Source organism: Trichomonascus vanleenenianus (assembly GCF_965637985.1).
Source record: "Trichomonascus vanleenenianus strain CLIB 3782 genome assembly, contig: TRVA0_006S, whole genome shotgun sequence".
NCBI lineage: Eukaryota > Fungi > Ascomycota > Dipodascomycetes > Dipodascales > Trichomonascaceae > Blastobotrys > Blastobotrys vanleenenianus.
Genome location: NW_027481881.1, coordinates 1 through 228177, shown reverse-complemented (window position 1 = coordinate 228177; position 228177 = coordinate 1). Strand labels below are relative to the sequence as shown.

Sequence of the window (228177 nt, the reverse complement as noted above, 5' to 3'; positions counted from 1 at the left end):
TAGATGGCACTGCTGTTGTGCTGCAACATTGAGATGAGTTGAAGACACCTACTGCAGTATGGCACCCTTCTTTCCAAGCTTCAGGCTGCCTCCTTCCTTCATCTCTCTATTAATTGCACAAACAATTTAGAACCTAGCGTTGCCCGGTGTGCTCATTTACAGTGTATTCGATTCTTGTACCAAAGACGTTCTATTGTATCGCATTTTAACTTCGTGAATAAGCAATTAGCAGCTGCTTTCAATCGAGGCTGACTGTTTTTGTGGTTCAACAGATGCCATCTATATCTTAGCTCATGCTAATGGCAGTTGACTCTCTTTTAACACAGTCATTAGCTCTAGCCAATCTATTGCGGAAATCACAGGCTAATGTACAGAACGGATCTCTGGCAGGATTCGCATAGACCTCTTCTACGTGGGAGGATATGCAAAGATTATGCATTAATGAATATATAATATATATATATAGGTTGATTGAGCCGCACAAGATGTACAAGATGTATTTTTACTCGATCTGAACAAATTTATTTGAAGAGCTGCTTTGGGGAGGGGGTGCCCAGTAAATATAAATTTCAATTCGCTAGGTAATCCTGCTTAGCAATTTTTAAACTATTCTCCGTTTATTCCCTAGGACATGCGCCCTGCTGCTGAAATGCCGATTCAAGATAGTTATAGAAAGTCGCAATATGTAAGCAGAAAGAATGAACCTGAAGGAGGGCAGTTATCCTAGCAGCCAAAGTGCCATCTAGCCCCATTAGTTACATGGATTAATGTCTTTTCTACATATCGTAAGTGAGAATGCTGGAAAATTGGACCCCTGCCCTGCCGCGTGTTTCGCGGGATCAGGGGCATTCATCCCACATAGTATACCAACGTATATATATGATAGGATGTCTGTGCAAATATCTGAGAGCTATTTGTTATCTGATAACAAATTTAAATGCTGAAGCTGGTAGTCTGAGATTATTTTTGTGACCTAAACCGCCTATATCTACTTCTTTCAGAACTCCAGGGCAATAATCTTTAAGACAAACTGGCAATATATGTGAACATACACGAGCGTGTAGTGGATTCCCATACTAAGTGAAGATTGATTGCAATATACGCTAATATTCCCGCGCTAAAAATATGTCATAGAATGTATTGACTTTACGAAAAGCGCAAAAGTGTTTTCCACCGAAATTCAATCTACAAGCTCTATGAATAAGCAATGCCTACCCAGCGATACACTCCTTTTACAATAATTTGCACAATGCATCGGAGCTGCGATAAGTTTACAGCCCACCGTTACATTTCTTTGCCGGAACAATTGATACGACGCCATGTGGTCGCAAAGGGTCGCGGCATATACAGTACACTGAGGGCTTAGAATAGCTACAAGCTAATTGCGCGGTAGTATACACCACCTCAATTTAGAGCCAAGCCACCGAGTTTAAGGGGTTGCCCGGGGATATACGACGCTGCAGGTGCGATTTGGCCGAAAAAAGGGCCGCATATGCGGAGGGACCGTTAATTACATGCTGCAGCTCTTTGACCGCCATTTATTAAGGTTCTTCCCCTTGATAGGAGACAAACGATTATCCGAGGACATAAAAATTGGCAGAGATAAGCTGTCCTACTGAAAATAGAGGGTTTTTTGGTCAACTGAGTGGGAGTGCTACAGGTCCGTTTATTCGAGCAATTGTGGTATGATCAGTTCGACCTCTTTACCGCATGAGGGCAAGGGACATCAGGGCCAAAAAAAAAGGGGTGGAGGCAGCAGGGCGGCAACTAGCGATACATTGCCGGCGTATCGTCACACACGATAAACGTTTCGAAGAGACTTTTTCAAGTTCGGCGGATTGCCGACGTATGCTGGGATGATGCATGAATGTCGATCTCAGGGTCATGTAGGCCCGTGTGGGTCGACTCGCGATATGATGAAGTTGCCTTCGGATGTTCCGTTGGTGGAATTGTCCAGCCATCAACCATTCACAAGAGGGTCAACAATTGACAAAATTGCGAGCGCAGAGGAGGCAATGCGAATTCAATTCGCTACATAATCACAACAAGTCCTCCGGAGGTCAATTGTTAAATCGCAGCATGGTGATTATACGAGCACCCGGCGAAACTAACCGGTTTTTTCGACTGGCACAGGTGCATTTTTTCTGTTGCCGTACATCAGCTTCAAATCTCTTTCAAAACTGCATTTACCGAAACGCAGACAGAACTGAAGCCACCCCCCTATCCATTCAAAAAAAAAAAAGCTTACATGCGTACACATCATGTATCGATAGGGGAGTCTCTACAGCACGGTAGGCCGGGTAGGCAGGGTACCGGATGCCCCCCCTATTTGGCCTCCGCATCAACGCAGTGCGACCCATGCGATCGTCTGCAGGTAGGCACCTGGGTTTGAGAAGAATTTTTTTCCGCGCGCTGCTAATTTGGGTTAGGCCTGCAAAGGACCCTGGCTGTGCCTGAGCAGGAGTTGATTCAGCGGACTCGATAGCAAAGCGCTGCCGCCCATGGTCGCACCCATGTCAGAAAATCCAACTGAAAGCTGGTAAAATCTCAACCCATGGAAATAAGACACCAGGTGACTAAGGAAGGGGTAGGCATGGATTGTCGGCGCTAATCCCCAGGGATCTCGGTCCATTAACGCACGTCAAAAATCACCGAATATCACCTTAAATACCCTGTGTGCGTACTTGATTTCTCGCTACTGGCTCTAGGTACCCGTCAAAGTATACCGTGATGAGACAGAAACAGGTTCCAGACGGACCATTTTGACTTAGACATGGGGAACGGCTGGCCGTCGCACAGTTCGCCGAGCTCTCTGCCTGTCTCTCTTTCTTTAAGCCCAGACCATAGCTGTAGTTACCAGGCACCGGGGTGTGTGTTCTACCCAGGCCCGTGGTAAGCCAGTTCAATAGACCTGTATCATACATTGAAATAATCAGAGCGTTTTTTGGTGTAACGGTCGGACGTGGACTCCATATGCACTCTGTAGTTACGGTAATTGTCCATCTCTCGACCGCGCTGGGTGTAACATTATTTTTCGCGGCACCAAAAGAGATGATAGAGCGCCTCTGGGAATTGAAGTCACCGCCGGAAAAAGATGTGCGTACGTAGCGACGCATAGATCTGCGGCTTGCAGATGAGATCGCAAACGCAGTTCGAAACGGAAACCACCTCCCATTTCCCGCATAGTCCCAAAGCCCCATTCATCCTTGACGATTTATCATCCACCATTCATTGCGTGGAGGATAGCCACAAAGTTTTCTGGAGTTGTAGTTCGCTTATATGGTCAAATTTCACATAGCTAGGTCTCCGTAGCAGGGGCACACACATAGCAATGCTCTACTGCGGACCTAAAGGTACAGCGCATACATTGGCGGTAACAAAAAGCAAGCTACAAAAATAAAATACCGTACTGCATAATTTGACCTACATATAATTTTTATGCTGTAATAGGACGCTTGCAGATCGCTAAAGAGGGTGCAAATTAGCTGTATAGGGGGTAGCCAATAGCGCGAATCTGTCGACATGGTTAGGGGAGAGGAGGGATAATACTTTCGTCTTTACATATATAATATCGAGTCTCCTTCTCTACTGGGTTAGCACGCCTAGCTTCTTGGTTTCTACTCAACCATTTCAGCGGTAGAATATACCTGGCCTGAATCGAAAATCGAAGATTCCAATCGTAGTCGCTCGTTTAACCCTCCCTGGAAGTGGAAATAATACTCGACTGACTGTGTGTGGGATATATATATTATTCGACCCGCCAGGTTATTATTAAAAAATTTCATCTGCTGCTGCTGCTGCTGCTGCAAAGCGCCCCCTTGCGACCTCTCTCTCCATCTGGCTTATAACCCCCGGTTCCTCCAGGCTCGAGCATGATAAAGTCCTCACTGCCAGGCAGTGTGCGATCGTCGTCACCGGCGACCATAAATACCATGAGCGGCCTGCGAAGTCCTAACCACGAGGTGCGCCGAAACTCTACCCCGGCTGCTCCTAAGCAGAAGTGGACTTGGGGCAGAATCAAGCGTGCCCTCGAGGTGAAAGGGTACAATGATACCCTCAACAACGTCGACCTGCTGCCGACCCTGCCAGACCGTCACGTCTGGAACTGGGTGGCCTTCTTCTGCTACTGGTTCTCCGAGTCGTGGGCCATTGCGACCTGGTCCCTCGGCGCATCGATGATTTCCATCGGTATGACCGTCGCCGAGTCGATTATCCTCGTCTTCTTCGGTAACTTGATTCTTTCCATTGCGTGCGTCGTCAACTCCAGAGCCGCAGCCGTGTACCATGTTGGATTCCCAGTATTGGCCCGTGCCGCCTTTGGCATGTACGCCCACTACTTCTTCGTGGTGCTCCGAGCTATTCTCGGTATCATCTGGGGCGGTGTGCAGCTCTACTTTGAGGGCCAGTTCATTTCGATTATGCTTCGATGCATCTTTTCGGGCTGGTGGAAGATGAGGAATACCATCCCGGAAAGCCAGGACATTACTCTCCAGACTTTGCTTGGTTTCTTATTCGCCTTCCTTGTGACCGTCCCAATTCTGTTTGTTCACACCTACAAGCTGCGACACCTTTTCACTATCAAGTCCTTCTGCTTGCCGCTGGCCGGCTTGGGTATTGTTATCTGGGCTGCTGTGGAGAACGGTGGCATTGACACTGGTGTGATTGTAGATACTTCCGTCCGGAACTCTCGAACTGCGTTCGCGTTCGCCGTCCTCAGCCAGCTTAACGGCGTGTTCGGCGCCTCCTCAGCGCTGGTCGTGACTATTCCTGATTTGGCCCGATATGCAACGACCCCCAATTCTCAGCTGTGGGGTCAAGTGTTCGGCCTGCCCGTCGCCCAGACCATCTGTGCGTCGTTTGGTATCCTTACTACCGCTGCTATCAAGCAAAGTTGGGGTCAGCTGTATTGGAACCCTTACGATCTTCTCAATGCCATCCTCGATCACTACTACACTCCAGGCGGTCGAGCTGGTGTCTTCTTCGCCGCCCTCTCGTTTGCTTTCGCCACCCTGGGCACCTCCATTGCCTGCAACATCATTCCGTTCGCGGCTGACGTTACCTCCTTGGCTCCAAAGTACATTAACATCGTCCGAGGGCAGCTCATCTGTCTCGTCGTCGCGTTCGCGATTGTGCCTTGGCGAATTCTCACCTCTGCCGAGACCTTCCTCACTTTCCTCGGCGGTTACTCCATTTTCCAGGGCTCCGTCGTCGGCATCATGTCTGTCGACTACTGGCTCCTGCGAAAAGGTAACCTCGAGATCCGAGAGCTCTACACTATGGACAGGGACGGCTCCTACTTCTACTGGAACGGTATCAACTGGCGGGCCATTGCCGCCTTCATTGTTGGCTTCAGTTTGCCGTTCCCAGGTTTCTGCGCTCTTCTTGCCAATGCCCCCATTGCTGAAGGCGCTATTCAGATGTACTACCTCGGCTGGCTCCTCTCTATCTCGACCGGTGCTCTGAGTTACTACATCTTTGGTCTCGTCTTCCCTATGCCAAAGATCGATCGATCTGACTCATTTGAAGAGAGGGCCAAGGACCTTGAAATGGAAGTCGCCGAACTCGACTACGGCTTCGACACTAACCTCCAGCCTGTCTACAGCCACGACGAAGAGAAGATCTATTAATCCCCTTTCTCCCTACATTTGCATTGTAATTAATTTATCAATTGTTTTTATTCTTTTGAACACACCCTTTTTTCGATTCTTCTACCCCCTTTTAGTCTTCAACTTCTCTCTTCAATACATATATCTAAACCCACACTTCCTTTCTAAAGGGCCATCCTCTTTAGTCTCTTCAAAAGAAGTGACAACGCTCTTGGCTAGTGGGAGAAGCCGCGCTATACCCCTCAGCATAACCTTATATTCATCCCCCCCCCTCCCCCCTTTCTTCAGTTCAAGGGGACAAGACAGGGCATATCCCACTCTGAAAATCTTCGGCTCGCCTGTGAATACTATTGTTGTTAATCCTATCTGCAAGCCACATAAATCGAACCATGTTTCAACAACAATGTAGGATTTGTTACGACGCTATATGCTATATCAACCAATTGAACTATCTAACTATCTATGTAACTGTTCAGGGAGTCTTGTCGTGTAGTATTCTATAGTCAAGGAAGGATTTACCATAATCAAACCCTGAAGCACCCCCAATGATACTAACGGCTACCACAACAGGGATCCCACCACGAAGCGGAGTATGGGGCGGGCTAACAACTTTCCATGTAGTACCAGCCTTATCTACAATCCATGCCAGGCCAGCGTTGTCATGATTCCGCCAAGCATTTGCGTAGGAGAGTGTAACGTCCGCGGATTCCGGAAAGCCGCTTCCTGCCCCGCGCCACAGCTCATTGCTCGTATTACGAAATTGACGCGCTTCCCCACGTACCATAATTGACTCCCCTCAATTGGGATGTACTTCCTCAATGCTGTTAGAGTAGTACTGTCAGAATGTGTCCGCTGTTCTGAGTCGCATTAGCGCAGTAATTTGCGGAGAGGAGGCCGCGCCCTGTGGAGGAGACACGTTGGTCAGACAGCGGTCCGACTGGGCTGTGGGGATCAGCAGATCGGGAGATCGTTACAATGGGGCATTTAGAAGACCCTATATAAACTGTGGAGAGAGTATTCAGGACTTTAACGAGATTGCAAAACGATTATGGAATCTTATATAGAAAGCCCAGAACTCGTGGAGGTTAACCGACTTCCGCCACGAGCCTACTATATCCCAGACTCGGCCTGCTCGCTCAATGGCCAGTGGGAGTTCGCTCTGAAGCAGAGCGTTACAGAGGCTCTGGTTTTTGTCGAAGAGAACAGCTACCTTGCCCAAGGCCTTGAGAACAAGGCCAAGATCACTGTACCGGGTCACTGGCAGTTGCAGGGGTTCGGGAATCCTAATTACTGCAATTTCAAGTACCCATTCCCTATCAACCCGCCGTTTGTCATGTCCAAGAACCCGACCGGTGTCTACCGGCGAGAGTTTGGCGTTGAAGACGTTGAATTGGCCTACCGACTGCGTTTTGACGGCGTGGATAGCGCGTGTTATGTGTTCTTGAACGGCAAGTTTGTCGGGTTCTCTAAGGGAAGCCGAAACCCGGCGGAATATGACGTAACTGGTCAAGTCAAGTCTTCCGGTAATGTTCTCGTGGTAATTGTCGCTCAGTGGAGCGATGGAAGCTACCTTGAAGACCAGGACCAGTGGTGGATGTCGGGCATTTTCAGAGATGTCAATCTCATCGGCCACAGCAAGCAGGGGAACGTTGAGGATTTTGACATTCGAACGCAGGCATTGCACAACGACAATGCTCGTGTGTCGGTCGAATGTAAGGTTAATCACAGCGGCCCCGTTAAGCTTAGGATTGAGACCAAAGCTCCTTGTGGATCGCATTGGACGGAGCAGAAAGTCTGTAACATTTCGGACGACGAAAAGTCTTCTACCGTTTCCACGGAACTCGAATTCACTGACCCCGCCCTGTGGAGTGCAGAAGAACCAAATTTGTACGCCATTCGCTTTACACTGGCGAGCGACGGCGAGGAGCTAGATGCCGTCGAGACACCATTTGGCATCAAGACAGTTGAAATCTCAAAGAGCCGACTCCTCGTTAACGGCAGGCCAATCAAGATTAAGGGTGTAAATCGCCATGACAATCACGCAACCAAGGGCCGGGCAGTCTCTTCGGAAGATGTCAAGGCAGACCTTTTGCTTATGAAGCAGTACAACATTAATTCAATAAGATGTTCTCACTACCCGTCTCATCCTAGCCTGTTCCGTTGGGCAGATGTGCTTGGCCTCTATGTCATTGATGAGACAGATCTCGAGACTCACGGGTTCGACATAGCGCCAATTAGACAAGGATCTCAGGATACACTAGGCGATCCGCATCCAGATCGCCTCGATCCTCGATTCTACAAGGAGGGGAAAGATTTCGCTTCAGACAATATCCTGTGGCAGGCGGCTTATCTTGATCGTGTGAAGCAGATGGTGTACCGAGATCGCAACCATCCATCGATCATTATGTGGTCTTTAGGCAACGAGGCTCAATTTGGCCAGAATCACGTCGCAATGGCAAAATGGGTCAAGGAATTTTATCCTCAGCTGCCCGTGCATTACGAACGTGACCAGTCCACCGAAGTCGCCGATGTCTATAGCGTTATGTACCCGACGCACGATTTCGTCGAGTACCAGGGCCAGTTGGAGGATGATAAACCGTTCATGATGTGCGAGTATGCCCATGCTATGGGTAATGGTCCCGGTGCTTTGGACGAGTACCAGGAGCTCATTTATAAGTACGACAGGTGCATTGGTGGCCTCATTTGGGAATGGGCCAACCATGGTATCTTGACGAAGGCCGGCGAGGAGGAGTATTATGCCTACGGCGGCGACTTTGACGAGGAGATCCACGACGGTACTTTTGTGATGGACGGCCTCTGCGACTCGGAGCATAAGCCCACTCCTGGTCTGGTGCAGTTAAAGAAGACTTTCCAGCCCGCTAAGTTCTCATTCCGAGTTGTTGAAGACACTCTCGTTGCCGAGTGTGATTCACTCAATACATTTGTGGGTTTGGAGCCATACAAATTGCGGCTGAATATTGACAGATTGAGTGCGGGCACTACAGCTGTGGCCTTTGAGGCATCTCCCGAATATGAGGTTTCCCATGGCTCCATTTCCGCCAAGGTCAAAATTCCACGAGTGGCTATAGAAGAAGAGGACATTGTTATTGCGACCGCTTCTCTGCACTTGGCTGAAGACACTGCCTGGGAGAAGTCTGGATACGAGGTGGCATTCGACCAGTTTGATCTTACCAAAGAGTTTGTCAAGGCCAAGAACGATAAGACACTTCAACCAGTGGCCTGTTCGAAGGACAACAAGCTTGTTGTCGAACTCCAGGCTGGCGATTTCACCATAGTTCTGTCGAAGGTCACTGGTGAAATTACCAGCGTCAAGAAGGAAGAGAGAGAGCTTCTTATCCAGGGCCCGAAGCTCGCATTCTGGAGAGCACCGACTGACAATGATCGCGGTCTTGAGGGCTACGGTATAACGCGCAGCTGGATCGATCACTATGTCAACTATCTACATGAGTCGCTTGACTCGGTTGAGGTTGCTTCTGAGGGCGACGCTACAAGGGTCACGGTGTCGCTTTGGATCGCTCCAGTAGTCGTGCAGTGGGGTTTCAAAGCTGTGCTCGAATACGTTTTCTCTTTATCCAATGGCCAGCTTAATATCGCGACCACGGTGAATTTGACGCCGAAGGGCGGATATCCAAGCTCGATTCCACGAATTGGATTAGATATGATTCTCAAGAAGTATAGCGATGTTGAGTGGATTGGTCGTGGTCCTGGCGAGTCTTATCCAGACTCCAAGTCAGCCTGCCGATTTGGCCAGTTCAAGTTGCCGGCTGAAGCTCTTTTCACTAGCTACGATGTTCCTCAGGACAATGGAAACCGTTCAGACGTTTACTCAGTGACACTTTTGAACGGCTCGGTTCCATTCCTCTCTGCCAAATATGACGATAGCTTGCTGAACTTCCAGGCCCAGCCATACACGCCACTAGAGCTCGAAAAGGCTGGTCATCCATATGAACTCAAGCAGTTTAAAGTACAGAGCCACTTCTCCGTGAACTTTGCCGTCCAGGGCCTGGGCACTGGCTCCTGTGGACCAGGCCCACTGGAAAAGTATATTTTGGAACCTAAACAGGGCACCTATAAGGTTACCTACGTATTCCATTAAGGATGTGTATGGGATTTATATACAGAGTACAAATAAACATTGAATTGAAGAGATATCAGTTGATTATCATGGCGATAAGGCTAACTTCGGATTTGTTCCAGCCTCAGAGGACACTGCTCAGCCAGTTCGGCGATATCAACTATGACGAATCTTTTGAAGTCAGCTCCTATGCCACCGCTGCAGAGTTCCAGGAAAGCAATAACCTGCCAGAACATATGAATTGCCTACAGATGACAAATATTCCGGCATCGTCCGACTCTGGTGATACTGTTGTTCATACACCGAAGGTTGTACTTAGGTTCCGAGAGCTGCTTAGCTCCTTAGTCAAAGCCATTGACGACGTTGAGATTCACATTGACGCGCCGAAATGGCGCTTTGCTGGTGACATTATGGAGCTTGGCAGCATCATTGAGGAACTTTGGGGATTGATGATCCAGGTCGACAAAAGTGCCAAGGAGGGCAATTGGTTACCGCTTTTCATTCGCAGGGTATTCCCTCTAATCAGCTCTGACTTTAAAAATAGTGATATGCTACTGTTGCTAGTAGCCTATTGGCTTAGCTCTATTGGGCCCGAGCTTTCCATTCCGTCCGAGGAATACTACTTATTTGTAACGGAAGTTTATCCGATTTTTATTGCGATGGTGAAAAAGGAAAGTAGCATTGCCAAGATTGTCCTGCTTCATTTATACGCCAAGATGAAGATAACTTCAGAACTTGTGGCTACTGTTATCAACTGCCGGACCAGGGACCATGAATTCTACGCCGAGGACTCTGTTCCTATGCGATGCACTCGTATTATCTGGATCAACATTCTTCTCTATCGGCTTTCAAATTTCGAAGTTTTTTCTGGGTCCTGGACGTTGATTGAGAAGCTTCAGCAAGAGCTTGACAGAATCATCAAGGAAGAGCCCAATGCCACCGTCAGCAGCGAATTCTTTAGATATCCGGGGCGACACGGTGATACGTATGTGCCGTGAATTTTACGTTCGCATGCTAATAAGAATATAGCTATGAAGAGACAAAGTGCATTTATAAGCTGATTGCAGTTGCCGAGGGTATTCTGTCTGCTTTGAGGGACGATGTGGCTCGATCAATTGAAGCCGCAAAAGAAGGTATAAACTACATGACTTATTTTGCATTTGAAAGGACAGCTAACAAATGTTTCCAGATTGCAAATTGGTTGGAGGTGTAAAATTTCAACGAGTCAAGCGATTTGATTATAGATTGTCGCGACACAGGTCGCTTCAGCGCAAGATATCCTCAATTAAGGTTAAGTATTATAGTATGAAGTGGAGGTTGAAAGCTTTTAAAATATAATCGTTCATTACCAATTCTATAACTTTTCCTTTTTTAATTTTCATTGATATTCTGGTAATTCCTTATCCGTTCTATTGCTGTTGCTGGTAATATTAGTGACTTCGAGATAAATTAATTAGTACATAACTAGGGCAAAATAAATATAACTTGTTAATCAATTCCGCATTAAGAAAAAGTCTCTGGTAAACTTCTTCGCGGCTTCACGGAGCTCGTCCGTGTACTTCATGCTAAGGTCTTTTGTCGCAGTCGATCCCATTGCCAAACCAATAGAAGAGAGCACAGATATATCTAGCTCTGCAAGGCCCTGGTAGTCAAAATAAAGGCTGAAGATATTTGACATGAGGATGGATTTGCCAGGGTATTTAGTCCTGCAGAGGAGCCCGAGCAGCACAATGACTCTCGTATCTCGCATTGCCGCGTACTGAACTGCTCGTGCGCTTGGGCCACCCTCTTCTTCGTATTGTACAGAAGCGGCGGCAGGCGCCTGTTGCTGGTGGAGCCACATAGGGTCCGGGCTAGCTGTCGAGTTTGTCACCGGGGGTGTATAGGCAAAGGCCGGCTCTTCGTAGTCCACGACCGAATTCAGGTTACGGCTCGGGAAGGGGATGATGTCTGATCTTGGCCGGTCTGTGATATTGGTGACGTTCATGGCAAAGTGGTAGAAGTATGGCGCCTTGCTTTTGATACTTGCCATGATTTCGTTTCTATCCAAGGCGGCGTGCACCATTTCAGGGTCCATCTCGGTGCGTTTGCTGTACCCATGGAAAAGCGGGATATGGCGGTGTATCTGTTCGATTTCGCGGCTGATAACGCTGGCAAAGTCTTCGTACTGATACGATTCGACGCTGGCCTCGAACGCTTGGCGGAACTGCTTTTTGCTGCAGATGTAGCGCAAGACTTTGTCGTCCTTGAAAGCAGAGAGCAAGTTTGTTCGCAGGGACTTGAACTCGGGCTCGGTGACAATGGTATGGCACAGACGCGATAGACTTAGCCTCTGGTCTCTCATAAACCGGAGTGTCTCTGTCGTGCGATCGATCCATGGCCTGTTATTACCGTTGCTTTCGGAGGAAATGGATGATCGCTTGTGGGTATAATCGCGGTATTCTTCTTCTGAAATAGCCATTGGCTCAGGCTTGATCTGTTGGAAGATCTGTGGCTCTTCTTTTATATCGGGCTGGGGCTGTAATACATGCGGTTTCATCTGCTGGTTCAGCATGAGTTGTTGGTCTGACAGGGAAATGGCAACTGGCTGCTGGATGATGTTCTGGCTGGAGGGGGACTCGGAGAGTGTATACGATCTGTCTGAGGCAGAGCGGCTGGTAACCATGCTGTCACCTCCAAACTGGGCGTAATCCATCGCTGGGACACTACTTTCCGCAGACGTTACTGGTGTGGGAATTGGAGGGTGAGGAGGAGGCTGATGAGACTGGGTAATAGCGGCGGCATTGGAGTTAGGGCCAAGATGCTGCTGTCTCAGCAGCGATGCCAACTCAGCGTTGGACAGCACGTAATTGATGATGGCCATGCGCAGGCTCTGGGAGGTCTGAGCCTTGATGTCGTTTTTCGGCTCATTCGAGGCCATGAGGTCAATTGCTGAAAATAAAGTATGGAAGCTGATCTGGTTCGTGGTCATACAGGAAATCACTTCGTTGACACGCTCCTCCAGAGGCATTATGCGCAGTCTCTTGGGCGCGTCGAATCTTTCCTGGGCCATCATGTTGCCCGGGATGATCTCTGGGAATGCTTGGCTCAGTAAATCATCAGATAATGGCGTCTGGAGTTGCGTGGACAGGGGTGGAGGCTTGATGTTAAACGGATCCATAAAACACTGTATCAAAAGAGACGATATGGTGGCGTATTCAATATGGGGATAAGCTGAAATAGCAGTGTTAACAATGATAATAATATGAGATTTGGAAATAGCAGAAGTGGTAAGAAAGGTGGGGTACTTCGATATCGTACGGGATAATATGGTAAACTGCTGTAGATATATTTAAGTATTCTAACTGTATAATCCTGTGCAGGTGCAGCCTACAGGAATATATATCACCAAATATCCATCGGATATAAAACACATCTTCTCCCGAGTCCTCCATGCCTGGTGATAGCAATCTTCCAAGGCTTGGTGATGTCGCTCTATTCGGAAGCGAATACCGTCCGACCAAGCGACAACCCAAGCTTTTTTTTCTTGGACGGCGGTTAGACCTGCGAAACAAGCCGACGAGCCGACATCCACCAAATGGATCAGTTTAGGCTCGGCAGCGGACTTCCTTCTGCCCCTCTCCTCGCCCCTGAACCCCCCAAGAAATCGCCTGTTCTCGCATCTTCCATGGCCCTAATGTCGGCGGTGTACGCTTTAATTTTAGCCCCGGCTAAAGGGGGGTGGAGGTGTCTTATGACGCAGCGCCTCTTGACTTAGCCGTGCCATGCGGCGGATGATGGGCTGTGGCATGTCCCCAAACGGGCAACATAATCCCCGAACATCTCGCACGCCTCGCGCTTGGCATACTATTAAAACATCCTATCCGGGGTAGCTGGTGGATGATCCCTTTTTTTGCCATTCCATTATTAATCTTAGGGTCCCATTTCATCCGTTCTAGAAGCATTCGATGTGCCACCTCAGGTTAGTTTCCTGAAGATGCATGCCGTCGCCCCGAGGTTTGGGGGCTAAGGGACCGTATTCGTAGCTGCGCAACATGCACGTACCTGTGTACCTTACGCATGAGTCTGACCACACTGCCAGCCGAGGAAAGGAATATATACTGTAGCTGCTTTTTGTTCTTGGTGGGAGCTTTGCGAGCCAGGTTCGGCTGTCAAAGCTTTTTCTTGGACGGGGAATGATAGCCGTTCTTTCAACGGCTTCTAGTCATTTGCGTATTAGCAAGTATACTGTGCTAGTTGGTGCATTCCTAAGCCTCAAACGAACGAGGCTGGTTGACCACGCTTGCCGATTTCGGGATTGCAGTCCCATATGTGCAGATTTTTCAGCTCGTAATGCTTGAAAATGGATAAATATATCGGGTTGTTGCAGAACATTGCGCCTATTGTAATGTACAATTCAACCCTGAAGTCTAGGCTAGTCAATGCATCATAGGGCTTATATCACGAAGCGCATATTAAGTGCCGAGTGTCCACTTTACTGCAGTTCAACGGTAACAATGCCGAGACAATTAAATGAAACTGCAGGCTAAGTAATTCTACTGTTCCGGATATATTGGGCAATTTCCGGATGAAAAAAGAATAAAGATTAGCTAGACACTCGTCCATTGAGTACTCCGTGGATACACTTCACACACATTGACCAAATAGAGTAGACACTCTATCTTACGTATGGTATTTGAACTCTTTTTGCAAGTGCGGTTACATATTCTAATTCCCCATTGCTCATGTAGTACAGCATATCCAATTAACAGAAATAGATTTTTGTCAATTTTATGATACCTAAACAGTCAGTAATAATTGTACTCGCATTAATATTGTTTACATGTTCCTAAGTCCATGTCGCTGATTTCAAGATTGCACTTTATACGGCGACGCTTCATGAATGGATCGAGGAGGGGAGGGGGAGGTGGCATATCATGATTCCAATTTATATGACGACCGTTAATAAATGAGTCGAGTGGGGATAGCCTCATGCGAGAGTAGCATAACATCCCCACATTAATCTCAAGTGCTTTGATGTTCCTATGTTCTCAAATCAATGGTATGTCCCCCATCTAGTTCACCAAATAACCGGCACATAAGCAGTACATCCATTTAGCCGGTGCTTCTGTGGAATTTCAACAATTTATCTACCCAGAAGCACTATAGCATGTTTCTTTAACAAGACGCATATAATTACAGGCATAGTTCCTTCCCCCCACATCATTACTCGCCTCGTAGAGCTACTCTACCTGTTCCCATTTACAAATATATCACGCTTTATAACCCAATTATATTCTATCACGTATTACAAACCTACCATGTAGTAGAAGCATCCCAGAACCCTTACAAGCCTTCTCCTACTACACCTAATCTATCATACCTATCAGATATAGCTATCAAGAGTAATCACGTGCCAATCACAGGGCTTTGAAGCTTTGCTGTATTGTACTACGGTAGTTCTGTCACGGATTAAACCCGTCTCACAAATGTGGCTTAATGCCAATACACTCTAAATTTATGCAGGCATATAGCCCTGATTTACATCCTTTCCAGTTTCGTATTACATGTACTTCCAGCCATCCTGACTATGATGACTGCGGGGATAGAACCCGGGAGCCAAGCCTTCGAAAATGCCAAGGCGAGTCGTGTATCACCGACTACCCATAAGGGCAACAGAATCTGAACCCTCTCCGACCTGACCGCGACATACCAAGATGGCGCCATATATTTGCCAAGATGCCAACATAGCCGGGGCCCGCCACGGAATCAATTGAGCCGCAAACCCCAAATGCCAAGAAAACCATGCCAGGGAGTTGCTTACTTGCTCCCGACAATATCTTTTGTCGGATTCCGACTTCATGCACGCTGCTTATCACAGATACGGTGGTGGTTGGGGGGGACCCCGGAATACGCGCACAGCGTAGGCACGGCACCACCATTAAATATCTATCACCACATTAGATAGCCCAAAGCACTATCGATAGCCCTCTATTTACTAGGACACTGTATTTCGGGCCAGAATGAAATTGCTAGAGTCTATAGTAGCCCTCTCTGCGCTTGCAGCATCCGGATTGGCCTCTCCTTTGGACACCCAGCACCTGCTGAAGCTCCAGAAAGGCGGCGGCAACCTACTGGACCAGCTCTCCGAGCAGCTTGGAGGCATCAGCGCGAACATCCCCCATGAGGCATACCAAATCTGGTCTGAACTCGCCTCCGAGTATCCACAGGTGCTCAGCAAGGCGGTCAAGACCCTTAAGGCGGAGCTCGCCCCGAAGAAGCCGCAGTCGCCAAAGAAAGCCGCAGAGCTGGCGGCAATGGCCGACAAATGGCTCCACACCATCACCGACAAGGCGTTCCCGGGCCACACGCTGCGGGCGGGATCGCCAGGCTCAATTGGCCTCGGCGACACGAAGCAGTACTCGGGCTACCTCGACGTAGAGGATGGAGACAAGCACCTGTTCTATTGGTTCTTTGAATCTCGCGGCGACCCTCTGAACGACCCGTTGCTTGTCTGGGTCAATGGCGGGCCCGGATGCTCGAGCATGACGGGACTGCTGTTTGAGAACATTGGTCCGGGCTCGATCTCGCCGGAGCTGACCGTTATCAACCACCCGGAGTGGGCGTGGAACCAGCACGCCAACGTAGTCTTCCTGGATGAGCCCGTCAACGTCGGATTCTCCTACTCCTCTAACACCGTAGACAACACTAGAGACGCGGCCAAGGACGTCTATGCCTTCCTATCGCTCTTCTTCAAGCAGTTCCCGCAGTATAGCGGTAAGGGCCTCCACATTGCAGGCGAGTCCTACGGCGGGCATTACGTTCCAGCCTTTGCCACGGAGATCCAGAGCCACGAGGACCGGCCGTTTAACCTGACGTCCATTCTCGTTGGTAACGGTATTACCGACCCATACAACCAGATGCCTGCGTACAAGAAGATGGCGTGCGGCGAGGGCGGCTACCCGTCCGTGCTGAGTCCGCAGGAGTGTGATTCCATGGAACGGGCCCTACCGCGGTGCCAGCGAATGATCGAGGCTTGCTACAACAGCTTATCCGCTTGGGTGTGCGTTCCTGCCAACTATTACTGCGACCAGAGCTCTCTTGGGCCCTACATGAAGCACAACCTCAACCCGTACGACATTCGAATGGAATGTGAGGACAGCAATCTGTGCTATGTAGCAATGAACTACATCGACGAGTGGCTGAACAAGCCAGAGGTCCAGTCTGCTTTGGGGGCCCGGGAAACCAGCTTTGAGTCCTGCTCTAACTCTGTAGGAACGGCATTCAGTCTCACGGGCGACGGCTCCAAGCCATTCCACAGGGACATTGCTGATCTGCTTGAACAGGAGATTCCGGTGCTAATCTATGCCGGCGACAAGGACTTTATCTGCAACTGGGTCGGCAACGAGATGTGGACCAATGCCCTTGAATGGAGCGGCGGTGAAGAGTTCCGAAGCGCAGAAGTCCGAGACTGGTACGTCAATGACACTCATGCTGGTACCGTCCAGTCCTACGAGCATTTCACCTTCCTCCGAGTCTTTGATGCTGGCCACATGGTTCCGTTCAACCAGCCAGACAACACTCTTTCCATGGTCAACACCTGGATCAATAAGTTCCGATTTTAATTCGCTTTTTATTCCTTACTATTCAAATGTTAGTTTTTATTTACGAGATGTACAGTAATTGGAGGGACCAGTCCCCCTTCCCTTTCCTAGCCGCCATGGGGCTTCACTACATGGAGGGCTAACTCATTTATGGCCAACACCTTTTCCATTGTCAACCAACACCTGGACCAGCAGTTCCGATTTTGATACGCTTTTTATGCCTTACTATTCAAATGCCTTTTTTTATTTACGAGATGTACAGTACCGTACCCGTCGACTTACGGATTCGCTACATGGAGCGCAAACTCATTTATGGCCAATTGAGGACTGGATACGATCTCGCTACTGCTTTGTCGCTCGTTATCTACTCATATTCTAAGCGTATCTTCACGAGATCTATTTAGTGATTTTTTAGTAACGATTGTATGCTCCATTGTTTTACCTTATCAATGGTATTTTTACTGTCCCACTGAATTTACCAAATTTTACCCTTTACATATTGGGAATAGGGTATTCATTGAGCTACAACTCTTACACATTGTTCGACAAATTTATGCACGCTCTGTGCTCGCCGTGGCGAACTTTATATCACGTCTTCCCTGGTCTGCTTACCAGGGTATGTGAATTGAGACTTGTAAACGCAATCCAACGCCCTTAGTCGTAAATCGTAAATGTTAGCTGATTGCTCTTGGTTTACGAGCTACTGATAGATCGTGCGTGGCTGTATACATAAAGCTTAATTCTTTTACAGTAGCTCTCAAAATTGTTTCATTTCTATATATGAACGGATATGACGCGCTACAATTCATACCCTGTTTGGCTTCAACGTCTAGAATTCATAGCGGCATTGCCTAGTTTAACGTAGGGAATTGAGAAATCCATTGAATCTGCCAGTCTAACGGTATCTTTCGGAATAGTCGATTCCGATTTTACGTCGGTAGCGCAAAAGCAGGTATCGGTTTAACGGTTCAGGTGCCATGGATAGCCGCACGCTGAAGTGCCGCTAAATAGAGTAAAGATCTCCAGGTACCCCATAGCTTATTGTAGATCTTAGATCTACCGAAATTCATCATATGATACCCATTGTTAAAAATATTGGATATATTTATTGGAATATTTGGCGGTAAGTGCTTTTATTGGCTAGAATTCGAACAAGTTTCCGGAGGGGGCACAGTAATGGGGCGGAAGGTGGGCCGGTGGGTGGGTGAGCGATGCCAGCCACCACTATAATGAATACGGGTCAAAAGAAGTGATTGTCGCATATCCTCCTGCTAGTGTGTAGTATTTTCGGTATATCAGTGAAAAATGAGGCGTCTTGCCGAGGTATATCAGATGGTGGAATACCGTAATGCGTACTGCATCAGAACATCCAATTTTCTATAGGAGGAAAGGGAAATCTATTAATGATTGGAGGCAACTGGCAAAGCTATCCTTAGCATCTCCATGGTCAATATGGGTAAATAACGAGTAGTAACATCCAAGCTCATATACATAGCTGAATTCAATCAGATGTATAGATGCAAGATGAAGGCGGCCGAAACGGCGCAAGGGTCCAACAATTGACCGTGCATTGCATGCTATTACAGTGTAACAGAATTTTTCTAGACTGTACTGCACTGGGACTATTATAGCTACGTAATCTCCGTCATGCCTGTAGCCTTTTGAAGAAATCAAAAACACGTAGCGTCGATTTATCCTCGTACTCGTTCGGTTGGACGTGCGTTCCGCTGACCAAGTGACACTGAGTGAGTACGAGTATTTGTGTCACATTCTACAGCTGGTCCGCGATTTCTATTTATGACCACTGCGGCTGTTGGGCTGATCTACCCCTGTGAGATGAACGGTACAATTACCCCCTTTACAACGTCCAACCCCCTTTCTCCCCATCACTGGTAGGTTGGGGTCAAACTACCTACAGTATTAAGCACGAGTGTACCAATAGCATAGCGAAGAAATGACAACCTTCCACGGCCTGTTGATGCCGGTTGAGAGCAGCCAGCCGCTCATGACGGATGTTTGATTCTCAAGTGAGAGTACCGATCCGTAAAGACCCAGCAGGTGTTCCAAAAATTGATCTCCAAAAATACTCTAAAATTACCACGGCTGGTACTTTATCTAAATTGAATATATCTACATAGTACTACTGGCATGAACATTTTGTATTGAAGTGTATCATGCGCCGCGTGTGAGATGAAGTACATCTGCATAAACCGTTGCAAAAGAGATCAAAAGACCACTAAACAAGGGGGAGGGACGAAGAGGGGGCTAGTCGTCTAGCTCCGCGTACTAGCTTTCCCGCTGAGAGCTTAAGTAGCGTGAATTGAGTTTTATGCCCCCGAAATGTCCTCTCGTGTCTGTCTCATCTGGCCTGTTTGACAGCAGGACGGGGCCCAACGCCAATCAATCCACGGACGCTGCTCTCCCCCTGGCAATGTCCAGCCATTTCCTTCGCCCAACGTCCCACTCTACCGGGATTTTTTAACCCGCATATTTCACAGACAGGCTTTCGCAATCACCTACCTACCTCCCTCTACCCATTTTTTTTGCAACCCTGGCTATATATTTTTGTACTCGCTCTTCCTACGGGAACTATTATAGTTTTCTCTGTCGTATTACTACTACTCCTGACAGAGTTTTTTCCCGTGAAGATCTGACAACGTAGCACTTCCTGAACCGCTTAAGGAAAAAAAAAATTGTATAGTCCTGGCGTAGAGTAACGAACCGTAGACGCCATGGCCATCCTGTCCAAGTATAGGAAGAACAAAAAGGAGGCCCGCAACTCGGTCATGCCCCAGGGGTCCTCTTCTGGGCTGCCGAAGCAGTCTGGCGAGTTCTCGACCGGAACTCGCCAGTTGTCGAATACGTCGGGCGGGTCCCGGGAGGAATTGCAGCAACAGCAACCACAACAGGGCCAGCAGATGAGGTCGCCCTCAGGGATGGGCAGCATGCCTCCTCAGCAGGGTTCGGCGACTTCTCCCCAGGAGTTCCGGGGTCCTCTGTCGCCTACGCCGCAAAACGGCCAGCGAATGGTCAATGATCCGCGGATGGCGCCGCAGCCATACCCGCAGTCTCCACGAGGCCAGCAGCCGCCTCAACAGCAGGTGAATCATCCGCACTTCCCATGGTCCCAGAATGCTGTCAAAAACGCGTCGCCTTTCCCGAGATACGGCCATGCGGCCAATCCCGTTGCGGCGCGAGACGGCGAGGTGTTCATCATGGGCGGGCTCAAGGGCTCCAATGTGTTTGGAGATCTCTGGGTTGTCGAAACAGGTAAGCTTATCACTCTTGGATAGATTGATTGTTATGCCGGTTTTTTTCTTCGTGGATCCCAATGACACGAGAAAAGAGCTGTGAATCATTTGAAAGGGAAAAAGTACTAACATTGTAGACACTCTGACTGGGTACTTGTTGGATACAGATGGGTGCCCATCGCCACGAGTCGGCCATGCGGCATTGACCCTGGGTAATGCTTTCATCGTGTTTGGCGGTGATACTAAGATCGAAGAGAACGATGTCCTCGACGATAACCTTTACCTGCTCAACACTACGACTCTGAAATGGACTGTGGCCAAGCCATCTGGACCTCGACCTAGCGGGCGATACGGCCACACCATCTCGACAATTGGCTCCAAGGTGTACATTTTCGGCGGTCAGCTCGACGACTACTTCTTTGACGACCTCATTTGCTACGACCTGACGACACTAAGATCGCCAGACTCGCACTGGGAGCTCATCCAGCCCGCGACACAGTCCCCGCCTCCGCGAACTAACCACACCGTAGTTACCTACCAGGACAGGTTGTATCTATTTGGAGGTACTGACGGCAAGCTGTGGTACTCGGATACCTGGTGCTATGACCCGCAGGAGAACTCGTGGACTCTGCTCGAGTGCTCCGGGTATATTCCATCTCCGTGCGAGGGCCACTCGGCGACTATTGTCGGCGATATCATGTACATATTCGGCGGGCGATCGTCGCAGGGCAAGGACCTGGGCACGCTCTCTGCTCTCAAGCTGACGACCAAGAAATGGTACACCTTCCAGAATCTGGGTCCGGGTCCGACTCCGCGGTCGGGCCACTCCATGACGGCGTTTGGAGGCCACAAGATTCTCGTTATGGGAGGCGAGTCCCCAGGAACTCCCTCTGCTGAGGACGAAAGCGAGTCCAAAAATCACACTGTATTTGTTCTTGACACTTCGAAGATCAATTACCCGCCGGACAATGCCACTAGTCCCGTCTCTGCTGTACCACCGGTAATGCAGAAAGGCATGCACCTTCCTCCTCACCAGCAGCAACAACAATACCCACCTGCAATGGTCCCGGGAGAGATGCAAGAGAAGCCGTCCATGTCCTCGCTCAAGAGCCAGCAGCAGCAGCAGAACCCAATTTCACAGTCTGTCAGGTCCCCGTCCGGCATGTCCGAGATGACCCCAGGCATTGGCTATGAGCGCGTTGACGTGAGCGGCCCAGAGGGCTCTTACGATGAGAACCACAGCAATACGACGTTTGAGTCTGTGGAGGATAACAAGGCCCTACCGGCTGAGGAGAAGTCTTTGGGCGACCGGGAGAGCGCTGCAACTATGACTGGTAAGCCATTCCACGATACCCATGAGGAAGACATTTCTGGTAAGCGAACTCCGGACGAGAACGAGTACAAGCATGAAGACAGTCACATCCCCGGCGCATGGAACATGTCTAATGAGGCGTCTTCTCCACCTACTCTCAACAACGACACGACCCAAGCTTCTTCTACCCACTCGCCGAATACCATTCAGGATGGCCCGGGATCGCCGTATGTCGTTACTACACCAGACCGGGCGTCTTTCGACAAGGCTCTCGGTAGCAAGCCAAGCTTTGACGACGGTAGCATCTATACCGACGACATCCGGGAGCAGTCGACGCCGCGAGCCAGCCTCAAGGAGGCCATCATCAACAGTGGTGATGAGAACACTTATCACACCCAAGAAGGCAGCATGGCTCGCTCTGCGGCACTTAACGAGCTGCATCCAAACGCTGTTATGAGCAATGGGGGTCTTACCCCCGCTGATGATCCTGAGCAGCCCAAGGATATTCACCAGGCGCTGGAACGCCTCAAGGCCTCCAACACTTGGTACGAATCTGAACTGGCTGCCGCGCGGGATGCCGGATACGTTCCAGCCTCGCGGCCGCCAGTCGACGTGCTAAAGCTGCGACGAGTATCGCAGCGACTTACGGGCGACTCGCCAACTTCTCTCCAGGAGCGGGATATTCTGGTGGCCGCTCTTGCCGAAGTGAAGGAGGAGCTGCAGACTGTACAGGCGGATATCAAGGAACAGGCCGAGAAAGCCAGCGAGCGAATCAGCAATGCCGAGAGAGAGCGAGATGACGCCGTTGCCAAGCTTCAAGCCTACCAGAATGGCTCTTTTGCCGGGGATGGCACGCGATCGCTTGAGAGTGTGGGCTCCAGTGAAGCTGAGAACGTCGCCGTTTTAGAGACCAAAATCAAGGAGCTCCAGAAACAGCTTGACGAGTCGAACAAGTCCCGAACTTTGCTTCTCGGCGGGTCTGAGGACAGCGACAGTGTTGTGTTGCTTGTCGACCGGCTCAAGAGCGATAACATCAACCTCGAAATGCAACTGCGGTCGCAAACCGACAAGCTTGTTCATGCTGAGCATGAACTATCAGAGCTCAAGTCGAGCTACGACCGAATGGACGCGCGTCACCGAGAGCTGGATGCTACATACGAAGACAAGGTTGGTGCTCTGGCAGCGCTAAGTGCTTCGCTGGCATCCGCTCAGAGCCAGGTCGATGAGTGCAACCGGCAGCTTGAGGAGCACCGACTTGCACGATCCGACCTGGAGAACAAGGTTGGCGATCTTGAGCGACTTCTCGACGACAACAAGACGCGGCTAGCCACTACCCAGCGAGAGCTGGAGGAGCACCAGAGCGTGCTTGGCGCCACTCGTGAGCAGAATGCCCAGCTCACCTCTTCGCTCAATGAGCACGTTAACAAGATTGTCACCATGTGGGGCGCGTCCAAGGTGTTCGCTCGAGGAGGTTCGTCTCACAGCAACAGAAGCGCCATGAGCAACCGAGAGGGCGAAGAATTGTCCGGTGAAGAGGAAGAGGAGGATCCACGGTATGAGGAAATGCAGCGAAAGATGGACGAGGTTACCAAGTTGCACGAGAGCCACCGGGCTGCCGCTACCAGGGTTACTGGCGAGTTGACTGCGGCCCTAAACGAGGTTGCCGAACTCAAGCAACAGCTAGCCTTTTCCGAAGACTCGAAGGTTGAGCTCCAGACCAAGCTTGCTAAGGCCATTGAAGAGTCTGAGACCCACCGCAGTGCGTTGAGCAAGAGCAAGGCCGAGCTCGGCGAGATTTCTGACAAGCATCGAGAGCTGGAGGCCCACCTGACCGAGTCTGACAGCTCTAACAACGCCCGGGTGCAGCAGCTGGAAGAAGATCTGCGGGAGGCTGTTGAAAAGTCGGAGAAGAAGCAGAAGGAGATGGAGGAAATGTACAACAGCCGGTATAACGAGCTGGAGGAGGAGTATGAGAAGTCTCTACAGTACTTCAAGAACATTGAGACGGCTTTGACTAAGACGCGGGATGATCTAGCCAAGTACAAGGATGCTAATGGCAAGCTGCAGAGTGAGCTTGATGAGCTGAGGCTGCGAACGTCCGAGGATAGCGAGGACCAGAAATCGGATCAGGACCGCGTCGCGTCGCCGCTCATTGGCTCTGGCAACAAGTACTCTTCGCGCCAGGTTGACATGCAGATTCGAGATCTTAAGGCCCAGATCATTATTCTCCAGGAAGAGCGGGAGGATTTGCGCAACTCGCTTGTTGAGCTTAAGAAGAAGCATATCAATGCTTCGCAGGATTTGGAGGAGGCCAACGCTGAGCGTGAGCGTCTTATGAAGCAGCTCAAGAGCAGCGGCGGGAACCATTTCGCACCGACCGACCCGGAATCGGGTGAAACGTTGGACACCTATGATAATGAATTGGAGCAGCTGCGAAATGAGCGGGAGCAATACATCCAGCATATTTCCTCGCCATAAACCACGAGGAGAAGTATAGAAATTGCATGTTTATTTTTATGACTATTGGAAACGGGTTTTTGTGTATTTTAGGTTTGTTGATTTCAGTGTTTTCCAACGGAAATTATATATGTATTGTTTTTATTTGATTTGATTTGGTACTGGCTAGCAAAGGTCGCTAGTAGTAGTTTGCTAATGAATCTGTACCCTGTGTACCTCAAATACAGCTCCTCCAGTAGCATCAACAGCGATTCTGCAGATATTAGTCTTGATGGCGAATTGAAATTGACTGCCCAAGTCTGCGCCGAAGAGTGTGAAACCAATGAAGACGAGGTTGAAATTCCAGCGCCGAAGCTAGGGTTGACGGATACGTTGAAGCGAAAGAAGGACCAAGGTTTGACTGTCGATACTAAAGCGGCACCGTCTGAAGGAATTGAATGGGTCAAGTCAGTGAGCTCAAGAATCTATCACCGGTTGCGATCTGCCAAAAAGAAGACGCTGTGGGTGGGATCTCCGAATATGGACGAGGAGTATGGCATCATCAGGGACACAGATAGTGTTTCCGATATTTCCAGCTCCTGTGAAGAAATGTTCGAAAGCCATATTGCCAATGGGGCATTGAAGGAAATTGAGGACTCCATACTGAACCAGCTCAGCAGTGTCAGTCTGCAAGGCAATCCAGCAGGCCAATGTGAAGGCGAAGCGGTTGTAGGACCGTCTCCAAAGTGCGTACGATTTGGCTCCCCTAGTTCACAGGAAACGACTCTCAGCAGCGAGTCGAGCATACCGAAGAGCGCATTGAAGTCCAAGTTCAACAGCAATCAGCTTGAAGAAACGTTTCGAATAGAACAGTACGACCGGATTAACTTTAATGATTTCGTACGCAACCTCCAAGGGCGACAGGACATTCGTAAACGAATGGGCAAGTATTTGGAGAACATGAGAGCAAGACAGATACAGGAGTACCAATGCTAGTAATTCTATTCTTCAATTGCTATAGATTTATCACTTCTATTCTCGTGCTGCTAATCGAACGGATTGAAATGTTTTACAATCCATTATTCAATCGCCAACAATTCCGAACGACCCCACATTAAAACCTTGCCAATATAATCGATGAAAACAGAAACAAAAAACGCATTAATTAGTACACAGAAGAATATTAGGATAGTCGTTACACGTAACAGTGCAATCTAGAACAGAGCATCTAGAGTGCAGCAGATACACAGCGAGGCTAGGCAGGCCAAACAGCACCCTTCTCCGGCTCCCATGCCAGAAGGCTGCTGCTGCTGGACATACACCGGCTGCGGCTGCTGCTGATAGTGCTGCTGATAACCCTGCTGTGGGTAGCCATAACCCGGCTGCGGGTATCCTGGCTGTGGATAGCCCGGCTGGGGGTATCCGTAGCCCTGCTGAGGTGGTCCGCCGAATCCTCTGTTGTCCTGCTGGTGGCTCGGAGGAGGACCGGGCGGAGGCGCGTATTGCTGCGACTGGTGGGACTGGTTGTAGTAGTCGTCGGCAGAACCCATGTTTAAAGTACTGTAGTGTTTATCCGCGAAAGAATGCGAAGGTTTCGAAATTGCAACGATAAGAATACAAGGGAGGGGGATCTCAGCTATTTCAAGGGACCCTGGAATTTCATCCTCTGGCCACGTGACCCCGCGGGTTGAGCCACACCGGACATCCGACTCCGCGGGCAGTGCCAAGAAAACGAGGCAGTTCCATGGCGAAGCGGATTCTAGATGCCATGGGAAGTGGTTGCAAATGGTTCTTTCATGTCACACCGTAGAGTCAAATTGTTCCTGCTACCCCACAATCGGATTATTAGTATACATGTAGGTAGTGTCACGTTTTGCATACACAGGCGTCCCCTGTCACTTTTAACAAGCAGGGGGGGAGACAGCGAGAGGTAGGCCATGATGCATATGCCAAAGGGAAGCAACCGTAATTAACTTGGACATAATCGCTACAGCAACTATCGTCAGCTATCGGTTACTGATATATAAAAAGTTGTTCTATCTGAATGCAAACAATTACATTAATTTTGGATCCCGTGTGCCTTTATTTGGAAATGTTATATACCTCGGTATTAGAAACCTGATATACTTCGATTAGTCCCCCCCCTTCGCCCTACACAACGGCCTTTAATCCAGATTATTATTAGTTATTATTATGTATTTCTTCTACCAGTTTATTGTTCTTCTATGTGGTTCGAGCTCTTCTATATAATTCTTCTATGGAGCTGTGGATTCCATTCTATTTTTAAATGAGCCGCTCTAATCTAAGACCTCAGTGCGGCTGTTGCAAATTAACGCAGCTCATGCGGCTCGCGCGGCAGATACCTCCCCTGGGCCCATAGCTATAGCCAGGGGGGTAGAAAATGAGGGCGTGTAATGTAGTTAAGCACCGATTTTGTCAAACTCGTCCCAGTCCTCTTCCGCCTTGTGCTCCTTCTCCTTTTCAACCGAAGTTAGCCACCCTGCGAGCTTGTCGACCATGTCCCGGCCGTTCGGCACAAAGTGCCCGCCCGGGTGGGTAAGCAGCGTCCTCTTAGACTCCTCGCACGAGTTGTACAGCCACATGGTCCGCTCCTCGGAAACTACTGTATCCAACGTACCCATTATGTGTAGCGTAGGAGTAGAAATAGGGGGTGTGTAGTAGTGCTGGTGTTCCTCGGGCTTGACCCGGAACCCCGAGTAGAAGACGCCAAACTTGAGTGGAGGCTGGTCCGGGTGCAATTTATGCATCATCTGGCAGAGGATACCCGCAAGGCCGGCGCCCTGAGAGAACCCAAGTACGCCGTCGTATGGGCCGTCCTGGGCAATAGACTCTTTAATAGCTTCAAACGCCTGGTCCAGCGAATAGTGTTCTGGCGCAGACTCGCTGTTGGGCCACCACGACCGCATGTCGCTCGAGCCGTTTGCGCTGTCGCCTCCCAGGGACCCAACATTGAGATCAAACGGCAGGTCTGAAATGGCAAGCTCGACGGGGGCTGTCAGGTAAACCGTCTCATAACCAATCTTACTGAGGGCCTTTCGCACGCCAGACGACTTCCTCGCAAAAAGAGGGCCATTCTGTACAAACCCGTGAAGACACAGTATCCGTCCGCCCATTTTTTTTTTCCTTCTTATTCCCTCCTGTCTTTTGGATCTATTTGTCAGGTCGTTAACCCGTTGGGGGGTTGGTTGAAGAGATCTAATGTACAGAATGTTTCTCGCGCCCGCAAATCACCGATAACATTTTTCACCTTATCACGACCGGCATATCTGCATCACACTATTCGACAATGGCGACAAGAGCGGTGAGAGTGGGGAATAGCGTCCTACGGAGATGCTACACCACAGAGGCGGGCTCTTCTTCGGTGCTGAAGTACTCGGACCGAACGAAACCTGAAGTCCACGGCCAAACGGTGGAGCATTCGGACCATGGTGACGTTGTTCCCCTCGAGGAGTTCGACTCTGAAAGACTCTCGGCCAGGCATAAGCGACTACACCCCCATACACTCCAGGGGAAGACCACTGGAGGAACACAGATTGTTATGCCTGCTCAGCTGAGCAATGTCGTGAGCGAAATGACCCTAAACTACAAGCCCCAGGACCTGCGGCGACGTGCGGCTCGTTACTTCCAGATGCTCCAGCAGAAAGGGGTCCACCAGCCGGCGAGCGACAAGCACGAGACGGATACGCATCTCCTGACCGTTTTTCTTCAGGCATATGCCAGCATATACTCGGTACTCAATGAAACACGGCAGCGCATGGGCAAGGAATGGCGTCCCCAGGCTATTCTAGACGTTGGATTCGGCCCTTCTACAGGAATGGTGGCCCTCAATGAGATACTTGCCGATGTTGACGACTGGAACCCTGTTCGGAAGCAGAGCGTTATTATTGGGCACAGCACTATGAAGCGACGGGCCAAGGCGCTACTGCGGACTCAGCAGCACGAGAAAGTTGAGAATGCTCTTCCCGGCGCCACTGAACCTGGAATTGAAGGTGAACCCGATGACGCAGGCCAGAAGACTCAAATTCAGCATACGCTTCCCGGGATCGGCACGGGCCAGTACGATCTCATCATTGCGACGCACCAGCTGTTCAGGTCGGAATACCACTTTCCAGCATCTGTCGACGACCGCACTGGCCATCTGCTTTCGCTACTGGCCCCAGGCGGTGTACTAGTCCTTATTGAGCGAGGCGATCCCAATGGGTTTGAGAGCATTGCCCGAGCAAGACAGATCATGCTGCGGCCGGAAGACTATTCTGACGTATTCAAGACTCCGCGATTGTGGAAATCTGGACGCCATGAGGATACGCCGACTATGCTCAAGGTTCTTGCGCCATGCGCCCACCACGGAAAGTGCCCTCTCCAGGTAGACTCTGCTCTCCGGGCCAAGGCGCGATCAGGGTTCTTCAACTGGTGCCGCTTCGGACAGATGGTACAGCGGCCCAAATTCACAATCGAGCTCAAGAAGGGCAAATATCTCGCTTCTGAGTGGGACGAGGACGGCAACGGACTGGGCGGAGGATACCTGAAGGGCTCTGGACGGCCGGGCGGTTCTGGGCATGAGACTGCCTCTCATTCGTATCTCATTGTCAAGCGCATGGAAACGGGGAATGACGGCAGCGTAGGTACCCCAGACGATCTCTGGCCGCGAATTCTGAGGACGCCAATGAAACGGGACAAGCACGTCGTTATGGAGGTTTGTTCACCCAGTTCGCAGGTGGAGCAGTGGACAGTTACCAAGGGATACAGTAAGCAAGCGTATCACGACGCGCGGAAGGCAGATGGTGGTGATTTGTGGCCATTGGGGGCCAAGACGGTACAGCAGCGTGGAGGGAATCGTTCTGCGCTCGCCAAATCAGCCAAGGTAGAGGAGAAAAACAAGCGAAAGGCTCAGAAGGAGAAGGCTCCGGCTTCTGAAGTTGATGAAGAGACCCGCCAGATGTTGGAGCAAATTGAGACCACTGGTGAAGTGGATACTTCAATGCTTCGTCAGATCATTGTGGATGACGCTTGGAGCGGTAGAACTGGCCGAAAGCCCAACAACGCTAATGCCTCTCGTGGCGTAGAGCCCCGAGAGGGAGAAGAAGTGGAGGAGGCTGAGCTCGAGGCATATTTCGAGGAGATTGGCCGAGAGTTTGAGCGATCTGCGAGGGTCCAGCGACAGATCATCAGGGAACGAAAGGCCAAGGCCGGCTCTAAGTGGTAACACTACAAAAATTTACGACGTGTACATAGCTAACTAATCCCCATTATTCCTGTTTACATCCCCTTTAGTAGTGTTCTTTCCATCACTTCATTATTACTCTGATAGTCTCCTTTCATCACTTTATTATTAGTCTGTGTTAATCTTAATTCATTATTTATTATAACGTGGGAAGATTCCTTTCATTGCTTCATATTGATATTTATTGGTCTCCCATTTTGGATCAACACTCGTAACAATCGTTCACTAGCTTTTGGATGAGCAATTATGGGTATTTAAACAAAATCTATTTGGCTATTTGGCTATTTGGCTAATTGGCTATTCGGCTATCTGGATAGTAATACTTCAATGGACTGAAATCAAGAGGAACGAGACTGTTGCTCCTCATACGGTCGATAAGCTTTACCGTCTCGTGGGTTACTTCAATGGACTGAAATCAAGGGGAACGAGAATGTTGCTCTTCATGTGGTCGATAAGCTTGACCGTCTCGTGGGTGGTCTCCGCCCAGCCTGGCAGCTCCCAGCACTTCTCTCGAGACAATTTTCGATGCTCGAGGTCAGCAAACTGCCACAGGTGGTGCACACGGTTGAGCGTGCCGAGATGAGTGAACCACGCGCCAACGGGCTCCATGACCTGTCTTCGGCACTCAATGCCCTGCTTCCAGTGCTGCTCCCACTCGAGCAGCTTGCCCGGAATGAGGTCGTACGTTCGCAGCTCAAAGATACCTCCGAGCTGCCGTGGAGCAGCGGTCCCTCCCCAGAAGCTGAACTCCTGCATGAGGTTGGACTCCCGCGACCGAATGCATTGTCGCAGCTCCTGGAGGTACTCGAGGTACCGCATGTCCTTGTGGATCATGTTCTGGGTGTGGTGGAACCCGGGGTACCCGTTATACTCCCAGATGTGGATGTAGGTGTCCATATCGCCCACCACCGTTCGCCAGCTGCCCACAAGATGAACCTTGTTCGCTGCCTCAGCTGCGATCTTGGGGTACACCTCAGACACAATATCGAGGTAGTCCGGAGCACGCTCGGCCTTGACCTTATGGGTCACAATCTCGTGGACGTACTTGCCTCGCATCAGTACTTTGGAGAAGGACGTCTCCATCTCCTGCTGTTCCTCCTTCATCTTCTGGGACCCATACAGGAACGACTTGATGAGTCGCGGGGCAATGGAGCCCTCGCCGTTGTCTTTGCCCACAACGCCTTCTCGGAGTCCCTGAATAGTACGGTCAGTGGTATCTTCTACATTCACACGACCAGCGGTTAGCTAACTGACCCAATTACCCGTACAAGACATGAAAATACTTACGCTCCTCGGTGAGGTACTGGTCTAATTTGACCGACTTAATCTTGGCGAACGACGGCAATCGTCGAATTGGCTTGTTGTTCGCCAGGATTGGCGCGCTGCTGAACGCTCGGATTCCACTGGGTCGGATTCTAAGCATCATTGGAGTGTGTGGCGATTCCTGTGAAAAAGAGAAAGAATGGGAGAAGAAGGTCACCCCTCCCTGCCTTGCGTGTGGAGGAAATATCGTGTTTCACAGGGTGCAGCGATTAGCCGGACGTGCTGCGGGGCGCTCTCCACTATGCCGTCACGCTGCTAACTTAGCCGCGCTCGGACCATATCGGAGGTTTTAAAGATCGCGTTTGCACCATTTTCGAGGTAGCAAAAGGATGACGAGGGTATTGGTATTTACCTTAGAAGGTTAATTGGTACGCTATGGCAGATAAACAAGATGGCTGCTACGTCATGCTGAGGTTATCACAAGCCGCATGCATGTCTGATACTGTGCGGCGGTCTCTGGGAGAGTGAACACGAGTAGGGAAAGAGCGTGGATCCACTGTTGCTGTCGCTACATTTGTATTTGATGTAACTGATTTGCGTTGGGTTGATGGTGAAACACTGGTTATTTATTATATGGATGAAGACTTTGTTGGTTTTTATATGAAGATGGTAAAGCTGTACCGGTATTGCTGTACTACAGTTGGTTCTTGGGTGGGTTACTGCGCCGCATGCATGTTTCAACGCGACCTTCTACTGGTACTACAGTTGCCCTTGCGCTTAATATCGGAGATTATGTGCTTCATTTTCGTAGATCGGGATTTTTTTCGAATTTAGTTACCTATGGCATTTCCATTCCCTATCTTTTGAAACGTTTGTACTGGTTTTGTATTGGTATATTTCGTAACCAATTGTAAGTGGTACTGCATTATGTATTTTCAGACATGAAAAGGTAAATTTTTAAATTGTCCATCCATAAAAGTATGAATTCAGCCTAACCTACTATTATTATCTGCCGATATTTATCTCTAACTTCTGAGGGTCTCTGATACCAATTGCTATAAATAAAAACGGATAACCGCCAGTGTACATATGGCTCAACTCATCTAGAATTATAGCAAAAAACGCAGAAAACTACCATTCAATAGCGAACATAGGTGAAGATAATTTCGTAATATTTCTATTATCGGTAATTGTAGCATGTATTATAGAAATCGGGCATTGATTTTTGATTTGTCGGAGATGGCCTGTGCATATTTCGAAAATAACTCGGATACGTACGATACCAACGCCTTTCTTACTTCTCTCAATTGATAGTACGGTAATGAAAATAACAGTCATGATTAAATCAGTTGCATAAGACAAAGAAAGACTAATCTAAGCACACGAGATTCCCAATCAAAAGTACCGGTATAACAAGTTTCCAAATGAAGGGAGATGGAGTCGATTCCCTCAGTTGAAAACCTTGATGACTGCCCGACGCTGAGTACCCGAGCAATGGAAATTGAGCACTTCAGAGAACTCTTAAAGTTGAGGGAATCGTAATACAGCTAACTCAGGGCGCGTATGAGATAGTCAAAAGAAGTTGTAATAACCGGTAATTAGTACCGGTATCATACCGCGACAAATAAATGCGTCTTATAATTGCTGAACAAATTCAGAACTATTCGTAAGGGTAAACTGAAAAAGATTCAAAAGCATTAGTACGATGAAAAAAAAATACAAAATCTATCATGCTGGTTAGTCGTTGTCATTAGAATTTCTGCGGCGGATGATGACACTTCCAGACCGGTCAGATACCGACTCATCATCTTGATGCATGCTGTAACGCGAACTCTGTACAAGACTCAGTGATCTTGACCGAGCTGTCTCGAAAGGAGAAATGGCAGTAGAGCTGGTAATTTGCCGCGACATCGGCGGCCGAGTCTCGCTAGTGAGAGCCAAGGGTTCACTAAATGGATTGAGGAATGCATTGTTGTTGGTGTTCTCGCGCGACAGCATAAAGTCTGAGAACGATTCCATGCCAGAACTTGTGCCGTCATTAGTGGGTATCGTGGTTAACAAGTTGTTATTATTATTAGGCTCACGCGGGGACTTAATGGAGAAAAGTACCCGGAAACAGTTTTCAACAAAGTCGTTAAACTGCACCTCTGTGATAAGACCCCCCGAAAAACGCACTTGCTCATAAATCTTGACGAAAGCGCCAATAGTCTTGGTACCGTTTGCGCTATAAATGATTCCATACGACTCGAGCCACAGCAGGTAGTCCCGCAACGGCATGCCATTGCGCCGTGCAAACGATGGATCAACGGAAGTCGCCTTGAATTCAATAAACGCAACCATTGTCTCTACAACGTGTTCGTAGGGGGCATCAAACGACCCCGCTATGCGAGGGTTCATCTTGCCCGGGTGCGAAATGAGTTCTGTAGGGTACGTCTTTTCGACAATGTCCTTACAGCGTTCAATCTCAGAAGATATCAGCTCCGCAGAATTCTTGGAGATGTCGTCGGCATGGGGGATGGACCTTCGTGGAATGTCACTGAGCGCTTTGCGAGTCTTCACGACCCGTACAATATAGAGCAAAGCCGCAATAACTACGGTCAGGGCATATGCAACGACAATGATGATAACGTTCCAGAACTGTCCCGAGGTCTGGGACTGCAGGATAGTATCAATAGGGGATACCACTAGGAGACCCACAAATATCGCCGTGAAAACAACCAGCGAGACCTTGTAAAAAGCTGTGTTTCTATTCCAGTTAGGCAGCCGCGGCGGGCTCCTTCTCCGAAAAAGTCCCATAGTGGGAGTGGCTTCAGCCTTTTTGAGCTCTCCTTCAGTTTGCTAAGGTCGTTCTGTCTAACCCTTTGCCTGCTCGCTTTGGATGATCCTTCGGTATTATTTGGTGATGCTCAAATGTCGATTTAATACTGCGCCCCGCACAGCCGCACCACATACGAAGCACCCCGTAACGCTTTCCAGCGAAGTAATTTGAGACTAGCGATACACTAATTTACTAATGCACAAGCATTGGTATTGTAACCATTATTTATGCTATGAATGCCACTATAATTGTAACTGCCAAATTTCCTCCCAGAGCTAACGGAGCCTGGTAATAATTACATTCGGGAACAAGCCCCACCATAAGGGTGAATAGTTAGTTTAATGGATGTCTGATCCGTATCTGTCCTTAGGGCTTTGACCTTGATGTCCCTAAAGGATTATATAGACCAATGACTTTGATATTGGGCCTGTTAAAATCTTCCGCCGGCTTTTCTATGAGAAATGCTATAAAAGCAAGACAAACCAGTTGGAGTTTAGCCCGGGATAATAATACACTAGAGCTGTTGACAATTGAGCGACATGCGATAGATAAACAACATGATAAATAACTAGGGAGTGAATTAGCTCAGACGGCGCTCCTCAAGCTCGTATGTGTTAGAAGGGAGACGCTCGTATTTGCCTTTTCTCAATCGTCTTGATCTTGGCTTGAGACCAGAGATCTTTCGAATATCCTTCGTGTACCACACCACGAGTAGATATGCGCAGCAGAATACCAACAACACCGTAGGGATGGTCAAAAACGCCATCATAAACCCATCCTCTGACCTGTGGAGCTCTAGTTTGGCATAGTCCTCTTTACTAGGCTTTTTAACGGTTGGACCTAGTCTGAGACGCAAGATAGTGCCGTTGAGAAGGTCAAACTCTTCGTCGTCCATTGACTTCGATTGAATGCTCAGAACGACCATCTGCTCATACTCATCCATGAGCCAGTCTCGTTCAATTTCCAGCGGGAAGTAGCCCTTGTTCTCCATCCATTCAGTCGTGAAGAATGCCACTTCGGTGCCCCGCTTGCCCAAGCTTCGCTTAGTTACGGGCTCTCCCCTGTCTTCGACATACACCAAGTGAAGTCGCACCTTGTCACCTTTGTCAAAGAACCTCGTGTACCAAGTAATCCAGTGCACCTTGTCCAGCAGGATAAGGCTGTTTTGATTCGGCGTACAGAACGGGTCACTGTTCTTCTTGCCGCCGCCAGTGTTAAAATACCGATCAGGAGTGCAGCGAATGAGTGGATTCAGCTGCCAGTCTGGGTTGTCCTCAGGAACGTTCTTGATCTCTACGTGATATTTCTCCCCCTTGTGGTCCTTGATTTTCTCGGACAGGTCATGGGTGACTGTGACGGGTGTATCAAACCACGTATCGTAGTCCGGCCATGGATTCCTCGTCTCTCCGCCCTTGACCCTTGGAGATATGGTCTTGGGCGTGCCATCTTTCTTCAGGCTTACCCATGGAGGAGGAGTTTTCAGCGGCTTAGGTGATGCGCTGAATGTGATGCCGTCAATGACAGTCGGTGTAACCAGTTCAACTTCGCCGCTGACGGTCCGGATCCACGGACTGAGGGACTCCTGTGATGTCGTGGAGGCAGGCCGTTTATCAACGAACCCCTTTTTCGGCACAGCAGCTCGCTTGTCCAGCACACCAGTCTCTTGGGGTGGTGATGGCGGTGGTGTGGTTATGGGCTGTGCACAACCTGCGGAAGCTGCAAACGCTACAGCATACAAAAGCACGTTCTTTAGCAAAACCATATCCTCGCCAACTTCAAAATTCAAATCACTTAGCTAGCCAATTGGCCAAAGAACATGAAATATAACGCGCTTTATGGGGTATCAATGTAGCCGATATAGAAGATCTATGGTATCAGCTGCCACAGTATAGACAGTATCTATTGTATTACTGGGTTGTTTGTTATCTGCTTCGAGTTAGAGTGCCAGGACGGGAAAATGATTAAAAAGTTGAAGCAAAAAAGAGGATCCTCGTCTCCAACGTGGCAATTCTTGAGTCCAATAGGAATGGATTGAACAAGAATGTACGACAAGCGTGTCGATAAATCTGGGCATTCGCCGCCTAGAGATCCCTTGCATCACCACACGCACGGACGGTCCCTTATCCTGAGCCTCCCGACTGTGCAGTGTTTTAACTAAATATCACGTGGTGTTTATTTCTGTCCACAATAATTCCGCGCGCCGCACGGCACTAAAGTGGCCATTTGGTCAAGGAAGCACAGGACTGACTACCAGGTAGTACATGAACATAGCCGAGGGTAAGAGCCAGTAAGATACGAATATCACTAAATTGGTAGACATGAACCTTGATACAAGCCTATGGTTGTCGACGACGTCTACAAGAGCAGTTGTAGTGTAATAAGTGTGTCGGTTAATATACACCGGAATTTGTGTGGGCATTAGAAGATTGGTTCTATTTTACTAGACATGACAGATATACACAACCCCAAGAAAATAGATAGAAAAGAGTAAGCGACTCCAAAGCGTATCGTAAAGATATTTTTTTTTGTTGATTTCGCAACGATACGCTTAGAGTCGTCGACCTCGTCGACCACCCTTTCGTCGGGTAGAGTCAGATGGAACTGGGGTAACGTCCTCAATTCGGCCAATCTTGATGCCAGATCGAGCAAGGGCTCGGAGGGCAGACTGAGCACCTGGACCTGGGGTCTTGGTGCCAGTACCACCGGTGGCTCGGATCTTGAAGTGGAGAGCGTTGATACCAACCTCCTTGCACTTGACGGCGACATCCTGAGCAGCCAACATAGCAGCGTATGGGGAGGACTCGTCGTGGTCAGCCTTGACCTTCATACCACCAGTGACTCGGGAGATGGTCTCTCGGCCAGAAAGATCGGTAACGTGGACGAAAGTATCGTTGTAAGAGGCGAAGATTCGGGCGACACCGAACACGAGCTCACCCTCTCGGGTCTGGAGACCAAGAGTAACGTTTTCTACAAATTTTCATTAGCATGCCCATATACTATATCAAATCCCTCAGATGCCCTCAAGAGCTGGTTCAAAATGCTTTCGTCTGAAATTTATACAATCAACTATCAGCTGAATACATTCTTTTTGCCAAACCCTTTTAGGATCTATTAGTCTTCACACATACCCTGCTTTGGTGGCATTTTTTATTCCTGTGTAACTGCTGATGTTGTGGGTGTAAGGAAATTGTCGTCAAAATCGACAAGAGTCGGTATGAAATTTTTTGGCGCGTGTGCGCGGTGGAAAAATTAACTCCCAGTAATATTAAGTTAACTAGTTAAGACTGTTGTTCTGGGGATGCACCCTCCTGCTTGCGCGCCTCAAACACAGTCACAATTTGTTCTCTGTTATACCACATACGTTGCGTATATCTAATACCAGGTATGCTCTACTGTACTTCCACCCAGCTTAGCTACGGTACAGTGCCACAGGCTCTACAGGAATACCGTCTTTTTTCAAGAAAATTACCGAATATATACTCTTCAAAAGAGCTTATAAGTGCAAATGATAGCCTCGTACTTTCTGTGAGCAACCTGGAATTTTTGACTACCCATTGAGCAGCTCTTGGATCTAGGCTATGTTGGGGGAGGGAGGGGGTCTACCGCCCATTCCCGCCGTGAGCAGCCAAGACTTAAGCAGTTCGAGCATGCACCCCACATATAGAAATGAGAACACCTGCAGTACGGTAATGCATCATATGGATGGAAGAAAAGGAGCGGAATCGAATGGAAAACTATTGCATTCAAGCCGACTAGCCGAGACAGAGGGAGCCAGAAAACGTGATGTTGAAGTAAAGAATAATACGTGCATCAATAGTACTTTAATATTACTTTGGGTGCCTCTTTGCGTGCTTATCTGGTGCTATATTATTAGTGGTACAATGTAGTACGGGTAGTGGACTTCATTTTAAGGTTGGGTTTATCGGTAAAACAAGTCCCCCCCTACTCCAGCACTATCGCTCTCTCCGCGACCACACAGATAAGTCCGATATTCGTACAGCAAGGTGTGTCTTTTAAACTCACGCATAAACTCACCTGGGGCCCAGAAGAGAGAGAGTACACACACCCACACACTCTTACATCTGAATGAGGCTTCTACAGTAAACGCTGGATCGTTTGATTTAATAATGTCCAGATGGAGGAGGAAGAAAAACGTGGATGAAGCAGAGGAGGAGCTATGCGACGCATTTGAAGAGGTGAGGCTGGACACTCGTAGCCAGAAGGATGGCGGTAGTAGTAATACTAGCAGTAGTGTCGTCACTGTCCAAGATAAAGATGACGTGAGTGCTTTGGTTACTATCCAGCGCAGCAGTACCCAGGGCCAGGAGCGTTGCCCTCTGCCTTCAATTGCAGAAGAGCTAGGGGGCGCCATTTCAAGATGCTCCCTTGACGACACTGGCCAGTACTACAACGCGATGCGAAAACTACGAAGAGAGAGCAGCTCTGGCGCAGCAGCAGCAGCTAATAGTGGTCAGAAGCGGATGATGAATCGTCCACCTTCCGCTCCTCTACCAGTAGCACTGCGTACATCGCCAAGACGACCCAGAAGTGCCGGATGTACCTTTGCCAGCGCCAGTCCGCTTCATCGGATACGCATCCGGCGGGCTCCTGGCCATTGCGGATTCGAAGCTTCAAGTAACCTGGTCCATCATCCAGCCAACTACGGCCATCTTCGCCGGAGGAGGCTCTTTTACACGTCGCCCGGGTGTCGGAGGAAGCGGGGTATGAGTCGGTATGATACCTCTCTGCTAGGTCCCATCTTTGAGGAGATTACGCTATTGAACAAGATAAGCGCAGAGCTTGATTTGTCATGCGAGTACACTACTACTAGCCGAAATGGTTCATACTCTTGGAGCCGAGATCTCGCTCCGGACTCAATTCCGAGATTGATTGGCCGTCGACTAGAGCTTCCCCAGCCTCTATTGTTGGAGGATCCTTCCACCTCGAGGGCGGCCACGGCGCGGGTGACTTCTAACGACTACAGCGAAACAAGCTTTTATTTGCAGCAGTTGGAGCTCACTAATCACAGCAGCCAACAGCAGCAATTACAGCCTCCCATTAACGAAACCGCCCCCACGACGACACCTAACGAGAATGACGAACTTGAAAGGACTTTTAAACAGCTAGATTTGTCCGATAAGAAGAGCAGGAACAGAAACCCTTGAGATCTTGATTGTTGAATACCCTTAATCATTTATTAGCCAGTAGTGTACAACTACTTTTATTTATTGCAGCTATCAATTATATTTATTAATATCATGCTATTCATTAGTAACAGTAGAAATATATATTCGTAGTCATCATTCGTAGGCGTTTATTCAATTGGAACTATTGGTGTGTGTTGTTAAATGATATTGGACTTGGTATAGTCAAGGTGGCTAAGTAAATCATTCGTAGGTGTGTAGTTAAATGGTATAGGATGTGGTATAGTCAAGGTGACTCAGTAGTGCCATACCTGGAGCATATTCGCAGACCCAACTAAGGAGCTCCCAGTCTAGTGGTGCGGGCCAGTGTGAGCTGTAAACATCATCGCACCAATTGTCTTCACTAGTCCATCCACAGTCGTAGACACTGAATACATTGGGCAGGATAATTGCCCCCAGTTCCCAGTCGTACTTGTATTTAACGCCTGTATAATCTCTATATCCTCGTTTCTTGTTTCGTGACATCTTTCTTCCCTGCTTTAGTAGAGTAGATGTTGGCAATTCAATTGCCAATTGATTGTTTACGAGCCTTGTGCGACATGGTAAACGCCGCAAGCTGTGCGGCATAAAAGGTTTGCTACCATGCCTATGCCGGCCTGTATCCCCGTTCTTTCGGTTTTTTTTTTTTTGCTTTCCCAGGATATAACTTATGCCTAACACAGGAGGCTGACTTTCAGATGCTCTTTCTCACGGCTGGCTTCACTACGTGCTTCGTTGAGCTACTGAGCCCCTAATGTATATGTCGTGAAGTCGTGATGTCGCCGCACGTGATTCTCCCAACAGTCACAGAATGTACCCTGATATACTTATGTAGCCTGAATATTTGGGAACATGGGAAAATTCGATGTTGTGACGTTTTCCCGCGAAGGGCCCCATTGGCGTTGGGACTAAAATCAACAAATACCGGGACGGGAGGACCGGAAATGGCGTAGGGAGGAAAAATGAAAAGTTTTTGAACTTCCCTTCACTGTCGTTTAACCACAACCTATACCAATCGACAAAAATGCCTGTATGTATAAGCGAACGACTGATATGATACTCGACCAGTGAAACGAACGTAGTTGTCCGAGGAGATATTTATTTTGGCGAAATTGAGATCACTTTTATGCGTCAGTATTCGACAAGAAGAGTGGATTGAAGGACGTTTTACTTGGCGAAGATGAAGACTAAGTGCCACAACACGACATGAAGAGGAGATACCCAATGTGAACGGTCAAGCCGAAATAATACCGAAATGAATAGTAGAAATTTCTTGTGAATTCAAGAAGCTCCGACGATTCTCATTGCGACATAAGGTTAAATTTGGTACTGCAGATCTCTCTCATCGACAACTACAGTTCTGGTCACCGGGTGTTTATTCATACAGCAGAGATGTGCTCTTCTGAATGCGTACTAACTGATTTTTTTTACAGTCCCAGAAGTCCTTCAAGACCAAGACTAAGCTTGCTAAGGCTGCTAAGCAGAACCGATCCATCCCACAGTGGTTCCGATTCAAGACTGGTAACACCATTCGGTAAGTTCATGTCCTTATTTTCTAGCCGCCTAATACTGAACGTGCTAACAATTATAGATACAACGCCAAGCGACGACACTGGCGACGAACCAAGTTGAACATCTAAGCGCGTTCAGCTTGCTTCTTTATTATATATCATTTTGTCTTGTATGACCAAAATATAATTATGAACCACTCTCAAATAATAGGAATCGATGAGACCAGGACAGTTAATGCCGGTATTACATGAATTCATAGTGAGGGTTGTTGTGAAGACTTCATCACATAAGAACCAACTTGATATCGGTCCGTTAAAGGACTGCCCGAACGAGGATAGGATTCCTATGTATAATTCCACAATTGTACAAAACAATCGGTGCAGTTCGTCTGTAAAACTGTGGGGGATGAAGAGTGATGCATTGGTGGGGCTGCGAGGTCTCCCAAGGGAAGGAGATACATGATGATCCATCACCTCATCCACCCTCATTATCGTTATAGCCCGTGGATATAAATATGGCCTCTTCCGCCACCTATGGAGCCAAGTCTCCTGAATCGATTGCATTTCACATCGCAGTATACGAGACCATTCAGTCCGTGCCCTACGGCCATGTAACTTCCTATGGTAAGGCGAACACTTATCAGTCTGTCTAAGGGAAATACCTTGAAACTAACTAAGTAAAGGTCATATTGCGCATCTTGTAGGTGCTCCGGAAAAGTCTCGGCACGTAGGATTCGCGCTTAAGCACCTACCAACGGTTTCCCTGGCAGAGGACCGTGGAACTCTGCCCAACGAGCCGCAATTGCCGGAATTCAATGTCAACAACGTACCCTGGTGGCGAATCATCAATTCTCAGGGAAAGATCTCACTAGTCGCCGAACGGAAGCAGCGCCAAATTGAGCGGTTACAACAAGAGAACATTGAAGTCGACCCAGAGACCGGAGCTGTGGCCTTCTCAGAATATGGCTGGTTCCCCGAAGAAATCTAGCAAGGGGATTTTTAGATTAAATATGCACCACTCGTTGACACCACGCATCGCATTGCCGTTATTGCGGTATGCCTCTTTTGGGTCCGAACACTAGACATTTTGCCATCTTCCACACCCAACCTGCCTTTAGGAAAACCATCCTCTTATCACGCTCTAAACTAGCCCTCACTCATCATTCTTTCTGAGGACAGAACATGCCTGGTGCATCTGCTCGAAATGATGACAAAGTAAAGCCCTTTCTAACTTCCGAGTGTTCGGCCAGCGCCCTCGCCGACCGGCTCGCTCAGCTCAACATCAAACCGCGGAAGGGGATCTCCCATCAGACGCAAAGTATAAATCAACGTGATATCTTTGGTAGAACTCTGCTTCATATCGCAGCATCCATAGGAAGACCCGATTTGGTGGCTGCACTGCTGGAGAACGTCCATTTGGATCTTGCTCAGGCAGACTACGAAAGCGGGTACAATGCCCTTCACAGGGCATTGGCAAGCGGGAACATTGCCGCGGCACAGCTGTTATATCAACGTAGCCGAGATCTGAACGCAGCAAAGGACAGATCAAAGCAGATCCCTACAGAGCTGCTGAAATCGTCTATTCCACAGTACCTGGACTCAATCCATCTTGATCCGGGAGATCCTGTTTACGCATCACAGCTTTTCACGTTTGGATCAAATGCAAATAATACCCTGGGGTTTGCTGACCCGGATGACCGATCGAATCCAGAAATGGTCAAGTTAAGAAGAGATCCTGCTCTTACGCCGCTCTCGCATAAGTTCAAACCGATTACGATCCGACAGGTAGAGATGTCGAAGCTCCACACAGTTATCCTCACAGACGACCAGGTTGGCAATCTGCTGGTATGTGGTGTCCCTCGAGGCGGGAGACTAGGCTTGGGCCGCTCCCAGAGCGGATCCGCATCCACGATTTCGCAATCTTCGACTTCTTCAACTCAGTTTACGTTTACAAAAATCGATGCGTTCCTGAACGAACGCATTGTAGACGTTTCACTTGGAAAGGATCACTCAATTGCAGTAAGCGCCAATGGTGACTGCTATACTTGGGGCTCCAATAAGCATGGTCAGCTGGGATATGCTGTGGATTCTGGGGATGCCACATCTCTAGATGATGATGCTGCCTCGCTGAACCAGTATTATCCGCGAAAGGTGGGATCTGAGCTCAAGAAATTTTATCACACTAGTTGTTCCGCCTCGGCTATTCACAGCGTGGTATACAGCGAGAATGACATTCTCTGCTGGGGGACCAATGTTGGTCAAATGGGCTTCTCGTCTGAGGTCCCTGGATCAACTTGCCAGATCTATCCGCGCCAAGTGCTTCATTTGCCTGCAAAGATTACCAAAGTTCAGGCTACAGACATTGCTACGGTGGTGTTATTCCAGAATCATGATATTTGGGTGTATATGAATTATGACCATTTCAGGGTACCGTTCCCACAAGAAAATGAGAGAAGTCGAGATTCGTTTGATGTCTTCAGACCGCCTAGTGCAAATTCTCCTGGTCATATAGTAGACATTTCGGCGAGCAGAAACGGAAATGTGTGTGCGTTGACTAACAGAGGCGTTGTATTCCAGTTTTCGCTGGAGAAGTTCTACACTGCTCCTGATCAGCATGAGCATTCCCCACCAATGCGACCTGCACAGATTTCCAAGTCACTAAAGATATCTACTGTCTGGCGGGGAGCATCGAACTTGAATTTGAATGACAGCACAAAGGAGATGAGAGCCATTTCAGTTGATGTTGGGGATGACAAGTCAATAATACTTTGTACAGCTGCAGGATCCGTGTACCGGCGAAGCAAGTCTTCTTCATTCGAACGTGTCCCGTACATTAATCGCATTGTTAGCGTGCGCTGTGATCCCGGATTCAAGAGTTTTGCTGCTTTGCGTCAAGAGGTGCAAATTGGAAGCGTTTTTGTTGACGCACCAAACGTTGCTGACGATTTCCATTACTTGGTTCCCTATATGGATTATAGCGACACAAGGAAGTCTGCTGTTCTGCTGCGTGCTGATGATCCCGAAAGAGCTGAATGGAGTCCTTACGGGGCGATAAACAATTACAATCGAGGGGCCGAGTCGGATGATGAAGATGAGGAAGAGGATCCAGTCTTCGAAATAGATGGCACGTTGATGCGCTTTTTATCATCTTTGTCACAGAATTCTGTGGCAATTCGGCTGTCGCATGAGAACTTGAGAAGGTATGACATTAAGTTCAAGATTCAAGGGCATGACATTGGTCTCCCTTTGCATTCGGCGATAGCAAAGGCGAGATCGGCACAGCTTGCTGAACTTATTACGCTCAAGAAGAGCTCACTAGACATCACCGGTTCTCCTGGCCAGCCAGATCGAAGGCTTTATTTTGATAGAGCCACTGCCTGTGTGATATTCGAGAATTTTGAGCTAGAGGCACTAGCAATCTTCCTCTACTTCTTATACACAGACCGAATTGTTCACGTATGGACGTCATTCCGACATAGACCGCCTGAGAACATTCTCAAAACAAGAGAAGAGCTGCTTTTATTAGGCAAGCACCTTGATCTGCCAGAGCTAAGGCTGGGTATTATGCGACAGCGTGATCCATCTCCCACTCTCTCAAGGGACATGGTAAAAATGCTGATTGAAGATGACGCTTATGACATTGCTTTAGTATCACAGCAGGGGGATTTTGTTTACGCCCACAGTTTTGTGCTTATCAGCAGATCGAGTTATTTTGCTACTCTTCTCTCTGATAGATGGAGTATCGGGACAATTGAGCATACTGAAGGGAAACGAGTCATCAGATTAGAGAGTACAACCAAAGAAACAATTAGTGTTGTACTGCGACACATCTATGGCGATAAACGTTCAATCCATGAGTTGTTTGATCTCACGACAATATCGACAACTAAACAGCTGATACAGCAGGTTCTTGATGTGCTGGCACTGGCCGATGAATGGTTATTGCTCAAACTAAAGCAAAAATGCGAGGCTATTCTAACTTCTTTTGGTACGTTTATTGGAACTTGGAAGATGGAAGCGGGTACTAACCGGAATTTTAGTCACCATAAGAAATGCAGGGATGCTCCTGTCTGAGGCAGTTATCTATCACGCGGCACAACTGGAAGAGCGTTTACTTCGTTACATCTGTCTCAATATGGATTCGATCCTCGAAAACGGCTTCCTCGCTGACGCAGATTGCGATCTCCTTGAGCGAGTTGACAGCACTATGAAAAGTTTCCTTGGGACTAGTACTGGTACGACCAGTATTCAAACATTTTTCGATTATATTAACGACATTAACGAACACAACGACATTTGCAGTAACTTTGTACCTATCTTCGGGTCAAGTTCGATTAATTCCCTCTTGAGGTCAGGTCGCCGCCGCCCGAGCCGTTATAAGGAGGAAAGGCCGCAGCTAGTACCGACCAAAAGTACCCCATCGAAGCAGGTAGGTTCTTCACCGTCTCCGCCTGTTGTACCTTCAACACCAACTGTTCAGCCTCCTAGCCCGGTATCTCCGATATTGCAGCCTATATCTAATGCTGCTACGCCAACGCCAACTAAGCCGTTAACACAGGAAGCGACTATTCCGAATACTCCAAAGAGTAATCGCGCATCTATGGCGACAATTGGAGAGAGTAGCCCCGTTTCAGCGTCCGAGAGACAATTTCCAAGCACTCCAACTAAGCCTGTATCAATTGGGGACGTGTATAACAACCTAAGTCCAAGCTCGGCAGACCGGCGGAGGTCTTCTGCTAGTTCTCCTGCTATCAAGTTTTCTGCTCCGCCAAAGGTCTCACAGAAGGAGAGGAAGCGCATACAAAAGGAGCAGCATCAGCATCAGAAACCCGAGACGCCTGTTGAGGCTACGTCTTCGTCGGTGCCACCAGCGTCACCTTGGGAAATTAAGCCCGCTGCAGCCGTTGGGAAGGCCTCTTCGGAGTCTCCATTCGCTGTGTACCAATCTGGAGAAAAGCGAAAGGCTAAGCAACCGAGCGAAGTTTACAAACCTACGCTTGCTGATATTATAAGACAGGAACAGCGGGATAACGAGAACCGGCAACGCCGATCGACTCGCTCACTCAAAGAGATCCAGCAGGAAGAGGAGTTTGAACGTTGGTGGAGGGAGGAATCTTTGAAGTATCAACGCCAGCAGGACCCTGAGACTGTTTCTCGCTCCGTCAATGGTGATAAGCCGTCATCAAGCTCTCGTGGTCGAGGAAGAGGACGAGGAGGAGGTCGTGGTCGTGGTAGAGGCGGAAAAGGAGATGCTAGAGGCGGTCATCGCCAGAGCTGCCGTGGTTCAAGTACTGTATAATGCTATTGATACAATTGTGCATAATTTTTTTTTCTCCTTCATTGAAAATATCAAAATTTCTATATATAGATCCTATCGTGATTGCCGTTAAAAGAGTCAGTATTTTACATCTAGTTATACAAAAAAATCTCAATTACTTCTGATTGGCCTTGGTACCACAGTTAGCACATACTAGCCTAATTGCGCTGTTTTCACGTTTCGCATTAAAGTCAGCAGAGCCGCAATTGCCACACACGAGTTCCTGTTCGTCTCGCATAGGCTCACCTTTTCTGCCAGTGTGACGAGGGTTCTTACCAGAACGAGACCGATCTACACTGCTGGTAGAATTGCCCCGGGATCTCTGCGACGATTGGCTCCGACTTGGTGAGGGTTCAGAATCTCGCCGGGCGTTATAGTTAGTAGCCGACAGCTTCGACTTGACATGAGGGGTTCTCGAATACGTTGCCAAAGGAGAGATAACTGGACGAACAGCCTCCGACCGTTCCATAGATCCCCGCCGGGACGAAGAGCGAGATCCTATTGGGGAAGGCAGCTGCGTAAAAGAGCGGCTTTCTGAAAGCGTTGGTGGATAGACTCCGTTGAACCGTCCAGTCCTCGAGCTAGGGGAGGAGCCTCGGAGAGATCTCGATCTGCTCATAGATAGAGACTCGCGCCAACTATGAGTCGGTGATAGCGCAAGAGAGCTGAGCCGCTTTCGCGACGTGTCAATGAACTGTTTGCGAGCCTCAAACCCGCAGTCCTGTCGGAACACCTTGATGTACCCTTCACTGTCGGCGGTAATAATGATGTTTCCATTGTCATGTCTAGACTTTTTCGTTTCAGGTCGTAATTCCGGGAAGCCATTTTGGTCAAGCTTGACAGACTCACTCGAACGAAAACTCGTATCGTCGCTATTAGCATCTTTGGGTCTCAATTTGACGGGAGGTGGATCGCAGAGATCGTACACGGCGTCACCACTGTTGCCGAGAATGCGTTTACTCTCATTTGGAGCAAACCGTGCTACTGTTACCATTGCCTTGTTCGAGTGGAAGTACTCGTATTCCGAAATGTCCTTCTTCTTATGGTCGCTAGACTTGTCGGCGCGCCAAATGTAAGTTCGCTCGTCTTCCGAGCCGCTGATAATGTAAAGCCCATTGCTGGAAAAGCTGGCGCTGATCTGGCCTTGCTCGTTCTCGTGGCCCTTGAACTTGGCTTCCATGGACTTGTCGTAAAGGTTATATAAACGTATTCTGCTGTCGTTAGTAGAGACGAGAAGCTTTGTTTCGCTGTCAAACGGCTGATTATGGTTGTAGCGAATGTTGCTTGGTAGAAGAAACGCCTCAATGCCGGTGATCTTGGATCCTTTGGAATTCCTTCCGCGCGAGCTTCGGACGTGCATCTGCGTCTGGAATTGCAGACCCTCAGTGTCGTAGAAGAGGCACTGCCCGCCAAAACACCCCACAATTGAGGTCAGGCCGTCTGGCGTGAACGCAACTGCTGTGATGAGGTCGGGAACGTCTTTGGAGTACGCAACTTCCTTGTCCGGGATGCTCCAGAGGCGCAGCTTGCAGTCGAGGGATCCGGAGAGAAAGAACCGGTCGTCTTTGGGATGGAAGCTTATTGAAGTGACAAAGTCCGAGTGAGAGAAGGAACAGAGGCAGTCTGCACGGTCAACATGCCAGAGCCGCACTGTCTTGTCCATCGACGATGAGAGCAGGAAGTTGTTTTTGCTCCAGCTGATGTCGAGCACGTCTGATGTGTGCCCATAGTACTCGCGAATTGGGGCGTTCTTGAACACAGGCGCGTAGGCGCGTTTCCGTTCTCTTCGGCTGCCGAGCATGTGGAGCTTTGTGCGGGTGAAGTTCTCGCGGTCGCCCAAGACGCTCTCCTCGTCGCTCGTGTTTTCAAACCCTTCCGGATCGCGGTCCTTGGGGCTCGAGATGACCTGCCACACGCGCACGACGCGATCCTCACCGGCGGTGGCGAGGTACCGCCCGTCGTGGCTGAACCTGGCGCACCAAATGGCTCCTCTCGACTCATGCGTGTCGCCGGCAGGCGCATCTTCGCTCTCTGTGCTGGATCGGTCGGCCTTGCCGTACGGATCGAGCTCCTGGGCCAGAAACACGCGGTTCAGCTCTCGTTTCTGCTTTCGATGGGCCCTCACGTGGATGTACTTTGGCGGAGTCGGGAAGCTGGGCATGTAGCCAAATACGTCTGCCTTCCAGCCCTCTTCGCGCTTATCGTGGGTCGATGGGTCCGATTCGTCCGCGGCAGTAGGGCGTGCCGAGGAGGACTTGTTCTTGAGCAGCTTGGAGAAGAACCCGCCTCCCTTGGTGTTAGCGGATGATGCAGCATGCTGGCGTGTGTACTCAATGGGACTTGCATGCGGGTAGGTCGTTGCTAAAGGTGCTGGTGCGGTTGCTGTTTGCGAGAGACTGGGCGTTCTGTCGTGCATTCGCACCGAGCTTGATCTCGCTAGGCCGTCCCCCTGTGACGTCTGCCGCATGGCGGTGGTGTTGGTGGTGGTATTCCCTTCATTACTCAATGACACGGGCGCCGATGACGCCAGCGGGCTATTATGGAGCGAGTTCGTGCCGGTACGTTTTAGAATCATTTGTGAGAGTGGATCGATGTTCGATGCCTTGCCGTCGCCAGTATCTATGGATGTCCGCACAGTGATCGGATGGCTCGGACCCCCTCCTCCTCCTACTACGGTGGATATCGATTCCTTGGTCGAGGGTTGCTTCTGGTGCAACTGACCGCGGTTAGCTCGAGATGAACAAGTACTGGGTATACTCACCGAAGACGCCGCCGCACTCGAATTGGACAATTTAAGAGACTCGAGTGATTCTGTACTTCGTTAGCCCGCCCCCGTCAATCAAAAAAAAAAAACCTTAAATATCACCAATCCAAACGTTGTTAAGACATACTTTGAGCCTGGGCAGAGTCTATCTGGTCGACCGCTTCGGTGGAACCCGACTTGCCCAGCGATTGTAACGAGCTCGAGGCACTGCCATTGCCCGGATCGCTGCTAAAGAGCCTGATGGTCGGGATTATGCCCAGGAAGCCCATGAATGCTCAAACGATGCGTGGGTGGGGTGTCTTTCACTATAATGTCGCACAAAAAATGTAATGGAAGGAGGTCCTTGTAGGCGGCGGGTTTGACGAAAATATAAAACAACCCGTGGATACGATCAAATAATTGCCATTGGACAAGACTCAATGGGTCAAGAAGGATAAATTCTCAATAGTTACCCTTGTATCTTGGCCCTTCCAAGCCCATCTGCGCGTCCTGCTCGGTTCTGCTTGAGCCACACACCGTACAGCCCCTTTGGGTGCCTGTTCCTGAGAGCGGATACGAGAAGGGGGTGGGATTAAGAGACGTGTTGGGGTCTGCAGCGGGAACTGTGGGCCATCAGCCAGCCGCTCGCCTGCCAATGTACACCTACCCGTGCCGCCGCAACTCCGATCCTGCCGAGCCCTACGACTGGCTCCATGTTAGCGTAGTGCATGCAGTATCAAGTACATATTGTAGAAAGTACATGCGGAGGTGTACTGACTGAGTATTGTAATGGTAGCAGAACTCAATTATTCCGGGATGAGAGTTGGCAATTGCCGGAGTTTAGTCGGGGTTTATACAGCTGTTGTGCCCAATGGCTAGCCCTTCAAACTCCTCGGAGGCATCGCTTTCGCGGTTAGCCGTCCACTGGCTTCACTGATATTCTGTACAAGGACTACGTGTGTACCGGTCTTTAGTCCTGGGGGCCAGCCCCCAGACCCCCATAGCTCCGCTGCGCGGAGGATTCTGGTATAGACAGCTGTCATTTCCTTCTGTGAGGGTTGAGGAGGAGAATATGCCATTGATCCACAATTACGGAGTATAATACACTACTAAACTGGGAACTGGCTGTATGGCTATATTGAGGCGGTCATCAGGGCTATGCACTCCATACATGCACATTACCACTCCTGTATTGCTTAGTAGCGGTATGCTATATTGAATCAACATAATCGCTAGTTAGATAGTCTGTATTACTGTTAGCTATACAGAGGATAGTAATAGTACGTAGATATTAATTACAAAAGAACCCCACGTACACGAGTACCATTTATTAAATACGACTTCCCCCACCGCTCATACGACAATTTTACGGCTATCGATATCGTGTAAGAAATAAGCCATAAAGCTTCCCCGGGCCCCGCAATGTGATGAGTAGAACACTGTGCTGCATACCATACCAACCCCCGGGGAGACCCGCTAAATTCTACAAGAATCTCGTAGGAATAGACTACAAATACATAGAGTATATACATGTATAATAATTTACTTGAGAGTCCAGCAAGTATACCGTATACGAAGAGTGTACCGGGTACCCCCACCACCGGTTAAAGGCCAACGGAACAGTGTGTAGTCGGGCGTTGACGGGAACGGGATGGCACCACCCGATGGGAATCACCGCACTGGCTGGACCAACATTACAAAGAGGCCCTTCTATAGTACGAGTAAAAACAGTAAATACGACGAGTAGCATGGAAATAGCTAGAAATGTACATACTGGCGAACTAGCAAGAGCGAATTGAGCATACAGGACCCTAATCCGAGGGGAATTGGCCCGTCTTAGCTGGAGGGGTGCGTGGTTTTAGAGGACGACTGCAGGCCGAAACAGGTGTGTGTGTGTTGCAAAGCACAAATATTTAAAGTGCACCCACGAGCCCGACTCTTGCCAGTTTCTCTTTCCTACCCATTACTCTATTTCTTCGAGGTGTGCGAACAGTAATTGAGTAAATAATAAAATAATGTCCGCTTCTTTCAGCCAGAGCACGGAATTGCAGTCGTGGAAGACTCTGCAGGACCTGTACGACAGCGGGGCCAAGAACCTCTCGGTCAAGGAGGAGTTCGCCAAGGACCCGAAGCGATTCGAAAAGTTCTCGCGAACCCTGACCAACCACGACGGCTCCAAGATCCTGTTTGACTTCTCCAAGAACATTGTCAACGAGGATATCTTCAACGCGCTCATCAAGCTCGCCAAGGAGGCCAAGGTCGAGCAGCTGCGAGACGCCATGTTCGCCGGCGAGAAGATCAACTTCACCGAGGACCGGGCCGTGTACCACGTTGCGCTGCGAAACCAATCCAACAAGCCAATGTCTGTCGACGGCCACGACGTGACCGCCGAGGTCAACTCGGTGCTCGCCCACGTCAAGGAATTCTCCGAGCAGGTGCGATCCGGCGAGTGGAAGGGCTACACGGGCAAGGCCATCACCGATATTGTCAACATTGGCATTGGCGGCTCCGATCTCGGCCCAGTTATGGTCACTGAGGCACTTAAAGCCTACTCCAAGCGGGACCTCCACGTCCACTTTGTGTCCAACATTGACGGTACGCACATTGCCGAGGAGCTGCGAGCGTGCGACCCGGAGACCACGCTTTTCCTGGTTGCGTCCAAGACCTTCACCACTGCCGAGACGACGACCAACGCCAACAGCGCCAAGCAGTGGTTCCTCGAGAAGGCCAAGGACGAGTCCCACATTACCAAGCACTTTGTTGCTTTGTCGACCAACGCCGAGGAGGTGTCCAAGTTTGGCATTGACACCAAGAACATGTTTGGCTTTGAGAACTGGGTCGGCGGCCGATACTCGGTGTGGTCCTCCATTGGCCTCAGCGTTGCCCTCTACATTGGCTACGACAACTTTGTTGACTTCCTCAAGGGTGCCGAGGCCGTCGACCACCACTTCACCACCACGCCACTCGAGGAGAACATCCCGGCAATTGGCGGTCTGCTGTCGGTGTGGTACAACAACTTCTTTGGCGCCCAGACCCACCTTGTTGCTCCATTCGACCAGTACATGCACCGATTCCCCGCCTATCTGCAGCAGCTCTCCATGGAGTCCAACGGTAAGAGCGTCAACCGGGCCAATGACTTTGTGACCTACTCTACTGGCTCGATTCTGTTTGGTGAGCCAGCCACCAACTCGCAGCACTCGTTCTTCCAGCTCGTGCACCAGGGCACCAAGCTCATCCCAGCCGATTTCATCTTGGCCGCTCAGTCCCACAACCCAATTGAGGGCAATCTCCACCAGCGAATGCTTGCCTCCAACTTCTTTGCTCAGGCCGAGGCTCTTATGGTTGGTAAGTCCAAGGAGACGGTTGAGAAGGAGGGCACCCCCGCCAACCTTGTCAACCACAAGATCTTCCTTGGCAACCGACCAACCACCTCTATCCTGGCCCAGAAGATCACTCCTGCTGCTCTGGGTGCTCTCATTGCCTACTACGAGCACGTTACCTTCACGGAGGGTGCTGTTTGGAACATCAACTCGTTTGACCAGTGGGGTGTTGAGCTGGGCAAGGTTCTTGCTAAGGCCATTGGCAAGGAGCTTGACTCCAAGGCTGAGGTTTCGACCCACGATGCCTCCACTAACGGTCTCATCAACCAGTTCAAGGACTGGTCCGCTTAAAAAAATTCCATCTCTTTTACGAACGTGCTATAATTTATTTAGGGGTTTTTGATCTATTCTATTACACCGTCTTTCTGTATTCTATTCGCTTGATCTATGTAGAATTCTGGGATTTTCGACAATATTTAGAAGGAAAATATGGCTAAAGGTGCGGTACATAACGTTCTTTTGCTATTTATTTTGGATATCATACTTGCTTTGTAGAAGAATTACTCAGTTAAACGGTCCTTTTTGCTGGTACCATCCTTTTTATTCTTTGTGGATATAGTTACGTGTACTTTGTAGAAGAATAACACGGTTAAACGGTCCTTTTTGCTGTAATATCCTTTTTATTCATTTTGGAGTCTCTTACGGTAACATTCTTTTTCTCATTCTTTTGAAATTCGGGTAACATTACGTCATATCTTTCATCTTTTACATATTCATTTTACAAGGTATAAAAGAAGTGATATTTTGTTTTTCCTTGCCCAATGTTCTCTCTGTGAGGATTAAAGGTTCCTTCACTTCCAAAAGGTAGGCGACATTTGGCCCGGCGGCACGGCACGAAAGAAGGATTCAAAAGGATGGCCCAATTTTTCAAGACTGCCGTCGTACAACGGCGGGTCTCATACCCATTGTCATTTACAATTCTGTGAGTTTTTTTTTAATCTTCTACCAATTGGTAGGAAGATTTTTTCTTTTAGTTGTCTTCAGCCTCAGCCTCGCCATCGATTTTAATTGATAAGCGTACAGTACTGTATTTTCTTGGCATTGGGCAATTTCGGTAGGCTTCCGATGCCTAAACATTTCTAACGGTCGAAGCGCCGTGACTGGGTAGAAATGGATCACGGCAAGCTAAGCGTAACATAAATTCGCTGAAACTGTTTTATAACGCCTTATGTCTTTATACATTACCAAATAACATTTATAGGTAACATGTACCGGTAGTATCAAAAAAAAAATTGTAAATAACAGTCGAATGCAGGTCTACTGCGGGCTGAGGCGGCTTATTCCGCTACGCCGGTAGATCCTTTCAAACAATCACAGATTCACGCATGCATCAATTTCAAGTACAGTAGGTGCCCCACAGTTAAATTTAGACTTACGTGAACTTCAACAAGTATTTTTTCACGCGCTACTACCGCTGAAAACGGATGATCATTTGTTTACAGAATACCGTATTGATGGCATACCGTTACACCGGTAGATCCTTTTAAACAATCAGACTCCCTCGATCGCGCGCATCGATTGGGTGCCCCAGTTAAATCTAGATTTAAGCTAACTTCAAGAAGTATTTTTTAAGCTACTGGCAACAACGGATGGTTTGGAGTATTATCTACAGGGAGTAACCGTATTCCTGGGCATTGGTAGAATCTCTTGCAATGGTAACGCAATATTACGAATTGCCCTCAATTGCAGAATACGAGAGTTCAATGAAAAAGGGCCCGGTATTGTATTAAATAATCGTAACGGTTACCTGATAATCTATTCAAGACAATTTCGTCAAAAACACGAGACGAATCGTCAATTACGGAGCAAGGGTCAACGAGGACTAGGGTATACCGATGAATTGCATATTCAATTACGAGTGACATGACACTCCAGCCACTTTAGCCACTTGAATGCAATATTTAAAAATGGAACGCCGTATGTATTTTAAAAATAGGGCACAGACCCAGCATTTGCCGTAGGCACCTACTGCATTCCGTTAGGAATGAAATTATTTATAGGAGATCACAATGCAAACAGGCAGGGAGAAGGTGGGCATTCCCAGGGGTTGCGCGCGCGGCCAAAAATATCACCATAAAGTGAGCGGCGATAACAAAGCTCCGATAAGCCGTTTCGAGATATATGTGACAATGATATGTTGTAATCGCTCCACTCACAAGGCAATCTGCAGCACGCTGCTCCAAGGAAGGAGGTACTTGAGTAGTAGCAATGACATGCTGGTGCACTCCGGCAGGTCGGGGACCCAGAGAATGCAAAACCAAACGCGGTTAGCCAACCTCGGGGACGTCATTGACAAAATCAAGCTGACCATGCCGGACATTCTGCACAGCCAGTTCCCAAGAGAAATCATATCTGACGACATTACGCTGAGGATCCTACCGGAAACGCACCCGAACATCCCTTCGTTCCACGGACGCGTCACGGCAACAAGCGCAATTAAAGTGCTCCAGTTGTTTGCCTCGACAGTGCTTCTCCCGCCCGGCGGTAGCCAGGTTGCCATTTTGTCCTCGCGGCTCTCCTACCGGTTTACGGCTGAAAATAGCGTCAAGGACGCTCCACCGAACTTTTTCATCCGGTGGAGAACCTGCAATTCGGCCGATTCGAGCTCGGTCAATTCGTATCCGTCCAGCTTCTCGTCCAGAGGCACCTCGCAGCTATCACGCATGCTTCAATTGTTGCCCCATGAATACCCTGTTCTAACCGGCATTTTGGAATTCCAATTTAATCACCAATGCACCGAAGTCACCGTTCTTACCCTAAACGATCTAGAATATATTTCTAGGCCCGTCGATTGTGCCGAACCTGTATAGAGCGGGGAATTTTAGACAAAAAAAAGGCTTTCCCTTGGCTTGGGGGGTAGGGGAAAAACAACGCAAAGCCGCTTGGCTCTACATGCTAGTAACTTCGTTGAAGGGATTGAAAACTGGGCTGTGCAGCCGTTTTTATTACTACCCTGTAGTACTACAGTACAGTATGTACGTAGTCGTCAGTGTGGATCGTGGACCGTTGCGAATCCCATGCTGTTGTTTGCTCAATACATATATGTTCATCATGCATTTAAATGGCTGTGCAATGCTGCCCTGACGCATGGGTCTGATTCATTCAAGGGTACCACTGTGATTCGCGGCTTTTCCACCCGTTTCATTTGAGACCGGGAGGCCTTGCCGGCTTACCCCTCCTCTGGATCTCAAAGAGAAGCAACCGCCCTATCCTGGTCCTACTAATTTTGGGGCTCTGTGGCCTGCTTCTGCAAGCACATTTCCCGACGGTCTTAGTAGCCCTGCTAGGCACGGCCGTGCGGCTCTTACGGTTGCAAGGGAAATGTAGCAGCTTCTGTTGACAGCAGTGCACGTGGGAGACGTACTACACATGTTGCGGGAAGGAACACACTACTGGCCAGTCCCGCCCGGTTGGACCAATTCGAAAAGGGGCAGGAGTTTCAGACCGTTGTGCATGTAGTCTTGCTAGAGTATATATAGTCGAGAAATGGAACCGAATGATTTTTTTTGACATGCTAGCTATCCAAAATTTTCACAATGGCAGGCGGACTGGGGTATCCTAGGTCAACGTTCTTTGCGCTCTTGTACGTAACAATCGCATTCGTCTTCGCCTATAGCCTGTACGTCTTCCATCATGATCGTGGAGGATTTGCAGTGTCAAGGTCCGGAGAGCGGATGTACCATCACCACGCCATGAGGCATCCTCCGCTGCACGGAGCTCTTGGCGAAGCCGCATTTGCTTCGCGAGTCCCCGTTGCGGACGCCAACCTAATCTACGAGTCATTAGAGACCTGGCGCGACTCTGAGAGGAAATATGTGCAAGAGGACTCGCCTGAGGGGAAACCACCGGGCTACCACAATGACCATAATAGAGAAGAAGGCTCAGTAGGGGCACCCCGAATTAAAGTGCCAGAGTACAACCACTACAGCTCCAAAAATGATTACCTTCACCAGCCAATAATGGCGGATTATGGCCCAACCGGTGGAGTGCCAAAGGTCTTCTTCCTTATCAAGACCGGCGGCTCAGAGCTGTGGAGCAAGCTGCCAATCCACATCTTCACTACGCTGACAAAAGTCAAGCACTTTGAGCTGTACAGCGACTCTCCGGGGTCCATCGCGGGGCACCCCGTCATCGATGTGTTTGCAAACATGACTGAAGAGTTCAAGAAGACGGCAAAGGACCTGGAAATGTACCGGCTGCAAAAAGAGGTGCTTCATGACCAGCGCTCCGGGTATGACTACTCGGAGACCACGCTCAACGAAGGTTGGACCATGGATAAGTACAAGAACATCCCAGTCATGGTCCACGCCTATCTCACCGCCCCCGAAGAGGTCGAGTGGTTCTTCATGATGGACGCTGATACATACGTCATGGCAGACACCATGGAGCGCTGGCTTGACAAGGACGTGCCTTTCTCCGGCAAGGACAAGGCGGCATACTTCGGGTCGCCAGTCCTGCTCGGCCCAAACTCGTTTGCCCACGGTGGCTCGGGCATCCTCGTGTCTCGAAAGGCGCTAGACGAGACCATTGGCAAATACGTTCACGACGAAGCTAAGCGCAAGGAGTTCCTTGCAAAGTATGAGAAAAAGACATCCGAGACTTGCTGCGGCGACGCCATTTTCGGAAACATGCTTCGGGACGAAACTAACGAAACTCTCTTCGTCTCGGCTGGTGCTGAGTACATCCCTGCTGGCAATAAATTCGGCCAGGGGCTAGCTAATAAGCCGTTCCAGGGCAACACCATATGGGATGTCGATGTGACCCCGGACAATTGGTGTACTCCACTCATCACGTTCCACCATGCCAGTGTCCATGATATAGAAGTGCTGTGGGAGTATGAGAGGGTTGGTCTGGGAACCTATGAACGACGGGCCCAGATGACCTACGGTAGGTTGTTTATGGATTTCTACGAGCCATATATAAGCCATGGCCGAGTGAAGGACTGGGACAATAATGCTCTTAACGAGAGAGAGGGCATTAAGACTGTCGACGAGTGCCAGGCGCTCTGTGAAAAAGACGAGCATTGTCTGTCGTATCGGTTTGTTGGCGAGCACTCCAAGTGCTACGTGAGTGATACGATGAAGCTAGGAAAGAAGTCTCACGAAAAGCTCGAATTCAAGTATGACCACGGGGAGGCAAAGCGACAGAATAAGGACGTGGTTTCCGGGTGGAACCTCAAACGATTCTACGATAACATCACATGCGAGAAGCGAAAATTCACTATACCCGAGTAATATGAGAAGAGAATACGGGTATAGTTTTTTTAATCTATTTAATGTAACATCAGCTGATATTAGACTACAAAATGTCGGTAAATCCGCCAACCTTCAGTTACTTTCTAACCTGACGTTGGCACCTAATATCGAAACGCAAACCCACCCATCACAGTCAAGGAGATCTCCGCGGAGCGGAGCTAAGGGGGGGTTTGGGGGGCTAGTCCCCCAAACCCCCCTTTCAAAAGAGGATGTCAAAAGTTCATATATTGTATGTCTACCAATAGCATGTAGCTACACGAGGTACTGTGGCTTGGCTTGTTCCTTATAGCATGGCTCGACAATTAACGATTCATGGCCTGATTTTATCAGATTATTCTAAACACTTAATGCCTAGCACACCATTATTGTTATATCATACTTAATGTTTGTCTAAGGAGATAGACACAGGCTGGCAAAACCCGGTACAGTATTAACAGCTGCCAATAATTAGCCGGGAGGATAAAGGCTAAATAATTCACCCAGCAGCTTAACTACTGACGGTAAAGTTTCTTTTCAACTTATAAGGACGCGGCTATATGCCGCTCAAAAAGCTTGTTTTCGCGTGAAATTAAGCTCGGTAGGCAGGTTGAACTCGTCATGCGGCTCTATGCGGCTGAGCTGCATGTCTCACAATGCGTGATGTGAAGTACCACACTATGAGGTTACTGCAGGATTACCTGTACCTGTCGAACTATCCATCATACCTCGAAGATTAAAAAAGATATTTAAAAAAAATATAAAAATGTTGCCTCCGGAGCTGTTATTAGCCGTGTTCAAGCAGTTGAATAAGAGTGATTTGAGGGAGATAAGGCTAGCTTGTCGACAGTTTCATGATCTATGCCAGGATCTTCTCTTTAACCACACTCAGATCATCGTGACGAGTGATCCCATTATCCCTCGCAACACAGGCAGATATCCACAATACTGCGAATATATCACTTTAAGCAACTACAAGTACACTGTCGTTCCGTTTGATAGAGTCCGACGGTTAACCGTATCTTTCCAGGGCCATACTGTTGACAGCGAATACCTTGCGGCTCTTATCAGCGAGGTGCTTCCCGGGTTCCGAGGCCTTGCCGACGTCAGCCTTTATATCGACGAGCTTCCGCCCGAAGATATTCCAGACGTTAGCCAGTTTTGGCATTTGGTGGATGCACTGTTCCCAAGTTACCGACTAAAGCTCAAGCTGTACGACGCCCTGCATATCGTCAAACTCCGCTCGTTGCGCAAACTGCTGCCAGCCCTGGTGAACCTTGCCGAAATCGAATTTGCTTGTAACTACAACCAGCTGGGACTCCTTAGACACCTCCCCTTTAATAGCAAAATCACCAAGCTCGTGGTAAGCCATGCCTCCTTTGTGAACGAAACCCTACAGACAGCATGCAACCTCCTGCCGGGGCTAAAGACCCTGACTGTCCCCAACATCGAGTACTCCAAAGTCCGGCTTATCGAGCTGCCGGACTCGCTTGAAACGTTGAAAGTTTCATCGTTTTCGGACATTTGCATTGCCGGCCCCAATCTCAAACATCTCTATATCCGGGCCCTGTCCCTGAAGTTCCTAAAGTTCGAGTTCCCTCAACTAACGGATCTGACCATTGATATGCAGTGTGATCACAACTGCGACATTTCTGCTATTGTCTACACCGAGCTGCCGCGCTATCTCAGCTCTAAGTGGCCCCAGTTGAAGTCAGTTGAGGCGTTTAACTGCCCCGTCGATAATCACCTACATTACACCGAAAGCATTGTGCAAACCCTTGCCCGAACCCCTATTGATAGCATAGCTCTCCACTTTAAGTCGCCTCCACCACCGCAGATATACGCTGCATTAGACGATTCCCCTATCCCTGTAATTAGCATAGATTATACCCAGCACACGCATTAATATACTACATACAGCATTGGCATAGTCCGGCATTAGCGACTAAGTGGGGCCTTCCGGGATCTTGAGCTCCACTTCGCACTTGAATGCTACTAAAAAAGGCTCGCTACATCAAAAAAGGACAAACAGCACACAAGAACTACGCGTAATAAACAGCTTTTGGGTCGTAATTTCATCAGTTCGTTAAATACATACAATAAAAAAGAGTGATCAGCTCCATCCACCAGCCTTTACTCCTTTCGAGAGTGCGCCAGGCAGAGTCATTGGGAATTCCGACTTGATGAACTCGTAAAAGTCATCACTGTGAAGACTGAGGTCGTCGTCATCGTCGTCCTCAAACGCTAGATCGGACCAAGAAGTGGTGAACTTCAAAAAGTCACGATTCGAGTTAGGGGCAGACGATCCTGGGATGGGCATATTCTTGGTGGGGCCGCCCGCAGCAGCGGAACCAGGGTTCGTAGTCGTCGGCTGCCGTCGCGGTGGGACTGGTCCTTTCCACGTTGGCAGTGACGCAGACAACTTGGACTGCTGCTGAGCGGTGGTGTTGGTGGTAGCAGTGGTGGAAGTCGATGCAATGCTTTGGACAAGGGAAGGAACAGAGTTCAACGAAGATGAGTCCGACGAGTTTCTAATGGACATCTTAGATAATGGACTATTGAGGTCCATGACAAACACATCGTCGTCATAGTCGCCAGATTGGGAACCAGATCCAGCGCCGTCGTCTTGGTGCTCTTCTTCATCTTCGCTACTAATGGAGTCTAGTCGCGAAGAGAGATGGGATGGTCGTTTTGGCCGCGAGCCACCCATCATCATCAAAGGCTTGCTAGGAGGTGTAAACTGCATAGTTCGAATCCACGGCTTGGAGTAACTAAACGCAGCAGCCTCAACAGCAATGGAAGGGGTTCGAAGAGGTTGTCGGTTAGTGGTAGTGGTGATGAACTCGTCCACTGCGGTAGCCATACCAGTGGTGATTGTATCATCATCACCCTGGGCAACATCGCCGCCAGCAAACGGTTCCTGGCCAACAACCTCATCAGATACAGCAATCTGGGGGATTGGCACAGGCTCAAGCTGCTCGTCGTCGTAGTAGTCGTCGTCATCAATAGTCCAAATCTGAACATTAAGCAGCTCGTCACGCATCTTAGCCAAAGATCGATTGTCGGGATCAATGGTAAGGGCATGTCGCAACACAGCAAATGTGTCAGAAGACAGGGTTGGGAAAATGTCGAACAGAGCCTCTCGGTTAGAGGCAAAGTCCATAAACAGCTTATCCTTCTCGCAGGCAACGGTGAAAGGATTTCTGCAGAACAAAATGTTCAATAGACAGATACCGATAGACCAAATGTCAGACTTCTCAGCATTGTACTCCATGGCATACGTCTCATCAAACAGCTCCGGGGCCATATATCGCTCGCTTCCAACACCAAACTCATTGCAGATACGGCTAGTAGTGGCGAGACCAAAGTCAGCCAGCTTCACCATATGGTTGGTGCCAATTAGAATGTTCTCCGGCTTGATGTCGCGGTGGTAAATACCCTTGGAGTGGCAGAACTCCACAGCATCGATAAGCTGGAGCATAAACTGTCGAATCGACTCAATGTGGCTTGGGCCTCTCTCTCCACGGATGGCTTCATACAAATCGCCATTCGGGTAATACTCCATAACAAGGTAGGTGCACTCTGGCGTCTCGTAGTGGTCGAGGAGCTTGACAATATGGGGGTGAGAGTTGCCCAACAGCTTGTGGACTCTAATCTCCTGCCGAGCTTCCTCATGGAGATGGAGGTGCTGCGGGTTCGACTTGAAAATCGACTTAATCGCAACAAGGTTGTCATCGACGGGAGCTTCAGAGTCTCGGAACAGAGACACCACGCCATAGGAGCCCTTATTCAAGTCCGTGACGAACTGGTAACGGGCTGGCAATCCAGGATGTTGTTGACCTCGAGTCATTTCGTCGTTGTTGCCGTCGTTAATGCAAATAAATATAGATCAAACAAAAAAAAAATAGGCGTAAAGGGAGTGTCGTGAAATAAATAAAACGTGTATCGGTTGAAAGAAATGTCGCTGCTCGACGGGTGGGTGATGGTCGAGTACCTCTATTGCAAAGTGTCGTTGAAACGTGGAAGGTCGAATGCGACAGCGACTAAGCGACTGAAGGATATATTGTCAATGATGACTGAGTCCTGGTCGTTTCCTCCAACAGTTGAAATCCTCTCAAATTTTGTGACCGATGACTGTTTTTTTCGGATGTGGCGGATTATGGTGCGGCAAAAATATCTGGGGTAAAATGGGATGAGTCTTTCGATATTTACAGGAGTACTGACTCACTCACCACACAACTCAACGCGCGATATCCAGATATTGATGGTTCTCAGACACACACACTCCACACACAGTACAGTGCAGTCCCTTTTTTTTTTTATCCAACCCTCTATTCCTCACACTCCACCGTTCAAAAAGTCTTCAGACGAGAGCACTTTATTTGGTTTTCAACAAACCAGCCAAGTTTAGAGTTTGCTCTCACAAAGAAGCTTTGATGCAAAAAAAGAGTATGAACTCTTTACGCACGCAAAATCCTTATTCCGTTAAAGGGAACTAAGCGGACGGGAGATGCCACACACAAACTATGTGCCGAAGGGATTTTATGGCAGAGAACGGGAGGTTCGCTTGCTAAATGAAATAGCGCGGGATGAAAAGGCAAAAAAATCCTTTTGGAGATTAATGGGAAGACAAAATCTGGGGCAGACTCGAGGAAACCAAAGTAAAGAAAAATAGGGGGGAGATGGGAAAGGATACCTTGGGGAATATATACAACACACTTATCTTAGACGCCGGTTTGTGCGGGTGCCGACCCGTAGAAGAGGGGCGAAGACCTCAGAAAAAACATCGGGAAAGACAGGAGCCCCAACCCTCCGCCTGAAAAAAGAAAAAAGGGGGATGACCACTTTGCCTAATTAGGCAAAGAATCTGTATCGGTCCAAGGCGCGCGCGTCTCAAAAAAGCACGTCAAAGCACGCCCCTGCCCGCGCAAGCAGTATGTACCCCAACCTCCGGCGGCGGGCCCATGTAATCTTGAGTTAATTACGTAGGCTAGGCTTTTAATGAAGACGTTATACAGCAGCTGATAAGGTTTAACGGAGACGACCACTAGCGCATGTATCTGTGTGACAAAACGTGATATAGCCGCTGGTTGTATAATTCAATCGTCATATTGTCCCTTCGTGATGATGCCGTGTGCTATATGATATAGTACTGGTAAACGATGAGATCCAAATTCCTCGATGGCGTGATAGGCAATATTTTTAACCGTGTCACGAGGCTGAAATTTCAATAACAAAATACACTACCGTAGCAACAAGAAAAATAATATTGACCACTTTTAGAATTCGGGGTGCAGTAAAGGGGTAGAGCCCTCGGTTTGACTGGTAGTGGCTTCAACCTTGTATATCTGGCCTGAAGAACTATCTAGTATACGGTAATATGAATGCTGTGCAAGATAAGATACGTTTTGTATTCGTAATGATGATAGCAAATTTGTACAGTGCATTCTATAGCCTCTTCAATGTCGATATCCGCTTATCATGATGATATGGACCGGATCCCGAAAGGCCACGGTGCATCACGCTATAGTACCAGGTACTATCGATCGTTGCTGTCCCAACAACCACTTCAGTGTCAATTACGTAGCACGTAACCCAAAGCCATAACTATGTAGACAGTTACGGAATTGGGAAGTGGTCAGCTATTTGGCACGTAAGTATGTGATCGGTTGAGACCATAACAAGAAAGGGAGGGGAGGGGGCGCGCGCTCACGAAGATCAAACCGCCGCTCGTATCACCTCACTCACTCAATCAATCGCCCAGCATTGGCATTGGGGAGGGGTGTGTTCAAAGGAGGATCAGAGAGCAAATCATCACCATATCAGGGCCAAGATTTATTGTTGAGAATCAGTTAATCCCGCCGTAAATTTTTTTTTGTTTTGACATTCCGGCTAAAATCCTAACATGTACTATAGGCTACACACAATACCGTTCGTAGTACAGTACACCAGCAAAGGTTTGTGTACAATACAGAATGCGCAGGTAGATGGATAACACTGTGCCTAACATAGCACATAGTTTGTGCAGTAGAATTGAGTATATAGCTTGCCCTGTATTGGTCTTTTGCATATATTATGCATATACGTCCCCACAATTCCGGGAAGTGGTTCTATTCATCGACCTCCACCAGTCGCCCCCTTTTACCAACATCCAAAATTTGCTGGAGAAGAAACCCAACTCCACTGATTAAATGCTACACTACCGGAATTAGTATACAAAACGGCGGCAAGGCTGGACTGCCGTAGAGCAGCAATCAGACTTGAGTCACTTCAAACACAGACAGTTCAGCCCCTCTCCTCTCCCGGATTCAACCGCCCGGGGTAGCAGGGCAGTGACGGAGAAGTAGTACAGTAGTGAAAATGAGTACAGCTTAGCCGCTGGCGCACGCGAACTTAAACTCCCAACCTCGACAACACCAAAAAATAATAATATGTAGAGGATTGGGGCATTGGGGCGTCCACAAAGAAACACACTCTTATCAAAGGCGAGGAATCACAACTGAGGGTTGTCTTTTTGTTGAATTCTTGGTATATCCATATAGTTGATATCTGTTGCAATATGGGGACCTTTATCACTTCTTCTAAGATCATTGGCACGGTATCTCTGGGACTGCTGTCCGGGTACACACTTTCGGTGGATGATTTGCCACAGCGCACCCAGGCCAGGCTCCCCAAGATTCTTGGAATCGTGTCGGTGACATCCCTGTCTGCGGCTTTCCTGTTTGGCGGCCCACGAAACAGGCATCCGTATTTAGTGTACGCATTGCTAGGCGTGCCAATTTCGGCGGTTTGGTCTAGCTTCCAGTTGGGCAGCTCTGCTAAGCTTCAGGACGAGCCGGTGACCCCGCCAACGCCAGGATCCCCCGAGCGCAGTCAGCTAGACAGCTCTGTTTACGAGGACATTGGATCGGGGGAGAAGCAGGACACGCCTACGCCAGGCGACGACACGTCTCCCACCTCAGAGGCCGAAGTACATACTAGCAGATCTTGCGCATTCATACGGTACGGTCCAAAGGTTGTCACTACTCTGGCATTCGTCATTGCAACAATTGGTATCTACGGTGATATGTACTGATTTCGAACATGTATGTACTGCTATCTTTATACGAGAGTGATGTAATTACAGCAAATACTGTATATCGGTACATATGAGAGCAATTATTAAACGCCTCACGATACGCATAATAATATTTCGGAAACTCCGTACACCACATTCATCTTTATCTCTGCCACTGCTTTGGAAAAGTTGTCCGCTGGTGCCAATCGAGATGCGGACCTAAACTATGAAAGGCATTGAGTATCCCAAAGAATTCCATGATAGACGTGAAATGACGGCAGAAGTTGTTTAAGTCGGGGTGATTAAGGGTTGCCCGCGGCTGCAAGGCGAGACATACTGATCTCATCATACATTTCGAGGTGGACAGGAGAGGGAGACGCATCCAAAGTGCATATTGCGGCCAAATTGATTATCGTCTAATTTTTTTTCTTCCTTCTGACCCTTCGCTCCCGATTCCATACTAGTGGAAGCGACACAGACAAGCAGCCTACAAGCTTTTAGGCTCGGTTGCGAGTGAATATATAAAGGATCAGTGTACCGACGCACTTTTGTCGCGGTTAAATGCGCCGCCGCATATAGACATCCATTCTTGGCGGGTCTCTTCCACTGTCATTTTCATTCAACAGATATCACTTACGACAACTTATATGGTAATAATCTATTCGCTGAGCTATGAGATCTTCTCTTGAAGTAGCTCGCAAGAGATCCAGCCTTTCTCTCAGGGCCGAGGAAGAGGAAGCCAATATCTATTCACCCTCGGCGGCTAAGAGGTTGAGGAACCTTCGAGGTACGCCAAAATCAGCCGTTGTCGATTCAAACATTCATATGACAAATGCAGAAAACCAGATGGAAGCGTATCTACCTCACTCGAGCCACTCTTCGTATATTGCCGTCCCACAGCAGTACCGGCACCAGCACCAGCCCCAGCCGCATCCCCAACCCCACCACTACTGGTATCAGAACACGACTCCAGTGCGGGTCGACGGCGGAGTCGAGGCGGAGGCGATCCACCGGTTTTACCATTATTATACAACTCAGCTGGACTCGTTGTCCGCTATGGCGACAATTGCTCGGTCCTATCTGGCTAATAGAACTTCCCCACACTGCACGACACACCTGCCCACGGTTCTCAATCTGCTTGAAGTTTGGTCTCATGCAATACTCAAGAAACTCTACCCCACGCTGCCTGAGCAGCTGTCGACACATATCCCCATCAATGACGCACTGCTCTTGGAGATTACCAACCGCGTCTACACGCTCCCGCAGACGCGGGCCCGAGAGGCTGTTTTAGACGGGTATCTTGTCGCTTCATGCATCTCCCATGTAAGTTGCAATCTACGCACATATACCCATTCTCTTGCGACGACAGACTAACACACGCTTTTAGATCACTGGCGATGTCCCCCGGGCGTACCTGCTTAACAAGCAATTGCTGAGCCTGTACCCGGGCCACATCCAGGCAATGTCAAATATGGCAATTATTTGTCGAACCCTCGGCCGTAAGGCGGAAGTTGAATATTATTGGTCCGAGGTTATTATGCGGAAGCCGCTCTATACAGACGCAATTGAGCAGCTGATTACGCTCCTTTGCGCGCAGAATAGACATAAAGACGCAATTGTTCATGTGATAAGAGTAATGACCTCCATCGCAGACTATTCCCAGCCGGGGACCGACCATTGGTTTCGATTCCTGTCTCTCGGACATACCCTGGGTAATCTCCAGTCGAGTGTGGGCAATCTTGGCCAAGCAGCCCGGATATTCACCAGTATTGTGCTCTGGGCGACCGGATTTCATAGCCACACGACTGTCGACGATATTATTCAAGGAGGCAACGAGGCGTATCTCGGGGTTGGTGACTCGCCTAATATCGCCGTCAGCAGTGAGGGCGGGCAATTGAGTCAATTTATCAGGTTTGTTGAAAATGGGATCCGCAGAACAAGCCCCACGGGGAAAGATATGCTTGTTGGTCCCAAAGAGGCTCTTAATTGCAAGTCCTACGTCTTCTCGGCCTCAATGCTCTTTCCGGGCTCTGTTTCGCTCGACTACCAAACTACCAATTACCCGCCGTCCAATCACCACCAGCGACAAGAGCAGAAGGCGTCGGTGCAGAAATTGTCCACCAAGTCTGTTCTGAGCTCTGTGATGGCCCTTATCAGTAACGTCCTCCTCAACCTAGCAAAGATCATTCAGGACGGTATGCGCTCGGGTGCTCCAGGAAAGGTGATTTACATCGACGGAGCACTGCCGCCTCACCTGAATGTTCTCTCGCTATACCTCCTTTCTCATTCGTTCAACCCCTCTCCGAGCACGGCGAATAATATTGGCATTCTGCTTGCTGCATACAGCCATATCGCTGACACAACTACGTCCAAACAAACAGACCCCAATTTGCCTCCAGAGTCTGAGAGTAGCAGAAGCCGGCGCCTCGCTATAGAATACTATACTTACGGCATCTCGCTTGACTCGCGACACCCTCATCTATACACAAATCTGGGATCGCTATACCGCGAACAAGGGTCTCTCCAGTTGGCCATCAGAGTCTACGAAAAAGCTGTCAATTGCAACCCCAATTTCAGTATGGCCCTTACCAACATGGCCTCTACTTTAAAAGACATGCGCCACATTGAGCTTGCTGTTCAGTACTATCGCCGAGCTGTTGAAGCGAGCCCAGACTTTGCAGAGGCTCTCTGCGGCCTAGCGGTGAGCCAATCGCACCTCTGTGATTGGAATGGCCGTGGCGGATATGGGAGCGAAGAGTTTAGCGTAGATGACAGTGGGCGGCTAGTACATGGCCATGTCGACGGCTGGCTTGCGCGATCTTTGCGACTGTTGGAAGAGCAACTCGAAACCTCGAGACAGTGGGGAGTTGGCCTTATAGACCGAGAAGGGGACAAAATTGCAAAGCAATGCGCAAAAGCAATGGGGGTAGCTGTATCTGAGTGTATAACACAGCTTTCAAAGTGGCACAACCAGCCAAATGAAGGCAAGCGCGTTGTGGGGCTTATCGAGAAAGCCATGAGAGCTTGCCAGAGGAGGTGGTATCTTGACCGGCTCCATAACAAAAGCTTTGAAATTCAAGACTCTGAAGAGTATGAGCGTCCAAAAATACCATCGGCTCTCCCTGTGCCTCCAGCAACGACGCTGTTCCCTTTTCAGGCATTTACTCTGCCTGTAGATTCAACGCAGATGAGAGAAATGAGCGAATGCGCGGCTTACCGCGTGTCAATGGCAACCTTGACGTCGTCTTGGATGCCCAAGACCGTATACCCGCCTCCGCCACCACCAACTCCGGCATTGGTTGTGGGGTACGTCTCCAGCGATTTTGTCAACCACCCGCTGGCCCATCTTATGCAGAGCATTTTTGGATTCCACGATAGGAGGAAGGTCCTGCCCATTTGTTATTCTATGTCTCAGGACGACGGAAGCGAGTACCGCTCCAAGATCCAGCGGGAGAGCTACAAGTTCCGAGATGTCAGCTCCCTATCCACGCAGCAAATTGCAGAGCAAATTAGTCGCGACGGATGCCATATTCTGGTCAATTTCAATGGATATACGCGAGGTGCTAGGAACGAGCTCTTTGCGGCACGGTTGGCTCCCGTTCAGATATCCGTCATGGGCTACCCGAGCCCACTGGCAAGCAAGTGGAACGACTATATCCTTGCCGATCGGGTGGCAGTGGGGGGAAATACCGAAACGTATGTGGAGCAAATTATTTACATGCCCCGGTCCTTTTTCTGCTGTGACCATCGGCAGAGTTCTATGGATTCTAAATTGATGCGGTCTTCTAAGGACTCGCATACCCGCCGTAGCGGTCTGGGGACTTTCGTTGATGAAGTGCTGCGATGCAAAGACCATACGTGGGAAACAGAGCTGGAGCTGCGGCACCATTTACGTACCAGATTGTTCCCAGATCTCCCTCCTGGCGCATTTTTGATGGGAAACTTCAACCAAATGTACAAGATTCTACCTGCTACTCTCAAGATTTGGATTGACATCATGAAGCGCCAACCCAATGCATATCTATGGATCCTCCAATTCCCTGAAACAGGGGCCGTCAATATTAAAAAATACGCGCAACTATGGGGCGGAGACGAGATTGCTTCGCGAGTCATACTCACTCCCGTAGCCGGGAAAGAACTGCACATTTTCCGGTCGCGTGTCTGTGATTTGTTTCTTGACACGCCGGAGTGCAATGGGCATACCACTGCATCCGATGTCATTTGGTCTTGCACGCCAATTATAACATATCCTCGACATGGCTTCAAGCTTTGCTCCAGAATAGCAGCTTCAATCATTCATGCTGCATTCCCGGACACTGACGAGGGACGCGAGATGGCGAACCTGCTTGTGGTTAACTCGGACCAGGAATACAAAGACCGGGCTGTTGAGTTGGCGAAGAACGCTAATGGCATTCTACTCAACATGCGCAAGATGCTGTTTGAACAGCGTGAGACTGGTGAATTTTTCGACACCAAAGCATGGGTTTACCATGTTGAAAAAGGCTATAAAATTGCCTGGGATAACTGGATAGACGACATTGACGAACCTATTTATTTGTAAATAATGCTTTCAGCTTGTAAGCGACTACTGCACACAATACTAACTTCGATACACCAATTTTACAATTGCTAATAATGTAGTCACGGCTTACGAACTTGGGATGCAGAAAGTCACTGATGGTACTCTAAAGGCAGTAACCGGAGTAAGGGGAGCAGGGGAAGAAGAAGCTAGTGTTCGAGCTTGAAAGTTTCCTTTCGAGCTCTGAGAACTGCTGGGTAGCCTTCCAAGAGCGCCATAATCATCCACTTGATGCTAACAAACGGCTGAGCTCTATATTTCTGCAGAATTGGCCTCATGAGGAGCCAGAGCTCCACCGAGTGAATCATGAGCGTGGCCATAAGAATAGCCTGCTTCTGAGCTAGGAGACGCTGCACAATCACATTACCAGCCAAAGGAGGAGGGAGATACTCAAAAATGAGAGGGTTTGGCACAAGATACGCGACAAACAACAAAGCAAGCAGCGGGAGGACCACGATCTCACTAAGGTTATTGCACTTCGGGTAGGTAACTGCTGTCAGCTGGTAAGCGGAATAGCCCCTAGCCTTGGCGGCGTCTTTGGCCATGTCGACAAGCCTGTTTCTGCTCTCGCTAAGAGTAGTCATCGGAGGATCAAGCTTGATATCGGTTTCTTTTTTCTCGTTTTTGACAGCGTAGCTCAGAGTAAGGTGGTCTAGAGCCAAACCAGTCATTTGAACGGGGACACCTGCGTCAATTGTCCTCAAATCAACTTTGCCATAATGGCCAAGGTAGTCATACAGACTGAGGACGTGGTCCTTGTTCATATGGCTCATAATCCGCTGTTCGGCCATCTTTAATTTTCAATGGATCTGATTAACGAACGGGTTGAGGAGATTGATTACAGCTGGAGGGAAGGAAGTGGGTCTGAGATCTCCGTGTCCGACCGATCTGATAACTTATTTTTCCCACTCCCGATTCGGAACGTGCTTGATGGGTTAATGACTATCTCAAGATATTTCGTCTGGACAAGTTGTGTGCCATGGCGGATGTTTAAATCAGATAGAATTAGTTTGGAAATTTACCACAATAACTTTATAAGGCGAATTTTCAGACCGCGCCACATCCATATTGCCAAATCACGCATCAATCTACCGGTATACAGTGTATCTTATGCATATTGCGGAACCGTGCGTCAACCTATTATTTCTAACCAGAGAGAAAAAAAGAGAAGGCAGGAATGATGATTAGTGCTTGATATGGTATACCGAAGCAGCGTGAAGAGCCTGATGACCGAAGGCATCTTTGGAGAATGGCTGCCATGGTTCGACATGCGATTACATGGCCGCGAAGTTGTCCTTCATATGGATACCCTGAAGGTCCATGAACACGTTGTTACGAGAATAAAGAAGGACCGGAAGACGCTTCGGAACAACCGTTTAGCCTGGCTACGGCTAATGAGTAATCTAGTCGCTTTGAACCATTGGACCATTAATTTCCCTTCATGCGGTTAGGTGGGCTCTGGCTGCATGGAAGAACGGTATCACGGAAGCTATTGTCGCGAGATGATTCCGAGATACGTTATTTGGTGAGCAATTGACGCTACCTATCCCATCTGTTTTAGCTGAGATTAAAGATACTCAAGCTGCTGCAAGATAAGAGATTCATTGAAAATGTCATAGCCTTTCTTTTCCCAGCGGAGGAGGCGACGATGGCTTATAGGTCCGAAGAGCTTTACGATCTGATTGTAGAAGAGCAATTCCCGAGGAGGAATTAGACGAGGGTACCAACTTCCCTCTGTTATAGCTGAGATCCCGAGGCGGGATGAGCGGAGGGCGAGATTGCATCTGTTAGGGCGGAGATTGAAGTTAAGATCAAACTGCTGCAAGATATGGGGCCTCATCGAAGAGGTCATGGATATCGACGACTTTCTTTACCCCAGAGGGAGAGCAGTTCGCTGATGGAACTCGAAGATTGCTACTATAAGAACACTATTTGAGAAGGAATGAAAGAAGGGACCGGCAGAGAAGTTCAGCAATGTTCATGACATTATATCACATCCCTTTTATGAGATAATATTGATTACGCGCTACACAATTTCTCCCTACCGGTACTTGTACCATACGGGAACTTACCCAAGGTAAATTGCTTATCCGAGTGGCTCATCCTTGCATATCTAGGATATGCAATAATCACATAACCTAGATGTTACATAGCAGATAAATCCTTCAACTTATTTCGGCACGCTGACTCCCTTTATGAAAAAGCTCTTATGTTACAGGGGATACATAATGAATCATCGCTAGGTTAATCCGGTTATGAGTGTTCCGGAATGACCCAACCCGACAGCACAGGACATATACCGTATAATACCGGTACTACCAGGTACACACGAATTATCGAATACCATTTATCATAGACTAACACCCGAATATGAAAGATACCTTGAAGATAATCATCGTCCGACATGGCCAGACCGAGTTCAACAAACTTAAGGTCCTACAGGGTCACACGGACACGAGTCTAAATGACCAAGGCATCCACGAGGCACGGCTAGCCGGAGGCAGACTGATGGAGGAGAATACCAAGCTGAATGCCGTGTGGTCGAGCGACCTCAAGCGGTGTAGACAGACAACCAAGCACATTCTCGAAGCGAGCAACCAGTCCAACCTGGCTGTCGTATACTCCGAGGACCTGCGAGAACGATGCATGGGAGAGCTTGAAGGCATGTCAGTCCGGGAAGCACGTGCAAAGTGCGAGGCAGAAGGGACCGGGTTTCATGACTATGGCGAGCCGAGAAAAGCCGCTGTGAAGCGGCTAAACCGCGCATTTGATGCTGTTGTCGAGAATAGCCTGGCTGCGGGGTACGATACAGTTATGATTGTGTCCCACGGCGGAGTGGTGTCCAAGTTCATCAGTCATTTGGTCCGGGATCAGGGGTTCGTGTTTGGACCCGATGTGCGGGACGAGGACATCAAAGTACCGCACAACACCTCCTTCACAATCGTGCAAGTCGATAGAGACACCAAGAAAGGCGTGGTTGAGGCGTTTGGCGACGCCAGGCACACCAAGTCCTCTGTCGTCCACGGTGCCGACGAGCGATGACGACCTTGCATGGTGCGGCTGTGCAGATCCGCCAGCCGCGCGGAAAAAAAATTTTGAAATTTGATAAACCTCCGATAATCTTCGATATACAATATAATATAGACAATACAAGATGGCGAAGAAGAGGGTTGGCAACGCTCAGAGGACTGTTGAGTCGGAAGTCAGGAGCGATAAGCAGGCTGGGAACCTCCTGGCAAGTGCTTCGCACAATTACAAGAACCAGAAGGACCGGCCGGTCGTTAACTCGCGAAAGAACCGAGTGTACAAGAAGAAGACGGTAGAGGCTCAGAAGGCCAAGGCAAGCAAGAGAAAACCTAAGATCTACGACGAGTCGCAGTTGAAACTGCCGAAACTGAACAAATCGATAGACCCGGAGGGGATCAAGCAGGCGCAGCGGGGCAAGAAGCGTGATAAGAAGTACATTGAATCGGCATCGTCAGACAAGCTCAAGCAGATTGTTGCGCAGGTTACGCAGCAGGTCGACTCTCAGTTTGCATCGAAGCTCGAAAAGTCGCGGCAATTGGAGGAGATCAGGGAGTTGAAGCGAAAGGAGATCGAGGAGAAGGAGCAGCAGAAGCAGGTGTCGCTGGAGAAGAAGAAGCAGGAGATCAAGAATAAGAAGAAGAAGAAGAGCGCCCCTCAGGAGCCGGCTAAGAAGAAGAAGTCGGTCTCTTTTGCATAAACCTCTCATTGCATTGTTAATAATTGTATGACTAATATGACATATTCAACCGTTGAATTTTTTATAGTGTTACTGTAGTCTTGCACGTAAGTTGAAGGAAAAATCGATGGTGGTGACGTTGCATCTCGAGCTCTCGTAGCTCTGCTTCACCGAGGGGCCCATAAAAGCATTTGGTGATGCATAACGGTTAAGTTATCAAAACCGTTCCTGCGTTAGAACTTCGTTACCAAAACCGTTCCTTCGTTAGAACTTTGTTACCGGACAGGGTTAAAATCTTACTTTCGTCGTAACAAAATTCTGGTTACACAACTCCCAAAATCGTGACAACTTCTTAGCTACAGAACAACGCGGCCTAAATTCTATTCGTCGGATACAATGACGCTAATGAATTGATTTTTTCCTTTCGCTAGTTTTCGCAAATGCATCCTGTAATGGCGACCAGGAAGAAGAAATTGGCATATCAAAACATAATCATTAACTTTATAGAGTTATATTACACAATGGCGTTAAAACAAAAACGTAGGCATCAAAAATAGACTGGAGGTTTTCTTAAGAATAATTAGGCGTGGCTCCTGTGGCTCTTAATGGCCTGGATATCGTCCTTGAGCTGCTCATTCATCTCAGCAGTGTACTCAGCATCAATGACGTTAAGCTCGTCCTCCTTCTCGTTGTACTTTCGGAAGAAGATCCAAATCAAGATACCAGCAATGAAGGTGGCAACAGCGAGACCGCAGTAGAGCCACTGTACCTTTGGATCGACCGAGACCGAGGAGAGGGCAATACCAAGAGCGGAACCACCGGCGTTGGTGAGCAGGAACAAGGCCATGATGAAGGACTTCATGTTGGCCGGGGCCTTGGTGTAAGCGTACTCCAAACCAGTGACAGAGGCAAAGATCTCAGAGTAGGCAATGAACACGTAGGCCGGGGTCTGAATGGCAACGTGCACGTTGTTGGTGTACTTGCAAGCCCACTCTCGGGAGCCGTCGACAGTCTGCCATCCGCACTCGCCCTTCTGGTAAATGAAGTACTGGAGAAGACAGGCGTAGACCATGGACAAGGAGGCGCAGAAGAAGCCCACGGTGATTCGGGTGATTGGCTTCATCTGGATACCGATTCGTCGCAGGGCCGGGTAAAGAACCTTGTTGGTGAAAGGAATGAAAATAATAATGGCAATCGAGTCGACAGACTGCATGATATCGTTTGGAATGCCGTGCAGGGCCATGGTGCCAGCCTGGGAGACAAAGTTGTTGACCATCTGGCCGTAGACGAGCCAGTAGATTGGGTAAATCAAGAAGACCTTGCAACCAATGAGCGCTCGGCCAACCTCGTCGACGAACAGGTCAGACCATGGGACCTCGGAATGGCCATTGGCTCGTCGCACCGAAGGCTTGCAGCACTCGAGGTCAAACTTGTTTCGGCAAGACATAGCAATGATTCGGAAGCAGTTTGGCAGGACGGAGCCCTGGGGAGGTCGCTTGATGTAGAGGTTTCGGCCGAGCACGAGCGCAATGATGCCGACAAAGAAGAAGCAGAACGGCAGCAGGTAGGCGGCCCAGAAGTCGACTCGCTGCTCGAGCTCGGTCGTGGCAATGTTGGAAAGCGAGCCAAAGTTGATGCAGAAGTAGAAAATGAGGAAAATGGACTGAATCGTCACGTTCGGGTCGACAATGACCTTCTCGCCCGACTTGAGCGTCTTGACAAAGGCCTTGGTGTTGGTGTACTGGTCAGCAATCATAGGACCGACGTTACACTTGATACCACCGGTGCCGATACCAATAACAACCATGGCGGTAGCGAGACCGCCAATGCCAGACTTGGTACCCGAGTTGAGCGAGAATGGCAGCGAGGTGATAAACAGAATGAAGTTACCGAAAATATAGACGCAGGAGAAGATGAAGATGGCCAAGTACTTGCCGGTCCACGTATCAGCGACAATGGCGCCGCCAATTGGAGTCACGTAGCACCAGAACTGGAAGAAGTACGAGAGCGCAGTGGCCGCCTGGTGGCCAAGACCAATACCACCCGGCTGGGTTGGGTCGTCTCGCGACAACTGCATATAGTTCTGGAATGGACCAGAGATACCGTAATACGTGAATCGCTCGCAGAGCTCGACAATGGCAACGAGCCACATGGACAATGGCAGGTCGTCAGTCACCTTACGCAGGGTCAGGAGCTCTTCTTCGGTAGGAGCTGGGCCCTTGGCTTGGACCTCGACTTGCGTCTCATCGCCATTGGAGACAACCTCGTCCACCTCCTTCTCATCGAGCTGTCGCTCGTTTCGGTAGACTTCCTCTTCGGTAGTCATTATTATCTATTCTCCGGAGAGGTGAATGAAAAAAATATAAGTTGGGGCTTGTCTTTTGCACAAAGGAAAGACGTTACAAGAACCTGTAAAAGAGATTAAGGGATCCTTTCGAAGTTGGGGTAAAAAGGAAAGGGACCGAAGAATTTCTCCAGATAACCGTGCAATTCAATTCAAAAAGAGTCGCAGCAGAGAAGGCAGGAGAAAAGGAGGATATTCGGGGTTTTATAATATCCTTTATCTTTTTTCTTTTCCTCGATATTTCCATAACGTCACTCTCTCTCTGGCTGAGGTTTTGCTTTTTCGTGTCCCATTCGATCGAAGAGCAGTAGAAAAGCAACGTTTATGGGACGCGTCCAGAAAAAGAAACCCGCATTTTTAGGGTCGTGTCCAACAGTGATGAGCACTCTGATACTTTTTTCTGAGCTGCAAAAGCAAACAGAAAAAAAAAAAAAAATAGCCTAGATAGAATGCCTCGATACATCTTTCGGGCATTACACGATTGGTCCATGGCAGGTCCCGGTCCGGCGGCTCACGATCCAATGAGAGAGGCGAGACGGGAGAGAATTCTCCACGCTGATGGGGGAACTGCGCTCTATGAGTTAGCCACACCGTATTTTTTTAACAACTGCAACAATAACAGTAGTGAGGACCTGATGCTACGCGAGTTTTTTTCTCAGTGGTGTGACCCTCTCGTCTTATCTCTTCATCCCTGTAGATCTATTGGCCACGTACAACTCTCTTCTATCTCTCTCTCTCTCTCTCTCCACTAGAAGTGGTGGTACCGTATGGCAGGTCCTTTTCGGTGCCTTACTTTAAAATACGCAGCAGAGATGAGATGAGGTCTTACAGCTGGCCAAGTTTCGCGACATGCAGCAATGCACTCTGCGCATCCAGACCGTGTTATACGCCGAGCCGGCAAACTCCATGCCGTAATATACGCCTGGCTTGGTTTATTCTCCAGCTCGCTAGTAACGTCTCTGTCCAGTGCATCCAATTGCTTTTGTTTTGTAAGGGTAATGTGTTTTAAACCCGATGGAGATCTTAGTAACAATGGGGTAGAATAGTACTACTGCTGTACGTATTCGCTCTCCCCTTTTTTTTTATCAGTTGTTCTAGCGGGAGTGTGCACGGGCTTGTAAGAAGGGAAGCGCAGGCAATAGAGACCAACAATGCCAGCCCAGAGCAAACCAGTCGACAGTCATTAGGGACTTTGCGGAGAGCTACAATTATTACTTTTTGGTAGCGGAATTAAGAATTTGCTCTATTACGCCCTTCAAAGTCCTTATGGAACTTTGAATCTCTGTTCGATTGTTCTTTCGGTAGGGAAATTGATTGGGCCGATCCCTGACGCTCTAAGACATCCATCTTCACTAGCCAGGAAACATTGCTTTTTGCTTTTTTGCTCATTGCAAGAATACGTATACTGTACGACGAACCGTTGCAATTGATCGCCAACAGTTTACACTGCATAACCTTGAGCGCCTGGCTCGGCCTCTCGGGCTTTCAATGGGGGCGTATGCACTACAACCTGTTAGAATTGAACAATATTGGGTTGGCATAACGTGATATCTCGGTAACATATATATGGTATATTCACCGTGCGTCCAACTAGCGCTACAGTACTATAGTAGTTAACCATTATACCGGACATTAGCGAGGACCTATACATCGCATCTACGTATATTAACGGCTGATTATTCGCATTGCGTGTATCGTGAACCGGTATGCCACCACCTAATTTTTCGAATGCATAGCCTGTCTTTCCGGGCTCTTGGCATTTGACACGGCACAATCTGGGCGAAAACAACGTGGTTAGCGATACATCCCATGTAACCCGATAGCGCTATCGCGGATATCAGAAAATTATTTGTCTTCTACTAATCTTTGAAACTATTTTTTTGTTCCCCTCGATTTTCTCCACAGAAGTCGGTTTACGCATTCCCGAATGATGTCGCGGCGCATAACTTGTCGCAGGATGGCGAGTGCGGCTCAGGAGTGCCACGTGACCTAATGTGATCACGTGAAACGTGACCAGACTGTGATTATCGCACCCACTGCGTAAATCCAATACCACAATTTGGGAATCCTCCCAAAAGTCACCTGAACAGAGCCCTCGTGACCTTTCCATGACCAACCCTCCACACGGTCGCGATAAGTTGGTTATATTCGACTAGCTAAGCGCAGCGAAAGCGTCAAAGGCGGCTCTTTTATTTTAGAGTTTCAAGTACCAGCATCAAGAATCTAATTGCCGTATCGCTTGGATTGCAGCAATTTCCCCCCTATGAGCTTGGAGCGGGTTTGCTGAGTAAAAGTCTAACCACCCCCGTAATTGATCACTATCATCACGTGCCGACACTTTTTGTGATAGTTTACCCAACAATAAATTAAACGATGCAAGTTAACGAGAGCTCTGCGCTGAGCGATATCAAGCAGGAGAAGGCCCACGGCAAGCGGAAGCTCGACGACCAAGGCGTCGAAGGCAAGCGCCAAAAGCTCGACCGGGACCTGAAGGAGGGCCGCCTGCCAGACGAGGAAGAGGACGAGGGCTCCGAATCAGACCACTCTAATACTGATCCCATGGTCAAGTCCCAGTCGCAAGCGGCAGCCGCAGCCGCCGCCGCAGCCGCCGCAGAGGAAAGCCAACACGACAAGGCGGCCGAGGCCGCTGCGGCAGCCGTGGCGGCACCAGGCACATGGACGATACCCGCGACTAACCACAGCAACCTCCAGGAGGCGCTCCACAAGATGCGCGGCGGGCACCACCCGTACGACGACCTGTCAGTCAACAGTCCGACGGTTGCCGCCGCACTAGCTGCGGCGCGTGCGGCGCCTCAGACCACACCGTCGGTGGGACACCTGGCATCGGAGCAGCAGGCGCAAGGACAGGGAGGAGCAGAGGTGCACCCGGGCATGGTCCAGCAGGGTAAGCGACCGGCTGTGGGCACTGAAGAGTGGCACCGCATCCGGCGGGACAGCCACAAGGAAGTCGAGCGTCGCCGGCGAGTGAGCATCAACGAGGGCATCAACAAGATCGCCGAGATAGTGCCCGACTGCGATAAGCAGAAGAGCCACATTCTACGCCGGGCGTACGACTATATCGTCAAGCTCAAAGAGAACGAGCAGGCGAACATGCAGAAGTGGACGCTGGAGAAGTTACTAACCGAACAGGCCATTGCCGAGCTGTCGGCACAGAACAAGACGCTGAGGAATGAGCTCAACCAGGCTTGGCGCGAGGCCGAGCAATGGAAGAACGCTTGCACCTCTCGCGGCATCACTCTCGACGACACGAGCGCCTCGCGAGAGAAGCACTCTGATGAAAACAACTATTACGAGAACAGTAATTCTTCTAACAGCAAACGTGACGACGAGTAATCTTCTTTTAATTTATTTATCTTTTTGGTGTTCGCAGAGCTACGGAGGGGGTTTGGGGGGGGGGGGGGGGGGGTGGCCCCAAGGCTACTATTACTTTTCCTCGTAGCAATTGGGGGGAACAGTCTCCCCAAACCTCCCTGGGGCTCCGTTTCGCGGAGATATTGCAGTCATCAATGACCATCCGCGAAGGTGCCACGGGGGCTTTGGGGGGCTTTGGGGGCTGACCCCCAAGGGAATTGGACTAGTGTAACAAAGTTGTAGTTACGGAACCTCCCAACAGCGTTACAAGTTTCTAGTTACTTAAGCTTGCGAAGGCGTTACAACGATAAGGCTCAATTGACTTTGGGGCCAGCCCCCAAACCCCCCGTTGCTCCGCATTGCGGAGATCTGGTAACAATTGCTATTTAGAGTTCGACTTCTCTATAAAGAATGGCCTCTTCCATCTGGGCGAGGGACCCGTGGTACTCGAGCCCCTTGCTCATGGCCTCCTCGGAACCCTCGCCAGTAAAGACAAACACCGAAGAAGACCCCGCATACAAGATATCATCCTCCCACCCGCATCGGTTGGCGCAGATCATAGCAACACGCTTAGGGCGGTTTTCTACCAGGAGTGGTTTGGAGCGCAGGGCCCAGTAATTGACAGTCGAGAGATCAATCTCGTCCGGATCAAGCTCGTACTTGAGCTCGTCCATCTTCAACCGCTTGGCCCCATCGTCATTCTCAATGAGAGAGGGCGACTCGTGGTGGAGCCACGCCATGGGACAGACAAGCACGTCAGCATTGTTGCTGATCGCGGAGCGGGCAAACTCGAATGCGTCAAACGGCGCCTTGAACTGATACGGGTTCAAATCCATGCATATCCCCAGTTGCACTCGCAAGTCATGCAGTGTCGCAAGCTCGACAATGGGGAAAGGATCCCCTCGCGACGTAATAGCACCGGTGCATGGCGATTCGCTGCACCCAAACCGCACGTCCGTATCGTACAGGAATGCCTTACGGTAATTATACGCAACGGCACCGTCCGGAAGCGTCACAACGGCCGAGTTGTAAATGGTCTTTTCGTCGTGCTTCTCCGGATACCCCACAACGGTGTGACAATTGAGCTGTTTTGAGACCTGTGACGCCCATTGCACGCTGGGGTTCGCAGGCGTCGCGTGTGGGGTCTCCAGGAACGGCGATATCTCGGCCCTCGACTGGAAGTTGTACCCGGTGAGCGCAAACTCGGGCAGAACAACCAGGTCCACCGGCTGCGTAATGCGCTGGACGAGCCTTGTCGCCCGCTCAATGTTGGCCCTGAGCTGCCCGATGCGTGGGTCCAGCTGGACAACAGCTATCCTTAGTCTGGGCATCCCTTTCTCGGTTTTTTTTTGGCGGTGGATCTCATTGGACTGGGCTTTATGGACGCTTCCCCCCCTCTCGCGTACTGCGGCTATAATCGGCGTAGATAGTCGGGGCGAGGGCGAAAAGTCCAAAGTCCCAAGGCTTAAGACGCGTGTCCCGAACAGTCTTGGCGTCTCTGAATTATGCACAGGTGTCTCACGTCCTAAGGGCGACCTGAGACCCTCTTGGCGTGCGCCAAGTGACTCCTTCAGTCTCCGTACCCGATGCGGAAATCTTTTTTTCGACCTCATCTCATCTCATCGCGAAATTTCACCGGTCTCCCGGGGAAAATTTTTGCGGAGTGCCGCGGCCCTCGCATGGTGTTTTGCGGTATTTTATCGGAATTTTATGGGTATTTCGTGGTATTTTTTGGGGTCCTTCCAGCGGAAAGAGCAATTGGTGCATGGACTAGGAGTCTTATCGCCACTGTTACTCTAATCCGATTGGAAAAAAGGGGCAGGTATTGAATTCAGGTGCCGCTTTCTCCATGCGACTAATTCATTCTCTTCGGTCCGCTGTATGCCAAGAAAAAATGATGCAATGAGGGGGATTCGTTCCCCGAACCGATCCCGCGTAGGACGACTCTTTGTGATGTGATCGCACAGGTGGAGATAGTGCAGAGAATACGACGGAACTGGAGGCGCGATAAGCTTGGCCCGTTGCCAAGAAAATTTCGCATGGATTAAGCCAACCCGTGCAATGTGATAGGTTGAAGAAATAGACGTTATCAATGTGGTTGACGGTGTGTCTCGGGCAAACCTGGAAGCTTCAAAGGGGGGTTGGAGGCGACTTTTTTCTTGGCGCTGTATGGAGCTCAACCAACCTCCTTCATCAAGCAATTAAGTTTGGACTTATTAGGTGGTTAGTTGGGCAGATACGGCGCTAGTGATTAGGCAAGAGAATGCCTTATCGTGGGTATCTGTGGCCGACTAAAGGGCCCGTGGTATCGATAGACATGATGGTGCCGTGATAATGCGCTACTTCTCTTGGCAGGGGCATCTGCCTGACCAGTGCCCGAATCTAACCTAGTTATATCCATAGTTCATTAATGCAATGCCTTAACTGATAGTTGATCGTAAGAATAGTTCGGCCATTCCTGTTAACCATTCTTGTTTAAACACTTGGCTCAAAATCACATAGGGTGAATGAGTTCCGCGTAGTTATATGTATCTATAAATGGGCTAAATGTAATAAACTGTGGGCGAGGGACTCCTTATATACACATCCCTATAGATGAGCCTCCTCCACCCATCTACCCGATATCGGGACTGCATCATACACTATCGCGCATCTGCAGCCAATCGATTACTCATAAATATTCATTGGATCACGCGCTGATTGAAGGCAGGCTCACTCAGGACGCTGAAAGTCCGGCCGATTTTGTACAAGTGGTGAGGAGGGGAACTGTAGAGATTGTCGCCGGACAGCGAGCAGTGAGCCGTGCTACGGCATCAAGCGATACGTACACCAGCCTTGCCAACGGAAGGCACGGCACTAAACATAGCAAAAAAGCTCGACATGATTGGTGTAATGGATATAACGCAAAAGTAATAAAATGATCACTTCAAGTTCTTGAGCCGGCTCTTCGTTTCACGCACAATCGCCCGCGCTTCGTCAATGTCGTTGGCACTCCCGCGGGTGACACTCTCTGCATATTCGTGGGCCTTGGCCCAATTCCCGCGGACGATCTCGTACTTGGCAAGCCACAGCCGAGCTTTGCATGTATCGTCCGTCACTCCGTCATTGGCCTCCTCGACAAGACACTGCTTCATGTACATAGCCGCGGACTCCTTGTCGTTGATGCGCTCATAGAGCACAGCAATCTTGAGCAGCACAGCGGGATCCATGTCCGAAACGCGCAGCGCCCGCTTGTACGCCTTGATTGCCTCGTCTATGCGGTCGAGTTTGTCAAAGCAGTGCGCCAGTGCTTGCCACATGCGCACGTCGTGCGGTTTCAGCGAGGTCGCCCTCTGGTAATAGTACAATGAGTAATAGTGCATTTCGAGAACCTCGTAGGCTTGGCCCAGCCCATACCACGCGCGATAATCGCGCTTATTCGCGTCCACGGCGCGACGATACGACTCGATCGCAGCGTGGGTGTTCTTGAGCTCGACGAATTCGTGGCCCATGAGCGTCCACGCGCTCAGGTACTTGCGATCGAGAATCAGCGCCCGCTGGTAGTACGTGATAGCCTTCTCGTGCTCCGACCGCAGACTATAGTAGTTGGCCACTATGCAGCACGTCTCCGGCCGGAATTTGTCGGTTCCGGTCGCCAGCTGCGCTAGGTGGGCCAGCTTCGGCCGACGCTCCATAACATAGAGTATATTCGAGTAGATGTCCATGTCCTCGAGGCGGTGCGGGTCAGATTCAATCACCTCGTCAAACAGCTGCTCCGATTCCGGGTAATTGAGCCCGTGGTAGCATATGAGCGCCCTCTGCACCTTGAGAAACGTAAACCGGGGCAGTATCTCTGAAACTGAGTCGAGGCTCTGCAAAATCGACCGGTCATACTGGTAGAACTCCTGGTTCGCATGGACGAGGAAAATACGCGTCATTATGTGCTCCGGCAGTCGGTGTATAATGCTCTTCAGCGAGTCCACCGTGGGGAGACACTGTAGCAGCTCCTGCCAGGCACTCCAGTTGTATGGAAAGAGTGTCACCGACTGGATGAGCTTCTTTAGTGCCTCCTTCTCATTTTTCTGCTGTAACAGAGCAACTCCGTACAGATATAGCAAAAATGGATCCTCCCTCTCTTCCTCAGGACGTCCATCCAGCTCCCGTACAATGTAGGCAATCTCCTTATTGGGGCTTATTGTGTCCTTCGGACTTAGTATGCCCTCATGCTCTTCTTCCTTCTTCTTCTCCCCCGAGATATATCGCGCGTAGAGCCTCAAGAACGTAGCCAATGGCCCTCGGCTCTTCTCCAGCAGGTTGTTGCACCGGTCGTATTCGCGGCAGTCAAAGTACGTCTTGGCCAGCAACACCTTGCGCTTTAATCTGTCCGGCTGTAGGTACCGCGGGACATCTTCGATCTTGAAGCTGAGCCCTGGTGCCACGATATCGTACTCCTCCTTGTCAGAGTCTCCTTCGTGGTCATCGCCATGATCTGGATCATGGACGCCGTTGGCGGCTTCGGCGCACCACTTCGCGGCGTGATACAGACATCGATTTGTCAATTTGTGTGATGCTGCGAGTAGCTCCGCCTGGAAACGCTTTAAATCAGAGCTCTCTGATCTGCGCATGCTATATTTGTTGATATATTTTCGGTGGTGTTGTGTCGGGCATCATCAATGTTAATGGCTGTTTGGGATTACTGGTCTCCAAACGACTAGTCGATTATCGCGAGTTAAGGTTCACTTATCCCGGACTGATTTACCCAGTATTTTTTATAAGTGATCGAATTGATATTGTTAAATAAATGTTCTTGAAATTTACTTTTTTTATCTTCATGGTGGTACCTGGGTATGTGAAAAAACGCAAAGGCTTAACATTGTATCACGGGACGTTAAATAGGTTCAAGGATACCGGTAATGAACAATAAAGGTATCGAGTAAAATGACAGAAATGAGAGATAAAAAAGCGACTCCCATTGTGATTAGTGGTTGATGGTAAAAGAGAATATGAGTGTTGAAAGGCTATTAAAGCCATTACAGAGGTACCTGGTATTGATACAGTGCACTCCTGAGGTAGTGGGTAATTAGTCTTCTCAATATGAAGCAAATTTATGTAAATATCCATCCATTTGAGTAAGAAATCGAAGAACACACGTGCTGGTAGTATTTTTACTGTCATATTTTCGCAAATCCAGGTGTTGCCTGTTCCCATAAATGCCGGTACGGGTAATGAATACAAATAACTGGCTTTATCGGTCATACCTAATTTAACGTATGAAATTCCTTATACCGTCACAGTATTTTGGGTAATTATCATTTTTTCATACCTACGCTAACCAAGTTCGAGTACCTGGTATTGATAGTAAATACGGATCTACCAGGCAATTCTGTGTGTGTGTTTTTATGTATTTGCATAAAGCTAGGTTGGATTGCCCAGGTATGCTTCAATAACATTGGTTGTACAAGTAACACTCGATCACATCTTTGCCCGATGTCCGTTATATGAGGTTCAAGGGCACCCCCATCATGAGACCACCAGGTGCTCATACCCCTAAAAAGATGCGTTGGAGTATCGATAAATGGCTTGTTAAGTATTTTGAGTTGTGTTTTTTGGGCTAGGCTACCCGACATTAGACTTTAATTATTACCATGCATTGCCAGATATGATTAGTATCATGGGTCTTTTGTACTACTATTGCCAGTATGACTGTGCTATAGAAAAATTGGAATATACCGGTAATCTTAGCTAGGCTATACATAGAATGACAGTACCCCACAAGGTTTCCAAGTTGAACTAATACGTCATTGAACGAATGCGTCACTTTCCATCACATTCACTTGATCAAACGGCACATAGGTAAATCCTTCCACCATACTCCACAGGTTTCCTGTAATACCCCTGGTGATGGAATATGTCTTAGACTGACAAATCTTGATATCAGCCGCACCACGGTGCGAGCGCACGCATGCACATGCTAGAACCTTCTACTGAGCTGCCCCAGATTTTCTAGAAGGATCGCGAAGTTCGCGACAGTTCGACATCGTTCGACACCCGACAAAGTGGTAATGCAGGACATTACAAATCGAGTGAGTACAGATAGAGGCAAAAATGTATATAAATTCGGCCGCCTGGCCCTCCGTGATTTATTTCCATCATTATTCACTTGAATACACTTCTACACCCGACAAACCAGAAGCATCATGCAGTTCTTCCCAGTAGACTACTACTACCAGCAGCCACAGTACCAGCCCAGGTACTCCCGGCGTCCACACCACCGGCAGCAGTATGTCGACTTCGACGACTATCTTGCCGAACAGGCCTATGCCCGGGAGATGTACGCACGTCGACAGCGAATGGCTGCCGCTCGAGCCCAGCAAGAGCGAGAGGAAAGAATGCGAGCCGCCTATGAGCAGCAGCTCAAGGAGCAGGCTCTGCGACGATACTACGAGGAGCTTGCTGAGGAGGAAAAGCTCCGTAGAGCTGAAATTCAGCGACAGCGAGAGCTTGAAGCTCAGCGAAAAGCTGAGTGGGAACGACAGGAGCGGCGTCGACAGGCCGCTAATGCACACCAGCAGCAGTTGGCGGTTGACGACATCTTGTCCATGTTCGGCCTAAGACAAGCCAACGATGAGGAATCCGCCGCTTCTTCTTCTAGCGACTCCGAATCTGAGTTCGAGGACCCAGCTGAGTCTTATGACGACAACACCAACGTCGCTGTTGCCGACGAGGACTATGACGACTATGACGTTTATGCTAATGAAGAGGAGCCAAAGAAGGCAGAAGCCACAGTTGGATCTGAGCCAACCACTCCAGAGGCGGCTATTGCCGACTTTGTTGATGATCTCACGTCCACCCTTGACAGGCTTACGGAAGATGCCAACAACGATGTTGAGATGAAGGAGAGCTCTGAGGAAGAGAGAGCCGCTCCTGAGACGACTCAAGAACCTGAATCCGAAGAGTCTGAATTGGAGAAGCTCACAGAGACATTGAAGGAGATAGAAGACCAGGTTGATGCCGCAGTGGCAACTTATGAGCGGCTGTTCAACTACGAGTCTTCATCCGACTCCGAATCTGATTATACCGTCTCTGCATTGAAGTCGCGTATCAAAATTCTCCAGAAGACTCAGTTTGAGCTCGAGAAGTGCTACACAACCCTAGATCTGTTACCAAAAGGATCCAACGAGAACCGAAAGATCAAGCGAGGCTTGACCAGTCGGTCGCTCAAGTTCGCCGATAAGGTGGATGACCTTCTGCGAACCTTGGAGTCCCGTAAAACTATGCTCCTAGAGAGAGAATCGTCCGAGACTGAGTCGGAGCCTGAATCTGATTCCGACAATGAGATGGAGAACTCCTCCGACGAGGATTCTGCTCCAGAAGAGAAGGAGCCTGAAATCAAGCAGGAAGAGAGCCCAAAGCGTCATAATACTATTCGCCGGGTAATCATTGAGACCGTTCCTGATGAAGATGACTTTTAATGATAGTTATAGATCCATTATTTATTTGATTCATTATAATTTTATTCGATAAAAATTTGCGAATATCGTAGTTAATCTTGTAATTTGAGTATCAAGCCTTCATGCCAAAGACCATGACCAACTTCGCCTTGTGCATGTAGAGAGTCTTGCCATTCTTGTCCACCTGACTAAGAGTCTCCGAGAGTGACTTGTCAGAGAAGATCTTGTACTTGTCTTCCGTAAGCCACATCTTGACTTGAAAGGCCTTTTCAATGCCGATATTGGTAAATCCTGCATTCTTGAATGCTTTGACAAACACGTGGTCCCGAATGCCTTCAGTATGAGCCACGCCCAACCTCTCAGGTTTATCTCCCTTAATCAGAACGGGGTCAGGCTCAGGGCTTCCAGCGGTAGCCTGGCCATGATGCTCCTTCGTCTGATCATGGTGATGGTGATGGTGATGTTCCGCACCCTGATGGCCATGGTGATGATGATGCGCATGTGCCTCAAAATCCATAACGAAATACCACCCACCTTTCTTCAAGAGCGAGCCAATTCGCTTTGTGGCGTGGTCGATATCGGGAATATGATGGTAAGACATAGAGCAAGTAGCCAGATCAAATTTACCGTTCGCCAAGAGGATCTCATCATTTTTGATCTGGTCATCAGATAGAATGTCCATAGCATACGCTCTCATCTCCTCCTTTGGAACGCCATTGTCGGCCGCTCTCTTGTTGAACACATCTACCGGGGACTGTGAGATATCAACACCAACAACCTCCTTCACGTATCCTGCCAGAGCTCGAGCGACATTACCTGTTCCACATGCAAAGTCAAGAACTCTGGTGGAGTCCTCAGACCACGCCTTGGAGACGTTTGGCACGTTATAGTATTCCTCTAGCTTTGCAGTGTCAAACTCCTGGCCACCAGCTTCGACAATAATGACATCGTCGTCAATACGCTCGTGGCTAGCCTTTACCATGGATGGATGGTCGAATTGGAGAACCTTGATCGCAAACATCTGGGCAGACGTAAGCGCATTGGGATCATCGAAGAACGAGAGCTTCTCTTCGTCCTCGTACGCCTTCTGGTTCAATTCATTGTACTTCTCCCTGACTTCACTAGATGACATTGCTGCTGGCTATTTTTCTGACTTGTAAACCTCAATTTCAACCAGACCACCAGCACCTTTATATAGCCATCAGGTATGGTTTGCCGTACAGCTCAACCCACGCATATCTTGGGATCTGACATCCCGAAGGAGGCGTTAGGCATCAGCCGTACAGTGAGCAATTTTCTCGGGAGGGCCGTTTTGTACTTCAGCCGTGCGTGAAATTCAGGCTGGCAGAGGGCTGCCCAGCCTATGAGCAAATTAAACCAGCCGCACACGCCGCACGAACCAGAAACCTACATTGAGCTTCGATGCAGGGTCTGTGTCACTGCAGTGGTACCTTCATGGTTCCTAGTCGTAAAGGAGTGGAGATATAAGGTCACCTTGTTGGTTTGTCACGATGTAGCCTATAGAAATAGTGAAATATTCAAGCATCCTCAGCTTACTATTCGCCTACGAAAAACAAAGTAGGTACGAGTAGCCAATAGCTGGATGTTCTGTTAGAAGAGTGTCTACTTACTTTCTCTACCTTGGGTAAGCGTGTGGAGTGCTTGACACATAGCGATGTAGACTAGGACGTTTTGTGGCTTGTAGTCCGCAAGCTCATCACATAATTCCTTAAACTCTTCAAGTTGTGTAGGTTAACAATTTGTTTGCCTAATTTTTTTAACCGGCGCTAAACACTTTGCTAGATGAAGGACGTGGATTCAAGAAATAACCCTGTCTAACAGCTATTAATATTCTAAAGGCCCCATTCTTGTATCGAGTATGCTGTAAATTACTGTATCTCTCGTTCTCAAATACTTATTGTACTGTTCGTACATGTATTTTACCAGGAACCTTTTGAGTGGAAAGATGTCTCACTAGCTTGATTGATGGAGTTAAGCGATCGGTACCACGGAGGTGGGAAGCCGGAGGCGAAAATAAATAAACATTGGACTTTTTTGGAGCCCTTTTTTGGGGTGTTACGATAGCCACTATTCAGCCTACATCGGAGTGGAACTGAAGCTGCTAGATTCAGATCTCTGCTACAGCAACTCAGATGAAGGATCTAACCGAATTCCTAAGCCTTCGAGATGGCGAGCCCAGAAGTTCATACTCCGAGAAATGGATGAGAGAGACAGATGACTCAGATCATCTGTTAGAGCTTGACAAAATACAGGTGAATAGACGCATTTGGATCCGGATGACAGATTCTCGACTTGCGACCTTCACTTAACATATGTGTTTACATATCATGTAAAAGGTCACAAATGATGGTGATTGGAGTCGTGTATCGCTGTCATGGAGTGACGTATGCAGTGTGGCTCGTGCATGTTGCCCCCATCAAAAATGCCGGCAGCACTCATATGGATAGGGTATCGACTATCCAACTATGTAGGATAGCCAAAAAAAGTAGTGAAAATGCTCAATTTGTTAATACAATAATGTAAACATTAACGCAAATACTCGTTTTGATAAATCAATAATGTACGAATATAGCCTGTATAGGATCCACAGCTGCGGGTATCGGGATATGATACCGGCTACACAGCTGTACTGTACTACTGGTACACATACCCCGGAGTCTGGTTGCGCATTCACGGTGCCATTTGACCGTAAGTTCCTGGGGCCTGCTTATATGCGATGATCGTCCAATTTTGACAGTTCAAATTCCATGCACGCTACATACGTACTTGGTGGCTTCCGTTCTCCATTGATCTACGCTGTCATTGACCCAACGAGCTCATTTGGTGCTAAACGTCTAGGCTTAGCTTCATCGCTTGTGCATAAACTTCAAAATAAAAACATGCCTGACAGGATTGAACGGGGAAGTCATAACTATAGGCCGAAGTAGCAAACCTCGTTCAATAGTTCTGTAGCATTGCTGTTCAAGATGGCTTGGTTGCATATTTCTCTCTAGGCATAAACGAATTTTCTTTCAAGCTTCTGTCCTCGTCATGTTTATGTTTTGAAATTTAGCTTCCGCCCCTGAGGATCCACGTTCCTGATTGGCGACAACCCTTCCTTTTAGAGTGAGCAATCTCCGCTATATGCAGACTCATTGCGAATTGGACAGCATTCCGATCTTGAGGAACATTCATATGGCATTAGGAGCTAGTACGTAGCTTTCGAAGTTGCTTCAATGCCTTGGAAGCTATAAATTGGGGTCAATTCCCTGGTCTGTATCGCCATCAAGTACTTCGACAATCAATCAAATATACCAAAACATGAAGTTCGACAACGTGGCTATCTTTTCCCTTGCAGTTGCAATTGCTTCTGCCTCCGGCAATGGCAATCATGCCACCAAGTCCGTTAAAATCGGGAACGATTATCAGATCGGATGCGACGCCAACTCTCTTACTTGTAAGGTAGAGTGTGCTAGCTCGACCAATTGCAGGTTGGCAGCTCCAGCATCCTTTAACCTTGCTCCAATCCATGGTGCTGATTGCACTGAGCCAGATGCGCTCGTCGAGCAGCTCATTGATTTGGTCACCCAGCTCCTTGAGGGCCTTATCGGTGGCAGCCTAGGAGCCTGTATCCCGACCATCCCAGGTCTTCCTTCAGGTCTTCCTGGTATTCCTTCGGGCATTCCAACCTCCTTCTCATCTATTTCTCCGTCTGGTATTCCTTCGGGTGTTATCCCTACGGGTGTTATTCCTTCGGGTATTATTCCTTCGGGTATTATTCCTTCGGGTATTATTCCTTCGGGTATTATTCCTTCGGGTATTATTCCAACGGGTGTTATTCCAACGGGTATCATCCCTTCGGGTATCATTCCTTCGGGTATCATTCCTTCAGGCCTTCCAAGCGGTGTCCCTTCGGGCGTACCAAGTGTTATTCCTTCAAGTGTTCCCAGTGTTCCTTCGAGTGTTCCCAGTGTTCCTTCGAGTGTTCCAAGTGTTCCTTCCAGTGCTCCAAGTGTTCCTTCCAGTGCTCCAAGTGTTCCTTCCAGCGCTCCAAGTGTTCCTTCCAGTGCTCCAAGTGCTCCTTCCAGTGCTCCAAGTGTTCCCTCCGCTGCTCCAAGTGTTCCTTCCAGTTCGCCAAGTGTTCCTACTACTTCCAGTACTCCAAGTGCTCCTTCCACTTCCAGTGCTCCCTCGAGTGTTACCAGCTCTTCGTCTACTCATACCGCAGCTGGTCGATTCATTACTGTAACCTCTACTTTTACAGACAAAGTTGTATACTCGACCTATGTCATCCCTGCTCCGGCCTCCTCGACTCCTGTTTAAAACAGCTTATACCACTTCTGTCGAGCCTCTAATACTTCCGTTCTAATTAATTATAAGCAGCTTATACCAATTTCAATCAAGTCTGTAATACATTTGTTCTGACTAGCTCTAAATCATTTTGGATCTGACAGATCTACCATGGTAGCACAAGCAACCAGTTTGAATGCCTCGTTGTCCGAATGAGATTGCACAAGGAATTTAGTTGTGGGAAGTATTTTCTGCTATTCATGGACAAGATCAACACAATTGTTGGAATAACAAAGCCAAGTGTCCTTGCCAACAGTTGTGTAATAGAGACGCGATTGAACCAAAACACGCATGTTCTGTGTAGCATACGGAAGAGGTAGCGGACTCCAGGCATAAGCACACGTACAGTGCTACACATCGTATATCACAGTGCTGAACAATAACTCAGCAATTCGATATGCACATTCAGCCTGATGGGGAAGGGTAAGGCAGTTCATTTGCACTCGATCACAGCCAAGAAACTTGAGCTGAGAACAATTGCAATCGTGAACTCTCCCTCTTTCGACACCTTTGTTTACAATATCTATTTGCTATATGCTTTGTTTACCATTTCAGCTATATATCTTCAACTTTTCAGACCATCTCATTTTACCAGTGTTTTGTAAGCTGCTGTGTCTTTAACGGAGATGCAGGTCGCAGATCCCTGCTGTCAAAAATGTCAAACTCTGACACAATGCCAGGTACGCGATCCCTACTGTCAGAAAACGACAAAGCTGACACATTTCCAGGTACGCGTTCGGGATCATGACCCAGCTCTATCTCCTTTGATCCGTGACACTCGTAGCTTACATAAAACGGGGGATTGGATTGGCGTGCCCTCTCGATGGGCTTACCTTGAATATAGATGGTGAATTGCAATGTGAGCTATGTGATACCGCACGGTCGTGGTACCGTTAGGGATATACATTTCGGGCCCTTTTGGGTCAGCTTTTTCCCTTATAACGAGCTAGAGAAGTAGGATTATATGGTCCGATCCTGCGGTTATGGTAGTCGCTTGTATAAGGAAAGAAATGATATGCATATCATATTACCAGCTGTGGAGTGTACCTATCCCATTTCCCACACGTTCCACTACTGTGGAATTTCAACTGGATAGAAAGAAGGAAGGGATGAAAATCACTCGCACTATTTCTGCTAGCATCTATCAGCCTGCTTCAGCAAAGGAGCTCAATTGACAAAGGGGGGAATAAAGACAAATGCGAGCCAACGCAATGTGCTTCTTTCAATCCACAAGAGCATATACCGGACTAACAACGAGATATCGAAGTGAAGAAGAGGCATTATTTTGACATGCAAAAAATATAAATAGTGCCCAATTGTCGCTCAATCGACTTTCTCTTTTTTCACTCATCGCTCAACCGTCAAAGCATTGCCTACAATGAAGTTCGCTACCGTTTCCACCACTCTCGCCCTGGCCACTGCTGTTGTCTCCGCTGCCCCGACTGGCGACAAGGACATCCACCTCGTCCACAACGGCTATGCCATTGACTGCAACGCCAACAGCGCTATCTGCAAGATCGCTTGCGTTGAGGGTTCATCCAGCTGCAAGCTCACCGCTCCCCAGGAGGTTAACGTCGGCACCCTTACCGGTGGCCTCGGTGGCCTTCTCAGCGAAATCCTCAACGGTGTCGGCGGCCTCCTCAATGGGATCCTCACCGGTCTCTAAACTGCTTATCTTGATTGTCTTGTAGCTTGGAATCTATCGATTATCTTGTAATTTGGTATTTTGTGTAACTGGATCATCTTGTACCGGTGCCTTGATGTATTCAATTATTGTTTCTCTGCGTTTTAAGCCGCATCAGTAGAAGGATGACTTCTCCTGTCATACGTAGAGCAGTAATCCTTTTGCTAAGTTAACAGTGTGTTGGCGAATACAGGAGTCTAAAATTCACAAAGTAGGATCATCGATGCCATGCGTTAGAACCGTTTGATGCCTGCTAATCTGAATTAGTTCTAATGCGTGGCCCAGTTATCCTCGTGGTAACTTTTCTGACACCTCAAGCCTCAAATCCAGAGGGATTAAAGGATCGATAGGCCACACTTTCACAGTTTATTTGTCTGGGAAACAGCTCCTACTAGGAGATTAGACACTTTTAAACTTTGGAGTTAACCAGTTTCATTGCGCTAAAACTAGCCAAGGTCCCCAATTACACCAGGTAGAAATTCGAGGGCCAGTCCTCGAGCTCCCGTAATTGGGGGCTCTGCCCCCAAACCCCCAATTGCCTCGTCGAACGGCAGCTGCTACTCTACAAGACATCATAAAAGTCGGAGAGATAGCCCTTCTATATTATTATATGCCATTTTTGTATCGTTTATAACCATCAATCTACTTAGTATGCATGAGCATCCTCTCTGGCTGCTGAACATAAGACTTCCACAGGTCAACCATTCTCGCCATGGACATGCCGTCGACTACACGGTGATCACCGCTCCAGCTGGTATTGAGGATGGTCTGTGGGACAACGTTCATCTTTGCGTCATACCGCGGCAGCGTCTGGGCCTTGCCGAGACCAACAATGGCAACCTCAGTGTCGACAATGACGGGGGCGACATAGGTGCCGCCTACAGTGCCAATGTTGGAGAGAGTGATGGTGCCGCCCTTGAGGTCGGCGGTCGTGAGCTTGCCATTGGCACCAGCTTCCTGGAGACGGTTCAGCTCTCGCGCGATTTCCACAATGGACTTGCTGCCAACATCCTTGATGTTTGGAACAATAAGGCCCAGCGGGGTGTCCATTGCAATACCAATGTTATGCACTGGCCGCTGAACAAGCATTGGCTTCCCGCACTCGTCGAACGTGACGCGGGAGTTGAGCAGTGGGTATTTATTAAGCGACAGCGACAATGCCTTGATGAAGAACGGCAGGTACGAGACCTTCCTGGGCAGTGATACGTCTGATTTGGAAGAGACGGCGAGTTCGTCGTTAATGCTCTTTCGCACGGCAGCCAGCTTGTCCAGAAGAACTTCATCGGTGTAGAGGAAATGAGGAATCGCAAGCGAGTTCGTCATAGTCTTGAACATCATCTTCTGAATTGGGGTTAGAGGCACGGTGGTCTCCTCAGCAGAAGGAGGTGGTGGAGGAGTAACTGGAACGGCCGAAGGCACAGCGGCGGCACTGCCATTCTTGGAGAAATTCATCACGTCCTCTTTGAGCACTCGGCCGTCCTTGCCCGTCCCTGGCACTTTGCTAATATCGACACTGAGTTCTCGGCAGATTCGGCGGACCGCCGGGGTAGCCAAAGTAGCGTGGAACTCACTCTTGGCCGTCTTTAATGGCTGTTCTAACTCGGCGCTGGGCTCAGCTGCAGCTGCAGCAGGAGCCTCAGGCTCCTTGGTCGCTTCAGCGGTGCTTGGTGCTGGTTCGGACCCTTCCTCGCCAGCGACATCAATATCGACAAGAGGCTACACAACCCAGTTAGCAATGCCTATTTACTTTCTAGAAGAGTATCTTACCTTGCCGACGAGGGCCATTTCGCCTGCTTCGTAATGCAATTTCTTAATAACACCATTGTATCTCGAAGTGATCTCGACAGAGGCTTTATCGGATTGGACTTCGCAGATAGGGTCAAACTCCTCGATCTTGGCGCCTGGCTCTACAAACCACTGGATGACCTCGCACTCCTTGATGCCTTTATAACAGTTGGTTAGTCGCGGTCGTTTACTATTCTCACTCTACGACTTACCTTCTCCAATGTCAGCGAGCAAAAACGGTTTCAAATCGTTCAACAATCGCGACCCGTGGAACAATCGCCTACTGGAGGCTATTCGCACATTGCTATATCGAGGAATGCCTCGGGCCAGACGAGCTACAGAATACATTTATAAGATCTATCGAGTTCCCTGACTATTTTTCAGACGCGAGAGGGAAAATTTTTCGTTGCAGCCGGTCTTAAATAAATCTACCACTATCAAAGCAAGCGGGGAGTGGAGATATTGGTCGCGACGATGCGGTTTTGGTCGGCTATGGGAGGAAATCGGCGCAAAACTTCATGCGATGACCCTGGGGAACCATCGGAGGACCTCTCCCCCTCCTGCGCACGCACGGGCCCTCTCCGGACTAACCGACAACGTCAAACGCCTAAGCGACATTCCACCTCACCGAAACTACAACAATAGTTCAATTACGCTGGCGTTCTATTCTTCAATCATATAAACAAGAAATGGTCGTTGAAGTATTCACAATTAGTTCCATTGTAATTCTGGAATTGCTATAAGGCATAAGGCATATTGAAGGCCATGGCTCGGGGGGGGTTTGGGGGTGCAACCCCCACTACGGGGTCTGGGGCAGAGCCCCAGGTTAACAGCGACAGATAGAAGGAGTAGCTCACTGTCAATTGAGTGGTTGCAAGCTAGAACGAAAGCACCAAGCTATACAGGTCGAATGACACAGTAAGCGATTACTAAGCTATACTCAGATATTCGATAGTTGTGTACTGTAATATACGCTGGCTGGTAAAGGAGGGGAGGGGCGTTCAACTGGCAGTGCCAACAGCCACACACCCACACCACCCTCACACACCCTGATAACAGCCCCCAAACGACAGGGAACTTACTAACCACATACACGCCCCTACCAATGGCATTGTTTTTCAAGGCTCCGCTGGATATTGAAATCCGGCTGGACGGAGAGGATTCGCGCACCCATGTTGACATCAAGAACGATAAAGGGCGCCGGGAGAGCGTCCCGCTCTACTTGGATGGCGAGTCCGTCAAAGGATCGGTCACGATCCGCCCCAGGGACGGCAAGAAGCTGGAGCACACTGGAATTAAGGTCCAATTCATTGGATCGATAGAGATGAATAACGATAGAGGCACCCACGACGACTTTCTGTCGTTGGGCCAGGAACTAGCCGCCCCCGCCGAGCTGCGGCACCCGGAGACGTTTGAGTTTGAGTTCAAGAACGTTGAGAAGCAGTTCGAGTCCTATCTCGGGGTCAATGTCAAGCTGAGGTACTATATCCGGGTGACTGTGTTCAGGAGAATGGCCGACGTGGTGCGGGATAAAGACGTCTGGGTGTACTCGTACCGCGTGCCGCCGGAGGGCATCTCGTCAATTAAGATGGATGTTGGCATTGAAGACTGTCTGCATATTGAGTTTGAGTACTCCAAGTCACGGTACCATTTAAAAGACGTCATTGTCGGTCGTATTTACTTCCTGTTGGTGCGGCTCAAAATCAAGCACATGGAGCTGTCTATTATCAGGCGGGAGACAGTAGGGTCGCCGCCCAACCAGATAAACGAGTCGGACACGCTGGTCCGGTTTGAGATTATGGATGGCGCTCCGGTGCGGGGCGAGACCATTCCTATTCGTCTCTTCCTCGGTGGGTTCGACCTGACTCCTACCTTCCGGGACGTCAACAAAAAGTTCTCCACGCGAACGTTCTTGTCGCTAGTGCTGATTGATGAGGATGCCAGAAGATATTTCAAACAGAGCGAGATTATTTTATACCGTCAGTAAGAAGCCTTAACGTTTTATATATCATGTCCCACGTATTAACCACTTTATTACTGGTCTTTTTAATGACCACTTTTTGCAATTGATAACTATCGCGCATCATCGAACCAATGAAGTATATATGTACAACCCAGTCACCATGTCGCATTAAAATTGTCCACACGACAAGAATAAGGAGACTAGCGGAATAAATAAATATCGTGTCTATGTCATTATTAGCCATGAACTTCACGGAGATGCTTATCCAGCTGATCCTTGCGACGAAACTTCTTATGGCAGCCGTCGTGAGGACAACTCATTGTCTTAAAGTCAGAATGGGTCTTCATGTGTTTTGCTAGATTGGAAGATTCCGCAAAGCGCTTGTTGCATCCCGGATATTTGCAAACCAGTGGCTTCTCACCGGTGTGGACGCGAACGTGCACAGAGAGCGCAGTCGATACGGAAAAAGCCTTTCCACATATCTGGCATTGAAACGGCTTTTCGCCCGAATGGGTTCGCTGGTGCTGTTTGAGAACAGCCTTTTCGCCAAACGATTTGCCGCATATGTGACACTGGAATGGCTTATCTCTCGTGTGAACTTGCAAGTGTCTCACGATCTTCTGTCGCTGCTGGAAAGGCCGATGCTCTCTGTCACAATCCTTCCAGCGACACACATAGGACTTTTTGCGCGACCCAATATGGCCCCGGATAACGTGGTCGGAGAGGTCACTGGTAGATGAAAACGTGCACCCGCAAGGCGTTCCGTCTTCCTCGATCCATTGGCATGTTAGCGATGACGACGTCTCTTTTTTTACAGCAGGGGCAGATTTTTCTTCCTTGGGGGTAATTAGCAGAGACGACCCATGTTCAGAAGTGGTGGTCTGCTGTAGTGGTGGCGGTTTTGAGTTCAGGCGGTGGTCGTTTGAGAGATGGCTTTCTAAAAGGCAATTGTCTGTAGTAGAGAAGTGGCAGCCGTCCCACTGACATTGGAGCAGCTGGTCGATGTCGTTGTTAATCTTGGTGTAATTGGGCTGTGAATTTTCAATAAAAGGCGTCGCAGGGGTGGTACTAGTGGCGTCCGAGTCTGGTGAAGGCAGATTTTCAAACGCGCGACTCTGAATCGCCAGATTTTTCAGGACACTCGCATTGTCTATCCCCTGATTCTGATAGTTTTGACTGCAACACTGGTTTCTGTGATTGTGTTGAAGATAGGCATGCCCGTGATTATGGTTATTATGCCCGTTGTCATGGTGATTATGACTATGAGTGTGCTCATGATTATGCTGATGAGTATGCCCATGCTTGTGATGATCATAATGATTGTGGCCGTGGGAAGGCTGGTCATGATGATATCCGTCCCCATGGTAATCTGTACAATGCTCAGAGTGCGGGATATGCCCGCTGTTCAGTATATGGTCCACCCGAATATGCTCAAGCATGGAGTCCGGGCTCAATACCTGGTCGCACGAGTCCCACTTGCACGGAATACTCAGCTGGCTCGGGTTCACCGTGACAGCGTCTAGCTCGGGGAAATGAGTGTTCCGCAGGTGGTTGTCAAGCTCCATCTGTGTCATGAACCGAACATCCTCGGTATGACTGTCCCAATGGCAGTAGAGCGGAACTTCGCTCTGCGACGACCAAAAGCCGTCTCCGCCACTACTATCGCCATTAACTTGATTGTTGTCGCCTTTATTACTGTCGGACTTGACATTAGAAAGTCCCATGCTAGCCCGGAACTCATCTTTTGCCTTGTCGTCTCGCGAAGAGCTGAACCGGTGCCGAAGTATCGACTCCCACATTGGGGCCTCAGTCTGGGCCGAAACGAAGAGAGCTGGTCTGCCTCTAGCCGTCTCTTCAGCACACGGGAACTTGGCGACTGAATGCTCTTTCTCAGCCTCGTAGCACTCTTGACATCCAGCGGGGCTCGTTTGTACATGCACGCCCAGCTCACAGGATTCTTCTACGCAGGTGTCGTCGTCGCAGCACTCGATGTCCGTTGTCGTAGAGCAAATCGGAGATGAGCCTGACGACGGTGGCCTCGGCTGCTGCTGCTGTTGATGATGGTGATATTCGTATTCCAGGCCACCGCTAGGGTAGCTCCCGGCCAAGAACTCCATCCCCATCCAGTCTTTGCCCATCATCCTCACAAATCCCTTTCTGCCGGCACTGCCAACAATGCACTTTTGCTTTTGTGATAAATCACATACGCTTCCCTGGTCTATATCCCTATATCCCATCTTTTTGATCCGGCCAGACTCTACCCGAAGGGGCCCTCATCTATAACCACAAAGGTGCTCGGGGGTTTATTTTTTGTGGGTGCGCCGCTCCCATCACCACCAAGGTACGTGCGTGCGGCGTGCGGCTCGTCACCACCACCGCCCTTAATTAGGCCGGCGGTATGGGGTTTATTACTACTGGTGTTAGCTATATGAAAAACAGGTTACTAGCTAGATATAGCTGGGGTTTATTTAATATGATTTCGCTTGGTTTAAATCGCGCTATTTAGGATATATGACACCAGGGCGAGGAGTTGCATACGAGTGCCAGATAGTCCATAAATGCTCCACAACCCTAATTACTGCGTTAATACCGCCCAGAGTCGGCATAATCCGGCAATCTTTGGTGGTGTTTTGCAGCACAACGTTTATTGGATCCACTATAGAATGTTTTTTTTCTGGTTGTACGGCATATTCCTCTGCCGGATTTCAGAAATCTTATATAATAGTTGTACAATGTATTAATTGGGGGTACCATGAGGTCAATTATGTGACCTACGTCATTTGTGCTTTGCAGTGAATCATTTATCTCCCATTGTGCATGGGTAAAGTAAATCTCCACTCTAGTGGATTCTCAAGCCTAGGAATCAGCGACTTTGGTGGCTCAATTATTACGCTATCAGCAACTTAGCTACTAGGCCTCCTAAATTACTAACTACTCCTTAGCTAGTTAAAAATTTAGAAACTATTTAACTAGCACTCCTCTAGGTAATCATTAGTCGGCACCAATCCTTAGTTTATCCATCCTTAGTTTAAACCCTAGGCTAGTTCTCCTTAGTTATGACTCCTTAGCTCTACGTGAGAAGCTATATGAACGAGGACTGCCCAAAGGGCACTGGAGTGCTTATAGTCCGTATTGAAATTGAAGTGGGAGCCGGAGTTCGAAGAAACTGAGGATCTATTCCTTGAAGTGCTGAACGGACAGGTTATGAAGGCACTCGTCAAACATGGCGACAGACACCATTGGGCATATTTAAGGCGCTGAAGCAAATCCATCTGATATTAGAGATAACGTTTGACGGAAGAAACTGACTAGTTGATCTCGAACACCTTCAAGAGTACTTTTACAAACGATTCAACCCCCCTGAAGATCAAAATCATCCTGAGAACAGATTGGCTCCAGCTAGTTCTCTTTTTTTGGTTAGTACTCCTAAGTTAGTACCAATAGCTATCACTTTCTAAGATACAACTAACGCCATGCAGTACAAAGTATGGAACGGACGCATCGATTCAATTCGAGGGCTAAAGTGGCACCGCTGCGCGGTGGGCTTGTTCATAAACACTGCATTAAACACTACCGTAACATATATAATTCCCATGTATTGTTTATCGCGGATCATATCGCCATGGTGGGTGATAGTCTTTAATGAGTTTGGCCAAGTTATTATTGACCTGCTTCATAACCTTTGGATCCTCCGCCTCGTCAGGAGCGGTCGCATGAAAATAGCTGTCGTAAATATCCATCTCATCATGGTGCTCCTTGGTAACCAGCTTGGAATTTTGGTACTCATTCAGATACATCTCCTTTTCACAGGCACCGTACATCGTCAGTTGCTTGTCCGGGCCAAATTTCTTGGACTTGTCCGTGTATCCCTCGCAGTCCTTCTTTTTAACCCACAGCCGCAGGTCCGTGTCGTACCGCCAATTGCCATATGACGACTTGGCAAAGTCCTTGTACTCAGACTTGAGCACAGCCTCGTAGGCATTTGGAATATATACCTGGACTCCCTCGTACAGCGTTCGTCGCGTAGGACTCATCATGTTGAGCGTATACTGGTGGTTGTTCTTGCAATGCGCTATCTGCTTGACAATAAACTCGCCAGTTGCGGCAAGCCCCGTAATATCAAGGTAAATGCCTGATCGAGTGTCAATGAACCGCGCATCAATGACATTGTTGCCATTGCCCCGCTCTCGCTCTACATACCAGTGACCCACGTCAATAAGATATCGACCATTGCCCTCTCTGGGGTCCTGGACCACCAGAGTCTGGTTGAACTTTCGTGCAAATCGATCCAATTCCTTAATGGGCATCTGTACATCATTGTCCGCATCCCATGGCATGGCCATGCCGTTCCAGTACCACCCAATCATGGAACCGTGCGCAATCCATGACATAACGTCGTATCGGTTAGTGAAATCGGCCCATGTTCGAATGAGGTGGTGCATGTATGCCTCGTGGTCCTTATCGTGCCGCAGCATGTTGAAGAACCGCCAATCGTAATGCGTGCCGGCCCAGCCGTTACCCTTGATTGGCACCTCGTAGAAGTATTTGGGCGACTTCTCGTAGTTCGCGACAGCATACTTGAGCATCTTGTAGTAATCCTGTGTCTCCAGGTCCCACGAAGGGTCAATCTCCTTCTGAGCTTCCTCAGTCGCGTTGAACATAAACATATCCCACGGAATGTCCACCGCAACCTTGTCGGCCATGTTCTTCGAGGCCAGCTCTGGGAACAGAACATCCTTGGGGTCGTCCAGCCTATCCAGCTTTGGGCCTTCCTTCTTCTTTTCTTCCTTATCCTTTTTCTCTTCTGTATCTTTCTTCTCTTCCGTATCTTTCTTTTCTTCATCCATCTTTTCTTCCTTCTCGTTCTTCTCAGCCTCTCCTAGAGTTACCTTTTCGCTATCGTCACTTTCACGCTTAGACTTCGAGCCTGGCCGCTTAACATCGACAACACGGTGGTCCTCGCCCAAAAAAATGACTCTCTTTGGCAAGGGCGCCGTCTCAGCCAGGTACAGCCGACCATTGATGGCAAGCTCTTCCTCATTTCTAGCGTACCGTGGTGGGAATTGCAGGCTTGTAAACGGGTTCCTGCCTTCCCACGCCCTTGGCCAGCCACTCTTGGGACCCTCGGCGACCTTCTGCATCCTACGCATCTCAATGGTGTCAACCCAGTCTTCCCATTTGAATTCCTGGACCTTGTCCGGGTTGCTCATCATCTTGCTACGTGCTACAGACGGGTCGAAGCCAGTGTCAGGCATGTCCCCGGGCCGTGCAACAGGATTGCCCGTCGGCGACCTGGCAAACGGATAGTAGTCGCTGTTGAATAGGTACAAACTGGAAATAACCACAAGGTATATGAACGCAAATCCCAGCAGCACTTTGGCAATGATCGACTGGCGCAGAGCGCCCATTCCCTTCAACAGCATACTGCCTCAGCCAATAAATATCTGATAAAGAGCGTGGAAACCGGCAGTATCCTTTTTTATCACACCAGAGTGTCTCTTTTGACACATAAGTCCAAATGATATAGAAAAGTTGGAAAAGGGGGCTGAAGGAGGCTGAGGCCCATTGAAAATAGCGCTCACAGCCTTTTACAGTACACCTGTTGCTGTGACCCAGCCAGGCACCAGGGGGGTTTGACCCAAATTAAAATTACGGCATTGTTGGGACCTTACTCCCGCCTGCAGGCGTATTCGACCTGCGTCCACAGCCACTGACCGGGGATTAATTCACCGGACTCCGTATTGGCAACGGGCTATGGTAGATCGTCGCGCTCTCTGCGGTTCTGCGTCGATGGTATTCTGCTGCAGCAAGTTCTTCACTTTTGTCGATTTGTTCATTTTTGAGGAGGGCTCTCGTGGTCCTTGTGGTATTGAGTTTGAGTATAACGTTATTTACCTGGCGTGAATATACTCAGTGCTACTACTGTAGCAGCAGCGGTATCACAAAAGATAGTAAGAGTGCCACCGGGTTTATGGTATGAGTTCGAAACGTAGCAGGATCCAAATATGCGGGTCCGCATGCATTGGTAAAACAGACCGTTTTGACACTCTGCTACCGTTGGTGACTGTGGTTCGATCCCCCCAGAGCCGTTTCATGGTAATCTTATTGGTATCATTTAGGGTATGATCATTTAGACAAACCGTAATCAGTGTCACGGCTCATAGCCAAAAGCACTTTGAGATTGTTTTCATACACCATCGGTAGGTGCAGTATAAGCAATCGCTATGCAAGTCCAAACCGTAACCTACCTTTAGACAGCAGCCTGGCTACCCATGTCCTACCCTTAGACAGCAGCATGGCTACAGCTCCCGCCACTGCCGGTCTAACAACACGGCTGCCATTTAAGAAGGGACTTCTTCATAATCCAATGCAAGCTTTAGTCAACTGGGGAACCTTGGAGTCGTTCAACGTTTAGCATAGCTCTGGTCAGTCATCAAGGCGATTGGATCCAATGGTCTTCGAGATTTGAAGGTGACAGGGAAAGATGTAAGTCCAAATAGTATGCCAGGGGGTTCGTGTCAATAGCTTGCCAGGGGTTCTGACAAGCTGATGGCATCGATTATCATCAGGCTTTAACCACATCCATAGCCGGTCAAGTAGTAATCGTTCAATAATCGTTTAAGCAATAGCCGTACGCGAGATATGCTCATTTGAAAGGAATTCTAAGCCGGCCTAGAGTAGCAAGCAGCCGCTTGATATGAGACCTGCATGGCCTAGGTCAATTACAACAAAAAGCCTTTCACAAGCCCTTCCTCTAGCATAGCACAGTCACCAGCCAGTCCAAACTAGAAGCGCTGTAGCCCATTCAAGGTTACCATTCAAAAAGGCTGTTCTTAACTGTGTAGCCCCTATTTCTGCTCTATCTCTTTTTCGCTGAAAAAAAAAAAACTCTTTTTCGATCTTAGCCGTGGGTATAAAATATAGTAGCTAGACGATAAAGAAACAAAACAACTTCAATGCTTTGCCATCGGGATATATAGGTATGTGCCAGTTAAATTTCCAACTTCCCCTCGACAAAGTGGAAGGTATTTGTATAAAAAAGAAGAGGGAGGGAGGGAGGCCGTCGGGGAGAATTCGAGACTTGCGGCCTGTGAGGCTACGAGTACGTACCCCGTATGCGGTTAGGGGCTAGAATTATACTCACGCAGCGGCCGCCCAAAAAGCAATTTGCAGCGGCTTGCCCTGTCTATAGCGGCACTGGAATTTGCCATTTTCATTAAAAAAGTTTTAGATTGTAACAGGCACAACGCGCCAAGGAAACCAGAGGCAACGTACCTCCTGTCCGCAATTAACTACTTTATCACATCATGATTCGGTTTCAGACTGTAATTGTGTACTCCAGTCGAACAGTACCCTACAACCTTTACAATGGCTTAACCCAAGGCTAGGCAGTTCTGTTTATAACTGTACTACAGTATACCCTACTAGATCAGGAATAAAGCCGGTACAAGGGCTAATAGCGTGTGGCAGGAGGTATAGATAGTGCTTGTTGCCTATCTCCCTTTCTATGGGTCTGGGACAGCCTACCGTCCAACCATCCATGCCATACCTTCCCCCCCTCCCACCGAAAATGAAAATCTCCTTATTCACTCCCAACTCGCCCGCCCCCTCTAGAACACGGTATCCACCGACAAAAGTGTCTTTGAAAACCCGAATACCAGTACGAACAGTCAAAAATGTTGAGCCCAGGTAAAAGTGATGTATAAAATGGCAAACGGTAGGGGCAAGCTAAATTTAACCAAACAGAATAACCCTATTTAGCCCGATCTGCAAGTCAAATCCAGCAGAATGTGGAAGGTCAATGCATACATTTTGTCTCACCAGCTGCACGCCGCCCAATAGGGCGAATACCCTCGATGGCTGAGCCGCTCGGACTTCTTTGGACCCTTTCTATCCTCATTATCCACGACTACACACATATACACTCGTTTCTACGACACATTGAGAATGGAGGAGGAGCCCAAGCTGCCCCAGGCGAACGCGTCGCCGCCCCCTAAACTCCATCGACTCTACAACATCATTTCGCTCAGCATCCCGCAGATTCTCGTTGTTCTCGGGTTCATCTTCGGCGGGTGCTGCTCCAATGTCATCAGTCTCGAGTCCATCATCACCGAGGTGCCAACGGCCGGCGACCTCATCACCTTTACCCAATTCCTGCTGGTCGCGTTAGAGGGCCTCATCTACCATATCGATTGGGAGCGTCCGCCGCGGCTCAAGCCACGACACGTGCCCATTCACCGGTGGATCATTATTGTGCTGCTCTTCTTTGTCATTTCTATCCTCAATAACAAGGTGTGGGCATACGACATCTCCGTGCCCGTTCACACCATCTTCCGGTCGGGAGGCACTGTCACGACCATGACAGTCGGCGTGCTCGTCGGCAGGCGCTATAACATCAAGCAGGTGTCGGCTGTCTTTATCTTGACGATTGGCGTCGTCATTGCGACCCTATCGAGCGCTGAGCAGAAGAAGACGGACGACAAGAAGACGCGGGGCGGTTCCAAGTTTGCCCTGGGCATCTTCATGCTCTTCACCGCGTCTGTAATGACTTCTGTCCAGGCGCTCGTGGCGGAGAGCACCTACAAAAAGTATGGCAAGCACTGGCGTGAGAGTCTGTTTTACACGCACGCGCTCTCATTGGTGCTGTTCCTGCCTCTGGCCAAGGACATTATTGCTGAGTTCAAATTAGTGTGGGCGTCGGAGCCCTATGACGTTGCTGGCGTCATGGTGCCGCGCCAGGTTGTGTTCCTGCTTATTAACGCATCTATGCAGTACCTGTGTATTCGTGGCGTGCAGATGCTTGCAGGCCACTCGACGGCGCTCACGGTGACGCTGGTGCTGACGATTAGGAAGTTTTTCAGTCTGGTGCTGAGTTCCTATCTGTTTGGCAACAGTCTTCCTAATGAGGGCAAGTTTGGTGCGTTGTTGGTCTTCGCGGGTGCAGTATTGTATTCTTACTCTTAGAGAGCCATTGCTGCTTCTTTATTATTCATGGCAAGCTTAGACATACATTAAGCCGTGGGCTCAACCGCTTAGACTTATAGCCTTTTGGGCTACTCTTCATTTGGCCCGTTATATCGTAGGTCCTGGACTTCACTCCGGTGATTCTATAATAGTGGTACCGATAATTTTTGAGACTTGTTGCCGTTTGAAGTTCGTAACGACAAAAGATATCTAATATTTTATTCCTGTGAGCACCCCACAACTCACTAAAGGTAGCAGTTGTATAGAAAAAGTAAAGAGTTATGAATAACTATTACAATTTGCATCTGAGTATATCAAAGTACACGAAAAAGGATACATATAAGGCGCACAACTATTTAATGATGCCACCCGCCGAACTCTAAAGTTAAGGAGTGGAGAGACAACCCAGCCATCGTAGATGCGATTTTCACTGTACTGGCCCTTTAAAGTTTGATCCGAGACATGTTACACGCGTTCCATCATATCATGTCATAGAGATTCAATGAGATACAATTCTGGTGTCTTCATTTTACCTTCCTTCTTCTTTTCTTCCTTCTTCTTTTCTTCCTTCTTCTTTTTCTTCCTCTTTCATCTTTTTATCTTTCTTCTTCTGATCTGTTCCTCGTTGTAGTCTAACTCCAGTAAAAAAGTAGGTCAACGCACTATATTCGACCTTTCAAAACTTCTTTGAACGACTGGAACACCTGAAATGAAGCAGAAGCCAAATTCGTAGAGCTTTTTAGTCCAGTTCGATCGTCCCACAGTTCGAGGAACGTTTCCGTCGAGGGGCTGAACGTCGAACCACATTCCGGATGACTACAGTAGTATTATACGAATCCACCGGATTGGGATTCTGTCGAAAGGTATTATATAATATCAACGTATGACGGATAGGAAATCCAGATGCAAAAAAAAAAAAGCATAAAGGAAGCAACACTTAGAAAATTACAAATGGCTAAAGACCTAAAGCGGGTCGTACCTCATTGGCGCATGATACTCTCTTAGAAGCCGAGCAAGTTCGATCTTGATATTCTGCTTCGCAGTCTCGTCCTCAGTAGCATTCGACGAGAGAACATGGAAGTACTTATCGTACAGATCTATCTCATCATAGTGCTCCTTCGTAACAAGCTTCGTACGCTCGTATTCACTCACATACTTCTCCTTGTCGCATGCACCATACATGGTGAGCCGCCTATTCTCGTCAAACTTCTTGGAACTATCAGTGAACGCATCACAGTCCTCGTTCTTGACAAACAGCCGGAGATCCCGGTCGAAGTGCCACGCCTTGTCAGGCTTGAACCTGCCAAACTTCGAGGTAAGAATGGCCTCGTGCTCATTCGGAACGTAGATGGGAGCACCCTCGTAGAACGTTCGCCGAGCCGGCGACATTCGTTCGAGCGAATACTTGTTGTTGTTCTTGTCGTGGGCAATCTTCTTTTCCTTGAACTCCTCAGTCGCCGACGCCAGACCGGTAATATCAAGGTAGATACCTGACCGCGTGTCAACGAACCGCGCATCAATGAGGTTGTTGCCGTTGCCTCGCAGCCGCTCGACGTACCATGGCCCAACATCAATGAAATACCGACCGTTGCCCTCCTTCGGGTCCTGCACAATGAGAGTCTGGTTGAACTTTCGCGCGAACCGGTCGAGCTCCCTGATGGGCATCTGCACATCGTGGTCATTATCCCACGGCAGCGACAGGCCATTCTGGGCCCACCCAAGCATCGACCCGTGAGCGATCCACGTCAAAATACCGTACTGCTCGGTGAACTCGGACCATGTCCGGATAAGGTGGTGTCGGTATGCTTCGTGGTCCTCGCCCCTCTTGATCTTGTTGAAAAACCGCCAGTCGTAATGCACACCAGCCCAGCCAAGTGGAATCTCGTGGAAGTGTTTCGGCGAATCCTTGTAGTGCTTGACAGCGGTCTGGATCGTCTGGTAGTGGTTCTGCCTCTCGAGATCCCAAGAAGGATCAATCTCCCTCTGCGCCTCCTCGCTTGCGTTGAATAAAAGCATTTCCCACGGGATATCCACGGCGACCTTCTTGGTCAGGTCCCTCTCCGCCAATTCAGGGATGAGGACATCTTCTGGGTCGTCCGACGAGTCCACTTTCACGCCGGTAGACGAGTTGGTATAACTCCCGGGCTCATCATCGCTTTGCTTAATGTTGACGATGCGGCTGTTTTCACCAAGGAAAACGACCTTTCGAGGCTTAGGCATCTGCTCTACAAGGTAGATGCGGCCGTTAATGGCCAGCTCCTGCTCGCCTGGGCCGCCCTTGGGCGGGAAGCGAGCCTCCCTGTACGGGTTGCGGTCTCTCCACTCTTTAGGCCAATTATGCTTTGGGCCGTAGGCCACCTTTCGCATCTTCTGCATCTCTACTGTGTCGACCCAGTCGGTCCAGTCGAACTCCTGGAACTGCTCCGGGTTTTCAATCATCTTAGTCCGCGCCGCTGTCAGATCAAACCCGGACTCCTCCATGTCTTCCGGTCGAGCTACGGTAGGCACGGTTGACGGCTTTTCAAATGGGTAATATGCGTCGTTGAACAGGTAGAGACTGGAAATGACAATAGAGTACATAAGCGCCAGGACCACCATGACCCTGACAATGGTTGATGGGCGCAACAGGCGCCCTGGATTAAATGCCATTGTTAAGTCTTTCAATTTATGTAATGATTCCTTCAATGGACACAAATTTCAGACGGTTTTATGCTTCATATAGCGCTTGGTTTTTCGTTCGGCTTTCGTAAATCCCCTAAGCCCTCAATTACTGATTCACCCAGAAAAAAACCAAGAATAATCTAAACGAAAGACTGACAGGAAAAGAACGAAAGACGGCTGTCACCAGGAATGATCCTATTTTCGGCCCTGGATATAATTATTCGAAGATAGCCGACAAAGGGGAAAAGAGGAAAGATATGAGAATGTCTGTGATCAGTACGGTACTTTCTCATTCAGAGTCTCACTCTCTCACCGGGAGTCTCGCACGGTACGCTTAATCGGGTCACGGAGCGAACCAGATCTACACGCAGGACTACGATTTGGTAGGAAACCTGTATGGCAATCCCGCGCTTTCGGATTCATGCCAACTGTCAATCGACGACACTGCAGAACTCCCTCCCCCACATCACAGGGCAGTACTGCATATTTGGCAACTTGGGGGATATATTTGGAGCTTTGTTCAAACCCCCTTTGGTGCATTGATAAAGACGAGAGAGAGCTTGAGCCAGTCCCCGCTGGCCGGTGGTGCCGAACCAAGATGGGCGACAGTGTCAGGTTCTTGCCCTGAAACATAGACCACTTAAATTAAACCCGAGAGCCCTATCGCCAGAAAAACCGACAAACGTGTATTCGACTCAACGAGAGAGGCTTTGGCTCGCTCCGACCATTTTTCACAGAGACAGGACAAATGCTATGGCCGATCTTACAAAAATGTGTAGCACGTCAGTTCGGCCTTTACAGCCGTTTAGGACAGTTGGGGCTCGTATATCTGGGCATTCGTAATGCGTCTTAAAATGTGTCACCTTTGCATATAACCAAACCAAAAAAAAGAAATTGGGTCGATGACTTTCCAGGGCGGTACCTTAAGGACCCCTCCCTTCCCCCCTCCATTCATATCATAGGCATACGCACATGTACTTAGAGCAGCTTCGCAAGGGAGTCTTGAGCTATACAGTAGAAGACGAAATTCCCCGAACATCGTTCGAGTTCTGGAGGAACTGAGTAAAAAAAAAGAATGCGCTGCCTTACTGCAGCCACTTAGGGGATGCTAATAATGGCTCAGAACCAAAAATAATTGATCAGAGGGGTACTTTGTTTGCTATTCATGTACGTATAGTTGTATCCTCCGTGGGCTGTGTCAGAACGAATGCTTGGCGCACAGATGCCCCTGAAGAAGCACGTAAAGAGGGGGTATACCTAGCACGCATTTACTTGTGCATAGATTCAATGTTCCTGTACGGATAGGCGGCGACCGGCTTTTCGGCTAATGATGTCATCGGTCGCCATAGCTACATAGCATTGCTTGATAAATGGACGTCAATCTATCATTATGAACTGCCGCAAGTAGTTAGAGAGCCGGAAAATACAGTTACAAGATGGAATCTTTTGAGGTGTAGGAAGTGGTTATCTGACAAAGGTTCAGTGCCGTGCTCAAGCATGACGGTCTACCAATATGTTGGGGCAGCTTGAGACAATGGCCCATTGATGGCCTACTGAGTAGCCCTCTCTCTCTCTGTCAAGCCGTTTAGACTGAATATCTATAGTGGTTACCACGACAGTACTGGATCTATAATGTGTTACGGTCAATTGACAGGCTCAAACGGAATCCGTACCTGGGTTTACAACAAGGTGCACTAATGAGTGCAGCTAATAGCCGATCTATCCCGTTCTCTGTGTGGCTCCTTGAGGCCTTGTACTGATTGATGGGATTGATGGGATTGATGGGATCTATGACAGACGTAGATTATTTCGTTGTTCCTTTTTGATCTATTCAATCTTTCTTGTAGTTCGTCAATGCCTTGATACCCATAATAATAATTCCATATCGGCAATCTCTCTATATTCACAAAGTCTCTCTATTTTCGCAATGTCTCATTATTTCCAAGCCGAAATAAGCATATTCCAATAGAGCCAATGCAGTAGGTCCATGATGGTAGTACGGTCGGGTTATGAGCCATCAGAACATGGCTGTCCTCCTGGTTCATAAGGAGACTTACTTTGGACGGCGTTAACAGGGCAGAGACTTGTTTGTCGTAGCAACAGACGTCCGTCAAGATATAATACTGTAACTGTGAAATGGTATTATAAATCCCAAATAACTAGATCGCAATACTTGTCCCACTGGATGAAGGTCGAGACTTGATATTATTATACATTGAGGCCTATTTCGTCTTCTTATCCTCCTCCTCCGAGGAGGAAGAGGAAGGAGACGGAGAAGAGGAAGACGAAGAGGACGAAGAAGACGAAGACGAAGAAGAAGAGGAAGAAGAGGAAGAAGAGGAAGACTTTTCAGGCTCCTCCTCTCCACCCAGACCCAGCTCGTTGACTCGCGAATAGTCCGTCCTGTAAGCCCACGACTGATAGAGGTAAACAACAAAAATAACGTCGTCTCTAAGAGTCATCAATCTATGCAGCCATGGCATCTTAATCACAAACGAAAATAGATCGTCAATAAAAGTGTTGAGTGTCTTGTAAATCATGGCTCGCGTCGACATATGGGCGACGCTCTTGAGCCGGTAGTTGATGTAAACCGGTGGAATCAGTAGCAAAAATCCATACGCATAGACACATTGGACCGCCACGGTGATAAGGAACGACGGCCACGACTTGTGCTCCTCGTACATCAATGAATACACGGCGTAGGCGAGGATCAATGGGATTGCGACCCAGAACAGGTACCGGAAAACAATCTCATCGTACTCCTTGGTCTTCTTCTCCACGTCCGAAAGCTCGTGCTTGTCGTGGAAGGAGATCCACTTGCCCCCCTCGTTGAACTTGATGTCCACGGCCTTGGTGATCTTCCACGCCTCGACAAGGATGCCCATCCCCTGGGTCAGCAGCACCATGGTATTAGTGTTCTCACTGTTATCAAACAAATAGAGGAACGTGATGAACTGCATAACGACATTGGCGATGATGGTTCGTACGCTGACGCCAATGGTGTCTTTCTTGTTCTTCCAATGGCTGATATCGTTCTTGAAAGCCAGGAACTCAAACAGAGTGTGCAGCATGGAAACCACTATAGTGACAGCAAGCAGGTACGGGTTCGTCTCCGTCAGAATGCGCTTCAGTTCCTCGACGCCGGCAGCTGCACTGCTGTCCTGGCCCGACTGCGCCTGCTGCTTAAGCCCAAAATCCATAGTCTCGAGGATCTGGAACTTCCAAAACGGTGAAACCTGCACTTGGAAATTCAAAGTCACTTCGTCTGTTGTAGCATTAATCTCCTTCATCTGCGAAGGCAACTCCCAGAACTTGTTATGCCATACCGGTGGGTAGTAGTACCCGACCTGGCCCTGGCCCTCGGTGTTTGGAACCCGCAAGTTCTTCTCCTCGGTGAAGTGATTAAGCACAATTGGATGCGTCTTCTGGACAACAAGCGGATCAAAGAATTTGACCAGCTCAATTGTCACGTTCGGGTGGTAGTGCGGAACAATTATACCTCTAGTATCCGCTACAGTGTCCTCACGCTCGGCGCTACCGTCTTCGGCGGCCTTATTTTCCAGCAGATTCTTCTTCTTGACAGCCTTCTTCTTCTCAGCGTACTCGCTGAGTGGCCGGATCGTGTAAAGAATATCCCCGATTCTGTACCGCTCACCATGAGACTCTGCCAATTCCTCGGCAGTATACTCTCGCTGCAAGAAGAAGTGCGCGTACAAAGTACCATTGTTCCGAACCTTCTCAGAAAGCGGGACCGTGACCTTCTGGGTCGCGATGCCGCTCTGCTCGAGCAGATCAATCCCGGTAGCACTCAGTACCGGCACCTCGCTCGTCACATCCAACGGCGAACCCTCGTCACTGAGGTAAATGTCCAAATCAAACTTGGTTCCCTGCTTCCACAGCGGGTAGAGGACTAGCGAATCATGTCCAGCCTTAGCAGCCAGGCTAATCTCCTCCTCCGGGGTCTTTGGAGTGGGTATTCGCGGCTGCTTAGGCATGACAAAATTGCTAATAACGAAGTTGGCCACGAAGAATATCGCCAGATACCACCGCAACTGCGACCAAGTGGACTTTCGCTCCTCGCGACGGCCCTCTTCTTGTTCTCCAGGCATCGTCGTCTCTTCTGCGGACCTAATATGCTGCAGGTTGTATCGGCGCAGTGGTGATCGGGTTTTTCGTTTTCAGCCATGACAGTTTCACTCCCCGACATAACCACTCAACCTTAATCATGACGGCCAAAACAGTGTGTGTATTTTGCGGCTCGTCCTCGGGAACTGATCCAGCGTTTGTCAAGGCAGCTGAGCGGCTTGGAGAGTTGTTCCACGAGAACTCCTGGGGGCTCGTTTACGGCGGTGGCACTACCGGATTAATGGGCGCCATTGCCCGCACGATCGCGTCCCGAGGCGGCAATGTCGAAGGTATCATCCCCGAGGCCCTAATCGGCAAGGAGCGAGAAGGCAAAACCCCGGAAGAGCATATCTACGGCAAGACTACTCTGGTTAAGGATATGCATACTAGAAAGCGTCTTATGGGTCAGCAGGCGGACGCGTTTGTGGCTCTCCCAGGAGGGTTTGGTACCGCGGAGGAGCTCTTTGAGATCACCACTTGGAACCAGCTGGGTATCCACGATAGACCGATTGTTATTTTGAACACTAACGGCTTCTACAATGGGTTGATTGCTTGGATCGAGAGCGCTGTCGAGAACGGCTTCATCTCTCCGGCGTGCCGGCATATCATTGTATCGGTTACCACTCCAGAGGAGGTGATTCATGCTATTGCAAATTATAAGGTCGCCAGCGGACGATTGAATCTTAACTGGGGCGACCAGAGTCCGACCAAGTTTTAATTGGTTCACGTACTACACCGTAACTTTCCCAGGGCGTTGGATTTGCTTCACATGGAACAGGGGAATTGATGTCTCGCCTGGATAACTCCAATTTACGAGGCACAATGTTAGGGGTTGGCCTCACAGGGCATATTTACCTGAAGGTTTAGACACAAAAGTTTGAATTGATTCAAGCTTCAACAAAGCTCACACATAGTAATAGAAATGTGAATGCTTGAATTCTATTTTTAGGGCGAGTTGTATTTAGACGTTCAACTTGATATCTGGAAAGATTTTTGTGTATTGAGCTTTGGAATGAATCGCGGTAACACAGGTTCTCCTATGATAATGCAAGCTCATAGGCCTGAATTTTTGCTGGTCATTCTTACTAACTCTAACTAGTTAGCTTGGTGTACACTTATACCATTCATTATTGTTATTACGAAGTACCGTGATTACTGCAAAGTTTATCGATCTTATTAAGCGTACGTATTGGCACATTGTTACGTTGATATGTGAGTAAGTCAAAGCTTTTGATATCACAGAGTTGTTGTGTCCGCACTGAGGCAATAGGATGACTATGTACCATTACAATAGGTTTTGAGTGGGCTATTCCGATTGAGGAATCTACAACAGGCAAAACTAATGCACATTTTGATTGTCACAATATAATGGTACTACCTATGATACGTACTAGGTAATACCGGTAAATCCTGTTAAGATAGAGTAGAAAGAAATTCACTGACGGGTATTTACTGCATGGCATTTCTTTCTGCTGATAAAACCAGAGAGATAACGTCAGCGTTGCGCAACATTATTCACCTATCACAAAGTTTAATTGACATGATTACAGTACATCTCAGTGTACCTGTATCATAGAGTACCCCCCCCCCCCCCCTAGTACCGACAGTACATGATTATTTTGGCAATTCGTATAAGACTGCTGATGGAACATAAAAAACACCATGATACTGTTTATTATATCACTGAAAATCGTGAAAACCTACGGCGGTACTCAGGACAACTAAGTTAATTTGTGTCGGCGATCGTCTTCGGAAGATAGAGTTTACCGGTGTCGGCAACCAAAGTTCGAATGTCGCGGTGTCGGCCGATCGTTGGGGCGATTGTTGGGACTGTGACAGTTGCGATACGGGCAATTAATACCGTCCCGCCGGTGTCAGCCGCACATTCGATATCGTTCTCTTTCTACATGATAAGTGGAGTGAGAAAGTTGTAGTTTTTTATTTGGACGATGGATGTAGACGAGCTATGGAATAAGGATTATGTCAATAAGAAACGTAAGCAAGCCATGTCCTTCTCGAGGAACGGTACTGACCACCACTTCTAGATATGGAGCAGTTCTCCAAGGCGCTGGAGGCGGACGACTTTGACGCATTTCATATCACCTCCAAGAACGATTGGGCACCCGTAAAGGAAAAAGTGCAGAAATCAGGCAAGCGTAAAAGAGATATCGGCGTGGGACTCGGGTATCGAATTTTGCGATGGCCCTTTTTCGTGTTCATATGCCTCTGGGTGTCTATTCTTGCCGTGATTTATGCTTTTGTACGGTTCTATGTCGCTCTGTACGAGAATACCTTCACCTGGAGGGGAAAACGGCAGGAATTGAGGAAGAAATTGAGGAGTGCCGAGACGTACGAGGAATGGGTCAAGGCCGCTGAAGCATTGGATCGCCATCTCGGGTTTGAATCCTGGAAGAGTGACCCCGAGTTTGGATTTTATGACTACAGGACCATCGCCAAACTGGTGGGCAGCATGCACATGTTAAGGCGAGAGGGCAGGGTTGATGAACTGGCGACCGTTCTGCAGACTTGCGTCAAGCACAACTTTGCTGGAACCCAGGGTCGAGCGATGTACTCGCAGTGTTACTACGGGACCAAGGACATTGTCGATAAGTGGAACGATGAGCTGGTTGAGTCGCTAGGGTATCTTTCCCAGTCGAACGAGCTGCCAATGCCGACGAAACGGCTTTTGTTTAAGCAATTCGCCAAGAACTTCGGCAAGACTGCACTGTGTCTCTCGGGCGGCGCCACGTTCACCTACCGCCACTTTGGAGTTGTCAAAGCGCTCCTAGAAGCTGACCTCCTGCCGAATATCGTTTCGGGTACTTCGGGCGGCGGGCTAGTGGCTGCTCTAGTCGCGACTAGAACAAATGCCGAGCTTAAGGAACTTCTAGTACCCGAACTGGCTGACAAGATCACTGCGTGCCACGAGAAGTTCCCGACGTGGGCGAAGCGAATGTACAAGACGGGGGCACGGTTTGATGCCAGGGACTGGGCTGAGAGATGTTGCTGGTTTACTCGGGGCAGCATGACCTTCCGAGAGGCTTACGAAAAGACGGGCAAGATTCTCAACATCTCGACTGTTCCTGCAGATCCCCACTCGCCTGTGATTCTTTGTAACTACATCACCTCGCCGGATGCGGTGATTTGGAGTACATTGCTAGCTTCAGCTGCCGTGCCTGGTATCCTCAACCCAGTGATGCTTATGATGAAGAAAAAGACTGGTGACATTGCACCCTATAGCTTCGGAAACAAGTGGAAAGACGGGTCTCTTCGGACAGATATCCCGGTCCAATCGTTGAGAATGTACTTCAACGTCAACTTTACCATTGTGTCGCAGGTGAACCCGCACATCTCACTCTTCGTGTATGCTCCGAGGGGCACGGTGGGCCGTCCAGTCTCTCATCGCAAGGGTAAAGGGTGGAGAGGAGGGTTTTTAGGGAGCACAGTAGAAGATCTGGTAAAGCTGGAGATCCGCAAGTGGCTCAAGCTCATGCGCCATATGGACTTGACGCCGCGGATTTTGGACCAGGATTGGTCCTCGGTGTGGCTCCAGCGGTTTGACGGGAGTGTTACGCTGTGGCCGAAGATCCAGCTGAAAGACTTTTATTACATCTTGTCTGATCCTACGCGCGAGAAGCTTGCCAGTATGATGAGGGGCGGTGAGATGTGTGCATATCCCAAGCTCGTCATGATCCGCCACCAGATGAACATTGAGCGGGCCATTCAGCATGGCCGGAGGCTAACCTCGCGCGATCGTCGTGCTGTGGCGTGTCTTGCTGACGATGAGGCTATCTATCATTCGAGTTCTTCGATGGACTTTACGAACAAGAACTGGGTTAATCCGGAAACTGAACCGTCGGACGACTACGACAGCGACTGAGCTAGGCTAATTATTTATTGTATTTTTATTAACTGCTATAAACTTTTTTTCACGGTAGATAGTCGATAGTTGAGAAACGAGTACCATTATTGCTTAGACTCATCAGTAGTTAACTATGTCAAGTCGTTCGAAGACAGCGAAGGTTGCAATTATTCATTACTTATTGTATCACTCTTTCGCATGAGCCGCTTGAGCCATCAGTCGATGCTACTCCACGTAGCAGAACCCCAGAGGGAACTACTAGTGGATATTCGAGGGCCAGCCCTCGAGCTCCCGTAGTAGGGGGGCCCTGCCCCCCCCATTGCGTTCTTAGGACAGTATTGCTTAGAAAGACTATCGCCGTATAGTATTAATGACTACTTATGCATTCCATGAATTTCCATTGAATCTACTCGAATCCCCCCTAAGCAATGGACAGAAGTGTTACAATATAATCCAAAGCTTTTTTTCTTAATTCAAAGTTGCTACTCCATTGCACATGGTAGTGCTTGGCTGTATATCTCGCAGTGGATGGTGATGATGTATGGGGAAGGTGCGCCGCGCGGGACGTAATCGACTTTTTCTTGGACAGCATACAACCAACCCTCACACATCCAACCCCCGGGCGCACGATGCAGTTGACATTGAAGGATTTCAAGCAGAATAAATGGCAGATCGAGGTCGAGCCAACAGATACCGTACGTATTCTGCCAATTTGTGTAATTGGAGCCCCAGAAAAACTAACTGACGGAACAGATTCTGGCGTTGAAAGAGAAGAATGGCAAGGAAAAAGGCTGGGAGGCCGCTGATCAGAAACTCATCTTCTCTGGTAAGTTCGCACCAATTCGAATTGGCTTGAATTGACACTAACAAATTGGGGTGCAAAACCATAGAGGGTGGTTTCCCTTTGTGTCGCCCCTTTGATACAGGCAAAGTACTACAGGATGACCGAACAATTGAGAGCTACAACATGAAGGAGAAGGACTTTGTTATCTGCATGGTCAAGAAGTCCACGGCCAGTGGGGCTTCGAGCGCTGCTGCGCCTGCTACGCCGGCTAATAAACCAACTACTCCAGTCTCTACTAATGCCCCAGCCCAGGCCGCTTCACAGGCCGCCACTGCTGCGACAGCTGGGGCTGATGTTTCCACCGAGACACCGGTCCAGCCGCGAGAGTCGCCGCAGGTGTTCAATGACCCATCTGCGCTGGCCACTGGGTCCGCCCGAGACGTGGCAATTAACAACATGGTGGAGATGGGATACCCGCGGGATCAGGTAGAGGCTGCCATGAGAGCGGCGTTCAACAACCCCGATCGAGCAGTGGAGTATCTTCTCACAGGTATTCCAGAGCACCTCCAGCGACATCCGCAGCAGCAACAGCAGCGACCTCCCGCGCAGGCACAGCAGGGCGCAGAGAGCCATGCTGAGGGCGAAAGCGAGGAAGAGACGACTGATGTCAACCTCTTTGAGGCTGCTGCGCAGCATGGTTCGAGCCGGGGTCCTACTCGGTCCGCCAGTGCTGGCTCCGAGGGCGGGGGCGATCTGAGTGCGCTCCGAAACCACCCTCAGTTTGAGCAGCTGAGAACGCTAATCCGGGAACAGCCGCAGATGATAGAGCCGCTCGTCCAGCAGCTTGCTGCTACTAACCCACAGCTGGCCCAGGCCATTGCACTGAATCCAGAGGCGTTTATCCGGCTGCTTGCTGAGGACGAGGAAGGGCTGGAAGGCCTGGGCGAGACGACTCACGAGATTCGAATTACCCCGGAGGAGAACGAGGCAATTGAGCGGCTTACTGCTCTGGGATTCTCGCGCGAGATTGCTGCCCAGGCGTATCTTATCTGTGACAAAAACGAGGAGATTGCGGCTAACTATCTCTTTGAACATGGCCATGATGATGATGATGATGACGAACCAGAAGCTGCAGAGCAGTAGTAGTAGAGCGCGTAAGTGTGTTTTATAATTTTACTGTTTAATCCATGAATATGGGACAAAATTGTAGTACTTGCATGTAGCTACATCCTGGTAGTACCGCAGTGGTAAATTTACAGTTTGAATTTTTCACTAGACACGGTTCAAGCGAGCTGAACTATTTCAGACATTTGACCCATTCCCCATTCCACCTAATACCATTGCTACCCTTGGATACGTATATCAATCAGATGGGCTCACCTAGATACGATTATATTCCTCTGATTGGCTTCTACACTAAATGTTACTCATTACGTGGAGTGTATCCTCGGAAGCTTGTTCGGAAGCCTAATTGAGAGGTGCTGCTAATTTTGGAGGATAGTAGAATTGGCTACATACCAAATTATAATATGTTCGCAATTCGTGGCTCCTCAAAGATGGAGATAAGAGGGAGATGATGTGTGAACGTTACATTGCCTGGGCTTGGTAGCCCCTGCTATTTTTATCAGGGCCTCCGGAGGCATAGATTGAACCCGACTGTAAGTTATTCATTCAGATGCTCATACCGATTCTATAGTATGATGCAGGGCCACAGTAGTGGGGTTTCCGGACGAGATGATCAATTACATCAACGTACACTTGACTCTTGAAGAAGGATGAACGACCAACTTCACAACCTCACTAAGCAGGCCTCTGCCTTGGCTATAAAGATCCTCGATATGAGCCAGCATATACGAGCAGATTTGATACGTTTCTCCAGGAACTGGCCGACTCGTCGGCAAATGCATTGGTCCACCAAGGGTTTTGGATAACCTCTCGAGCTGATGGTCCAATACCGGCGCTTTTGCCTGCTGATATTAAAGGACTCCCATTGAAACAGCTACTTATGCGCCAAGGGATAAGCCGCGTTCGGCATTGGCTGTGCGTCACTCCGCATACTACTCTACGGTACTGGTTATACGGAGAATAGCGTCAAGATAAGCTCGACTGCAGCTCAGCGGAACACTCTCATTGATGTCACTGCCGGCCATAGAGTAGGTCTTGCAATTGGCCCCCTGTGCTTCAATTGTCTTCGAGGGCCAGCCCTCGAGCTCCCGTAGTTGGGGGCTCTGCCCCCAAATCCCCCATCTTCTGCTTTTTCTGAGTTCAACGGTTATAGGAAAACCTAAATGATTTTAAGCCTTAATTCTTCTAGTTCAGTAGGCGAAAAGCGGATACGTGTTCTTGTATCCACATCAGACTTAATTTTGATGCACCACAGCTTTAACTATAAACATAATCGGGGTACATATGACCAACGGTACCTAAAATATTATAGAACATCCAGGATATTTACCTGATCAGCTCTAACCTTAGCATATCTCGGCATTAGCAAAGAACCGTTGGTCTGGAAGTGATTAGCAAGGGTGGTTAGACATTCTCGAACGACGTAATCGGACTGAGATCGCCAGGCAACGGGGCGTTACCGGGACGCATCACGGCACGAGCATTCCATCCAGCCTCACCGGCGGCCCTGATCTCTGCCGGATTGTCCGTGAAGAACGTAATTGTGTCTGGAGCTAGCCCGATCTGCTCAGCGATGGAACGATATGACGCTGGATCGGTCTTGGGGCCGGCATTCTTGGTGTCAAAGTACCCGGCCAAGCGAGGCGTGAGATCGAGCGAAGATCCTGCATGGTCGATGTGCCTGAACAACAGCTGCTGGGCGAGAACACTCCCCGACGAGTAAATGTACACTGGGGCCGCCGCACCAGAAATGAAGTCAATTGCGTCCTGGTACACCGGCGCCCGCACCTTGCCAGATTCATAGCCCTCCTTCCAGATATACCCCTGTAGGGCCTTGAGGTAAGGGGCTTTGACGTCACGGGCGACCAGGTCGTCTATGTGGGCCACCAGCGCCTTTGGCGTGCTTTTGTGCTCCTCTGGGAACTCCTCGAGGTACTTTCCGAGATCCGATTCCGGCGAAGGCAGAGTTTTCAGCGGACCAATCGTCGAATGAACATAATCCAGGGCGTAAGGGAAGAGGGTATCCTTGACGAACGAAATAGGACACACAGTGCCTTCGACGTCGAGAATAATCGCCTTAGCCGTCCGAGCTGTTGCTGCCATTATGACTGAATATGTAGTAGTATATCAAAGAGACAGGAGGCCCAACCGAGATCAAATTTTAGGTGTTTTCTTTTGGGTGGTGAACCGGTAAAAAAACACTTTGGTCTGCATAATGTACATCCCCTGCAGCAGTTGGTACCAGGAAAAACGCTCTGACGGGTACGTAACGATTAACCCTGCCAGGGGTGGGCCCGTTACTCAGATTGATTGTACCCGTACAGGGCCAATCCCCTGTGTCCTGGCAGCAGCAGAAAGATATAGATCGTACTTGTAATGTAATGTACGTGTAATAATGCCAGGGGAGGGAATCTGCCTCGAGATTTACCCCTTTCCCCTTTTTTTGCTTTCTTTTACGTATATCCACGTAGCATGCGTAAGGAGTTAGGTGGACTCTACTGGTAACCGATGCAATAGATCGAACCGTTCGAAAGCCGGTGAAACACCGTAGGCGTATAGGTGGGATTGCGCTATAGGGGCAGAAATAGAGACAGAGAGGGGGAGGGGTGGATGCCCAGCCGTTTGGCTCCGATTGTATGCGGGAATGGATCGATCAATTGAATTCTTCGGTACAAAGACTGAAACGGGGCTGGAGTGAGGGGATTCCATGTCTGTACTCTGGGCCAATGTGTCGATTGATCGAAAGGCAGGTGTTCAGCCTGCTGAGACAAACGTTTACCGGTTCATTCTCTCCCCCAATCCATTCTACCGCCCTGGATATCCGCGGGCTGTCAAAACCGAGAAGGGGGGGAGGAACGACTTCGTTTAAAACCGGTACTACTGCGGCTTGCTTTTGAAGCCGCTCTGATGGGCCGGGTTACGTACACTGGTTCCAGGGCTCATATGTGTATAACGAATTAATAGATCCATTAAAAATGGTATATACCTAGTCGATTTTTTATTTATTTTTCCATTGTATTCAGCATCCTCCTGTCAGCCCCCCCTTTACAGCTGCTTAATATATTGCACAAAAGGAATAATCGCCGTTTAATCTCCATATCCCTACTGCCCCCGGTGAACTTGGAGGTAATTCCTGGGCAATAAATCAGAAAAAATAAAATAAAATAACAAAAAACCCTCAGACGTCAATCTGCTGGAACTTCTTACAGGCATAACGCACCTGCGTAACAGAGAAAGCGAACAGCATAATCGGCGTTCTCTTGCGGTTTTAAGTGTGTGAGTTTTGAGCTGCGTCGAGTGGTTTTCCGACCTACCGTAGTCACTTTTTTTCTCCCTCACATCCGGCAGTTTCTCTCTTCCCTTTTCCTATTCGGAGCAGCTTCTTTCTATTTGAAGCAAGTACGTCGTCTTGAGAGTGGATCGGTCGCCAGGTTTATAATACCAGCTGGGTTCATAACGTCACCTGAACTAAAATACCCACCGCCGGAAATCGCCCAATAAATTAAGTACTACGCCAAACGACCGACGACAAGTTCGCGTAAAAATACCGGACAGCTAGGATTAACCGACCAGTTCGAACAAGAGCTAAAAAAAAATCAGAGATACAAGAGGCTCCTGCCGTCCAGTGCTCTCTCATATATCCTGTATATTATTGACCGGCCTGCATTCTCTGAAGGGACGGGATTAAGTCACCCACCGTGGAGGTACAGACGTTTCGTAAAGGCTTCGCTACCTGTCCATTAGGTTTTTTTTTCTTCTTCTTCTTCAGCCCTCTCCTCTCCCTGGGTTGAACAGAAGCCTTATTTATCAGGTTCTTTTTTATCTGTCCGCTTCTTGCGCTATTCCTGATTAGCGCCCCCCCCCCCCCGGGCTTGATTGATTAAGCTTCCCTTCTCGCCTGAAGCCTGTAGCGTATAAGCTCGCAGCAAGAATCGGCTCTGTTTTCCAGGAGAGCCCAACTTTACCGATTCTCCTTCCCTCTTTGGTTCAGTGGGAAAGACCGAGAAGAGATTTCGCATTTGCTGCTATACCCGCTTATCACTTGCTTATTCTCTCATAAGTCGGTTAAGCTCTACGACAACGCTGAGTGTGGTCTTCAGCGTATATAATACCCTACAGCCCGTGTCCAACGCTAAACGACGCCGAGCGACGGGTTAACCAGTGCCACGGTTGTGTAGTTAGCTTCCTCTCGCATTCAAGTTGGAGGACCACGCACGACCCTTTGAGACCCTGTCGTTGACCACCCCATACCACAGCGCGTCCCCGCAAGCGTCCAAAATTCCACACACGCTGAGCGGATCGACCAACTCGCCTCGCCGGGGTCCATGGTCCAAGAGCGAAGATGACCGGCTCATGGCGCTCATCAAGGACCATGGGCCGTCGAATTGGGTCCGAATCTCGCAGATGCTGGCGACTCGAACTCCAAAACAGTGCCGCGAGCGTTATCACCAGAACCTCAAGCCGACGCTCAACCACGAGCCCATTACCGACCAGGAGGGCATGTATATTGAGCAATTGGTTGCTCAGTACGGAAAGAAGTGGGCCGAGATTGCCAGACATTTGAACGGCCGTTCTGACAATGCCGTCAAGAATTGGTGGAACGGCGGCGCGAACCGGCGACGGCGAGCTTCGCTAGCTATGGAGCAGCAGCAGCAGCATCAACAACAGCAGCAACAGCACCAGAACCAACAGCCACAGCATCAGGCCCCAGTAACAGGCGCGATTTCTCAGCCACCGCCGCCTATTCACCACCATGCGGCTCCAGCCCCGCCGCCGCCTCCACACTCTGCTGCTGCCGGGGGCCCAGCATACATGCATCAGTTCAATTACTACCCCACCGTGGGCCACCGGGTGTCGCTTCCAAATATACATTCGGAGGCGTACCACCACCCACCTCCTCCGGGCCATCACCATCGTCCGCTGGCACCATCGCATCTAGGGCCCTATGCCTCGCAGCATCAGCCGTACTCTCAGCCACAGTTTCAGCCACATGCTCAGCAACAGCAACAGCAACAGCAACAGCCCCCAACGGTCGTGTTCAATTCGGCCTACACGGACGGTTCGGGTGGGGCATTTGGCCGGTCCACGGCGTCGGCGTTCAATTCGACTGTTGACCCTCATCAGGAACCGGCGGCCCCTACCTCGCCCCGGCCAGAAGCCCAGCCCGAATCAAACGGTTCTAACACTACTAACCCCAATTCTACGCCCAGCGGCTCCTATTTCTCGTCTTCGCGGCGTCGTGGCACTGCGCACCTCGACGACATGGCACTCTTCCCCAATACGCCGTACTCGCGGCGTGTGTCGATTAATACCACCTCTACTGGGTACAGCTCGTCGCGAGCCAGCTCTATAGGAGGCATTTCGTCCGCGTCTGACAATGAAGACCCACTACACTCGTTGTCAAAGTACTCTCTGTCTAATTCGACGACTACTTCTCGCCGCAACTCTGCCATTCCACCCATCAATAATGACATTCCCACCACGCTGCCTCCGCTCGGTGGCACAGGTAATGGCGGAGGCTCGCCAAACTCGTCGCTGTTCAACCCGGCGTATCGACAGCAGCAGACGCCACAGCAGCCACAGCGACATCAGCCGCAGTCTTCTACGAGCCCGTCGCTGGCTCCACCGCAAAACTACCACCGCCATAGCATATCTGGGTATCCTTCTTCGACACCCCCTGGACAGTCTCCTACGACGGGCAACTTCAAGCTCGGCGGCATCAATGAGCACGCCAGCGACTCGACAACTACGCCTCCGCCTTCCTCAACATCTGGTTCCCCTGATGAGAATAACGAGCCTTCGCCGGTCATTTCAACCAAGCCGGCCGAAGAGAAACTTAAGATCTCTAATTTGTTGTCATAATTAATATTTCCGTAATATAATTTATTAATCTCATTCAATCTACATGACCTTCAACCAAGCAAATACCCCGGTAATCATTAGTCTTTGGTTCAATTGACTACCAGTTCTACGAACAAGACAAGTCGGTTCACTAAATAATGCCCAAGCATTGAAGTCTGCTGGTGACCTGAACCATGCTATGCTCTCAACGTACCTACCACGGTAGGATGATACCTGTAATGTGGTACTATCGCTCTCCGGGTGCGATGGTGTTATCTCTTCGAACTTCGATAGGCGAAAAGGCCTTGCTCGGCGAATAAGATTAGAGTTTTGTCAAAAGAAGCGAATAATTAGAAAAAAAGAGAGCGTTTCAATGTCTTCACATACAAGGTTAAAGTTGTAATCGAGTGTCGCATCGAGCTGTCGCATTGTCGTATTGTCGCCTTGTCGCGTTATCTATCACCATCCCGGGCCGGTGGCGACTGATAAGTACCGCCGGTGAACAGAATTGATCCCGCTTGCTACAAGGTAATACCGGCATAAGATGTAAGGCAAAAGTCACATAGAGAAAAGGACAAGACTAATCGACATATAGGGTTCTGCTTCGTCGTCGAAGACAAGCTGAGCAGCCTGAAGGAGCTCCAGAGGAAGTTAGAGGACCAAACTCTGCGCTCACCTCGTTCCTCCGAGAACAGGGCATTAACGCCTCTGATATCCGACAAAGATACCTCCGGCGACAAGCTCAGGAGGAAGCCGAGGAAGTAGATGAAGAAGAGGAAGAGGAAGAAACCGAGGAGGGCCGAATCAGAGCCCGGGCTCGGGAGAAGAGACGGCTCGACGATGACGAAGACGACGACGATAGCGGTGAAGAAGCTGATCGTGACCAAGGCATCCGCGCGTGCACACACTGTGGCGTAGAGTTTAAAGTCACTGTGTATTCTGTGAGTCTGACTGGTGGCGGTATCCTCTGTAAAGCGTGTGGCGACGAATACCTTGCTGTCCAGCGGCGACAGAAGCAGGAGGCTCAGCGGGGGGCGAAGAAGCAGCGCAAGAAAGTAGCGGCCGCCCTTCTCGATAGGCAGCAGATTGGGCGGACTGCGAAACTGCAGGACCTCTGCATCAGAGTGCTCTCAAAGTACATTGACCAAGTGGACGCTCTGGGCGAAATTGGTGCTAATAATATGGACAAGATTGGGCGAATTCTGACCAGAAATCGCCAGCTAAACGATGCGACAGTGAAGCTGTTTTTGTCGAGCGAACTCACGAGCCTGGAGTTTTGGGATTGTTCGAAGCTGACGCCGCAGGCCTACGACTGGATCGTAGCATTCTGCCCGCATTTGACGCACCTTACCCTGTCCATGTGTGGCCAGCTGACTAACGAAACTCTTATTGCCCTGGCGAAGAAGCTGGGCGGGCTCAAAAGCCTGCACCTAGACGGGCCATTTTTGATCTCCAAGGATACTTGGATGGAAGTCTTTGACCTAATTGGAGACCGTCTCGAAGCGCTAGTGATTACTAACACTCACCGTATAAATACAGAGGTCATTCTCGCACTGGTAGAGAAATGCCCGAATATACGCAGACTTGGACTCCACCGGCTCTCTGGACTAGATGATCCGAGCGCCATTGACGCGCTTTCAGTGCTCTCCAACCTGACTCATCTCGAGCTGACGTATCTCGGTGACACTGAAGAGGCTGCGGACGAGCTGGTAACGGACGACATTGTGCTTAACATCCTTGGCGTCTGTGGCGACACGTTGGAGGAGCTCCGGCTCGACGGGTGCACTGGTCTTAGTGATAAATTCCTTATGGGACTTTTGCAATCGTCGAACCTGCGAAGTTTGTCCCTCGAGCTTCTTGACCAGCTTACTGATGACGGTATGGCCGAGTTCTTTAGCAACTTCACGGCAAATGCAGGACTCAACTCTCTGAGCTTGCGGAAGTGCGTAGGACTGGGCGACAATGCCATTTCGGCGGCGCTGTCCCATTCGGCGGCTACGTTGGTTACTTTGAACCTCAACTCTTTGCAGTTGGTTACGTCAACATCTCTTAAGCTCATTGCGAATGCGCATCATTTGACTACTCTTGACGTTGGTTTCTGCCGTCCTGTGGATAATGCATTGATTGAGAAGATCTGTGCCAACTGCAAGCACATTAGCCTTATTACTGTGTTTGGAGTCCCAAAAGTCAACGAGTATTGTCGTGTACCGCGTCATGTCAGACTCATTGGCAGGCAGGGAGACATTGGCTAGCCGTCGTTTATCTTGAACTCTGCTGGACTTAGGCATTACATGTATATATAGGGTTAATTACTACGGGACTTGTTCAACACTTACTACGAAAGAAGGATTCATCAACACATAAGAATTATATAAAATCTACAATAAATAGGTTTATTTGAGATATCTCTTCTGTTCTTGAAGATATCTCTCAAGGACAGGCGATAATCCAGTCTTGGCAGATGCTTTTGTATATCGTTCGCTTGGATCCACGACTATACCGGGATGTCCATTTTCCAAAGTCAGCCGATGCTCCACGTCATCCTCATACTTCTTATGCGAAAGTTTTCGTAATGGGAAGCACCCATTGGTCTCTATGTCCACTTGCATTAACCGCTTTACCGCCTCGGGACTCGTAGAATGAACCTTCAAGTGATCCATGTAAAGATTGCTCAAGTCCTCGATCAATAGAGGAGGAATAGGGGCTTCGCTTACTATTCTTTCCCACAAAACGTGAAGCCCATCGTCGTTGTTACTGGCGGCTAGCATAAGCCAGAAGTAGTTCGTAACATAGTATCGGTTCCAATTGCAGGACTCCCACAGCGATTCTAGCAATTCCAGCGCCTTCTTCAGCATATGCTCCACTTTATAAAGTATGGCGACTGCCTGGTATGTGTTACAAACAGCATAAGCCACGGTATTATTCTGAGTATTGGCCGCCGTGGCAGCCTTCTTTTTCTTCTTTGGTTGTTGCTGCTGCTGCTGGGGCCCGGCACTTAGTATGGTCGCAATGAGGTCAGCGACTGCCTTGACCCCACCAGTCCGGAGCTCCAAGTTCAGTCTCTGAACGTACCAATCATGGTCCTCAAAGAGGGAGGACTGCATTGACTGGTGAATTATATCGTACACGTCTTTTGCCCGGGCGAATTGGCCAACAGACTCTTCGTAGATCGCCCATTGGTATCGAATCAGAGGCCTTGCAATAGGTACAAATACAGTAGAGGCTCTCCTGAACCCGTTTCTAATTTCCTCCTCGTCTTCACCGTTTCGAATCATCCACCGAATGTACCGCAGCCAGAACGAATCGTACAGAGCTGCTGGCACCAAGGCCCGCTCGTAAAGCGCTCTGACCTCCGCTGGCGTGCCAACCTCCTCAATATAATCAAGATAAGAGTTCCAGTTGTCAATCTCATCAGCCTCGAGCTCGTGCACATGGAAGTAATTCCGCGCGATATGCGCTTCGTATGCCCATCTTTCTGACGTTTTCGCCTGGGTCGAAGCAAACACCTCGTTTGAGTCAGCCTTCTCCTCTTCACTGAGCATACTTGAGTACTCCTCGAAGTACCGGGCGTACTGGTGCAGCGGAATGCGGATTATCGTCTCGAAGATGGGCTTAACATCGCCATTAAGCGCACGCTCGACCTCCAATCGCGCGTCCCACACAGGGTGCCCCATGAAATCAAGCCCGCATTTCTCACAGGCTCGGATCAGTAGCTGCTGCCTCGTCTCTGGTGATTCTTCACTCTCGGAATAGGCGACCCACAGATCTACGCTGTTGGGGAAGCTCGATACGGCGTTTTCATACACAGATTTGACCTTGTCTTTATCGCCATGGCTGAGGCTTTTCATAACTTCGACAAATTTGAGCCAATACCCATGTAATAGCGGGAACTTGGACAAAAATCGTATGTAGATCGACTCAATGGACTCCAAACTCAGCGTGCGCTTGTCCACGCTGCCGACATATGGAACAACCGCGTCAATCGCGACGGACAGCCTTTCCCATGTATCGAGGTTGTCATCGTCGGCTTGTACGGCTTCGTACGCCTCGTGGTACGCTGATAGTGCCGCATCCATGATCTTTTTGCACCGTTCTCTGTGGAGGGGAAATTTCACTTGAAATATCCCAACGACACACACCGGTTCCGTTACATATTGGTGTCCCAGGTACACTTATAGCGAGGCGTATATCTTATAATAATTCTAGTCAATGATTTCAAGAAAGTAGGAGTGGTATAAATTGTGTCAAAGTTTTATAATTCTTCAGCCTAGTGGAGCCACAAAACTCAAGGGATGGCCCACCCACTAGAGTAAGCAAGCTTACGGTGCGGCTGTTACAAAGTGAAACGTGCCGAGCTGTAACAGACTGTTGGTAGCAAAACTTTTTGCGGGCTCGTTTATCCGTAGACCATTAGTATAGCAATTGAAGATACCACCCATTTAACATGAACTAGAGCCTTTAATCTAAACGACGTTACCAGGCATGCCACTCTCATGGGTACGGTACCAATTCAAGTCTTCGGGTACGACAATGTAAGCTTTCAATGCGGATCAATTGGGTCTCACAATAGCATATTTACGCCATGGAGATCACCCTTGAGGGTCAGAGAACCTATGCGCAGCGGAGCTACGGGGGGTCTGGGGGGCTGGCCCCCCAGTAATACTCGATGAGCTAGGATGGGGCGACAATTGGGCTATTTGCCGGTTTAAAACAAATGATCAAGTTTCAAATAAATTAACTAGTCTAAAGAAGGCTACATACGCGTTTGGCAAGAGCAGGCACGGCCATCTGAGAGGCATAGGTATGCTCGTCCTGGTCCTTGGCGGCCGTCTTGGAAGGCTCCTTGTTAGCGAGGGCCTTGATGCTCTTGGTGATCTCGTCGCTCTGCACAAACAGCTCGTGAAGCCGCTTGTCTTCGCTCTCCAGCAGCTGCAGAATCATCCACACCGCGATGTGTTCAAAAGTGGGCTCCTGCGACTGGAGGAACTTGGTGAGGAACTGCTTGATGCCTCCGGCCGGCGACGTCCACGCATTGACAAACGGATCGTAGTTGCCGACCTTGGAGCTGAGGTTGCCGAGGGCCGCGGCCGAGTTGCCCTGGACTTCAATGTTGTCGACCTGAGTTAGCGGAATGAGAACGTCAATAATGCCCAGCGAGAGCATGGTGCCCTTGAGCTCGTCGCCGAGCGCCAATACGGCGAGGCATGCCGTCATTTCAGACTGGACCGATGGTGGCGCCTTGAGAATGAGCTCCTTGCATTTGGAAACGGCGCCCACCTCGACAATCTCCATCTTATTGCGCTCTGAGCTTGCAGCCAGGTTGCGCAGCGTCGAAATGGTGTGGCACTGAATCTCCTCGTTGTCGCAGATGCTGAGCAGGTCAACGAGCGGCTTGAGGAACCCTGCCTCGACAATGGCCGCTTCGTTCAGCGGGTGGATGCTAATGTTACGGATGCACGCGACGCTTGCGAGAATGAGCGGCGTATGGCTCGACTGGAGCAGATTGAGCAGGTGCGGCAGGCCATCGGCCCTCACAATTTCAACCTGGTAGTTCACGTCCGATGCCAGGTTTCGCAGGGCCAGAGCCGCCTGGCACTGCACCCGCGGCGATGACGAGCCCATGAGGTTTACAAGGTGGTTTACAAGCCGTGGCTCCGTCTGGCTCAGCTTCTTGCGGTTGTCAAAGTCGACAGCGATATTCGAGAGCGCCGTCGTGCAGTAGTACTGCACATCTGCGTCCGTACTGCTCAGCAGCGACACCAGCACGGGAATGGCCCCGGCGTTGACGAGCTCCTGGCGGTTCTCGTCCGAGTGTGTCATATTGAGCAGCGCGCCCGTCGCGTTACGCTGGACCCTCATGTCCTTGGACTTGGCCAGCTTTGTGAGCGGCAGGAGAGCCCCCGACCGCGCAATCTTGGCCTTGTTATCCTCGTGTGTCGCCAGGTTCGTCATGCATCCCACGGCATTGCACTGGACTTCTACATTGGGCGACATCATCTGTCGGATTAGCGGGTCAAGTCCGCCCATTTCCACCACAAGTCGCTTGTTATCATTGTTTACTGCTAAATTGCCAAGTGCTGCGCCGGCTGCTCGCTGGACTTCGACATCCGACGACTGGAGCAGCAGCAGAATTGGCTCGAGGGCTTCGGCGCTCACGGGGCGAATGTACTTCTCCGTGATCTCCGCAAACGCCAGGGCCGCGCTCCGCTGTAAATCGAGGTTGTCAGAGTACACGAGAGTCGTCAGCGCCTTGAGTGGCCCATCGGAGAAGAAATCAACCTCTCCACGCTATTACACCACCAGTTAGTCTACACTCCACATGGTCAATATTAGTCAATTATACTCACGTTATCCAAGTATCTCAGCAACACCGACACGGCCTCTCGTTCGTTCTCCTGTAACAAAGGCGTGTACTGGCCCTCCGAGGGCTGTGGCGAACATAAGCTACAGCAGATGCCCATTCCTCTCTTGTTCTTCTTCTTCTTCTTCTTGTTCTTCTTCTTCTACTACGTGATACTCTCCGTCTCGTGTCCTTTTCTCAATTCGCTCGCCAAATGCCGCCTTGTGCTATCGTCTTCAACGGCTGAGATCAAAGGCGATAAGAGAGGGAGGCGAAACAGCGCTCTGGTACACAGCAACAAGAAAACGGGCAAGGGACCCAAATTAAGGAGGTTGTAATTGAGGTGGTGGGTTTTAAATGCGCTCGATAGGGCGCACATTCTCCATTGGAGAAGGGGAGGGGGGAAGGAAGGCGCCATCTCCCCAGCGCGCGCGCGCGCATGTACCCACCCCGATTTGTCATGCGGCGCGTGCGGCTCGCAAGGAGCCGCACATAATCAAAGCATAGATATTATAATAGGCAGCAAAGAAGATCAATTAAGTGTGGCGAAAAAAAAGTCCTAAAGAGACTCAATGGTCAGTTCGACAACCCATTCCCCGCCGAACCAGATCTTGTTGAGCTTGCGCAGCGAGGAAGAGGTCTTCTTCGAGTCGGCGCTGCCTGATGCCGGGGCCGAAGAGGACGCCGAGGACGATCGTAGCGGTGCCCGAGGGTAGCCAATGTCAATGGCAAACACAGTCCATTGGTCGCGCAACACAACTTGCGAGGTTATGGCGTTGATGAGCCCCGACAGCGGTACACCGCACGCGGCGACCCACTTGGCATGTACAAACGACCCACTCGATTTGGTGGCCGAGGGCAGGCCAGTCGAGGGATCGAGTCCCGAAGGGATGTCGATGGACATAACGCCAGCCTTCTCGCGGTTGGCCCAGTCAATAAGCCCCAGCATCATCGTCGCATCCTCGTCCCACAGATCGTCCACCGTCATCTGGAATCCCTGGAGGCCGTCAATGATGAGCTCTGGCGGCGAATCGTAGGTAGCCAGCGTCGATATGAGGCTCTCGAGTCGCGTGACAACCCGCCCATTGGAGCATTGGAAAGCCTTGAGCTGGTCCTTGACCTCCTTGCTCATCATCGAGCTCGTCTCAACTCCTTCATCGGTAATGCCCACGAGGACAGCGACTACGACTACCTGTCGGTTGGCGAGATGCCGCGCGGCGGCCAGGGCCCGGGCACCCGCCGTGGCTGAACAGCCACTGACCAAAACTACTACGAGGGGCTTGGCATTGTGGTTCTGGACAGTAAATCGCGCCGCGCCGCCTAAGACTTTTACGGCAATTTGAGCAATGCCACGACCGGCGTTCTCGGCCAGCACCTGGGTCGAAATGCCACACTCGCGGCTCTGATGCTCCAGTTCGACTATCTGGACCGGCGATGCACACGGACAGTGCTTGAGATTCGAGGCTACGGCAAAGTGGAGCGGGTCCCGCGGACGGTACCCTTTTTCCGGCTTTGAATCGTACGTATCGGCGGAATTCTTGCTCTCAAGAACCATCTCGCGATGGCCGTACTTGACGAAATGGGGGTTGCTGGTGATTTTGTTGTGGGCTACGAGTCTCTGCTGCGGATCGGTCAGGTCGTTCTGCTGGATCTCGTTAAACACCTGTTTCTTGTCAAACAGCATGAGATTCGCCTGGAAGTCAAAGTCAGTCGCCTTAATGTCGTTGGTTTCCCAGTCAATTGGCTTGCTTCCATTTCGCAGGTGGTTGGGCTGCTGAGGGCCTTTTCTTCGTTGGTTGCTGTTCCTCTTGCGCGGCGTATTGATGCCTGCTACGGAAGGAGCATACGAGGACGTATCGCTCATAAATTCCAAAGCAGTATAAGGGGCCGTGACCTCCTCTCCGCTGCTCTCTTCCTCCTCTTCTTCTTCTTCTTCTTCTTCCACACCATTGGCTGGTGGTGGTTGTTTAGTCAAAGGGGCAGCAGAGAGGATTGCCGGATCCATGAAGGGCTGGGGAGCAGCAGGAGCTGGCTGGGGCTTTTGGGGTGGCTTTTGGGGTGGCTGAGTGACTTTTTTGTCTGGCAGGATGTCGAGATCAATGATATCATTGCCTTTGACTATAAGTCTCGACTTGACCTGCTCTCCGACACCTCCTCCGTCGATATTCAGGTATTTGACGTCGCCTAGAGTCAGCTGACCATTGTTGACTCCGTCTACTCGGCCAATAAGCTGCCTGTCATCGCTCAATGTCAGCCTCACTGACTTGTTGATGAATTGTGTACTCATTTCACTCTATGGTTTTGTCGTTACTTGTATACTGGGTATGATATTGTGATATTGTGATGTAAGGTTCCCTAACTGGTTGGGTGTGCTTCCTGGGTACAAGCGCGCGCATTGACACCGGTCCCACTATACCATTTTGTTAGATAGTCTATATTTGCCCGAACGGCCGGTTTTATTTCACAATGGACTATACTAAGCTTAGTGGTGTTGGAAACAGTAAGCAGGAGGCCTCTATAGTGCTATTCAGGCATGCTTCCCCCATTGCCACACAGCTTGCGGCTCGTGAGGCTCATGAGGCTCGCGCGGCTCAACTTCCAAGGCTCCATTTGGCCGTGAACTAATTACATGTTGCTTCATTATTATTTATAGACAATGATCTCCGCGAAGAGGAGTTACGGGGAGTTGGGGGCTGGCCCCCAAGTCCACCGAAGGAGGTATTCACTGGTGGGGCTGTCGAGTTCCGCTTCGCGGAGAAATCAAGCAGCTCCCGGGGCTCCACTGCCCGTATACGCGTATGAGTACCCATAATCAAAAGAGCGAAGAAAATAATAGTACCGCAGCATGTAGGAGGCGGATAGCCCCGACATACTCGGATGGCGATGCCCGTACCCCGGAAACCCTGTGGATCTCTACGAGCTTGAAACTGCAGGGTTGCGTATATACGTGACAGTCTAGGCCGGATCGATGAGAGGAGGTGTAAGCAATTGGGTGTGATCTTCTTCTTGCGTGGCTCGACTCAGCTGCGCGTGGGAAAGGCGTCATACAATTGCTTCTGGGGCGTTCCCTGCAATCTACGGGAATCGGACAGCCTGCATGTACCGGGGTAGGGTAACCAGAGCCGTAACGTTTAATGAAATTCTTGTTCCACGCACCAATGGCGGCCCCCTTCCCCTCACAATACGCTCCTCTAGACCGTTACCTGCCATATCCTCATGCTAAGTATAGTGTGTCTAGCCCCATATATCATATACATTGAGAATCTACCAGCAAAGGGGTTTGGGGATTGTCTTGGGGGCCAGCCCCCAAACCCCCGTAGCTCCGCTTCGCGGAGGATCAGTTGTTTGGCTACAATATCTCCGCGAGGCGGAGCTCCAGGGGGTTTGGGGGGACTGGTCCCCCCATGAACATACCGTAGTTGACTTGGGGGCCAGCCCCCAAACTCCCGTGGTTCCTCTTCGCGGAGGAGATCTCTTAAAGCATCAATTAATGTAAGAATCGTAATATACATTTCTCTATAGAATGCAAGGTTAGATAGGGCGTAACTCATTATAAATAGTAATAAATAAAAAAAATTAGTTGGGCGAGTTGTGGTTGCGATGATAATGATGGTGGTGGTTAGGGGTGTACTGTTGAGGCATGTAGTACTGGAGCTCAAACTGCGTGTTTGCATAGGTTGGCTGCTGATTGTAGTAGGACGGGATGGACCCGTAGCGAGGGGAAGGTGGATACTGCTTTTTAAGCACGTAATAGTACTGGGCCGGAGGCTGGGCCTGCTGCTGTTGCTGGGGGTTGAGCTGCTGCTGTTGAGGGTAGGTCAGCCGGGTGACAGGGTACTGAGGTGCATACGGGGACGTCGTGGAACGTTTGATGCGCTTGGCCGAGTCGGGCGACTCGTCGAGAATTCGCTTGATAGCACGCCGGGATGGCGTGGTGGCCGCCGACTGCGGCGCCAGAGGTGGAATTGGAATGCCGTAATTGGCGGGAAGCAGCTTCGACGGTACGGTGTTGGTAACGCTCGTGGTGGTTGCAGGGGGTGCAGACGGAGCCGCAGGTGCGACAACACGAGGAGTTACAGGCACAGCGGCCATGGCGGGAGGACTCGTCAGTTGCTGATGCTGCTGCTGCTGCACGGCGGGACGTTGGGGGGTCGGTGGAGTGGGCATCTGATGGCCCATGACTGCAGCCTGGTGAGCCACATTGAGCCAAGTCTTGAGCTTATCCTGCCACACGAGCCACTCGGGTCGCTCAACCACAAGAGAGTACCGCATGTTGGTGAGGAACTCGATCTCCATTGCTGATATCTCACGCAGAGGCAGCATGGTGATGTGGGCCCACGTCTTGTTGGTATACGTGTTATCGTCGAGGAACTTATTTGCCAAGATCAGCGCGACCGAAAACACACGGTATTCAGAGTTTGGCGCGCCAATAATTGGACACAGCGACCGCTGCTTGAGGCGGTAAATGTACAACAGTGCCAGGGATACCGCCGTCGGCGGCAACTGGGTTTGCGAAATCACGTTCGAGATGAATTGCTTGAACTGTGACGATGCAGCGGTTAGCGGCGACAGCTGATTAATAGCTTGCGTGTACTGGTTGTTGAGGTATGCGTGGGATCCCGACGTGCTGTTTGAGGACGATGTGAGGGAGAGACACCGCTCAAAAGCTGCATTAATGGCGCTTTGCGAATTGAACCAAAAGAGGCACACGATATTGGCCACATTGTTGTAGTAGATTGATTTAAGCGCCTTCGAGGGCTTGGCGGGTTTCGTCGGGGGTTTGTATGACAGGTATGCTGAGGGAGGGCATGAACTGGGCTGTTGCTGTTGCTGTGGTTGTTGAGGCTGGCTAGGCGCCAGAGATGCATTTACATTCAATTGCAATCCAGTTGCGTGATTAGTCAGTCGCTGATTGACTTGAGCTCCAAGGTTAGTCGCATGAGGAACGTTGGTATCATAGCTGACAGGGCCATTATGAAAGAGCGATAGCTGACTGTTTTGTTGTTGAGGTGGTGGTGGTGGTGGAGCAAGTGGAGGAGGTATTGTCGCCTGGAATCGATCCAGCGATGTTGGTGTAGGATATATCGTCATCATTCTCGATACAGTTCTATTTTTCGTAAAAATCGAGTTATTTCGCTTCACAAACGTAGTAGTACCCTCGACATTATATTCCTCCGGGTCTGTTTTAAAAAACTTGGCTTGCCGTCTGGCCAGAGATATATATATATCGTTATCAACAATAGCAGCGTTGGAAAGAGAGTTTCACAGGCAGGGCGCGTGGTATTTAAGCTTCTTTACCCCTCCCCTATTTCGGTTGATTCGACTTGTGTATATATGTGTGTGCTCCTTGTCGATTAGGAAACTATGATCCGCAAAAGCAGGATCGGTGATACTTATAAGAGGCGGTGTATAATAATCGAATCAAACGGCGGCAGCGGCGGTACGGGGGAGGGGGGGAAAGAGAGACCCCAAGAGTGAAAAGAAAAAAAAAATGTGTGAGTGTATATGATTTCCTGCTGTGAGTGAATTCGGATATGAAAGTCACCGAAATCACCACGTTCTCTCATTCACTCACTCTCTCTTTCTACAGTGTGTATCCCTTGGATTCCTTTGCTCTGTCTCGACCCTGATGTATAGTTGGTACCAATTCCTCTTTTTTATTTTTCGATATAATAATCTGACTGGAATTTGCTCGGTTGTACAATTCTGTTTCCATGGCTTTTGATTATCATCTTCGTACCGATATGCGTATAGTACTTTTTTTTCCCTGTATTCCGGCCCGTTTTTTTCTTTTGATTCTAGAACTTTTTTGATGACTCGCTCTGTACAGAGTGTCTGTGGATACCGTACATAAGCCGGTTGCTTTTTTTTTTTTTCTTCGACTAACTGCTAAAACCAGTTCAAAGTTTTATGATATTCTCCGTTCGTTGACCCTTATTACCCGGGCAAATAAGAAAAAACCTTAGTAAATCAAGGCTGACCCAAATGATCCTCCACCCCCAAATGACCCCTAAAAAAGAAGCCCGATGACCCGAGGAGAAACGATTTGTATTGTGTATTCACTTCTCCATATACACATCTCCATCAACCTTATGCACGTTATGCGTCTCATGTCTTAAATAGTTTTGCCAAAAGCAACACTGTCGGTTTACTAACATCTCCCTGTGTGTTATGTAAGTGAATGACGTGCCTCGCCCCCCTCCCCCCTTAAACCGCCATAACCCACCAGTTGGCTGAAGGGCGGCAGCAAGCCCCAGACACATGCCTTGCCGCATCCCAAGCGCGGAGGGCTTTTCTTCCAGGCAAAGCAAGGTTGTCGTAGCAGTCAAAAACAAAATACACATCCCACACATTAAAACCATCGGAACCCACCACTATCACCGGCGATACGATACGCCCAGCCTCCACAAGGAGTACAGGTGCTACGGCATGGTGTGATGCGTTAGTTTATTGCATTCTGGGCGAAATCCCTGGGCTTCAAACGCAGCAAAGACATAGTCTGTTCGCCTAACACGACAAGCGGCAACGTATCGGCACATCATGGTCAACTCGGGCAGTACCACCGTATGATCCCTATTTCGTTCATGTAATGCGGGTGACCAAATGTTGGTTGGCCCACATACGTACACCCGGCCAGACGAGTGGACCGGCTTCCCTGAACCAGGGAAAGGAAAATCCTCCTCAGGTTCCATATGTGAGTGAGTACAAATAACGCCAGGCCGATTTTCTGTGCGTTGATGTGTGTGCGTCCGCAACATATGGCATCCCAGCCATGGCTGGAGGGGCCATTGCCTAACTAGGAGAGGGGATCCCGGTGGGTTGGCCTCCTCATGGTGCTGCTTCAACACTCTGATCACTCGCCACAAACTTGTGTCTGCGTTGATCATGAGCCTCCGCTCGCGTTCTGCTGCGTACGAGCAACATTCTCCCGACTCTTACCTCGCAGGTCTTGTTCTAGTTCCCCTCTCATAGCCCCTTTATTTTGCATTACGAGCTCCGTCCTCTCCGTCTCAACTGTCCTCTCCGTCTCAAAGCATATGATCAATCCCCTCTATCTGCTGCTACAATCTATAGGTAAGCGGTGGGGGGAGAGAGGATCTAAGGGTCCTCTCCATCGGGATTGGAAGGATAATATTTTTATTTTTTGGAACTCCACTGGAACGTGCTCCTCCTTCTCTCCCATCCATCTGGAATTCCTTCTCTTACCTGAACACACTACATTATCCCTACTGAATGTTATACATGTGTAGTACATGTATTTTGCTCAATAGATGCCTTCTCCTTAATTCTTTCGTAACAAAAAAAGCCAACCGCTTGGCCTCACTCCATCCGGTGGGATTAAAGCGTATACCTCCCAACGAGCACAAAACAAAACAAAAAAAAAAAAATACAGTAAAGAAAAAGGATGATGTCAGGTCTCAACCGCTGTCCTTCCAAGCAGGAAGGTCTCTCTTCAAACACAGAGTGGCTCTACGGAACCTGTGTACTCACTGATTGGAATGTTCTCCCCTCCCGCTTCTTATACATATGTAGCTCTCTTTATTCTTCATAAAATCTCAGACGCAGAACGAGCAAACGTAAGCGGTCGGAGTAGGAACAGAAAACAAAAGAAAAAACCCCCCTAATTCCCCGTGATACATTGCATTAATTGTTATTGTTATCAATCCCCCTCTCAGGTTATGTCGCCTCGCATTGTGTCTTAAAACCGTTATAATGTTTGCCAAAAAATTTTTTCTTTCCCTGATCTGTGCGGCTGGCCGATTTACCTAACCCCTTTCGACTTGCCAACAGGATATGCGCTTTTTTTTGGAAAACTATTATGTATCTCCCCAGACTTGTATCCCTCCCCGACGGGACATGGGTTATGTTCAATATATGATGGTGTAATTGACCTCGTGACTTATCCAGAGTTCGGGCTCTGACAGCTGTGATAGTGCTTGTACGTGTTGTTTGTTAAGAGCCGAGGCTTAGAGCAATATTTCTTTTTCAAAAAATGTCTTAGCTTGCCAGGTCCGTCCTGCTACATACGTACAGCCCCAGACCTACCATTACAAATTGAGCGTGTGAGTACATCGTAGTACCATGACCCCCCCTTCTCCGCCTCCTCATTTTGCCTCATTCTTTAGATTAGCCGCATGCCATGCGGCTGGATAACTCAGACCAATCTGCGTCTCAGCTGTTTGCTTCTCTTCCCCCCCCTCATTTTCGTGAAACCCATTGGTACGGAATTCAACGGCAACTCTACGTGGGTAGCCCAACAAAGATGGTGAAAATTTTTTTCTCTCTTGTTTTTTTTCTAAGTGGGATATGTGCATAAAACCTATAGGCACGACAGATCATAAGGTCTACTTTGGCGCAAAACCTTTTCACTGGTGAGCCGCTTTTCTGCTGGCGGGTGCAAATGTCCTAAACCGTAATCTCTCCCTCTTGTCCACCCGGTACCGTCGGAAATACACTACAACTGTAGTACCCATACTGGGAAGTCTGAGGTATCCTGTTTCACAGTGCCCCATCTTTGCTGAGAATCCTTATTATGACTGATGGCCATCACAAAGAGCAACTGACTACGTATCTCGCCCCTTAGCTTCTCAACACGACGTTCTCACTCACTTTTCCAGTTGTAGAGCTCGTAATCCCGACTGCAATAACCCTAACCCGAAACTTTTTATCCCTTGGTTCTGTTTTTGCCTAGCCCACTCCGTTTATGACGCGTTGTGATGGCCATTATTTTATCCCAAATGGGTTAAACGGTGAATCTTAAATTAAAACACTCTCCTCAAACAATCTAATTGTCTCCAGCATAGCCCTTGGCAAGGCAAAAAATGGTGTCCTTGTGTGGTAAGTAATCCACCGACACAAGTAAGCCACGCTTGGACCGTGATTGCGGTTGTTTCATTGCCTACTATCAGAGTTTATTCACAGCAAATGTAGTAAATTGATCAGTCAGCCGCGCAATATGCGCCCTCTGCAAACGTACCACAAGCTACATCTGTGGGCTGGTTCCGTCGATTACAAAAATAAATACAAGAGACAGCCGTAAGTAGATCGGGAAAAAACGTTTCCACATCTGAGACAGAGTCAAGATCCCATCGGCATGCCCAATTACTGTGATGCCGTAAACTGCGTTTTTTTATCGCCATCAATGAAATACGAGAGCTACACTGACTGCCTCGCCTTTGTCGCTCTGCCTTTTCTTGGCTGTTCCAAGCCCCATTGCACCACTACCGTCACCACCACAGACTTGCATGTATGCATATCGGATACAGCTGACACAGACCGTTTTTTGTCGTGTATGTTGCCCAGCCCTTCATGCGGCAGAGGAAATCGACCATTTGTAATCGGATACCGCAGTACCCGTAAATGACCCGGAGGCTTTGCTCGGATACCACAATACCCGTAAATGACCCGGAGGCTTTACTATAGCTAAAACACCGGCGTTCCTTTTTTATCACCGCCTACTCAGCGGATGTCGATCCGCACTCCCATCAGATATGTACATTACATTTCGTACGAGATGGTCATATGTTAAACATTTTTAGTAGCCCCTTAAATCGATTGAATGGCGCTGATTCTGGAATTCGACGGTTTCGCCTGCATCAGCTGTCGACTGACACATCTCTTCTCCGTATGTCAAGTGATAGATTAGGTTCGGACTTTAGAAGCTCTACGTACATGCCTCGGCTTGATGCGGCAAGTTCTTCAATTCGTAATTGTTACCTTATCAAAGCACTCAGTTAATAAATGTTCTTTTAGTGTAATGGCTCTGGTCTATCCTTCATCGTGCCTTTCATGTTCTTGAAAATGACTCTTGTAAATAAGGTCCTTTTTTATCTCCTATTCTAGTCAATTTCTGTCCTGAATAAAAAAGATTTGTTCTTCCGCACTCTTGCTAGAGCTTGGGTGTACAATAAAAAATTGATTTTCCTCTCTGCATGGAGCCAAGTCCGACTTGGGTAGCCATGTTTAGCCATAGTCGGCATGATAGCATAGCATTAGGTGAACTGGGATAGCACACTAGTAGATGAAGACCAGGAAAACTGCAATCTGTGAGGTCTCTAGACGCACCATAAGGATCTCACCCTACAACTTTGGCCAGACTTTGTGTCATAGAAGAGCAACAAACGACGCAGGAAACACCTTTGCTTTAATTGATTTGATCATCGACTCAATATGATGGCTGTGTAGATTAAAATTGAGCCAGTAATAAATTCATCGAAGGATAGAATGCGTTTTTACTATATTTAAAAGTGCTGGTGGCTTGATGGTACAGAATTCATGATAGTAAAGTTGTTTCAAAACGTCCATGCATCAGCCGTACGTTCAGGGGGTTGGGGACAGCGTTACTTGAGCATGAAATGAAGGCGCCAAAACACGTCTTTATCGCTGTTATAACGCACGCTGTGAATATTGTAGTATCCCGGGTGGACTACAAGTCAGCCAGTACAAAAAGAAGTACAGTGTACGTATAAGGGCTCCTAAAACAGCCGGGTCCAAAAGTCCCTTAAAGTACCGTAATCTTGTGCCTAGAAGGTCTATAGCAGCCGAATATATAATAAAAGCCGGGTTCGAAGCAAACATGTTTTATTTTTACGCAGAAGGACCAGCATTCACGATTTTCAAGGAGAAGGCGTTCGTGATTCAGAGCTGGATTGGTCGGTACATTCAAGATTCTGCATGCGCTATTCACAGCTTAGGTACGCCATATGATTGACCGAGTAGAACATTAGCAATTAGGATAGCTGTGGCAAATATGAAAATTCAGGCACCAGGAAGCTGTTTCGCCATACATGCTATATTGACACAGGACCATAGATTTTCTCAGCCGTACGCCATCGTAAGCATGTGCACTAACATGCCAGATGCCGAGTCAGCGTTAAAATAGCATGCCGTAGGGCAGATTTACTTTATTTATCCGACAATAGTTTATCGTAGACACATGCATACTATGTAGGCATGTTCCTTTCTTTATGGCTACGTTCTCATAGTTCACTGAAGAAGAGTTCTGGATGGTTGGAAATGGAAGCAACCAGGGCTCCTGTAAATTATGAAGCAAGAATCTCTCTGCAACAACTACCACACGCTGTTCTATAGATATCCTCAAGTTGTGTCCTGGCATTATTTGCAGCAATAGTTGAGGGATTTTTCTTAATATAATAGCGATTGCCGATTTTCACCGGGCCACTGATACGTACCGTACGTTATAACATCTGGTTGTTACCTGTATATAGCCAGCCCGTGCAAGGACACTGGAACTTTTTTTATTTTCAATTGTTGTATGTGCATAGCAATGTGTAGAATGGAAAAAATATGGTACTTCGAGCTCTGTGCAGTCGAAAGACAAAAAAAAGAGAGATGCAATGCTAAATTGTTACCGGTATTCACTGTCCGCACTCGAATGAGGGTTGATATAAGTCCACTATTGGCTATAATGTCAACTACAGAATGTTGATTGCTTATAAAAAGAATCAGAGCCAAAGCACGATTAAATTGGTACAATTTGGTTCATTTTTGTTCCTATGTCCACTAGCTCATTGCTTAAACATTCATATCCCAATGGAGTATGTACAGCCTACAATCATATCTTCAAACTAAGCGCATAATTGATATATATTACTGAATAAAATCTTCTTCGTAGTATCAACATGGATCGTATCGCCTTCGCACTCTACAGCATCTTACATACAGCATATCATGAACATGGGTACCCGGGTTACTACGGCTTATGATTCGAAAGTGACAAAACTACCCTATGCGAAATAGAAAAGACTTAGTCCTGCTCGGTGTAAAACAGCCTATAGAAGAAATTCTTCTCCCTTCATTTCCCTGTAAACAGAAAGCCTAACGGCGACTACCGGTATCGCAAAAATTGTTGTAAAGCGATGGGGCGACGCCTTTTAGCCTGCGGCGTTGTGATTGGGATCGGAAAAAAATTGAAAAATACAAACCATCGACTTCAACATAATAAATCTACAGCATAATGTCGGCAACGCTGTTTGATGATATTTTCAAGATCACTTCTGTAGATTCGGCTCGATACGACCGTGTCTCGCGTATCCAGGCCCAGTCTGTCGCCAGCTCAGACGTGCGACTTATCCTCGACGTCAACAGCGAGCTCTTCCCAGTCGCCAAGAATCAGACTCTGACAGTGGCTATTGCTCAGACCCTGTCGCTGGATGGTAACGAGGAGGAGAGCGTTACATCGTGGCGAGAGTCCAAGCCAGGCGACCACACTCTGGCCGACGAATACGACTATGTCATGTACGGTGTGATCTACAAGTTCGAGGAATCTGCAGGCGATAAGATGTAAGAGAAAAAAAATTCCATATGCTTTAGAGAAGCATTTCTTTGCTAACAGTTTTTAGTAACGTGTACTGCTCATTTGGCGGTCTTATCATGTGCTTGGAGGGCAATTATAGAAAGCTTTCGAACCTGAAGCAGGACAACATTTACTTACTAATGCGACGATAAAAACCCATTTACCTGACAAAAATGACGAAATTACATGTTCTCCTCGGCAGAACAGCTTAGGTATTTTTTTATATTAGACAGACAGATGGCGATGATGACATTCTGCCTTAATGAGGCCAATTAATCAAATGTGTAAGAAAATTGCAGGACCATAGAGAAGCTCGAAGTTTCGAATTGGGGGACCAGTCCCCCCTCAAACCCCCCTGGGGCTCCGCTACGCGGAGAAATGTATAAGTTTCTATTCATTTTAGCGTTTTTTTTTGTATGCACAGGAAGGTTATTTGAATTCCGAGATGGTACCAGCCATGAGCAGGCCGACAATGAGGCCAAACAGACCCAGAATCGAGCCGAAAATCTCAATCACAAGAATCTTCACGAAAAGCGAAGAATCGGCCGCATCAGAAATGGCAGCCGTAGAGCCAGTGACACCCACGGCCACACCGCACACCAAGTTGCTCGCACCAACGGTCAGACCAGCCCAAAACAAGGCATAGCCGTTATACAAGTTGTTCTTCGAGTAGATCGCGCTGCCGCTGACGCTGGACAGGTTACCGCTAAACACAATTGCCATGATGAGGCCGTAAATAGCGACGACCTCGCAGAAAATGATGCTAATAAGGTTCTTGGTGGTAATCCGCGGAGCCTTGACACCGGCACCGAGAATCGACGAACCGGTAATGAAGATACCCCTATCTTTCGTCAGAACTACTACTTCTTCTCCAAGCTAATGACAAGTCAACTTACCAAGCAGCACCGATGACACTCAGACCGATGCACAACGCAATACCCAAGGACGCCCACATATACGGCGAGGTCGACATCAAAAACTCTCCGACATTAAACGATTCACCCTGGCCGGTGAAAAGCTGGTACAGCCCGACCACTGTCAGCGCACTAATCGCCAGACCACCGACTGTCAACGCATACATTGCTGTCCTTTAGAATAGATTATATATCTGGGTGGTAAAAGAAGGGGCAGCGATGGTGATGTTAGGCGACAGCTGGTTGGGAGAACTTCACCAACCACCTTTGAGCGACTACGACCTCTACGATCGCCTACACTGCCAAAGGCTGCACTTGTAGGAACATAAATTTGTAGAATTAATTGCGGATTTGGAAAGTTTGTAGAGAATTGGAAGTAGGTTTGGCCCAATTTTCGTGTAGCTGTAGGGAATATCGTACAGCAAGAAGGACTTGGACTGTTGAAGACTGAAGCAAATCCCAGCAGATGAACTATCAGCAGTCTTCATTTCTCGGCGCAGCCGAGCTACGGGGGTTTGGGGGCTGGCCCCCAAGTAGCGAAACCAAGCTGTACACTTTAGCGGACTACTGGGTAGTTATATAATAGGAAGAACTGTCAATTGGGCCCATATCCTGCCAACCTATCCAGTAATATAGTCTGAACGATTAATTCAGCAGCGTTACTGAATCTAGCTTGCTAGATAGAGAGAGAGCTCTTCATCACCGCTAATGTCAGTACCAACCACTCGTTGCCTAGCAGAGCGGCGGTCGCGGTTGGGAGCTATAAAAGACTCTCCATTCTCGCAGCTTCAGCCTAAAGCATCATCATGTCTGTCAACGATGGAGGTAAGGAACCAATAATTACATAGCAATATACAATCTGTAGCTAACGATCGGGTGAAGCACACCCAGTTCTTTCTAAAATCCCGCTGATTATATCTCCGTCGCTACGACCGCCCCAGGCGGTAACACTGCCGATGGAGTATAAACGACTAAATGGCCTGCCCCCACCCAGTGATTACTCGGGAACGCTAGATCAGATCATCTCCGACGCCGAACAGTTCAAGTCGATTGCCCGGGAGCGGCTGGACGTGCGAGTCGGCGCATACGACAAGTGGAAGAAGGACACTGAAGTAAGAGAAATTGAAGAAAAGAGGAAGATTGCCCCTGGATATCTCGATTCTACACACAAAATACTCCAGCCAAAACGGACTAATACTGCGCCCAATTCATATTCAAATTCAGCGTCAGTGTCCCCGCCCCCACCGGCCAGTGCCAGTGCCAATGCATCAACGTCGTCAATCAGCGAACTGGACTACGTGTTTGGTAAGACAACCCTTGGTTAGAAAAGAAGAAACACTAGCCCACCATGCTTCGCTTTCGCCCTCGCATTCGGACCTCTTCCAACCGCTTGAGGACCTCTTGAAGCTTGATCTTGTCCTTCTTGTGCTTGTGGGCTGAAGTGTACCCTTCCAGCAGCCACCGGTTGTACTCCTCGCTGTGGACCGGGTGGGTACTGGTGACTGCTCTCTCCATAACGTAAATATCAACTGCCTTGTCTTCGGGCATGTCGGCGTGGCTCGCCAGGCCAAAGTCTATAATGTAAGGGATATGTGTCGAGTCCAACATTATGTTGGAGGTAGTCAAGTCACCGTGGATAAGGCCATGCAAGTGGAGCGAGCCAATCTCTCGGCCTACCAGCTCCAGTTTGGCCCTGATCTCTTCGGCGGAGACCTTTTCCTCGCTATCCCAGATCCACTGCTTGAGGCTTACCCCTTGCACCTGCTCCATCCAGATGACGCCATTCCGCGGGTCTACAAAGACCAGCTTTGGTGCGTTAACAGTGCCGATATGGTTGAGTTTCTGGAGGATGCGGGCCTCAGACAGGGTCCGATGCTTGGTTAGCTGCGCGTCCAGCACTTGGTGACGGTATGGCTTTGGGGGCCTGTACTTGATAATGAGCCCGCCTTGATAATTGTCTAGGTAAGGGTGGGTTTTGGTCGAGTATACTAGCGCTTCTGCCCCCTGCGACACGGGGACGAGTTCTATCGACTTTGTGATCTCCTTAAGCTTGTTTTCTAGCCTTTCTATCATCTTTGACTTTGGAGGTATGCAGTGGATTAAGTTGTTGAAATTTCTCCCATTTCCGTCGCCGATCGTTAGTACCTCAAGCACTCGGATCGATACGAAGACCTCTATTTTTTGATCATTAAGCACTATGTATATGTTCTACCTGAAATAAGCTCTGCGCAGCCCCAGGGTGTTTGGTTTGACTAATCTCTTAATGAATATTCCGCTGCTTCCATTGACTTGGGGGCCAGCCCCCAAACCCCCGTAGCTCCGCTTCGCGGAGATCTCGTAGACATCAGTGAACTCCGCATAGCAGAGTTTTAGAACGGGTTTCTGGGACTGGTTCCCCCATTCACTCTTTTAAGCAATTATCAATAAATCATGAGATGTTATTGCTGGTACTACAGCGCCTTGATGTTATTCCAGATATAATTGGCCAAGCGTAAAAGCAATTGATCTACGAAGGCGTCCTTTGTAGTTGATGGGGTGTAGTTTGGCTTGATAGAGAGTAATATGGTTGGTTGGAGTGATTATTGGAGTGTAGTGTGGTTCCATGGTTAATAGTGATATCAATGTTAGGTCTATCCACAAGCTAATGGAGAGTTATACGAATGTTATGTTTATCTACAAGCTAATGGAGAGCAATATGTGTTAGATCTATCTACAAGTTAAAATTAAAACCACTTTCGCTTCTGGCTCTGGCTGCCAATGCCGTACTTCTTGAACACAGCGTCCACGTCGCCGAAGGTATCGCGCTGGCCCTGCATGACAATAGTCGCTCGCCCCGAACCGTCCTTGGAGGATTGGCCCGTGAACACACGCTCTGCGACGCGTCGAATGTCCTCGACACTCAAAGCCTCAATGCGCTCGCACATCTCAGTGACAGGAATCTTTGTATTGTACGTCTGGATCTGGCGGCCCAGGTCCTCCAGCTCTACGAGCTTGCTCTCGAGGTTCATCAACAGCGAGCTCTTGAGCTGGTTCTTGGCCCGCGACACCTCGTCGTAGGTCAATGCGCCTCGGCCCTTGCCCATGGCCAGGTAGAACTGCTGGCACACGACCTCAGCCAGGTACGGTGCGGCCTGCGGTATGCAACTGGAGGAAATACCAAACAGGCCCGTGTCCGAGTACGGATGGTTGAATGACTGGCACGACTCAATGTATCCAAACTGATTGAGGACGTGAGTGTAGAGCCGCGAGTACATGCCCTTGCCCGGACCGCCTGCCGAGAAGGACCCGCCTCCTCCCAGAAGTGTCTGGAGTGTCGCCAGAGCATACACGTCTGGATCTGTGATGGAAAGCCCTTCAAACGCTACGTACAGCTGCGAGAATTGCGGTAGATTGCCTATAGGCGGGGGCTGCGGAATGGTCAGCTCGCCGCCGGTGTAAACACTCTCAGGCTTCTCTACAATTTCAGCCGGATTCGCCGGCTTCATATCGCCCAGGTACTTCTCGGCCAGCTCTACGGCCCGAGCGTGGTCGACGCTGATGAACGCTGCCACAATTCTGTCCGGTCTGTACAGCTTCGCCCGGTACTCCTCTACAAGTTCCTTGGTCAGGAACGGCAGCCTGTCCTCAGGACACAACAGCGGGTTGCCAATGCCGCCTTGGAAGGCGGCTACGTGGGCCAGCTCCGGCAGGATGAGGTCGGACCGCTGCCAGATCTCGCCAATCTCGTACCCGACGGTCTCCTTCATGCGCTCGACCTCGCTTTCGGTAATCAGCGGGTTCCGTACCGTATCGACGAGTGCTGCGAACATGCCCTCGACGTCACTGTTGAACACAGACGCTTGGTACATCATGGACTCTCGCGACGAGGTGCAGGCGTAGTTACCGCCGAGACTTTCCAAGTCCTCGGCCATCTGGTTGGAGGACCGGGTCGTCGTCGACTTGAACGCCAGCCGGTCGACCAGGTGACTACATCCGCTGAGCCGGTCGCTCTCGTACCGCGATCCGGCGTCGACAAACAGGCCCATCGAGGCGAAGTACCCCGGAAGCGGATCGGTCGCGACCCGGACGCCGTTGCTCAGCGTCGTCAGTTTGAAATCGGCACGCCCGTTACTGGTAGCAGTCGCAAGACCCCGCTTAGCGGCCTTTGCCAGTTGTCTGCTCAACATTCTTCTATTGGTTCTATTAGACGAGAGAGAGCCTGGGTGAATAAGCCGACCGACTATCGGGTCTGGGCCTTGGGAACTGAAAAAATCCCCCGTTAAATTACTCAATTTTATTTTGCTAGCTAGCTAGCTAGCAAGACTGGTTGCTTACTGTATCTATTATCCAAATAATGGACAACTGACAATGGCCTTACGAATGATTAATGGAGTACACAGTGGTCTACGAATATTATGTTCTATAGATCTGCTTGAATACTGGCCTATGTGCTACCGATAGTAGCTACTAGTTACACTAGTGTGTACCAAGGGAACACGATCTTGTGGATTACTAATCGTCCGGCCGGAGCCTAGCTCTACTACGGCATACTGAAATGAGAAGCGATATTCATTATGACCACAGCAGCTAAATCCCTAAATAATGAAGACGGTGCAAAACTCAGTACCTGATCTAATGCACGATTGGTGAGCTGCTACGCTGCGCGGAGTTTTAAAGTTGGTCTGTAAAGTTAGTAGGATTGTAACAAATTTTGTTACGCCATTGCGGGTAACAGCATGATGTACGTAGCTGTAACAACACCGTTGGGAGATTACGTTATGCTGTAACAAGCCGTCCCTAGGCACTCGCTACAGCAATCAAACGGTGATCCAAGCCCTCCGCGAAGCGGAGCTACGGGAGCTCGAGGGCTGGCCCTCGAACGCACATGAGAATTGCAATTTTTCCTGGATATCAATGTAGTAAATGCCTGATATATTAGCTAGTTAAAATGCACCGAACTAGCTAGCTAAACTTATAGTCTGGCTAATTAGCCCTGAGACTTTCATGCATTTCGATCCAACGAACTCGATAGCAGGGTTCATTGACTCATTTGAACAATAAGCCGCAGACTGCACCAATTTTCGCCCATTTGGCTATTGATCCCCGTAGATCCAGTTTGATATCTCTTCAAAAGATTTACAATGCGCTCGTTTGAGATTTCCGTGCCTGCCTCCTCGGCGAATATTGGCCCCGGGTTCGATGTGCTCGGACTTGCCCTGTCGAGCTTTCTGGTGCTCAAAGTCAACGTAGACACTAACAGCCCCGAGACTAAGGACCCCAACAACTGCGACATCTCCTACGAAGGAGAGGGTGCCGCGGGTGTGCCATTGAGATCGGACGAGAACCTCATCACTCGAACTGCACTTTACGTTCTGCGATGCAATGGCATAAGAACCTTCCCAGTGGGCACTCGAGTCCACGTCATTAACCCGATTCCACTCGGCCGTGGCCTGGGCTCGTCTGGTGCTGCAGTCGTTGCCGGTGTCATTCTTGGTAACGAGTTGGGCAAGCTAGGTCTGAGCAAGGAGCGAATGCTCGACTATTGCCTCATGATTGAGCGACATCCCGACAACATTACCGCCGCCATGATGGGCGGGTTTGTAGGCTCGTTTTTGCGGGAACTGAGCGCCTCTGATATGGAGAGAGTCGAGATTCCCCTGGCTGAGGTGCTTCCACAGCCGGCTGGTGGTCAGAATACCGGGCTCGTGCCCCCTGAGCCTCCGCGAAACATCAGCCACTTCATCAAGTATGATTGGAGCGAATCTGTGCGGGCCATTGCCATCATCCCCGACTTTGAGGTCTCTACGGCCGATTCTCGAGATGTCCTGCCAAGCGCATATACCCGACAGGATGCCATTTACAACCTCCAGCGACTGTCCGTGTTGACCACTGCTCTGTCGAGAACGCCGCCAAACCCAGAGCTCATTTATCCGGCCATGCAGGACAAGCTGCACCAACCGTACCGAAAGATTCTTATTCCTGGCCTGACGGACATTCTTTCCTCGGTCACCCCGCGAACCCACCCGGGTCTGCTGGGCATCTGTCTCTCTGGTGCTGGTCCAACCATCCTTGCTCTGGCTACTGAGAACTTTGAAGGCATTGCCAATGAAATTCTGAAGCGATTCACCAACAGGGGCATTAAGTGCTCGTGGCGATTGCTTGACCTTGCCAAGGATGGTGCTGTTGTTACCGAACATTAATCTTTACATTTCCTACATACAAATATGCACATAAGCAACAGCAGCTGTTACAGTTTCTCTTGATAATGTGTTGTAAATATTATTTTATGATACTTCTGCGAGATAATAAACTTGCCATTGGCTTGCCAACTGGTCCTGTAGACCAACTAATAGTAAACTATAGCAGATTAATAGGTTACTGGTAGATTAATAGGTAGGGATGAAAATAAACTACAGGCAAGAATCACAAATGCATTGACATGTAATAAATAAACACTTAATAGACGTATCTGAAGTTTGGGTTCTCCTTATCGGTAAGATCCAAGAACGCATTAGAGTAATCTTCTACCGCCATCTGGATAGCGTCTCGCTTCTTGTTTTCTCGGTAGAGATGGAACGCCAGTACGAGCACAAGAAGCAGCTCCATAAAGTGAGAGAACATAAGAGAGCCCATGCCGAGTTGGTACTCCGGCTTCTGAGACTCGAGATAGAAGAAGGGCCCTGCAATGTTGCCAACTGCTACGCCAATGAATACAGCAGCATTGGCGAGCACCTTCTTCGTATGACCCGCGACGTTACCGGTGACCATGGAGAGGAAAATGACAAACGCCGCATTGTACGGTCCAGTGCAGTAGTAGCAAAGAAGACGACCGATCCGGTTGTGGTCCGGAAGGAAGTAAAGACCAAACGCGCCAGCAATGTTGGGAAGCATAAAGAATGCTACAACCAGGTGTCGTCTGTTCTTGCCAATCTTATCGTTAACGGTAATGGCAATAAGAATGGAGGTGGCGACAATGACTCCGTTTGGCACCTGCATGACAGTGGTCAAAAGAGTCGAGAAACCGAAGCCCTTGATAATGATGGTACCGAAATTGCTGAGACCACCGTTTGGAATATTGGCAAAGAGCGCAATGAAAAAGTAAAGGTAGATTTTAATGTCGGTGAAGCCCTCCTTAACGTGCTTCCACTTGAAGACCTTGGATTCAATACCGGTCTGGTTGGCCCGCAATCGAGAGAGGAGGACCTTCTTCTCCCGCTCGTTCAAGAACTTGGCGGTGACAGGGTTGTCCGGCAAGAAAAAGAAGACAAGAATACCCCAAATGAAGCAGAGCGCACCAATGATGAGGAACTCGAACTTCCAGGATGGAAGTGAGCCCTGGATGTGACCAATGCCGTAACCGAGCAGGCCACCGACAGCAATGCCGAGACCATTGGCACAGTACCAGATACCAATTCGAATCGGCTGCTCCTTTCGCGTGTACCACATAGACGTGATGAGCATGAAAAGCGGGTCAGAGCATGCCTCGGCAGCACCACCGAGGACTCGGAGTACGCAGAGAGAGGCGAAGTTAGGGCAGGCAGCCTGGATCATCAGGAAGCCACCCCATGCACAGATATTAGCTCCGAGATACTTGGCGACTGGGAGTCTAATGGCGAGATAGTTGGTAGGCAAGGACCAGACAAGAACACCAAAGTAGAACACCGAGGAGAGCCAGCTGTACTGGGAGCCGTGGAGGTTAAGGTCTGTGGTCATGCCGAAAATGGCAGAGTAGGATAGAGTAGTCTTATCGACGTAGTAGAAGATGTAGCAGACGATAAGGAACGGCAGGACGGCGAAGTCAACCTTGCGAACGACCTTTCGAATCTCCTCTGGAGACGCGTCGATTTCTTCATCTGCGCCGATGATGCCAGCGGCCTTATCGAGAGGGCCATTGAGAACAACCTTGGTGTCCATGGCCTCTTCGTCATACTCGACCGCTACCTGAGCGACATGCTTTTCATTCACAACTGGTGTAACATTCTCGTGAAGTTCAGAAACGGGTTTATCGGCAACCATTAGAACGCTTTGCCACGCAATTGATTTATATTTTTGTAGAATCCGATAGTGAAGTATTACCAAAGATAAAAGCGCTTCCAAAATGATGAACTATGTGAGCCAACAACCATACAATTATTGGAAGAATGAATCAGAAATTAATACACTGTTATCAATTGCAAATATTTTTTTCATCTGCTTCTATCTCGAGATATATTTATACGATTTTTCGAACCCTGACGATATTAATTATTAGCTCCTAGGGTGTAACGTCGACACTCGCCCCCACGCTTCGGAAAGCCCGTCTAACCCCCGACTCTTTTTACTTAATTTCACATTCGGCATGATTACGCAACAATAATGCCCCGCTTTCCCATGCAAGATGTCAGATCTGTAGCTTAAAACTACGAGAAAATGGGGTACAAAAACGCATGTGCTCCGCACATCTGTCTACAGTCCATACTTCTTCAGCCGCCCTAGCCCATATTTTCGGCAGGGGAGTGCCCCCCGCGGAGGTCCCAGTCGCTTCGGCGGGGATTCGGCACGGCTGTGCACCATCCCACCCGAGATCCATTGGTTAGCCCTTCGTTGCCCTGATTTACAAGACGGGAATCCTCCTCCGAGTATGTGTCCTCGAAATGGGGTTATGACACATGAAATCTATTATTGCTACTCTACTAAAACCGAAATTTCGTTCTAATCGGCAAATACCGAAGCATGCAGCTCAAACACTCAAAATGCATGCAACTTAAGCAGTCAACGTTCGGCTCTCCCAACAGGGACGCGAAGAGCAGATCATCCCAAAAAATCAATCAAAATTGCAACTCGACCTTCCAGGTAATGCATTATTATCACAGGTTGGCTAGTTATTCAAGTCGTGGTTAACATTTACGGCAGTTCGACCGTAATATAAGTAAAATAGATATATATACCAGTGATACTGGGTCGAAGAAAAGACAAAACAAAAAAAAAACTGGTTCATGCTTCGCAGTCTCTTCGAGTAAATCACTATCGGGACTGCCTGGTACAATAAAAGTGGTAATAGAGGGGAATATACAGATATACACGGCATTCGGATCCTAAAACGCATTAATCCGACATATTTTTTCATACCGAGCTTTGTGGAGAATCCACCCCCCCACCATGTTGATATCATCTTCTCGGCCGAATCTGATATCGTCATCGGGTCTCCTTTCAGTGAGGGCCGGTCATAGATCGGGCCTGGGGCAACTAGGGGCACTTGGTCAACTACGACTAGGGAAAAGCTTTCACCCGTCGCCAGCAGCAAGAATAGACCTGGCCACTGTGCTAGAACCAATACATACAACGCTCCAATATGCTCATAGTCTCGGGCTGCCTTGGTATGCAGTTATCCCGCTAACGGCTATCGCATTCCGAGGATGCATCACCCTGCCCATTGCTATTGCCAATAGACTGAGGAGTCAGAAGCAGGTCGAGCTGCAGCCTCTACTCGCGGGGTCAGTGCCTATCCTCAAGGCTAGACTCGCCGGATCAAAAGCAGCACAGTCCGGCCAGCTGACGAAAGACCAGATAGAGCTATTGACCACAAAAGAGCGCCGCCGGAGGCGAGTCGAATTGTTCCGCAAATACAAGTGCCAGTCGTGGAAATCGCTAGTGTTCCTGCCAAGCGTTCAAATCCCACTCTGGATCTCGGTAAGTTTTGTCATCCGAGCAATGTGTGGATGGACAGCCATACCAGGCATCCCGCTCGAGGAGCAGTTCCGTGAGGAGTCCCTCCTGTGGCTTAACGGCCTGACACTAAGCGACCCTTACGGTGTCCTGCCTATAGCGATCGGCGTCGTCAGCTTGGCTAACATGGAGTGGAACGCCAAAAATATTAACACAGCCGCGGCCATCTCAAAACAGTCTGGACTCAGTATTGCTAAGATCCTGTCGAATCTTTCACGAGTGGGGGTACTCTTCTTTATGTCAATTACTTTCCAGGCTCCGGCCGCCCTCTGCCTCTACTGGCTTGCATCTAATACCTTTTCTCTGATCCAGAATATGCTTCTGGATAAGTTCCTTCCTCTACGCTACGTCCCTCCCGCTGCCGACAGAATCAAGCCATTGACGGAAATCGACTCTACAGCCTCAAGCGTCGATAAATAAATTAAAAAGCGATAGTACGTAATACAAACAAAACCATTGGTACGCGTCCGATGACAGAGCATTTGGCGCAATTAGTCCTGGGCACTGCCGTCTCGCGGTCTATACTCTACACCTTTTGCCCGTAAGTCTTCTACAATCTCCTGGGGCAGTTTACCGTTGACCTTCACAGCATAACTAGATTTCACTTATTAGTATCAATAAAGAAAGGCCAATTCTTTACTTACATTCCATTCTGGAATCCATCGATTCGCAGCCATCGCGCAACCCACGAATTCTCGTTATCGCACAGTGCAACCTGACCCTCGAATGCTGCCGCCCGGTTAGTATTACATAATTCACGGATCAAAACTTCCAGTATTTCTGGACATTGCAATGCAAGTCATTTAAGAACTTACAGGGACTAGTACAGTCTTGGACCATGCCGTCATCGGCTCTAAAGTTGATCAGACTCTCACAGTTCGGACATCCGTTTCGCACAAATTCCTACAAAAATTAGCCAAAATAAGAATAACCCACAAATCGAAGAAACATACTCTGAAAGGTAGCACGATGCCACATATCATACACGCTCTTTCTGTTCTCGAGGACATTCTCAAGTACTCGGTCCTCTTGATGGGCGTATATTTCACATCTTTAATTTCAGTCGGTGTTTTCTCACGCAGCTCCCAACATGCCCCAGCCGCATAAGCCGCATACCTTCCTCACACCAAAGGCACCTCACCCTCCACGCAGTCGAGCTCCCGTGGCTCTGTTTCGCAGAGAATCCCCGCTGCTTCAATCGACTACGGAAGCTAGTAATGCCTGCATTTGAGTATATGTTAACCAATTGCAATACCATATATTCAATTAAAAAAAAACACAATATGTATCATGAATAAAAACTTAAACAAACGAAGGCTGCCGGTTGGTGCTATACTCAAAGCGACTCTTCCAATCCTCAAGCTCTTTCTCCAATCGAAGAGCCCGCTCCTTAGCATCTCTGGCCTCTCGCTCGGCTCTTCGTGCGGCTTGTCTGTGAGCCGTCTCCGAGCTCTGGATTGCCTCCAAAGACTCCGTAAGTCTCTGTACACGAGAATCACTTCGAGCGGCATCATCCTGCAGACGAGAGATATGCTTATCCTTCTGACTCAATTGGTTATACAGGTCCTTCACCGATCGATCGTTAGACCTCAGCTGCCTTGTCTCTTCGGCATACTTGTGAATTTGCTCATTCAGCTGCGCCTCAAGTGTGCGGACTTTCTCCTGAAGGTATTTAGTCTCATCAGTCTTGGGCCTTAGCAGCCGTGCCTCAAGGTCGATTATCTTCAGATTCAGCGCATTCTTCTCTTTCTCTAGTTCAGCATGCTCTGTTCTCAGCTCCTCATTCATCTTACGCTCTTGCTGGATCGCCAAGTGGTCCTGCTCAAGCGTCTCCCGCGTCTTCTTAAGCTTCTCTTCAGCAGCGTGAGACATTTCTGTTTGTCGCTTCAAGGCAGCTCGCAGCTCTTGAATCTCTTTGTCAGAAACAGATGCTCCTCTCGATCTCGGCAGCTCAGTGCCCTGCGCAAGCTCCTCAAATCGTTCAGATACCTCACTGAGCCTCTGCTCCAGAGTACGCTTATCTTTCTGCAACTGATCCCGGTCAACGGTTATCTCGTCCATGGTGGTCCGCAGGGTTCTCACTTGAGACAGGAGCGATCCAATTCGCTTCTGCGAGTCTCGGTACGCGAGAGTAGACTCTTCATTCTGCCGTGAGAGCTCCTCAACTTGTGCCTCAAGCTGATTCTTGATGCCAACCCATGATCCTTCTGCTGGCGGGTCGTTACTGTTCTTCATCCGATCCATGCGATATTCCAAAGTCTTGATCTGATGTTGGGCATCAGCACGTTTCTGGCGCTCTGCCTCTAGCTCATTCGACAAGAGCCGGATTTCCTCACTGTATCGAGACCGCATAGCATCCAACGACGATGAAGCCTCCTTGACATCTCGGTTATATCGGTCTTTGAGCTGTTCCAACTCCTTAGCCACGCGCTCATGTGTCTGGCGTGTGTGGCTCAGATCAATGGTATTGTCCTCGAATTCACCTTCCAGCTTATGCAGTTTAGACTGAAGTTCCATGATCGTCTTCTCAGCTTGTCGATAATCACTCTGGACCTGGATGAGAGCATCCTCGGCCTCCTTAAGCTGACTCTTTGCAAATTGCTCTGCACGGCTGGCTTTGAGAACAACAGTCTCCGCCGACTCTAGGCGACTGTAATATTCCTCGGCTCGCCCTTTGTAGAGCCTCATGCTACTAAGAAGATCCTCATTCCGTGCAATCTCAGACTCTAACTGTACCTGGAGATCTGCCATCTGCGACTGATCCAGTCCACCGTTTGGCAATCCAGGGGTAGACATCTGAAGGCTATATAACTCCTTTTCAAGACGATTCTTTTCCTGTTGAGTATCCGCAAGCGATTCCTTGACCTTAACCAGGTTCTTTGAGGTGTCATGATACACTGCCAGTAAGTCATTCTTGGAGTTCTGCAGCGACGCAAACATGTCCTCAACTTCTTCAACGGACTTGCCAGAGAAATTGGGCAAAGAAGAATCAACATTTTCCTTGTCACCGACACTTTCATCACTAGCAATAGACCGACGGCCAAGGGAAGCGCCAAAGCTGGAGTTATTGAGTGAGATTGGGCTAGATTTTGGAGGACCCATTCGAGAGTTGGCTCCAAAAGTTCCCCGGCTGTTGGACTCATTACCACCGAATACACTGATGTTGGCGAACGATGTGCTCATCGGTCGTTTGTGGCCTGGCACGAAGCCTTTGCTAGATTTCTGAGTAGGAGAAGAAGTCAAGTCGTCCAAAATGGCCCGACGGCTGGCGAAATACTTTGATTCCCTCTCATCCTGTTCTTTATCCCATCTCTCTTTCATCTCCTTCAACTGGGCCTCCAAAAGAGCCTTGGACTCTTCGGCATCCTTTCTCGCCTTCTCGGCATCTTGGACCCTCTTACCAAGGTCGACAAGGTTGTCAATTTCAGGACTTGTCTTCGATAAATCCAAAGGGCTCTTAGATTTTGGATGGAGTATTTTTTGAAGTACCATCAGTTGATCAGTTCTTTCCTTGAGCTCATTCTTGGCTGTTTCAAGAGCAGATATCAGCTTCCTTCTGGCTACATCCCCTTCAGAGCGATCTCGTCTTTGGTTCTCGTTGGCCTCTTTTAGCTTGTCATATTTTTCTTGAATCTGATTCTTCAGTCGTTCTGCAGCAAGAGCTGTTTTCTGCTCCCTAGATATGTCATGGTTCAAATCTTCGACTTCTCGAACAAGCTTTTCCCGCTGCATCTTCAGTGTATCATGCTGCACATTAAGCTCCTCGTGTGCCTTTTGAAGCCTCTTCTCGCTGGTCTCCAAAGCCTGCTTTTCTACAGTAAGCTTTTTAACACGAGAGTTGATCTCCTCAGTAATAGAAGAGCGCAACTTTTCGATTTGGTCGTTCTTCTTCGACAGCTCCTCTCTCGCCTTTTTCTTCTCGAAAGCTTCATTGGAAGCAATGAGCCTTGAATCCTCAAGCTCTTTAGAAAGACGGCTCTTCTCAATCATGAGGGACTCTTTTTGCTGAGTGAGTTCTTCGATCTTACTCTTGTTCTCGCTAACAGTCTTTGACAATCGCTCTTTCTCCTTCTCAGCAGCCTGCAGCATATTGTCCAGAGAATTGGATTTCCTGCTCGCATCTCTTAGCTTTCCTTCCAAGTCTACCATAGATGCGTCGGTATCTTGTTTGCTCTTCTCGGTAACCTCTAGCTTCTGTTTCAACGAACTCAACTCCTTCCTGAGTCTCTCAACGTTTGCAGATCTCTCCTTTTCAACCTTTAATTCGCGCAGAAGTGAAGCTTTTTCATCTGCAGCAGATTGCAGCTCAGCATTTTCGGTCTTGAGCAATTCCTTTTCTGAAGCGAGTTTGTTAATCTTAGCCTGCTTAGCGTCGATTTCACCCTGGAACTTCTGTTTCTCCGCAGCGAATGCCTGCGCCTGCTTTGAGAGGTCCAATTTGAGATCTTGTATCTGATTGTCAAGCAATTTTCGACCTTGGGACTCTTTTTCATTTTGAGAGATCTTAGCCTCAAGAAGCTTTCTGGAATACTCCGCCTCCTTTTCTAGGCGAGAGTAGCTCTCTTGAAGCTCTTTCATATCTCGTCGCGCAACCTTGAGCTCTTTCTCCATTGTGTCATGCTTCTGCTGAAGGGAATATTTGACCTTGTTAATCTGCTCCAGATCTTCCTTGAGCCGAGAAATATCAGACTTATGCGTGGCCAGTTCAGACTCCTTCTTCCGGAGAAGTTCTTCGTAGCCAGACGACGTGTTAAAAAGATCATCCAATTGGGAACGAATGTCCTTATTCTCCTTCAACAGATCTTTTACTTGCTTAGAGGCAGACTCGTAATTGCTCGTCTAAAACAGTTAGTTCAAATACTCTCGACATATTCACAAGACAAACACTTACCAAGCTCTTAACCTTGCCTTCCAGCTCCTGGTCCGATACCTTGAGTTTCTCTTCAAGTTCTTTGATCTTCTTATCCTTGTCGGCCAAAAGGCTATTCAAGAACTTGAGTTCCTCGCTCAGCTTCTGACTTTCGCCATTCTTGGTTTCTTGGGCCTCAAGAATGTTCTTCAATTCTTCCTCCGTGTCAGCAATTTTGTCTATGAGTTCTTTCTTCTCATTTTCCAGTAGACTTATAATGTGACCTCCATTCTCCAGTTCTTTCTTCCAGAGATCAGCCTGGGCATCGACTCGCTTTTTGGATTCCAGCAATTGTTCACACTGGCTTTCCAAAGATTCGAGTTCTTCTAATGCCGTTGTCAACTGTTCTTCCAGCTCATTTTCTCTTGCCTTTGCACGCTTCAAAATCTCTTCCTTGTCAAGTGCGATCAAACGCTCTCCTTCTAAGACTTTGTTCACTCGCTCGAGTTCGAGCTCGGCCCTTCGTTGATCTTCTTCCAACTTTGCCCTTTGAGATTCGTATTGCTTTACTGATTCCTCAAGCTTCTTAAATTGCTGGTCCCGAATGCGGTTGCTACCATTTGCCTTTGCAGCGAGCAGGAGCGGGCGCATTCTGACATAGAGCTTCCACCATGGATTTGGCTTTAGCTGGAGGTAAGTCTCAAAGTTCTTCTTGATGAGCTGAGTGGCTCGGGACTTGAAAAGCTCCTTCTCCACTTGACGCCGAACAAGGTGACCTCGAGCAACAGACTGGAACCGACAGATCAACTGGCGGATCATAGATTCACGGCGCTCTTCAAGTTCTGCAAGGACACCAGCCTTGAAGAAAACTTTGGTAAGACCGATTTTGTACAGGTTCTCGTCTAGGCCCATGTCCTTGAGGATGATGCTGGAAGCCTTTTGACCCTCAACGTATCCTTTAGGCATATTTTTTGCCAACACCTCGTATCGTTGTCTAAACTCAGAAAAGAAGAGTCGGTTTGGATAACCTGTTCTCGCAATTCTAATGCCCTCTAGAACACCATTGCATCTCAATTGGTCGAGGACAAGCATATTGTCGAACTTTCCAGGCTTCTTCTCATGATTTGGAATAATACATCGCACGAAGTGGGGGTGAGTCGAATGCAACTGAGTCATCAGATGCGTGAGCTGCTCTTTGTGACGCTGAGCTACGGTCCTGAAGATACCCTTTTTCACTCGAGAAGCTCCTCCCATTGCAGCAGAAACAGCGTGCTGCGCCTTTGCTTCCTCTTCAAAGAGCACACGAACAATTCTCTCCGAGGAATCAACGAGCAATTGCGTTACGTTGTCGTTGAGTGGATCCTTGTTTTTCTCGAGCCATCCTTCTGTCCTGTATTCAACATCAGCAGCGTAGTGTGTCAGGGTGAACCCTTGCGTCAGTCTAGATGGCCTGAATTTCTCTGATTTGCTGCTCCAGAGCTGGTTCAGTTTATCAGTGAATGTCTTGTCCGTAGCCTTGGGCATAACGCACTCTTCATCGAGGCAGGAAAAGATACCCATTGGGTTAGGCTTTTCAATAAGATCAATGGTTGGCTGGAGGTCTCGTCCAAAGTCGATGAACTTCCATTCAATGTTTTCTCTAGTGTACTCCTCCTGCTCAAGAACGAACATATGGTGGTTAAAGAACTGCTGGAGCTTCTCGTTGGTATAGTTTATGCAAAGCTGCTCGAAACTGTTCTTCTCAAAAATTTCAAAGCCGGCGATATCCAAAACACCGATGAAGGTTGTATTGTCATTGGTACGCTCGAGGGTATCGTTGATACGATTCACGATGTATGCAAAAATACGTTCATAAAGGCTCTTGGACAGAGCATCAAGCGCATTCCGAACCTGAGAAGCACTTCGCGACTGAGTTACCCATTCACGGCCGGCTTTCACTCGTGGTCGAAGAAGACCTTTGGAAAATTGATCTGGATTAATGCCAAGGAGGTGGCACACCTTCTCTACCTGTGGGTAGTTAAGGATGCGTCCTTGATCAGTGTTCTCTGCACCAAGCTCGATGTTGCCGATATGCAGAATGGCAGACACCAGGCGGAACACTTCATTCTGCTCCACAGAGGAGATGCCCATAATCTTCAAGGCTGAAATGAGCTTATGGAACTCCTCTTTGTCGTTCACGTCTTCAATAAGCTTGTTTGAGTTCTTCAGGTAATTGTAGCTATTAGCCTCAGGTTCCAGCATGAGCCCTTCGAGGTGGTCCCTCGAAGCACCTGACAAGAGCTGGTAGAAAATGTGGTAGTTTCGCTCCTTTGTATTCTGGTAAATGACTCGAGACTTCTCGAGAAGGTACCAATCAATTGAGGCACCAGCAATCTGCCCTGACTTGCTAAACTCGATTCGGATGAACTTACCGAATCGCGAAGAGTTGTTGTTGCGAACTGTTTGGGCGTTACCAAACGCTTCTAGTATAGGGTTCGCCTGCAAGATCTGCTGTTCAAATGTCGGCGAATTGGGCTTAGATTTTCGTGCTTGCTGCGACAGGTGTGACTCTGATGTGATCGCTGCAAGATATTGAATAACTTTCTTGGTATTCTCGGTTTTGCCCGCACCAGATTCACCAGTGACTAGGATCGACTGGTTCTCGTTGAGCTCCAGCATGTTGCGAAACGCCAAATCCGCGACAGCGAATATATGTGGCTTGGTTTCATCGCGTTGCTTATTCTTGTACGCCGCAATAGTGTCGCTGTCGTAGATCGGTAGTGACGCATACGGGTTAACCGCTACCAAGAAAAGTCCTGAATAAGTCTGTTTGCGTTAATTAGCCCTTCTCCTCACACCTGGCTTTGCCATGCTTTGACCACTTACGTAGATATTCTTCGCTGCGTATCGAGTTGACAAATTATGCACGACTGACGCCTCATTGAGATAGGTCAATTCAGCCATATCATCAGCCTTGTCGAACTGCGGCGGGTTCACCTTGTCCGCAATCTCGGCGCTTACTACGCGGTCCTGAACACACCCAGTTAGTCTTGTTTTTCGCAACAGAATCGACGCGTCACTTACCGAATCATCGCTGCACCGCACTCTGAACATGCCATTGGTCTCCTCAGAGACCACAAATCCCTTGATAAACGCGATATTGTCGTCTGGGATCCACACCCACTTCTTTTCCTGGAATTCGGCATCCTGGACAGAGCTGCTCGTGGTAGACTTGTCGTCAGTAGCTAGCACATTCGAAATCGGCGAGAAAGTCTGCGACTGTCGCTTTACCCGGCTCGCCATCGTTCCGCACTTAACGGATCAAAATATCAAAATCTGGGTATCGAGTGTGTAGGTCAAAATCCAAATAAATGGGGCCAAATTGTTTGTATCGAATTATCTCCTACAATTGAGGCGGCTGCCACGTTCATATGTACTGGCAAGCAATCTGGCGTGGGTTGGTTGATGACAGTGTCTGTCTTACTACCCGGACTGAGGATCAGGGTTAGTTTTTGTTTACACATTTTTGGCGCCCTGCTGACTGCGGATGGTTGTTGCCCTGGCAACGCTCCGCACCCAAAACCCGAATGGAACACCAACATCAACATACGGGGCGCGTCGCGTCACGGCAATATATAGACTACTGTATAGGTTTACGATAAAGACGACCTAAGACGCATAATTTTGTCTTAGTATGCTCATAACCGAAATTGAGAGAGACTAGACTGCAGCAATAGTAGGAACGCTTTTTTGTTCATAGTTCTGGAAAACAACTTGTACAGTATGTACCGATGGCTTGATTGCTCGGGCCTCTGTTTTTGTAACGCAGAAGTAGGGGCAGCAAATACGGTACATATAACGATAACTTAATTTTCATATGTATGGAGCTGCATGAAGGATCATTTCTATTGTTTTGCTATGTGCCTATGCTTTCGGAGGCGGGGTGCGGCGGATGCGGCGAGTGCGGCTCAAAAATAAAGTTCAATAAAAACAGCAACTAATCCTCCTGCTTATTTTGCTGTAAGCAAAGACCCTTCTTTAATACAGACAAACTGCAGCTCCATAGCAGAGACATGGGTGGAGTATCCAAGAAGAGAAGCATCTCTGGATTTGTAAAGGACTCGGCCCGGCGACTCAGGAACGTTACTGGCTCGTCCAGTGGTCGATTCGACCAAGGTGATGACATTAACAAAACGGGGACACATGAGCATCAGCTTCAAATGACAGATGCCCAGAGTGAGAATAGCAAGAATCCTGAAATAGGCACCTCTGGGAACTATGAAACAGCGGTATCTGCACTAATAAAGTCAGCAAACACAGCCGCCGCAGCAGTAAAAACACCAATTGCAGATAAGTACGCTTCAAAATCGGTATACTCCGGCACTAATGGTACTGAATTTGACTTTGAAAGCGGTATTAAATATCCCTAACTATCCCAACTGGGTGCACTGACTAACGCTTTTGTTTGAACAAGTAGGAGATGCGACAAAACAGCAGACGACAAGACGATATTCCAGACTAGCCTCCTTCTACAATAAGGGTACTAATGCTCTGTCAGGAAAAAGCGCACCAAAGTCTACCATAAATTTTTCATCATCAAGCCCATCAACCTCCGATAACTCAGCAGTCAATATTCCTATTCCTCCGAAGCAAATACATGACGCAGCTATAGTTTCTGAAGCTACAGTCGAGTCTCTTGTGACCGCCAAATTACAGGAAAATCGGTTTGAAGAGGAAGGAATTGCTGATGATGAAAAGACCTCTAGTGAGGTGGAAGCCGAGACCGGCGAAGATATATTACAGTCGGGCAAACTGATTTCGCTACAATCTGACTCTGATACACCATGTAGCAAAAGCCCGACTCAATCTCGATACTTCAGATTCAAGAGCAATGAGAATATAAATCGAATTGCTGAATCATTGGCAGTTACACCAAAGGTGATTGCTTACCCCGCAACGCTACCGTCTCAGAGAATTATCTCCTCCTCATCAAGTGGTAGCCAGGAAGATGAATCACTTATGGAAACCACCAGGAAGTATAAGCGGCTAAGGGCATGGTCCATTGTGCTCGCAATTGTACTGTGTGGTTCGGTAATTGGTCATTGCATCCATATCTAGTGAGTAACCTTCCTTGTGAACGTCTCTCCGATTACTAACATTGCCAGCTTTACTGACCAAAGTACTGCGTACTCTCGCAAGCTCCGATTGCCGGATATAACCCCAAATTCAACTCACATGAACTTCAGCCAACATCCAGACATCCTTGCCGTTATGAACGACACCCAGCTGCACAAAGTGTTTTATGGTATAACCTATACTCCTGATAACGCCCAATACCCAGATTGCCAAGTCAGCATGAAGGCCGTTACCCGAGATATCGCGCTACTGTCGCAGTTGACATCAAGGATACGACTGTACGGGACTGACTGTAACCAAGTGGACCATGTTTTGATGGCGATTCAAGACTTGGGGGTTGATATGACTATTTCCATCGGGCTCTGGATAGATAGGAAGCTCGAGGTATCGCTTCGCCAGTTCATTGACCTCCAGGAAATATTATCCAGATACCCACACAAACTCATCGACTCGATCTACGTGGGCAATGAAGTTCTCTTTCGTGAAGATGCAACTGTGATGGAACTTACGGGTTACATTCGATACGTAAAGGAGTATCTCAAACGAAACCACATCGTGAAGCCGGTAGCAACGTCCGAGATTGGCTCGAAATGGAACCCTGCCCTTGCAAAAGAGGTGGACATCGTATCTGCAAATATCCATCCTTTCTTTGGAGGGATCGATGTAGAGCATTCGACTATTTGGACTTTCGATTTCCTTGTTGATTATATTGCCAGGAACATCAATGCGACTTCCGAAACGAAATTCATCATTTCTGAAATTGGATGGCCCACGGAAGGAGAGCCACTCAAACGAGCACGTCCAGGTGTTCGAGAGCTGCAGCGTTTCTTAGATTCATGGGTCTGCCTGAATCAAGGTGATGAGGTCGGATGGTATTGGTTCGAAGCGTTTGACGAGCCGTGGAAAGCCAAGTCGTGGGACGAATCTACAAAATGGGAACCTCATTGGGGATTGTTTACTCCCGATAGAAGGCTCAAAAATATCAGGATTCCGAGCTGTATTTAGATTATTTCTATGCTTTTTATCACATTTATGTATTGGATGATGGTTATATACCAGATACCTTTACAGTTTTGCTGAGGACCATACGTATATTGAGGGTTCCTATTAAAGCAATAACAAAGCTAATCATATAGAAACTTGCTGAAATAGATAGATCATAGTGCCTAATACTTTTTCATCTCACACATTGTGCCAGTGGTGATTCATAGCCTGCTACCGGTACATCGATCGATATTGGTCGATTGATCGCGGCCGGCCGGCCGGCACCGGCCTATTATAAAATAAGATGTATTAACGTTATAATATTGCCTAAATTATATGCCGCGCGGCGTATGTACGACATCAATCCTGCGCCCGCGAACGCGACGAGCGACTATAAATTTTCAGCAGACCAACAATCCACTTTCTTTCCTCATACATATTTTGTACTCTCGATATACCTCGCAACGTGAAATTCGCACCGTTTTCTGATTGCATAAATGGCCGAGAGGAGAGCAAGTGGTCAATGCCACGCCCTTTCAATATCTTGACTGGATCATTCCGACATGACAAGTTGAGTTCGCTTATGGGAAATATTTCATTAGGTAGTGTGCGTAATAAACATGATTGATTCTATTATACTCGCTGTGGGGGGATATCCCTGCTAATAATATAAATTAAGAAAGATTCTAATGTACATAAAGTTTATACAAGGTCCACAGATAGAACAGCCCGAAGCAGGGGGTGCAGAGTAGCACGTTTAGAACTGCCCACAGGTCTGGGTATCGTTCCAAGTAATAGGAGTCAGGGACCAATGCCTCTGCTAGGTGTAGGGCGACAAGACCGGCATAGGAGCCAACCACAATCAGCTTCCATAATGTGTTGGCTGGTAGAATCTTGGAAGCCCGAGAAAGGTCAAAGTTGCCGACAAGCCAATTCCAACAGAAGAACATTGTAGCGTATTGCAATTGAAGGCCCTCACGCTGGAGAAGCGGCCACAACGAGAATGTTGCAATGTTATTGACCCAAGTGATTTTAGCAATGGTGTCTGCGTTGGAGCTGGCAAGGAGCAGAGTAACTGGCATTAGCGGCACCAGTACGGTTTTCTCGTGTACCTGGAATGAAAAGAGGAAAAAACCCCATGCTCCAGCACTAAACGCCCATGGCACCAAGTGCTTCCTGGGGTAGAAGAAAATTAGAGCCATTGGAGGCACGATCGAAGCCAGCGTAGCAAACAGACTCAATTTCTGTAGCTCGGCGACCGAAAAGATGTTCTTAATCTTGATGAAGGTGTTAACAAAACACCAAACATTGGCGACTTTGTCTTCAAACAAGCCTCGTGCAAATGGGAAAATGCGGAAAAGCATTTGGCTGAGCTGTTCAATGCCTCCGGCGAGCATAAATGGCCCAAACATAAGGGCAAACGTAAAGATCACAGTCAGACCAATGCCAATGAGCTGCAGAAAGTTGATTCGCGGAATTGTACAGCATCCCAGCAGGTAGGCGAAAATAATAGGAGCATAGTACAGGGACATCTGTTTGAAACAGAGCGCCAGGACAAACAGAGCTGAGGCAGCCAGCTTGTTGGAGTACGCTAGATTAACAATTGACAGAAGCACTAGACCCAGCATGATGCTATTGTACTGGAAATGCCCATGATCGATGAGAATCAAAGCAGGCTGGAACAGGATAGCGGCTGAGGCAATTGACTGGTCAATTGAGGTCAGCAGTGAATGGTTCTTGCCATACCACCGCACAAACCAAATAACGGCTGGGATATAGAGAAGAAGCTCGAAAATAAGCACAGTAGCCCTCATATAAGACTTGAGGTCATAGTCATCAAGCCCCCGAGACTTGTAAAGCTCAAACCACGCGGGGTTGACGATGGAGCCAACCTTACCCAGCAGCCAGGAATGGAATGCAGTCAATGGCGGGTAGTCCAGCCCCCACCACTCCAAATCATGGAAGTACCATTCCGACATGGGCACATGGATCGTCATCTCCATCCAATGCCTCTGCGCTTCAAAGTCTCCGTGTAGGGGCTCCTGCTGGAACCCAGAGTAGGGACCCAGCCCGACGGCGGCCCTCAGAATAAGGGCAAACGAGATGTAGACATACCGCGCGACCCATTGGTTCGAAGCAGATCTGAACGGAGAAAGGAATCCGCCAAGGGGGGTGTCTGAAATGGGCGAGTCCACCGTACTGCTGTGATGAGAGGACAGCTTTCTAGTCGCCTTCGGTCGGCCATTTGCCCCTTTTTTTGGTTTCAGGTTTGCCTTGGAGGGCTTTTTTTTCGGATTTTTACTCGACATTCCCAGAACGCTCTCGCATATACGACGGGCTCGATACGTTCATGGACCTGAATAAATTGGCAGCACAGCTCCGTACGTGGAAGGTGGAAGCCCGCGACCTATCCCAAAGTTGCACAGCCGCACTCCATCTTAATCCAGGGGGGGGGTCGGTGTAGTTTACTTCGGCAATTTTTTTTTTGGTGTGCTGGGACGGCTATAAAACTCCCAACGCCTGCGCATGCGCCGACATGCCGACATGCCGACATTTATCCCCATACACTACTGGACGGAGCGATCATGGCGGGCTAATCACCTTGAGGGAACAATGAAGTGGGCAACTATAACCCTCTCTACAAGCCCTATCAGATGTATTGTATTCAACCGGTAAGACTTCGGAACTAAATTACAAGCCTACGTTAATAAAACCCACAGCCATTAATCTAAGATGAACCATTAATCTAGCTAGGATTAACCTAAAATAGCCTTGATCGAGGCTGACTTGGTTTCATGCAGGTGGTGGCTTCCAACGTAGAACCAGGGGTATACGTATGCGACGCGGAACAACTGACAGTACATGCCAACACACCAAGCGGCGGAAAGAAAAAAAATATTTCGCCTCGCGTTCGTTGGACAGCTCTAACAAATTTCTGAACACGGAATAGAAGAGAGATAGGGTATCAGCGAAGGTTTACCGGCGGCTTGAACCCAAATATTTTTTTTTAATACACTGGGAAAACCCCTCCGTCTTCAGTTCACTTTTTTCAGAAGGGGTCGACTTTCCTACTCCCGTTCAACACCCTCCCACCTACCCACACACACTCATTCAACAACCTCTGCCAACTATTGTACCAAATGAGGTCATATTTCCGGGTCATATACTGGCTCGTGGGTGTGGCTGTGTTCACGCTGATGCTACACTCGCTGTGGTCGAACCAGGACACGATCAAGACGACTGTTGGTACCAGCCAGAAATGGGCCGACGACAAATACCACTCGCTGAGGCGGGAGAACGCTACGCTCGTGACTCTGGCGCGAAACAACGACCTCGAGAAGCTGCTCCCTTCTGTGCGAGCCGTCGAAGACCGGTGGAACTATCAGTTCCACTATGACTGGGTCTTCCTCAACAACGAGGAGTTTAGCGACGAGTTCAAGGAACAGATCTCGGCGCTGGTGTCGGGCCAGGTCAAATTCGGCCTCATCGAGAAAAAGCACTGGAGCTACCCGGAGTGGATCGACCAGACGAAGGCCGCCGAGGAGCGAAAGAAGATGCATGAACAAGGTATCATGTACGCCGACAACGAGCAATACCGACACATGTGCCGGTTCGAGAGCGGCTTCTTCTTTGAGAACGAGCTCATGAAGGACTATCGGTACTACTGGCGAGTCGAGCCTGAGACCGATCTCCTGTGTGACATTGACTACGACGTGTTTAAGTACATGCGGGAGAACAACAAGAAGTACGGCTGGACTCTGTCGATTACCGAGTGGCCCAAGACGATCCCGACCCTGTGGAACACGACCAGGGAGTTCCTCGACCAGCACCCGGAGTACATCCACAATAATGCGCTGCAGAACTTTGTGCGCGACAAGGACAACCGGGAAGAGTACAACATGTGCCATTTCTGGTCCAACTTTGAGGTTGCCGATGCTGATTTCTGGCGTTCCAAGCCGTACCAGGAGTACTTTAAGCATCTTGACAAGGCGGGCGGATTCTTTTACGAGCGATGGGGTGATGCTCCAGTTCACTCCATTGCCGCTTCCCTGTTCATGGATCGAGACGAGCTTCACTTCTTTGACGATATTGGGTACAAGCATCCACCGTTCGCTCACTGTCCTGCTGCGCAGAAGCAAAAGAACTTGCGGTGCCACTGCATGCCGGAGAAGTCGTTTGATTGGCACAAGAGTTCCTGTCTGCGAGTTTATCTTGAAGCGTTTGGCGAGCCATTCCCAGCCGACTATCGAGAACCGTTTGGCTAACACCACTTGAGAAGCCATGATTTTGCAAAAGGTTTAGAGCAATTGAGAATAATATATGTACTGTATATGCAGACCTCTGTACCACCAGATATATAGAATCGAGGAGATTCTTAATTGAACTTGGGGGCCCAGCCCCCAAATCCCCGTAGCTCCGCTTCGCGGAGATATCATTAGCAATCAATGAGTTTTGGGCGAACTGATGCCCAAGTTTAATTAATGATGAACGGAGCACTAACTAGGATTATGGTCCGGCGGAAAGCCATTTTCAATCGACAGTATGAACTTATAAAAGTTGTTAATGCTGAACAGTTTACCAGTCATGAATCATCCATTAGCATAGCGAAGCATTATAACGTTAGAAAAGAAAGCATCTTGTCGAGAATGGCACTGAGCAAAGAAGTATCATAACCCTTTTGGGTAAATTGATCGATAATAGCGCGGCACTGCACTTCATAGTGTGAGATCGTCTTGATACTGTAGTCAAACGACTTGGTGACTTCTGCCATGTAGTTAACGGCATACTGCTTGAGCGTAGAATCTGTAGTCTTTTGCTTCAGAATGTTGAGTATTTCTTTATTTGACGGGTCGGCTCGTATCGAATGGATGATGGGAAACGAGAACTTCCCCTCCGTCAGGTCCTCGCAGTATCCCTTGTTAGTCGTGTACTTTGCCGATTGTAAATTCAAATAGTCGTCCTGGATCTGATAAACAATGCCAAAGAGGTTGGCCAGCGGGATGAGATCGAGACCTGTGTCGCTAATGGCCTGCATCAACCGGACCGCCAATCTGTATAGCCCACCGGTTTCTAATCCATTAGCATAATTACCAATGGCACATCGTCTTGACATACTGTTCATAACCATAATCAAATATTCGTCCTCTGTAGGACATTCCAAGGTCTCCCGCCAATACAGATCAAGCCCCTGACCCCGATGGAGGTTCATTAACTCCTCTAATCCAATTAGCATATCACCCCAAGGTCAATCAATTCCCCATAATTGACTTACCCGTAAAAATAGTAATCACCTCAGGATGATTCAACTTCAGGCCCTCCTGGAGAGCCACAAAGTAGACGTAATTAGCTGAGTTAATTGTCTGCGGAGCACCAAATACCGAGTGTGCCACTGGATATCCTCGCCGCAGCTCTGCATTGTCCTCTACATCGTCAATTCTGACCTGTTAGACCAGCCGCCACGCACTAAAAAACAGGTTCAAACAAACTCACAGCAATGACGAAGTATGGAGCATTTCAATAACGCTACTGATCAGCGTCAGCTTCTCCTCGTCAACCTTCAGTAAGGAATTGAAGGCAGCAATCATCTGCGGCCGGAAGTCCTTCCCTGGTACCTTGCGCAGGTACGAGTAAGGGCCACGGATGATCTAATGTCTAGTTAGCCTGATACACATCCCCTACTACACTTTTGCAAGCTTATCACTTACCTTCTCCTGTCGATCCGTCCATGTATTCTCTATCATCGTTGTGCCACTATGGTCGGTCGTTGGGTGTCGGTGTAAACCACCTCCGATATCACCGTGATCTGACACATATCATCACTCTACACGACAACACATACTACGACCGGCATTTGTACAATGGAGCGCTTTGTCGAGGAGCGGCTGCTCGACATCCCCAAGGTCACGCGATACTGGACGATCGGGATTATTGGCATGGCTGTGCTCGATAAATGCGAACTCATCTCGGAGCTACAGGTGATGTACAGCTTCCGCAAGGTGTTTGAGGAGCATGAGTACTGGAGGCTTCTGACAACCTTCATATACTTCGGCCCGCTGAGTATAAGCTTTCTGTTCCAGGTGCTGTTCATTACCAAGTTTTCGCGCATGCTTGAGGAGTCCCATTATGGCCACAGCTCGCGAGACTATATGTGGATTCTTTCCATCTGTGCATTCCTCAACCTGGGCGTAGCAGTGGTTAGCCACCTACTAGGCTTCGGAACGGGGCCCTTTCTCAGCCTTTATCTTTCTGACAGCCTGACGTACCTGTGGTGTCGGCGAAACCCCCATGTAGAGATGTCCATTCTGGGTCTTCTTCGGTTCGAGGCGTCTTATTTCCCATGGTACTCGGCGGCGGTGACTGGACTGCTCAATGGCCCTTCGGGGTTGAAGATATCGATTGTTGGCAACTTTGTCGGACATTTTGTTTACTTTTGTGAGGACATTGTGCCTGAAGTCTACAACATGCGGCCTCTTGCACCTCCATGGACTTGGTTCCAGAGAGAGCACGAGCACCAGGATTAGGTATTCGTCAATTGTCGCATATTTATTGTCAAGTATTCCGGTTAGTTAGAGCATCTAGGCGTGAATATTTCCCATTTACCTGCTAGCCAATTGGTTTAATAAATTGGCTCAACGAATACACCCTTTGCGTATTGACTTTATGAGACACTCACTATGACGAGGTATTCTAAATGATATTAAGATTTCCTTCGTAGATCTGTTTACAGCGTTAACAACCTTAATTGGAAATATCTCGATAACAAAAACAGCTTGATGGGTGTGTATATACAGGTTGTCGACAGCCGGAGATGGGTCTACTTAACCTCCCCGAAGAAGCATTGGACTTAATATTTGAAGACCTTGCTAGTAGCGGAGGATACCCTTACAATGCTGAACTCGTGTGCAAACAGCTCTTCAAACACCTTACCGAGTTCCAATGGCAGGATGCCGCAATCTGGGTGACTGAACATAATATCCAGCTCCAAACAGTTGTTGCCGATTGGACTGTCACGCCAATAAATTCGCTCTCCTGGGGCTCACGTCGCAAGTTCAATGAGTTGGTGGCATTGCTCAAGTTTCGCATGAAGTTTGCATCCTTTGGAATACTTAATATCTACCTCGGGGAATTCCCCAAAGGGCACTTGCCCATCAGTCGACTGCTCAAAGTGGTATGGTCTGGCGACTTTCCTAAAAAGGTTTTCCTGTATGGCGACGACAAAAGATCCCCCTCAATGGCTCATCGAATGCTCAAGTGGAAAACGCCATCGTCAGACGTTGAACTGTCGATATACAGCAAGAGCGCGGCACATATCCCTCTCTGCTCGGTGGGATTCGATTTTAAAAACTATTACCTAGGCAATGCATTTGGCCGGTATCTCCATGCTCTCAGCATTAAGATCGATGACTCGACGCATGTCGCCTTCAACTATGCCCTGACAGACTGCAAGAGACTCGCGAAACTGGCCATTTTCTACAGCGTGCGGTACCAGGCGCGCTTGGTGCTGACCGAGTCCATTGAGAGCTTGGCGGTGCACGGGTGGTTTCGACAACTCCACATCTCGAAGCAAAAAGGAACCCTTGTGGGATTACTCCTGAGCCGCAAAGGCAACTCCAACCCCGTTCAAGTCTTTGTTCCAGCACTAAAGGTCCTGGCAATAACTGACATTGTAAAGTACGGTGACGGATGGATGAACGGCGTGGTGGACACTTTTGCCGACACAATAGAGACTCTATTTATCGGCCGGAAACAGCCCTCTCAGCTAGTCCACGATCCATTGGAGATCCCTCCTCTCGAGCCAGTCATGTTCATTGCAGATGACTTTGGGCAGAGTGAAGCGCAAGAGAAGATGTCGAGAAGCGGGGCCCACGACAACATCTACATTGACTCTCGAGATACCAATACTTCTATTCACAGGGTATACATGGCATTACCATTCCAGGGGGCCAGTACTATTACCAAGTGCGCTAAAGCTTTGTTTCGAACTGCGCAGGACTTGCAACAAATCGAGCTATTTGCCGGCTTCCTTACTCAGGAGCATGTCGACTACCTAGCGGAGTATTCAACAGTAAGCGGCCGTCGGATTGTCATTGAACGAGAGAATTTGATTGGGCAAGCCCATTAATGACTTGCGTTTCGGTACGACCAATATATATAGAAGCGTTACAATAAATAACAATTATAAGTAACTACGTTGACGCAGCTAATTACCGGGGTTTGGGGGCAGAGCCCCCAACTACGGGAGCTCGAGGGCTGGCCCTCGAATACATTAGCTCTACTATAATCCCCCCAAACCCCCTTGGGGGTTCCGCTACGCGGAAATTATGTAGAGCTGTCGCAGGGCAGTTTTTGTTACGGGGATTTAGAAGTGGTTTGTAACACTGTAAAAGGCTGTATGCGGTAATTATTCACCGTGTTATGAACAACTCAGTTACAAGTACTACGTCAATGTCAATGCAGATTAGACAATTAGATGTTACCACATATTCATAATATTAAGAATATAGCCAAAGAAATAGTTAGAATTCAAGCGCCTTGAAAATGGAGTCCTTGATATCACGCAGGAAGACCTGCATCTGCTCCGAAGTATAGTAACCAGCATCGTAGTTAGTCGAAATATGCAGCTGGCCGTTGAAATTGCATGCAAAGACCGAGACCTGTCTCGGCAAAAGGTTAGAAACAGCTACCTCGTACTCGAGGTCCTTGATAACAAGCTCGCCGTCGTTGTATCGCGGTTCAAGGTAGGCCTCGCCGTCAAGGATTCGGAACAGCGGAGCAGCATTAATAGACGTATTGTACCGCTGCTCCTTAAGCCAAGAGATAAGGTTCTCGGTAATCGCCCGGTAACACTCCCGCGCACGGCCAGTGCCGTTGTACTTGTTATTCTTGAGAATGGCCTGCTCGTTGGCAAAGTAATCGAGGATGCGCGCAATAGTCTTGCGGATTCTGGTAGAGACGGTTACATTCATAGGCAGCACGGCCTCATAGTTGCCGAGAAGCGGCTCATCGCACCGCCGCTGCGCAGTGCCCCGAAGGTTGACTCGCGCGAGGCTGGAAAATACGGGAGCCGTCCCATGGCTGCCGGGGCTGCCGGGGCTTCCGGGCGAGTCCGTCTGGCCCCGGGTAGCCTCTACGATGCTGGCGAGAATGAGCGACATGAGGGTAAACCCGTTGCTTTTCTCGATGATGCAGTGCGTGTCTTCGGCGTTGAAGTCGAGCCGCTCGATGCCAAGCCGCTTAACTGCGGCTGGTGCGGCTGCTGACCCATTCTGAGCCGCGTGCGGCGCATGCGGCGCTATGGTGACCGACTCCTTCAGCGTTCGAGTGTACTCGTCGAGCTTCTCGGTGGCGTAGTTCTCGGCCATGCTCGACACGTGATCGGGGATATTGAGCACCGTTTCAAGTGCCCATGGCAGGCTCTCGCGCACAGTGGGCAGCACCTCGTCGAGGCGCTGTTGCGTGAACCGCCGGAAGATCATGTCGAGCACCTTGAGCACGCCAATCGAATCGGACAGGTAATGTGGGCACGTCAGCGTCACCTTGCTGGTCATTTTATTGTAGTGTAACTGCATGGTAGATGGCAGTGTCAGGGGCTTGAGGTTACCATCGCTATCGTGGTACCTGTCGCCGTCTGACTTGGCCTCGAGGATGAACGCCTCGTCGACAAGCGACACATCCTGGACTGTATCATAGTCTTTCTGTTCTTGCACAGGCGACGTGACGAACCACAGCGACCCTTCTCGCGTGATGACCTTGGAGAAGGCGTGTGGGCATTGCACGGCCACTTCCCGCCACGCCGTGCGCAGCCGGGCAATCACGCTCTCCTCGCTCGCCTTGACTCCAAATCCGAGGGTCGCCGAGAGCACAACCTGTTCCCGGAGTTCATAAAGAAGCACTTCTGAGGGTTCCAGCGGCCTCGTCCGGCAATCTTTATTGGCCTCGACCCACTGACTCGACAGCGAAACCGACGACATCTTTTTTGGCTTATTTTTTTCTTCTCTTTTTCTCGTAAGTAGGCCTTGGAATAGCCGAGATAGAAGATTTGGTCTGATATTTCAGGTGTCCTCGAGGTGATCTGGCTCGGAGGAAACGCGGTATTTAGTCCAAATTAAACTAGGCCAAACAAGAGCTTAATAGTAGCTTTTAATGTTCTTCCGAGCAGCAGCAGCGTTCTTTTTTAAATAGAGGCTAATCCAAACTATTGTCTAATGTGGTTACAAACAGCAGGTGCAACTCTACTGGAACATAGTATAGGATGTATTTTTGTCGAGAACTTCTTGGCCAAGTCCGTCCAGCGCCACTTATATATGTGTTGTCCAGTCGAACAGCCGAGAGTAAAGCGGTATCCAGGGTCGTCGCTCTTAATTAAAACATGCTCTACATACGTACGTACGTACAGCCAACCCCATGCGGCGTGAGGCAATCATCATCTGCACTTGGCCCATTTATTTTATTTTTTGCACACCTGGTAGCAATAATCTCTTTCGATGCACTCATGGTCTTTTTATATTCTCCCTGGAAGAGCTCTTCTGATAGCGCTATCAGCGATAACCTGCGCTCCAGGAGCCTTATCTCTCTCTCCAGCTTTCAGACGACGCTGATAGTCCACTGGTCCAGCGGTGTCCTGCTTCCCGATAACGCACCCACTGTTTCGCTTGCGCGCGCAAGGAGAGAGGCGTGCGCATTGGGGTGCTGTCTAACACAAGCCTATGGCGTCATGCCGCTGCGGCGGCGACATCACCACACATTAAGAGCGAAGCAGCCACGACGGTCGCCGATGAATATGAAAACGAATGTAAAACGTCTATAGCTCCTTTCCCCCACTTTCCATAGCGTTCGACCCTTTATATGCAGGAGGGGTCCGGGATTTTCGTAAGTCATTGTAGCGTCTTTCCAGGGTCAGGTTGCAAAGGGCCGAGGCCCACCAGCAATTATTGGGTGTGCGTTGATTAGCGGCAATTGTCGTGATCACATTGTACAAGTATGCCAGTCCTTCATTGGCAAATATTTTGACTTGTTCCTGCGTCGTTGATGTGTTGCTATCAATAGAGTGTAATGTACACTAGCCACTACGTCGTGGACCACGTTTTCTGCACAGCCGCGTCTCCTTTGGAACGGGTCTTCCGAAACAGGTAACAATGTATCGGTCCCATGTGGTCTGAGCCAGGAGGCAAATCTATATAGGCTAGTCGCCAGATCGGGCCATGACCACGGCATCAATCTGACCCAAGACAGCCAGAGTAGAGGGTAAGGGTGGGTTGGCTTGGCTTTGCTGCCCTGTACGGGTAAGTGAACTGCACGGGTTGATACACTCGATGTGAACAGTGAATGCGGCGTAAATGCGATTGAAAAGTATCTAATATAAATACAATTGAACCGTAATGGATGGTTGAACGGCGCCAATTGAATCACCATAATACTATCGGTACGTCAAGTGTATCGGAATGATATGCAATCCGTTCCTGCTAAGAACACTCATCTCATGTTTCATCGTAGAGGCAGTCGTATTGCTGCAGGTACACTCTTCTGCAGTCTACATAGCCCCTGACTTCTCCTGGCGTGGTAGTCCCCCAATCCCCCAGGGACTCTGCGGAGATGTTGTGCTTATCAACCCTCTCAACCCCTCCGCGGAGCGGAGCTACGGGGGTTTGGGGGCTGGCCCCCAAGTCAATTGCGCTACAAGGTTATCGGCACTAATAGTAGGTATACTTCTCCTAGTAGTAATCGGGTGCTAGCTCTGGGTGGGGATGGATAAGATGAGTAGTTCAATATGACAATTGTTGTCAATTCATAAAATCATAACTCGTTAAGTCCATATGTATGACTACAATAAATTAAAACCCCCCTATAGCGTTGATATCATTATTGTCGATCTGATCAAAACGCGTTTCACCGAATAACCTAATTACCACAGGACTAAAGAGTCCCCAAATGGGGTGCTGAAAAGGAAGGGATGGATGTAGCAGCAAATGCATCAATAGATCGCAGATGGATGAAGACTAATACGCTTCAACGGCCGCCGTTATGTACTTGCGCATGTCGGCAAGAAACTTCTCAATGTATGACTTGGAGTAATAAGCATTGTTGTACTTCATCTCAATGTGAAGCTTACTTGCAAAAGTCCACGCCATGATAATGACCTTGGGCGTCACGCAGTCAGTACCTATCCAGATATCCTTGACTTTTATACTGGATCCGTACCTTCGTCGAAGAAACCGCTCGCAATCCCCCACTGAGTTGACCACCGGGGTCGGATGGACCACCTCGCTGACCATAAGCTGTTTCAACACTGTGCTGGCGGCATGGGCCATTGGCTTGATTGATCCAACGGGATTGCCAATGCCGTCTTGCATGTTGTCACGAAGTATTCTCTTAGGTAGCTCGAATGAATGCGCCACGTTTTCCATGATACGTTGGAGGTACTCGACCTCCTCTGGGGAGCTGTTATGGGTAACCGCTGAGCTCTGGACAGTTGAGAACGTTGAATGCGACGCCACTGACCTCAGATGAGCCGCTTTCTTGGCGATGCTAAACGCAGCGCTTACAGGAGAGCTTTGGTGCGGCGGAGAGCTAACCCCAGTAAGGTTGAATGTAGCACTGACAGGAGAAACTGCGGCAGAGGGGACAGTCCGAGATGCAAGAATTGAGTTCGCGCTGTTGCTAGTGCCATTAACAGGGCTGTTCACGGCCACCGCCGCCGCTGTAGAAGACAGACTGCCATTACTTAACGAAGACGGCTTCCCACCATTAAGGCTACCATTGCTCTGGGTTGATTGTGAGGTGTTAATATTCAGTGGAGAAGGTGGTGGCGGTGGTGACTCGCACTTAATTACTACAGGCCATTGCGTGGCCATCATGCCGAACAGCGTCTCGGCGCTACTCTTATCTCCAATGCTAGGCCTCATGTCGAACGTACAAGGCCCACAAAAATATTTCAGCGACTTCGTCTCCTCCTGTTGCTTAAGTGTAGCGATGACACCTGTATATAACAGTGTTGTCACAGTGTAGTGCTGCTTGTTCTGCGCTTCTTCTTTAACCACGTGCTGGTTTCTCTGCTCTCTCTCTTCGTTGACCTTATGTAGCTTCTCGATGAGGCTTGCTGTCTCTTGCTCAGTAAATTCAAAGCTGCTATGTTCTGTTTGCTGTGGCGGGGTGTGGACGCTGAGATCAGGGCGCAGCCACAACGACGGCAGGCTATCCTGGACCTCCATGAGCACTCCCTTAGCTTGCTGTTCATGAGCCATCGTCGTGTTCTTCGCGCCAAGAGCCTGCTCAATGCTAGGTGCAGGGATGCCCGGAACAATGTTGCGAGCTGGAATGTCTATGCTCTTAGACAGAAGCGTGTGGAGGATGAGAAATGCGCCGTGGGCATCGAGACGCGAGTGTGGCGAACACAGCACGAGCTGCCGCGGCTTTACCAGATAGAAGAGCTTAGTTCCAGTGATGCAACCATGGTTGTAGTGCAGCTCGCTTGCTGAGTTGTACTTGTTATCAACAATGACAGTCTCATCCACCCACTTCTGGACTCGCTCTTCAGAATCCAGGACCTCGCATATAAACATCGAGTCCTGTACAATTGACGTCGCGTGTGGATTCTCAATTGCTATCTGACCCCACACTTGACGTATGCGCTCCACGAAGAGCACCTCGTCGAGTTCGCCAAGCTCAATTTTTACGGCGAAGGTCAGTGGCCAGGCGTCATCGCCTTTTGAATTGCAGTACCGCTCATGGGCCTCCATTGGTCGCACGAGTTTGCCATCTTCAGCCTGGCGCCATTCGGGGCTTTTCTCCGCGACTGGATGGGCCGCTGATGCTGATATCTTTACTGGCAGATATAGCTGCCGTGGAAGCACCTCCTCGTCGATACCTTCAAGATTGATTACTTCAGACAGGGCCGCTCCGTTGAGTGTAATGGACGACGTCACGGCCGATGTCACTGTCGTCGTCAGCGCTTCGGTTGCCTGGGCCATGAAATCGCTCGGCGTCAAGAACTCCAGAGACCAGTCCATTGGAAAACCGCTGAACGAATCTGAATCGAACCAAGCAAGTGCGTAGGCAATGCGATTACAGATTTTTTTTTCTTTTCTATAGCGCTATATATACCATGGCCCCAATATCCTAGGAGATTCCCTGCGTCTCACACGCAGACATTCCGGCGATCCACATTTATGGATGGTAGATTTGCGCACCTTTTCGAGGGGAGAAAAAAGGGGGTGACAGAGGGGCATACGTGCAAGGATTATGGCATATCCATGGTAACCATTTCATTGCAAGTTTCCCAAGGATACAGCACCCCCAAGTCGACGTACACGACCAGCATATTTGGCCCAAGGGCATTCAGTCGTCGTACGATTTCTCTTGTCTCCTCATTTCCCCTCAGAATGGTCCCGCAGACCAGTACCTCTAACTGTAGTCGTACCTTCGACATAGGGATGCCAAGGTATATCTGGCATCTTTAACACTATTTTAGAGCCTTTTGCGTTACGCGCGCGCGCGCGCGAGTGCGTCCACTCAAATTGTGTTGCTCTCGGGACCCCCCGATGGCCTTTCCCCTGGAATAACGTAACCGTTCTGCAACATGCAGGTATCGTACTACACGCACGTACGTGCTGATGCCTCTACCGTATATTTTTCTCTCTACAGATGGATAATGCCTAGCTGTCAATTGGTAAGCTTCTCAGTAAAGAGTGTAATTGATGCCTAAGTAGGCTATTTAGGAACAAGTCGCCTGCTGAACACCAAGGCCGATGGCCTTGTCCGTTGCACCGTTGTATACCATGTACGACTATGGCTTTATTTGGTACCGGTATAAGACAATACATCGGATTTGTTCAATTAAGTACTTGACTATTTGAGCTTACAATAGGATACGAGGGGATGCAAAGTGTTGTAGTGTGTACGACTATGGATTTTTTTAGCACCGGTACCTATAAGACAAATTTCTCAGCTTTTTTTATTCGATTAAGCACGTTACTTAAGTTATTCAGCCTACAATAAGATACACGATTTTTGCATCAAAGTATGGAGCAACGTGGAAAATACCGATCACGAGAATCGCCAGACTTTAGTCCTACACTCATGGGGCGATCAACTGCTGAGTAGACAAGGCAGCTACGGGTAGATTTGAGACTCGACTAAATATGGGGGTGGAACGGAGGTGTTGTCAGCTTTATGGATTCGCTGAGTAAAATGTAATCCATTGACTGTTGTAGCGTAATGGAGCATCTATCGTACCTGGTAATCAATGGGGGCAATTCATTGCACGTAGGTTAAGTCCCATGACTACTATAATCAATGAATAAAAATACTCAGTTTTAAAGACCGATAGATGGTAAAATCGGTGCCTGGAGTACCATTACACACATGCGCTTAGGTTGCCTATCTGTGGTGGATGGTTCTAGAGATGTACTTTGTTTGATATTATCTACTTAGAATCTATTATTCTCATCATAATAGGTTACATAATTACAACTTACCATATACCGGAACATACTCTGAGATGAATTCTTGGGAACTTTCCGCATGATTATGACAACCATCTGCGAGGATCGGAAACTCTTAAATATTGTAGGGTTAGCAAGGCCGCATAAGTTATAAGCTTTGCACAGTACGGATAGTGCAATAATAAAAATACATCTGATCCTAACAACGGCTGCAAAATGTTAGAATTGTACGTAACAGCTATGTAATGCCTTCTGAATCAAGCGGAGTTAACGGAGGCAAGGAAGCCCTCTTGTAATGCAAAACAATGCACGACACGGATTTACGTACCGGTAGCTTGAAAGTGATGGTAGGAAATTACTATAATGCGTAAAGTTGCAAGCATACGGCTCAGGACTGCCATATGCTCTACGTTCTGGGACTGATAATTAACAAATACTGTACACATCCAAATGGTAACATCTAAATACATAACGGAAGTGCTATTTAACATTCCAATGCTCCTACATCTTCAATTTGAAAACTTTCTGAAAGCTTTGACTTCTGTGTTTCTTCCGGTAGAACCGTAGCCTTCTGCCGATACCTCCACGCTAGTGGAGCCCCAGGGGGTTTGGGGGGACTGGTCCCCCCGACTACACTAGTGGAGTGATTACTCGAGGCTCCCGTTGCTCCGCTGCTGACACAGCCGTGCAATCAGGGGTAATAAAATCACGTGATCGTTGCCTGGTCAACTTCTGGGCGGATGGAGGAGGGGTGTACACATACGGCTGGCAAGGCCCCGCGGGGACCGACTCGGGACCGAATGACTGAATTTTTCAGTTTAAGACATACTTATGCCGGCAAGTCGGCATTTTCTCAAGAGAGGAATAGTAAAGCATTGATATTTTGTATGTAAAAAGGGGGAAATAAAAAAATGAGGTGATAAATAAACAAAAAAAACACGGCAGAGAGGAGGTGGATATAGTACACACAGGCGCAGAACTTTTTTCTTTTTTTTTCTTCTTCTTCCCTTTTAGATGTTGATTGCGGGGCCGAGGAATGCAAACGAGTCGTTGACTGTATGCATATCGGGATCAATCTCATCCGGCTCGGGTGTGAGGTAGGATTCCAGGGACAGCAGGGGCTCCGAGTAAACAGAGGAAATGTCTGAGTTGTTGTCGTCGTGGATGTCGTCCATGAGGGCGAGTGAGTCCACCGGAGATTGCTGGAGGTCGGGCGAGGAGGAGGCCGGGTCCCAGAGCGAGATGAGCGAGTCGTCAGCCGTCGAGGAGACGAGATAGAGGTCTGGGGACGTGTCGAGGTTGAAGAGCGGGTTCGCCGGGGAGGCTCCGCCGAGCATTACTTTGGTGGAGTCGTTACGTAGCGCGTGGCTGTTGGTAAGGGAGTCATTAGGGTCATTAGTCGTTGTCGTCGTAGCAGAGAGCAGCGCCGCCGCGGTCATGTTGGCCTTATTCTTTTTGGAGGCCGCCGTTAGCGACTGCGACCGCTTTTTCTTGGTGATTAGCGAGGAAGGCGCAATTGTATTAGGCAGAGGCGCCGCCTCTTTGCCATTTTTGGCTTTTTTGGCGTTTGTAGTAGGAGCTGTCTTTTTCTTGGGCTGTTTCCGCTCTGTAGATGGTTTCCGCTCGGCTATACTTGTTAGTGCATGCCACACGCCTGCAAAATTTCACGCGCATCCTACGCGCAAACGAAAAAAAAAGTGATACGTACCCTTTTTCTTGGGTTTAGTGTCTTTTTCAGTGGCAGATATCGTCTTGAGGCTCACCGGAGCAGGCACCTGGGCCACCGTAGGCGGTTTAGGGAGTAGTGGCCTGAACGCGGGCCGGATGGGGACGTACGTCCTCACCGGGGCGGCTGCAGACGCATTACTCGACGCAGGCTTCTTCAAAGGCTCACTTTTCGCTGTCCAAGCCGAAGGGGACCCTGACGATGACGAGGCCGGGGTTATGGGCGAATTCTTCGAGGACGACGACTCGCTCGGACTCGACGACTGTGAACTGTCGGGCATTTCACAGCTGGGTATGGATAGTAAAGGTATATCAACGGTTAAGTTGGCGGGCCAGCCGGTATATGTACAATTGAGTTACCGTAATATGTACAGTAGCAAAGCGGGTAGCTAATCAAATCACTCTTGTCGTGTATTAAAATTTTCCCGTCACAAGAGTATCAACAACGGTGGTAGCCCCATCTAATATGTCTCTTATTGAAAAATTTTGGCGGGGGTGAAAACAAAGGCTGTGGGGAACACGAGATTGTCGGGTTTTATCACTAATTTCGTGTCGCTTGTCACAAATTTCGAGGGGAAAAACACACGCTAAGTCGACTTTGCATCCACGCAATCTGGAGAAATTACCAACAAAAGTCGAAAGTTACAAAAAGTACCAAGTAGGCTAATGCTCGAGGAGGCTGTAAGCACTGACGTCCGGGGGAGAAAAACAAATTAAAAATCAACAAACAACAAACCGGTCGCGTAGCAAAGGGGGGAAAAGGAAGAAAAGTGGAAAATGCGACAACTCATATATATAAATAACCAGGCTGCTTCCGCTCACGTATGCTCAATTTTTCTCTCCGTTCCTCCTGCGACGACAAATGCTGTGTTGCATGCGGTTTTTCACAATGTTGTACGGTTAGAGACAGCCCATCGGTGTCGGCTGAACCCGGGGACGCCCCCGACTCCGTCCCGTGCCGGGCCACTCCCTTTCCCCATTCGGCACTCGAGCCATCCGCGCTAAACCGGGGGGCCCCCCAGGCGGCTATTGCGTTCCACTGCCGACCGTCCGCAACATACCTCTGCGCTTGTACACCCCTGGGCTCCGCTTGGAGATTCTCTGCGAAGCAGAGCTACAGAGGGATTTAATCAATTGAAGCGTAATCTGTACTTGGGGGGACTGGTCCCCCCAAACCCCCCCTGGGGCTCCGCTACGCGGAGATATTGTAGGCATCATATGACCCTCCGCGAAGCGGAGCCACGGGGGTTTGGGGGCTGGCCCCCAAGAATCAATTGAAGCGTAGCTACGGGAGTTTTGGGGGACAATTGAAGTGTATATGTACTATTTAGCTGGAGAGGAGGTGACTTCGCGGACGGCAGCGATGACTTCGTCAAAGATGGAGGCGGAAGCCGCTATGACGCCGGAGTTGTTTTTGAGGGTGCGTCCTTGGGTGAAGTCGAGGGGGTTGCCGTGCATGTCGGTGACGACGCCACCCGCCTCGGATACGAGAACGTTACCGGCAGCGTGGTCCCAGATCTTCTCCTCGTAGGTGGCGCTTACCGGTAGGCGCAGGTACACGTCGCCGTCGCCACGCGCGATGGAGCAGTACTTGGCCTGGGAGTCCATGCGTACCGACGGCTTGGTGATGCCCAGCCGGGCGGCGATAAGGGCTTGTGTCGCATGCGCCGAGTGGCCGGCCTCGACGCTCTCGCAGAAGGAGCCGTCGCTGGCACGGCTGAGCTGGTTGAACCGGATGGCCACTCGCTCGTCGTCACGTGATCGGGCCAGCGGCTCGACGAACGCTCCGGCGCCTCGCACTGCGCTGAAAAGGGCCCCCTTGGCGTCTGCGGCCGGCAGGTTAGGGCATCCAATGACGCCGAGTTCTACGTGGCCATTGACGACCAGGGCCAGACACACGGCGTATTGGCCTCGGCGGATGAATCCCTTGGTACCGTCGATGGGGTCAAGTGCCCACATGCGACCGACGCCACCGCCACCGTAGTTACCCAGGTCAATGGCGTCGCACAGTTCCTCCTCGGTGGTGATCCGGGCGGCCTCAAACTGGTCCTGGGTTTGGGCCTCGCGCACCAGGTCAAACACGCGCCGGCGTAGCGCCGCATCCTCTCGCAGGCGCGCGGCGTCCTCCTCGCCGACAATTTTATCACTGGGGAACGCCTTGGCCAGCGCGTTGATGATGATACCTTGGGCGCCAAAGTCGGCCACCGTCACAGGCGAGTCATCCGCCTTGGTGATGGACTCGGTCTGGCCCTCGCTCACGGCTCGCGCCAGCTGGCACGCCCGCGCCACCGCCTCCTTAGCCACAGTCAACTCCCGCTCGTACGCCATTTTGTGGTAGTTTCTGTTGTAGAAATGACCTTTCCGCACCGCCGCTTTTACAATTGCCCGATGGCGTGCTACTAGCATATGTCTAATGGGTTGCACCACTCCGCTATCGGAGCGCACATTCGCTTCCTTTTATTTTTTATCTGGGGGGGCCAGCCCCCCAAACCCCCCGTAGCTCGGCTCCGCCGAAGGGACCCGGGCATTTTTAATGGGTGACGCCCTTTCAGGGCGGTTGTGGTTGTCGCTTTGTCAATTGTGTGATTAGTCAGCGCTGATGCGTCGCAATTTAGCCGCGTGTGATATAATGTACGCATGCGACAGCGTAAGTGTTGTCACTCCCCTCCCCACGAAGGCATAACAAAAAATGGATGCTTCGTATCTGTGCGCTCTCACGCGCTGGTAAGCAACCGGAGCATGCTTCACTCCGAAAATGGCCAGTTGCGCATACATGAAAAGCACGGCTAGATCGCTGCCGAACGGGGTAGATGCATTGACAATGCCCCAACTCCGTACCTACTTTTGTATGGAACGCAATCGCAATAGATGGCGGATAGTCGTTCGTTACCTCCGCCGCAGGCCTCAGGTAAGTCATGTTCGTGTTGTGGTCAATCACGTGATAAAGTGGCAACCCGCTCCCCAAATTAGGCAAATTTGTGGATGTGGCCCGCGAAATAGCCCCTGGCTTCCACTGCCATGGAAACGACCAATAAAGTAGATGCAAAATAGTAAATTGAAAAATGACTGGTCAATGGTATGCTTGAGAACATTGTGGAACTTTTGGCCGGTGGAAGATTTGGGAAAAGGGGGAAAGGGAGGCGGGGGTGCGGGCAGGATATGTGGCTCTGCGCGTGGATTTCGGCGGGTTGCCGCTCAAAACCTCCCAACTTCTGGAAATCATCACCAAATCACCAAATATATCCACCACCAGCGAATTGCCAGCACGGTTGTATAGCCCCCATTTTTCTCGTGCTCTGCAAGAGATATAGCTTTTTGGGTATCATTTTATCTGCTATTTAATTGCTATTTAGCACTATTTTTGACTGGCTCGTTTCCTCTATTTGGCAGCATAAAACTGTTGAAGCGTCCGGGCACGCATTTTCGGTACTGCAAAGGTATTAGCCCCGCTGTAATACTGTTATTATATCCCCAAAGACATATATAGGAAAATCCAATTGGGAGCGCGTAGACCATGATAAAGGTGAGTGTCGACACGTTTCACGACGAATTGGGAGGAAAACTAACAAACATGTAGGGCTTGCGACGTTCTCTCAAGGGCGAGAAGCGAACTTCAGGTGGGTCCCCATCTCCCTCGGGGATTCCGCCATCCGGACAGGCCCCGACTGGTAGTGGTGGTGGTGGTGGTGGTGGCCAGAGCAAGTTTGCGGCCGCCCCGCCAAAGAAGATTATAAAAGCTCTGTACGACTACAATTCCCAGGGCCCTGGCGAATTGGGCTTCTCCAAGGGAGACTTCCTCTACGTCGTGGGCAATGAAGGGGACGACGACTGGTACGAGGCGTACGACCCACCCTCAAACCTCCGGGGCATGGTCCCTGTGTCTTATTTTGAGGTTGTGTCGCGAAACGATGCGATCCACACTGTGCCTCTTTCAACTCTGAGCAATGCGGCTGCTCCTGCGACGGGCCCCTCGGCCCCCGTCTCGTCTACAAGCGGGGCTTCTTCACCTCAGAATCGCCTCTCACAGGGCAAGGCCCAGTCTCCGCTCTACGGCATTGTGCTCTACGACTTTGTCGCGGAGCGCCCTGACGAGTTGCAGGCGTCCGCCGGCGAAAGCATCATCGTCATTGCCCAGTCGAACGAAGAGTGGTTCGTGGCAAAGCCAATTGGGCGCTTGGGTGGCCCGGGACTCATCCCCATATCCTTTGTACAGATCCGCGACCTGGCCTCGGACAGGCCGGTTGAAAACGTCGAGGAGGCCATCAGAAGGGCCGGTGTGCCCAAGGTCGAGGAATGGAAGCGTATGGCAGCCGAGTACAAGGCCTCAAGTATACCCCTGGGCCGGTTTGACGACGACCAGGTGACTCAGCAGATGCGCGGTCTTAATATGAACTCACCACCGCCCCATAACCCTGCTGCTTCCATGGCCGCTACCGCAGCGAGAACGGGCAGTAGCCACTCTGGAAGTGCCCGAAACTCCGTGGGTCAGTCGGCCGCCCCTGGGCCTTACGTTGTATCGGCCTCTGTCGACCGCTATGCGTTTGACGGTGGGCGGTATTGGTATTTGGTCGTGGCCGAACTCAGCAATGGCAAGTTCCGTAACTTGTGTCGGTACTACCAGGACTTTTACGACTTCCAGATCAAGCTGCTGGATGAGTTCCCCGAGGAGGCTGGACGTACTGGTAAGCAGCGATCTTTACCCTTCATGCCGGGTCCATTGACCTACGTAAACGACTCCATTTCGTCGCAGCGCCGGGCCAATCTCGATGACTACGTGCGCAACCTCATTAACATGCCGCCGTACATTTCGCGCTCCATGATTGTCCAGCAGTTGTTTGCGCTGCGAACAGGCGATATCGAGACACCCTATCTTACCAATACGATGCCCCAGCCGCCAGAGCGGGACGAGCCTCAGCAGCCTCAACAGCCTCAACAGCCTCAACAGCCACAGCCGCCGCATGCACAGCCACAACAATCCCAGCCGCAGCCGCAGCCGCCGCATCAGCCACAACCACCAATACAGGCGTACCACAGTCACTCCAGCTCGGCAGAGTCCAACAAGCAGCAGCCGCAGCATGCTCGGGCCCCATCCGATAACCAACAAAGCTCATTCCACTCACATGCGCGAGCCAATTCGCAGGCCACAGTCACGGACAACTTCAGCAGCCGCGCCGAGTCTCCGCAGCAGGCGGCGCATCACCAGCACACCCAGTCTTCTGCCAGCCAAGCCATGCCACCTCCGGCAGCGCCCCAGCCGCAACAGGAAGAAGAGCAGCAACCCCAGAATGCCAATGGTCATGCCTCCAAACCCAGCGAAGCGCATTCTATTAACCCCCAGAAGGACCAATTCATCAAGGTCAAGGTGTTCCACGCCGATGATCTCATTGCTATCCGAGTACCGGCATCCATTACCTTTGACGGCTTGGTCAGCCGTATCTGCGAGCGGCTCAGTCTCGAGACGGTGGCTTTGCTACACAAGGATGACGCTACTGGCGAACTCGACCAGATGACCAATGACGAAGAGTTTTCGAAGACCCTAGGAGGCAAGAACAAACTTGTTCTCTACGCTAGGTAACTAACTCTACGGGGGGAGAAAACGGGCCGAATGTAACGAAATGTGTAACGAATAACGACTTGCTATATTTTATAAATAGCTTTGATAATTGCTGATTAACTTATCAATTCTTTCTACATAAGAGTTAATCGCAGCCGCCTAGCTTCACGGCAGGATAAACTTGGTGGTAATGAATGGCGCCGTATGAATTGTGGTGGGGGATCCGGCGATTGAAGTCCCAAGCCGGGGGTGGGTTGACTATCGATTAACGATGTCGACGTACGAAGGTGGGTATATATGGCGTGATAATGGTACATGGCGTGAAAATAGAAAAGCTAATCATGATTTAGAGGACCACAATTTGAGTGGATCAACCACTCCGAGGAGAGAAAACGAACGTCAGACGTTTGCACGGCGACTTGCCGACTTCATGTCATTTGATGCCGCCACTGGCAATATGAACGTGTCTGGCGACCAGAGCGAATTGAGGCAGGCTGCCGATGGAATGGGCGCACTCGCCCAAGAACTGGTGGATATTCTCACCAGTCTTATGCCCGGGGACGGGTCGCTTCCCCCGGGGTTCGAAGAAGCCCCAAAGCAGGGTATGCCTCAGCAGTTCATTGACAGTCTGGACCGAGTGCCCAAGAAGCAGCTCAAGAGCACTGATTCGTGTGCTATCTGTGCGACCAATTATCTAGAGGATCAGTACCCGCTGGTTGTCCAGCTCCCTTGCAACAAGCTGCATCACTTTGATCTCGAGTGCATTGGTCCGTGGCTCAAAGTTAACTCAACTTGCCCCATGTGCAGGAAAGACTTTTCCAAGAGGGATCCGCCGGTGCAATTAGAAGATAGCGAGGAGGAGTTTGACGATATGTACGGTTAACTGTGTTGAAGTTCAACTACACGGTAATGAATGGCAAGAAACAAAATGCGAATTTTAATGTATTAGGGTAGTTCTCTATCTCTAGCAGTGGCACCCTTGAGGATTTCTAGCAGCCACACTTTTGGATTCCCCCCAATGAAATGCAGGGAAAGCGTCAAAATAAATAAAAATGATAGGGTCAATTATGCCTGGACCATGAGGATTTCGTTCAATGCTTTGATATCGGCAGTAGCAGCACGCTTCTGGGCAATAAAACGCATTCGCGTGGCCTGTCTGCCTCGCAGCCGAGGGGTCGAAGTACCAGAAGATGACGCAGAAGGAGTCCCGCTTGATGAAGACGAGGATTCATCCTCCTCGTCGCTCTGCTTAGACTTCTTAGACTTCTTCTCTTTCTTCTCCTTCTTCTTCTTTTTGTCCTTTTTATCCTTCTTGTCGGACTTGTCTTTCTTGTCCTTCTTTTCCTTCTTGGATTTCTTTTCCTTCTTCTCCTCGTCGTCAGATCGCTTTCTCTTCTTCTTCGAACTGTCGTCACTCTGGGCCATCATCTTCTCCACAGAGCCCTCTAGAACACCTCCATGCACGAACACCATGCCAAACCGTGGGTTGCTCAGAATGATTCGCTTCTTTTGATCCTGCATTTGGTTCTCAATCTGGTCGTCAGTCTTGCCGTTGAGTCGGCCCAGCAGTCGCTGGAAAACATCCAACCCCGTAGTAACCTCGCTATCCATCTCGCTGACTCCACTCTTTCGCGCGGACTTCCTTCCAAGACCAGTATTGTCGGTCTTAATTGCAACTTTGACATGTGAAGTCATCCCATCCACTCCACTGCTGCCTGTACCCAGGCTCTGACCTGGCGCCCATCCAAGTCTCTCTAGATGCTTGTGGCCAAACCGGTCGGTATCCGTGGACCAGGCCGTATTTCTAGGGTCCTTGCCATACTTGATCTTCGTCTTTACCCCTGCCAGACCCATTTTTCCCTCTCTAGTTGATTCTTTGAAATTTTCAATTTGATTTTTTTTTTCTAATCAGCTCTTTTCAGCCGTATGATTAGTAACGTTGCCCGCGTTGGATTAGTAATTATGTACCAATGTAGGTGTCCGGAGTAAAAAGTGGTGGTGTCCCGAGTGGACGGCATTAAAACAGTACAAGTTCAAGGGCTTGATAAGAGAAACGACATTCGGCAATTCTTAAGATTTAAGGTGGAACAGCTCCAGTATCATGTATTCTATCTGCTTGTAGGTAGTTGTACAACATTTGTTGCGGTACTCTTAAACACGGTGAGATCACAGTGGAGCCGGTATCCGGAGAAGCACGGTCATTCCGCATGGGCAAGCGCATTGACCTTAGAAAGAGAACACTAAACTTGACGTGATAGGGCTAAATTTTATCCACCTGCAGGTTCTTAGTCTTTAATATTTTGTGTCCCAGGAAATATATAAGATCAACTGTGTACAATTATTCTTTCATGCAGTAGTTCTGTATAAGCGAAATGCCGATTGAGGCGTCTCTAAGTAAGTAATAGTGGGCCGAAGGCTTCGGAATAATCTTCGGAGAGTTCGATGGACTTTGACGGAGTTTTTGGTGGGGCATGGTGATCACAGAATATGCACTGTGCCGCGCAGTAGTGTCGAATTACGGCTATTATCCATCACTCGCCGTAGTGGAATTGTATCAGCTGAGCAAGGCACAGAATTGGCTACCCGGGTCGGGTTCAGCTCCCTAAATATGCTAGGGATCGCGGAGCGCCCATGCTTCCGGGTAGATTCTGAAATATCAGGAAATGCCAACAGAGAGTACTCAAATGACTACAATACAATACTAGAGTAATTAATCCAATGCATGCAAATTAGGAAAGCCTATAGACCTATTGAACTGCACTTAGTTCCTGAAGATTTCGGTGTTTGCTCACACGGCACTTGGGAACCCTAGCGCCGAGCTGCATCTATTGTTCCCCGCGTAGACTGAGATCCAAGACATTTCTGCTTCATTGGTACCTTACCCCTGACATACCGAGGGGACTATGAGAAGACGACCGGTTATTCGGTGTTCTGGTTTTTGAAGGGTCCCATCTATCTTGTTTCGCTAATTGTGAGTGAGGCGTGTGTTGGCGAAGTAAGGAACGATGTTGGATTAGACAGACTAGGGCCAGTTTAGCGCCTTTCATCAATAGGGCATATGATCTTTAATGTAACATTCACCAGAGGCAAGCAGGATCGTAGGCTGAATTGTTCAATGCCAGCTGCAAGTATGTTCTTTAATTATTGCGTGTATACGTAAGCGTGCAGGTGTATCATATGGCAATTGTACCTTACAGCCAAACGATTGATTGAAGTGCCAGATTTCTAACAGCTGTGTGGAGTGCTGTGAATGAAGGATCTATCAACCCTATCTACTGCTTTGGTAGTTTGAGTTGGTTCATCACGGTTTGTGACTTATACAATACGAGGATACCGTTTATCCCTCGAAAAAATGCCTCATGAATTTTATTAGAATGCAGACTGTTTAAACACCTGAGAACGCACTTCACCCCTGGCATTTCATCCATTTCATCCGATCATCTAAGGACTCTGCGGAGAATTTTTGATAGCTACTAAACTCCGCCGATGCAGTAGATCCATAGTGTCTCCACTACGGAAGTATGGAGATTCAGTAAGAGCTGTGCATTTCACAGTTCTTACATTGTATTTTTTCCGTCTCCTGATCGGTTCAGGAGCGTTGAATTTACCGAAAAGCGCCACATAAGATCGACGAACTCCGATCGTAGAGCAATTGGCTATAAAATAAGGCTGCAATCTTTTGGCCATCTGTCCGCTTTCACCAATCGCGCACTAACCAACAATGAAGGTCGACGTTGCGGCTACATTGTCAATGCTGGTGGGCGCATCGGTTGCCCAGCAGTACATAAACTCAATTAGAAACAGCACAGGAGTGCCGAAGGACGATTCTCCCCTCGCTTATAGTCCTCCTGTGTATCCCTCGCTACAGGGCGGCCGAACCCACGATGAGGAATGGGAGAGTGCCTACGAAAAGGCGCGAGCCTTCGTTAGCCAATTGACCGTCCCGGAGAAAGTAAATCTGACTACGGGTATCGGCTGGGAAATGGGCCTCTGTGTCGGCAACACTGGTGATCTTCCTGATAAAGACTTCCTCGGGTTGTGCCTACAAGACGGCCCACTTGGCGTACGAATGGCCGACCTCGTGACTGGTAACCCATCGGGCATTGCGGCCGGTGCTACCTTCAATAAGCAGCTCATCTACGAGCGAGGTAATGCGATTGGCGCTGAGCACAAGGCCAAAGGCGTGGACATTATGCTGGGTCCTGTAGTCGGTCCATTGGGATCCAAGGCCCAGGATGGCCGAATCTGGGAGTCCTTTGGCGCCGACCCCTACCTCCAGGGTGTCGCTGCTGCCCATACCGTCCAGGGTATCCAGGACAATGGCATCATGGCCAACGGTAAGCACTTTATCATGAATGAACAAGAACTTTACCGAAATACCATCAGCTCTAACGTCAACGACCGAGCCCTTCACGAGCTCTATGCTTGGCCATTCGCAGACATTGTTCACGCCGGCGTCGGTTCTATTATGTGCTCCTACAACCTCATCAACAACTCATATGGCTGCGAGAACTCCAAACTACTCAATGGTATCCTCAAGGACGAGCTGGGCTTTCAGGGGTTTGTCATGTCAGACTGGGAGGCTCTGAGGTCGGGCATTGGCTCCGCAATTGCCGGTGCTGATATGGACATGCCAGGTGGTGGTCTTGGTATCCCAATGGGCACTTCCTTCTGGGGCTTCAACCTTACCCAGTCAATTGTCAACGGCAGTCTGCCAATAGAGCGGTTAGATGATATGGCCACCCGAATCATGGCAGCCTACTACAAGGTCAACCTAGACCAGACCCGGGCAAAGCGACAAGCCATGGGCGAGGAGGGTCCCAACTTCTCCTCATGGACACAAGCTGATGAAGACTACGAGTTCACACTCGTCAAGCAGGGCGACATTATCACTGTCAACAAGCACGTTGATGTCCGAACCGAGCAGTCCCGAAAGGCCGCATACCAAGTTGCTGTCGAGGCCATCACCTTGCTGCGAAACGAGAACAACTCACTGCCACTTAACGAAAAGAACCTACCAAAAAAGATTGGTATCCTCGGTCTTGCTGCTGGCCCAGCACCAGATGGTCCTATTTGCGCTCCTGACCTTGGCTGCAGCGAAGGTGCCTTGGCCGGTGGCTGGGGCTCTGGCCAGGTCAACATCCCATATCAGATTACTCCATTCGAAGCTATTAACTGGCGAGCCATCAAGGCCGGTTCTGCTGTTAGCTGGAACTTCGACTCTGGTGTCACCGACCTCTTGACTCAGACTGCTACCAACTCTGACCTCAATATTGTCTTTGGTCTTACCGATTCTGGCGAGGGATATATCACTGTTGATGGCAATGAGGGCGACCGAAAGAACGCCACTCTGTGGCATGGCGCTGACGAGGTCATTGCTGAAGCTCTTCGAGTCAACAGGAACAACATCATTGTCATCTCCTCGGTCGGCCCAGTCAACCTCGAGACCTTCATTGAGCACGAAAATTGTACGGCTGTACTCTTCACGTTACCAAGTGGCCAGGACTCTGGTCAAGCTATCAGTGATGTGTTGTTTGGCGACCACAACCCGTCTGGCCGACTTCCATTCACCATCGCCCTGGACGACAGCGACTACCTGCCACTTTTTAACTCCTCCGAAGTTGCCTCCAACAGCTTCCCACAGGACGATACTTTCTTGGACGCTGACATTTACGTCGACTACCGACACTTCGACCACTACGGCATTGAGCCACGTTTCGAGTTCGGGTTCGGTCTCTCGTACTCTGAATTCGAATTCTGTGACCTCTATCTCAAACCAGTGAACCCTCCTGCCGAGCGACTACCAACTCCAGGTATGCTCAAGCCAGTCTATCAGTATAACTCTACTGTTCCCAGGCCAGAAGACGTGCTCTTCCCGTCCACTTGGAACAGAATCCGGGGTTTCCTGTATCCATATCTCAATACTACTGCCCAGGGCGAGCCAAGCGGCCCGGGTTACCCATATCCAGAGGGCTACTCTGAGGAGCAGCCAGCTGAGAGCTCTATTGCTGGTGGCTACTCTGGCGGAAACAAAGCTCTGTGGGAGGTTGCCTACAAGGCTGTCGTCAAATTGACCAACAAGGGTGAGTACGCGGGCCAATATGTGCCTCAGCTCTACATTGGTTATCCACAGAGCGACAAGTGGCCTACTCCACCGCGGCAGCTGCGAGGTTTTGAAAAGATTGAGCTTGCCCCAGGCCAGCTGGGACAGGTACAGTTTGACATTCTTACGCGAGATATCAGCGTCTGGGATGTCGAATCCCAGCAATGGATCATCCCACGGGGTACTTACACCGTCTATGTTGGTTCCAGTTCGCGAAGCTTGGAGCTTATGCAGACTTTCACTTTATAAACTATTCTCCTTGAACAATCCAATAATAATGCTCAATTACACTCGTCCAACAATCCAACAATTGTAGTCGCCCAAAATTGTAATCGCAAGGTACCAGCTGTAGTGCAATTGATATAGCAGGAGAAAAGGTTGGTTAAATAGCCAGAGAACCTTTGGAAATCCAATTTTCCAGATTAAGTGGCCCAATCTGGTTGGAGACAACAGGGTGACTTGTCCGGGGTCACCAATGACACCTTTATTATAGTTTCATAATAGAATCAGCATCTCGGTCGTGTTTTAGATGGGCAGTAGTACCTCTACAGACATCTCATCTTATTTCTTGGTGGAGGGTTCTCAGTAATAGCAATCGTCGCTTGAATATCAATTCCTTTACAGCTACTGTGTTATACCCTTGAGGTTTACAGAAAGACTGCGAAGCGGACCGGCAAATGCTAGCCCCAACTATATTAGAAGCATGAAGGGTTTGGGGAACAGGTCCCCCATGACGCTTGTCTTCGACTGACTTGGAGGCCAGCCACTATTAAACTGAGTAAACATCAAGTCCCCATAAACCTATAGACTATTTTGCTCTCTCAACTCTGCAATTTTACGACACGTAGTAAAGGTAGGAGAAAAAATCATGGAGGACTGCGTCAATCACGCTTCCCAACAGGGAAATTAATTTAATAGATGAGGCTTAATGTATCATCACCAAGTCAAAGTCATATAACAGGCTTAGTGTATCAGCCAAAGCCATATAAGTGGAGTACTTCTCCCTGGAAGGCCTCGTCCCACTAACAAAATCGTGTGAATGACGGACCCGAATCCACACTTGCAGGCCTATACGAACGCCATCAAGGCATACGAGTCCCTCCTCCAATCGCGCAACCTGAGGCAATCACTGGAAGCTCTGCAGGACGAATACATTCCACAAATGCAACAGCTGCTGCAACAGAAGAAGCAGCTCGAGTCGGAAATCAGCCAACTCTACTCTGAACTCGAAGAGGCTACTGCCAATTTAAACTCGCCCAGTAGTAGCTGACCAAGTTTTAATAAAAACATCAAATCTATATTATTAGAGCTTTGTACATAAAATATAATAATAATACTCATTCCCGTAAATTAGTGTGCAACTTTCTATCGTGATATGGTTCCAACAGCTTTAGCCGGATATTTGGGAGCCAGTTATAATTACAAGAACCACTTCTGGACAACTGGCTGGCTTTCTGCTGGCAGCTGCTGGAACAGCGCCATCGCCTCGTTATGCGGGACGGTCCCCAGGAGCTGCTTGGTGGCCGCCACGACGTGCTCGGCTGTCTTGCCCGAAATGGAGGCATGGACAAGCGCCTGAGCGACACTCTCAAACACCTTTGGCACCTGACTCGTGACACTGGCATGGCTCTTTTCAATGAGGTTGCTCAAAAACAGATACGGGAACGGCGCCGCCTCATCGTCGGCAATAATAGGTAGCGTCTTGACCCACTCGGTGAGCGCTTGGTCAAGGCTATCTCCCACCAGGGCGCCGTGAGTTCGCAGAATCTTGGCAATGGCGGCACTAGCGTTCTCGGTAGCATGCACATTGTCCTCGCTTCGTGCCTCTGGCACGTTGATGAGGTTGAACAGCGTCGGGAGCGCCGAAATGGTGTACTGCGCATACTGGGCACCGCCATGCTGGGCAGCGACACCAATGCCGTAGGCAGCCGCTTGGCGCACGCTGGCATCGCCAGACACGAGAGCATCGACCATGTTGCTCAAAAACATCTCGTGGAACTGGAATGAGTCCTGGCCAGTGTACTCAATCATATCGTCAATGACACAGAGCGCCCAGTGGCGGCAGTCGTCGCTGGAGCTGGTCAGGAACGCCTGCAAAATAGGCATGAGCGTCTGGAACGGCAGCAAAAACTCTGACTTGTTGAACTTGAACGTCACATTGATGACCTTGCTCATCTCGCCCAGCAGCTCTTCATCAGCCGCCTCAGCATCCTCTTCCTCTACGTCTTCAGCATACTCGTCATCGTCCTCGTTGCGGCTCGCCATTCGCTCAATGTAGTCAGTAAGGTTCACCTCGATCGACTTGACGAGGCTCTGCATGTCGCTGGCACTCAACGCGCCCCGGCCAATGATCTCAATGCACTGGTACAGGTTGGAGTAGTACCCGGCCAGTACTTCGACCATCTTGTCTACAGGGAGAACCTCGAGCATAGCCCGCAGGATGGGTACCCACAGCTCGAGAACCGCCGGATCCTGCTTGGCGCGCTCCATATCGCCGCCATTCTGACGCGCTACGGCCTTTTGGGCGCAGCTCAGCAGGTGCGGAGCGGCAGCCGCTGCGGCGTACCGCACGCCATCGTGGTAGAAGAAGTTGAGCCCCGGCACGATAACATCGACGACAATCTCCTTAACGTACGGGTAGAAGTCGGCGCCCAGCTCGGAGGCGTACACGCTGAGCAGGTCAATGGCGTTGGACTTCTCGTCAAGAAGCGAAGTGTGAATGCCCACGTACTTGCCCTGGATGGGCAGGATCTCCCACCCGTCCTGCTGGTTGAGCTCCTCGACCTGGTTCTCGTCGTCGAGCAGCTTAATGTCGGGTCGGTGCTTAGCCGACGCAAGAAGCGGTGGCATGACGCCACTGAGGTAGGGTAGGAAGTCAGTACCAATGATGCGACACAGCCGGCCCCACGCGTGCACCAGGTAGGACTGGCACGGATCGTCGTCATCGGTGATGGAGGCCTGGATCTGGGCGAACAGATGCACCATGGCCTCGCAGTCGGGGGCAAACTTCTCCTTACCCACGGCGAGCGCAATGAGCGTGGCGCACTCGATGGACTTGGCCTTAAGCAACCGCAGCTCCTTGCCCGCGTCCTGGCGCATCACGTTGAACAGCATCTTCATGAGCGGCTCGTAGTACTTGCTGAATTTGGACTCGGCGGCGTCAGCGACAATGGCGATGGTCGTGAGCACCTGCTCCTGGACATAGCGCTTCGGAGACTCCAAGAGTTGAACAAGTCGCCCCAGCAAATCATCAAGGTACGGCTCCAGCACTTCCTTGGACGCTGATTCGGAGAAGTTTACCATGGCTGCAGCAGCGTGAGACTGGACACGGAATGTGCTGTGGTTATCGAGCTTGGAAATGAGGGCTGGCAGCACGCGGTTACCGTAGTTGCGCTGCATAAAGTCAGCAAAGTCGGTCGACATCTGGCCCAGGGCGTTGCAGGTGGCCCACTGGACTCGCGCATGCGGGTCGTTGAGCAGTGGAATGACCATGTCGAGGATCTTGTCGAGTTCAGCCATCATGACATCGCGACTTCCCTCGGCAACATTAGACAAAGCCATAAGAGCCGCATGTCGCTCACGCCACTGCTGCGAGTTGATCATGGTGGGCAGCCACTGGAACAGCGGCGGGAGCACGATCTTGCCGCCCAGCTTGAGGGCCAGGCGGTCAAGACTCTGCTTGGCGGCAGAATACGCTTCGTCCTGGTCCTCCGAGTCCATAACGTCGTCCTCGTTGTTCCATTCAGCGGCATCGTCATCGTCCTCGCCAACTTCGGTCATCATCTGCAGGCACAGCATGACCATGGACTCGGCGTACGATGGCTCGCGCTTGCACATATTTGGCGCCTCGTCGACAAAGGTCGTGGCCAGCTCGAGCGCCGAAAGTCGCGCCTTGATGTCAGACTCCTTATCCTTGGCCACGTCTACGCAAAAGTCAATCAGGTGCTTGAACATGGGCTTGAACATTTTCGGGGCGAGTTCGGCCAGGTCAATGACCGACTCGAGCACGGAAGAAAGCTCGTAGCCCTTGTTCTGCTGCCTCAGTGGCATCATGACCTCCAGCAGCTGGGGGAGCAATTGCTGGAGAGTCGGCCACGCGGGCTTTTTGAGCTGCTCAAAGAAAGACGTGAACGCCGTCACGGCGGCAATTCGCACCACTTCATCGGCGTCTGCGAACCCGGCTTGGAACGCCGGCACAGAGCTGGCCACCAGAGACTCACCAATGATCTCGGGCACAGTAGAGAGGATTCGGAACGCCGACTCACGGATGCCGGTCGTCGGCGACTTGACTGCCTCCATCATGGCTGGCAGCAGTTCTGGCCACGTCAGGTTCTTGTTCCACGACATGGGCTTGGCGATGCACGATACGGCGTCGGCAATCTTGTGTCGCACCATTTTGTCCTGTGTCTCTGCCAGGAAGCCCTGGAGGAGCGTCTGCTTGATTTCATTGAGCACGGGAGCAGACACGGTTTCGATGATGCACGCCGCCGTGAACTGCTCGTCGGGCTGCTTTAGGGAGATTGTTCGAAACAGCACCGCGCTAAAACTTCTTGCCTATTCAACAGAATTGGGCCACAACACACTCTCAACCATTATATATTCATATATCCGTTTTCGAGAGTTGCAATTGGACGATATCCAATGGCAACTAAACAAATATAATTCAATATAACCCATTGAGATGTGTAAATCCAGCCCTTTTAGTTAGTGGTTTTTAATTCTCAGCCAAATTTAAGGGGGGGGGGGGGTAATAACATACCGTCCCATCGTAACCGCCAACAGCCTGCTGGGCGAGGGTCATTAAAAGCACCTCACGCTTCTCCTGGCCGCCCGAAATCCAGTCCTGGTTGAGACTCCTCTCGGCCGCGGACCGGACCTGGTTGTCTGCTGAGGTCAGGCTCGACAGGAGCTGATACAGCGACTCCGTGACCTCTGGCGAAATAGTGGTCATTATATATTATCTCAAATTAATTCAAGAAGGGGAGGAAAATAAAATAAAGGGTCTCTTCAAATCGATTAATTTTTCTGTCAAACAAAACAAAAAAAAAAAATTCACCGTCTTGTCTGCTGGATCCTTTCTCTCTCTCCTTGCTCTTTGCAATAGTATACTGGGCTCTACGTTTCTTTCTCTGAACTAGCTCGGGGTTCAGAGGAGGAAGGAATTGAATACGCAGAGAGAAACAACAAATGGAGAGCGCAGGTGTGTTGAAAAACGAGGGTTTGTCGGTTGGTTATGTTCGACTTGAATTGGGAAAAAAAAAAGTTCCACCGCCATCCTTGCCGCCACACCCAAATCGTGCAGCAGTCGACTTGATTGCAGTAACCGTAAAACCAGATCTGGCTACCATACTATGCGGAATTGCATGCTAGTACTACCAATGCCAGGTCGGCCGAATTAGTGACTTTACTTCTAGCTTTATGGGTTCAGCGGGCCCCAGTGCCTGGACACCATATAGTTAGACGTGCGGCTCAACCCACCCAGCCCCCTGAGTAGAGCGCTTGCGCGCGCACTATGTACGATCGCTAGGCGGGGAAGAAGGTAGAGTCCTTCGCGTAGCGGAACCACGGGAGCTCGAGGGCCAGCGGTCCTGAGTGCAATTGGGGGTATCTGTCCCCCCAAACCCCCTTGGGGCTCCGCTTCGTGGAGATGATTGTTGTTCTCCACGCAGAGGAGCCGGGGGAACTCGAGGGTTGGCCCTAGAATGCATCTTTACACCAGCCAGTGGCAAGCCTATGTGTAGCTGATCCTACAATCAGTAATGCTAAAGTAGTGTTTTCTAGTACTTTTTGATGAATACTATGAGAAATTTGTTACAGCTTTGTGTTGATGTCACTGCTCTGCTGGGACAGTTCGTAACGCTGTAACAAGCCACGGCAGAGTTCTCCCGACTCTACAAACCGGTATTACTAAAGCTTGAGGACTGGCACATCATCCTGTACAATTTCAGCCAATTATTATAACTGTTCACTGATACTGACTCAAACTTTGATGGAATGCTTGTTGAGTGCTTGTTGGTAGCATGCTTGGAGAGTCCCTGTTGGTATACTCACAATGCTCCTAGTTTGTGGTGCGCGCATGCATCATATATAAAAGGTCCATCGGAGGAGAAAGTGAACTGATCAAAGATGGCTGATTTGGTGGAAAAGTTCGTATATACAGAGACACTGAGCTCCAAGAGCATGCTTAAGTCGGCGACTTTGCTAGGCACAATCGATGGGGAGCCAGCAATCGTCACCCTCGAGAAACTTCCGTTCAATATCACCGACCCCGACTTCTTGAAGTCCTTGAACCTCGCAGAAGTGAGGAACCTCGACGTTAACGATATCTACTCGTGGAACGTCGCGACCGTGCATCAGGACCTCGAAACCCGCCCCGCCGCCAAGGTGAACCTTATCTATCCTGCAACCGAGACGCACATCAAAAAGTACCGCGAGCAGCAGCGCATAGTGGTCGTCGAGACCCCGGAGAAGTACCGACAGATTGTTGAGCCATACATCGAGACCATGAAGGGGGACAGGATTAAATGGGTGTACAATATTTTGTTTGACGGGGTCGAGGCTGACCGGGTCATCTTGCGTGACGATGACCCCGAGCAGGGCTTCGTCTTGCTGCCTGACATGTAAGCTATAAACTCTGACAGAGGCTGATTACTAACTATTGATTTAGGAAATGGGATAGGAAGACCATTGAGTCTATGTACTTGGTTGCAATTGCGCTTAGAAAGGATATTTCGTCTATTAGAGACCTGACAAAAGAACATATTCCATACCTGCAGCATTTGAAATTCAAGATCACTGCTGCGGTGCAGGCCAAGTATGGGCTTGCGGCGAACCAGCTAAAGATGTATTTCCACTACCAGCCGTCATACTACCATCTTCATCTCCATGTGGCCAATGTCGCACATGAGCAATTGGACTTCGGCAAGTCTATTCTTATTGACAATGTCATCGACCAACTGACCTACCTGGGGGATATGAAAAAGGCGACTATTTCTTATGTTCTTGGAACGGGTCACCAGCTATATGTCAAAGGGCTTAAAGAATAGAGCACCAGTAATTGGTAGATGATATACGGTTTGTGCTTACTTCAGCATTCTACCCTCCAACTATCTTTACACTTTTACAATACTTTCATAGATGGGGTTTAATTAGAAATGAGCAAGAATGGAATGGCATAAGATGTTCGGCAAGAAGGCTTTTAGAATGAAAAATGAATTGACCAATACGGTCCTTAACTGCATTTACTTGTTTCTACTACTGTATGTGTTATTAACCCATTGGCACAATTTAACCCGTCAACGAATAAAAAGTATATATAATATAAGATGGGGTGAGCCGCACGAAAGCCGCATGCGGCTGTATCAAAATATGTCGAGCCCCAATCAACAGCCCATATTTCAAAATATGACCCAACCAGTGGATACAGTGCCATGATGAGTAACAACTAGCTACTTTTCAAGCTAACAGCGAAAAATCAACTCTTATCCCATCCTGCAGCAATACACGGGCCAAGTCCAGCAACAATACAAAGTGGGAGAAATTATGCGCGTCCCGAGACCGTGCATCATCACTGCATCCTACCAGCAACTCTTTAAGATTAAGGGCGCATAATTTAGCCGTTTCCCCTTCGCCAACCACTCCTTGAAACCATGAAGTTTGCACTGTAAGTTGACTCTACTACTTATGAACCGGTCTAACTGTTGTTTAGTCATTTGCGGGAGAACCTGGTAAGATCATTTTATGGATTAAGCAGAAACCGTAAAAAATACTAACAATTTAAAGGTCCCTGAATGGAGGGTTAAGTACCTGGATTACAAGGTAAGTATAACAGCCTCGCGATATTCGAAGCTAACAGTTTAGGGCGGGAAAAAACGACTGAAGAAGATTGTTAAGCTGCTGGAGGATGAAGATCAGGTCAAACAGTGGCATAGGGGCCAGGCCGTAATGGCCGCGGCAAGTAAGCCAATTTGCCCAGCGCAGGAGCCGTCGTCCGAGGTCCTTGACGAACTCGCTGGCCTGCCACCGTCTATAGCGGACCAGAAGAAGCAGGATCTTGCGGCTGGGAAAGGCGCCAATTCTCCAGCTGAGGATGGAAGCGGGTCGCGGCTTTCTCCTGATGCCGATAATTATGGAGCCATTGAGCGTACGAAGACCAATGTGTCGCTACAGCTTCCGCCGCCAGCGCTAAAGACTGACAATTCTTCTGCCGTGAATACCAGTATCCATAAGGTGCATTATGCAGGCACATTTCCCATAACTGACCGGTCACCGTTGCTTAATCCGCTGCAGAGTGACGTTATGAGCGAGGGAGAAATTACTAGAAGCCGCTCGTATTTCAGGCCGTTTGACATGATGAATATGGGCTCGGCCGCGCTGCATCCCGAGGTAGAGTTTGTGCAGTGGGTCGACGACCAGGTGCGTCAAATCAATGAGTTCTACATCGAAAAGGAAGAAGAGGCTGTGGACCGGTATCTCATTCTGCAAGATCAGCTTATCCGAATGCTGGAGCACCGGAAGCAGGCCAAAGGGTCGTACCACAACACAAAAGCTACCAATCCGTTGAACGAGGTTGCGCGATCTACTGGTTCGGCGATTGTCAAGAAAGTAGACCTGCCCTCGCTTCCGGTGAGGTTGAGACACCTCCGTAAGAATGGCAAGGAGGACAGCACGCACCACCACGGAGCTTCCGAAAGTCATGTGGTGGACTATGAGAGAAAGGATGAAGACACTGTCTCGTACATCTCTGCCAAACGTCAGCTCAAGCTAGCTACAGCGGAGTACTACCGCTCGCTCGAGCTGTTGAAAGGGTACAGAGCCCTCAATTACACTGCGATTCGGAAAATTGTCAAAAAATTTGACAAGCTAACCCACAATTCCATTTGCGAAAAGTACCTAGAAAAGCTCAACGGCTTGGAATTCGTTAAGAGCGATATCCTCGATAACTTGCTCGTCAAGACGGAGAATCTGTACGCGAGCTATTTTGAAGATGGCAACCACAAGAGTGCTGTGGAAAAGCTGCGTGCAAAGGAGTTCCCAGAGCAGCACTACACCGACATGTTCACTATTGGCTTGTTCCTCGGGTTGTCTGTTCCGCTATTTGTCTACGCACTTGTCACAGGAATACAACACTTGGGCCATCCTGAAAGACCGGACACGTCTTACCTGTTCCAGATCTGGGGTGGCTTCTTCATCGTTATTCTAATGCTCAACCTTTTCACAATAAACCTCATGATCTGGAAAAAGCAGAAGATCAACTATCCGTTTGTCTTTGAATTTGACCCGCGGTACATTCTTGATCCGTGCCAGTACGGAGTGATTCCAGCCATTCTCATGTTTTTGTTGTCCGTATTTGGTTGGTTTACTTTCAACGACTTCTTCCCCACAACTTTCCCAGCCAGGTATTTCCCATGCATTTATCTTGGTATTTGTGTGGCGGTGTTCGTCGTTCCTCTGCCGATATTTCAGTGGCGGTCTCGAAGATGGCTTTTCATCTCTTGCTGGCGACTTCTACTCAGTGGCCTGTATCCCGTTGAGTTTAAGGATTTCTTCATGGGCGACATTTTTTGCAGCCTCAACTACTCGTTGTCTAATGCTTCATTTTTCTTCTGTCTTTACGCTACTGATTGGATTAACGTTTATCCCGGGTCGCCGACTACATCGCGGTGCTCTTCATCCAAGTCCCGACTCCTTGGCTTCTTGAACTGCCTTCCGGGAATTTGGCGTTTCCTCCAATGTATTCGACGATTTCTGGATACTGGAGATTGGTTCCCACACTTGGCCAACGCTGCCAAGTACAGTTGCCTTATACTCTACTACATGTTCCTGAGCTTGCTTCGAATTGATAGGGGCGAGTCCACGCCCATTAGGGCGATGTTCATTTTGTTTGCCTCACTCAATTCTGTTTATAGCTCGTTCTGGGACATTATCATGGATTGGTCATTGGGCCAAACCGATACAGAGAATACCCTTCTCAGAGACGAGCTAGCATATCCCAAGGTATACTACTACATCATGATGGTCCTTGATCCGATCATGCGATTCAGTTGGGTGCTCTATGCTGCATACTATGATCAGATCCAACAGTCAGCGAAGATTTCCTTCATTGTTGCATTGATTGAAATTATTCGTCGCTTCCTTTGGGTATTCTTCCGTGTTGAAAATGAACACTGTGCCAATGTTGGTCGGTTCAGAGCTTCCAGAGACCTCACGCTTCCATACGCTCCGGCTCGGCCTCGGCAGTCTTTGTCGAAGCGTAAGAGAAGTCGGGATTCTTTCCGATCAGCACGACGTATGCGTTCAATTTCACTCCCACGGGCCACTACTGAACCTGTTTTGGCTCACCCGCACATTGAAGAGGGACTGGAGACGATTCCACGATATGTGGAACCTTCTCTTCCGCATGAACCTAGCCCTCTCAAGCGACGAGAAACTCTCGCGTCTCTTGCTACTCCTGTCATCCGAGCAGCTAGCCAGGCATTCCGTGATGCTCACGTGAGAGACTTCCAGCGACGCCGTGCAGATCCATTCGCTGAAGTAGATGATTTCGATCACGACTACTATGATCCCGAGTATGACGATGAAGATGATGATGATGATGATGATGATGGCGAAGAAGTTGTTAGCGAAAACGCTGAAAATAACGGGGAGACCGCTGTGAATGAGGCTCCAGATCGTAATACTGAAGAGGCAGGGAATGACCATAATCGACGGGACCAACCTCCTACCCGATGATCCCAAGGACACGCATATTATTTGATATTAGATTGTATAGACGTAAATGAAATTGCATTTCCCCTTCTTGAAGCTATTTTCCGGCGCTATCGAATGTAATGCCTGAAAAAATCACAAAAATAGAATGCCGATTTCTTATAGTATCGCTCCATCGTCTCGTAGTCGATGTATTGTAGGCCAAATCGAACAGCCTGGCCCTCTCTCCATTCAAAATTATCAGTTGCGCTCCATGCAATCGCTCCAATCAACTTTACCTTGTCTTCATTCACCAAGCCGAGAATCGCATTTAGATAGCCTTCATAATAATCAATTCTGTCCGTGTCATATCTCGCCTGTGAAATGCTCATTTCATCTTCATTCCAAACGCTGAAACCGAATTCTGGTATGAAATATTCTTTGGGGCGGAACTTTTTCCAAGACCACAGCACTCCTTCGCGAAAGTAGTTTGGGGTGTTGTATAGCCATGGTGTCCCTTCGTCTGCCATTGCACCAATTGGCCAGCCGCCAGGTAGCTCGTGGACATCCTCCACGCATACGGGCCAGTCTTCACGGTCCTTGTCGTTAATGCATCGGTTCATTCGTCTTGTCGCCGCCTTTACCGGGTAGCCAGTATAAGAATCCCATGCGTAGAAGTCAGCGGACCCCTTGATGAGGTTCTTTTGCTTCCTGGTAAACTTCGGCAGTAAGTCTCCTAGTGTTTTCTTCATGGATTTTGGGTAATCGCCGTTGATATAAACCGGATTGCCAAACCACCCAGCAGCAAAATCCAGTGCCCTCTCTGACGCCCATTGGTCTTGTCTCTTCCGAGTATATGGAGGAGTATAGTCCCACGAATTGGCAAACGAGATCTTCCCTGGACCATGTTTTGGCACAATCTCCTGTCGAAAGATCCTGACTGCTTCAGCATGGGCCAGCAGAGCATTATGCCCACACGTATAAAGGCGCTCTAATGGATCGTCCATATCATGCACAGGGAAAACATCATCAGGAGCTTCTTTCGGCCACTCCATGTAGTCGTTGCAGAACATTTGGGGCTCGTTAAGGGTGATCCATATCTTGACATACGGTGCAAGGGCATTGAACACTGCTCGAACATAATTCCCGAAATCTTCGACAATCTTATCGCTGAGAAAACCGCCGTACCATTCCTGCAGCGTTTGCGGAAGATCCCAATGATATAGCGTGACAATGGGGGTAATATTCCTGGCTACTAGGTACTGCACTTCATCTACGTAGTGCTGCAGTCCCTTTTTGTTTATAGTACCATTGCCGAGCGGGAATATTCGCGACCAGGACACAGACATGGAGTAGGCCTTGACTCCAATTGCCCCTAACCGTTCAATATCCTGCTTATAGAGATAATAGTGGTTATTCGCAATGTCGAAATCCGTATCGTCTGCAATAAAATCATCGACTTTGTGCACAATATTATCCCATATAGAGGGGCCCCTTCCATCTGCCTTGACAGCACCTTCGATTTGAGGAGCAGTAGATGCCCAGCCCCATATGAAGTCCTTTGGCAGCCTGTACTTTCTTCGCTGAGTAGGCATGTTTGGAGGCTTAATTAACTCGGATGCAGGAACATGAGTGGGTGCCACAGTCACCGTAATATCTGCAGTGCTAATGTCCATGTCGCGCCAAAGAGACGAGAGCATCGATTTGGTATAATGCTTAGACGCGGTGGCATTCCTGAAGGTACCATTTTTATGAAACGCTGCACTGATTAAAGTAGTGTATGCAGTGAGAACAATTGCAAACAACATAAGATAATTGTTCATTCCGCTTTTCAGTTCTTTCCCAAGTCAGTCTGTTCTCGGCTAACACCTTGTTGTGATGTCGTCGATAATATATAAGGTTTACCCCAACTAAATACAGGGTTTAAGTGTACCTATGTCTAGCTAGAGTGCCATCAATTTCATTGGTCCAAATGGTGTCGGAAGTAGTCTCTTGTGAAGAAGGCCGACTTTTTATAGGTACGCTCAAGAGTGGTATAGTCGACATATTGGAGACCGAATCGAGTACGAAACCCCTCGTACCATTCTAGATTGTCCATCATAGACCACACAAAACAACCTGTAATGTTAACCTGGTCAATGTTAATAAGATCAAGCATTGCGTCGAGATATGAGTGCAGATAGTCAATTCGCTCTGTGTCATAACGCGCTTGGACAATATCCATGTCGTTCTCTTTGTATACGGCCCATCCAAACTCCGGTAATATGTATTCTTTCGGAGAGTATTTATTCCAAGACCAACGAATGCCTTGTTTTACAATATCAGGGGCATTCAAGAGCCAATTGGCAGTGCCAGGATCAGATACACCGCCAGCGTACCAACCATTTATAAGGACGAGGGATGATTCATAACATCCCGGCCAGTCTGGGTGAGTCTTCTTTTTAATACATGCTTCAATTCCATCGTCAGGGGCTCGGACAGGATACCCAGTGTAAGAATCCCAGGCATAAAAATCAGCGGCACCAGCAATGAGCTTCTTTTGCTCCTCAGTGAACTTTGGAAGCAACTCGCCAAGCGTGTCTCTCATTACCTTGGGGTACTCGCCATCCCCAAAAATAGGCTGACTGATCCAGCCGGCCGTAAAGTCCATCGAACGGTTTGATGCTTGATGATCCGCATTTGAATCAGAGAAGGGAGGTGTAAAATCCCACGACTGAGGGAATCCGATCTTACCCTTGCCGTATTTCGGCTCAATTTCCTCTCGAAAAACTTTGACAGCAGTGGCATGAGCGAGAATGGCATGGTGGCCACAGAGATACTTTCTTTCAAGTGCAGTCTTATTGAATGTAGGGAACACTTTGTCCGGCCAATCATAATAATCCTGACAAAACACTTGCGGTTCATTCATTGTGATCCACGTCTTGACCTTGTTCGCGAGAGCGTGGAACACAGTTCGAGCATAATTGGCATAATCTTCAACAACGTGCTTGTCAATCCAACCTCCATACGCGTTCTGGAGTGCCTGGGGCATATCCCAGTGGTAAATAGTGACCACTGGAGTAATTCCATTGGCGATAAGATAGTCAACTTCGTCAATGTAGTGCTCCAGACCTTTTTTATTGACGGTGCCATTGCCAAACGGAAAGATCCGCGACCATGACATAGTCAACGAGTAATACGGAACTTTCATTGCTTTGAGTCTTTCGACATCTTGCTTGTAAAGATAGTAATGGTTAGTCGTGACGTCGAGGGTATCATTGTTTTTGATAATGCCAGGAACCTTGTGCACAATGTTATCCCAGACTGAGGGCCCTCGCCCGTCAGCTCTGACTGCTCCCTCAATCTGAGGAGCTGATGCCGCCCAGCCCCAAATAAAGTCCTTTGGAAATTTCATATTGCTTGTGAATCTAGGCATATTTGGCGGACTCGCAAGTTCTCGGGAGCTAACAGGCGTAGCGCTCACAGTAGCGGTCACTGAAGCAGTCTTGACTGAGATCCCTGTCCACAATTCTTTCAGCAGCGACGATGTATAGTGCTCATCCACCGAAGCCGAGTTAGCTATCTTTGTGAGACTGCTGGCAGACGCGACTTTTGCATTGGCAGTCGACATAATGGCAATTAATAATGTTACCAAGAACGAGGACAACATCATTGGTAATTTTAATTGGATGCACAAATTAGAACCATTTCTATGAGCTTTTATAGCTACAATTGGATTAGCGCTTCCCTATGAGTCGTGCTAGATTACATGTCGTAACGCCATTCGTTTCCAAAAAAATTGGCCCGTGGTTACGGACCTCTGCGACTGGATTTGAAGACATCGGAGCATTGAAATAACCCGCAATCGAATTTTGCCAGCAGCACAGTACTTAAACTGCAATACCATGGGGGTTTAAACGAAAATGGAGCTACGCTACATCATTGGCTATCTTTGTACTTCATTGTGCATATTCGTGGCCCGAGCTACCACCCCAAGGTCCCCGTAAAACGATTTAGCACCATTACAACTATCAAACGCTAATTTAAATAAGCAGTTGACGGGTTCAAAACCCAGTGCGCAAGGGTTTATTTCGTAATGTGGGGTGGACATACCCGGTATCGTATCGTTAAGCAGCCCTTATATTTTCCGCCTTCGATGTAAAATGAGGGAAGCTACGGCCAAAACCCTTGTTACTGTCGATATACCGAAGCGATCAAGGATTGCTGCAGTGTCATTTTTGACGTGGTACCCAGAAAAACACGTTCTGTCCAGTGCTTCGTAATATCCATTCAACTCCTCAGACAATCTACTTCTTCTTATCAGGTACTATATAGCAGAGAACCTTCGATGCCCTATGAACAATGCGCTCGCGATTACTCAATCATCCCAAAGAGTAGATGGATTTCACGCCGCTTACTTCTTCAATTTAAAAAATGACCTGGTGAATAACTTCCATACGCCTAAGGGGTTCGCATCATACTATCGTCTGTTCCTTGCGTGGCGGAACCACCGTGTCTCAGATCACTACACCATCTAAATGCTACCTTCAATATTTTATTATAGATGCCTCCGCTCGGATATAAACAGAATCCTCCTAAGGGAGAGGCTTCTTCCGATGAACATGAAGAAGATTATATGAATATGTCTTTCGAAGGGGTCGTAGAAAATGAACCGCTGCCTAAGCAATTAGCGGATAGTCCCATCGACACTAAATATGAAAAGATCAATCAAGCCCTGAAAACTAGCATTCTTCCCGCCAAACGCCAAGCTAATGACGAGGAAGCAGAGGAGGAGGAGGAGAATCGGGGACTAAAACTGCTGCGCAAAATGGGCTACAAGCCAGGGTCGCGATTGGGATCAGCTAAACCAGATAAAACCGCAATAAACGAGCCAGTTGTGTTAGAGATCAAGCCTGGCCGCCACGGAATTGGTGCAGAAAGGGCAATGAAAAAGGAGCTTCTAGAAGCGCAAGACGAGCATAGTCGTAAGCAGGAGGCCGAGAAATCAGACTTTCGAGAGCATATCCGTGAGCAACACGAGACAAAACGGACCCTAGGACGACTGAAGGCTGCACAGAAGGTTCTGCTTAATATTGAGCATCTAGATGACCATCCATATGAGTTTACTGACCTCTCGGAACTCAATGTATTGTATCGCGGTCTGGTTGCCGAAAACCAGGCCAAGCAGCGGCTTGCAGAACTCAAAAAGGGCTTTCTGGGAGAGTCGCTTCAAACTACTGTCAGTGATGACCATGAGGATGCTGAACTAGGGGAATTCGAAGAACTGCTGCCCGAAGAACGACTACAAAAAGTGCTTGACTTCTTGAGGCAGCATCATTACTACTGTTTTTGGTGCAGCGCAAAGTATGTCGATGAGGCGGATCTGCTTGAACATTGTCCCGGTGAAGACGAGGAAGATCATTAACTGCTGCAAATTGGCTTAGTTGCATGCGACGGGGAACTGCGAGTCTGAGTTTGGCCAGAGCGATGGTTAGAAACCCTCAGTTGAAAGGTGGAGCTCACATATTTATATATAATAATAACCTCTATCAAAGATCGTAACTGGCATTAGAAAATAAACGCATAATTTATGCTTGTTGAACCTTGGCATAGTTTGGAGGCTTCAACCGACGTCGAAGAGCCTTGCCTACCCATGGTGGAATCAGAGCAGTAGCAGTGATAAGCGCCGTTTTCCAGTAGAACCCAGGGCTCTTAACGTACTGCAGGTCGAAATACTCCGACAGGAATGGGAAAGATGCAATGAATATACCCAGGGTTATCACCTCCGAGAAGAACATCACTCGGTTCCAGGTAATAATCTCAAGAGCAACCATGATAAGCTCGTTTAGCAAAAGTGCAGTGAAGCTGACCTCCACCAGCCTCGTAAACAGATTCTCGTCAAGTCCAATGAGTAGTTGCGCAAGTCCCTGGATCACTATGCCCTGATAAAGCGACACCAGCACCCAGACGAAAAATGTTCGATACGAGAGCGATTTTCCAGGAGTCAACTCACGGTAGAGCTCAGGATAGAGCGTAGCCAGGTCCTCGTCTACATCCTTATCCAGAACGAGCGAAAACACCGGCGCCATTGTGTACAGCGTAGCATAGCCCACCATGAGCCATCCCTGGTATAGCGCTAGAGGCTCAAACTTGGACGAAATGGAGTAGACAGTCTGGCACACGCTGATAATAAGACCACGGTGAATAACAAACTGCGCCAATTTAGCGGATCTCTTGTATGAGTTTCGGCCATGCCACACCAGGAGCTTTGTAAGGTAGCAGAACTGCGTGATTGAGAAGTCAGCAGCCAGGGAGGCCTGTTTGCCTTCCTTGCCAACGATACCCACGCCCACGTCTGCCGCCTGGATCATGCTGACGTCGTTACCACCGTCGCCAATGCAGCACACTCGTTTCTTGGTTGCCTCCTTGATAAGCATCGCAACATCGGCTTTCTGCTGGGGAGTGCATCGGCAGGCAATGACTACTGGCAGCCCCACGGCGACCTCTACAAACTGCTCCTTCATGTGACTGAGGTACAGCGCCAACGACTCTCCGTCAATGAGTAGACAAGCGTCGTGGCGCTGCCTGAGCAACTCCAGGTTCTCAGCCGCAGTGTCGCGGTCGTGGAGTTTGGTCACGGAGTGGATATACTGCCCCCGTGCCACGAGTTTGGAGCTGACCGCCACGCAGCGAGCGGTTTCCACCTTGTCGCCAGTCAGCATCCAGATCTTGATTCCAGCGTTGCGCAGAAGCTCAAGTGAGGGCTTCATGTCGCGCTGGAGTTTATCTTCTACGCCGGTGAGGCCCAACAACTCGAGGTCGTGTTCCAAGTACTCTCCAACTACCTTGGCCATGGCGGCATCACGGTTGGTCATGGAGAGCGATGCTGCATCGTATTTGGCGACAAAGGTGTCATAAGCCTGCTGGGTCAGCTTCTTGCGTCCAACAACCAGTGTCCGAAGCCCTTCGCGTGCCATATTGCCCGTCTCCTCCTCGAGCCAGTCATTGTACTGAACGATTTTGCCCATGACCGTATCGGCGCCCTTTTGGAAGAACCATAACTCATTTTTTGTCCTGTCCCGCACAATAATGCCCATTCGCTTGTTGTCCGAGTTGAACGGGAACACCTGGAGGATTTCGTACTCTAGTGGAGCGTGCGTAGCCTCGTAAATCAAAGTTAGCGAAGTCCGATCACGCTTGTACAGCGACAGGCCCACTGAGGCGGTCCACTTGACAATGGCGATTTCGTCTGGCGAAGCGGCCTGGTAGGTCAGTTCTCCATCGTCGTACGAAGGGGTCACATTGTGGCAGATGGCCAAGCAGGTCACGACATCCCTGACCCGGGCACCAATCTCTCTACGGCTTCGGGGTCCTGCAGACCCGCTAGTGTCCTTGACGTAAGCGGTGACCTCGTCCATGGCGTCTCCCGCGTACGACACAGTTCCTACGTGAATCTTCTTCATCTCCATGTCGTTCTGCGTGATAGTGCCGGTTTTGTCTGTGAGTAAGTACTCGATACGCCCGAGGTCCTCAGGGATGGTACTCGTCCGCACAATGGTGTCAGGGATAGACTTGTCGTGCTCAATCTGGTAAGCATAGACAGACTTGCCCATGTCGAGGTTGACTCGCAGGGATACGGGGATGATTGTCGAGAACAGAATGAGGAACCGCATCACATCAATGTACCACCCGGGGCCGAATCCGTGGAGCGCAACCAGGCCAAAACTCAGCAGAAAGACGCACCCACACAGGATTTTGGACAGGTTGTTGATTTCAAGCTCGAGAAGGCCGACTTTGGTGCCGGCTTTGGAAGTGTTCATCGCCTGACGCGTGTCCTTGCCCGTATAGATGACGATGCCAATGGCGGTTCCAGAGGCCAAGACAGTGTTGGCCCACAGAGTATTGTCAACAGAGAGACCGACGGAGCTTCCTTCGAACTTGAGGGTGCCCAGGAACGAGTGGATCGACTTTTCCGGCGCACTTGCCACGACTGAGACGCCCTCCAAAGCGTACTCATCGCCTCCCGGCTGGGTCAGCGGGCATGCCAACCGCAGCTTCCAGTCTGTTTCTCCGTCCAGCTGGTCAGTCCTGATAAAGCACTCGCCCGAGGCCTCCGAGGACCGCAGCAGGACCATGTCGGCCGGCACACGCTGGTCCTTGTGGACCCACACCAGGTTGCCGACCTTCAAATCCTTGGCCGGCACAAACTTGCGAGAGTTTACCAATTCGTACTTTTCGCTGTTGGCTTCGCGATCACGCCTTCTTCGCTGAATGTCGTCCCACGCCTCCTTGCTCATCGTGACGGTCAAGACAAACGCCAGAGGAACGATGTAGGACGAAAGGTACCCAATTCGCAGTGCCGGAATGGCCTGGGAGAGCGCTACGAGCAGGAAGTACAAGTTGAAGAAGAACTTGAACTGTTCAAACAGGATGACCGGGATGAACGAGACGGGCGAGTACTTGGCGTTGGACACGGCGTTCGAGGCGTACTTAGTTGGCTTATTGGCCACCGACATGCCTGGCCACACTGTCCGTTCTCGGTCGGTTTTAATGTTTTCTGGAGGTTTGGGCTCGCCGGCAATGAGCGGAGCGCTGTCCAAGTGGTGATCCATAACGACCATATCCTCCTCATCCTCGTCCTCGTCGCTGGACCGGTACGCCCCACGCGAGGACATCTTGTGCAGCGGGATGGAATCCTCGTAGTCTGGCATAATCAGGGAAAGTAGACTGGCCAGTGTGTAGAGAGGGTGTCGCAACGGGGCATACCACCGCCTGACGCGAGAGCTGTAGCGTCTGTTCAACACAATGGTGGGCTTTTGATTTATTCAGTATTCGCGATGGCTTCTCAGGGGATGCGAATACTTTGTCACAAGGTTACGGAGGCGCTCGCTGGGCCTATTAAACCTCGAAAGCTACTACTCTGCACACCGTAGCGGGATTTTGGTTTCAGGGTGGTGGTGATTTGGCTTTGAGTTGGGACACGCCGGACAAACCTTAGGCCGGTCTTCCATCAGCGACCAGCAGTACTTTTGCCATATATCTAAGAGTGGCCAATTGAGCAGCTGGGCGCTCATTAGCCACAGCAATTGGGACGCCCTATATCTTTCTCCCCGATTTAAGTGGATATTTGAATACTGGTTGCTTAAACTCATCAATTCAATCACCAATGGATACTGTTAGTAGCACGGCTTTGAGCATTGACCTACATAGTAAGTACCAATAGCGATTCACTGGTACGGATGCACTTGGGGGGACCAGTCCCCCCAAACCCCCCTGTAGCTCCGCTCCGCGGAGAGTTTATATGGTACAATTGATGCCGCTCTGTTTAGATACCACTGCCTGGCGAATCCTGCAATATACTGTAGCACCACACTCAAATTTAATCAATTACTAACTTGTAGTTTAAGCATGTCTCTCTTCCATTTAACGAGGAGGGTACATAATCTGTTAAGTACTATAACTGCTCAATGTTGGTACAGTACCTGCTCATAGGAGTGGGGCCAATAGGGCGCGTTTCCGGTTACAGCGTCACAAACTTCCGTTACAAACTTGGTGAAACACACAGTGACAACGTAACAAACCCTCCGTTACAGAATTAGCTGGTGCCGAGGCAAACTCGGCGAAGCCGAGCTACAGGGGGTCTGGGGGACTGGTCCCCCAGGTATCACTAAACCACATAGAACAATTCCAGTAAATGCCACTGCAAATTGGCCCGTATCCAATCGACCAGTTGCCGTGGTGGATGAATAACCTCCGGTGAACTAACAAACCGGACGCGCATCACCACCCCAAACCCGACTGGGAAAGAGTCGTCAGTGAAAGATTCACCGTCCAACTGGATCATGTCGATTCCATACTCCAAAGTGTCCACGCCCGTGACGGGGGTGACTGGGTACGAGAGCCAGTTCCAGCCGTCGGCGATGAACACGCCCAAGAAGCCGCCCGTGACGGCAGCGGCGGCAGCAGCAGCAGCGCTGGGGGGCGCCCCGGTGAGCGGGCAGAAGGTCGACACGCTGCAGCGGCTCACCGAGTTCGAAGAGCTGCTCAACGAGTTTGTCGAGTCCGTCTCGAAGTTCCGGCCGGACACCAAGGTGTCTGCGGCTTTTATTGCCGCCGACGACGCGCTGTCGCGCTCGATAGAGGACCTCAAGAAGCACCAGGAGTACGGCCGTGAGATCGACAGCCTAAAGGAGCAGAACGACCGGCTTGATGCTCAGCTGAACGATCTGCTCATTGGTCTGTCCGACTGTCGCCGTGAGCTTATGGCCCTACCTAGCATAGAGGATGGCGAGGCCGACCAGTCGGAGACGACGCCGCAGTCGCGCGAGTACATCAATGCTGACGAGCTGCTGAAATACGCGACGAAAATCACTAAGTTCACCCGCGCACCGCCCGGGTACAACCCGCACTTGCACGAGCATGCCAGTTTCCCGTGGCCTACGGAGGACGAGCTGCGTCGGGGTGTGATGGCCGAGATCTCGCTCAATCCAGATCAGGTTGCGCCCAAGACTCCTCCTCCTGCGAAGGTGACTGAGAATGGTAGTGCTGCCAATGGGCACTCTTTTGTGCGGCGCGGTTCGCTCGTGTCGTATGGTGAGAGACCGGTTATTGACCCTTCGCAGGCTCCTTCTTCAAACGAACCGTTACAGTCTCCGAAGCTCCAGCCAGTGCTTGATTTGGATCTTTTCGACCCAGACGAAGATGACTAACTGAAAAGCTTTACCAGCGTTAAGCCAACCTTACCAACGTTTACCCAGCTTTAACCAACCAACCTTTAACGAATAGTGGATACCAACCAACTGTGGCTCTTAACCAGCCATGGTTGACCAACAAAAATGCCTGCTACCTGAGATTGAGCACCAATGTTCTGGTCATTAACCTATTGTCAAATCAGTTCTGGTAGTTGATCCACGTCTACTAGACCTGGGAGGCCCCTCGAAAATATAGACTTAACCAATTGGATCTACCGTATGATGCTATTGGTTAATTGGCTTCCACGGAATGCCACTCCATGTATATTTATTGAAATTGATTTTTAGTCCTATCGAGCTGTTCATGCACCCGGTAATATCAGGTAACAAAACCCCAATAGTTGGAACAAGATATTGTAGTCAATTGCCGATACTAGAGGTCTGCCAAAGATATGGCAACACGATACTAAGGGCCTCCTAAAGATTTGAAAGATAATTGCCTATACTAAAGGTATCCGAGGGTTCCAGTTGTCCCCCCATAAACTGAAGTATTGGTGTTCCGATTCTCAGACACCCGAATAGCATGATGACGCTGGTCGGTCCGACGTGTCTCCGGCCCGCCACCACCATTAACGAGATTTGGTCTGCATATTCGACGCCGACGTTTGACATCAGTCCTGCAGACGCAATTGCACCTGCGTGTAGCTTGGATTGCGTACCCCATACAGTACTTATAAGCGCTTGGCAATACCACCGGAAGTTGATTAATCAGCTTATGCTTACTCAGCTGGAGCAAGTGTTTTACTGTTGACAAAGAGTGAAATATCATCCGAGGCCAGAAGAGTCGAGGTATATCTATTGCGTAAATCTTCAATTCGATTCAGTCGTGGTTTTGAATATCTCAAATTAATTATCCTCAATTACCCTGTTTGAATAAGAATGAGCGCCAAGCGAGTAGTAATCTTCGGAGCCAACGGCAAGGTCGGCAAGCAGTTATGCCACAAGCTTAAAGCAGCCTCGGCTTTAGAGCCACTGGCTGTGGTGCGAAAGGAGGAGCAGGTCAAGGCTTTTGAGCAGCAGGGCATCAAGTCAGTGCTAGCCTCTCTGACGGGCGACCTGCGGTCAATTGTCGATGTTGTTAAGGGCAACGACGTCGTCGTGTTCACAGCCGGGGCTGGCGGGGCCAGCGACGCATTGACCATGATGATCGACCTCGACGGAGCGGTCAAAACCATGGAGGCCGCAGAAATGGCTCACGTCAAGCGGTACATCATGGTCAGCGCCATTAAGGCCGATGAGCGTGACTACTGGTCCAAGAGCGAGGCTCTGCGAGTATACTACACAGCTAAGCACTATGCGGACCGAGAGCTGCAGCACACAAATCTCGACTGGACTATCCTCCAGCCAGGTTTGCTTACGGATAATGCTGCGACGAAAAAGATTGAGCCGGTCAATTTGCCTCTCCATGGGTCTGCACCTCGTAGCATCAACCGAGAGGACGTCGCGGAGTGTATCATTGAGGCCATCAACCAACCCAAGACGATCCACAAGTCGCTCCAGCTACTCAATGGCGAGCTGCCTATCGCCAAGGTCTTTGCTGAGCTTTAGTCTTACCAGGTACTTGATTGGTTATTTTTATCATTCATTAATCGGGTTAATTATCTTTAAGCATTTGGTATGCCCTTCTAGTACAGTAGAACTAGTAGTACTACAGTAGTAACAGTTGGTTATCATAGTTATACTGTACATTCCCAATACCTATCCTCTCCGAGTATCTGAATTACCGGTTATTTTCATCCAATGTACGGTATTCACCACAGTACATTAGTACGATTTCTCTATTCGTTCTAAACTGGTTATATCTGGTATAGAGCCTATACATATCTTGATACACTAGAGCATATTAACTACATACAGCTGTAAGCCGCAGCACGAGATGCAGGGATAGGCTCCGTTGAACGGAATGATGCATAGCGGCCATCAGCAAGCAGATAGGGCAGCGATAGGCAGCAGCAAGGTACGTCAGGGTCTGTATCTGTAAAATCAACAGATAAGAGGAATCCTCTTTTTTTCTCTCATCCCCAAGGCCCTGGTGTCTTGCGTGTATGTGTATGTATGACGGCTGCACTAATTCGTGGGTACAGGGCTACTTTCGTGGTGTTTCTAGGCTGCTTCCTGCTGCTGGTGCAGGCGCTCAGAACGCCGGCCTGGTTCATAGTACGGTCCCCCCAGGACGGACACCTCAGAATCAGCTACGGCCTCAACCGTCGCTGTGAGTCCGGCAAGCCCTGCGAGGATCTATTCCCGGACTCTGGCAGTAAAGAGGAGGAGCCATTGTTCTACGCCATATGGCAGACTGCCGCGTTCCTCATGTCGGCGGCAGTCATGGTCCATGCAGGCGGGCTTTTCGCGTGCGTGGCGACCTGGAAAGGTAATCGATTCACGGTTGAACGGGCGTGGAAGCTCGTAGGCTGTCTCATGGCCGGGTCCGCCGTGCTCCAGGCCCTGGCCTCCGCCTCTACGCTGCTGGTGGTTCACCACCTGAGACTGTATCAATGGCGCATCTCGACTTCGTGGGTGCTTGCGACCAGTTCTTCGGTCGCCACCTTCTTTGGTGTCGCCGTTCTGGTAATAATCGGGCTCATGTCGCCTCCGCCGTGTCACGACGACTTCTACGATACCGATCTAGAGTCCGCCTACAGCCAGGAAGGGGACGACTTCTACTGGTACAACCGGGAGCAGGAACACAACTTTGTTAATATGAGAGAGGGCTATGCGACATTTGGTTCACATTAATTGAACCCTTCGGACTGAACTTTAAGCCAGCTGCTTCTCTTCTTTCAACGTCAAAACGCCGCAATGGCACTGATATTATCTGCTCTGTTTCGATGGTAATACATTTTTTTTGTCTTATCAACCAAGCAGTTCATACTGGAGCTGCTTGTTGTTGCGTGTTCTTAGAGGGGGGAAGGAAGGAACTTGCACTTTTGACAGTCCTGTTGTATTATTGACAGTCCTATTGTATTATTGACACTTTCCAATTGTACAACCATGAGCGTAGCCCATGAGCGCTACCTACGCAACGCTACCTATACAATAACTTCTGCGGTTGTTAAGCCCCATATATCGCGGTATGTGTATGCCATTGCCGTCGCTGGCGGGCTTATCTTCGCTACTCTGCTCCTCTTCATCTTCCTGGAGGTAATTGATCACTCGCGGATGAAGAGCTTGAATAACTTGGAGCATCTCACGGCTTCAGCGCTGCAGAATAAAGAATACCTGTCCGTGGCCTACAAAGGCCCGCTCACCGCTACTCGGAGCGAGCAACAGCAGAGCAAGCTCATTCCTATTTGCTGTCGGCTTACAGACGTCGAAAAGCAGCACATTACGATGCAATGTTTGATTGTGCGTAAGCTTCATAAGCGCAGGAAGCTGGTGCGGTGGCTGGCCTGCTTCCCAGTAATTGCTTTAGAGTGGTTTCTGACGGCAATTGCGTTCAAAATGACGTTTGACGGCGGCATATGGGCTGTCAGCATTTGCATTGTGTTAATTCTCTGTTTGATAGTATCCATACTGTACTGGTACGTGTTGGAGCGTCGGTATCCCAGATCGCGGGACTACCTTATCATCCAGTTCAAGCCGGACTACGAGGAGTCTATTAGCAGCTGCTATGACTTTAACTATAATAATATAAAGCAGTAGCTACCATGATCTCTATCAATTGCTTTCTCTATCAATAGCTATGACAATAAATACAATTGGACCTCTTTCGACATTGTCCACATTAAGTGTAGTACGTCTTTTACACTAAGTGTACTCACGTTTGAAGTACGGTTCTCCCATACTACGTGTACGCACGCTTTAAGTACGGTTCTTCCATACTATGTGTACGCGTGCTTTAAGTACGGTTCTTCCATACTACGTGTACGCACGCTTTAAGTACGGTTCTCCCATACTAAGTGTACCTAACACTACCGTTCTCCGGCAAGGTGTACTCAAGTATCGTTCACCTGTTTAATAATGCATAATACTCCAATATATACAGGCGCGTTACATGTCGTCTAGTTCAATCTCTTCATGCGGAGTTTGTGGTCTATTAAAAGAACCTGGACGAGCAGAAGCTGGTCGTCGCGGAGAGCCAGAGGAAGAGACAGGCACCGGCTGGGGATGGACCTCCAACACCTCCCGCAGCTTCTCCTTTGAAATTTCAACCGTTTTTGCAACCATAGTATTGACCAAAACACCAATTGGGCCCCACATGTTGAGACTAAACGTGATCCATGCACCGCCAGCCGCCATAATGACAAACATGAACAGGAACGGGTTTCGCAAAACGGCCATAAACTCGTTCCACCCCAAAAGAACCAACAGCACAAACATGTACCATGGGATCTGCGTCGCCGACTGGGTCGTAGACCGCTTCGCCTCGACGAACGCAGTGTCAGCCAGCCGCTTGAACTTGGCGATTACCTCAGCCTTTTTGGAGTCAGACAACCGCGTAGAAAAGTTTGGTATCTCCTCATCAGCGTCAAACTCGACATTGGGGATAACCTTGGTGCCGTCAGACAACCTGGCTTCGGCGAATATATCAACCAACTTCAGTGCGTGGTCTCGCGCCTCTACGAATGGAGTCTCAATGTCGTGATGTACAGTCCATACCACAGGTACCCCGCTCTTGTCATAACGGAACAGCTCGTCAAACTTGTCTTGGAGAACAGCCACGACGTTGTTGACCAGCGTGATCTCCCGCAGCTTGCTATCAAGAGCCAGCCACGCGCTCTTGCGAATGTTATACACACCCCGCGAGTTATCTTCGGTGGACGCGCCGACCCCGAAATCGGTTTCTCCGGCCGCGTTCACGTAGTTCTGGAGAATCAGATCGACGGTGGAGAAGAAGAACTTAAGCACCTTGTCCCACGTATCATCGGATGGGCTGGCAAAGTACGAATCGAGCTCGTCGTTGAAGATCTGGGCAATCTTCTTGGAACAGCGGGAACCAATCTTCTCAATTTGTTCCGCACGTTTCTGCTCAACTGCAGCGTCCAATTCGCCGATAAACTGGTCAAGGTCGCCGTGGTACATAAACACTTCGCGGTCGGCGCTCGAAGCCTCTTCGGCCCGCGTCTCAAAGAATTGCAGCGCCTGTTTCCGCGAGGTCTCAAGCGCGTCGGCGAAACTCATGCCATTCACGGAATTAACCATCTGCTCATTGAACACCTGCAGGCCACGGGAATGCAATGCCGAGAGGTGGGCCCTAAACACGGTCAGCAGCCGCGAGTCGATTTGCGAAAGAAGGTCGAGGCGCTGGCCCTGGTAGACCTTTGCTGTGTAGCGCGACGCCAGTGAATCATACAGCTCCATGGCCCGGGTGCGCAGTCCCGCAATTGTCTGGCCAAAGTCCGATATCACCGTCTTACCATCGCTTAACGCCGTGCCATGTCGCGACTCGAGTTCGCCAAATTCCGCCTCAAACTGCGCTTTGGTTTGGCTGGCGATCTCACCGCACCGGAACCGAGCCACCAGAATCTGCTGCGACGGCAGGTCGAGATCCTTGTTCTGCTCAATCTGTTCCCAAATGTTCGCAGCGTACATGTTCCAGCCGTCAATTGGCACGTTGCGGTGGTACTCAGGGCGGAACACGTATGAATCCGACGACAAGGCGGCGGTCTCCTTACTGTTCCTCCGCCCAGGGACAAACCGCCGTGACAATTGGTACACCTGCGACGAGAACTGGTCGGGGAGCAGGATCTTGTGGGGCAGCGTCTGGAACTGAATGTCAAAGAAGTCGCTGATTTTCGTCTCCTTGAGAGATTCGGGCTTGGAGATGCTCTCCCAGTGCTTATTGAGGTCTGCCAGGAGCGTCGCGCTGAGGTTCTCCAGCGGAGTCGCCCCAATGTGGTCTCTAATGACAAAGAGGATAAGCGAGCGCGACGGCTTTTCGGATGAGGCCTGGAACAGGCTCAGGTTAACCTCAAACACCGTCTTGAGCAGGCCCATGTTGGCTCCCTGATATAGCCCGACCTGGTTCTCCCACATGTTTACAATGATGACTTCCGAGGTTGCCAGGGCGAACAGCGCCGACTTCCGCTCAAAGTCCTGGTCCTCGCCACGCTCCCTGCCGTCTGTACCTTCGACATCCAGCACGAGAACGCAGTCTTTGTGATTCTCCACCTCCGGGGGGTTCTTAATGTTGAGGTACGAGTCGTCGGACGCCTCGCTCGAGCTGGCGCTCCCATTGATCTCGGCCTTGGCCATCCAGATACCTTTGGTGGTCTGTTGGCGGCTCGTCTCGTTCATCACCTGGAACTGGGTGCTGAACAGCGCGTTGAGCAGCGTGCTCTTGCCGGTCGACTGAGACCCAAACACGCTGACAACGTGGTAGTTGAGGCCATTGTTCAGGACTCCGAGGGAGTCAAGATAGCCAGAGACGTTCTCGTTGAACTGCTTCTCCGCGTCTATCAGCTGCAACGATCCATCCATGACCGCTTTATCTCTCTCGCTCTCTGCTATCGCTAGGGGGTGGGTTTAATTAGATGAGGGGGGCTGGCCACGTACTGTACGCATGTGTTGAGGGAGGGCAAAATAAGAGGAGGTGTGTTGCGCGCGGCGGTCACATTGCTCCCAACAGCCACGTGATTCTTTAACTACAGAGCGTAACAAACTCCCAACTCGTAACGAACCGTAACAACGTGTAACAAATATCCTGTTACAGCCTAAATCTCCGCGTAGCGGAGCCCCAGGGGGGTTTGGGGGGACTGGTCCCCCCATAAAACATTGCTGCAATTAACTTGGGGGCCAGCCCCCAAACCCCCGTGGCTCCGCTTCGCGGAGGATGTATTCAATCGGCGGATTGTTCGCGTTGGCATGTATTCAATTACATTTAGGCGGGTTGCGTAATTGGTAGGTCACACAATGCAAAAGAAGCCGGCATATCCGCTTGGCAGACACGCATGACGGCATAAGATATCAAACGACCTCGACAAGTACACGCAATGACGTATCGCTTGGCATATGTAAGGAATGTCGATGAAAAACGGTTTACAGCGCAAATCGCTGCACCTGACGGGATGCACAGCCCTCCCCACAGCTGTCGGCAGTCGGATCGTGGCTCGGTTAACACAATGCAATAGAGGTGTTTGAAGAGTAATACCGTGGTAGACAATTAATCGTAAGAAACAACATTTAAAATGTAAAATCGGACGTGAGTAGGCGCCCAGGAGGCCGCATTTCCAGTCATTACAGTATTTCGGACCATTATCTTCAATAACGAATCAAAAGATATGGATCTTTGTAATGTAATTATATGTAACGGATAACGGTGAGGCATGCGGCTGAGCGAGTCGGGACCCCCAGGTGGTGCGCAGCCCTGGTGGTACGTACTGCGGGCTGTACGGATGATAATTTGAGATTTGCATGACGAATAAGGCATAATCAGCAGGAGAGGCGCGGAGGAACAGAAGACGCAACTCGGAGTTGATATTCAATCCCCGAGAACACGCCCAATACACCCTACGTGGCTTAGGGATAGCCGCTGTATTATTCTGTTTGCTTAACGGTCTTCTCGGCGAGGTGAATAATAACCCCCTCATAGCTTTATCTCAAGTGGTGTTCCTCTATCTCAGGCCATGATTTGCCAGTTTATTCTCATCTATCTCAACTGGTGCCGCGAATCTAGCTCAACCCTCTTCTTGGCGCGTTTTTTACGCTACTCTGACTGAACTGGTGGTGCCTTGCCAGTTACGCTACTTATCTCAACGTTGCTTTCGCTGTCTCGCTAGGACTCTGGGGGAGGGGTAAAATGTAATGTATCGCCAGGGTCCATGTTTGAGAAAAACCAATATGGAAGGAACTGATATATGCGCGGAAAAAGCGGAGGAGAAACAAGCCAAGATCTTGTCGAAGGTTCTGCGTTGTATGAATTTATCCGTCATCGATTTATCCGTAATTAATTTATCCGTGTCGTTCGAGAGGTGCCTTCGAAAAGACATGTGCAACATTGGCGCCGTGACATCATGAGCCGTATCAAAGAGGAGCTTATCGTTATCATCAAAGCGGATAAGTCTACATGAGTTGCGGAGAGGAAGGAATCGAAGCTCTTGGCGAGTTTGGATAGAGCGGGGGAGGAATTGTCGCAAAGCAATGGCCGTTTGTCGGATTGTCGGGGGGTTCGGAAGCCAGCGGGCGATGGTCAGAAATATACCTCTATAGGGCTATAACAGTGCTAAGCCCTTATGAGATCGAGTAGGTTCAGCCCATCCGACGGGGGGAGTTACGCAGGTACAGCCCAAAACTCGCCCGCGAACTCCGTCGGGGGCCAGATGACTAACCGTAAGGTCACCGCGTGGGAGCACGATCTGCATGTCGCCTGCTGCGTTGGGAGGCGTGTACTCAGCCGCGGAGGGCTAGCCTTACAGTTGTGTGGGTGCATACGAGAATAGCCCCAAATGCAACGGCACTACAGCGTGCAATACGCAGGGCGCGGCGGCTGTGCTCATAATTACGCGCACAGCAGGGTCTTCTACAGCACGTGGCGCTCTAAAAGGTACCGCACGGCTGAAACATAACCGTTAAGCGCATGATATTCCATGTATATTTTTTACGGGCCTGTAGGAATACACACAATATGTAGATATGTATATTTGGCATGCGTAGGGGGGGCTGTGAAAATATTCACACTACCACCAGTTATCTTAGCCACCCTCCCCCTCAGATATTCTCCCCGCTCAGGATCTAATCGATTGAACACGACTGAAGGTGAAGAGAGCCGTGCGCAACCGCTATTAATAGTGTGGTAAGCACTGTGATGTCACCCTGGACAGGACTCGAATATACGCGCGGGCGAGGCTGACCAGGTGTAGTATGTCGTCCGGGGGTCCCGATTGGCAAGTAACGAAGGGTTCTGAGTCAGGGTGTGGGGTGTTTGTAAAAAGAAACCCTACGGAAATGATAGAGAGACCTGATCGACACCAGATGTTGCCGCGCCGAGGAGGGGCCCAAAAGCAAACCTGCCCCGAAAAAGCAAACGCTTCACATCGCTTTCTTGGATTACACCATAGTCGACAAATGGATATATATATCTTTGCAGATTTCTCGTTTTTTTTGTCCATCTCCATTGCACATCACTTCAATTCACTTCACACTTTGTACAGAGATAACATTCCTTGAAAGAAAAGGAACTGTGTACAATTTTACTATTTGCCGTTCAATTGTATAATCTTGGCCAATATTTATAACTAGAGTATATTTAATCGTGCTCTACTGATTTAAACCGATACGAGGTAATTGACTACCTATATTTCCGGCTGTATAATACTATAATGGGTTTCTACTTTGACAATACCATCTTCGACAACGACATGGTCCTGGCCCCGACAACCACGACCCTCTGCATGGATCAGGAGCTCGCAACCGCTCAGGTACACATTTTCGGCGACCTGGACTTCTCGACATCTGCCTCCTCCTCCTCGTCCTCGCCATTGGCCCCGTCTCCGGCCCATCAGGAGCTGTACATCGCCAATTCCATGGCTCCACTAGATATCACCTCACCCCTACAACAACACCATCAGACTACTAACAATGCCTTCACCCCGGCCGACACGACTTCCTCGATAACCTCGCCGTGCATGGCTGTTGCACAGCTGGAAGAGTGGTCCCCGGTGCCGTCGTCGGCAATTCCGAACCTCAACATGGCCATGACCGACTATACATACATTTACGACATCCCACCTGCACCCCTAGAAACATCGCAGGGCACCGAACCATCTTTCTTCTTTAATACTCCTAATGACCTGACGAATAATACTAACCCGACCTACTCCGAGGAGCGACCCATCAAGTTCGAGCCCGCCTCTCCGCTCGACTTCAACTTTGAGGAGCCCATGCCAGAAGAGAGCATGCCCTCTTCGCTGCCAACACCACCAGGCGAGGGACTGGACTTTAATGGCCGCAAGCCACGCAAATGGCGAAACCGAAAGTACAAGTGTTCGCACTGCACCAAGTCTTTCCTGGACAAGGATCTCGATCTCTACGCACAGCATGTTGAGGAAGTCGAGTCCCGCGAGGGCGGCATCCACCTGACTAGACGGAAATACAAGTGTGCCGACCCAAAGTGCCCGTGGCACAAGATCGGGTTCCTACGAAAGCTTGAGGCGCAGAAGCACTACGTGCGAAAGCATGGTGTTCCGCGATTTGAGTGTCGGTTCTGGAGCGAGGATGGCGAGAAGATCCCTGGTGCTGGTGTCTGCACCACCCGATGGCATGCCGATTCAGGCAACCGAACCAGGCATGAGCTGGCCATTCATGGTAATGCCGTGCACATGTTGAAGGCATCGAAGAAGGAAAAGAAAGACCATTTGTAACATAGATATTTTATTCAATCTTTTTTTTTCATTCATTTATTCTTCCTTTCTTTTTTTCATTCATTCTTTTTTTCATCTTCAGTCCCATTACTTCACATTAAGTCTTCAAGCTCATTACCCTTACATTTATTCGTCAACTTCTTCCGATAACCCTTCAATTCCACAACTTCTTGCCATTAATTCTTTAATTGAGTATTAACTCTTCAATCCCACTACAGTGTACCACTGGTACATTTCCCGATTGCTTCCCAATCACATTAAGTCTTCAGTGCCGCATGTTCTTCAGTCTCAATACTTCTCCCTATTAAGTCAATCCCGAATGTTGCTCAATCTATCTGTTCTATCGAGTCATCCCGTCAACTCCGTATAGTCCGCCGAGTCCGTCGAGTCACGATGAATAATGGCGAGTTACGTAAGCTGCAGGGCTGGGCTGTCAATATAGACCCGCATGTATCAGATGGGTCTAGCCCTGTCCGCTCGTATTTTACTTGGGCCGGCGTACATGCTAGCATGGCGCGGAAAAACTCTGGGTCCAACGAGGGTGCAGCACCCGCGAAGTTCCCAGATAAGGCCCTGAAGTATAAATCGTCCTGTACCAAAATGTACTGTAGTACTTTCCCTTCCAGGTCGTACCGCGACATTGGCAGTAGCACGGCGCCATCTGTAACACACTGGAGGGGTAGCCGTACGAGTTGTATGTCTGAGGACGTTGTCAGGAACGGCAATCTCATGGAACCTTCGATTGACCCCATTTGGGCTGCCCTGTCTCACACGGAGAAGCCGATAGCGCCGCGCTATATCCCGCAACGACGCGCGCCCCACCTCTGGGGAAGAGGCCCTGCGGGGCAAGGACGTGGTGTAACTTATAATACCAAGTGGCCCTGATCCTCGCTGAAACCGCCGAAGAACAAGTTGTCTATGGTGATCCGCACCAATGTCTCGTTCTCGTGGTGAGGTTCGATGAAGTCGCGCCAAGTAGATATAGCGATAACAGCACGGCTCCCCTTCTCATGCCTGCGTGTTGCATTACGGCATGTTATCAAACGGTATGTCCAACAGTCCATGCCATAGGGACCGCCGAGAGCTGCAGGAGTAGATAGCATATCATGAAGATCGGGGGATCACTTTACGCTTTCCTTTTCCCTCTGCATGGAAAAATTCCTCACGTTTCCGCAGGAGGTCGTACCAGAAGGGTGAGCAGAAGCAGGGGAACCGATTGCACTTACGGTGCATATTATTTTTTCTTACAGGCAGGTATGCAGAATGCTGATGATGCCTTCCCGTATGCTCTACGTATGTTGTACCATTTTCGCCAAAATTGTATCTCTCTTTAATCTTTTTGGGGCTGTTAACGAGATAGACTCCATATATTGCACAATTACTAGGTACAATACCGGTAAACAATATCCATTGATACCCTTTGATGAAGCGTCGACAATTGATCGGAGTGCTTTGGATGGGATATGCACCGGAATATCCGCCAGTCTTTAAATAGAGTTTCAAGTGTACGTGCAAATTTGGTGCATAAGAGCGTGCCATCGAAGTCATATGCGATGAGAAAGACCCCGTTTCTATCCCAGTTTCGAAATATGTACACTGAAGCACAGTGGGGTCTCAACCTGTGTGGCCGCACATGTTCGCCTGCTATTTTTGTCGATGCTGGTATGTTGCGAAGTTCCAAATTGACCTCGCTCTTGGTAAACGGGCTCTAGACAGATTTCGACTAGATCTATCTATAGGCTTATGACACAACATTATGACGTCTTTTCTGGGTATACATGTTTTAGTACCATATTTTATCGATCTTCTTATTTCTACAACAGATCTGTTTACCGTAGCACTGGAACCCGCCGTGAACGCGGGGGCTCTGCATTGGTGTCTCAGAAACTCTCCTATCACGTCGAGATGGCTTAATATAGCACAACACAACCGTGGACGATTTTCCAAGCAGTACTTCTGCCTTTAGCACATACCATTTCATATTTTGCTAAATTGATCATTATAGATTGAATAGTCTGACAATTAAACATAAAATTAATGAAGCGCACATGACCACGGTACTGAGAAATACAAAATGTCTCTGCTGGTACTGTACCTTACCTTCCCATCAAGTGGAGCCTTGCAATATGCCCAGGAATTACCAGGTACAATTACAAATATGTACCATTAGCAGATGATATATCGGCATGCATTACCATCGCTAAACAAGTAAGCAATCAAGTACATAGAGCCTTTAGAGACGCATAAATTACACGTTGTTGCGTATCTACATAGTAAAGTTGTACGCCACCACAGTCAAATATTACCTCCTACGTAGTCCCACCTTCGTTTTGCGCTAACCAACGAAGGTAAGTCAGATGTTTATGCAGTCATTCAGCAGCCCAACTACATACACCTTGGGGCCTTTGCAATTCTATCCACTAATTACAACAGAGTGACTGCTCTCTCGCCACCTTTTCCATTGCCCCTGTCCTCCTTTTCTAGTGGAATGTGCTTCCGAATTCCCGTTTCGGACCGGCGCATCGCATCACCACTGCATCACAACTCTCAACGCTTCGTCGGGACACCGTTCTAACGATCAATTGTAATCCGCTGAAACAATTCAACGACACAAAGAGTTCCTCCAATGGGTTATTCTATTCATTAGCACTAGCAAGGTATGAGCAAAATACTCAGTTGTATCGATTGTGCCTGAAGATTTGGGGAGAAGAATACAGATTAACTGGAACGTTGTCGGCAAATGGGAAAATGGCGGGAGAACTCTCACCAGCAATGCAATGTAATATTCGGGTATCGGTATATCTCGGATTTAAACGGATTACAGGTACTGTATTATCAATATGCATCACGCTTACCTAGCAAATACACTGTATTGTATCCTCAACAGCGGGTCATAGTATTGTCATTAAGATTCAGCATTACTAAAGTGGGGACAGGCGCTTAGAAATTCGGACTGCATGGTTTGTCACGGCACCATTCCGCCATAACACGACATTATTAATGTCGTATACTCAACGCTCTGCCATTATGAGCCCTGAGAGTATAAAATGCACCCTAAATTTCCTCTTCTGAAGAAAACTTATCAACAACAATTATGACCTACAATCCAACAATTGCAATCATAGGCCTCAACGGCTCCATTGGCCCTGACCTCCTTGAAGGGGTGACCACTGGCACTTTCAAGGACTCCTTTGCCTCCCCCATCCACGCCATTACGCGAGACCCTTCCAAGTTTACTAACACCGAGAGAGTCAAGTACTTCAAAGCTGACTTGGAGAACAAGGAGGCGCTGCTGGCAGCACTCAAGGGGGTTGATGTTCTCATCAACGTTGCTGACATCCTCAGCGCCTCTCACAATACTCTTATCGATGCTGCCGCCGAGAGCGGAGTCAAGGTTTACTTCCCTTCAGGCTATGGTGTCGATAACACCCGTTCCCCGTTCAAGGATGCATTCAAGAAGGTTGAAGATGCTTCAAACTACGCCGAAACCAAGGGTCTCAAAGTTGTTCGAGTGCGGGTAGGATTCTTCCTCCAATACTTCTACAAAATCCCTGCTATCCTTCTCATTGACCCAGAGAAGAACACTTATACCCAAGTCGACGATGGCAACCATGAGGTTTCCTTCACCACCGAGCGCGACATTGCGTATTCTCTCTTAGCCTTGGCTCAGCGAAAGCCACAGGACCTTCCAGATGCTGTTCGAATCACTAGTTTGACTATCTCTGTCAATGAGTTCAAGGAGAGTTATGAGAAGTACACTGGAAAGAAGCTGACCGTTGGTCATATTACGACAGAGCAACTGACGAACAATGCTCTAGCCGGAATTCAGAAGCCGAATCCAGGCCCCGCCGAGCTTTTCCTGGTGCTATCTGCTATTGCATTTGCTTCCGACGGTGCTGCTAACTTTAAGGACGAAAACGATAATCATTTGGTAAATCCAGGTATTTTCAAGTGGCAGACCATTGACCAATCTGCCCAAGCATTGTTTGCTAAGGCTTAAGAGCCCAGCCAATTGATTCAGACTTATAGAATATGTTTATAGGTCTGTCCATTAACAGAAGTCATAATTTGCGGGAAATATTACTTTAGGAATTCAACGCCAGTTTATTCTTGTGATCACAGTAGTAATTAGTTAAAATCTTCGTGAGGTCGTGGCCAGAGGAGTGCACTTAAAAATAAATATAAAACAATACCAGAATTCACTGGCATGTCAACTGGGTCGTCCTGAATCTACCACCTTTTGCGTGGTCGGGATGGGGTACACTTCTGAGGATCAGAGAAATTGTCCTAGAAATTAGGACTGTGGACAGTCGAAGTAGAAGAGCATCACATGTTATGGGGCAGTTGTATGTGTTGGAAGTCATATATCAATTATATCTGACCCTAATATATACGAAAGTACAATGTTGGAAGTCAAAAATCAATTATAAAGTATATCTGATCCTAATTTATACGAAAGTACAAGGTTAGACACCGAAGTGTGTACATTAAAGACGGTGAGGAAAGGAAAAGAGTAAATAGAGGGAATCGTGGCTTTTATAGCGATTGACTTCGGGACGGAGTTAGTGCGTTCCGTGGAGATAGCGCATTCCTAGGAGTCTAATTTTCTGACACCCAACAAAAGCGATACATATAATATAGATCTACAGTACTACCAAGTAGCTACAATTGGGGGCAATTGCCAACAGATCTTTATTTTTAGAGACCTTCTAAACTGTTGAGGTATAGCGGTTCGGTGAATGTCCGATGTAGACAGGCTCGGCGAGTGACCGATGTAGACAGGCTCGGAGAGTGACCGAAGTGAAACGGTTCGGAGAATAGCCGAGCTACGGAATCGG

The 228177-nt window shown here is 49.2% G+C and overlaps 93 protein-coding genes across 94 annotated transcripts; 50 read left to right on the top strand and 43 right to left on the bottom strand.

The window, feature by feature from the left end:
• Positions 1 to 3932: 3932 nt before the first annotated feature.
• Positions 3933 to 5627, top strand: FUR4 (nucleobase cation symporter-1 family protein; the record flags this gene model as incomplete). Its single annotated transcript, XM_076683080.1, has 1 exon — positions 3933 to 5627. One exon carries the CDS (start codon positions 3933 to 3935, stop codon positions 5625 to 5627), a length of 1695 nt encoding a protein of 564 aa, XP_076542688.1.
• Positions 5628 to 6654: 1027 nt separating this feature from the next.
• Positions 6655 to 9723, top strand: TRVA0_006S02102 (uncharacterized protein; the record flags this gene model as incomplete). The annotated part of the gene is made up of 1 exon (XM_076683079.1): positions 6655 to 9723. The coding sequence occupies one exon, from the start codon at positions 6655 to 6657 to the stop codon at positions 9721 to 9723; it is 3069 nt and encodes a 1022-aa protein (XP_076542687.1).
• A 68-nt stretch (positions 9724 to 9791) lies between these two features.
• TRVA0_006S02080 (uncharacterized protein) lies at positions 9792 to 10700 on the top strand (the record flags this gene model as incomplete). The annotated part of the gene is made up of 1 exon (XM_076683078.1): positions 9792 to 10700. One exon carries the CDS (start codon positions 9792 to 9794, stop codon positions 10698 to 10700), a length of 909 nt encoding a protein of 302 aa, XP_076542686.1.
• A 494-nt stretch (positions 10701 to 11194) lies between these two features.
• Positions 11195 to 12862, bottom strand: TRVA0_006S02058 (uncharacterized protein; the record flags this gene model as incomplete). Its single annotated transcript, XM_076683077.1, has 1 exon — positions 11195 to 12862. One exon carries the CDS (start codon positions 12860 to 12862, stop codon positions 11195 to 11197), a length of 1668 nt encoding a protein of 555 aa, XP_076542685.1.
• A 2842-nt stretch (positions 12863 to 15704) lies between these two features.
• On the top strand, positions 15705 to 17306 carry PRC1 (S10 family peptidase; the record flags this gene model as incomplete). Its single annotated transcript, XM_076683076.1, has 1 exon — positions 15705 to 17306. The coding sequence occupies one exon, from the start codon at positions 15705 to 15707 to the stop codon at positions 17304 to 17306; it is 1602 nt and encodes a 533-aa protein (XP_076542684.1).
• A 2711-nt stretch (positions 17307 to 20017) lies between these two features.
• Positions 20018 to 24326, top strand: TRVA0_006S02014 (uncharacterized protein; the record flags this gene model as incomplete). Its single annotated transcript, XM_076683075.1, has 2 exons — positions 20018 to 20555; positions 20674 to 24326. 2 exons carry the CDS (start codon positions 20018 to 20020, stop codon positions 24324 to 24326), a joined length of 4191 nt encoding a protein of 1396 aa, XP_076542683.1.
• A 174-nt stretch (positions 24327 to 24500) lies between these two features.
• Positions 24501 to 25280, top strand: TRVA0_006S01992 (uncharacterized protein; the record flags this gene model as incomplete). Its single annotated transcript, XM_076683074.1, has 1 exon — positions 24501 to 25280. The coding sequence occupies one exon, from the start codon at positions 24501 to 24503 to the stop codon at positions 25278 to 25280; it is 780 nt and encodes a 259-aa protein (XP_076542682.1).
• Positions 25281 to 25498: 218 nt separating this feature from the next.
• Positions 25499 to 25834, bottom strand: TRVA0_006S01970 (uncharacterized protein; the record flags this gene model as incomplete). Its single annotated transcript, XM_076683073.1, has 1 exon — positions 25499 to 25834. One exon carries the CDS (start codon positions 25832 to 25834, stop codon positions 25499 to 25501), a length of 336 nt encoding a protein of 111 aa, XP_076542681.1.
• An 870-nt stretch (positions 25835 to 26704) lies between these two features.
• On the bottom strand, positions 26705 to 27418 carry FSH3 (alpha/beta hydrolase; the record flags this gene model as incomplete). The annotated part of the gene is made up of 1 exon (XM_076683072.1): positions 26705 to 27418. One exon carries the CDS (start codon positions 27416 to 27418, stop codon positions 26705 to 26707), a length of 714 nt encoding a protein of 237 aa, XP_076542680.1.
• Positions 27419 to 27591: 173 nt separating this feature from the next.
• On the top strand, positions 27592 to 29508 carry RSM22 (tRNA methyltransferase RSM22; the record flags this gene model as incomplete). The annotated part of the gene is made up of 1 exon (XM_076683071.1): positions 27592 to 29508. The coding sequence occupies one exon, from the start codon at positions 27592 to 27594 to the stop codon at positions 29506 to 29508; it is 1917 nt and encodes a 638-aa protein (XP_076542679.1).
• A 414-nt stretch (positions 29509 to 29922) lies between these two features.
• Positions 29923 to 30952, bottom strand: TRVA0_006S01904 (NIPSNAP family protein; the record flags this gene model as incomplete). The annotated part of the gene is made up of 2 exons (XM_076683070.1): positions 29923 to 30746; positions 30814 to 30952. 2 exons carry the CDS (start codon positions 30950 to 30952, stop codon positions 29923 to 29925), a joined length of 963 nt encoding a protein of 320 aa, XP_076542678.1.
• A 1574-nt stretch (positions 30953 to 32526) lies between these two features.
• DLT1 (Dlt1p) lies at positions 32527 to 33585 on the bottom strand (the record flags this gene model as incomplete). The annotated part of the gene is made up of 1 exon (XM_076683069.1): positions 32527 to 33585. One exon carries the CDS (start codon positions 33583 to 33585, stop codon positions 32527 to 32529), a length of 1059 nt encoding a protein of 352 aa, XP_076542677.1.
• A 602-nt stretch (positions 33586 to 34187) lies between these two features.
• PSG1 (Psg1p) lies at positions 34188 to 35369 on the bottom strand (the record flags this gene model as incomplete). Its single annotated transcript, XM_076683068.1, has 1 exon — positions 34188 to 35369. One exon carries the CDS (start codon positions 35367 to 35369, stop codon positions 34188 to 34190), a length of 1182 nt encoding a protein of 393 aa, XP_076542676.1.
• A 786-nt stretch (positions 35370 to 36155) lies between these two features.
• RPS14A (small ribosomal subunit protein uS11A) lies at positions 36156 to 36751 on the bottom strand (the record flags this gene model as incomplete). The annotated part of the gene is made up of 2 exons (XM_076683067.1): positions 36156 to 36574; positions 36736 to 36751. The coding sequence occupies 2 exons, from the start codon at positions 36749 to 36751 to the stop codon at positions 36156 to 36158; spliced, it is 435 nt and encodes a 144-aa protein (XP_076542675.1).
• Positions 36752 to 37734: 983 nt separating this feature from the next.
• Positions 37735 to 38772, top strand: TRVA0_006S01816 (uncharacterized protein; the record flags this gene model as incomplete). The annotated part of the gene is made up of 1 exon (XM_076683066.1): positions 37735 to 38772. The coding sequence occupies one exon, from the start codon at positions 37735 to 37737 to the stop codon at positions 38770 to 38772; it is 1038 nt and encodes a 345-aa protein (XP_076542674.1).
• Positions 38773 to 39814: 1042 nt separating this feature from the next.
• Positions 39815 to 40430, top strand: RPL39 (60S ribosomal protein eL39 RPL39; the record flags this gene model as incomplete). Its single annotated transcript, XM_076683065.1, has 3 exons — positions 39815 to 39820; positions 40224 to 40324; positions 40382 to 40430. 3 exons carry the CDS (start codon positions 39815 to 39817, stop codon positions 40428 to 40430), a joined length of 156 nt encoding a protein of 51 aa, XP_076542673.1.
• A 352-nt stretch (positions 40431 to 40782) lies between these two features.
• TRVA0_006S01772 (uncharacterized protein) lies at positions 40783 to 45600 on the top strand (the record flags this gene model as incomplete). The annotated part of the gene is made up of 3 exons (XM_076683064.1): positions 40783 to 40925; positions 40985 to 44289; positions 44342 to 45600. The coding sequence occupies exons 2-3, from the start codon at positions 41484 to 41486 to the stop codon at positions 45598 to 45600; spliced, it is 4065 nt and encodes a 1354-aa protein (XP_076542672.1). The 5' UTR covers positions 40783 to 40925; positions 40985 to 41483.
• Positions 45601 to 45733: 133 nt separating this feature from the next.
• Positions 45734 to 48651, bottom strand: TRVA0_006S01750 (uncharacterized protein; the record flags this gene model as incomplete). Of its 2 annotated transcripts, none has more annotated exons than XM_076683062.1 (3): positions 45734 to 48334; positions 48380 to 48429; positions 48510 to 48651. In XM_076683062.1, 3 exons carry the CDS (start codon positions 48649 to 48651, stop codon positions 45734 to 45736), a joined length of 2793 nt encoding a protein of 930 aa, XP_076542670.1. The 2 variants fall into 2 exon arrangements, with proteins under 2 accessions (XP_076542670.1, XP_076542671.1); XM_076683063.1 differs by having other exon boundaries at positions 45734 to 48325.
• Positions 48652 to 50376: 1725 nt separating this feature from the next.
• Positions 50377 to 52032, top strand: PGI1 (glucose-6-phosphate isomerase; the record flags this gene model as incomplete). Its single annotated transcript, XM_076683061.1, has 1 exon — positions 50377 to 52032. One exon carries the CDS (start codon positions 50377 to 50379, stop codon positions 52030 to 52032), a length of 1656 nt encoding a protein of 551 aa, XP_076542669.1.
• Positions 52033 to 53750: 1718 nt separating this feature from the next.
• MCO32 (Mco32p) lies at positions 53751 to 54551 on the top strand (the record flags this gene model as incomplete). Its single annotated transcript, XM_076683060.1, has 1 exon — positions 53751 to 54551. One exon carries the CDS (start codon positions 53751 to 53753, stop codon positions 54549 to 54551), a length of 801 nt encoding a protein of 266 aa, XP_076542668.1.
• Positions 54552 to 55433: 882 nt separating this feature from the next.
• TRVA0_006S01684 (uncharacterized protein) lies at positions 55434 to 56975 on the top strand (the record flags this gene model as incomplete). Its single annotated transcript, XM_076683059.1, has 1 exon — positions 55434 to 56975. The coding sequence occupies one exon, from the start codon at positions 55434 to 55436 to the stop codon at positions 56973 to 56975; it is 1542 nt and encodes a 513-aa protein (XP_076542667.1).
• A 763-nt stretch (positions 56976 to 57738) lies between these two features.
• On the top strand, positions 57739 to 58878 carry TRVA0_006S01662 (F-box protein; the record flags this gene model as incomplete). Its single annotated transcript, XM_076683058.1, has 1 exon — positions 57739 to 58878. The coding sequence occupies one exon, from the start codon at positions 57739 to 57741 to the stop codon at positions 58876 to 58878; it is 1140 nt and encodes a 379-aa protein (XP_076542666.1).
• A 207-nt stretch (positions 58879 to 59085) lies between these two features.
• Positions 59086 to 60822, bottom strand: TRVA0_006S01640 (uncharacterized protein; the record flags this gene model as incomplete). The annotated part of the gene is made up of 1 exon (XM_076683057.1): positions 59086 to 60822. One exon carries the CDS (start codon positions 60820 to 60822, stop codon positions 59086 to 59088), a length of 1737 nt encoding a protein of 578 aa, XP_076542665.1.
• A 2709-nt stretch (positions 60823 to 63531) lies between these two features.
• On the top strand, positions 63532 to 64047 carry ATG33 (Atg33p; the record flags this gene model as incomplete). Its single annotated transcript, XM_076683056.1, has 1 exon — positions 63532 to 64047. One exon carries the CDS (start codon positions 63532 to 63534, stop codon positions 64045 to 64047), a length of 516 nt encoding a protein of 171 aa, XP_076542664.1.
• Positions 64048 to 64854: 807 nt separating this feature from the next.
• TRVA0_006S01596 (uncharacterized protein) lies at positions 64855 to 68590 on the top strand (the record flags this gene model as incomplete). The annotated part of the gene is made up of 2 exons (XM_076683055.1): positions 64855 to 65352; positions 65417 to 68590. The coding sequence occupies 2 exons, from the start codon at positions 64855 to 64857 to the stop codon at positions 68588 to 68590; spliced, it is 3672 nt and encodes a 1223-aa protein (XP_076542663.1).
• A 167-nt stretch (positions 68591 to 68757) lies between these two features.
• On the bottom strand, positions 68758 to 69381 carry TRVA0_006S01574 (DUF2470 domain-containing protein; the record flags this gene model as incomplete). Its single annotated transcript, XM_076683054.1, has 1 exon — positions 68758 to 69381. One exon carries the CDS (start codon positions 69379 to 69381, stop codon positions 68758 to 68760), a length of 624 nt encoding a protein of 207 aa, XP_076542662.1.
• A 1597-nt stretch (positions 69382 to 70978) lies between these two features.
• TRVA0_006S01552 (phosphoglycerate mutase) lies at positions 70979 to 71650 on the top strand (the record flags this gene model as incomplete). The annotated part of the gene is made up of 1 exon (XM_076683053.1): positions 70979 to 71650. The coding sequence occupies one exon, from the start codon at positions 70979 to 70981 to the stop codon at positions 71648 to 71650; it is 672 nt and encodes a 223-aa protein (XP_076542661.1).
• Positions 71651 to 71762: 112 nt separating this feature from the next.
• On the top strand, positions 71763 to 72332 carry LOC1 (60S ribosomal subunit assembly/export protein Loc1p; the record flags this gene model as incomplete). Its single annotated transcript, XM_076683052.1, has 1 exon — positions 71763 to 72332. One exon carries the CDS (start codon positions 71763 to 71765, stop codon positions 72330 to 72332), a length of 570 nt encoding a protein of 189 aa, XP_076542660.1.
• Positions 72333 to 72891: 559 nt separating this feature from the next.
• PTR2 (peptide transporter Ptr2p) lies at positions 72892 to 74637 on the bottom strand (the record flags this gene model as incomplete). Its single annotated transcript, XM_076683051.1, has 1 exon — positions 72892 to 74637. One exon carries the CDS (start codon positions 74635 to 74637, stop codon positions 72892 to 72894), a length of 1746 nt encoding a protein of 581 aa, XP_076542659.1.
• A 2391-nt stretch (positions 74638 to 77028) lies between these two features.
• Positions 77029 to 78009, top strand: CBF1 (Cbf1p; the record flags this gene model as incomplete). Its single annotated transcript, XM_076683050.1, has 1 exon — positions 77029 to 78009. The coding sequence occupies one exon, from the start codon at positions 77029 to 77031 to the stop codon at positions 78007 to 78009; it is 981 nt and encodes a 326-aa protein (XP_076542658.1).
• A 404-nt stretch (positions 78010 to 78413) lies between these two features.
• Positions 78414 to 79640, bottom strand: NTA1 (amidase; the record flags this gene model as incomplete). Its single annotated transcript, XM_076683049.1, has 1 exon — positions 78414 to 79640. One exon carries the CDS (start codon positions 79638 to 79640, stop codon positions 78414 to 78416), a length of 1227 nt encoding a protein of 408 aa, XP_076542657.1.
• A 1308-nt stretch (positions 79641 to 80948) lies between these two features.
• On the bottom strand, positions 80949 to 82631 carry CDC23 (anaphase promoting complex subunit CDC23; the record flags this gene model as incomplete). Its single annotated transcript, XM_076683048.1, has 1 exon — positions 80949 to 82631. The coding sequence occupies one exon, from the start codon at positions 82629 to 82631 to the stop codon at positions 80949 to 80951; it is 1683 nt and encodes a 560-aa protein (XP_076542656.1).
• Positions 82632 to 84203: 1572 nt separating this feature from the next.
• On the top strand, positions 84204 to 85478 carry TRVA0_006S01420 (uncharacterized protein; the record flags this gene model as incomplete). The annotated part of the gene is made up of 1 exon (XM_076683047.1): positions 84204 to 85478. One exon carries the CDS (start codon positions 84204 to 84206, stop codon positions 85476 to 85478), a length of 1275 nt encoding a protein of 424 aa, XP_076542655.1.
• Positions 85479 to 85569: 91 nt separating this feature from the next.
• On the bottom strand, positions 85570 to 86589 carry TRVA0_006S01398 (class I SAM-dependent methyltransferase; the record flags this gene model as incomplete). The annotated part of the gene is made up of 1 exon (XM_076683046.1): positions 85570 to 86589. The coding sequence occupies one exon, from the start codon at positions 86587 to 86589 to the stop codon at positions 85570 to 85572; it is 1020 nt and encodes a 339-aa protein (XP_076542654.1).
• Positions 86590 to 88778: 2189 nt separating this feature from the next.
• Positions 88779 to 89780, top strand: TRVA0_006S01376 (uncharacterized protein; the record flags this gene model as incomplete). The annotated part of the gene is made up of 1 exon (XM_076683045.1): positions 88779 to 89780. The coding sequence occupies one exon, from the start codon at positions 88779 to 88781 to the stop codon at positions 89778 to 89780; it is 1002 nt and encodes a 333-aa protein (XP_076542653.1).
• A 1405-nt stretch (positions 89781 to 91185) lies between these two features.
• On the top strand, positions 91186 to 91473 carry TRVA0_006S01354 (uncharacterized protein; the record flags this gene model as incomplete). The annotated part of the gene is made up of 1 exon (XM_076683044.1): positions 91186 to 91473. One exon carries the CDS (start codon positions 91186 to 91188, stop codon positions 91471 to 91473), a length of 288 nt encoding a protein of 95 aa, XP_076542652.1.
• A 660-nt stretch (positions 91474 to 92133) lies between these two features.
• On the bottom strand, positions 92134 to 93624 carry LAT1 (dihydrolipoyllysine-residue acetyltransferase component of pyruvate dehydrogenase complex, mitochondrial; the record flags this gene model as incomplete). The annotated part of the gene is made up of 3 exons (XM_076683043.1): positions 92134 to 93207; positions 93259 to 93434; positions 93489 to 93624. The coding sequence occupies 3 exons, from the start codon at positions 93622 to 93624 to the stop codon at positions 92134 to 92136; spliced, it is 1386 nt and encodes a 461-aa protein (XP_076542651.1).
• Positions 93625 to 94381: 757 nt separating this feature from the next.
• On the top strand, positions 94382 to 95263 carry PEP8 (retromer subunit PEP8; the record flags this gene model as incomplete). Its single annotated transcript, XM_076683042.1, has 1 exon — positions 94382 to 95263. One exon carries the CDS (start codon positions 94382 to 94384, stop codon positions 95261 to 95263), a length of 882 nt encoding a protein of 293 aa, XP_076542650.1.
• A 212-nt stretch (positions 95264 to 95475) lies between these two features.
• Positions 95476 to 97476, bottom strand: ZAP1 (Zap1p; the record flags this gene model as incomplete). Its single annotated transcript, XM_076683041.1, has 1 exon — positions 95476 to 97476. The coding sequence occupies one exon, from the start codon at positions 97474 to 97476 to the stop codon at positions 95476 to 95478; it is 2001 nt and encodes a 666-aa protein (XP_076542649.1).
• Positions 97477 to 98841: 1365 nt separating this feature from the next.
• TRVA0_006S01266 (uncharacterized protein) lies at positions 98842 to 100662 on the bottom strand (the record flags this gene model as incomplete). The annotated part of the gene is made up of 1 exon (XM_076683040.1): positions 98842 to 100662. The coding sequence occupies one exon, from the start codon at positions 100660 to 100662 to the stop codon at positions 98842 to 98844; it is 1821 nt and encodes a 606-aa protein (XP_076542648.1).
• Positions 100663 to 103186: 2524 nt separating this feature from the next.
• Positions 103187 to 104203, top strand: YEA4 (nucleotide sugar transporter family protein; the record flags this gene model as incomplete). The annotated part of the gene is made up of 1 exon (XM_076683039.1): positions 103187 to 104203. The coding sequence occupies one exon, from the start codon at positions 103187 to 103189 to the stop codon at positions 104201 to 104203; it is 1017 nt and encodes a 338-aa protein (XP_076542647.1).
• A 963-nt stretch (positions 104204 to 105166) lies between these two features.
• Positions 105167 to 106801, bottom strand: TRVA0_006S01222 (uncharacterized protein; the record flags this gene model as incomplete). The annotated part of the gene is made up of 1 exon (XM_076683038.1): positions 105167 to 106801. The coding sequence occupies one exon, from the start codon at positions 106799 to 106801 to the stop codon at positions 105167 to 105169; it is 1635 nt and encodes a 544-aa protein (XP_076542646.1).
• Positions 106802 to 109086: 2285 nt separating this feature from the next.
• On the bottom strand, positions 109087 to 110973 carry TRVA0_006S01200 (CLPTM1 family protein; the record flags this gene model as incomplete). Its single annotated transcript, XM_076683037.1, has 1 exon — positions 109087 to 110973. The coding sequence occupies one exon, from the start codon at positions 110971 to 110973 to the stop codon at positions 109087 to 109089; it is 1887 nt and encodes a 628-aa protein (XP_076542645.1).
• Positions 110974 to 111089: 116 nt separating this feature from the next.
• LOG1 (Log1p) lies at positions 111090 to 111707 on the top strand (the record flags this gene model as incomplete). Its single annotated transcript, XM_076683036.1, has 1 exon — positions 111090 to 111707. The coding sequence occupies one exon, from the start codon at positions 111090 to 111092 to the stop codon at positions 111705 to 111707; it is 618 nt and encodes a 205-aa protein (XP_076542644.1).
• Positions 111708 to 112938: 1231 nt separating this feature from the next.
• Positions 112939 to 114869, top strand: TRVA0_006S01156 (patatin-like phospholipase domain-containing protein; the record flags this gene model as incomplete). The annotated part of the gene is made up of 2 exons (XM_076683035.1): positions 112939 to 112984; positions 113035 to 114869. 2 exons carry the CDS (start codon positions 112939 to 112941, stop codon positions 114867 to 114869), a joined length of 1881 nt encoding a protein of 626 aa, XP_076542643.1.
• Positions 114870 to 115480: 611 nt separating this feature from the next.
• Positions 115481 to 116778, top strand: RAD23 (Rad23p; the record flags this gene model as incomplete). Its single annotated transcript, XM_076683034.1, has 3 exons — positions 115481 to 115546; positions 115605 to 115677; positions 115778 to 116778. 3 exons carry the CDS (start codon positions 115481 to 115483, stop codon positions 116776 to 116778), a joined length of 1140 nt encoding a protein of 379 aa, XP_076542642.1.
• A 1386-nt stretch (positions 116779 to 118164) lies between these two features.
• UTR4 (putative acireductone synthase UTR4) lies at positions 118165 to 118863 on the bottom strand (the record flags this gene model as incomplete). Its single annotated transcript, XM_076683033.1, has 1 exon — positions 118165 to 118863. The coding sequence occupies one exon, from the start codon at positions 118861 to 118863 to the stop codon at positions 118165 to 118167; it is 699 nt and encodes a 232-aa protein (XP_076542641.1).
• Positions 118864 to 121113: 2250 nt separating this feature from the next.
• TRVA0_006S01090 (SANT/Myb-like DNA-binding domain-containing protein) lies at positions 121114 to 122622 on the top strand (the record flags this gene model as incomplete). Its single annotated transcript, XM_076683032.1, has 1 exon — positions 121114 to 122622. One exon carries the CDS (start codon positions 121114 to 121116, stop codon positions 122620 to 122622), a length of 1509 nt encoding a protein of 502 aa, XP_076542640.1.
• A 523-nt stretch (positions 122623 to 123145) lies between these two features.
• On the top strand, positions 123146 to 124853 carry RAD7 (UV-damaged DNA-binding protein RAD7; the record flags this gene model as incomplete). Its single annotated transcript, XM_076683031.1, has 2 exons — positions 123146 to 123147; positions 123197 to 124853. Coding segments are annotated over 2 exons (1659 nt in total).
• Positions 124854 to 124994: 141 nt separating this feature from the next.
• On the bottom strand, positions 124995 to 126677 carry TRVA0_006S01046 (HAT repeat-containing protein; the record flags this gene model as incomplete). The annotated part of the gene is made up of 1 exon (XM_076683030.1): positions 124995 to 126677. The coding sequence occupies one exon, from the start codon at positions 126675 to 126677 to the stop codon at positions 124995 to 124997; it is 1683 nt and encodes a 560-aa protein (XP_076542638.1).
• A 667-nt stretch (positions 126678 to 127344) lies between these two features.
• VAC8 (protein anchor VAC8) lies at positions 127345 to 129062 on the bottom strand (the record flags this gene model as incomplete). Its single annotated transcript, XM_076683029.1, has 2 exons — positions 127345 to 128889; positions 128949 to 129062. 2 exons carry the CDS (start codon positions 129060 to 129062, stop codon positions 127345 to 127347), a joined length of 1659 nt encoding a protein of 552 aa, XP_076542637.1.
• A 438-nt stretch (positions 129063 to 129500) lies between these two features.
• Positions 129501 to 131228, bottom strand: EDC3 (Edc3p; the record flags this gene model as incomplete). The annotated part of the gene is made up of 1 exon (XM_076683028.1): positions 129501 to 131228. One exon carries the CDS (start codon positions 131226 to 131228, stop codon positions 129501 to 129503), a length of 1728 nt encoding a protein of 575 aa, XP_076542636.1.
• A 1289-nt stretch (positions 131229 to 132517) lies between these two features.
• On the bottom strand, positions 132518 to 134035 carry TRVA0_006S00980 (cyclin family protein; the record flags this gene model as incomplete). Its single annotated transcript, XM_076683027.1, has 1 exon — positions 132518 to 134035. The coding sequence occupies one exon, from the start codon at positions 134033 to 134035 to the stop codon at positions 132518 to 132520; it is 1518 nt and encodes a 505-aa protein (XP_076542635.1).
• A 6883-nt stretch (positions 134036 to 140918) lies between these two features.
• RPB8 (DNA-directed RNA polymerase core subunit RPB8) lies at positions 140919 to 141409 on the top strand (the record flags this gene model as incomplete). Its single annotated transcript, XM_076683026.1, has 2 exons — positions 140919 to 141244; positions 141304 to 141409. The coding sequence occupies 2 exons, from the start codon at positions 140919 to 140921 to the stop codon at positions 141407 to 141409; spliced, it is 432 nt and encodes a 143-aa protein (XP_076542634.1).
• A 277-nt stretch (positions 141410 to 141686) lies between these two features.
• VMA16 (H(+)-transporting V0 sector ATPase subunit c'') lies at positions 141687 to 142338 on the bottom strand (the record flags this gene model as incomplete). The annotated part of the gene is made up of 2 exons (XM_076683025.1): positions 141687 to 142098; positions 142154 to 142338. The coding sequence occupies 2 exons, from the start codon at positions 142336 to 142338 to the stop codon at positions 141687 to 141689; spliced, it is 597 nt and encodes a 198-aa protein (XP_076542633.1).
• Positions 142339 to 142977: 639 nt separating this feature from the next.
• Positions 142978 to 143496, top strand: TRVA0_006S00914 (uncharacterized protein; the record flags this gene model as incomplete). Its single annotated transcript, XM_076683024.1, has 2 exons — positions 142978 to 142996; positions 143054 to 143496. The coding sequence occupies 2 exons, from the start codon at positions 142978 to 142980 to the stop codon at positions 143494 to 143496; spliced, it is 462 nt and encodes a 153-aa protein (XP_076542632.1).
• Positions 143497 to 143509: 13 nt separating this feature from the next.
• Positions 143510 to 144244, bottom strand: BUD32 (serine/threonine protein kinase BUD32; the record flags this gene model as incomplete). The annotated part of the gene is made up of 1 exon (XM_076683023.1): positions 143510 to 144244. One exon carries the CDS (start codon positions 144242 to 144244, stop codon positions 143510 to 143512), a length of 735 nt encoding a protein of 244 aa, XP_076542631.1.
• A 650-nt stretch (positions 144245 to 144894) lies between these two features.
• Positions 144895 to 146337, bottom strand: MAS2 (mitochondrial-processing protease subunit alpha; the record flags this gene model as incomplete). The annotated part of the gene is made up of 1 exon (XM_076683022.1): positions 144895 to 146337. The coding sequence occupies one exon, from the start codon at positions 146335 to 146337 to the stop codon at positions 144895 to 144897; it is 1443 nt and encodes a 480-aa protein (XP_076542630.1).
• A 954-nt stretch (positions 146338 to 147291) lies between these two features.
• On the top strand, positions 147292 to 148350 carry THR1 (homoserine kinase; the record flags this gene model as incomplete). The annotated part of the gene is made up of 1 exon (XM_076683021.1): positions 147292 to 148350. The coding sequence occupies one exon, from the start codon at positions 147292 to 147294 to the stop codon at positions 148348 to 148350; it is 1059 nt and encodes a 352-aa protein (XP_076542629.1).
• A 256-nt stretch (positions 148351 to 148606) lies between these two features.
• On the bottom strand, positions 148607 to 150166 carry DAL5 (allantoate permease; the record flags this gene model as incomplete). The annotated part of the gene is made up of 1 exon (XM_076683020.1): positions 148607 to 150166. The coding sequence occupies one exon, from the start codon at positions 150164 to 150166 to the stop codon at positions 148607 to 148609; it is 1560 nt and encodes a 519-aa protein (XP_076542628.1).
• Positions 150167 to 151288: 1122 nt separating this feature from the next.
• COX18 (membrane insertase COX18) lies at positions 151289 to 152275 on the top strand (the record flags this gene model as incomplete). Its single annotated transcript, XM_076683019.1, has 1 exon — positions 151289 to 152275. One exon carries the CDS (start codon positions 151289 to 151291, stop codon positions 152273 to 152275), a length of 987 nt encoding a protein of 328 aa, XP_076542627.1.
• Positions 152276 to 152346: 71 nt separating this feature from the next.
• SPT4 (transcription elongation factor SPT4) lies at positions 152347 to 152838 on the bottom strand (the record flags this gene model as incomplete). Its single annotated transcript, XM_076683018.1, has 4 exons — positions 152347 to 152449; positions 152500 to 152584; positions 152671 to 152758; positions 152809 to 152838. 4 exons carry the CDS (start codon positions 152836 to 152838, stop codon positions 152347 to 152349), a joined length of 306 nt encoding a protein of 101 aa, XP_076542626.1.
• A 319-nt stretch (positions 152839 to 153157) lies between these two features.
• On the bottom strand, positions 153158 to 159986 carry MYO1 (myosin 1; the record flags this gene model as incomplete). The annotated part of the gene is made up of 4 exons (XM_076683017.1): positions 153158 to 156694; positions 156747 to 159509; positions 159570 to 159713; positions 159768 to 159986. 4 exons carry the CDS (start codon positions 159984 to 159986, stop codon positions 153158 to 153160), a joined length of 6663 nt encoding a protein of 2220 aa, XP_076542625.1.
• Positions 159987 to 161702: 1716 nt separating this feature from the next.
• Positions 161703 to 162824, top strand: TRVA0_006S00738 (uncharacterized protein; the record flags this gene model as incomplete). The annotated part of the gene is made up of 2 exons (XM_076683016.1): positions 161703 to 161800; positions 161849 to 162824. The coding sequence occupies 2 exons, from the start codon at positions 161703 to 161705 to the stop codon at positions 162822 to 162824; spliced, it is 1074 nt and encodes a 357-aa protein (XP_076542624.1).
• A 665-nt stretch (positions 162825 to 163489) lies between these two features.
• Positions 163490 to 165112, bottom strand: ALG6 (dolichyl-P-Glc:Man(9)GlcNAc(2)-PP-dolichol alpha-1,3-glucosyltransferase; the record flags this gene model as incomplete). The annotated part of the gene is made up of 1 exon (XM_076683015.1): positions 163490 to 165112. The coding sequence occupies one exon, from the start codon at positions 165110 to 165112 to the stop codon at positions 163490 to 163492; it is 1623 nt and encodes a 540-aa protein (XP_076542623.1).
• An 831-nt stretch (positions 165113 to 165943) lies between these two features.
• Positions 165944 to 167068, top strand: KTR1 (glycosyltransferase family 15 protein; the record flags this gene model as incomplete). Its single annotated transcript, XM_076683014.1, has 1 exon — positions 165944 to 167068. The coding sequence occupies one exon, from the start codon at positions 165944 to 165946 to the stop codon at positions 167066 to 167068; it is 1125 nt and encodes a 374-aa protein (XP_076542622.1).
• A 347-nt stretch (positions 167069 to 167415) lies between these two features.
• On the bottom strand, positions 167416 to 168544 carry BTS1 (farnesyltranstransferase; the record flags this gene model as incomplete). Its single annotated transcript, XM_076683013.1, has 5 exons — positions 167416 to 167873; positions 167919 to 168020; positions 168076 to 168239; positions 168294 to 168448; positions 168509 to 168544. The coding sequence occupies 5 exons, from the start codon at positions 168542 to 168544 to the stop codon at positions 167416 to 167418; spliced, it is 915 nt and encodes a 304-aa protein (XP_076542621.1).
• A 117-nt stretch (positions 168545 to 168661) lies between these two features.
• On the top strand, positions 168662 to 169324 carry DER1 (derlin; the record flags this gene model as incomplete). The annotated part of the gene is made up of 1 exon (XM_076683012.1): positions 168662 to 169324. The coding sequence occupies one exon, from the start codon at positions 168662 to 168664 to the stop codon at positions 169322 to 169324; it is 663 nt and encodes a 220-aa protein (XP_076542620.1).
• Positions 169325 to 169884: 560 nt separating this feature from the next.
• Positions 169885 to 170925, top strand: TRVA0_006S00628 (uncharacterized protein; the record flags this gene model as incomplete). The annotated part of the gene is made up of 1 exon (XM_076683011.1): positions 169885 to 170925. One exon carries the CDS (start codon positions 169885 to 169887, stop codon positions 170923 to 170925), a length of 1041 nt encoding a protein of 346 aa, XP_076542619.1.
• Positions 170926 to 171319: 394 nt separating this feature from the next.
• Positions 171320 to 172774, bottom strand: TRVA0_006S00606 (uncharacterized protein; the record flags this gene model as incomplete). Its single annotated transcript, XM_076683010.1, has 1 exon — positions 171320 to 172774. One exon carries the CDS (start codon positions 172772 to 172774, stop codon positions 171320 to 171322), a length of 1455 nt encoding a protein of 484 aa, XP_076542618.1.
• Positions 172775 to 174799: 2025 nt separating this feature from the next.
• Positions 174800 to 176809, bottom strand: TRVA0_006S00584 (uncharacterized protein; the record flags this gene model as incomplete). The annotated part of the gene is made up of 1 exon (XM_076683009.1): positions 174800 to 176809. The coding sequence occupies one exon, from the start codon at positions 176807 to 176809 to the stop codon at positions 174800 to 174802; it is 2010 nt and encodes a 669-aa protein (XP_076542617.1).
• A 2444-nt stretch (positions 176810 to 179253) lies between these two features.
• TRVA0_006S00562 (uncharacterized protein) lies at positions 179254 to 180249 on the bottom strand (the record flags this gene model as incomplete). The annotated part of the gene is made up of 2 exons (XM_076683008.1): positions 179254 to 179870; positions 179952 to 180249. 2 exons carry the CDS (start codon positions 180247 to 180249, stop codon positions 179254 to 179256), a joined length of 915 nt encoding a protein of 304 aa, XP_076542616.1.
• A 1042-nt stretch (positions 180250 to 181291) lies between these two features.
• On the bottom strand, positions 181292 to 182296 carry MET22 (3'(2'),5'-bisphosphate nucleotidase; the record flags this gene model as incomplete). The annotated part of the gene is made up of 1 exon (XM_076683007.1): positions 181292 to 182296. One exon carries the CDS (start codon positions 182294 to 182296, stop codon positions 181292 to 181294), a length of 1005 nt encoding a protein of 334 aa, XP_076542615.1.
• A 1186-nt stretch (positions 182297 to 183482) lies between these two features.
• On the top strand, positions 183483 to 185543 carry BEM1 (phosphatidylinositol-3-phosphate-binding protein BEM1; the record flags this gene model as incomplete). The annotated part of the gene is made up of 2 exons (XM_076683006.1): positions 183483 to 183491; positions 183546 to 185543. 2 exons carry the CDS (start codon positions 183483 to 183485, stop codon positions 185541 to 185543), a joined length of 2007 nt encoding a protein of 668 aa, XP_076542614.1.
• A 250-nt stretch (positions 185544 to 185793) lies between these two features.
• On the top strand, positions 185794 to 186405 carry TRVA0_006S00496 (uncharacterized protein; the record flags this gene model as incomplete). The annotated part of the gene is made up of 2 exons (XM_076683005.1): positions 185794 to 185809; positions 185873 to 186405. 2 exons carry the CDS (start codon positions 185794 to 185796, stop codon positions 186403 to 186405), a joined length of 549 nt encoding a protein of 182 aa, XP_076542613.1.
• Positions 186406 to 186587: 182 nt separating this feature from the next.
• On the bottom strand, positions 186588 to 187376 carry PXR1 (telomerase inhibitor; the record flags this gene model as incomplete). The annotated part of the gene is made up of 1 exon (XM_076683004.1): positions 186588 to 187376. The coding sequence occupies one exon, from the start codon at positions 187374 to 187376 to the stop codon at positions 186588 to 186590; it is 789 nt and encodes a 262-aa protein (XP_076542612.1).
• A 1867-nt stretch (positions 187377 to 189243) lies between these two features.
• TRVA0_006S00452 (beta-glucosidase) lies at positions 189244 to 191874 on the top strand (the record flags this gene model as incomplete). Its single annotated transcript, XM_076683003.1, has 1 exon — positions 189244 to 191874. The coding sequence occupies one exon, from the start codon at positions 189244 to 189246 to the stop codon at positions 191872 to 191874; it is 2631 nt and encodes an 876-aa protein (XP_076542611.1).
• Positions 191875 to 193044: 1170 nt separating this feature from the next.
• PSE1 (importin PSE1) lies at positions 193045 to 196576 on the bottom strand (the record flags this gene model as incomplete). Its single annotated transcript, XM_076683002.1, has 2 exons — positions 193045 to 196179; positions 196385 to 196576. The coding sequence occupies 2 exons, from the start codon at positions 196574 to 196576 to the stop codon at positions 193045 to 193047; spliced, it is 3327 nt and encodes a 1108-aa protein (XP_076542610.1).
• Positions 196577 to 197751: 1175 nt separating this feature from the next.
• DCS1 (m7GpppX diphosphatase) lies at positions 197752 to 198671 on the top strand (the record flags this gene model as incomplete). The annotated part of the gene is made up of 2 exons (XM_076683001.1): positions 197752 to 198245; positions 198293 to 198671. The coding sequence occupies 2 exons, from the start codon at positions 197752 to 197754 to the stop codon at positions 198669 to 198671; spliced, it is 873 nt and encodes a 290-aa protein (XP_076542609.1).
• A 603-nt stretch (positions 198672 to 199274) lies between these two features.
• SYG1 (Syg1p) lies at positions 199275 to 202356 on the top strand (the record flags this gene model as incomplete). Its single annotated transcript, XM_076683000.1, has 4 exons — positions 199275 to 199288; positions 199334 to 199352; positions 199408 to 199443; positions 199486 to 202356. The coding sequence occupies 4 exons, from the start codon at positions 199275 to 199277 to the stop codon at positions 202354 to 202356; spliced, it is 2940 nt and encodes a 979-aa protein (XP_076542608.1).
• Positions 202357 to 202442: 86 nt separating this feature from the next.
• TRVA0_006S00364 (glycoside hydrolase family 1 protein) lies at positions 202443 to 204011 on the bottom strand (the record flags this gene model as incomplete). Its single annotated transcript, XM_076682999.1, has 1 exon — positions 202443 to 204011. One exon carries the CDS (start codon positions 204009 to 204011, stop codon positions 202443 to 202445), a length of 1569 nt encoding a protein of 522 aa, XP_076542607.1.
• Positions 204012 to 204271: 260 nt separating this feature from the next.
• Positions 204272 to 205705, bottom strand: TRVA0_006S00342 (glycoside hydrolase family 1 protein; the record flags this gene model as incomplete). The annotated part of the gene is made up of 1 exon (XM_076682998.1): positions 204272 to 205705. One exon carries the CDS (start codon positions 205703 to 205705, stop codon positions 204272 to 204274), a length of 1434 nt encoding a protein of 477 aa, XP_076542606.1.
• Positions 205706 to 206854: 1149 nt separating this feature from the next.
• CMG1 (Cmg1p) lies at positions 206855 to 207715 on the top strand (the record flags this gene model as incomplete). Its single annotated transcript, XM_076682997.1, has 1 exon — positions 206855 to 207715. The coding sequence occupies one exon, from the start codon at positions 206855 to 206857 to the stop codon at positions 207713 to 207715; it is 861 nt and encodes a 286-aa protein (XP_076542605.1).
• A 163-nt stretch (positions 207716 to 207878) lies between these two features.
• NEO1 (aminophospholipid-translocating P4-type ATPase NEO1) lies at positions 207879 to 211001 on the bottom strand (the record flags this gene model as incomplete). The annotated part of the gene is made up of 1 exon (XM_076682996.1): positions 207879 to 211001. The coding sequence occupies one exon, from the start codon at positions 210999 to 211001 to the stop codon at positions 207879 to 207881; it is 3123 nt and encodes a 1040-aa protein (XP_076542604.1).
• Positions 211002 to 212132: 1131 nt separating this feature from the next.
• On the top strand, positions 212133 to 212999 carry MED4 (Med4p; the record flags this gene model as incomplete). Its single annotated transcript, XM_076682995.1, has 1 exon — positions 212133 to 212999. The coding sequence occupies one exon, from the start codon at positions 212133 to 212135 to the stop codon at positions 212997 to 212999; it is 867 nt and encodes a 288-aa protein (XP_076542603.1).
• Positions 213000 to 213920: 921 nt separating this feature from the next.
• On the top strand, positions 213921 to 214589 carry TRVA0_006S00254 (uncharacterized protein; the record flags this gene model as incomplete). Its single annotated transcript, XM_076682994.1, has 1 exon — positions 213921 to 214589. One exon carries the CDS (start codon positions 213921 to 213923, stop codon positions 214587 to 214589), a length of 669 nt encoding a protein of 222 aa, XP_076542602.1.
• Positions 214590 to 215096: 507 nt separating this feature from the next.
• Positions 215097 to 215777, top strand: TRVA0_006S00232 (uncharacterized protein; the record flags this gene model as incomplete). The annotated part of the gene is made up of 1 exon (XM_076682993.1): positions 215097 to 215777. The coding sequence occupies one exon, from the start codon at positions 215097 to 215099 to the stop codon at positions 215775 to 215777; it is 681 nt and encodes a 226-aa protein (XP_076542601.1).
• Positions 215778 to 216032: 255 nt separating this feature from the next.
• TRVA0_006S00210 (uncharacterized protein) lies at positions 216033 to 216683 on the top strand (the record flags this gene model as incomplete). Its single annotated transcript, XM_076682992.1, has 1 exon — positions 216033 to 216683. The coding sequence occupies one exon, from the start codon at positions 216033 to 216035 to the stop codon at positions 216681 to 216683; it is 651 nt and encodes a 216-aa protein (XP_076542600.1).
• A 348-nt stretch (positions 216684 to 217031) lies between these two features.
• On the bottom strand, positions 217032 to 219461 carry SEY1 (dynamin-like GTPase SEY1; the record flags this gene model as incomplete). The annotated part of the gene is made up of 1 exon (XM_076682991.1): positions 217032 to 219461. One exon carries the CDS (start codon positions 219459 to 219461, stop codon positions 217032 to 217034), a length of 2430 nt encoding a protein of 809 aa, XP_076542599.1.
• Positions 219462 to 221566: 2105 nt separating this feature from the next.
• On the top strand, positions 221567 to 222146 carry TRVA0_006S00166 (uncharacterized protein; the record flags this gene model as incomplete). The annotated part of the gene is made up of 2 exons (XM_076682990.1): positions 221567 to 221772; positions 221840 to 222146. 2 exons carry the CDS (start codon positions 221567 to 221569, stop codon positions 222144 to 222146), a joined length of 513 nt encoding a protein of 170 aa, XP_076542598.1.
• A 152-nt stretch (positions 222147 to 222298) lies between these two features.
• On the top strand, positions 222299 to 223339 carry TRVA0_006S00144 (uncharacterized protein; the record flags this gene model as incomplete). Its single annotated transcript, XM_076682989.1, has 1 exon — positions 222299 to 223339. The coding sequence occupies one exon, from the start codon at positions 222299 to 222301 to the stop codon at positions 223337 to 223339; it is 1041 nt and encodes a 346-aa protein (XP_076542597.1).
• Positions 223340 to 223695: 356 nt separating this feature from the next.
• On the bottom strand, positions 223696 to 224091 carry TRVA0_006S00122 (uncharacterized protein; the record flags this gene model as incomplete). Its single annotated transcript, XM_076682988.1, has 1 exon — positions 223696 to 224091. The coding sequence occupies one exon, from the start codon at positions 224089 to 224091 to the stop codon at positions 223696 to 223698; it is 396 nt and encodes a 131-aa protein (XP_076542596.1).
• Positions 224092 to 226433: 2342 nt separating this feature from the next.
• On the top strand, positions 226434 to 227339 carry TRVA0_006S00100 (uncharacterized protein; the record flags this gene model as incomplete). Its single annotated transcript, XM_076682987.1, has 1 exon — positions 226434 to 227339. The coding sequence occupies one exon, from the start codon at positions 226434 to 226436 to the stop codon at positions 227337 to 227339; it is 906 nt and encodes a 301-aa protein (XP_076542595.1).
• Positions 227340 to 228177: the final 838 nt, after the last annotated feature.